This window comes from Haliotis rubra, unplaced genomic scaffold (assembly GCF_003918875.1).
Source record: "Haliotis rubra isolate DU_JTF1 unplaced genomic scaffold, ASM391887v1 Scf45, whole genome shotgun sequence".
NCBI classification, from domain to species: domain Eukaryota; kingdom Metazoa; phylum Mollusca; class Gastropoda; order Lepetellida; family Haliotidae; genus Haliotis; species Haliotis rubra.
In genome coordinates this window covers 1,753,404-2,041,761 of record NW_025767135.1, presented here as the reverse complement: position 1 = coordinate 2,041,761, position 288,358 = coordinate 1,753,404, and the positions used below count along the sequence as shown (strand labels likewise).

The 288,358-nt window shown below is 39.3% G+C and overlaps 5 protein-coding genes and 2 long non-coding RNA genes across 9 annotated transcripts; 4 read left to right on the top strand and 3 right to left on the bottom strand.

Moving 5' to 3' along the window:
- Window positions 1–1,085: 1,085 nt before the first annotated feature.
- On the bottom strand, window positions 1,086–98,885 carry LOC124289857 (vam6/Vps39-like protein). Of its 3 annotated transcripts, XM_046726536.1 has the most exons (26): window positions 98,702–98,880; window positions 95,261–95,335; window positions 93,945–94,009; window positions 93,756–93,798; window positions 90,955–91,049; window positions 90,387–90,458; window positions 89,583–89,621; window positions 88,757–88,849; window positions 88,031–88,214; window positions 87,341–87,461; window positions 86,669–86,786; window positions 83,746–83,875; window positions 82,804–82,946; window positions 78,838–78,972; window positions 74,805–74,946; window positions 74,298–74,384; window positions 72,493–72,566; window positions 71,822–71,920; window positions 71,532–71,649; window positions 70,194–70,322; window positions 69,372–69,462; window positions 68,242–68,287; window positions 65,894–66,046; window positions 64,057–64,191; window positions 4,141–4,232; window positions 1,086–1,696 (listed from the first exon to the last, which is right to left on the bottom strand). In XM_046726536.1, the coding sequence occupies exons 1-26, from the start codon at window positions 98,772–98,774 to the stop codon at window positions 1,612–1,614; spliced, it is 2,637 nt and encodes an 878-aa protein (XP_046582492.1). In that variant the 5' UTR covers window positions 98,775–98,880; the 3' UTR covers window positions 1,086–1,611. The 3 variants fall into 3 exon arrangements, 2 of the variants coding, with proteins under 2 accessions (XP_046582492.1, XP_046582491.1); XR_006901773.1 differs by lacking the exons at window positions 1,086–1,696; window positions 4,141–4,232; window positions 64,057–64,191 and having other exon boundaries at window positions 65,964–66,046; window positions 69,372–69,473; window positions 70,194–70,325; window positions 98,702–98,885; XM_046726535.1 differs by lacking the exons at window positions 1,086–1,696; window positions 4,141–4,232; window positions 64,057–64,191; window positions 65,894–66,046 and having other exon boundaries at window positions 68,240–68,287; window positions 69,372–69,473; window positions 98,702–98,885.
- Window positions 13,108–17,618, top strand: LOC124289860. Its single transcript, XR_006901774.1, has 3 exons — window positions 13,108–13,237; window positions 13,708–13,840; window positions 17,471–17,618. It is a non-coding gene; the product is annotated as an uncharacterized LOC124289860 (long non-coding RNA).
- Window positions 98,886–100,722: 1,837 nt separating the features above from the next.
- LOC124289840 lies at window positions 100,723–111,279 on the top strand. Its single transcript, XM_046726515.1, has 9 exons — window positions 100,723–100,836; window positions 101,591–101,706; window positions 102,496–102,622; window positions 104,118–104,214; window positions 104,696–104,869; window positions 105,744–105,862; window positions 107,172–107,277; window positions 108,082–109,160; window positions 111,215–111,279. The coding sequence occupies exons 1-8, from the start codon at window positions 100,781–100,783 to the stop codon at window positions 109,009–109,011; spliced, it is 1,725 nt and encodes a 574-aa protein (XP_046582471.1). The 5' UTR covers window positions 100,723–100,780; the 3' UTR covers window positions 109,012–109,160; window positions 111,215–111,279.
- A 3,559-nt stretch (window positions 111,280–114,838) lies between these two features.
- LOC124289836 (NADP-dependent oxidoreductase domain-containing protein 1-like) lies at window positions 114,839–121,617 on the bottom strand. The gene is made up of 5 exons (XM_046726511.1): window positions 121,387–121,617; window positions 119,366–119,562; window positions 118,097–118,438; window positions 116,304–116,505; window positions 114,839–115,595 (listed from the first exon to the last, which is right to left on the bottom strand). The coding sequence occupies exons 1-5, from the start codon at window positions 121,608–121,610 to the stop codon at window positions 115,439–115,441; spliced, it is 1,122 nt and encodes a 373-aa protein (XP_046582467.1). The 5' UTR covers window positions 121,611–121,617; the 3' UTR covers window positions 114,839–115,438.
- Window positions 121,618–121,639: 22 nt separating this feature from the next.
- Window positions 121,640–127,814, top strand: LOC124289837 (protein FAM50A-like). Its single transcript, XM_046726512.1, has 6 exons — window positions 121,640–121,694; window positions 122,921–123,140; window positions 124,036–124,175; window positions 125,258–125,396; window positions 126,352–126,421; window positions 127,041–127,814. Exons 2-6 carry the CDS (start codon window positions 122,948–122,950, stop codon window positions 127,549–127,551), a joined length of 1,053 nt encoding a protein of 350 aa, XP_046582468.1. The 5' UTR covers window positions 121,640–121,694; window positions 122,921–122,947; the 3' UTR covers window positions 127,552–127,814.
- Window positions 127,815–139,754: 11,940 nt separating this feature from the next.
- LOC124289799 (phosphofurin acidic cluster sorting protein 2-like) lies at window positions 139,755–286,204 on the bottom strand. Its single transcript, XM_046726466.1, has 21 exons — window positions 286,069–286,204; window positions 240,781–240,868; window positions 234,205–234,294; window positions 220,379–220,504; window positions 207,336–207,489; window positions 162,540–162,715; window positions 161,930–161,992; window positions 160,944–161,095; window positions 158,768–158,828; window positions 157,456–157,515; window positions 154,564–154,752; window positions 148,954–149,058; window positions 147,545–147,651; window positions 146,884–147,038; window positions 146,027–146,143; window positions 145,405–145,511; window positions 144,565–144,604; window positions 144,038–144,176; window positions 143,139–143,371; window positions 142,644–142,751; window positions 139,755–141,107 (listed from the first exon to the last, which is right to left on the bottom strand). Exons 1-21 carry the CDS (start codon window positions 286,173–286,175, stop codon window positions 140,989–140,991), a joined length of 2,496 nt encoding a protein of 831 aa, XP_046582422.1. The 5' UTR covers window positions 286,176–286,204; the 3' UTR covers window positions 139,755–140,988.
- Window positions 199,946–205,198, top strand: LOC124289874. The gene is made up of 3 exons (XR_006901777.1): window positions 199,946–199,955; window positions 202,404–202,409; window positions 204,991–205,198. It is a non-coding gene; the product is annotated as an uncharacterized LOC124289874 (long non-coding RNA).
- Window positions 286,205–288,358: the final 2,154 nt, after the last annotated feature.

The following is a 288,358-nucleotide window of genomic DNA, read 5'->3' as shown; positions in this document are numbered from 1 at the left end:
GTATTTTCAGCTAAATCATGAAATGTCGGTTTTATGTTGGAAGCCTGAAGTGTCTCATGTCTTTATATTTGCCACTTTGGTTGACCAAAAAACAAAGGTTATGATGCTGGACAGCAGAATCAGAAAAATAATTCTATGATTCATAGGATCCTGGCATGCATAGGGGAAGCAACTCTGCATTTCAAACCACAGCTCCTTTAATGAACATTTAACTCACATGCAATTTGAGGAAATAATGTTGATTCACATGACGGATTATATCTGAACATGGTCAGGAATTAAGTCCTGAAATATACAATTTGTGCTCGACCAGAGGGGAGACATAAGTCCCTCATACCACAAAGAGAACTTTGGGACAGACTAGTATTACACATACTTATAACAGTCATCGTACTAGGATCGCTTTATTATAACAAAAACAGTACTGCTACAACATATCCTGCAAGTGTTCAAATTTTGCACTCAGGAATCAAACCCATCCAATGTAAGTTGCAAGCAAGCCCACTACCCACTGTACTACCCCTAATTGAAACATTTACTGAACAAACAAGGACTCACAAACATGTTTATGGATATTTTTGAAGAAAAACAGCACACAATTTCATGAAAACATCCAATAAAATATTCATGTCCCAAATTCTTTAGTTCCGCAAATCAAAAGTGTACATTTTGCAGGTATGTTGCTGAGGGTATGCAGATCAAAAGTGTACATTTTGCAGGTATGTTGCTGAGGGTAAGTTCACAGATACAGGAGTGAGGATTTACATGATTCATACCTGATATTTGCCATGGATTTCAGCTGAATAGTACATTTGTATGTATCAATATCTGAAACCAAATAGTATCCATTTGTATTACATACCCGTTTATTTGTACGATTGCAATACAGCCGTGTAATACGGCCAGCTTAGGCAAATTCCGTACTGCAATCTGCTTTCTCTATGGCATGGTTGCCAGATCTACTTTTTCCAGTGTTTAGCAATCCTCAGACCCTTCCATCTAAAAACATTTGAAATACAGTGTGATCTCAAATGAGTGCTCTAAATGAAATCTTTGAAAGATTATAATCATTAAATTGAAGGTTGTTTGTGTCAAATATTATTGTTTTGTTATTTCTTGATGAGAACCTTGCACTTGACTGATGACGTCAGGCGGAGGAATACAACCACGTATACATGTGTGATATGTCCCTTGTGCGGAGTGATACACAGGTCACAGTAACCTCAATGCTAAGTTTCAATAGTTATGCCTTGAGTTAGATTAAAACAGTCTGTCATTAAGAAGGAGTGTAATAAATATTGATTGTCATAGTAGTCCATTTGGACCTTAGGTATTGAACTCAACGAGGTCATGACAGGGGAAAAACAACTCGGTCTAAGAATTCATTGTTTCTCTCTTATCATGACATCTTTTTTAATACATACATACAAATGAACTCGTATGACATTCTTTGTATGTATTGTACTGAATCAAAGCTTAAGAACTCTTCATATTTCATGGAAGAAGAAAATACTCTTGACACAATCCAAGAAGTAGACAACAATCCAGCCCGGACCATGACGCAGTGCTTCACAAATAATACCGTGACATGTATAGTGTGAGGTGACCATTTCACTTGAGATCCGGCGGCAATGTCTTTGGGTCTTTACAACAGAAGTAGTGGACGATGAGGCCGTTCGGGTAGCGAGCGAAGGCACTGAAACAAACATGACTTACTGTGATACTCATGAAGCTATCACAATGTCTTTGTTGTCATTGTCATTATTCACTAAAACTGAGTGTACATGATTGTACTTACAGAAAGGTCGAAAAGGGGGACAACCCATGTCATATTTGTCTTCATGAGTGAGTGAGTTTAGTTTTACTCTGCACTCAGCAATATTCCAGCTATATGGCGGCGGTCTGTAAACAATCGAGTCTGGACCAGACAATCCACTGATCAACACCATGAGCATCGAGCTGCGCAATTGGGAACTGATGACATGTGTCAACCAAGTCAGCGAGCCTGACCACCCGATCCCATTAGTCGCCTCTTACAACAAGCATGGGTTACTGAGGATCAATATTCTAACTCGGACCTTCACGGGTAATTTGTCTTCATGATATAATTGACAAACTTTATGGGAAACATAATATGGAAGGATAATAAATAGAGAATCTCACCCAAGTGTCTTTAGGTATCAAATATATCACCACGAGTTGATGAAGTTACAAATATCTGAGGCATGCCAAGGATATTTTTACTTTTATCAACAAGTGTTGATATATTTGATATCAGAAGACACAAGGGTGAGATTCTATTTATCATCAAAAATCACTCTTCATTATCTTTCAATGAAAAATGTACATTTCTGAACACGGTTCTGCCATATTAGACTGCCGCCATATAGCTGGAATATTGCTGAGTGCGGCGTAAAACTAAACTCACTCACTCCATATTAGACTTGCAGTGCAGCGATGTCATAGTATTGTGACGTCATCAAGTTCATGACGCCATAGCATTGTCAGGGCACTGTACAAAATCTACTGTCAAAACGATATCTCCTAGGAGATATCGTTTGATCTCACACAAGCAATATCTTATGTGGAACACAGTTTTGGATGATAAAAGAAGTTATTATCCATAAAGTTTGTCAGCAGTGACCATCCCTAATTCCTTAAAAAGAAAAAATAACGAGTGCATGGATGAGGTGAAATGGGAGTTAACATTGTGATCAAGATTACTGCATTCACATAGTGACAGATTGCAACATAGTAACAAGAAGTAATATCTTTAAACATCTTTTGGAATGACATCGTTGGAGGTTGAATCAGGCCATGCAAATACTCTATCCACTAGACCATGGAGTTGGTCATTTCTGGCCGTGGTTTCAAGCTAGGTGAGCACTGTCTTCACTCTCTAAAATGGCTACAATATACTGAGGGAAACAAATAAAGGAACACCACTTCATGGCAGTGTTCCTTTATTTTCTCAGATATCCTCCCAGCCCTATTCAAAGCTGGTGATGAAAACTGGAAAATAGTAAAGGAACACTTGAATTTTCCTGTGATCCTTTATTTGTTTCTGTCAGGGGTGCCAGTATGCCCCAGCTACAAAACATGCCAGCCAATTTGGTCACTTTTCACATTTAGTCGATGATAAATCAAAAAATAATCATAAATGCATTAAAACATGTTCACTAATTGACATTCAATGTGTGTTTAACAGGAAATGTTGAGGCTTCAGGCTATAACATCCTCCAACAGAATAAAATTGATGGCAGCAGATTTTGTCTAATCCGATTTGACCTAAAATCAATTTTGTTTGGAAACCAACGCTGCTCCTCAATAGTAAACAAAGAACTTTTAATTTCAGTGCACTCTTTTATAAATTTAACAGGCAGATTTGATCCAAAATATTTTGTTTATGTGACATATACCGTTTAACAATGATAGGCTTATTTCTCTTTTTTTGCAACATTTATATATCATTCACATTGTACATTCATTATGACGAGTTCTATTCTTCCTTCCATTGTATCCCAGAGCTGTATTCATATAAGCTTATGCTTGTTTACCAATCCGGTTCCTTTCTTTGGAAATAAAATATGTTTAAATAATAAATATTATACCATACTTGTTATTACATAATGCCATTTGTTGACCAAAACTATTTACAGCCAATAAACATATTATACAAACCTTTCATTTTACTCTTGTAATTCTTTACCAAATAATTGGTATTATAGTGTTGTTTATGTACATGAATATTACTTTTGGTCTTATCAGTTTACTAATAGAAGTATATGTTACTAAGACGCTTTCACATCGATGATAAATCAAAATAATCATGGAGTGTGTGAACAGGGTTCCAGATAACATCCTCAACGGAATAACTTGATGGCAGCAGCTTCTTTAATCAGTCCGTTAATCAGGCATTCAGGGTAGAAGTTCAACTATTATATACTATCAGTGCAGTTTTAGAAGTGGGCCCATGCCATCAACACATTGGTGCAGCTAGTTCTTTACCAGCATAAAACCCCATATGTAGGGCACAGACAGACCAAAGATAATAATCTAGACAAACCTTGGAATCAAATCTTTGATCAGTATATCCCTGCCAAAGACAGAATTCCTTGCGAGCCAATGACCGAGTCTTACCTGTCACCGATCCTCCTCCTGCAAACGCGACATGTTTTCTCATCATTGATGATGACCTTGACCTTTTGGTAGTACATTCGCTGCTCCTGGACCTGTAAAACACAATATACATATCACTGTCAGAATAACAAATATCTCAAATGATGCTTTCAGTCTGCACAAAAAGGTCACTCCAGGAAATGTGAAATCCAATATTTATGCAAATAACCCTTTTTTCCTTATCAAATGAACAGGACTTTCAGCTGTGAAATAACAAGCTCTGCTTTTCCTGGTGAGATACTGCCATATTGATTTGACATTTGTGTATTTATACACTGACATACGTCCGAATCTATCTGGTACTGACCAGATCAAATGTTTTACTATTGAAATACATACTTTCAGAGGAAGTGACCTCAAAGCTACTCAGAATATGACACATATATTACATGTATGTCAGATACACACATACTCCAATACATCAGTACATTGGTGTTTCAGTACATTGGTACATCAGTGTTCCAGTACATTGGTACATCATTGTTCTAGTACATCAGTGTTCTAGTACATTGGTACATCATTGTTCTAGTACATCAGTGTTCTAGTACATCAGTACATCATTATTCTAGTACATCAGTGTTCTAGTACATTGGTACATCATTGTTCTAGTACATTGGTACATCATTGTTCTAGTACATCAGTGTTCTAGTACATTGGTACATCAGTGTTCTAGTACATTGGTACATCAGTGTTCTAGTACATCAGTGTTCTAGTACATCAGTGTTCTAGTACATTGGTACATCAGTGTTCTAGCACATTGGTACATCAGTGTTCTAGTACATTGGTACATCAGTGTTCTAGTATATCAGTGTTCTAGTACATTAGTACACTGGTGTTCCAGTGCTCCAGTAGATCAGAACATAAAATACAAGTACACTAATTTGTTCATGAGATCTTGTATTTTATTTTGAGTATCATGATACTTCCCTATATAAGCGAACCTGCTAGCTTGATCTTCAGAATACATCAAGGAACAGAACTGATAAAATAACGATACAGCTGTGACAATTGAAAAAATAAATCCAGTGGTCTGGAATTAACAAGCTTACAGTCAATACTAAAAACAAACAGTTGCAATATTTCCACTTCCAACAAGATTTCCATGGCCTGAAATATGTAAGAATCACAAGCATTTCATACAACAGACTAAAAATGCTGCTCTTGTTTCTAAAACAGGATATTATATCTGTGGCCTTTCATCCCAGTGTTCAGTGAATGATGTGTATCAGATCGCATCATGCCATAACGTCAACAGGTCCCACCGACTTCATGATTTATTCACTACTGCATGCTATAATAAAATTTAGATTTGTTGATAATTCAATATTCCCATAACTACAAATTAATAACACCCTCCAACACTGGCACTACTTCAGAGTCAAAAGTGAAAGTTCAAAGGTCAAGCTGGAGTGTACATGTGTAACTGCTGTTTTCCTCCATGTGGAAAAGTGTAAATATCTGAATTTTGAAAACCTTTCTGAAAACTATTTAAAGGGTCAGTGACTTAAACAGGTATTTTTCACAATTGTTCAATATAATGATCCTTCACCTACTTCCATTACCTAAAACTATATAAAATTTCTTTTGGAATTTGAAAATTACTTTCACAGCTTTTCCATTTGAATTAAACAATGAAAAACACATCTGATAGACCTTTCAAAAATAAGGCACACCAAATGATGACTTTTAAAAGATTATATTACTGATTTATATGGTATATGACCAGATGGTGGCCACATGAATACGTGCAAACACCTAGTTTTGGGTATAGCAACGTGCAGTAATCTTGGACAAAATACTGTGACTATGTGTCCCAGTCCACCCAGCTGTGAATGGGTACCTCGTACGGATGGGAAAGCCGCAATAACTCGGTGCGCCTAGTGGCTGCAAGAGTTGTATGCTCCCCAGGGAGTTGAGATTGATAATAATGTGCCGTTGAGATTGACATCCAATGATAGAGGGAAAAACTACCAGCACCTTGAGCATGCACTAGTGCGTGGATATGTGCGCTATATAAATATCCAATAATAAATAATAAAAAAATGAATAAATATAAATGCTCCATTAATCCCTCAAAGTAGGATGAGACTCCCATAATCCCTCTGGTGGTTCCTGACAGTATAGACTTGCACAAGAAATAATAGTTTAAATGATAATTTCTACAGAAATATAAATAACAGACTGGCATCCTTAGACTGTCCGCCTATCTAGACTTGGATCTTTGAAGAATAGAATTACTATACATCCATGGGCTCAGACATACAGTGCAGCCTTGGAGTAAGGCTACTGACAATACAGATGGCAGATGGATATGGACACAGTTTCCATTGACCTCTGGCTTTTACTGTCTGACTGGTCCAGCTTCCACTCACAACTGACCATGTGGTCTCGATATCACCACATGTCTGTATTGATACACTTGCCCAGAATAAAACATCAAGGGTTCTGGGCAATTATTGCTCCTGATACCAAATCTCTCCAGAGGAAACGGTCAATCGAGGACGGAAATATCAAACTGTTATGGTAGCATCATAATCTCGCGTGGAGGCCATTTATCAATATCTGGTGAATTTGGATCCGATTGTAGTATATGAAACAGTGGGGCTAAAGCCTCATTTATGAGGGTTTCATTAAATTATAGTGACGAGATAGCAGTACCAAATTACACAGGTTAAAGGGGTATCTGGATAAGGTATCTTGCTGATGATAACAGGGCTTGAAGTCATATGCTCTCCCAGACACAACTATAAGCTTCCTCCTGTAGAATTCTTCAGTTTTTTTAACTGACACTCGAAATGTTTAAAACAAATAGAAACATCAGTGTTATGAAGAAGCATGAGTAAATTATTGGTGATTGAGTATAGTTTTACTCCGCACTCAGCAATATTCCAGCTATATGGCGGCGGTTTGTAAATAATTGAGTCTGGACCAGACAATCCAGTGATCAACAGCAGTAAATTATTGGGACAAAGACATCTGTCTTATCTTCAGTACCTTGGGTTGGAATAGCAGCTTGATAATAGACAGATTTGATATTATCCCTGGTGTCGCACTAATTTTCAATGATTCATTCATACAAATTTCATTACAAATTTCTTCGCTGCGAATTGTTGCAAAAATGATCAGATGAGGTGTTAAGCAATACTCACTCACTCACTTGCAAATTTCTAGATAGTTGAGTTTTACAAACTACCCAAAAGGGTAAGGTCCACTTATATATCCCTGTCAAGTCTAGACCAGTCCCATAACCTGAATATGGGAGCTAGACTATACAAAGTACCCAAAAGGGTAAGGTCCACTTATATATCCCTGTCGAAGTCTAGACCAGTCCTATAACCTGAATATGGGAACTAGACTATACAAAGTGCCCAATAGGGTAACATCCACCTATATATCCCTGGCGAAGTCTAGACCAGTCCTATAACCTGGATATGGGAACTAGACTATACAAAGTGCCCAATAGGGTAACATCCACCTATATATCCCTTTTGAAGTCTAGTCTAGTCCTATAACCTGAATATGGGAACTAGACTATACAAAGTGCCCAATAGGGTAACATCCACCTATATATCCCTTTTGAAGTCTAGTCCAGTCCTATAACCTGAATATGGGAACTAAACTATACAAAGTGCCCAATAGGATAACATCCACCTATATATCCCTGGCGAAGTCTAGACCAGTCCTATAACCTGAATATGGGAACTAGACTATACAAAGTGCCCAATAGGGTAACATCCACCTATATATCCCTGTCGAAGTCTAGACCAGTCCTATAACCTGAATATGGGAACTAGACTATACAAAGTGCCCAATAGGGTAACATCCACCTATATATCCCTGTCGAAGTCTAGACCAGTCCTATAACCTGAATATGGGAACTAGACTATACAAAGTGCCCAATAGGGTAACATCCACCTATATATCCCTGTCGAAGTCTAGACCAGTCCTATAACCTGAATATGGGAGCTAGACTAAACAAAGTGCCCAAAAGGGTAAGGTCCACTTATATATCCAGTGTTGTAAACCAGTCCCATAAAATTTGAGCTAGACTATACAAAGTGCTGGTCTGGTATACTCCCTCAAAAGTTAGACCAGACCCTATAACCTGAATTACCAGTCCCAGAATTTTCAGGATTAGATAAAATCCCATAAAATATGAGGAGGTAAATAGGAGGAGGGAACTGTTTAATGTCAGGTTATTGTCACAATAACACGTTTTAAAATGTTTTCAGTCATTATATACATTACAAAAGTGCAAAACAGAACCGTCCGGACGGTCGGGCATGGGGAGTTTGCAACGCTGATATATCCCTGTCGAAGTCTAGACCAGTCCTATAACCTGAATATGGGAGCTAGACTAAACAAAGTGCCCAAACGGGTAACATCCACCTATATATCCCTGTCGAAGTCTAGACCAGGGCCCGTTCCTCAAAGCGTCGTGGCGCCACGACAGTCGTAACTCCCATACTTTAACATAGACTTACGACTGTCGTATCGCTACGATCGCTTTGAGGAACGGGGCCCTGTCCTATAACCTGAATATGGGAGCTAGACTAAACAAAGTGCCCAAACAAGTAACATCTACTTATATATCCCTGTCAGAGTCTAGACCAGTCCTATAACCTGAATATGGGAGCTAGACTAAACAAAGTGCCCAATAGGGTAACATCCACCTATATATAACCCTTGTCGAAGTCTAGACCAGTCCTATAACCTGAATATGGGAGCTAGACTAAACAAAGTGCCCAATAGGGTAACATCCACCTATATATCCCTGTCGAAGTCTAGACCAGTCCTATAACCTGAATATGGGAGCTAGACTAAACAAAGTGCCCAATAGGGTAACATCCACCTATATATCCCTGTCAAGTCTAGACCAGTCCTATAACCTGAATATGGGAGCTAGACTATACAAAGTGCCCAATAGGGTAACATCCACCTATATATCCCTGTCGAAGTCTAGACCAGTCCTATAACATGAATATGAGAGCTAGACTATACAAAGTGCCCAAACAAGTAACATCCACCTATATATCCCTGGCGAAGTCTAGACCAGTCCCATAACCTGAATATGGGAGCTAGACTATACAAAGTGCCCAAAAGGGTAAGGTCCACCTATATATCCCTGTCGAAGTCTAGACCAGTCCCATAACCTGAATATTGGAGCTAGACTATACAAAGTGCCCAAAAGGATAAGGTCCACTTATATATCCCTGTCGAAGTCTAGACCAGTCCTATAACCTGAATATGGGAGCTAGACTATACAAAGTGCCCAAAAGGATAAGGTCCACCTATATATCCCTGTCGAAGTCTAGACCAGTCCCATAACCTGAATATGGGAGCTAGACTATACAAAGTGCCCAAAAGGATAAGGTCCACTTATATATCCCTGTCGAAGTCTAGACCAGTCCTATAACCTGAATATGGGAGCTAGACTAAACAAAGTGCCCAAACAAGTAACATCCACCTATATATCCCTGTCGAAGTCTAGACCAGTCCTATAACCTGAATATGGGAGCTAGACTAAACAAAGTGCCCAAACAAGTAACATCCACCTATATATCCCTGTCGAAGTCTAGACCAGTCCTATAACCTGAATATGGGAGCTAGACTTCGAGATCAGAAGGAATCAAGGGACTACAGTTCACAATCAATCAAAAGGTTCCAAAGCCATCTGCTCTCTGTAATTATCAGATGACAAGCCAAGGGTTTAGACGGAAATGAGATCTTGACTTGTCTATGAGACAAGTCTATGGTGATTGCCTATGCTAGCTGCTTTCTATTCAACAGTTGGTTTTTCGATACCCTGAAAATTAAATACTCACATCCAATGGTTCCATCATTTTGGTTGGTATGTTTACCCTGTTAATGACAGACTGCCTTCGTGTTGCAAAAAGTAATCAGAAACATACTTTCATGAATCTTCAGAAATTACTTCAAATTGTCAAAATGCACTCCCTTTCATGAAAGAGACGGCCATTACCAAACGAAGGAAAACAACTTGCAAAACGTCTACGGCGAGCAACACTCCATGTTTATTATTTACTTCAGTCCAACAAACAGTTGGACTAAAACCCAAATGTCATTTTCATGTCTTTTTCAAATACTGCTGCACTTGAAGGAGATAGAAACAAAAATAACTCCGTTTTATGTGAACCTCTCTTCCATTGCTTTCAAGACACCAGATATCACAGTACCGAGGCATTCTGCCGCTCTGAGAGCTGATGTGCCTGTTGTAATGCTCTGGCAATACTCTCGCAATTACCTGCACAAAATACCTTCAGAATGGCTCCACCAGCAGCTTGTGGAATCATTTTGTGGAGCCAATAACATCAGTTTGGTAGAACAGACACCCTGGCTCCAATGCATAAGCCAATCTTAAAACTATATCTGACTTAACGCTTTGGCATAATCACAGATTTATGAAAGACATAATGCTAAGATCAGTTTATTGAACGGAGTCTGTATGCTGTGAAAGTTACACCATCTTGTTTTTGTACCTTCTGGAGGATAATTCCACAGCACAGCTTGTCTCGTAAATATTTCCATGGCACTTCATAGTGTTTTGTCAGGGAACTGAACGGTTCCATTTCACATTGGTGTACAATTTGTTTTGACTTTCTAAAACAGCTGTTTGTAGGAACATCCACACATTTAAGTGATATGTGATAAGATGACTATAATAGGTGTCAACCCAATCATACCCAGAGGTACAGATAAGCACACCATGGCATACATCATCATACCACATCATACCGCATCATACCTGAGATAAAATCCGTTCTGATTATCTCCGTAACTGTATTACAATTAGAAGTAATAATGCAGCATTTTACAAAATTGTTTCCTCATGCGATGTCTCCATTTTAAAAAGATTATCACTGTATATCCATCATGCTATTATGTTAAGAAAACAATTGTTATCCTCCTAAATGAGAACCTTCTTTGTAATCGCTGTATTTGGGCCGGTGTCCTTACATACAAATAAACATATTTTGACCTTTGACCATTTTTGACAAATGAATTGTGTGCATATCAGCAGACACGGCCATTCTCTCAGCTCATCCTTTTTCAACGAATGTTAAGCCGAATATCGTATTCTACCAGACAGAGAGCCAATATAAAAACATAGACTTTGAGATCATGATGGATGATGACTCAGGAATCACTACTGGAATATGGTAATCTTGCATTCTATAGTTGATGGTCAATGTCCTGGCAAAAAGTACCGTCAGTTTGTTTGTATATTTGTTGTTACCAGCTATATGATGCAGGGGTGGAAATAACCCATTGCCCGACGTCCGAGTCCAGTGTTTTTTTCTGTCGGCAAGCAAATTTGTATATCACACTGTACTGGTGTCCAGTTGACTTTCCAATGTTAATTATGTTGTTTATTTAAAAAATCAGCAAGAAAACGGTCGGTATAGTGGGAAAATTATCAGGGCAAGTGATTTACATGTGCCACTGTACCGGAGTACACTAGCAATTTTAAAGTTATTTCCACCCCTGATGATGGCAGTGTTGAAATAATCTAGTCTCAACCAGACAATCCAGGAACTGACATAAGCATCGATGTATGCGATATGGACATGACCATAAGCATCAACAAAGTCAGTGAATATCACTACCTCGGCTAGTTTGTTGTGTATTATGACGAGCATGGGTGGGTGAAATCTTGGGATACTTTGTCATATGTTCTGTTGTCCACCCAAATCTACTTCCTTCCATCCTTGCATCAATGCATCCATCCACCTCTTAACATGCTTCATTTTTCAATAGATGACCATTTTATGTTCTTTTTGCATAATTAGTTGATACATAACAAGTTTGTTTCAATATGAATACACAACGCCATTTAGAAAGTGGTCAAATGTAACATATGTTAAGTTTGTATCATTTGCACTGGTTGGAATGGATTCACATAGAAAAAAGTGTCACCCTGTAAACTAGAACCTGACTTACTTAACAAATTACTTTAGACAATGTAAATATTTAACCTTCTTAGAATGCTTCTAGGTCTTATGGAGTATTATAGTGATTAAGCTGTTACTGAGACACACACCCATGAAGGTCCGGGTTAGAATTGGTCTTCAGTAACCCATGCTTTTCATAAGAGGCGACTAACAGGATCGTGAGTGAATTAAGTTTTTCCCATGTGGGGATTCGAACCCGGTTTTCAGTGTGACGAGCCAACGCTTTAACTACTGGGCTACCCGACCGCCCCTTCACCATTACTGATGACAATGATGAAACTTTACCAGTATGTGTCATAAAGCATGTAATCTTGTTAGCTGAAGTTGGAACTTGAGCCACATAACATTTATTTGGGTCCAGTAAGCTCAGTGGATGACAGTTCATATTTTGTATGTACTAGTGAGTAAGTGAGTGAGTGAGTTGTGTTTAACGCCGCTTTTAGAAATATTTCAGCAATATCAGGGCAGGGGACACCAGAAATGGGCTTCACATATTGTACCAATGTGGGAATCAAACCTGGGTCTTCGGAGTGACAAGCGAACGCTTTAACCACTAGGCTACCCCACCGACCCTTGGGTGGTCAGGCTCGCTGACTTGGTTGACACATGTCATCGTGATCCCGATTGCGTACAATGCTCATGCTGTTGATCACTGGATTGTCTAGTCCAGACTCGATTATTTACAGACCACCACCATATAGCTGGAATATTGCTGAGCGCGGCATTAAACAACAATCAATCAATCCTGAGACACACAAGCGGTGATTTCTGAGTGTCCCAGTGCTACTGAGCTTCAGGCACCATTCTTTCAATGATGATTGATGCTGATCTACCAGAATCCCCACACAACAAGTGCATAATCTGCATCTAAATGTATTTAAATCTCATCTGTTTTCTCCATCACTCCACATGTAACGGTACATCGCTGAGGAGTCGATTAATCAGCAGAACTATCTCCCCTTTATCAGCAGATTCCTCAGCTAACAACAAACCCCACACCGGAGCACGGTCACCGTGACCCGTGTCACACTCAGAGTCGTCATGCACTCCCGCTGGAACTACAGCTTTTGTTTCACAATAATCAGGTAAATCTGAAAATTACACCTGGCTTGTTAACAGCTATATTTCCTTGGTCACTAGTGTTTGATTTATGTTTCCCTGTGATTTTTCCGTCAAGAATTATAATTTAATATTCCTCTTTCATAAGCTGAACCACTGAATATACCAAACTAATGTAGTCCGTAACCAACCCTTCAGCCCACCAGCATGGTATAATTGATAAAATTTCTAGTATATAATATATAATTTATTATGTTAAAAATTCGTTTGGGTAATAAATATTGAACCTCCTTTCATATCTACAATCTTGCAAAATAAGCAGTTTTTATTATTAAAAGCCATAAACATCAACCTGCACCTGAAGATCTTTCCCCAACAATTGAAACATGTTACACAAACCATACTGTCATTCTGATTGAAATTTTCAATTCAATTTTTACAGTAATTTCATTTAATGAAAGAATGAGATAATGCCTAGTGACAACCTGCTGTGCAGGTGTTCTGCTCTGTTTCACATGTTCTGTCATGGAGGGGGCGGAACATCTTGACAAGAGACAGCTGGATCCGGTGTTCAGTGACAGCTGAATGATGGCAGACGATTCATCTCATCAAACATGTAAGATTGAGTGGTAATAATTTTATTTCATTTTTGCTATTATAAATATGGAAAGTAATAACAAATACATGTATGTAACACCTAAATCAAAGGTATTGTTCACAGATGTCAGATACAAGAGCACTCCCAGCAGAGTTATTATAAAAATACAACAGAAAGTTGAAGTAGGTGGCAGATAAAGTCACTATATAAACGGTGTTCGCGTTATGTCCAGAGGGAATGGATGTTGTTTTATGGCTTGGTCAGCAACCACCAATATTCAGATATATCAAGACATTTATGGGTAATAAGTCAATATTCACAACAGGAGCCAAAACAAAATGACAAATACAGTGGTTGTCTGAAGAAATACAATTGGTTAAAAAATATTTTTTTCCCCATTATTAGTGAAATGTAACACCATATCCCTAAAATACAACAAAGTTTTTTCATAGTTTTGCTAAGGCAAATGGGCAAGGGGAGATAACTCATAAAAGGGTCACCCCTGAAGTTATAAACTCAATTCAATCCTTCTTCAATGACACAAAACTAATTCCTATTGATGAAGTCACACATAATATGCACGGTATAAAACGCTCTGCATCAATAAGCACACCTTCACCAACTTCCACACCAATCTGTAAGTAATCATTTTAAGGGCTTTCTACTAAGTCCCAACATGACAATTCATAATTTATTGTGTCTATCACAGATTTGTTTACATCACACACAACCGTGTAGTACAAATAGGTGACTGCCTAGTAACTTTTATCAAAAACATCCCATTTCAGCTGATTTGTCTCAAATACTTGATTTCTGAAAACAAATTTAGCTTCTGTAGGGTTTTGATAAGTGCTCTTCTTGTCAGTTTTCTATGCAGACGGAGCCCTTATTACAGTGAATACGAAAACAGACCAGGGCTACAGATAAGGGCCGTATCGGCATATGTACGGATAAAAAATATACACAATACGGTAGGAAATAATTTAGAAAACGTAGCAGATACGCACCACAGCAATTGTGTACGGTCTTAGAATCATTTACAGACATATTCATCTGAAAAAGTATTGTTTAATTGTTTATTGACCGTTTACACCAGAGTAGCAATGCTGTGGTGCATATATGAAACGAAGCACAAGTTTAATGATACACCATTAAATTCCATTCAGTACTCTAAATGTACTCTTATTGTTTTCCAGTACTCCTATATTGAAAAAATAAGGAGTACATACTCCTGATGTTGAACAATTATCTGGAGCCCTGCAGACATACAATAAATACATATAAAAACATAGTTGCAGATACTGTATGTCAACAACAACAATGACATGGAATACGGAACATGAATTATTCATAATGAGATGCTGTATAGCTGATATAGATAATTATCATCACACTGTCAGTAATATTTTCAGCAATTATATGATATTAGTGCCAGTAATTGCATAACTCTAAAGAGCACTGTGGACCTTTGTGTCATTGTGGTATTATGGGTCTTGGGATATTGTAGTACTGTGGTATTATGGGTCTTGGGATATTGTAGTACTGTGGTATTATGGGTCTTGGGATATTGTAGTACTGTGGTATTATGGGTCTTGGGATATTGTAGTACTGTGGTATTATGGGTCTTGGGATATTGTAGTACTGTGGTATTATGGGTCTTATGATATTGTAGTACTGTGGTATTATGGGTCTTGGGATATTGTAGTACTGTGGTATTATGGGTCTTGGGATATTGTAGTACTGTGGTATTATGGGTCTTGGGATATTATAGTACTGTGGTATTATGGGTCTTGGGATATTGTAGTACTGTGGTATTATGGGTCTTGGGATATTATAGTACTGTGGTATTATGGGTCTTGGGATATTGTAGTAATGTGGTATTATGGGTCTTGGGATATTGTAGTACTGTGGTATTATGGGTCTTGGGATATTGTAGTACTGTGGTATTATGGGTCTTGGGATATTGTAGTACTGTGGTATTATGGGTCTTGGGATATTATAGTACTGTGGTATTATGGGTCTTGGCAGTATAGGTGTTTTGTGGTATTATGGATCTGGTGGGTATCATGGTATTGTGGGTCTTAGAGGTACTGAAGTGCTATGGTTCTTGGTGGCATTGCAGTATATGGGACTTAGGGGTATTGTGTATTCTTGGGGTATTGTGGTATAATGTGTCTTAGGGGTACTACTATGGCTCTTGGACGTTCTAGTGAACATATGATGCGCACGCATGCAGACTGGACAAACACAAAACTCCCTAGAGGACTGATCCTGGACAAACACACAACTCCCTAGAGGACTGATCCTGGACAAACACACAACTCCCTAGACGACTGATCCTGGACAAACACACAACTCCCTAGAGGACTGATCCTGGACAAACACACAACTCCCTAGACGACTGATCCTGGACAAACACACAACTCCCTAGAGGACTGATCCTGGACAAACACACAACTCCCTAGAGGACTGATCCTGGACAAACACACAACTCCTAGAGGACTGATCCTGGACAAACACACAACTCCCTAGAGGACTGATCCTGGACAAACACACAACTCCCTAGAGGACTGATCCTGGACAAACACACAACTCCCTAGAGGACTGATCCTGGACAAACACACAACTCCCTAGACGACTGATCCTGGACAAACACACAACTCCCTAGAGGACTGATCCTGGACAAACACACAACTCCCTAGAGGACTGATCCTGGACAAACACACAACTCCAAAGAGGACTGATCCTGGACAAACACACAACTCCCTAGACGACTGATCCTGGACAAACACACAACTTCCTAGAGGACTGATCCTGGACAAACACCCAACTTCCTAGAGGACTGATCCTGGACAAACACATGACGAAATGTGAAGCATACAAGCATAATCATTGCAAACTGGGATTTGAACCCATGATTAAGTTTCTGGCTTGCCCAAGGATGCTACTTTACACAACAAACTGCATCACCTTAGACAACATGGCCATCATGGAACTCCTATGCTTGACAAAAACTCACATGAATCATCAGGCCAAGGGATTGATCCTCTGCTCCTCATATAAATTTTTGATTCATGAAAATGCCATAATGTTCAACACAGAAAAATGACATGCATCTACCATCTGAAACTAGGATCATGCAATCATTTTCGGTAGATTTTAGTGTTATCTTTTTGAGCTCAGCTGACTTGACCAAGCCAAATTTTACATGACTTGGGCTTTGGACTAGTGGCTTAAGTTCAAGACTCCAACAAAGTGAAGCCAGGACTGTTCAAGAAGATGATGTATTATACTGAATTTAAAAAATATACTTGTTGAATGTACTGATATGCTGTTATTTAACAAACATCACCTTGCATATATTTATAAGAATATTTGAATATGCTGTTAAGACTTTGTATTCATGTATAAAGGAATAAAAGATTATGAAAAAAAGAGAACAAAGATATTGCCGCATAACTGTTATTATTCCTGATATTATCTCATGATAAGCAACAAATCCTTGCATAGCCTATCTGACAGACGGAAGCCCCAGCACTGCTGTTAGAATGGCCGTCTTCTCAGTAGTGTGTATGGTCATTGGATGGATGTTTTTATTGAAATATAACACTGAGTTTGTCTTGTGACAGGAAGCCTGCTTTCAAACCGCCATTTGTTTCAGCCCTGTTGCTCTGAGCTGTCACAACATCACCGACATTGATGGAGCGTGTTACAGAACAGTTATTGACATTTTGCAAATCAGCAATATTCCATGTTTGAGATTGGATTAGCGGTCTGAGACCGTTATGCAATAAATTCTGTATTGTGAAGCTGACCTAGAAATCCATGTGGACAGGCGCTACAGACCAGCTCATGTCATCGCACCAGCATCGACTTTCCCTGTACTGTGTGGAGTGGAAGCATTTTGTGATAACAAGAAGACAAATGGGTCCCCATATTAAGAATTTGGTTCCATTATATTTTTAATATTATTATTAAAGATTACAAAAATGCACTTCCTGAGTGAGGAGTGAGTGAGTGAGTGAGTGAGTGAGTGAGTGAGTGAGGAGCTTTTGTCAGTGAGTAGTGCGAGTGGAGGAGTGAGTGAGTGAGTGAGCCAGTATTCCAGCAATACAGGAGACACCAATATAGGCTTCACACATTGTATCCATGTGGGGAATAAAACCTGGGTCTGCAATGTGATGACGCTTTCACTACTAGGCTACTGCACCACTCCACAAGGAAGAACAGTTAGTAGTGCTAAAAATATTGTGTGAGGTACTACACCTTCTCAGGGCTCGATTTAAGACATGTTAACCTAGTTGCACCAGGAGCAACCTAAGATATAAACCTAGTAGCACCAGGAGCAACCTAAGATATAAACCTAGTAGCACCAGGAGCAACCTAAGATATAAACCTAGTAGCACCAGGAGCAACCTAAGATATAAACCTAGTAGCACCAGCCAAATTCCAGTTGCAGCGTTGCAACGTAATGTGTTAAAACGTCAGAGGTTTCGGTGCACATATTTCCGTGATGTTGTACCTATGGAACATAGCAACACAGAGACATAGCTGGTTCCAGTTCCAGTCATAACCAAGAGGTGTCTATAAATAGCAATGTTTTGGTGCCATTGCTATTCAAAGTTTACAAGAATATGAGCTGACATATTTATGCTTAAAATGTTAGATTTATTGTTGATTTATTACTCGAAACTTGACTTGCAGCTGGTGCAAGTTAGACTAATAACTAGGTTGCACTTTGTAATATTGGGTTGCACTAGTGCAAGTAACAAAGCACTAAATCGAGCCCTGCTTCTGCATACAAATACTGTGTTGATGACAGGAAATATATGCCACAAAACTGTATCACTAAAGGAACATAGGGAATCTGAAACTAACCATACATAGATGTATGTGGTAACCTTTCATGCACCATGGACCCTTCCAATGGCTTCACAGTGAAGTACGTATTGTACCATCTAGATCCTAACAAGTTTTCTGGATTTGGTCTGTGTAAGAATCTTTAAATACTGGGCAAAGCATGGTATCTGTCTGTGTCATGGTGGTACACTATAACTAATTATAACTACCCTACATTACCACCACACAGATCCAAGGTAGAAACCTGTCTTTGTAATGGTGAAACATTATCCACTAGGTCACCCTTCAACCCATCACAGTTCCCAGGTGAGCATCAAACCTATCTGTGTGACAGTCAGACACACTCACCACTGTCCTACCCTACAGCCCACCACACAGTTCCCAGATGGGCATCAACCCTGTCTGAGTGATGATCAAACACACTCACCACTGTCCCTACCCACACCCACCACACAGTTCCCAGGTGGGCATCAACCCTGTCTGAGTGATGATCAAACACACTCACCACTGTCCTACCCTACAGCCCACCACACAGTTCCCAGATGGGCATCAACCCTGTATGAGTGATGATCAAACACCTACCACAGCCCACCACAGTTCCCAGATGGGCATCAACCATGGTGAGTGATGATCAAACACACTCACCACTGTCCTACCTGCCCACCACACAGTTCCCAGATGGGCATCAACCACTGTATGAGTGATGATCAAACACACTCACCACTGTCCTACCCTACAGCCCACCACACAGTTCCCAGATGGGCATCAACCCTGTCTGAGTGATGATCAAACACACTCATCACTGTCCCACCCTACAGCCCACCACACAGTTCCCAGGTGGGCATCAACCCTGTCTGAGTGATGATCAAACACACTAACCCCAGCTCTACCAATCTCTCCACTAATCTAGCATTCCTTGTTTCCCTTGTGTTATGTGTGCTGGAATACCTCTCAAAGATTATTCAACATCATGAACTTGCTGATACAGAATAAATAAGCGATAACAGCCCATCTGCTGTGATTTCCCTCGACTGGTGCCATAAATGCCCAACACTGACCCAAACACACTAGACTGCACTACGGGACCAAAAATATCAGGTATTTCAAATATTTGTTCAAGAATTCTAACATATCTGGTGACATGATCAGTCTAAAATAAGCTTCATTTAAACAAGTGCCACACATAATACCCTGTGATACATCCTATCTACCTACCATTGCTGCTAAGCTCACATGCCTAGATTTCTTTGACACATCAGATGTGAAGCAGTTTATTTCCATTAAATATCTCAACCCAGAATAACACTGAGTGAAGAATTCCTGTGTTAAGATAATTCTTTACAAAGATTGTGTCAAAACATCTGGCATCCCACTGCGCAAGTGACGTAGTGAAATGTGTCTCTGTTCACCGAACAGGAAATGGGTACCGGATATGTGAAGTTGAAGGTTGAAATATCATATTGTATGGCATGTAGGCAGATAAGGAACTACAATCCCTAGGGAGTAGAAAATGGCAACTCGAATGTGTACTGATGAGGGAACAAATATAAACAAATATAAAAAATAAATCGAGATGTCTGAACAAGAGCCATCAGAAGATGACGCATCCCTGGTTGGGTGCAATTCCGACATGTTTTGAGAGCTGTGGGTACATGTTTAGTGGGGGTAGCCAACATGTTTTGAGGGCCCTCAGCCTCACATGTTTTGAGGGCGATAGCCGGCTGTTTCGAGGGCTTAGGTAGCCGACATGTTTCGGTGAGTACAATGCCGACATGTTTCGAGGAGGGGTAGCCCATGGCTAAAGCTCCCCTCATCCGCCCAAAGATGCTAGTTTGAGTACAATGTGTGAAGCCCATTTCTGGTGTCCAAGACCATGCTATATTGCTGGAATATTTCTACTCGCTCACTCAGTCCGACATGTTTGACTTCTTATACCCCACCATTGGTTCAGTGTTGCTGCACAGCATGTTTTAGCATCCCAAATCATCAGCAGCACATAATGAAGAAATATTTGGTGTCAACATCCAGATAAGAGTACTACCAGTAAAGTCCAGTTTGTCAGGAAATAAAAACAAGAGTCATCAGAAGATGACATATCCCCCCGGCCCCCACATCTTTGAAAGAACAAATCATCTGACAGTTACTTAAAGTCCAGCTTGATTTTAGACTAAAATAAGTGCAAATCGTTTCCATGGAAATCATGAAAAACATAAATGACAAAAATCTGCAAATAGCAAAAGGCACCACTTTGGGATCAGCCTAACATATCTGCCAAGTTTTGCAGAAAAATACTGAACGGTCTCTGAGTTATGCTCCGGAAAAGAAGCCCACCCCTCCCTTTAAGACTAAGTCCAAAACGTTTCCATGGAAACTGAGAAAAATAAAAATGCAAAAATTTGTAACAAAATTTTTACACACTATACCAGTATATCTAAATCATCACAATGCACCAGTTCAGCACAAGCCTAACCTGTATAGAAAGTTTCATCAAGATATTCAAAGGGTTTTGGAGGTCTGCTCTGGTAATCTGCATTAATATTCAGTAACGTCCAAACATGTTGTCATGAAATGGAAAAAACAAATCAGGGATACAAATGCAATTCTTTTTAAGGTTTTAAGGGTGTCATAGGACACCAGACAGATAAGTAGCTGTGCCTTTTTGAAAATAAATGTGCCCATACCTTTTGATGATCCAATTAAACTAAAACATCACAACAATATTATGTCATTTCAATTTATTGTATGTAAACCAGTCAACTTCAGGATTTCCTGCACACTATCAAGAATGCAAGAATAGTTCAGCTTCATACGTCCTGGACCCGTAACTAAAGCTATGTTATCATCCAAAACAGGATTTCCGATTATGCACACTGGCATTCAAAATGGCCGCACCCATGTTAAGCTGTGAGATTTAGAGTGCCATCAATAAACAGTGGGGTGATGGGGTGGGGTGATGGGGTGCAAAATAGGTTTTAAACTTTCGAGTTGGTCAAATTTATCGCAGTTTCCATTTAATGAATCATGGTGAGTATTATTTATATATTTCAGTCGTGCCGGCAAATTTATCCATGCCATTTCAATATTTACCATGCCATGGCACACAAATTAAGCACTATTTCGATCACTGTTTTTATCAAACATACAGTTCTCATATAATAAAAAGTTACTGCTCACCACTGGAAAGATGAGTTTTACTCCAGAAACCAGTATTTTCAGTAAACTGTCAGCTGTGACGAGTCAGTCCAGTGACTGACATAATGAACATTGACCATCAACAGGGATACGATGACACGTCAACCAAGTCAGTTAGCCTGACCATAAGATCCCATTGGTTGCCTATTTCAAGAAGCATGGGGGCGGTGGGGTAGCCTAGTGGTTAAAGCGTTGGCTCGTCACGCCGAAGACCCGGGTTCGAATCCCCACATGGGTACAATGAGTGAAGCCCATTTCCGGTGTCCCCAGCCGTGATGTTGCTGGAATATTGCTAAAAGCGGCGTAAAACCAAACTCAGTCAGTCAGTCAAGAAGCACAGGTTGCTGAAGATCAATTCTATCCCAGATCTTCACTAGTCACGTCTATTATTACTATTATCAAATATGGAGATAACCCCAGTTTGTTTACAACTGGTGGTTCAGCTTTGGTGGAATTGTGTGAGGAGTCAGTTTGTTCTAAGCACTGTTTTCAACACTTTGTCAGTCCTACCATATCAGGGTCGGTTGGGTAGCCTCGTGGTTAAAGCATTCGCTTGTCACGCCGAAGATCCTGGTTCAATTCCCAACATGAGTACAATGTATGAAGTCCCTTTCTGATGTCCCCCGCCGTGATATCATTGGAAGAATGCTAAAAGCGGCGTAAAACTCACTAACTCAGGGTTGACCTGTGTTCGATTTCCTGCATATATACAATTTGTGAAGCCCATTTCTGGTGTCCCCCACTGTGATATTGCTGGAATATTGCTAAAAACTAAACTCACTCACTCACTCACTCTATCATGTCTGGTTGATATGGAAGAAAGACTGCAGGAAAGCAGGTCTTAGATATTTAGAAGACAGAGCTGATAAACCAAGACATACTCTGGGTGAAGCGTGATTAAAACCTAACATCATCGGTACAACAAATTGTAGCGTCTACAACAAGCCGTCCACCTATCCCATTTAACGATTACTCGCCATACACACACTACCATATCTTGTGGGGACATTTGTCAAGCTGACATTCTTAAAATAAGGAGATTTGCAGTAATACAAAGATGAGTCATCGGATGCCCTGACGTCTCGAGTGACGACTACTGTGCAGGAGAGGACACGGATCTATGATGGAACACGCCTGATGGATCCAAGTGGCCATTCATAAAATCAAACAACTACACACAGCCATTAACTGGTCTCATGTGATCTTGCTTGAAATTGTCAACAGGAGATATTCTGCCTGGACTCAGAAAATGGCTTCTTATGCCATACTACATCTCGGAAACCTGTAATGTTACTGTATCCGAACAGTGAGTGAGTGAGTTTAGTTGTACGCCGCACTCAGCAATATTCCAGCTATATGGCAGCTGTCTGTAAATAATCAAGTCTGGACCTGACAATCCAGTGATCAACAGCGTGAGCGTCGATCTGCGCAATTGGGAACCAATGATATGTGTCAACCAAGTCAGCGAGCCTGACCACCCGATCCTGTTAGTCACCTCTTACGACAAGCATGGGTTACTGAAGGCTCATCTTAACCCGGACCTTCAAGGGTGGTATCAGAACAGACAAACCAGTGATTGATAGAATGAACATAAGTTTATTCATCCTTGATTAGGCAGCATTTTGTACCTAATGCAGTGTGCGAAATATTTTCCAAATTTTGCAAGCCAGTCGGGATAGCTATGCCCGAAAGTTATTAGCCCACAGAACAATTCACTAGTCGGACATTTGAACGTAGACACAGGTTTGATCAATAAGCTGCTAATATGATGAACATTTTCATCAGGCCATAATCTTGCATGATTTGAAGGTGTATTATAGCCTAACAAGTCAGAGAGAGTGATATATTTACAAAATGACCCCATTAAAATTCACTAGCCAGTCGGGCCAGTGACTGTGGAGGTTTGCTGGCTCGACTGGATTTTACTAGCCACAGGCTAGCGGGCCAGTGCGTTAGCTCCATATGCATTAGTTTTGTAGACATATATATTTTTGAACGAGATAACTGTATTTCTAGTCAGTCCGGATTATGATCAGAGATGTGGTATGTTGCTTCCAAAACAGAGCTTTGGTGGTGAATGAGTCAAGGATATTCAGGGAAGGAAATAATCCAGTCTACTTGCCTGACAACAGATAACGCATAACAATGTTAAAGAGACCAATGAAAATCCGGGTTAGAATTGGCCTTCAGCTACCCATGCTTGTCATAAAAGGAGACTAACACAATCTGGTGGTCAAGCTTACCAATAAGTTCAATGTGTGTCATCGTATCCCAGTTGTGTGGTTGTCAATCACTGGATTGTCTGGTATAGACTTGATTATTTATGGGCCACCGCCATACAGCCAGAATATTGCTGAGTGTGGTGTTAAACAAACATTATTCTGGCTAGTGAGAATGCCCAAAACTGTATAACCCTGAATCCTGATCATGCTCATTGACTGTCAGTGTATTGTGACAGTGTTGACTGGTGCTCACGCTATCAACCACTGGTTTTCCTAACCCTGACTTGATTATGACCAGGCTGACATGATATAAGTCAAATATCGCTGACTGTGCAAGATATCATTCATTCACTTCTACGTAAAATATTTTCTTCAATAATATCTGTTTGTAATCAGAAATCACTTGGTGACTTTTCAGATACTGGCTATAACAGGATGTGACAGGTGAAACTCATGCAATTTACACAATGCAGCCCACAGACATCAACAATACGAATCTATCATCATCCTCAATCAATCACTAGAGTGGTGTGGGGACTGGGAGTTGTATGTACAAGGTCAGAGACACTGTCATCAGTATCCCTAGTATATGTTGATACAAAACAGTGGGAATTCCTGGCTACAATTGGTCCTCAGCAGTCTATTTTGTTGCAAGAAGCAACTGAACGGATTGGGGTGTTAGGCTACATGACTTTATTGCATTTCATAACATCAATTTATTATCCATATGGTGAAACATAACCAGTGATATATATCATATGTGCACATGTGCACATCACTTTTGTCTAGCAACCATTATTTCTGTATTTCGCCTTCTGTGATGTCATTAAACAATTGAACGTGACTTCAATGAAGAGGACCTCACACTTGCTTACCGTGATTTTACTGCACAGGAATAAAATAGATAACAAGCATTGTCACTAAGGTGACATAATCCCCAGCCGCAAATGATCAAATTAAACTTTAAAAGTAATGAAAGCGAAGGTTGTTGTTTAAGATGAAGTTAAATGTCAACAAAAGCATGACCAGTCAACCTGCACCTTCCCTAGATGAAGCTTGGTGTCAAATATGAAGAAAATCCAATTGAATGGTTCTTGAGGTATCTCGCTGACAAGCTTAACATGCAGGTTAACATGCTGAAATCTTCCAAAGTGTCGCTGTGACCTTGAAAACTAAATGAAGGTCACCAAAATCGACTTGGACCTGCGTCTTCCCTAGATGAAGCTTGGTGTCGAATATGAAGAAAATCCATCCAGTGAACGGTTCTTGAGATATCTCGCTGACAAGGGTAAAATGTAAAAGTCCCCTTGTGACCTTGAAATGAAGATCAAAGTCACCAAACCTAACTGGGACCTTTTGCATACTGTGATGAACCTAGGTACCAAATATGAAAAGAATCTAGACAAAGGTTCTTAAGATATTCCAATTCATACATACGTACAGACGGACGGTGCCTAATACTATATCCCCGGCTTAGCGCAAAACATGCAGGGAATAATATAGAAATTATTACACTCAAGCAAGTGTGTCAAATGGCCTATACGAAACTTGTGCAAGCTTATACAAAATTTCACACTCGTTTCGTATAGGTTGTTCCACACACTTGCTTGTGTAATAATCTTTATTTATTACCCACGTGGTCAACGTATGGGTAGTTGGATACTAATCTCGTACGTCACACGTGTGTTGTATCGCGTTGACCTGTGTCGTAACGACTTGACCTGAGATTCTAACGATTTGATTGGATAACCGATGACCTCTCAGTTACCGGTAGGTCACGTTGTGACGGAACTACTTGTTCATTCATAACATACACGTGAATTCATTCATTCTACAACTTAAATGCATTGTGGGAATGTAAACATCGCGAACGTTGCCGTGTCGCTGTTTAATTGTGAGTCGAACTGAGACATTATACCCGGCTTCCGAAAAACGTGAAACGCAATGTTTCCACTAGTGATGTTAGCCAATGAAGCAACTGCAAACCAAGAAACGAGGTGCTACGGAGTAGTTTACTGTAGGAGGCTGTATGAGGCGATGACAACTGACATGCATCGTGGCGTCGGTTACCAAGGCAGTGACGCCATTACAGTGATCGCCATGCAAATATTGTACTACAGTACAAAACACTTCCGCGAACCTCTTTATGAAACCGGTTTCGGTTTGAAACCAAAATATTAACAAAAATACTTATTTTGTCAATTTAATGCATGTAAGACGTGGTAATAAATAAAATATTATTACTTTCTCTCATTACATACGAATTATATCGAACTTCGTGATCTTCCTATGTTATCTGACCGCCGGTCAGATACCATACCATAGGAAGGACACTCGCTTCGTATAATTCGTATGTAATGAGACCTCGTGTAGTATTCTCTATGTATGTGTTGATGCTGATGACATCAATCAATAGACAGTCTGGGCTACATCATGTTACCATGCACCAATGCATGCATCAATGCTGGTGATATCAGTCACTGGATTGTCTGGTCCAGAATAAATTATTTACATCATGTCATCACGTACCAGTGCATGCATTGATGCTCATGACGTCAATGACTAGATTGCTTGGTCTTGATTGAATTATTTCTAGACTGCTCTCATATGGCTGTATTCCTGCTTGTGGTGTTAAACAACAAGCTAGTGTTGGGAATTGGTTGAAATCTCACAATTGATGATTGGTTCAATACCAACGACCAATCATCGAAAACAATTGGTTAGCGTCATTTTTTTAGATTTTCCTATTCAGGTTGTAGTTGCAGATAAGTATAAAGAAAAAAACATTTGGTTCTCTGTTGTTGTTTTTAGAAACTGCACAAATTACATTTGCAGATTTCACATCCAGTGTAAAATTATTCAGTTCCAGTGTAACATTAACTTCCCAGATTCTTCAAGAAATATTCAGTCATGACTTTTCAGAAAGTGAAGTGAGTTTTCTTAGAAATAAACACGTTTTCAGGCCCTGACAACGTCCATAGATATGTTCCATCATCAAGTATTTAAAACTCTATTACAGCGGTTCCAAAATCGTTTGTGTTCGATTATGAGAAAATGGTCGTTTGGCCACTGCGACCAATCTTCGATTATTTCAATTAATCGGACCACCACTACAACAAACAAACAAAAAAATACCCCAAAATAAATATAATAAGTAATATATGAGCAGCAAACATATAAATAATTACTGAATAATGACAAGTTTTGTCTTTTTATATTATATTGACTATATATTCCTACAAACACACTATTGATTTGTCAGTAACTCGGTATAGTGTTCATCAGAATGATCACTCTGTTTTGATAGTTTTAATGTAACAATTTACATGAATTATCCAACACAGGCTCAAACAGGAGATATAACTTAATGAGGTTGGGAAATATCTCTTCCATTACTCTGTCCCCTGATTCAGGAACTGATATGACAAGGGAATATTGTGGCCGCTGGAAATGTCAAACATAACAGATACAGAAGCCTCTGAAACATTGTTTGGTAACAAGTTCACATGTTTGTCAACTAGCTATCCTGTTTGGAACAACTGCAAGGCTTGGACATATAACATCCATTTTATGTGCAAATCTAAGATTCTAATCTATGAGGAAGTCTGTTTAATTCATAATAGTTCGTCTCAGACACTGGTTATGTGGAATATTAATTGACAACATTGCACTGCACTGCTACAAAGCAGTGGTACTTTTAACTCTGAGTTCAAAGGGTGCAAAACTAAAACTAACAAAAATATGTAATTTCAATACAGCAAGCTTAATGGTTGTCCCAAAATATTTCAAGTGCAAATTAATAATTTCTCTTATTGTGATGCACTGTTCACTTTATTTTCCAAATAATTAAGAATCATAATTAATGTTCAATATTGTTGAAAAATAATCAAAACTAAAGTCTCTTTTCATATTGTGCTGTGAAAAACTAAGAAACAAAATCATGTAGTCTTAACTCTTCTTGAGTGGTATATATCACCACACATCTTAAAGCTGCAGAGTTTTGATGTAATCAATTTCTGCTGACAACTTTGTTATCAAGACATCACTGTGAGATTCTCTATTTATCAGAAAGTACCAACATTGATTTATTGAGAGTGCTGAGGTCAGCAGTTTTTCTTAAGCCCTTAGCCTCTTGAATATTGGATGAAAACAAATTTTGACAGTCAGCCAAGTCCACATAACTATTTTTGAGCTATGACTGTCGTAAATCAATGTTTAAACCAACGGTTATGGTCATTTTATTTTTGTGGAATACAACACTGGATAGTTAATAAAACAGAAGAAGAAGAAGGTTTATTTTACACCCACAGGGGACAGGGTACAAACAAAGATATAGCTTGTTGTGAAGGAAAGTTAAAAACCTCATAAACAAACAGTGACAGGAATAATGCTATTTTAAGGTAGAGAGAGGAGATGTGTATTTTCTCTTCATGAACATTTTGTACATGAAATAGGAGATAATTTTAGCAGATGGCAAAGGTGGATTTCAAAACATTTTAAGTGACAGTGAGTGTATAGTTAAGGCTATGATTATGTGACTTCAACACTTTGCTGTTTCAAATGCATTATTACTCAAATTCTGATACATAATTATGAAATTAACCACTTATGTTAGAGGCAAGACTTTATAGAGTAATTGATACAAGAATTCTTCTATTAGAAATGAAAAGCAGAAAACATAACCATATCTAAAAACATCATTCTCATTTAACTTAATGTGCATTCAAAAGATTAAACTGGGGAGATAATGAGACACAAATAACACAACACAAATACACTTTATTCAGATGACCCATATATATATATGAAACACCTACATTGTGTACCCAACTGTTTGTTTACACGCATTTATACAAGTTTACCAAGAAGTAATTATGTCTAGCCTATATGTTAATTTCAAGTTTTCATGTTAGTTCTTGTCAGTGCCATTTTAATAAACCCAAATGCCATGTGAGATAAAACAGGACAGAGTAGAGCTGGCGACAATAACAGACAGTCAGTCCCATCCTGTCTGCACTTAACAGGGAGAGCCTAGTGATGGGGCCATTTCAACAGAGAATGTCACTTACAATCTAATGTTGGTATCAGCTCAGTATTTCTTTAACCCCTACAGCCTTGTGAAGCTAGCGGAACTAGTATTTGTCATGTTTCGTCTTTTATCACAAGTGAAAATATATTTTGAAATTATTATTTTTTTATCAAATCATCAGTTTCTTGCTTGTTTCTAAAGATGCATGACAAATTTATGAGTGAGTGAGTGAGTGAGTGAGTGAGTGAGTGAGTGAGTGAGTGAGTGAGTGATGCCTTATGCTACATTCACAATATCCCACTTCTATAACAGTGGCCATGGATAACTGTATCTGGTGCAAGTAAACTTGTGATTGATAACAGAGCAACATTCTAGACTATCAACAAACCAGTGGCTAATAGCATGAGCACTATCCATGTCAGGAGAACATGGTACCAGAATAAATAATGGTGTTTGTTTGTTTGATTGTTGCCAAATTCAGCAGTTTTCCAGGTACTGTGGTCAGCATATAGTCAAGTTCGGACCCTACAAACCATTGACACCATACATGGATCCAATGACATGCATCAACCAAGTCAACTAGCCTGAAAACCTGATCCCATCAGTCGCCTCCTACAACAAGCATGGGTTGCTGAAGACCAATTCTATCTTGGATCTTCATGGGTGAAACTGATGGATGACATCATGAGCAACATGCCATAGGACTGACTGACTGACTGAGTTTGTCAGTATAATATGTCTGCAACATCATGGCAGGGGATTCATGCTTCACTCATTGTGCATGGGGATCACAGTGGGCTAACACTATAAAACCAGCTTAAGTCATGGGCTACCCCAATCACTTACCACTAGGAACAGCCAGGGAATAACTGTACATTCATCAGCTGTCATTCATTAGCTCATTCATGAGGACTTATTCTATCAACAGGTTTCTTCAAGTAACAGTAATCATGGTAAAACAACAGAACCCTGTTTTTAATTTCAACACATATCTAATGGTCCCAACCAATCGTGTTGAAGTCATTACAGTGCAAATGGGTCAATTAACTGCACTGCAATCAAACATGCTGTACTGAAAGGTATGCATGAATTCATCAAGGTTATTGATTGGCAGCTAAATAAAAAGTCCAGGCAGAATAGAAATAATATGATTCTTGGTGAAAAAGGACTAGAACACACATGCAGCCATAATGATGTGCGGGCCCTAATTGAAAATATTTGATTCCAGTCATGCAGTATTATTTTGAAAAATTAATAGAAGGGAATACAACAATTCCCAGTTGATGGATGAGGAGAAAATATATTTATTATTTTGTATGTATATATTCCTGTCACAGCAGTCTGCATATGTCACAGAATGTTGAGAACTGACCTTCGGGAAACAGTTGTAGGAACTGTTTACATACAGCTCTCTTACAGATACATTCAGATTACATACCAGGGAAAGAAATAGTGCTAAGGCCCCCCCAAAAATTATGTCCGTTTCCGGTAACCCGACTGACCCTTTCCTAACCCCCCGACCATAAATCTTTTTTCAACCAAGTCAATATCATGACTTGAGTGCATTTCAACTCATCATATTCATCCAAATCGAGTATGATATTTTCATGTTTTTCAGTGTACGTAGGGCTAAAATGGATTGCAGTGAATTGACATAATGGGTCATCACTGACCAAATCTGCAAATAAATAACATAAATAATGATTTGATATAGAAATCTTTCAATGTTTCATCATAAGGCATTGTCACTACATGATATGGTACTCTTGAAGACCTCAGGTGCACACCTGGTGCCACTAAGAAATACACAAAAAAGTTTTTAAAAAAAGAAGATAAAACCGACCCACCTACCCTATTTTTAAAAAGCATGTAATCAGAAACTGACATATATTTTGGGGCCTAATTTGCATGGCATCTAAATATTAAAATGGTATGGATGGAATATTTTTAACGTGCTTTGGTGACATCATAAAACACATAAATAAAATCATAAACAAAATACTCACAAGGAGTCATTTAATGGAAAAATACAATAAATCTGAACAACACAAATGATTCAAAACTGTTTATCTGTGGCACTATCTCAATCTCACAGTTTAACATGGGTGTGGCCATTTTGAATGCCCGTGCACATAATAGGAAATCCGTTTAGGATGATAACATGGTTTGTGGGTTGTGGGATTTGTGAACTATTCTGGCAGTCATGATAGTGTTCAGGCCCCGATTTCTCTAAACAAAATTAAGTTTTTACTCAAATTTCAAACTGAGTTTAACAATTTGAAACAGCTCAATTTGTAACTCAACTGCATTTTTAAAATACAAAAGCCCAAACAACTTAAGTTGATCACTGGACTGTCTGGTCCAGACCTGATTATTTACAGACCACCTCCATTTAGCTGGAATATTGCCAAGTGCAGTGATGAAGGACAAACAAACCTAATTATTATATCAGTTTTCTATAAGTTGGTGAGTCGAAACAAAGCTTTAAACTTCATGCATCACAACTTCTTGTCTATTGCAATGAGCATAGAACGAGTAAAGTCAATCAAGACTTGTTGACTACAAGCATGGTTGGGGTCAGGCTAGTCTGTCATACAGACCCTGAAGCAAATATATCCAAGAAAGCCCACGCAAGTCTGGAAAATGTGGCAAGTCTAGATTTCCTCAGCTTCAGGGCTCCTTTTCATTATATATATATTTTTTTTTACTATGAATATTTTTTCAGTAAAATATGTTCATTTCAGAGACTAGTTGTTAGTCTAGGGTCAGGCTTGACATGTAGCTGTGGGAAGGTTTTGTTAAAGTAATGTGTCCGATGAATAGTCTGACTCATTATGCAATGCAACAGCTGTTACATGGCAAGACACGTTTCATTCATTCAGCTACACAAAAGCTGTACATTTAACAGCATGTGTCAAAATATGATAACCACTGTGTTTGTACAGAGATCTCATAGCGACTGTTGGTTGAACCATCAGTGATGTTACAGTCAACGTTTGTCCACACAACCGATTTTCTATGTTGGAATGTACCACTGATGTTACCATCAACTTTTGTACACATAACCAATTTTCTATGCTGGCCTTTAACTTGGATGTTACAGTCAACATCAAAACAACAGTCATTGTTAATAATTCTAAGAATACTTCCAGCACTGCCATTAATCCTGTAATTTGGCTGCAATCACACAAACACTAAACGTTCAGATATTCAACTGCAGTCCTCTTCACTGTCCGCTATACAAAACTATATGATATGATATGGTATGATACTTATAGAAAAAAGCAGAAAGTCCTCACATCTTTCCTGTGTGAGCTGGAGTAAACATCTCGTAATTGCTTTACCTCTAAAACATAAGTAAGATTTATGTTTTCATAAGATTTATGTGTTTCATAGACCATCTTGTGGAATCTGAATGAATGAATGAATGAATGAATGAATGTTTGAATGAATGAATGAATGAATGAATGAATGAATGAATGAATGAATGAATGAATGAATGAATGAATGGTTTATTCTCATGAAGATCACAATAGTGACACAGAGGAAACTACAAATGTACAGATATGTTTATGGGAGCATATGTAGACCGGTTTTCACATAGTTGCTGATTTTTAACAATAGTGCTTTATGTGTACAAGACTTTAGTGATATAAATTTATCTAATAATGGGTAATTACAATAATAGTTATGTAGGAATGAATTTCTTACATTTTTTAAATATGGACAATATAACATGAAGTGAAATTCATCTCCTATCGTATTTGTACACAATGTGCATAATCTTTCTTGTTTAATAACATTATACCATCTACCTGTTTCTATTGGAGTTTATGGTTACAAGTTCTAATATAGGTAAGCATAGCCTTGCTCCAAGGCTGTACTGAATGCTGAGCCCACAGATGCATAGTAAATCGGTCCTTCATAGAGTCAAGTCTAGATAAGCGGACAGTACCTCAGTCTGTTATTTATTATTTTGTAGAAATTATCATTTAAACTATTAATGTTTACCTGAGAGACTTGTGCAAGTCTGAGGTAAGCCAAATGCATAGATTTAATGGGAAGTGTAATAATAACTTTTGAATACAAAGAGTTTGGGTATCAGGGGTGGAAATAACTTTTAAAATGCTAGTGTACTCCGGTACAGTGGCACATGTAAAATCACTTGCCCTGATAAGTTTTCCACTATACTGGCTGTCTTCTGGTTGATTTTTTAAATAAACAACATAATTAATATTGGAAAGTCAAGTGGACACTGGTACAGTGTGATACAGTGAGACCTCGGATACCCGGACCCCAGATATCAGGAAACCTCGCCTTCCGGTCAATTTTTAGAAAAAAACAATCTCTTACGTTATAAAAGTGACTGTCTATAACGGATATTCGGTTTCCGTTTCCAGACGGTACATTTTACAAACAAACCGGCTAAATCAACACAAAATTGACTCACCTATCCGCACGAAGCTTTGATCTACCGCTAACCGTGTGAAGGGAAGTGCGAGAGTCCCACGTGTTTTGACACGAGACATGGTGAGCTAATCCGGATTAATGATCATCAAGGTATTGGTGGTGATTAGAAGGCCTAGCTGACACTGAGTTAACCATTGAGTTCTAACTGTTAAGTTGTTTATTCAGTCAAAGCAATAAAAGTGCAGTGTGTCGATATTCAAGTCAGTTGGTCTTTCAATTGATCACAAATGGCTAGTCAACCTACTAAACGCAAGCGCTACGCAGTGACAGCCAAGGAAACGAAAGAGATATGTCTTTACAAAGAACAAAATCCCAAAGTAAGCTTTGATAACATAAGCAAACATTTTGGACCACGTTGTTTCGAAAGTGATTTCAACCCCAAAGTGTATGCTCGCTACAGATTCAACACTAAAGCCTGGATGACATCTGACCTGTTCAGCGATTGGCTGATCTACTTTGATAGACAGATGAGGTCGCGTGGTAGGCGTGTCATACTGCTTTTAGACAATGCTGATACGGAGGATCAGGCAGCCCCACTACCCTGCTCGTTTGCTGACGCAAAGAAATATTACGAAGGCCTACTAAGCTACTTTGAGAACAATGGCGACCGTGAAAACCTGGACAAAATGTTGTCCGTCGTGTTGCAAAGGAGCGGCACCCAGTGTAAGCAGTCCTCAATGAAAGACTTTTTCAAAACTGAATAATTGTAAAGGTATGATTGTTATGTTGTGATGTTGTGATGCTGTTTTTGAATGTCTATACATGTACAATAAACGCTTGATGATCATAAACATTTTGGATTTTCCTTGAGGTGTATGAAAACCAAAGATCCAGATATCTGGATATTCAATTATCCAGACGATTTACGTAAAAACGAATGTGTCCGGATATCCGAGGTCTCACTGTATACAAATTTGCTTGCCCGACAGAAAAAAACACTGGACTTGGACGTTGGGCAATGGGTTATTTCCACCCCTGGGCATGCTGCAGGACAAGCATGAACACAATCGTTCGGATCTGGCCTATGATTACAGATTCCTGGCATATCTCATGGTACAATACTGCTCCTGGTGAACTATGCCTGGGCCATCAAGAGGTGAGGTGACGTGAGGTGAAATTGGGTTTAACGTCGTGCTTGAGAATATTTCGCTCATATGATGACGTGCATGCGTGTGTATGTGTATGTGCGGCTGCTTGTACTAGCCCAGACTTAAGCTGGTTTTATAGTGTTAGCCCACTGAGATACCATGCCACAGTGAAGCATGAATACCCCACTCAGACACAGTATACTGACTCCGAGCCGACCAGTCCTTGTTGTACCCAATAATGCCGAGCGCCAGGCAGGGACCAACAAGTACCATATTTTAACGTCTTTAAGTATGACGCGGTCGGGGATCGAACCCGCGACCTTCCGCTCTCCGGGCGGACGCTCTAACCACTACACCACGGAGGCGGTCCCTGGGCCATCAAGACAATAGGGTAGGTGACAACGTAATCATTGAGGTTATATGTCAACCTTCCAAGAATGTGACTGCAACAATTCTGGCCAACCAGTGCCCAGTTTAGACAACTGATAGAGTGAGTGAGTGAGTTAAGTTTTAAGCCACATTCAGTAATATTCCAGCTATGTGACGGTGCTCTGTAAATAACTGAGTCTGAACCAGACCAGTGATCAACAGCATGACCATCGATCTACGCAATTGGGATATGATGACATTTCAACCAAGTCAGAGAATCTGATCCCCTGAGATCATCTTAGTCCCTTCTTACAAGCATGGGTTGCTGAAGACCATTCTAACCTGGATCTTCATGCGTAAAAGTGTTAAGACCTTCAAAAACAATATAAGTCATATATTCAATAGAAGTACATACAACAATAATAGGATCTTCACAGGTTGTATCCAGGGGGAATTAGTACAACCATAACAGAAAACCATATTAAAGTATCATGACCACCCAATGCCGTTAGTCGCCTCTTACGACAAGCATGGGTTACTGAAGATCAATTCTAACCCGGATCTTCACGGGTTGATGACTGAAAGAACATATCAATGATTTCTACATGTGTAATAAGAATTGACAAAACGATTTAAAGATATTCTCACCCCTCTACATATCGAATCAGACCGCCTCCATGGTGTAGTGGTTAGAGCGTCCGCCCGGAGTGCGGAAGGTCGCGGGTTCGATCCCCCGACCGCGTCATACCAAAAGACGTTAAAATATGGTACTTGTTGGTCCCTGCCTGGTGCTCGGCATTAATGGGTACAACAAGGACTGGTCGGCTCGGAGTCAGTATAATGTGTCTCAGTGGGGTATTCATGCTTCACTGCGGCATGGTATCTCAGTGGGCTAGCACTATAAAACCAGCTTAAGTCTGGGCTAGTACAAGCAGCCGCACATACACATACACACGCATGCACGTTGTCATATGAGCGAAATATTCTCACGCACGACGTTAAACCCAATTCCACCACCACCACATATCGAATCATGTCATCTACAGCTGTAACATGCTGGTATTATTTCACTCTGATAACCATACAAATGTATAATCCACATTTTCACACTGAAATAATTTGCAAAAAATGACCTAATCACAAACAGCATTCAATAAAACAAATCCACTCTCATTTCTCAGACAATTTAACTATTGATCTATTCAGACGAAATTTGTATTGAAAAGAGCATGTGTAAGTTACATGCACCTCAACGCTATGGCACCCAAGGCAATGAAGTCGTGTTTTAATAGGCTGTCAAGTCTGCATTCTATGTCTGTCTATCCCAGCTGCGATGCCATCAATAGGCGTTATTCAGATCGGAACCTCAGCCCTCTCGCAATCCTTCTCCATGTCTGCTCCAAATATGGAGGCAGGAATCTGCAGAATGTCAGCCCGAGAACTCAGTCAGATGGACGAGATCAATATCCGGGAAATCAATACTGATTACTTGTTACATGATTAAAATAAAATACTTGCATCTCTACGTCTGTGTCAGAGATCTTGAATTAGTCCTGACATTTTATGGAAAGCTTTTGGAATTGTAAGGCGACATTTTCAGGGGACATGAAACTGGTTGTATTTGAACTTTAATATTATACAGCCATTGGCAATGAAGTTTTGGAAATATGACACAGGAAATGATGCTTTTTGACATTTTAGCTTCATCATGACATACTTGTGACATTATATGAAAACTATCCTCAAAATCACTGAGATGTTATCACATTTTTTTAATACATGCTTTTATTCCAGTGAAAATCTCCAACTGTTTCGGTCAATTGTCTGGGTCATATCATACCAAACTGCGATGACCTGCTTGCCTGAAGACTGACCATCAATATCTGAAGTTCAGTGACCATCATTCCATTCTGCTTCAATTCATCTGGACTCTCCGACAAGTCTGTTACTAACCCAAAGAGACAGATCAATGATTATGCATTCCCAGTACGAATCTTGCTGAGTGTGCACTTTTCCCAATTGCATGCTATTTGCCTATGAAGCTATGTCAGTGGCCTTCTATGGGCTGTGGCCTCCTGTTGCACAAAGGCCAATATGAGCCTTTATCCTTTTCCTTCACTAATAGGATTATGTCACAGCCTGAGTCACATATTCACACAAGTAACAGCCAGTAGAGGGGGTCATATTTCTACCAATTATCTATTTACCGTAGTTGTTGTAGAGATGGTTCCTTGAAACTGTCTGTTAGTTTGTTGGTTAGCATCCCACTCAGCTATATGCCTGCTATATGATGGCAGTCCATAAATAATCAAATCTGGACCAGACAATCCAGTGATTGACATTATGAGCATTTGGGACACTTATAATTACATGCATCAACCAAATCTGTGAGCCTGAGTGAGTTTAGTTTTAAGCTGCTTTGAGCAATATTCTAGTAATATCATGGCAGGGGACACCAAAAATGGGCTTCACATATTGTACCCATTTGTGAGGAATCAAACCCGGGTCTTCGTCGTGATGAGTGAACACTTCATCCAGTAAGCTACCCCACAACTGGTAAGCCTGAACACCTAAACCTGTTAATCACCTCTTAACACAAGCGACAAGAATGGTTGTTGAAGATCAATTGTAACCAAAATTTTCACTGGTCTTGAGACTGTATAAAATCCATCTATACATAATATATATAATATACATACATATAAATTAAATATTATTACAGTTAATGTTAGTGAGTGCCTGGGAAGGCTTTCTAAAGTATGTGAATGAGTGAATATGTTTTACCGGATATGGAACAATACTATAACAGTGACACAACAGTAACACACGTACAGCCATTGAGCCTGGGCCAGTTGAACCACAGCCATCACCAACAACAACAATAAACATCAGCAGACAATCAATCAGGTGAGAACTGGTCATCCTTGGTGGTCACCATTCAGGAATCATTCCCACTAGTGACCATAGTGACCCCCAAATGCAGTATCAGAGACGACTATGAGTGCTATTTTCACTATTGCGAAAGTATTCCAAATGTAGCCCACACTACTAAAATAGTATTGTGACAGCTGCCAACTGCCGCAAAAGTACTGCAATTACTTCCTGAATCTTATGGCTTAGCAATATACTAATCAATGTAATAGAAAAGAAATAAATATTGCTGGTAATGTCAAAGTCGGCCATTTTCTTGACTGTTGCTATTAACCTAAGGGAGGTAACTCTAACCTTAAGTTGTCATAATCCTTTCTAATCCACACACGGCATTTCCATAAAAACTTCCTGATGCAGACTTTATGTTATATTTATGGCTAAGAGCAACTATTGAAACTATTGATTATTACGCATACTAATGACAAAACCATGGGCATATCTATATTGTACAATTCTTAGGCAGACAATAGAAATGCATTGATAGTGATACATATATCATTCCACTTGAACAATTGTCAATATGATCACATGCAACATGGCATAATGGGAACAGAACTGATCTGAAGTTTCCTGCAAGTTGGTGAAAGAATCTAGGACAAATGTGAATGTGTAATGTGAAAAGTGCCCTATGTATTTTATGTCTGTAGTGTCTGAGTTTGTGGGTGTATAAACACTGTGAACAATATTTCTGTAAAATCACAGCATGACAGATTTAATGTGGGATAAAACAAAAATAACAGGGCCTAGATTTTTGAAGCTCTCTTAGCGCTAAGATAGTCGTAAGTTAATGTTAATGTATAGCACTTAGCTAAGACTTAGAAAAAATCTATCTAAGTGCTAAGAGAGCCAAAATCTAGGCCCTGGTTTCAACATCACTTGTGACAGCCAAAGTTAGTGAAGTGAATTTCAACATCCTATTTATGTTGAGAATCAGAGTGAGTGAGTGAGTGCGTGAGTGAGTGAGTTGCTTTGAACATTAATACTGTTACATCAATGCACGTCAGTTTAAAGTGGGAGGGAAGTCGACAGTAATGCAGGTGATGATGAAACCAAAGAATTTGGGGATTGACAAACCTAGAAACATAATTGGGGATTTGAACATGGATTTGAACCAAGTATGAGATTCTGTTGTGCCCAAGGTATGCAACTCTGCACAGCAAACTGCAATACCTTAAACAAATGAACAACCTCTGTTGCCTAGTAACTCCAGGCAACCACTCAAGGGTTACTGTAAGAATTAAGCTCAAACAGGGCTGATATTTCTTCTTGATCTGTGGGCAGACAGATTCACAGAAATCCCAACTGGCCTTTGAATAAGTGAAGGACTGATCTGACTGTATGGTTTTGCTGCAATATTCCAGAACATCATGGCAAACACCAGAATGGGCTTCACACATTGTACCCATGGGGGATTCCTTTGAATAAGTGAAGGAATTCTTGAGAAGTTGATGAGACTTATTCCTGTCGCCATCATGAATGGAGTGGCAGAGTGATAAATATGTCACATGTAGTATTGATTTTGTCATTATGTCAAACATGATATTGATCTTGTGAAAGATACATTCTGTCAAACTCCACACTGGTCTGACAAAACCTCCAGTTGGCGACTTTCTTTTGACAGTCATCAAAGGAACTATCACATTTGAACATGTGTTTGAAGTGCTTCAAACACTATTTTTATAAAATCAAACTCTCCGTTGTTCTCATCATGACAATTGAAGAACTCTTTTTTGTGAAATTCAAGTCTTGAGTTCATATCTGTCAGTGTCTGACATCAGCTTTCACAACATTCATTCACACAAAACATGATACAATAGAACGTAAATGAGTTCTGATGATAGAGGTTGCTAGGCAACAAATGCATGCGATTCTAAAGAAACCCGAAGCCGGAGCAAATGTCTTATCTCCGTGTGACATAAGAATGTGAGGGTTATAAAGGCAGTGAAGGAAGTGACTCCATTCTCCCGCAGGCCGGGTCCTTGACCTTAGGAGCCATCACACCTCTCAGACGTTAAAGCAGACGTGAGTTAACATCTGCCTTTTGTCTCTAAAAAATATAATTTTTATAGAAAAAAAAAGCACAAAAACATGAACAGGAAAGGATCCCCAGTGAGGTGAGAGTTTCAGAAACTTAGGAACATCTATCTTGCTGTATTTAGGGCTACAGCATTGTAATAAAGGCTGGGCTGAAGGGTAACTTGGTGGAGTGTGGGACAGAAAGACAGCAGCACATCAGAGTCAGGTTTCTGCATCAAACCTAACAGATTTTAGATCTTGATCCTTCTGGTACACTGCTGTCATCTGTTGTTGTGTTTGTTGTTGATGTTGTTCAACGCTGTGAGGCAGACTATTAGGAGTACATCAGCTTCAAGCTTCTGCACCAAACCTAACAGATTTTAGACCTGGATCCTTCCAGTACACCACAGTTGTCTGTTGTTGTGTTTGTTGATGTTGTTGTGGGACTGTGAGGCAGACTAATAGCAGTAAATCAGCTTCAAGCTTCAGCACCAAACCTAACAGATTTTACACCTAGATCCTTTTTGGACTATTTTGTGTGTCACTTAATTCTGCCACGGCTTGTTGTTGTTGTTGTTGACACATTGTTGACACAATCACCATTACTCATTAGAGCAGCCATGCTGACTTGCCAACAGTGATGAAGATGAGACGCCCAAGTTGTAAGTCTTCCCTTAGTTAATCCATGAAGACAGATTCCATTATTATCAAATGTCAGTAATCTGTTTACAGATGGGGATATTCCCAGACAAATTGGACAGCACATGAAAGTCCTCTTGTCCCCATGAACTATTACTGACCACAGGTTAGAAGGCAGACAGCTAGTTGGAATGTTTGTCGTAGCCTCAGGAAAGCATCTTATCAAAGTGATTTACTGAATAAACGGAGCATTATCATGATAGACTGATGACTAAACATAATGAATTAAACATAACACAAGTTGTTATGAAAACTGTATCCAGTGGAGATGAGTGTGGAAATTCTTTTATTATTTACTTTGACTTTGGACAGTGAGAAGCAGACATTGCTGTCAGGGTGGCAAGTTGATACAACATTCGTACTGGGTGAGTCAACCATACACCATTGTTCTCTCTATTGTGACCTGTCACCTAAGTGTGCAGCTTTCTCTGAGGTTTATTGTGAGAAAATAGATGAAAATTCAAAACACATGTTCAAAATAAAATAAACACAGACATTACAAAGTTGGAAACATCTGCATTTGATGGGAAATCAGTGCTTTAAAATATCAAACTCAGTAGAGTGAAAGTGACTTCTTTCGTCATGCCATTATTTCTGTGTGATTCCGTACAAGTGAGTGAGTGAGTGAGTGAGTGTGTGAGTGTGTGAGTGAGTGAGTGAGAGAGTGAGTGACTGAGAGTCAGCTTAAACTGAGAAGAAACCCTGAAGTGATGCAGACATATGTCACCTTAGAGGTTTTGGGTTGACAAACTTAAAGTGAGTGAATGAGTGAGTGAGTGAGTACGGTTTTAAGCCGCGTTTAGCAATATTCCAGCAATATCACAGCGGGGGACACAAGAAATGGGCTTCAGACAAACCTAGAAACATTGGGATGAACATGAATTCAAACCCAGTATCATGAGTGAGTGAGTGAGTGCACTTGGTTTAAGACAGTTTTGCACAGTATTCCAGTTATATCATGGTATATCATCTTAACATAAGAGAGAAGCCAAAAGGTTATCAGACCTCAGGCATTAACCACATTGGTGAAACCCACCAGAATGGTTATGGTCTTGACAAACCATGAAACAAGACCAGGGTGAACAAGGATTGAACCCACAGTGAGATTTCTAGCATGCCCACAGGGCGAAAATCTTTATATGGAACTTCGGAGCCTCAGACAACTCAGCCACACGCCCCCCAGTTCATATTTTATGACACTGCAGTAATTACAACACCCCATAGGGACCACTAAAGTTTCATGACACAGGGTTCCATCAGTCCACCATAATGAAGATGACAACTTTAACATCTGTCACTTGGTCAAAGGGGGCTGCTCTTATTTACAACATGAAGTTCAAGGTCAGAAGACTGACTGACTGACTGAGATTGGTTTTACACCGCTTTTAGCAATATTCCAGCAACATCACGGCGGGTGACACCAGAAATGGGCTTCACACACTGTACCCATGTGGGGATTCGAACCCGGGTCTTCGGCATGACGAGCCAACGCTTTAACCACTTGGCTACCCATCGCCCCCAAGGTCAGAAGAAGACTGCATTGAATGTTGCTATGATACTTCAAAACATTGTTTAGAACATAGAAGATGCTCTGAGCCTGGTAAATGTCATAAATCATGAAGTAGTACTACAGAACAAAAAAATGAGTGAGTCTATTAACTCCCACTCGCCATTTCAAATGTATGAGTTTGTGAGTCCTGCTATGGATCCAAGGCAGGTCAGAGCTGCAAAAATTCACAAACCAAACAAGTTCAAGTATCTGTCATGGTGTAGAGCAGTCGTACAACTGAACAAGACTATAAATGCCTCACCATTCAAATGACCAACTCATGACCCAATAAAGTCCCCAAAAATGTTGTTTAACGCTGCACTCCACAATATTCCAGCTATATGATGGCTGTCTATAAATAATGATATCTGGAGAACACAATCCAGTGACTGACATCATGAGCATCGATCTACACAATTGGAATATGATGTGTCAATCAAGTCAGTGAGTCTGACCACCTGATCCTGTTAGTCGTCTCTTCATAGTCCATTGGCTGACGGGGGTCCACATGCGGCCCCCCCACAGGTCTTCTTCTTGGGTATGTTCTAGTAGCCATGGGTCCCTCCTTCAGTAAAATGCATGTTAACATTAAAAAAACTGGTTCCCGAGGTACCTATTCCGAGCATTTTTAATGTTGCCCGACGTACTTTTTATATATACCATTTTGGGGGGGGGGAGGGAAAACAAATGTGGCAATATCTTCTTGCCCTGTAGATTCACCGCAATAAACTACCACTTAAAATGTTGGTATTTAAATTCTCTTTCACATGGTATATAATATATGCAAAACGGGTAGAAAAGTAGGTCACCAGAAGTAAAAAGGTCACAGAATTTAGCCGATGCCCAAAATCTGATTCATGCTCCTTCATGTCAATGTCCTGGTTCCAAATGGGGAATTTTATCATGAAACACCCCAAGACGTGAACTATGATGTTCACAGGATGAGAGGCTGTACACCTTTCCTTTATCTGCAGTGTTGAATGGATTGTTGAAGCTATTGATAGCTGCAACTGTCTTCGACACATGCCTTTCACCCTTCAGTACTTCAGCCCTGCGTACATCTCTGTGCCTTTCTCCTAACTTGGGTTCAGGTAACATATCTGCCATACTATACGCCGCCTGCAGTTACTTTGCTACACTTATTGCCCCACATTTCAACAGTTCTGTAGCACCAGGGTGTGATTCTTCTATATTTGAATGAACACAGCAAAGAAGGTCACCTATCTTGCATAGTTTTGCCCGTTAAAGCTAAGAAACATATCAGCCATCAAGCCAAAACATTCTTCATAAGCATGATGGTCACTGGTCTTTACTGCCTGAAGTAGTCTAAGCGCCAACCAGACATGTCCATGTATGAGAGCCAGAGCTGAGCTGTTTTGCCTAGTTCCCCTTCTCATGCACAGTTGCGGAAGTTGAGGTATTCACTCAAGTTTCTGACTATGGCATCATCCTGTAGTGCTTCCTTCTTGGCGTCGTTGGTGATGGTGACTGTCAGGACCTGAACGATCTTTGGACCCCTGAGGTAAGCCTGAGAGTGGACTCTCATCACCTCGGGCATAAAGAAATTGCAGGAATAGTAAACGTTCAAGTGCTTCCAGCAGGGTCTTGTGACATTTGATGGCACGGACATAGTTCTTTCCTGATAGCACTGAGCTTAAAGACCCTGTTGAGATTAAGCCTGCTTCTAGAAGAATGTCATCAAGTCCTGTACAAGCCATCTTCTTTCCAAACATCTTGAGATATGCACATTTTAAGTGGAAAGTCCCAATAATGATTATGTCCAAACCTGCATATTGGTTTGGGGTGATGACATACTGTTGGCCAACTTCTCTTGTTCCCTTTTCTGCTTGGCTGAGACACTCCTTCACTGCTTTGTGATCGGATGCGGTATGGTAGGGTAATATTCGACAGTTGTTTTGTCGGTGTCTGCCCTGTCAATGACACAAAGCCACCCGATCTTGGAACACTCTGACTGGTCTTTGCAGCATGGAGACGAATAAGAAGCCAAAGCATATTCTTCATGACGATCGTCTCATATGCTTCTTTCCCTCCATCTACTGACCTATTGACAACTTTATACCCAGGGCTTCTTCTTTTCGCAATGTAGCACTCTGGTTAGTCGACAGCTTCTGATTGTTTAAACGTCCGTTCTCTTATTCTCGGAATAAAAAACTCTACATCTCTGTCAAAGCTGTTTGACATAACAGGTGAATCGGGTGAATAATCAGGTGTTGATATGGAGACAAGCACACATTCCAGATCCGGTTTACCTGATCCCATGGATGGTCACGGATCGACATTCGAGAATGGTGTCATGCAGCCAAAGTGGACTGATGGAGAAATCCTTCCTTAACAGTTGGTAGACATTTTAGAAGATACTGTCGCTGAATTAGATGGAAGTGATGATGATGATGATGATGATGATGATGATGGGGAGGAGGATGACAACTCTTCAGATGAAGAATACGTGTCTAGTGAGGAGAGTGACAACTCCGATGATGAATGACTTTGACCATGTCAATTAATGAAAGCACATTTTAGGGCTTGATACTTTTGACATATTACTTCACATGCAATAGAAGCGAAAATTGGCAAAATGATCAAACATTAGCCCTTTTGTTTTGTTACAACATCATAGTTCACTTCTTGGAGTGTTACCATGATAAACTTCCCCATTTGGCACCAGGACATTGACATAAAGGAGCATGAGTCTGATTTTGGGCATCGGCTAAATTCTGTGACCTTTTGACCTCTGGTGACCTACTTTTCTACCCGATTTGCATATATTATATACCATGTGAAAGAGAATTTAAATACCAACATTTTAAGTGGTTTGTTGCGGTGAATCTACAGGGCAAGAAGAAATTGCCACATATGTTTCCCCTCTCCCCAAAATGGTGTAAAAAAAGTGCGTCGGGCAACATTAAAAATGCTTGGAATAGGTACCTCGAGAACCAATTTTTTTTTAATGTTAACATGCATTTTACTGAAGGAGGGACCCATGGCTACTAGAACATACCCAAGAAGTAGACATGTGGGGGGCCAATGGACTATAAGACAAGCATGGGTTGCTAAAGATCAAGATCCTAAAAAAGATATTGTTGTCATGCATATTTTAGGTCTTAGCACTGCATGGTTAGAAAGATGACAGGGCTTATTTAAATTTCAGTGCATGTAAAAATAAGTAACAAGATTAAAGACCGCAGTGGAGCACTTAATACAGCAAATACAGAACACGTACTACAACAATCAGTATATCCTGCACTTAGCAGTGCCCACTGACAACTACATGCTTATAACATAAACTAACTACTGAACTACACAAATGTATTTTTGTCGGCCAACCCAAGTCAAAGGGTTAGCAACATGTCTGTAAACCGTACATTCAAAAAGTCATGCTGGAGGACATGGTGTATCCTAGCAACAAACCAGCCAATCAGAACAAGTGGGGTGATATGCAAGTTACACCATCTAGCAGCACACAGATATCTCCTGGTTCGAGGTTAGCCCACCGACTGGCGGGATCAGCTAGAGTTACTCACTTTGCATTTAGTCCAAGCCTGGATTTATTCGGACCAGGAGGATCAGATCTTGATTGATGGGAAACGTCAGGGATTAACTCTAATCTCCACTCAGATTATGTCAGCTTGCATAGATTCATGTGAAGTGTCTGTGAATCTGACTGGTTATAGATGTGTACATGGTGTGTGAACACTAAACTGGTTGGCTGATGTGAAAATTGCCTGGGTGTGAGTCAGTGAATGAGTGAATGTTGTTTTGTGGCATCATTAATCAAGGGTGTATACCTACTTTTGCCTGAAGTCATATCACACTGCCTGTGTCTGGGAAAAGCAAACCAGTGTTTGATAGCATGAACACCCTCAGGACCTGATGATAAACAAAGTACAGGGCAATCTATTGTAACCTTAGACGTTTGGTTTCTCTCTCTGTGCATAAGTGCAGGATGAGGGACATTCGAGGTCTTTTATGACCTGACTTGACAAGCTTGCATCTGATCAGTGTTTGATTCTCTCTCTCTCACTCTTTCTCTTTCTTCATGAGTTACCTCCCCTGGTTGTTTACAACCAACTAATTAAACTTGATCATTTGAGAAGATTGTAGAGAGTTGATTAAACCCATATAAATGCAGGATGAGGGACATTCGAGGTCCTTTATGACCTGACTTGACAAGCTGGGATCTGACAACATTCAACAGTGACAAACTAGACATTCACGAGTGCACTGACATATATATATTTTCGATCTGCTCCCTGTTGCCACTGTCACCTTTTTAACTTCTTCAGGGATCAAAATAGCACCTTATTTGCATATTGAAATACTTAAACATTGAAATTACATGGATGACATATTTTCAATGTGTCCTGGTAGCCCAGCGAAAATTATAAAGATAAAACTCACAATGATTCATTTAATGGAAGATGCAATACATTTGACCAACTCAAATTATTCCAAACCTATTTCCTCTCCCACTCTTCCCTTCCAACACACACACACACACACACACACACACACACACACACACACACACACACACACACACACACACACACACACACACACACACACACACACACACACACACACACACACAATCTCACAGCTTAGCATGGGTGTGGCTATTTTGAATGCCAATGCACATTGCAGAAAATCCAGTTTTGGATGAATGAACGAACGAACGAACGAATGGGTCCAACTTACTAATTCAACAAAACGGCACAACGGAAATTATCTGTCTTGTGCAAACGAATGGCATCCTTTGAGAAAATTGCATTTCCATCCCTACCCTTATATTTGCTTTTGAATAGTAAACCTGGAACATTTCGTTTCAATCTAATCTGTTGTTTATGTGATGTATTGGGGGGATCATTTACTGATTTCACAAGTTTGTTCTATTAGAATGGGTTCCTGGGTTAACTTTCTAGTTATGTTTAGGTTTCACCTCATGATGGTGTGTAATGAGTTTGGAGTCACAGTCTGTCCTGGTTACGGCACCAGGGAAGTGTTGAAGAGAGCGATGATGTCGCTGTCCTGCTCACCTAAATGTCACTCAACACATTAAAGTACATTATCCTGGCTGGCCATACTGGCAGACAACTGTTCCACTTCAATACCCTCATTAGCTTCATGGAAAGACTACAACATTCGATTGTCAATTGAACCAAGTACATGTTAAAACATCCAAACATTTTGTTATACTTGATTATCATGAACACAACCCCTCCGGCACAAGATGGAGGTGGAGGGGTAGTGTGTTTCATCAACACAGCGGAGACAGGATTTGATTCTCTGATATAGGACTTGAAATACAACTTTTCTTGGTAAGGTGGAGATGTGTGTACATTATCTCACTATCACCATCAAGGCTGGTGAGTGAAAATATATTATCTCACTATCACCATCAAGGCTGGTAAGTCAACATATATTATCTCACTATCACCATCAAAGCTGGTAAGTCAATATATATTATCTCACTATCACCATCAATCCTGGTAAGTCAATATATATTATCTCACTATCACCATCAATCCTGGTAAGTCAATATATATTATCTCACTATCACCATCAAGGCTGGTAAGTCAATATATATTATCTCACTATCACCATCAAAGCTGGTAAGTCAATATATATTATCTCACTATCACCATCAATCCTGGTAAGTCAATATATATTATCTCACTATCACCATCAAGGCTGGTAAGTCAATATATATTATCTCACTATCACCATCAATCCTGGTAAGTCAATATATATTATCTCACTATCACCATCAAGGCACTATCACCATCAATCCATATAAGTCAATATATATTATCTCACTATCACCATCAATCCTGGTAAGTCAATATATATTATCTCACTATCACCATCAAGGCTGGTAAGTCAATATATATTATCTCACTATCACCATCATTATCTCACTATCACCATCCTGGTAAGTCAATATATATATAATCTCACTATCACCATCAAGGCTGGTAAGTCAATATATCACTGGTAAGTCAATATTATCTCACTTATCTCACTATCACCATCAATCCTGGTAAGTCAATATATATTATCTCACTATCACCATCAAGGCTGGTAAGTCAATATATATTATCTCACTATCACCATCAAGGCTGGTAAGTCAACATATATTATCTCACTATCACCATCAAGGCTGGTAAGTCAATATATATTATCTCACTATCACCATCAAGGCTGGTAAGTCAATATATATTATCTCACTATCACCATCAAGGCTGGTAAGTCAACATATATTATCTCACTATCACCATCAAGGCTGGTAAGTCAATATATTACTCACAGGAAATCATATTATCTATCACCATCAAGGCTGGTAAGTCAATATATATTATCTCACTATCACCATCAAGGCTGGTGGTCAATTGTGATCATATATATATCTCACTATCACCATCAAGGCTGGTAAGTCAACATATATATTATCTCACAGGAAAGACAGTGGATATGCAATAATGCCCGCAAGCCAGTTACAACAGTATATATCTATGCACTATAGCCAGATTATATATTAAGACCTTGTTGACATGAAATACTGGAGACTATCAAGTATATATCAAGATGTCAAAAGATCAAGATGAGTGGACTAACTTAAATAAAGCTCCACTATATTCTCCATGTCATTTCTGTTTAGACCATAACTATACATTGTCCTCAACCAGTCAGGGATGGAAATAACTTTAAAATTGCTAGTGTACTCTGGTACAGTGGCACATGTAAAATCACTTGCCCTGATAATATTTCCACTATACCAGCCGTTTTCTTGTTGATTTTTTAAATAAACAACATAATTAATATTGGAAAGTCAACTGGACATCGGTACAGTGTGATATACAAATTTGCTTGCCCGACAGAAAAAAACACTGGACTCCGACGTCGGGCAATGGGTTATTTCCACCCCTGCCAGTGCTTATCATTAGAGGTTATCAGGTGATCAGACCTGCTGACCTGATTGATGCATGCCACCGTATCCACAATTGCACAGGTCGATGCTAATTATGTCAATCACTGGATTATCTGGTCCAGACTCCGTTATTTGTGGGATGCCGTCATACAGCTGGAATAATGCTGGGAGCAGCGTCACACAACAAAGAATACACTGATCAAAGTGGTTTAACCGCATACCGAATCCGACCCTTCATTCAACAATTATTACATAATTAGGTAATGGGACAAGACATCACAGTAACCAATTTCTGCAGTTCCCATAAATTATATCAGAGGGAGCTGGCATTTACAACGGGGAAGCATACGTGAGCAGTACATAGCTCAGAGGCCCCCCAGGTACAGTCAGGATATCATGTGTAATGCCACTTTCATCCCGAACTTCACCCTAGGTTGCAGCTAAGGACATCCACTCACACTGGAATCTCTAGTGTAAACTTATTACAAACATTTCCATAGAGAATTAATGGTACAAGATTAGGTACATTTGTACCTGTTTCAAAAAACATGTTTAAATTTGAAGAAATCAGAAAATGCTGTTTAATTCCATTCAATTTGCCATCCTCACAATCTTTTTAAGTTTAAGGGTCCTATAACTAATAAGGAATATTTTTAAAACAATTAAAGAAACTATCAGAAACTTAACATGATTAAAGTTTATCATACAAAATCTTGTAAAATGTCATAAATAACATATAAAAACATCTAGGCATAAATCTGTTTTTTGACTGTTTACTGCAATCATTATCAAATCTCGCATAATTTGTACATAGTTAAAACTAATTAGACAAGTAAAAACAGTCAGCATGTGTTATTTGCAAAATCACAAATTGCAGGAATGAAATGAAAGCAGCGAGCCAGCTGTTGCCACATTTTCCAACAGACAGGCTGACGATCAGCATTTGCATACAGATGATTTTGCATTTATATTCCACTCGACTGTTTGTTGGCTATTCAAGTGGTCTCAGTACTGAGTCCCCAAATTACTGACCAGGGCTACAGATAAGGGCCGTATCGGCGTATGTACGGATAAAAAATATGCACGATACGGTAGGAAATAATTTAGAAAACGTAGCACATACGCACCACAGCAATGCTGTACGGTCTTGGAATCATTTACAGACGTATTTATCTGAAAGAGTGTTGTTTTATTGTTTATTGACCTGTTTACACAAGAGTAGTAATGTTGTGGTGCATATATGAAACGAAACACAAGATTGCTGATATGCCATTAAATTCGATTCAATACTCAAAATGTACTCTTAAGTTTATCCAGTACTCCTATATTGAAAAAATAAGGAGTACGTACTCCTGATGTTGAATAATTATCTGGAGCCCTGACTGAATATAGATTAAAGCCCTTGCTTTTACAGACTACTGACTTGTAAGTACCCCCACACCACCCCACACCACCCCACCCCCCAAGAGACCCTCAAGCAAGAAAGGTGTTCATGTGTAGGTACTGACAAGGGTGACAACATAAATCAGAGTTGTCTCCCCTTTACTTCAACGCCACAGGATGACCTTGGGTTCAAACACTATAATGAAGTGCATCTTCCAGCATAAACAACCTTACATGGTTTTACAACCGACTCAAGTGTCATTTGTTCATTATTTTTCAGGCATAAAAGCTGTGGTTTTCGTTTTTGCTTACAGTCACAGAAACCAACTTCCCTACATGAAATAGCTTGTTCAGAATTGTAGCCTAGCGGTAATTCCTAGTCCTATATCAAGGACATGGGGTTTATAAACACAATGATTATTGTTAAGAGCCTTGGCAAGTCAAAATTTCCTTGATTTCATATTCAAATGGCAGAGGTCTAAGACTGACTGAGTTTGGTTTTACGCCGCTTTTAGCAATATTCCAGCAACATCACGGCGGTGGACACCAGAAATGGGCTTCACACGTTGTACAAATGTGGGGATTCGAACCCGGGTCTTCGGCATGACAAGCCAACGCTTTAACCATTAGGCTACCCCACTGCCCCAGAGGTCTAAGAAACAATTCTACTGAAAATAATGTCTGACATAAAAACAATAAAACCCTTTCCACTTCGATAAGAAATCTCTCGATATTACAATTCCAACTGCATCATGGGCATGTGTCCATGAATCACGATCAAAACAGTGCCAAAGAAATGTCTTCCTAGTCCACCTAACAAGACTGGAAGAGCTCGACTCCACACTCAGGCCTCTGCTGAAACTAGCCCAAGGGTGTGAAGATACCGTCTGATAAACTTGGCATTAATGCCAGAGTGTGAGGCAGACATACATATATTCAGACATCCACACTTCACGATATTGGCCAACTTAGAGAACCACCCAACAACATACACAATGCAGCTCTTGTAGGACTAGGAGTTGACCAGCAGCTGAACGTGTGGATTGGCATCAAAGCTTACCATTCCTCCACATCTTGGACAGTAGACAAGGAAATTCTAAAATATACTGACAACATTTGCCCCTGGTCCAAGCTTTGAAGAACGTTTTAACCTGTCACTGACCAACTCTGTCCATACCCTATATCCATTGTGACCATGTGATCTACGGTGGTGAGGTGAGGTGAGGTGAGACAACAAGAGGTGAGGTGAATATGGGGTTTAATGTCAAGTTCAAAGATTATACTCATATATTAGTCTGTCTCACAGTCCCTGAACCACATTATTTTCCCTACTGCCTAACCCTCCCTGCAATGCTAAAGCCCTAAATGAAGCAAGTCTAGATTTCCACACGTTCAGGCTCTGGTTTCCCTGGGGCTCCTTTTCAATTTAAATGGGTATATTTGTTACTATCAAAATTATATAGATTCAGAGACTAAGCGTTAGTCTACTCTTATATATGTGGTGTGCATCCTAGTGTTGGGAATCGACCTCTAAAACCATAATCGATTATCGATGTCTTCTGTCGATCAATTATAGATAAATGATCGACTACAAGTATGGATATATGAACACAAAACCAACTGGATGAGACGACTGCTACAAGATCGCTTGTAATTAAGATCTGTCACATGACACGAGATCGTAAGATAGTATACAGTGTTATCGACTGGATATTTTTTAAAATCGATAATCGAAATTTGATTGTCAAACGATCAATAAACCGATTATTTGATAGATTGGTGCACCACTAGTGCATCCATCAGGAAGGTTTGACATGGCCTGGGGATTTGAACCATGCAGCTTCCACCCTCCAGGCAGACGCTCTATCCACTACACCACGGAGGGGTCAACACACTGCACTGGAGACCTATAAATTATTCCGACTGGAAAACCTGACTGCAAAATGTAGGTAAAGGGTATGGATAGTTATGAGTCTGAATTCTAAGGCTGTAACGATTCACTCGCATATTCGTTGAATCGAGCCGTAGCCCTTCAAGAATTCAATTCGTTATTCGTGGTAACCAGAACCGAATATTAACGAATATTTATGATTTTTATTAAGGGAGCACGTGTTATTTGAACCCTTGTGTACTTTTGGAAAGTGAGATATGCAAGAATGGAATATGTACTAGCCTTGCAGTAGCGCAAGTCATGTGAGTTTGCCAAGGCCGCACATGGTACTGTTGATTAACTATTACATACCAAATTTTTAGTGTCAGGAGATCACTGGTTATTGCTGTGGCAAATTAATACTGTCAACATGGGCGTCCACATTGTGCATAAATAACTTAACTACAATATTGTATTAGTGAATAATTATTCATATTCATTGCCCAATATTCATGATATGTATCATATTCGCCACATGGTGTATTCGTTGCAGCCCTACTGAATTCCATACTGCAACATATTGGAATAATATTTCACGAAACACACGTTACACATGTGGTCTCATCTTAGGAACGTGAGCTGGTTAAAAATTGCACATGCTCACCCAGCAGTGAATGGGTACCCAGTGGGATAAGTCATATGACTGTTAACCTTTTAGCACTTGGCTTGGGTTAACAGGGGTAATAATATCGTAGCGCTTTGAGCTTTGGATAACGCGCTTTATAAATGTCCATTATTATTATTATTATGCATCAGAACATGTACCACAATATATTGCTTGTCTTCTTTCATCTGTAATTTGATACGAATTTGAAAAAAATATAACACAAACAACTTCAATTTGTCTTTAATTCTGTACACACAAAAGACTCACAGTGTGTGTTTGCACATTGGAAAGTTATCTTTTATTTCCTGATCATTACTTCTTTTTTATAAGTTCAAAATGGATCCATGCATCAAACATCCCTCACACATTCGGACAACGGTGTAGACTAGCCCCTTGGCTTATGCGTCACCTCAACTAGCTGGCTCCACTGAGAGTGGCAGGGGACCAGTCTAAATAACTTTGCACCATTTTATTGCGTGTTGCTCAATGGTTACAATGAATGCATAATAAAGACATTATATACAGGAAGCTGGTCGTGAATAGTTTTGTTTTTTTAATATCAGGAATAACTTGTTAAGTTAATAATTTCAATTTGACTGGTCATTTATGTTAACTCTGCCAACAAGATGAACCTTGCACAACTCTGAACAAAGAAAAAACAGATTTTCCAAACGCATTAGGATACATATTCATTATTACTTCAGGTCAGGGTAGAATTGGTCTTCAATAACCCACGCTTGTTGACTAACGGGATCAGGTGGTCAGGTTCGCTGACTTGGTTGACACATGTCATTGTATCCAAGTTTCGTAAATCGATGCTCATGCTGTTGATCACAGGATTGTCTGGTTCAGACCCAACTATTTACAATCGGCCACCATATAGCTGCAATATTGCTGGTTGCAGCGTAACTAATTACTTCAGATCATGGTATACGGTATTACTTCAACCCTCTAGCAAAGGATCACACAGTTCTATACTGTATTCCTGATTGACGTAATACACGGACATGCCTTACATAGCAAACAAAATGTTCCATTGGAGACTGACATTTGACACGCTAAGGATCAACTGATAATCATCAATGTAAAGTCTGACCTCATGCGGACCATTGGAAACAAAAGCTGCTCAGAGCACTCTGACATGAGCTGCCCCATGAGCATCAGCAACAGTACGTCATCAGAGATCATCATCAATCTACCCTCAATGGTCAGAAGACCTTGATTATCATGTGGCCCTTACATACAGAGTATTACACAAACAAGTGTGTCATACGACTTATACGAAATAAGTATGAAATTGTATTGCCCGGGCGAGAGTGAGGGCAAAACACAATTTTGCACGAGTTTCAGATAAGTCGTGTGACACACTTGTGAGTGTAATAATTTCTTTACTATCCATTTTATTCATGTACATTTGTGCAGTAAAGCACGGTAAGCAAGTGTGACTGCCCTGTACATTGACGTCATGTTCAATTATTTAATGACGTCACAGACGATGAAATACAGAAACAATGGTTGCTAGGCAAAAGTGATATGTGCACATGTGCACACATGTGATATATATGACGCTGGTTATGTTTCACCATGTGGGTAATAAAATTCCCTTTCTGCACACATCAGTCTGTGAACTAATAACATATCTTAATATAAAATATCTTTCAAAACAAACCACTGATTCAAATATATATTTACACATTCAGTGTTTATGCAAAACATAGCGAATGTAAAGTGTACAAAACACAAGCCATTTGTTATGGCAGTATTTTTCTGATAAGTTGCAGAGACCTTGGTATTGAAGAATGACTTATTGGCGGCCCTATCTTGTCACAACGACTGTTGTAAGTATATCTTAAAGAATAAACGTTACAATTATCATAGCACTATGATCAGTTTGAGGAATATAGCCATGGTTTCTCCTGACTTGTCAGGACCACTTCCACATTCCACTAAGACCTTAACTCTCACAGCTATGACTGACCAAAGTCTATGTTAAAGTAGGGATGTCATGATTACCTTAACGCTAAGGCCTTAAATCTCACAGCGATGACTGACCAAAGTCTCTGTTAAAGTAGGGATGTCAGGATTGCCTTAGCACTAAGACCTTAAATCTCACAGCTATGACTGACCAAAGTCTATGTTAAAGTAGGGATGTCATGATTGCCTTAGCACTAAGACCTTAAATCTCACAGCGATGACTGACCAAAGTCTATGTTAAAGTAGGGATGTCAGGATTGCCTTAGCACTAAGACCTTAAATCTCACAGTACTGACCAAAGTCTTAATAAAGGGGATGTCACATCTGTAACTTTAATCTTACATCTGTAACTGTCCTAAGTCTATGATAAAGTATCAGTATCATGATTGCCTTAGCACTAAGACCGCTTAGGGCCCTGTTGTAGATCAGTAGGTGATGGTTTGGAATATTTGACCAGATAAGCAACAGCACAGGTGTGTATTAATAAACAGCTTGTGTAAGGACTTATGGACACGCAACTTCAGTGATGCCTGTATAAGAATAATAATACCAGCTGCCTGGAGGATTAAGCACATGAAATGAATACGGCCACCTTCAGAAAGATCCCAGATCACCTCTATGCCCAAGGCTGGGGTACTTGACTGACATGCAATCTACATGCAATCGACATGATCTCACCCAGGGCTGGCAGGTACAGGTGATCCATCACACAACTTGACAGTCAAATACAACGTTCATTACGTTCTTTACAATGATATGATCTGTCATGAAACTTGTGATGCGATTATGAAACAATATTTAATATTTTCTTCATTCTGCAATTTCTATTTATCATGATACCATGACTGATTAACAGTCAAATACAACGTTCATTACGTACTTTAGTTCATCACGTTCTTTACAATGATATAATCTATCATGAAACCTGTGATGCAATTATGAAACAATATATAATATTTCTTTCATCCATACTTTCTATTTATCATGCTACCGCTAATGAAAACTTACGACCTTGACCTTGACCTTATCATGGTGAATAAATCTATCATTTCTGGGGTTAATCTTACTGCATCTGGGGGTTAATTACCTGACAACAATAGACCGTTGTTGTGTTAGCTGAGATAAGCCTGAGCCTGATGTCTGGACGCCATATTGTCTCAGTGGTGGAAAACAAACGTCTGGCTCGGCTCAGGGAAGAAAGTCAGTGATTTATTAAAACACTGAATAAATAAACATCTCATCATTACACACAGATATAAGTATGTGGAGATATACTGGAAGTCAAATATGCCCAAATATTATTTATTTACTTCAACTGAATGTAAGCAGTCATTGCATGAATGATAGAAGGACCACTATCTACTAGCAGACTGAGGGCTTTCACATACATCATTATAACCTGTGATAGAGTGCATATGTTGGGTTAAACCCAGCTTGAACAGGATTTCAATTATGTACTGGTGTGTCTGCTTCAGGGGGGAGAGGGCGGTGAGGAAGCCCAGTGGTTAAGGCGTTTGCTCGTCATGCAGAGGACCCGGGTTCGATTCCCCACATGGGTACAATGTGTGAAGCCCATTTCTGGTGTCCCCCGCCGTGATATTGCTGGAATATTGCTAAAAGCGGCCTAAAACTAAACTCACTCACTCAGGGGAGAAGGCCGTAGGTGATGCAGGTGACAAAACTTAACCACTTTGGCGAAAATAACAAGCATGGTGCTGACAAAGACATTGACCATCCATGGATGTAATTCACATCAAACAAAACATGTTAATACAACTTGTTTTCCTTTTGTTTGTAGTTTAACACCGCACTCAACATTATTCCGTAGAATATGAGCGAACTTGGTCCTCTAGGTTAACGCCAAGGATTTACCTTGAGTCCTATATTTGAGGGGACTCATACTCTTAATATTCAGGGGTCCTGGACTACACAATAGGGGTCCCAGACACCTAAATATTATCATTAATATTATGTTGTAATTTTGTTGTAATTCAGTTACTGTTATTGTATTGTGTGTGTATCGTGATCATCACATTGTTACAGTAATTAAATTGCAAATAATACCATAACCCGACCAGTAGCAAACTCAGTGATAACTTATTGTTACTTGATCGAAATTTTTACAAAAAGTATTTGGACTTTTTCTGCTTCCCTGTGGATGCTCTAATAAATTTTGTTGCATGCATTGTCAATTTTTATGCATATAGGGCGCAGGAATTCGCGTCCCGTATATCCCTGGTTAGCAGCTTAACCTCTGATTGTACATACCACTCAAGTGGTGGTGAGATTAAATTGAAATAATCGTCATTGATTGAGTGACTAAACGCCATATGACAATCGACAACATGTTTCTCGTGTCGAACACGACCAATCTTGGAACTTGTTTGCATTAACAACATTTTTACAAGGCTGGTTTTGTCTGTGTCATTAAATTTACATTTCATAAGCATCACAAGCTCGTTCCAAGTCATGATTAAATTTATCTTAAAGAATCCAGAAATATGTGTTCCTAACATACTAATCATCATTTAATATGCAAAAGCGACAGGCATTTGATTACTGGCGCTAACCAATTATTTTTCGATGATTGATCGGGGATGTGATGGACCAATCATCAATTATGAGATTTTAACCAATTCCCACACACTAGTACATACCACTCAAAACAGAAGAACAACAGAAGTTTTACAGATGCCCATAGTTAACCTGTCATGATTGGTGAGTTTTGCAATTTGTTCTTTAATTTGTTTTGCATAATACATAACTTTCATGGAAACAAGCAAATACATATCCATTGAAACCGGGCCCAATGAGACATGGGAAAATCTTTGCTTGCTTCATCCAGGCTGTAGCATCACAACAAGGGGAAGGTCAGAGGGCACATGATATTGTCCAGAGATTGTGAGTCAGACTAATGGTCATCCTTTAGTTCAGATTTAAGAAGGGCCTCTAATACCACCCATACTGCCAGTATCTGTGTGGAATTCTGTAGTCAGTCTGGTCGCAGCCAGAGATATGGACATTAACCCTTGGATTAGACAATCACCTTGTGACAAATCTAAGGCAAATGACCAAGAGTCTCTGGTCCCTGCCTACACCTACTTACAGAAGAAATCCTACCATGCTAGACAAACATTTATAGATGAACATGTTTTGTAATAGGAAATGCCGGTGCAAAAGAATACCCAGTTTTGAATATCCTAAGAAATAGATTCCATTTGGTGTAAAGGGCAAAACAGCAGTGAAAATCATATGAATGGACCATTGAAAATCAGTGATGACACCAGGTGTTCAAGAAAAGGGAACCAACCGTTGGCACCTGCCATTCACACAATTTGCCTAAAAAATGTAAGTATTTAGAGCCCAACACCACGCAGCTGTACTCCGGCCATGCGATGGCAGCTTAAAAACAAACCAGACAATCAACTGATCGATGAACCAGAAAATGCAGCTGTTAAATTTCAATTACGACTACTGTGTAAAAATTCAGAGATTCCGCTATAAGTATGGAAAAAGGTTTTGGAAATAGATCCGTTTTACAACACAGTAGGGTCCAGTATCGATGTCTTGCACTTGAAAATAATTTTCAATTTTTTCTCTCCATCAATCTGACATCCCAAACAAAAGAATTCCGAAGTTGCAAATCTTGACTGATACCAACATGCTTTCATATCAGCATCTTTCATCAGTAACAGACACAGACTGTAATGAATACACAGAAGATACACCATATCTAGCTCCACATACCTTCAATGATATCTCCATATTCTGCCATAAGTCAGTAAAACAGTAAAATTCACAATTTGAATGAAAACTTTCTAAATTTTTCTCAGAAATTATGAAAATAAGAACATTAAAACAAATCCAGGTATTTACAATATTCTGATTTTTCCCCATGTGCATGCTAAAGGTTCTTGGATTAAACTCCTAGATAAACCACAGGCTACATAGAAGCATGTAGATAGTATTAATTATTCCACAAAGGTGAGTAATGTCTGTTGTTTCTCCAGTAAGTATTCTTCATAATGCCCCTGGCCCTCTATGCACAATGCACCAAGGTCTAAACTTAAATGTTTTCAATTGTGTAAAGCAAATTACATTCATGGTTCACAGGGGCAATGAGGTAGCCTAGTGGTTAAAGCGTTCGCTTGTCACGCCGAAGACCCGGGTTCGATTCCCCACATGGGTACCATGTGTGAAGCCCATTTCTGATGTCCCCCGCCGTGATGTTGCTGGAATATTGCTAAAAGCGGCGTAAAACCGAACTCAGTCAGTCATGGTTCACACAATTTGTGCCCGTCACCCTATGTGGTGATATGGACGCCTAGATCCATATTGAAGGTATTATTTTAATTTGAATTAAACAATTCTCCATACATTCAAACTCATTGGTAATCTGAAAGTGCTACAAGAAGTAGGTAACATTATCTACCTTACATTATTTACATACTTTATCATATTGATTTCAACCTTACATTTAACTGTACAAAAACAAAGGCTTAATATTTCAGATGTCTTATCGACGGAAAGATAAGTTATGGATGCTAGACTGACTGACTGACTGAGTTTAGTTTTACGCTGCTTTTAGCAATATTCCAGCAACATCACGGCGGGGGACACCAGAAATGGGTTTCACACAATGTACCCATGTGGGGATTCGAACCCGGGTCTTCTGCATGATGAGCCAACGCTTTGGCTGCTAGACCAAACACAATAATAACAATTCATATCCAAAAACCCAATGAAAGTGAGTGAGTGAGGGAGTTTAGTTTTATGCAGTTTTTATCAATATTCCAGCAATATCATTACGGGGGACATCAGAAATGGGCTTCACACATTGTACCAATGTGGGAAATCGAACCTGTGTCTTCGGTGTTAGGAGCGAATGTTTTAACCACTAGACTAACCCTCCACCCTCCCAATGAAAGAGTCTTGTGCATGCTTCAGGGCTAGGACATTGACTGGCAAGAACACAAGATATTGATACACTTTGCCGCCATGCCTCAGTAAGCCATACTATAATGTGCATTTATGATGCACCATATTCCACTGACAATGCTCTTGGTGAAGCATTATCATTACAGCACTCAATTTATCAGTGCACTGTTTATTCAGCTCCCTGAGGAGTATACAATCCAAGCTGCTTCTGAGAGGCTACAAGATTAGTACCATACACAATGGTCAACCTGATTTGGTTATAGTAAAAGGATATTTGATGGGCATATAACATGTTATTGTAACATGTGCTGAAATGTGTACTCTGTTATTGTTCAACCCATGACTGACTGACTGACTGAGTTTGGTTTTACGCCGCTTTTAGCAATATTCCAGCAACATCACGTCGGTTCAACCCATGAAGATCCAGGTTACAATTGATCTTCAGCAACCAATGCTTGTCGTAAGAGGTGACTATCGAGATCAGGTGGTCAGGCTCGCTGACTTGGTTGACACATGTCATCGTATCCCAGTTGTGTAGATCGATGCTCATGCTGTTGAGCACTGGATTGTCTGGTCCAGACTTGATTATTTACAGACTTCCGCCATATAGCTGGAATATTGCTGAGTGCAGCACTGAACAACAAATCAACCTAGGTAAGTGGAATGTTTATTCCTATATCAGAGAATCGAATCCTGTCTCCACTGTGTTGATGAAACACACAACCCCTCCACCCCCAACTTGTGCTGGAGGGGTTGTGTTCATGATAATCAAGTATAACAAAATGTTTGGATATTTTGACAGACACTTGGTTCAAATGGTAATCGAATGTTGTAGTCTTTCCATGAAGCAATTGAGAGTATTGTGGTTTTGAATAATTTGAGTTGGTCAAATGTATTGCATCTTCCATTAAATGATGAGAAGCTGGTTGAGTGAGTGGTGAAGTGGTTTGGTGAGTGGTTGAGTGAGTGGTGAAGTGGTTGAGTGAGTGGTGAAGTGGTTTGGTAAGTGGTGAAGTGGTTGAGTGAGTGGTTGAATGGATGAGAAGCTGGTTGAGTGAGTGGTGAAGTGGTTTGGTGAGTGGTTGAGTGAGTGGATTAGCTGGTGGAGTGAGTGGTGAAGTGGTTGAGTGTGTGGTTGAATGGATGAGTAGCTGGTTGAGTGAGTGGTGAAGTGGTTTGGTGAGTGGTTGAATGGATGAATAGCCTGGTTGAGTGAGTGGTGAAGTGGTTTGGTGAGTGGTTAAGTGGTTGAGTGAGTGAGTGAGTGGTGAAGTGGTTTGGTGAGTGGTTAAAAAGGTTGAGTGAGTGTGTGAGTGGTGAAGTGGTTTGGTGAGTGGTGAAGTGGTTTGGTGAGTGGTTAAGTGGTTGAGTGAGTGGTTGAATGGATGAGTAGCTGGTTGAGTGAGTGGTGAAGTGGTTTGGTTAGTGGTTAAGTGGTTGAGTGAGTGGTTGACTGGATGAGTGAGTGGTTGAGTGAGTGGTTGAGTTAGTGGTTAAGTGGTTGAGTGAGTAGTTGAGTGAGTGAGTGAGTGAGAGTGACAGACATTGGTTTTTACACCGTTTTCTGGTATTTATCTTGTATAAAGATTACAATCTTTAAACTGTAATATAGCATCCTGTAATTGATCAGGTGTCTTGGCAAAAAAAAGTAAATAAAAGAATGAGCATGAACCACATCATACAGTGACAGACACCCACACAAAACAAATATCTTGACTGCCTGGAATCATAATCATAACACAAATTTTGTGTATGTTTTTGAAAACTGGCAAAAGAAAACAACAATTTGAAATGATTGGGTCAGAGACTACAATGGATGCCTAGCAACCTTTCCTTGCACTATGACACATTGGGTTGAGCTGAGATATGAATCATAACCTGTTGACAGCTATGGCTGACGTACATGTCAGGGGTGTACAGCACTGTACACAGCACTGGAATGTCTACAAGTCTGTCAGCGGTGCTGTCTATTTAGGCTACATGTTCCAGAAAATATAGCTATGGGTTCAAGGTAAATAAAGTTCAGTAGTTCTCTCTCTCTAGATTATAGTCCGTATTGTGTTTTGTTTGTTGTCTAACGCTGCACGGAGTAATATTCCAGCTATATGGCTGAGTTTGTGTGCCGGCGATTAGGTGCCTGACTCTCTGGGTGTGGGTTCAAATCCTGGATGGGAGTCAACCCAACAAAAGTACAAGAATCTGTACTTTACTAAACTAAGAAAGTGTAATCCCAAATATAACACATGTTACATTTGACCACTTTCTAAATGACATTGTGTATTTATATATGACGGAGTTCTGTACATAATCGAGTCTGGACCAGACAATCCAGTGATCAACAGCATGAGTATTGATGCACACAACTGGGATATGATGACATGTGTCAACCAAGTCAGCAGGCAGAACACCTGAGCCCTTTAGTCGCCTCTTACAACAAGTATGGGTTCCTGAAGATCAAGTCAAACCTGGACCTTCCTGAGTATTGTCAGTATTTAGAATCAATGATGCAAGGAAATTATAAAAATAATGGCAAAAACATTTTACATACAAAGCCACATGCAAAATATGTCCATTACATGTTGTACATGTATGGGATGCTCCAGTTTGCAACTTGCAAAACCCTGTTCAAGAAAATGGTTGTCTGTTCTGATAACATTCCCATGATCGAGTGAGTGTTGCACAAACTGCTACTGAGACCAAACAAAATTACTTGTGTTTCAGTCACCACAAACAACGAAAAATATGTTCTACTGACAGAAGCAGGAACAAATGGTTGGGACTACAGGGCAACTCACAGAATAATCTGCAGCTTGTCAGAAATAATGAGTATTTGCTAGTGCTGGAGAGAATAATCGTTCAATCGATTGTCGATTAGCTTGGAAGTTCAATCGATATTCATAATAAATTAAACATCAAATTAAACTTCAGAAATCAAACATAAACAACTGATGCAGTTTCCTGACTCGTTATACTGCAGCGTAAACAACATACTCACATGGAAGTCTCCTCGATCAGCTTGGTTGTGTATTAATCGGTGCCTGTGTTGTTGGCACATGTTATGATTGTGTCCAGTTATTGACCCATGAATTTTGTGGTGGGGTTTATGATTACAATCTATTATTGATCGATTACTGAGTTCAGATTATCGATCTGGTTACGGCTCACAATATCCAGTACTAATATGTCATGAGTTAACTTTCCATGAAGTCTTTTTTTCAAAGAATATGTTGTCTTACAAGACAAATCTTATGGATAACAACTTCTTGATTTATTTTTCACAACATTTCTGGGCTAGTTTGTCTTGTATTACTAAACCAACTTCTAAATGCCTTTGAAGAACTTCAATAGGTTTTATCTTACCTCACACATAAATGTCGCTTTCTGATTGGCTGAGCGCTCTTCTATTATTTTCAATGTACCCCGCTTACAAGCGAGTAACATTTCAATGTACACCGCTGTCAATGGCAACTCATTTGGTACTTCGTGGTAGTAATTCTTTATCTCAAATAACGTTGAATCACGTATTATGTACAGAAATTACCGATCTTTTGCGAATGCAAATCGACGGAAAGGGAGATAACTCTAAATCTGTTTTTCTTGTCAGCAAAATCTTGTACCCGTGCTTCAAACAATTCAAAATTAACATAAAGGTGTTCGGTAAGATAAATATGTTGTTCACTGGTCCCTCGGGGCCCATGTGTTGATGTACCTTCGGGCTCAGGGAACATAAACAAACATTGAGGGTACATCAACCCATGCCCCTCTTGTGACCAGTGAACAACTTATAATGCATTAACCCTTCAGAGGAAGAGACAGCAACTTAGTCAGAACAACATGAAGCTGTCCATAACAGCATCATCTTCAGTTATGTGTGACAAAGTGTTCAGATGACAAATGCTGTTCCATTGGAACCAACCAGGAGAACAAACAGGAACCATCAAATCATGATACAGCTCAGGACCGTCACTGGTACTGATTTCCCCGACATCTGTACCCTTATGGTTGCTACATGAAGATATATGTGATGTGTAGTGGTCCTACCTGAAGGTTTTCATTGTAGAGCATGCTCTTCAGCACCTGGTCTGAGCGGCGCTGAGCTGCTCGATGCTCCATCACATTCTCCAGGTAGGTGAGGATGTCACGGACTCGGGTCTCCGGGGGCAACAGTTCCAGAGCCTGCAGGGGGATGGGGGAGACAAGGAATAATCATCAAAGTAATCACATCACATGTGAAATAGGGTTGAATGTTTCAAAACATGCACCTATAATAGCACATGTGTATGGCAGAAGTGAGCCAAGATGGCAAGATTGCAGGTTACATGTAAAATTCATGACACCAACTGAGAACTTTATATGTGAATAACAAACAAGCCCTGTAATGGGCAAACGGATTATGTATCTCTTGAACTTTATGTGAGCGACTTACAGTATTGACACAGGAAGAGAAATCAATCATACAAAGTTTCAAGTAGGTTTTTTTGTTTCTTACCAAGAAAGATATGAAGAATGTCAAACATAAAAATAAACTTTACTGGAGGCAACCTATTGCTAAGATAATGCAATTTATTATCATTTTTTATTTGTTTGTTGTTCCACACTCAACAATACTCCCTCTCTATGGCAGCAGTCTATAAATAATCAAGTCCAAAATAGAAAATCCCGTGTTTGATCTTATAAGATCTACAATGACAGGCCAGAAACCATGTTGAGCCTGACCACCCAGTTCTCTCAGCTGCCGTGGGACGGTGGGTTAGCCTAGTGGTTAAAGCATTCGCTCGTCACACTGAAGACCCAGGTTTGATTCCCAACATTGGTACAGTGTGTGAAGCCCATTTCTGGTGTCCCCCACCATGATATTGCTGGAATATTGCTAAAAGCGACGTAATGCTAAACTCACTCAGCTGCCTCTGGCAACATAGGCTGTATTCTTACCCAGCATCTCCACAGGTCATGTTACACATTTGTAACAACATGAATAATTGATGATGTCATGTCGTGTTGTTCTTACCAACAAAACCATCGTGACAAACAAAAACTATCATTGACAATCTACAAGATGCATATATACAAATATTGGAACATAAAAATTCATTCATTCTTCCCTCAAAGACAACCCCTTTATCCAGTTTCGGCACAGATCTGTTTGTCACTCAGCGAGTTACAAGCAAGGGGAGTTAACTCTGACATGACCACTAAATACAAATGATACTGACATCAGGGGTTGAGATTGGTTCAGTTTCAAGGATATCAACTTACTGTCATCCAAAATGTCATTAACATGCTTTTAAAATTTGGAAGTATCTTCATGCATTTGCTTCCTGCAAAAATCTCAGCACATATGACTCATTTCTTTGTGGTATTCATTAATGCCAAAATCAATACATCTGATAATAATTAGGAGATAATCTTATTGTGTTTACATTTTTTAAGTGATTATAGTTGGTTGAGCGCTGCTAAATGAAACATTTAGCAGCGTTCAAACCAACTAAATCACTTCCAAAATGTATTTAGCAGCGTTCAACCAACTATAATCACTTCCAAAATGTAAACACAATAGGATTATCTCCATTCTACCATGACATATGCACCATGAATAAAACGCGTTTTCAAATATGCACTCATTACCCTTGCGTAGTGGTAAAATTCCTAATGAGTGCAAAATATTCCTACGCTCAGTGAATCGGCTCTCAGAAGTGGTTATTGAAAATTGTTCACTTCCAATTCTTTAGTAACAGCCAATCAAAAACAAACATACTTTAATGTCATGGTAGAATCCAAAACATCTTAGGGAAATGCTTAAAAATTGATGCATACAAATTACTGAGAAGAACTAATACTATCACAGCTTTATTGGGTGATTTATTTGTTGTGTACATACTTTAGTCGTCTCAATCTTCCATGCATGGTCCTCCAGCAGTTTGAGGGCGGCAGGAATGTTCTTGTGAGGTGTGCTGACATGCCCATCAGGAGCCATCCCGAGTGTGGAGGGTTCCGGAGGCTGGAGATACATCTTCAGCAGACACACATACACCTGGGACGAGGACACACAGACACAGAGATCATTACATGATATGGCAGTCAGGTATCATTTCTCTCACAAAAAGTTGTTTCAAAAAGTACCAAATGAGTGAAAATGAGTTTGATATATTTTTAAACGAGTTTAGTATGAGTTCATTAATTTGTTTCTGACAAATCATTTTTTCACTGAATGCATGCATAACTTGTCTCCTCTGATCATTGGGGGGCGGTGGGGTAGCCTAGTGGTTAAAACGTTCACTCGTCACCCCGAAGACCCGGGTTCGATTCCCCATATGGGTACAATGTGTGAAGCCCATTTCTGGTGTCCCCCGCCGTGATATTGCTGGAATATTGCTAAAAGCGGCGTAAAACCAAACTCACTCACTCACTCTTATCATTGGACCAGAGAATCATGGCCAAAGTAGTACTGATTTTTATAATAGTTTTTGAGCAAATGATTTGGTCTCACATCTTTCTTTTCCTTACAACACTGTTACGGTATGACACTAAATAACCCAGGTCACAGCTGAAAGTTGTCTATCCCTATGGCGACCCAGCCAACTTTTACCATGTTCACCGTACAAAGTCTCAACCTTTAACCATATTTTCTATAAAACATCGAACAATTACCATAAAGAATCAAACTATGACCATATTTACTACAAAACAGAAAACTATTGCCATATTAACCCTAAAGTGAGAACTATTGCCATATTAACCCTAAAGTGAGAACTATTGCCATATTAACCCTAAAGTGAGAACTATTGCCATATTAACCCTAAAGTGAGAACTATTGCCATATTAACCCTAAAGTGAGAACTATTGCCATATTAACCCTAAAGTGATAACTATTGCCATATTAACCCTAAAGTGAGAACTACCCATATTAACCCTAAAGTGAGAACTATTGCCATATTAACCCTAAAGTGAGAACTATTGCCATATTAACCCTAAAGTGAGAACTATTGCCATATTAACCCTAAAGTGAGAACTATTGCCATGGTTAACCCTAAAGTAGAACTATTGCCATATTAACCCTAAAGTGAGAACTATTGCCATATTAACCCTAAAGTGAGAACTATTGCCATATTAACCCTAAAGTGAAAACTATTGCCATATTAACCCTAAAGTGAGAACTATTGCCATATTAACCCTAAAGTGAGAACTATTGCCATATTAACCCTAAAGTGAGAACTATTGCCATATTAACCCTAAAGTGAGAACTATTGCCATATTAACCCTAAAGTGAGAACTATTGCCATATTAACCCTAAAGTGAGAACTATTGCCATATTAACCCTAAAGTGAAAACTATTGCCATATTAACCCTAAAGTGAGAACTATTGCCATATTAACCCTAAAGTGAGAACTATTGCCATATTAACCCTAAAGTGAGAACTATTGCCATATTAACCCTAAAGTGAGAACTATTGCCATATTAACCCTAAAGTGAGAACTATTGCCATATTAACTATTGCCATAAAAAGTGAGAACTATTGCCATATTAACCTAAAGTGAGAACTATTGCCATATTAACCTAAAGTGAGAAATATTGCCATATTAACCCTAAAGTGAGAACTATTGCCATATTAACCCTAAAGAGAGAACTATTGACATATTAACCCTAAAGTGAGAACTATTGACATATTAACCCTAAAGTGAGAAATATTGCCATATTAACCCTAAAGTGAGAACTATTGCCATATTAACCCTAAAGCCTCAAACTATTATTACACGTGTATTTACTATAAAACATAAAACTATTACCTTATGTACCATAAACTTCAAACTATTTACTATATTCACTATATATGCTTAGAAAATTGACAAGGGCAGTGTTTACTAAACCCGGACAGAACCAGACAAATCATTTTCATAGATGGAGAGTTATAGCGGATAAAGTGGGTTCAAACATCTATGAAACAAAACCCATTTTGCTATAACAGTTTTCAGATAATTATATACCCATTCTGCACTGCTGTTTTTCTGTACAAGAACATCTAATTTTCACAAGAAAATATGGACATTCATGTAGATTTTTATTTTACACGTGCACATATATAGAAACAGATTGGTTGAGAAGTCAGGGCGTGCTTCTTAAAGCAACGTGCTAAAGACAAGGAATTCTGTATTTGTACTCTGCATTGTGACCACCTGGTCATTTTAGATGCATTTCATGTCAAGGAATGGTGAACTGTTTTCAACTTACGTCTTTGTTCCCTTCCTTATCTTTATCAAAATGTGTCCGACAATACCTGTAAAATAATAGAAGCATGATAGATATCACCAGCCACAATAATATCACTGAAGATCTTGGTTACATTGATTTACCCCTAAATCTTATATCTTAATCTTTTACTTTGAACCCTGTGAGGATATGAACCTGCTGGAGTGAGTAGGTGAGAGAAACACTTTTATGTTGCAATCTTTAAACCATCATTATCATTGATGATGAGTCATAATCAAGTTTGGGCGTGGCAAACTAGTGGTTACCAGCATGATCAACAATACATGGTAAGACATATGATAACATCAATCAGCCAGGTCACATGTTGTGACCCCCCTGCCCTCCACCAACCGATGCTGGTTTTAAGAGGCAACCAAACAGATCTGATGGTCAGGTGACTTGGTTGCTTGCAGCCTGTGGATCATTGTAAACAATATCAATCACTGGATTATCTGGTTCAGATTTGATTATTTACAGGCTGTTGTCATAAAGAGGAATACTGCTCAGTCTAGTGTCCAATAATAAATATAAAACATCTCCATTTTAGTTGGCTGGTTATTGTACCCTGAAACCACGGATCATTGCTCCAAATATCAATCACTGGACTGTCTGATCCAGGCTTGATTACTTCAAGCTACCATTATGAACAGTAGTATTATAACTATAGCACAGTAACATGGGTCATATGCTTCAAAAGTTCGTGTTTGGTGTGATGGGGAATGACTATAACCACTAGGTAACACTAAGCAGTAAAACAGGCAAAGATTTCTGCCGTATCCCCCGTTTTATTATCATTCTATGCCTAAGATTTATAGTAAGAATAGACGGTTTTTATAGAAAGCCTATCCTAACCCTAACCCTAAACCAAACATAATGCTGAATCTAAACCCTAAACCTAAACCCTTGAAATAATCATAATAAATAGAATACTTTACAAGTGGGGGTTACGGGCGGAACTCTTACCTAAAACAGAACAAATCCACTTCCATTTCAATTGGTTCTTACAAAAGACATGGTGTACCAATTCTGCCCAACTATCCCACATGGGCCAGTATCCCCACATGGGCGTATCTACTGGAAGGGAGGTCATGGCCAAGGTCTGTTACACTTACACTTCAGCCAGACGGGGATCTTTCAAGATGTGGATGTAGATGCCAAGAGCCTGCTCATGTCTTCCCAGCCGACCCAGTAGGATTGCTCTCTCTCATAGAAGTCTGGAAAAAACATTAAGGATCAAGGTCAAATGTCAAGGTAAATGTATCACATGTGCTTATAGTGAAGTGTGGTGTTTTCCAGGGTAACATTGCCATATATAAGGTTGAATGTTCAGCTTGTAACATCTGTACATCCATCTACTGACAGATGTAATGGTAACACAATAATTTTGCTGCAGTTAGGTCTATCTTCTGCCTGCCAATGGACATTCAGTTATACAGTGTCAACATCATATCATATCAAATGATAACCGTGAAGGTCCGGGTTAGAATGAACCTTCAGTAACCCATGCTTGTCGTTAGAGGCGACTAACGGGATCGGGTGGTCTGGCTCACTGGCTTGGTTGACACAGGTCATCGGTTCCCAATTGTGCAGATCGATGCTCATGCTGTTGATCACTGGATTGTCTGGTCCAGACTCTATTATTTACAGAACGCTGCCATATAGCTGGAATATTGCTGAGTGTGGCGTAAAACTAAACTCACTCACTAATATCAAATATAATATAAGGCTGCCAGCCAAGCTGAATGGCTTTTAACCATACAATGGCCAGCAATCAGATACCTTGACAGCATTGAACCCAGACACCTGGAAATCTAACCAAGATATTTCCCATAACAACACAGTCTTTATTCTGTTCAATGCAATAAATAAGATCATTTGTTCTCCCATTATGTTGTTGTAAGCTATAACTGGTTGCCATGTATTCTAAGACTTACTATCCAGCGGGAACCTTGCCAGCAGCATCTCAGGGACGTAGTGCTGGGACGTCTGCAGGAACACCACCAGCTTCACCCTGTACTCCTCCAACTCCACCGGTTCGTTTTTCGATTTGTCAAGACGATCTCCTGCTGGACAAAGGTCAGTGACACTTCACCTTCACCACCCACACTCTCATCAATAATACTGACACTGACATTTACAATACTGATATTTACAATACTGACGATGACATTTACAGTAATGACACTGACATTTACAATACTGATACTGATATTTACAATACTGACACTGACATTTACAATACTGATACTTATATTTACAATACTGACACTGACATTTACAGTATTGACACTGACATTTACAATACTGACCATGACATTTACAGTAATGGCACTGACATTTACAATACTGATACTGATATTTACAATACTGACACTGACATTTACTGTATTGACACTGACATTTACAATACTGACACTGACATTTACCATATTGACACTGACATTTACAATACTAACGCTTACATTAAGGTACTGATGCTCATATTTACGAAAGTAGCTCTGATATTATAATAGTAACACTGACATTTACAGTACCAACACTGACTGACATTGGAATATACAGTTGAAACTCAAATTTACAGTAATGACAAATCCCCATTTACAGTACTACTGAAACCATGCAGATTTTCTCTTCTTAGTTTCATTTGCCTTAAATTACCTGCTTCACAAGTGTAAGTATGAGGGTTGGGTTACACACTTGAAATGTATTCCACTTCAATCCGAGTGTCTGGTTAGCGTGGGAGGAAATCCCCAAGTGACACAGTTCATACTTATACCACTTTCATGAAACCCACAATCAGGGAATCCAGGACAACAACCCCAAACAAACAAAACAAACAACAACAAAACAAACAAAACACACACCCCCAAAAACAAAAAACAAAAACAAAAAAAAAAAAAAACAAAACAAAACAAAACAAAACAAAACAAAACAAAAACAAAACAAAAAAAAACAAAAACAAAACAAACAAACAAAAAGACAACAACAAAAAAAAACCAAAAAAAAAACCCCGGACATTATCCCCCGAACCTTAACATAAAAACAGACAAAATCCCCCCTAGTCATCTTTTGCTTTAGATTAAAGGTTCTGCTGATCTTTGATCAACACTTAATCAGTATTATAACTATAGTACAGTAACATGGGACATATGCTTCAAAAGTTGGTGCTTGGTGTGATGGGGAATGACTATAACCACTAGGTAACACTAAAAGCACCAGCAGCTATCTATCCAAGTGTCTATATATAGAACATTAACCCTATGTAGTCTAACCTTCAGGTAGAGACTCAACATAGTCCTCAGATAGCACCTGGATCTTCTCTCGGTACAGGTGCACTAAGCGGTTGTGAAATTCTGGCGTCTCATCATCACATTGAGAAATAATGTGTTCCTGAAATTCAATCAAATTTCTGAAAGTCTAACACCTCCCCGTGACATCTGATGAATTCATCTGTGAAGATGCTAATCATTTCATGGATACTTTTATCTGCTCTAACTGATATTGAGAATCACTCACATTGCAACGAATGTATTTCATGATACTTAATTTTCTCAGAACTCACAAGATATGGTATAGCCAGATCTTTTGACATCCTCTCTAGAAACTCTAGCACCTCATCTCTTGGAAGACTTTCAATCTCAGGTGTATCTTCAGTAAATATCTGAAAACAAGAAAGTATTTGACCATGATCCTTTTTCTGTTTTTTTTTTGGAGTGAATCTTGGTAATGGACACTACAAATGCTCTATTTCTGAGTAATATTTCTCATACATGGTCGATCACCCTGCAGTATTCACATCAATCTGTAGCTTTCCCTGGAAACAGTAATGGCAATGCTGGCTTTAAACTGGGATTTGGTTCAGTGAGTAAGTGAGGGAATCGAACCTAGGTCTTCGGTGTAACAATCGAACACTTTAACCACTAGGCTACCCCACAGACCCAATTTGGTTAAGGGTTATAGGACAAACATCAGAAATGGTCAGAAAGTTAGCCATTTATTTAACTCTAGATATGACTTGATTTAACAGAAGAATAGCTAAAACTAAAAAGGTGTAGAACCATTATTAAAATCGCCATTTTAGAAACTTTTTAATACTTGAAATGTTGAATAGGGACTTTCAACCTTATTAACATACCTGTAACTTCAATACTAAATCACAATTTTTTGAAAAGTGAGCGATATTACACCATGCCAATCATATGAGTAGATTACTGATGCTACAGCAGCACCCACCTTCAGCCCATCCTCCGGGTGTTTCCTCAGTACCCACTCGGAGTACTCAAATATCAGAGCCAGATGCTCAGCACCTTCAACATAGACAGTCATTGTCATCCTGAATTGGGGCTTGAGTTAATGTTTCAACAATCGATGTTTCTCATGTGTTCTGGGCCTGATGTCACATCAATGATTTGCTAGATTCTATATTTCTCTACATTCAAGAGAAGATTGGGTTGTTGATATGTTTCGCTTAATGACAAACATTACAGTATTTTGAGAGCTAATTCTTGCTCCTTCATCAGGTGAGTGATGTTTTTTTCATAATCATTATAAACATCCTACCAATATTTACAAATGATTAAAACAAGAACTTTTGTATTCATACTGTTGAGATTGTTAACAAATTTCAGGAAGAAAGACCCCTCCAACATAGATCATGATGGCAAGGGAAGCAACTCATGGAGTTTTTGTTGTATAAATAATCCATTCCATACTCTGGATTGTTTCATCTGTTAGGAATGATCAGTGTACTGAACTACTTTCTGCAAATCAAATTTTAAGCTCCTGCATAATCATTATGAATGTACTACCGCAAAAACAACTTATAACTTAAAAGGTAAATAATCTTGTCTAGTGATGTTTAATTGCAAATTTGACGTCTCTACTGACAAAGTCGTCTTCTATTGTTTGTTCATGCGAAGTGATACGATTTTGTTTTCTTACCCCTGGCAAAAGTTTGACAAAAGCATAACCCATGGATAAGACGACCCCCTTCTACAGACTGCTTTTTTTGGTCCTCAAAATTCGGCTTATAGACGGTCATATACGGTATGTACACACAAATCTCACAAAATGCATGTGCAGCACAAATATACATGCAAATAAATGCAGCAAAGAAAACAGACTTAAAGATTCTCATGCATGACAAATGAACAGCATGATATTTCCATGCAGGATATTTGTGTTATATTTTCTTTCAATTACTGATCTCTTGTAACTTAATCTTTAATCTTATTATGAAGTATGTTGTTTCATTCATATAAAAACTTTTACAAATAACAATGACTTGCTTGTACATTATTTGCCACAAATGTCCAGTTACACATAAGTTGAACATAGAGATTTTTCTGGGCTACATCTTCTTTTTATTCTTGAGTACAACATTTCAGGGCTTGTTCTGGCCCCATCATCAGGTCAAACTGAACAGTCACTGTTCAGTTTTACCTGATGATGGGGCCAGAACAAGCCCTGAACTGTTCAGTTTTACCTGATGATGGGGCCAGAACAAGCCCTGAACTGTTCAGTTTTACCTGATGATGGGGCCAGAACAAGCCCCGAACTGTTCAGTTTTACCTGATGATGGGGCCAGAACAAGCCCCGAACTGTTCAGTTTTACCTGATGATGGGGCCAGAACAAGCCCTGAACTGTTCAGTTTTACCTGATGATGGGGCCAGAACAAGCCCTGAACTGTTCAGTTTTACCTGATGATGGGGCCAGAACAAGCCCTGAACTGTTCAGTTTTACCTGATGATGGGGCCAGAACAAGCCCCGAACTGTTCAGTTTTACCTGATGATGGGGCCAGAACAAGCCCTGAAACGTTGTACTCAAGAATAAAAAGAAGATGTAACCCCAGAAAATCTCTATGTTCATCAAATAGCATCTTCTAAAGTGCCAATCAAGCATCTACATATAAGTTATCCTTAATATAACAAGAGTGAGTGAGTGAGATTAGTTTTACACCGCTTTTAGCAATATTCCAGCAATATCACGGCAGGATGACATAACAAGACAAGATGTAAGTGTTGAAGATGTTCCTACCCAGATGCTGTAGATACTGGACTGTCCGGTCGTGACCTTTCAATGGAGAGTCTGGACGTGCTGCCTGCTTCATCAACAGGTTCAGGGCTGGAACAAAACATTCAACAAGCTACCAACAAGCATCATTATGTCTTTCATCAAGATCTGCATTGGTAGTAGATGTTTTCAGACATGTTCTTTTATTACAGTGCAGTTTAACCATTTAATGATTTTTTCCATATAGGAAAATGGACAAAGCCAAATTGTGTTCTGTAAGAGCAGATCTATATTAAAATGAGTGGGTTGGGTTTGAAGAGTCGGTATTGCACCAATCTTTCCCGGGACTTTGATAAGAAAACATACTGACATAATGATTCTATATGAACATGAACAGACATATTTGTGACACTTACATCTTGATGGAGACTATATTTACTTATCAAAACCCTCCCTTCTGATGTAAACCAACCTTTCTGGCGGGTTAAACCCACATTTCTGATCAAACCCATCTGTCCGATGGAGACCCACCTTTTTGATTGAGATTTTTCTTCTCATACAGGATGATGAGCTCACTGAACTTCTCCTTCTTCTTGAGCACCCGCTCGCTCTCCTCCACGTGGCAGTTGTTGTCCTTCAGTCTCAGCAGCGGTGCCACAAGCGCATCATTTGTCTACAACCATCAGGCACCATGGAAGTACAGTGCTCTAATCACAAGTATCAGGACACATATAATTGTCCTACCATCCTAAGAAAGTGAACATTTTGAGCTTAGTCAGCAGTATTACATCTTTACACAAAAGGGTCTCTGTATAACGGAGACCATACAAACCAATCCTTCACCGCATTTTGTCTATAATAATAATAATAATAATAATTGCTTTGTATAGCCCCTATTTCCAGCTATATGCAGCTGCTCAATGGTGCTTTACACGTTACAGTTCAATCACTAGATGAGAAAAGAAATGTTTTGAGTTTTCTCTTAAAAATTGGGAGAGAGTCACTGTTCCTGATGTCAAGGGGGACCGCGTTCCATAGGGCAGGAGCTGCAACTGAGAAGGCACGATCTCCAGCCTTTGTTGATGTTGATGGAACAACCAGTTTCTCCTTCTGGGCAGAACGTAAGGTTCTAGATGGGTGGTAGACCGATAGCAGGTCCTTTTAATAAGTAGGCGATGATTCAACATTGAGAACATTGTACGTCAAGACGAGCAACTTGAAACTGACCCGATGTCTAATGGGCAACCAGTGTAAATCTCTGAGAATTGGCGTAATGTGACAATCCTTTCTGGTGCGGGTGACAACACGAGCAGCCTTGTTCTGAACTCTCTGTAAGTGAGAGATTACGCCATCTGTAAGTGAGAGATTACGCCAGATCCAAACACTCGAGAGTTACAGTAATCGAGTCTACTTGTTACTTGAGACTGAATCAGGATTTTGCTAGTTTCGTTATCAAGGTACTTTCGGAGTTTGCCGATGTTAGCGATATGGACATTTGCTGCTTTGGCTGTGTTCAGTGCCTGATGTTTACCTGACATGGTTCTATCCATGACAACGCCCAGGTTCTTGACAGTTGTAGCTGTAGCAACACAGATCTTGTCCACAGATAGATTGATGGTAACTGGAATCTTGGCGAGCTGTTGTTGAGTACCAAACATAATGAATTCTGTTTTGTCCTTGTTAAGTTGCAGGTAATTAGCAGACATCCAATCATGAACGTCGCTGATGCAGTCTTGTATGCTCTGGATTCCTGTGCTAACATTCGATGGTCTAACCGCCACATACAACTGCTGATCATCGGCGTATCCATGAAAGTCCAAAGAGTGACCTTTCATGATGTTCCCCAGTGGCTGGATATAGCACGTGAACAAAACAGGACCTAACACGGATCCTTGCGGGACACCATGTTTGAGGACTTTCGGGGCTGATGTTACACCGTCCACTTGCACACGCATAGATCGGTTTTGCAAGTAAGACTCGATCCAGGCAAGAACCCTGCCAGAGATGCCGAATGTGTGTTTCAGCCTTGACATAAGGATGTTGTGACATATGGAGTCAAAGGCCGCGGAGAGGTCTAGGAGGACGAGAAGAACAATCTCCTTGCGATCCATGGCTCGGAGTACGCCATTTTGTACTCTCACAAGGGCTGTTTCAGTGCTGTGAGATCGCTTATAGGCCGACTGAAAAATTTCAGTTAGTCCGTGATCATTGATGTGTGATTGCAGTTGGGAGAGAACAACCTTTTCCATGATTTTTGAAAGGAAACTGAGGTTGGAGACTGGGCGTAGGTTTTTAAAAACATCCGGATCCAGTGATTGTTTCTTTAGAATGGGCGTCACAATTGCTTTCTTGAAGCATTGCGGGAATACGCCGGATTCTAAAGAAGAGTTGATCACTGAGGATGTTACAATGACGAACATACAGTCATGTCCGATGTAGACTGTTGATGTTTTCAACAAACAGGCGTTAACTGACATCTGCCGGATTGTGACTGGGATTTACTTATTCTTCACATTACACTAATGCGCACTGGTTCACACCACAGGTCCTTGTGTCCTTGTGAGGATTCAAGATTTATAAAATGATTTATTTTAGATGACCCCCGACTCGAAATGCTTCACAGTACGATCTAGTCACAAATGGATGATGACATGTCCGCACAAAACAGGGGTGTGGTCGAAGCAAGCCCTCTGATTGGTCAATGCTGGTAAATCTGCACATTCTTTACAAATTCACAGGAATGTTTCCTTTCATTGACTGCTTGACTTGGAAATGTAAGAATTTTTTTCCAGAGAAAGCTTCTCAAAAGAAAGCATCAGTTGTAAATGACTTCTTCACAAGCATCAACCAACCAGAGGGCTTGTTGGACCACAACGTCATCCATTTGCGATGGTGGCATGGCGATTGGCAAAGCAGGCGGATGGGGTACACTGAAGTGTCCAGCCTTGTCATGATTTATTGTAATGTGAAGCATTTTGATTCGGGGGTCATCTCAAATTTTTAATATATTTTTTAAATCATTAATCCTCGCAAAGACACAAGGGCCTGTGGTACACACGTGTCACTATGGCAATGTTAATCATCAAAATATCTAGTCCAGACTTGATTATTTGTTGAAAAAAGCTAAACACTGCAAAGTGCAGTAAACAACAAACAAACAACAGATATTTGTTTCTGACCAATGACATTCGTATCCCCAAATTAACACAATAAGATTGCACTTAACATACAGTCAATAAATCCTCCTCAATATTCTGGCAAAGTAACGCATCTTTCACTAATTTGACTTTCTGCTAAAGCACAAGAAAGAACCTTAACACAGCTATAATCAGTTCGTATAATCAGTTCTCACCTGGAGGTAACATTTCAGGAGGGTTGTGTCTATAATCTGTTCTCACCTGGAGGTAACATTTCAGGAGAGTTGTGTCTATAATCTGTTCTCACCTGGAGGTAACATTTCAGGAGAGTTGTGTTCTCACCTGGAGGTATCAGGAAAGTTCTCACCTGGAGGTAACATTTCAGGAGAGTTGTGTCTATAATCTGTTCTCACCTGGAGGTAACATTTCAGGAGAGTTGTGTCTACAATCTGTTCTCACCTGGAGGTAACATTTCAGGAGAGTTGTGTCTATAATCAGTTCTCACCTGGAGGTAACATTTCAGGAGAGTTGTGTCTATAATCAGTTCTCACCTGGAGGTAACATTTCAGGAGAGTTGTGTCTATAATCTGTTCTCACCTGGAGGTAACATTTCAGGAGAGTTGTGACTATAATCTGTTCTCACCTGGAGGTAACATTTCAGGAGAGTTGTTTTTTATAATCAATTCTCACCTGGAGGTAACATTTCAGGAGAGTTGTGTCTATTATCAGTTCTCACCTGGAGGTAATATTTCAGGAGAGTTGTGACTATAATCTGTTCTCACCTGGAGGTAACATTTCAGGAGAGTTGTGTCTACAATCTGTTCTCACCTGGAGGTAACATTTCAGGAGAGTTGTGACTATAATCAGTTCTCACCTGGAGGTAACATTTCAGGAGAGTTATGTCTACAATCTGTTCTCACCTGGAGGTAACATTTCAGGAAAGTTGTTTCTATTATCAGTTCTCACCTGGAGGTAACATTTCAGGAGAGTTGTGTCTACAATCTGTTCTCACCTGGAGGTAACATTTCAGGAGAGTTGTGTCTATAATCAGTTCTCACCTGGAGGTAATATTTCAGGAGAGTTGTGACTATAATCAGTTCTCACCTGGAGGTAACATTTCAGGAAAGTTGTTTCTATTATCAGTTCTCACCTGGAGGTAATATTTCAGGAGAGTTATGTCTACAATCTGTTCTCACCTGGAGGTAACATTTCAGGAGAGTTATGTCTACAATCTGTTCTCACCTGGAGGTAACATTTCAGGAGAGTTGTGTCTATAATCAGTTCTCACCTGGAGGTAACATTTCAGGAGAGTTGTGTCTACAATCTGTTCTCACCTGGAGGTAACATTTCAGGAGAGTTATGTCTACAATCTGTTCTCACCTGGAGGTAACATTTCAGGAGAGTTGTTTTTTATAATCAATTCTCACCTGGAGGTAACATTTCAGGAGAGTTGTGTCTATGATCTGGCTCAGCTGCTTCTTGGAGCGGATGGTGACGTTGCCCTCCACAATGGCCGTTGTTGCCATGTCCTTGTTCAGGTCCTTCAGTAGCTGGTTTCTCTTCTATAATGCAATGTCAGAGTCGGTATGACACAATGTAGGGGTGAGTATAACACAAAGTAGGGGTGAGTATTACACAAAGTAGGGGTGAGTATTACACAATGTGTCAATGAGTATAACAATGTGAGAGTGAGTATAACACAATGTATGAGTGGGTATTTAACACAATATGAGAGAATTATAACACAATGTGGTACTGAGTATAACACAATGTGGGGGTGAGTATAACACCATGTAAGAGTGGGTATCTAACACAATATGAGAGAAAGAATGACACAATGTGAGAGTGAGTATGTAACACAATATTACAGTGGATATGACACAATATGGGAGTGGGTATAAAATAATGAGGGAGGGAGTATAACACAATGTAGGGGTGGTATAACACAATGTAGGAGTGGGTATTAACACAATATGAAAAAAAGTTTGACACAATGTGAGAGTGAGATGGTAACGCAATATTACAGTGGGTATGACACAATATGGGATTGGGTATAACATAATGAGGGAGGGAGTATAACACAATGTAGGGTTGGTATAACAATGTATGAGTGGGTATTTAACACAATATGAGAAAAAGTATGACACAATGTGAGAGTGAGTATGTAACGCAATATTACAGTGGGTATGACACAATATGGGATTGGGTATAACATAATGAGGGAGGGAGTATAACACAATGTAGGGGTGGTATAACGTACATGTGTATAAGACAATGTGGGGCTGGATAATGTGTAACACAATGTAGGAATGGGTTTAACACTGTGTGGGAATGGGTTTAACACAATATGGGAATGGGTTTAACACTATGTAGAAATAGGTGTAACACAGGGGTAATGGGTTTGACACAATATGAAAATGGGTTTAACACTATGTAGGAATAGGTTTAACACTGTGGGAATGGGTTTGACACTGTAGAAATAGGTTTAACACTTTGGGAATGGGTTTCACGCTATGTAGAAATGGGTTTAACACTGTGTGGAAATGGGTTTAACACAATATGAGAATGGGTTTAACACTGTGGGAATGGGTTTGACACTATGTAGAAATAGGTTTTGAACTTTGTAGGAATGGGTTTAACACTGTGTGGGAATGGGTATAACACAATGTGGGGTTGGTTTAATGTATAACACATTGTGGAACGGTGTTATGTATAACACAAGGCACAAGTGGATGTCAACCAATATGGCACAGGGTTATATTCAACACAATGTGAGTGTGTATAACACAAGCTTCAGTATGAACAAAGCCAACAAACAACTCTTTCACAAGCACTCTCTGGCATTTGACATACATCAACAGTTCAGTTATTTAACAATCATCTTGTCTCACTGACATCCTAATGACTACTAGCAGGCAATTTGCAACAAAAAACTGACAGTGTACTGAACATAACTACTGCCACAGACAACTGCTGTCATTTGTTCTGTGTTTTTTCGCAAATATCCCGTGTAAGCTGAGTGTAACACTTTGATTTTTATGAAACTATATGCAAATGCGTTTCTGTTCACAGGGGGAATCAAAACAATTTAATTTAAACTTTCACTTCTATTTACTGTATTGCACTGCCTTCATCTCTAAATAGCATACGGGAGGTGGGGTAGCCTAGTGGTTAAAGCGTTGGCTCGTCAAGCCGAAGACCCAGGTTCGAATCCCCACATGGGTACAATGTGTGAAGCGCATTTCTGGTGTCCCCCGCCGTGATGTTGCTGGAATATTGCTAAAAGCGGCGTAAAAGCAAACTCAGTTAGTCAGTCAGTCTAAATAGCATACCAAATGAATAAGAACAACTTTCATCAATTTGACATCTGCATATCGACACAATCCAATATTACTCAAAACAACCTACAGATACAAGACACTATGTACTGCCAATTTCACAATATATTCTGGCTATTTGCATAAATGTATAAATGTTTTGAAATCATTGTTTTGGAAAGAAAAGACAGATTGTAATTATTGCCAAAACTTAATGAACATCGTGTTGTTGGATTTTTGTTTACACGACTTAGTAATGTGACATCTCGTTTTCGTTATACTGGAGCATACTTTTGGTATTTCCAAACCAGAGTCAACTTTTATCATCTTTTTCATATACTTATTTCTTTCTTGTGATTAAGAAGAGCAAAAGTAAATCAATCCCAAAATACTGGTACTCAACAAAGGAGAGTGGAGTATAATGTGTCTTCAGCAATGATCATTGTTTTAGTTGTTGTTTCAGCTGGTAAATGACCAGGCCCAGACAATCAAGTGGTCGATGTTGTGAACACCGATTCAGGGTACAATGGCATGCTTTAATTAAGTCACCACCTGATCACCTTAGTCACCACTGGCAACAAGCACATTTTGCTCAGGACCAATTCTAACAGGTTCCTACAGGTTTACTACATGTAAGTACAGAAATAATACAGCATAGCTGGTTATCTGTTCAGTGACCCGTGAAGATCTGGGATAGAAGGTGTATTCCCATACTGCCTACAGGTTCAAACAACATGATACTGTCCAGTGATCAAGAAGTGAAGTTAATGGGAATACACCGATCTGACCTGTTCTACCCCTGCTAAAATGAACTTGACCAGTTACTTGGTTAATGAACGGTAACTTTACTCGTTTCACAATTACACACAACTGACAAGGATGTCCATTTCGTTGCCATGGACTCCGATATGTGACGGGACCCAGATAAAATGTATTTGATTATTTTGTTTTGGGGTATAGTATTCTTCTGTATATGTTATTTATTAGATCTGGTCTTTTTGTTGTAGAGTAATTTTTGAGAGCTTGTATGGAACTTAAGGAATCCGTAAAAATGCAGATGGTAGTGTTTGTTTGGTCAGATGTTGTTTGCAAGGCCTGAACTATGGCTGCGAGTTCTGCTGTGAAGATACTGGAGTTTGCCGGGAGATTATAGGATTGTTTAAGGCTTTTTTGGGGTATGTAGATACCAAAACCAGTAGTACGCTTCTGATTTCAAGCACATTCTAACAAATTCCAAATTAATTAAACCACTCACTAAATATCTCATTCACACAAAATTATACCAAACAATCTAGCAACAAAAACAATAATACCAATTTTTACCATTCTAAAAATTGTTATAAATATGTATATATGTTCTTTTAACTTTTTAAATCAGTTTTCTCTTTTTATCAAGTTTTTAACCTTTTATATATTTATCATTATTCACTTAATAAATATGTTTTTAAACATGGGTTGGTTAAAAAATACAATAACAATAACCATTTACTACACCACATCTATATTAAATTCAAAATCTCTAATACTCTTTACCTATTTCATTTTTTTTTTACATTTTTAATTCGGCATCCCATTCAAATTCCCTTAACACTCAGTTGTTGGGTGTTTTTTTTGGGTAGTAACACCACTCTTTCAAAATTTCTATTTTTCGTTCCCCTCATTTCTTAATAAGTGTACTAACCCGTCGCCGAAATATCTTAGTTGTGTGTGCGACATTAAATAAAGCAAATAACTACTACTACCTTACTCCAAACGACACACCCCTTCTTCATTGATAATTGGGCTGTTCCATTATTCTACAGGGCAAAAAATCATTTCCCACGCTGCCTACAATATTTTTGTTGGCAGTTTGGGATGTAGGCAGTTTGGAACTGTAGGCAGTATTGGACCTAACCAGTTAGAATTGATCTTCAGCAACCAATGCTTGTCGTAAGAAGCGACTAACGGGATCAGGCATTGATCACCAGATTGTCTGGTCCAGACGCAATTATTTACAGACCAACACCATATAGCTGGAATATTGCTGAGTGCAGCACTGAACAACAAACCAACAACATGCGTTCAACTAGAACCGACCTCAGTGAGATAGTCGATGAGTGCAAGCATTCCCTTCTCCAGCTCTCCGCCCTCCAGGTCCGGCAGTCGGTCCGGATACTCCAGCTGGTTCCGGAAGTCCTGGGGAAGCAGGTTGGGGTACAACCCTATGACATGAGATGGATCTGAAACAGGGATGATGGGTATTTACATACTGTGTTGAGATCATTGGAATCATGTGATGCAAGCTTGAAAACACTGAAAATAACCATAAGACACCAGGCTAAGTCGACCGACAATAAAGTGAGTCAAGTCTTATCAAATGGCTATTGGGGACAAGTTTAATTCAGAATCAGCAAAGGGAGAGATGTATATGAGAGAGCTACTGAGTGAAAAGTACGGCACATGAAGAAGTGAAGGAGTGAGTGAGAGAAAAATAAAAGAAATGAAGGAAAAAGTAAAGAAGTGAAGGAGTGAAAAAGCGAAGGAGTGAGAGAGAAAAGATGAAGGAGTGAGAGAGAAAAAGATGGAATAAGAGAGAAAAAGGTGAAGGAGTGAGAGAGAAAAAGACGAAGGAGTGAGAGAAAAAGATGAAGGAGTGAGAGAGAAAAAGATGAAGGAATAAGAGAGAAAAAGGTGGAGTGAGAGAGAAAAAGATGAAGGAGTGAGAGAGAAAAAGATGAAGGAGTGAGAGAAAAAGATGAAGGAGTGAGAAAAAACACATGGAGTGAGAGAGAAAAAGGTGAAGTTTGAGAAGAAGTAAGGTGAAGGAGTGAGTGAGTGAAAGAGTGGATGAGTGGAGTTATGTGTCAGCAGAAATCTCTCATGAGTGAGTGACCGAGGAAGCGTAGGAGAGAGGGAGGGGATCTGGTTACACACTCAATGTTGTTTATTGTACTACTTCAACCATCCTAGTAATCAGTGATACATGATGTAGGAGAACAGAAACATGGTGCAGTGGAGGAGACAATGTACACCACGTACCTGTCCCGAGGGAGTCAAATATCTTCATGGATTCCTCAAACTTGTGCTGACAGAACAGATCAAAGGCATACAGGTTGTTGATGCTTCTGATCCTCTTCTCCTTCTCGGAGTCAGGTTCATCTTGCATTTCCTGTAACCATGGTAACCAACAGATATTCCATGAAATCAGAAGATGCTGATAGCATGAGCAATTATTATTAATAACATTGTATAATGATGATAATATAGTCATTGGTTGAGTGCCTCTCATAAGTTAGTGATAATTGCTCCAAGACGCTAAAGAAGGCAACATTGATGTATGGTTCAGTGGAGTGAGTGAGTGAATTTAGTTTTACGCCGCACTCAGCAATATTCCAGCTATATGGTGACATTCTGTAAATAATCGAATCTGGACCAGACAATCCAGTGATCAACAGCATGAGCATCGATCTGCGCAATTGGGAACCAATGACATGTGTCAACCAAGTCAGCAAGCCTGACCACCCGATCCCGTTAGTCGCTTCTTACGACAAGCATGGGTTACTGAAGATCAATATTAAAACCCGGACCTTCACGGGTATGGTTCAGTGGAACACCAGCCTGAAGGAAAGAGTCCTTAGTGGAATCTTAATGTACGTCAGACCTTGAACTGTTGCAAAATAGAGTACTGGTCCAGCTTTCAAACCTGAAGGTGCCAGTGTGTGATTTTGGCACGGACAACAGATCCTGGCTATCTGATCTAACAGACTGGAATGGAGTGTGGACTTTCACGTGCTCAATTATGTTGAGGTGTGGCACAGTCTGCCATGTCACATGTGACAACCACACCCCCTTTTACTCTGTTGCTTTGACAAGCATGGAGAGCTGAGACCATGCATGCCCACATCGACACGGAGCACCAGTAACAGCACTCTCTTCATGGACATACAATCAGCTCTCGTTAATCCGACACTCATTAATCCGACAATCACGTTAATCCGACAAAAAATTAGGGAACCATTTAAAACAGTGATAATTACTCTCGTTAATCCGACATTCTCACATTCCGACTCCGACACACCAATCTAGCAGCTGATTATTGTAAATACATTGTAAAAACATTCGTTAATCCGACAATCAACACAGCCGGTCGGATGATCCGACCGTATACAAACAATCACACGTGAGTGGTAATTAGCGTGTGCCTTACTGGCTGCTTGACACCGGCGTCAGGGAACATCACACTTGTTAATTAGGAACACAGGATAATTAATTGAGACGATTTAATCAAGAAATAACAGTAGAGCGAGCTATAAATTATATATGTTATGATACACGCCTGATTGTACATTAGACGTCCACGTGTTATTATGGAATTAGTTGTATGGAAACTGTAACATATTCAACATCCGGGTCATAATGGCAGCTGATATGCGGTAAAAACAAACGTGAGTTTTGTGCCAAATGTGGTCATGAAATAGATATGAAACTGTTTGCTTATGTGATTATATATGTATGTTATGCCATCTATGAATGTTAATAAATGAAAACAAGTATGTATTGTTAGTATTTTTTATTTCTGTAAATATTTTTACATACGATGAAGATAACTAGATCTACCATTTCTGATATGCATGCAACAGTATGACGATCATGACATTTAGTAAACATTGATATTTTCACACAAATACATTAATCCGACATTTTCGTTAATCCGACATATTTCTCTGCAACCACAAGTGTCGGATTAACGAGAGTTGACTGTATGAAGCTTCAGTAACATATGATCTACCGTTTGCAATAGTTTTTAAATTTTAATTTATCCAAACTGACTACTTTATTGACTGCATAAATTTAAAGACAAATTTTAAAAAAGGAATCTAAAACAAATACTACCATAACAGGAAAGGGGAACATAGGCTCAAGATATTGCTTTTGAGTACAAGATTGACATGTTGGTATGGAAATCATGTATGTACATTTGGTTGATTTTACATGAATAAATCTGAAAGATCTCTGTAGTTTGATCAAAGCCAAGTTAAAAGGATCCTCTAGTTTTGCAGTGACTGATTTGTTTGTTGCAACATACAACATAAAGGTACGTGTCCATTACAGTGAGTGAGTGAGTGAGTGAGTGAGTGAGTGAGTGAGTGGGTGGGTGGGTGAGTGAGTGAGTGAGTGAGTGAGTGAGTGAGTGAGTGAGTGAGTGAGTGAGTGAGTGAGTGAGTGAGTGAGTGAGTGAGTGAGTGAGTGAGTGAGTGAGTGAGTGAGTGAGTGAGTGAGTGAGTGAGTGAGTGAGTGAGTGAGTGAGTGAGTGAGTGAGTGAGTTGGGTTTCATGCCGCTTTTAGCAATATCCCAGCAATATCACATTACATATATTGTACCCATGTAGGGAATCAAACCTGGTCTTCAGTGTGATGAAAGAATACCTTAACCACAAGGCTAACCCACCGCCCCAGCAAGGCAGATAGAACTATGCAGTATCAAGTGAACTACTCATGCTTGTTTCTGTTTTTATGCCACACTCAGCAATATGGCAGTCGTCTGTAAACAACCAAGTCCATGCGACTGGGATACAATGATATGCATCACTAAGTCTGACCACCCTATTCTGTTAATCGTCTCTTATGACACACACACGTACCCGTGAAGATCCAGGGTAGAATAAGTCTTCAGCAACCTATGCTTGCCACAAAAGGCGACTATTCTTGTCGTGAGCGGCAACTAACGGGATCGGGTGGTCAGGCTCGTTGACTTGGTTGACACATGACATCGGTCCTAATTCAAGATCGATGCTCATGCTCTTGATCACTGGATTGTCTGGTCCAGACTCGATTATTTACAGGCCACCGCCATATAGCTGGAATATTGCTGAGTGTGGCGTAAAACTAAACTCACTCACTCACTCTTATGAGATACATGGGTTCCAGAAGATCCATTCTCTTCACATGATGAACTACTTACGGCTAAGTGTAGAGCCAGTTTGAACTCCTTCCCGTGCAGCAGCTGTTTAATCTGGTGAGAAATGGGCATTGGGGCCAGTCTCCACACAAAGTTGGATGAAGCTACATACACAGTGTTGCTGGAAACAGACCACAGGAATAACAGCTTCAGGAATTTTTAAATGATTCAATTAAAGTAATCCTAACTCATACTCATTTGGCTCATAATAAATTAAAACTAATTTAACTGGTAATAAATTCAAACTTATTTCACTTCAAAGGCGGATCCAGAAATTTTCAAAGGGGTGGGGGATGTCGGGTCGGGTCACTAATCTCTGGTGGATCAGTGACGTTGAAGGCTCATTTTCTGAATTGCCAACAAATACCAACATCATCAAGTTAACTTCCTTAACACTAATCTGATATGATGTGAATATCATTGTCATCGGAAAATGACAAATAACAGAATAAATAAATAACAGACAAATAACAGAAATAAATTCTTTTTGTCCTTCAACTACTTCAACTAGAAGAGTCCATTTTTGGATCATAGGGGTGCCACTAGTTTACCATTGCGTGATCGACAGTCAACAGACCATGAAATGTTGTTTTAAGACAGTAGGCGAATTGGGATGTAGGCGAAATGAGAACATACCAATGTAGGCCTATTAGCATCCAGACATACGGTACTTACCTCCCCTGACACACCAGTCTTGGCTTGGAGAGCTCTATACTCTGGATGTTCAGGTTAGGTTCAATAGTTCGGACTTCTACATACTTGGGTAAGATGGCTAACACATAGGGTGCATTATTTTCTGGAAGAAACAGAAAGATTTGAAATGTATATTTTCACTGATGTTTGCTTTGTAATGAAATTGTTACACATTTCACATATCAACATTTCCATTCACCATTAAAACTATACTACTCAACTTTTCATTGGGATATCTTTATCTCTTCATCATACACAAAACTGATTCTCATAATATTTCAAGTGAAAATTTACACAGAATGACATCTGATTATCCCTATCTAAAGTTAAGTTCAGCATACTGACTGGTATCTGAACCAAAACAGGCTATCTTTTAATATCTAAAACTTCAATTATATTTTGTATTTACAAGCACAATGCATGGTATTTTTTAATACTGACCAATCATTTCAAGAGCCTTTTAACTCATTTAAAAGCATAAGAAGGGAAGAATCAATTGAAATTATTTTCTTTCTTGTTTATATCATCAAGTTGATTTTTTGATGAGGCCATATTTAAAACATGCTTCCAAAAATTATAAACAACTAACTTTAAAAATAAAACAATCTGTAATTCGATTGACTAAACAAACTGATACAGTGCCCATCACTGATATCTCAGGCATCAACTTACCTATAGCTATGGGAATGTCTGACCACTTGACCGGCTCCTTCCGAGCAGGTTTGCCCTCGCCATCTATCAAAATGGACATTTCATCTCGACCAAGTGCCAGACGGTCATTGGCTAGTTTGGTGACAATGGGCTCCACCTGGCGGCTCCCAACAGGGAACAGTTCCGTCAGCTCACCATTTTTAACCTGAAATACAAGCCAAATGTCTCCTACACATTTTCTTAAAATTCACTGATAACATTAGTTCTCAATGTATTGTGAAATATAGGTGATATGAAAATCTGAAACATAACTTTTTATCTAAATTTGGATGCAGATTAAACCCTCAATTTAATCCAAATCCTCATTGGTATGAAAAAAGGGTAAAACATTTGCCTCGTAAGTACTTAGGTTGTACTGTAAAACTTTTGAGGCATATTTTGCAAAAACAATTTCAAGATCAACCCTTTAAGATCCACGTTACAATTGATCTTCAGCAAAGTCAAGTTTGTTGCAAGAGGTGAATAACAGGATTGGGTGGTCAGGCTCGCTGACTTGGTTGATGCATGTCATTGTATCCTGATTGCATAGATCATTGATGATAAAATAAAATGGCAATCACTGATTATTTACAGACTGAAGTCAAATAGCTAGAAAATTGCTGAGTGTGGCGTTAAATAACATGATGACATGCAATATCAACAGTTAACAGTACAAGCACAGTTGAGTGAGTGAGTGAAACTGCTTACGCTGATCATGTAGTACTCTCTGCGGAATCCCACACATAGAGATTCCTTACACCAAGCCATTGCTCGCGGAATATCGTACAGACTCAGGTCTGCCTGCAGAAATAATGCAATTTTTACAAACAAAACAAAAACATATGCTAACAATATAACATATATTTCAGCTCTGAAATGAAGAGTACTGATATTTCCGTACCACCAAACCACAAGGCATAGAGGGCCATACTTTAGCATTAACATAAATATAACTTAATGTATACAAAATTTCATATTTTAGCCTCAAAATATGCATAATTTCATATCTGAGCATTAAGATAGGCATAATTTCATATTTCATCATTAGATATTCATAATTTCATATTTCAGCATTAAGATTTCCATAACTTCATATTTCAGCATTAGATATTCATAATTTCATATTTGAGCAATAGCTGAATTTTTCTTCATAATTACGTGCCATGATTCCAATCCAAAAAGGGCATGACAATACTATTAACCCAGACAATAGATTAATGTGCTTTTAATTTCATTCTCAGTACACTGGGGAGGATAAAATCCAAGCTGCCTTTGAGGCACTAGAAGGGAACAGTCACTTCACCATCTCATCCAACCCTGGATCCATTCATTTTCACCATTCCCAGAGTATATTGCCAACAAAATCACTGTCCAAGGTGACAACATATGTTGTGCATGTGTTTTGGACTCGGTCAGGACGCCAAACGCAGTCACCCATCCAACTTCTAAACACTGCTTCACGTCCCTGATCTGTGTACTGTGTGTTGTAAACAGGATAAGTACTTAAGAGCTCCCTTCAGCTGGTTTCACTTACCAACAATTCATGGAAGTCTCTGTTTTTCCAGTAAAACAACTGAAACACACAAAAATGATGACTGACTGAGTTTGGTTTTATGCTGCTTTTAGCAATATTCCAGCAACATCACGGCGGGGGACACCAGAAATGGGCTTCACACCATGTACCCATGTGGGGATTCGAACCCGGGTCTTCGGCGTGACGAGCCAACGCTTTAACCACTAGGCTACCCCACCGCCCCTCAAAAAAATGATGAAGAAAGGTGAATTCCTTTGAATAAACAAAGTGACATTTAACTTCAAACTTGACCTTTAATGGACAGCTTTGTGAAGGTTGTTGCAAAGACATAGGTCTAGCTGATTGAAGCATTAGAATAGGGAGCCTTTTGAACCTGTTTAATGTAATCAGAATATACCAGTGACAATAAGTAGACCTTAGAAATGTAAAAATATTTTATCAGTTTATTTCATGAAAAGTGACAACTGCCACTCTTGCAGTCTGATGATTAGTATATTCTTCAGCGCTTGACCACAGCTTGACCACTGCTTTACAGAACCTGACACCCCTGAACCTTACACTGCCTGAAGCATGTTAAGATTTCAGTGTTTCTGCTGCCAATAGGAAGGTAGAGTTTGTTGTAAGAGATTAACATATATAACATACACATGGAAATATCTTTGAATATTTTGTGTTTGGTGTTAGAATTATTAGATATCTGTGACCAAATTACATGACACCTAGTCCTTGCATGAATTCCTTAATCATTTAGAATCCTTATTTCTGTAGAAATGTTACAAAGATTTGGAACCATCCTTGACTGACCTGCACCCTTCTCTTGGAGGACACACCTATCCTGAGAGTGGTCTGTGCCCCACCAGTGATGGAGGAATTTTTCTGTAAAGACAAACATCATTCAGCATTCTGCTCACATGCATCTTGTACATATTCATTGTGACCTCATCAGTCTTTTAATATTCTTCAATGACAATTTGACTTGAACACCTCATTTATTGCTCTGACAAGATGGTATATTTTTTTCTCATGTACTCACTATTAATGAGCTATCTCAGACAGCACATGTACATACAGGTAACTGCAACATGATTGGCCCTCTAGGGTACTTAATCATCATTCAGGTAAATAAGGTCTTAACAATTCCATCAATCCAAAATATAAAGCTGCTTGATTGAATCGAAGTTTAATTTCCATATACATCCATCAAGAAAGTGAGAAACTGGGACAGAGAAGAAAAACTTGTAGATCCGCATCTTCCCTCAGATAATAGGATAATTTGGATTTTACATTTTTTCATAACTACATCATAAAGTTATCATATTCTTTCATGATAGTCACAGTCTGACTACCAGTTTTAATGGCTTATGTCACATACCTGTACATCTGCGGCAAACAGCGTAGCGCCCTTCGTCTTAGTGACGCAGGTGACGAGGCCAAACGACTGCAGGTCGTGTACGCTGATGACATTATCTGAACACGACATGTACGCTGATGACATTATCTGAACACAACATGTATGCGCTGATGACATTATCTGAACCGACGACTGATACATCTGAACACGATTATGTACGCTGATGACATTATCTGAACACGACATGTACGCTGATGACATTATCTGAACACGACATGTACACTGATGACATTATCTGAACACGACATGTATGCTGATGACATTATCTGAACACGACATGTACGCTGATGACATTATCTGAACACGACATGTACGCTGATGACATTATCTGAACACGACATGTACAAAACAAGGCGGTTATCAGTTCGTGATTGTTGAATGGGGTAAAATAAGCAAGCCAGTTTGTTGCTACAATAAATATGATATTTAGAGAAACAAAATATATTATGCATTTACTGTCAACTACACTACGTTTCGATCCGTGAGTAGACGCAATATATATGATTGTGAATTCTTTGAATAATGTGGACCAAAGTTACTGCCAGTTGTCTGTGGTCTTTGTTTGCCGCAATTAGGACCCCATCACGGGGGATCGACTTATGCACGAAACATACCATTTTGACACTGATTTTAAGGGTCAAGGGGGTCGTCTTATCCATGGGGTCGTCTTATAGACGGTAATATACGGTAACAATTACCTTCATGTATGCTGAAAATATTGTATGGAGAATTTCACCTGAGAATTTTTAATATAAACTTCATTAACACAAGTTGATCAAAGTCAAAACTTTAATGGACAAGCGTTGATATATTTTTTGCAAAAAGACACAAAGGCAAGATTCCATTTATCATCCAAAAACATTCTTCCTAATTTTCTCAGTTTGAAAACAGTTATAATCAATGTTTTGAGTGAAACAAAAGTGGAGCCAACAGAAAATAATTACATCGTCTAATTGTTATACATTAACATCATCATGGCAATATCTAGAATATACTGCATGATCTCATCAAAGCAACATTAGATGTGAGGCATTGTTTGGATGACACAGAAACATGATCAGGGGTGGAAATAACCCATTGCCCCACGCCCGAGTCCAGTGTTTTTTTCTGTCGGGCAAGCATATTTGTATATCACACTGTACTGGTGTCTAGTTGACTTTCCAATGTTAATTATGTTGTTTATTCAAAAAATCAACAAGAAAATCGGCCAGTATAGTGGAAAAATTATCAGGGCAAGTGATTTTACTTGTGCCACTGTACCGTAGTACACTAGCAATTTTAAAGTTATTTCCAGCCCTGAACATGATACAATCACTTTCATGTTCAACATTTTGTAAATCAGTCATTGACAAAATAAACAACTTCTGTCAAAATAACATGTCAGTAACATCCCATACAGTGATATATTCATTCTTCAACTGATATGCAAAGTAGATATTCTTAGGTCACAAAAATATTTTTACTTCAATACAAAATATCGCAGGGATTTACAGGATGCGAATTCCTGCGTCCTATACGCATAAACATTTACAATGGACACAACAAAATTTATGAGCGCATCCACAGGGACTCAGAAAAAGTCCAAATACTTTTTGTAAAAATTCCAATCAAGTGACAATTTTATCACTGAGTTTGCTACTGGCTGGGTTATGGTATCATTTGCAATTTAATTACTGTAACAATGTGATGATCATAATACACAATACAATACCAGTATCAATAATAATATTTAAGTGTCTGGGACCCCCATTTTGTTGTCCAGGACCCCTGAAAATTAAGAGTATGAGTCTAGGGACCCTCAAATACAGGACTCAAGGTAAATCCCTCATATCGTATGGCAGGATGACCACAATGACTGCAGTAATTCCAATAGTGACAATTGACAAGTTACAAGTTTAGTTTTGCTTTTGAGGCCTCATGGCCCATAGTGCTAAGATACAAAAATCATACAGTGCGCAAGATATATTGATATACAACGCAACACAATGTAATGCCAATACATGACTTTTGATAAAAAATTTTGTCAAAATCTCTCCCGCTACACGAGCTTGACACCTGGAGGCAGTACTAAAGGCTCGTTTATCTGGTTGACATGTCATCGTATCTCAATTACATAGATCAATGCTCATGAGGTCAGTCACTGGATTATATGGTCCAGACTTGATTATTTATAGACAGACCCCATATACAGAGTTTTACACAGACTTTGAAAAAAGAAAGTCATGGTGACCCACAGTATGTATTTTTGGGAGTCATTTTCAATATTTGGGAGTCATGAATATTTTCTGTAATATTTATGTGTGTATATCAAAAAGCAAGAGTTTTGCACAGATTTTATTGTTTTGTGTTGTATTGTCATTTATATGTTAGTTAATAAATAGTATATTTTTCACTGTTCAGTTCAGTCATAACAAACTCCAGTATACTGAACACATAATCAGGCTTGTGATTTATTCAATGTAACATACAGTTATAAACATGAATTGAAAGAAATATCTAAATTAATGAAGACCTCACAAAAACTATCATTGTTTGCTATCAAATTGATTTTATTGACTCTGAACTGAATTGTGAGGGTCACTCATAAAACTTGCGTCAAGCATGACTCGTAAAATAATATTTTGAGAGTCTTTAACAAAATTGTTGCGTCAAATACGCAGGAATCCCGCATCATGTAAAACCCTGCATATACCTTGATAGTGCTGAGTTTGGTGTTAAACAATCAACAAACAAAAACAACAAACTAAGGTGATGCAACTCACCAGAGAGACTTATCAGAATGTAGTGGTCAGGAACAGCAGTCAACTGTAACAGATTAAACAGGCAACACTGTAGTAATGTCTTGCAAACTGGAACACTGTAGTAATGTCCTGCAGAGGTTTCGCCATGACAGCTGCCCCAAGGTTGTATTTACAGAAATCCCTACAAAGAAAGGGTGCAACAGAACCTACCTGTGTGATTGGTTTCTTGGAAAAGGATTTGTTTGATCTCTCCAAGGTAACCTCAAATTTCTTTTCTGAAAAAAAAAAAAGCAACATAATTGTCATCATTGTTTAGGTTCAACTACACCAAATAGGAATCAGTAATCTAACAAGCAGTTTTTGGAGGGATCCTTCAAGCAGATTGAATCATCTGGTAGATCTGACTGGATGATTTTGTGTAAGACTTTTGAGTGTGTTTTTTTAAATGTACTCATGTCCAGTAAATAAAACTGGCCAAATCTTTCAATATTTTGTGCTGCCTTATGACCACAGATATTTTCAAGTGGGTGATATTTTGTACAGACGTTGGGTGAGACTGATTAAGAGCTGTTTAAACTAGTCCTTTTTTTGTCATTATTGCTTGTTTAAGACGAGACTCATTCTCTTCCCACAAAGGTTACTTGTCATATCTTCCTACGAACCTCTGTTCTAATATGGCGATATTTTCTGGTTCTCACAAAATCCCCTAGCGACAAAAAATCGTAACACGAATTATCTCCCTTCTTTCTATCCACTCAGAACACGTGTTACATCGACTTAGATCCAACTTGACTAATACAAGCACATATGTGGGGCCACAAATATCCCTCCTCTGCTGGGGACTTGTGTTGATGCGACACACAAGACACACATTTAATGGCTAGCTTGTCCATTGCCAACGAGGGCGATGGAGACGCCATTGATCCTCCATTACATGACTGAGTTCTGTCTAGAAGAAACATTTGCGCATCGTGCAGGGGAAGAGGTTCTAGTTTTTCAGAAACATACGGAAATTACCGAGGCCTTGTGAATGATCACTTTTGAAACAACGTCACTGATTGCACAACTAAATCTGATTGCAATCAATCACGAGTCCTGAACACTTGCACTATGAAAGGGTGGAATTAGAACAGAGGTTCGTAGGAAGATATGACAAGTAACCTCTGTGGCAAGAGAATGGACGAGACTGGGCACACACACACATGCACGCACGCATGCACATGCACACACACACACACATATATATATATAATAGCTGTTGAGGGCTTAGTTACTTTAAAAAAACAAAGAAACATAACTATAGAAGTCAATGGGAAAATATATGTTTATGTAACCTTAAAGGTTCTTTTATAGATTTTCTTTTACCCCTTGCATAAATAACTGGAAATCTGTATTTATACAGTGAGCGCATAAGTGTTTACATTAATACCTCCACAGATGTCAAATTATTGAATATAAACCTTTTAATAGAACAGTTGACTAAACTAAACATGTAGCCACACATAGGCCTATGTCAAGGTCCTCACCTTGCACCCTTGTACTTCTTTTGATCTTGTACTGCAGCAGGTGCCCTTGCTTTGTTCCAACCAGCAAAATATCATCTGAAGGAAAACATAGGCAATGGATAGATAGTCTTCTGGATAGGAACACTGTATAGGAGGTGGTGGTGGTGGAATTGGGTTTAACGTCGTGCTTGAGAATATTTCACTCATGTGACGACGTGCATGCGTGTGTATGTGTATGTGTGGCTGCTTGTACTAGCCCAGACTTAAGCTGGTTTTATAGTGCTAGCCCACTGAGATACCATGCCGCAGTGAAGCATGAATATCCCACTCAGACACATTATACTGACTCCGAGCCGACCAGTCCTTGTTGTACCCATTAATGCCAAGCGCCAGACAGGGACCAACAAGTACCATATTTTAACGTCTTTTGGTATGACGCGGTCAGGGATCGAACCCGCGACCTTTCGCACTCCGGGCGGACGCTCTAACCACTACACCACGGAGGCAGTCCTGTATAGGAGGACTAATGCCAGTTCTTTACAGCCTGCTGGGCGGTGGGGTAGCCTAGTGGTTGAAGCGTTGGCTCGTCACGCCGAAGACCCGGGTTCGAATCCCCACATGGGTACTATGTGTGAAGCCCATTTCTGGTGTCCCCCGCCGTGATGTTGCTGGAATATTGCTAAAAGCGGCGTAAAACCAAAACAAAACTGCCCACTGGGACACCATGCATCAGTTTTGAGACCCTATTCAGAAACAGTATCCACGCTCCCTCTAACGACTAACCCATAAGGATGGCGGGATAGCCTAGTGGTTAAAGCATTAGCTTGTTATGCCGATTTTTAATAAGGAACACATATTCTATACAGTGTTTGGTAGTGCCAGTAATAGCTAGCCCTCCCCGCTTGCATAGGTAATTAATGAATGAGTGACTAAGTTAAAATTTAAAGTCACTCTGGCAATATTTCAGCCATATCGTGACTAAAACAGGTCATATTTAAATAATTAACAATGTTATGATATTCATGCTGTTGATCACTGGATAGTCTGGTCCAGACTTAATTATTTACAGACCACCATCATATAGTCGGAACAGTGCACAATGTGGGCTTGATACCAATGACACAGACACATTATATTTAAATAAATGACACTGAATGCATTTAGTAGATGTCGCTGCTGTCAACTGCTGTTTTCAGACAGATCTTTTCCAGGCTCCGACTTCCTTATGCAAAAACAAACATTAAAGCCATAGTCCAAAGCCAAGGATTTGTATTAAATTCTAGCAAGATTAGTTACAAAAAAGCTTACTCAAACTTCATGAAAAACATTAAACACGACTTCAACATAACATGTCAGCAGTTGTTTTCAGCTTAACTGATCTACATGTATTTATGCATCTAAAGCAACATCTTGTGTAGCTATTGCGCTCTTAATTTTGTGCTGCAACATATAAAATAATGTTCTCACTGTAATATACAGCTCACTGTACTCATGGTTACATTTCATTGATTTTTCAATTATGCTTGCTGAATCATCTAACCTGATTGTTTATCATTTGTTTATCATATTTACTGCATCATTGTCAAAGCTGTACCATCATTATTGATGCATCCATAATGAATCTACTATGACATTCCAGGTCAGAATGGGCCCCTGTACCTCATACCAAGAGCTGACAAATATAGGGATTGTGTGGGCTGATATGATTTGCCGATTATTTTTAATTCAAATCTGAGTTGGAAGTTGATCTGTTGAATCTGTTCTCTGAACAAGATGCAATTCCTTGATTAGAAGATTCAGGTTAGCTTGGTCAGCTGCAACCCATGCTTGTTGTATGAGAACAATCAGGACCAGGGCCCCGTTTCACAAAGCTCTCGTAAGCCTAAGATCTCGTAACTTTTCTCGTAGCAGTCGTACTTCCTATACTGTAGCATATGAGGTACAAATGCTACGAGAAAAGTTATGAGATCTTAGGCTTACGAGAGCTTTGTGAAACGGGGCCCAGGGCCTCTTTTCACAAAGCACTAAGGTGATCGTAAGTCACTAAGGTAACCTTAGTGCAATGTTAAAGAATTGCAGTTACCGTTAACCTTAGTAAACATGGTAAAGGTTGTTTCGTGAAAGGAGGCCGTGGGTGCCGTTGTACAAAACAACCTTAGCGCTAAGACTACCTTAAGTCTATGTTAAGGTATGGGAGCTACGATCACCTTAGCGGTAAGATCGCTTTATATAACGATTGATGCATGCCATTGTATTCCAGTTGTGAAGATGCCATGTAATTTCTGTACATTCACTTAAACATTTAGGGATATTATGAAGTTTTATTAAGGGAAATTGATATTCTCAATGATATTTTTTATTTATTTACCCTAAATTTCAAAGTAAAGCAAAATGTGATGCAGGGTGAAGACATCTATCACTTCAGTGAAACGTGTGTGTCTGCTTGTACTCATCCTGACGTGTGCCAGATTTAAAGTGCTAGCCCACCTAGATGTCATGTTTAATATGGATACCCTACTCAAACATAGTAGATGGACAACAAGCACAGATTTGCTTTATCTCCTGTATGGTGGAAACAGTAACCATAAGAACCAGCTTTTAGCATCTTTGGTATGTAGGTGATGGGAACACCAACCTTCTGGTCGCTGGGCTGACGTCTGTACAACAGCAGGCATACCATACAAACGGTGAACAAATCATATGGACATAGGTTTGAAGCTAACTGCAATAGGGAGTTTATGCACTACATCCCGATATCAAATTTTCAAGATTAGACTCATAGTGACGAAAAACATTATGTACCAAAGCCTATTTGTCTCCCCTCGCCGCCATCTTTGACGATTTGTATGCCGTTTCGGGATGCTATGACTGCCGTGTTGGGATGCTATGAATGCCGTTTTGTACGCTCAGCGACCGTTCTCGCGCGCTCTTGTAGCTGATATGCGAGTTTTGTTTCCATTTCAAATGATTAGTCTTCCATTACAGATGTATTGTTTCGGTATTAGAGGATATTGTTGCAGTTTTGGTGATTTTTGTTCTGTTTTGGTGTATATGAGTTCAGTTTTGATGATTTGTTCACCGTTTGTATGGTAGGCCTGAACAGTGGTGGTTAATACCAACAAATCTCAGACTCGAACCAATGACTACCAGATCCTGGCATATCGAATCGACACATCTCTACACAGTCAACTGTGATTCTCAAGACAAGTTGGCCTTCTGAACCTTATAACTTTTGAGAAACAATTTTTAACGACCATTGATCAAATTGAATATTACAATGATATTCTTTCTCAGTTGAGAGCATTTTTCGCATTAAACACCTTGTGACAATATCCGTGTATAGTTACTTGAAAGGTGAAACTAACGAAATCGGCTACAGCATATGTGAGAGAATCTTATTGCACTCATAACCAGGAAATGACAGTCTCACCAAAACAAACACAAATGGGAAGCAACACCTACCATAACATGCTATGGATTCAATTTGGAGAGGGAGTTTCTCCAGAATTGGAGCTGCCTCATAAGCGTCGTGCATTATGTGTTGTCAAAATACTCTTCACATGTCGATCGTGTCCCGAAAGACTGTCCTTTCACAATGTTTTGCACAATTTCACCGAAGAGCAGACATCGCACATGACCAGATTTTGCTGACTCCGCGACTAGGAGAGTTCTCATTTAACTCTCTGAAAATGTGTGCGCGCTCGTAGCTGAGCGCGTCGAGTTCAAACCCCGGTCGTCACTTAAAGTCTGTTTTTCGAATTATTTTTATTTGAACTGTTAAACAGCAGTGTTTGGATTTGTGAATTTATGTGTAGGTGGAAAAGACATTAAACATTGGACATTCCAAAATTCAGATTAAAGAATTGTTCTGCGACGAGAAGGTGTACGGATTTTTCACAGTTAATATATACGACAGATGGGTTTTGGGGTTCGGGTTTGATGACCCAATGGCTTGGGTACAAAATCTAATGCCCAATTCTAGTCTCCCAGCTGCGATGTGGCTAGAATATTGCTGACACTGTTTCTCAATATCAATTAAAACACCTCAGTAAGTGGTATAATTTCTCTTTGTTTTTTTACAAATGTCAATAGTGATGATGTGATGGGTACCTTCTAAGACACTGTTTACAGAGGCTGACGTAAAAGGGGTTTTCGTAACTAAGGCACAATGATGGGGACCTGATTTTCTGTATAATAAACAGGTGAAGGCAGGTCTGTACCTGTAAAGATATATAGTCTTCGGCAACCAATGCTTGTCGTAAGAGGCGACTAACCTTGGTTGATGCGTTTCATCGCATCCCAAATGTGCAGATCGATGTTAATCACTGGATTGTCTGCTTCCGACTAAGTTATTTAAAGACGATATCCATGTAGCTGGAATATTGTTGATAGCGGCCTTTATAACAAACAAACAAACAATATTATATATGCTCTGTTATGAACAGCATCAGCTTCAATGCAATAATTCCGATAACCTTCAGTCGCCCTGACCTATATCGTTCAGTGTAATTTAGGGTCTGTAAAACACACTGACCGAGGATCATAATCAGAAGTTGAACCCAAGATCAGCGGATCCTTGCACAAATGGGGTAGTTACTCTGCTTATAAAGATTCCACGCCTAAATACTGCCGGTTGTGAGAGTTAATGCTGCCTTCCGACTATGGAGTAACTGGCCTTACTGACAATTGCCACGTGAAGTCACAGGCGAGAGTGAACGCAGTCTTAAAACCACTAGACCTACAGAGCCCACAGAGTCCACTAGCGATCGTTGCCAATGAACTTCCATAAGATACATGTCAACTCTTTTTATACAAAACACACACCGCCATGCTTCGCTTTAAGGAATATGACAGCAGTAAAAACAACAACTATTGTCAAAGTGAACCAGTAAATGTGTATAAATCCTAAACACGTTGATTGTACCATACTTTAGGTTTAAACATGCATAGAATCTGAATATGTTTAGGCACTAAATGTGGGAAAGACCACACATACCACTGACTTCAGAGACCTGTTCTTTAACCACGACATAAAAAAAGCTTACCTGAAAATTGAATATTCATTTAAATTCGAATATATACAGGCGTCAAAATTGAAGTGGAGAATCAAATATTTACAGACAACATGATGCTATGGTTGATGAAAAGTTATGAGACACACATTTTTAGAAATTATCAGCCGAGTGTTTTTTAATGTGGTCACATCATATATTGTAAATAATACATTATCATGCCTACCTTTAGCAGTTATGACAAAGAAAATCATAACATAATCTTTGTTATATTTTGCAGATGCATAACATTAAAAAGAACATCGTTGTGTCTTACTTACAGCAAGGTCCTTTTCACGACCATTCTATTTCACTACTGTTTTAATAAGCTAGTGAAAAGTATAATCGACCACCAATGTATTATTTTGTGGTATGAAATGTTACCAAGACAGTTATGGGCCTTTGTGTCACGTGACCGTTATTCTGCCAAAACGCTGTCTCCGTCGAAACGTAACTTTTTGTACAAGTTTGCTGGCGGTAAATTCGTAAAATGGATCGAAGGACGAGACAAAATCTGTTTTATTTTGACGGAAATGCAGACGTAACGTATGTGTCGTGATGTTTAGTTGTCAAACTTAACATTCCCAGTGATGAATTCCATGAGTTAACGTAGCCGAGAGCCGCGATTCACCTAACGTCACCGTAATATTTGAAGGATACGTACACGGGAATTCATAGCATATTATTAGTGGAATATCAATTTTAATTACACACGTACTATATCAGCTATGACATTTTTTCGTTCCTAATAACATGTCTGTGATCAAAGGAACTCGTCTATTGGTCAGTAAATAGGATATAGAATCGTAGATCTACGTTATTGTTGTATTTACTGATAGTTGTCGAGTTCCAGTGTCTATGGATAGTATTGATCCTTTCCATACAGGCATTCATTCAATTTCCTGAATTTACAAAGGTATTCGGTATAGATCTATTCATAAAAGAAAATCCCATTTCAGTTGAAATTGCCCCGAATTCCGCCATAACATAATGAAAAGACCACATTTAAAAGTAGTCATTAGACTATATTTTTTACTTATAATAATATAATTGTTGGGCGGTGTGGTAGCCTAGTGGTTAAAGTGTTCGCCCGTCACGCCAAAGACCCAGGTTCGATTCCCCACATAGGTACAATGGGTGAAGGCCATTTCTGGTGTTCCCCGCCCTGATAGTGATATTGATGGAATATTGCTAAAAGCGAGGTAAAACTAAACTCACTCACCCACTGATATACTTGTTAATTCTGGGTCTAGAATATTCTCACTGCAGGTATAACTTGTTCCTGTATTTGATTTTGTAGATTGCTGGAAATTCAAGCCTTGCAAGCAGCAGCAAGTTCAATACTTGATGCAAACAAGCACTACTCAGAGATGCTCATCCTGGGTGCCAACACACTACAAACATTTCTGACATCAGGTAAACCTGAGATCACATTATAGCCTGACTTAGAAACTGACACTAGTCTTGTAGTCCTCGACAATCTGCCCAATAGTTTATATATACAAAAACTAGGTAGAATTTTGTAGTTTTAACAAGTTTGGTACATGTTGTGAAGACTACTGAACTGAACTTTTTAGTTTCTATTGTTGCTTGCTTAGGTTGCCTTGACCTATATTATAATCTTTGTTTGGACCATAATGCCAAACTGGATCATGGTTGAAAATCCAGAATGGAAATGGGATGACTAGTCACAAATTCCAATCAAGGGAAGTAACTCTGTTTGTATTACTAGATGTAACTGTTTGTTCCTTCCAGAGTTACCATTCTTGCCAGGTGTACTGTAATGTTTATTGTAAGTTAATAAAGATTGGAATTGAGTGACGTTAGTTTTTCAAACTGCAGTAACAATTCCAATCAAGGGAAGTAACTCTGTATTACTTGAAGTCAAATAGACAGTTATTTTGTGAAATTATTGTCTTTTGTGTACTTCATTCATTATCCAGTGCACCAATGTTGGCAAGACAAGGCTTTGTATTGTTTATCATAAGTTAAAAAACACTGGAATTGAGTGACCTTAATTTTGATTTAAAAACCAGATTAAAGAGATAATTGCTTGATGTTGCTCCGACCTGTTTTAGAATTTGTGTGCCAGAAACACATGAACATTATGTCATATATTCAACAATGTCTTCCGTATCACCATTGTAATGTCAGAATGAACTGTGATTTATTAGGTTACATCAAAGCGTTCTATGTTGTGTATAGATCCAATGTATGAAACAACTGGCCGCAACTCATCACCCGGAATGGAACGGTTAATAGACATAATGATAAGAATCGCAAATTTCCACCAGGAAGTTTGGACTGAAGTGGATGGGCTGAGGCCGATGGAGTAAGTATTTTGAAGTGCATAGAACTCTTTTTGTCTTCCCTACAAACATGGCTGAATATTTCTTCGTGCACAATTCCTTTATTATTATTCTACCATCTTTGAAATTAATATCACTGTCCTAATAATAAAAAAGTAACCCATCTCGAAACCTATTTGGGTTCTCAAAAATATTTGGTAATCCTGTAACTGTTGCCATGACCATTACCAGTGATCAGGAACCATAGTGTATATAATTCTGTCCATATTGTAACACTAAAGTCAACTGAAGATCATACTAGAAGCCATGTTTCAACAAGCTGTCTCAGATGTATTTTACACACACTGTGGTGTAGAGTTGTTTCTGTGAGTAAAGGAGGTGAGGTGAGGTGAAATTGGGTTTATCGTTGTGCTTGAGAATATTTCGCTCAGACTTGCATGTGTGTGTATGTGTATGTGCACCTGCTTGTACTAGCCCAGACTGAAGCTGGTTTTATAGTGCTAGCCCACTGAGATACCATGCCGCAGTGAAGCAGAAATACCCCACTCAGACACATTATAATGACTCCGAGCCGACCAGTCCTTGTTGTACCCATTAATGCCGAGTGCCAGACAGGGACCAACAAGTACCATATTTTAACGTCTTTTAGTATGACGCGGTCTCGAACCCGCGACCTTCCGCACTCCGGGCGGACGCTCTAACCACTACACCAGGGAGGCGGTCGTGAGTAAAGGAAGGAACTGGTTGTTGGTTTGTTGCTAAGCGCCCTCACTCAGCAATATTCCAGTTGTATGACAACATTCCAGTTGTATGACAACATGCTGAAAATAATAAAGTCTGGTCCTGACAAACCAATGGATGACACCATGAACACATTTAGGTGTGATGACATGTGTCAACCAAGTCAGTGAGGTAGGCTACAGGATCTGGTTAGTCACCTCTTTCAGCAAGCATGGATTCAGAGCTACAGATAACTTTTTGGGTCATTGAGTTATTTATGTACTTGTGGTTCATTTCAATTGGGTATCCTAATTTTCCTTTGAGTAACCAAGTAAATTGTACCCGCTCCACTCGCTAACTCGAACTCAATTGCCATTTTCCATTAATTGTAAAAATATAATAAAGTTTTAATGTTGGTTCATGCATTAGTTATTTATATTTTGATCTGTAGTATGAGAAATGATAATAAAGACTGCAAGTTGCCAAGTTCATATGCTGAAATAGAACCTCTCAATATACCTCAGTTATTTCATCTATCCACCGGTAGGCAAGCTAAGATTTGACATTTTTGTGTGTACGCTTGTAAGATCAAATTTATTGAGTATTTACAAAAATTCAAGCGTACTTGTACTCAATAGACCTAATAGGAATTGAGTTTTCACATAATTATTTGCGTAATTTACGCAGATACGCAGCTTATCTGTACCTCTCTGTGGGTTGCTGTAGACCAATTCTAACCCGGATCTTCTCAGGTTGTATGTGTATGCGAAGGAAGTACATTAAGCATTGTGTTTGCAGGAAGGAGGTTCTACTATATGAGGAGCTGAAGAGAAAGTCCAATGAGCGCTGGAAACAACACCATAACCTAGAGCTCACCACAGAGAATGCGATGAAGGTACAAATACATTAGTACAGCTATATGTTTTCCCATACTAAGGTGTTTACAGAAAAAGAAAATAAGTCATTCAGCTGTTTGAAAAGAATTTAAGAAGGGTCAGTAGAATGATTACAAAATAAAAAATGTATTTCAAACCTGTCATTTATGTTGTTGGGGGCAATCTGTCAATAATCAAGTCTGGACCAGATAATCCAGTGATCATCAGCATGAGCATCGATCTATGCTGTTGGGATATGATGACATATATCAACCAAGTCAGCGAGACTGACCACCTGATTCTGTTAGTCGACAAAGACTATCCTGAGTTTATTTGAATATACAGTATCACTAATAGTTTTATTTTGTTGAAATTAGAACTCCAAGCTCATTTGCCCAGAGTTATGTGATCACTGTGCCTAATGTTTACATTGCACTATACACATAACTCTAGTCTAAGAGCTAAGATTTGCTTTCTGCAGGTGAATCTTTCTGTTTACAGGCTTATCTCACAAGTCTCCAAAAATGGCTGGATCTACATGACAATTCCAAGAAAAATAAATATGTGAATTTTGATGAGAGACTTGCAACCATTACTGGGAAAACTGATGTAGCTTTGACCAAATATCAATCTTTTTACAATAAAGAGTCTAAACACAGGGATGTTCTGGCACAAGTAAGTGTGGACATTTATCTGGAAGCAATAATATTGTGTTTTCTTTTGTGTTTGGTGAAAAATTGTGACAAATTCGGATCAACTGATTTACTGTGAAAGTGTTTGAAAATTTAAAAAATAGTTACAGGATAATGTCCTTTTTTAACTGTTTATTTGTGCTTGAAAGTTGAGGTATCATGCTGATTATGCTGGTTGGATGTATTTGGTTTAATGCTCAGGGATGAGAATTTTCCGCGGATCCGCGGAATTCCAGGAATTTGATAAGACCAAGGGTCATTTTTGTGAATCGTCTAAATCCGTTGACAATTGTATGAATGTCATAAATATCAGGCTAGTTTTCAGAGTTTTTCAGAGTTTTTCTCAAAACTTCTTTCTCATCCCTGAATTATGCTGACGTAAATGACTTTGGTGAAACACACAAGCACGTGTATGGTAATGACAAACCCTGAATCATGATATGGGTGAAGTGGGATGTGAACCTGCAATCATAGGTTCCTTGCAAGCACAAGGGACAGAACTCTGCACTGTGAATTATAGTGCTTTGCACCACTTATTCACCATTTGCCCACCATGTTGACAGGTAATGAAGGGTATTTGTTGATGTAGGAAAATGATCAAGAATAGTGAGTGAGTTTAGTTTTATACCACTGTTAGCAATATTCCAGCAATATCATGGTGGAGAACACCATAAATGGGCTTCACACATTGTACCCATGTTGGGAATCAAACCCGGACCTTTGTCATGATGAACCACTAGGCTACCCCTACCGCTCCTGATCAAGAAAATATTTGGTACATTAAGCAGAATGTGAATTACAATGTGAATATTGCATCTGACCAGGAAATGAGTTGAACAGTTTTATTTTTCCCCAAGGACACAGAAGAATTGAAATCTGACTTCATGAAACAGGAGACAGCAAACTTGGAGTTAATGTTTGACATTCTCAGTGACCTGTTGATGAAGATGGAGAAGGTTGCACCTCAGGCACTAGAGTAAGTTTTATTTTGATAAAGTTGATTAAAGTTGATTTATAGTCTGTTTGCAGTGAAAACGTACCGATGAATTTCACTTTAAACAAAAAAGTAAATCACATAACGTGAAATTAAGATTGCGAATCCTCATGATTTTACCTTGACAATTGAACTTTTAAATATCAGAATTTGATTCTACTTATGATAAAAGTTGTTTAACAAACGATCATAGTTTCAAATCGCTATTATTGGTTTGTATTACAAGGGGGTAAGCGCAGTAGTTGGAATAGTGAAACAAATGCACGTGCGGTACGTGATGAGTTAACTTAGACTACCTTAGAAACCAACCCTTCTTGTTCTCTGGCTTTCATTTAATGTGCATACCCCATTGTAATACATACCAATAAAAACGATTTGAAACTATGATCTTTTGTTGATTAAAATTCTGAGATTTTAATGTTCAATTGGCAAGGTAAAATCAGGAGGATTCGCAATCTTAATTTCACTTTATGTGATTTACTTTTTTGTTTAAAGTGAAATTCATCGGTACGTTTTCACTGCAAACAGACTATAGTTGAATAGATTCTGTGTGGGTGTAAGGCTCTAAATAACAATTGTCAACTTTTGATAAATTTTTGTTTAAAATTAGCCAATACTCTTTTCATACGGAGCAAAAGAACAAAACAAAAATAACTCAAACTCATGATCAGCATGAATTTGGCATATTTTCCCAATTAAATACATGTACTCACTTCCACACAGTACATTCATTCTGCACTGCTTAAAAATAGTCAACATAAATGAAGAATATGAATAAGACTGACTGACTGACTGAGTTTGGTTTTACGCCCCTTTTAGCAATATTCCAGCAACATCACGGCGGGGAACACCAGAAATGGGCTTCACACATTGTACCCATGTGGGGATTCGAACCCGGGTCTTCGACGCGTGACGAGCCAACGCTTTAACCACTAGGCTACCCCACAGCCCCAATATGAATAAGAACATAAAGTAAACAAAAAACATACAGATCAAGATATTCAAGGGGCACAACTACTTTTGCTGTCGACTTACAGATTCATTATTTACAAATTATATTTGTTCATCAATGTTAATTTTTCTTGGTTTAAATGATTCAAAGTTACTTTTTCAAGTTTAGAAACTTTACAAACTTATAAACATGATAGACTAAGTTAGGAAACTCAGATTTCACGAGGGTTCCAGTACTTGTCTATACAGAACAAGGGATGCATATCTAGCTCAGTAGCTGACAATATCCCTCTCAGGATAGTTGTTTGTGTAAAAAGAGGATTGGTATATTGTGTTTCAGTGACCTGCTGTTCCTGAATTTTGGGCCAGAGGAACCAGACATTGACATGATGGCAGCGGAAGGATGGGGAGCTCATCTACAAGAATATGCATTCCAGAAATATCAGGTCAGCGGTATTCTTTTTTCTCTTTTTTTAAATTATTTTGTTAAGATCAGTGGTATTCTATATGATCAACATACCTTTCTCATTCCACTAAACTATAAGGGGACATGTTTTGTGTACTTGTTCTAAATATCTTCATGTGAAACACACATGTTGACGCACAAGGCATCTGGTCTCTCATCTAGTAATTTTGAGTAAATTCACAAATTTAGAGTTTGTATACTTTATATAAAATACATACCTATTTTCTGAAAAGGTTTTACTGTTTTATTTATTCCATTGTTTACATGTCACAGTATTGTTGACATAACATTATTGGTTTGTAGTGAAAATAAAATTACTTTTCTGGATTAAATGGACATGTTTTGGTTTTTAGAATCTTTTTTTTTGTGGTAATTACATAATAAAACAATTATGGACTGGTGAATTCAGTCAATACCTGTTTTTATGGACCCACGAAAAGCAATATTGACCGAGGACGAAGTCCAGATTTCTTTCATGGTTTCATTTTTATTTTTTATCATATGGAGTGTATTTCTTCTGAAATAAAGTTCTCAAGGGCAAGTCAAGTGTGATAGGATGCTTATTCTCTTTGATCTACCACCTTACGATTTGTATCAACTTGAATCTTATGCTTCAGCATCACTGAGCAGTACTGGTTGGACATTAGGCCTATATAAGTGCATTATTATTATTATTTTTATATTATCTATATCAGAACGACACATGATTCTGAAACAACCTCATAACAAAGTGTTCCCGTTCCTTCCTGTTCCTCTGACAACATAAGCGTTCCATCTGCTGCAGGGACCTGAAGGAACAGATCCAAGGTGTCCTCAGCCAATTCTGAAGGAAGGAGACTTCAGGAAAAATAAGCCATGTCCTACAAATATATTCTGCGTTGTATCTGATGCAGAGGAATCTGACATAGATGATCAACCTGGAGCTGCAGGACCCCTGAATTCTAAAATGAAATCCAAAACTAAGGATGCTGGGAGCAAATATGAAAGTCCGAAATATATGATGCCAAAACGCTCAGCTCGCACCACACCTGTCACCTCAAGTGAAAATCTGACAGCGGAGCCAGTTATCCAGCAACCCATTGGGCCCCGCTTAGAACAACTAGACTCTGATGACACATATTCTGATGAATCCTCAAAGAAATATGGAAAAGCGGAAGATAAAGATTCAAAGAAAATGAAGAGTAATATCTTCAAAGATGCTCCACTTAAGGAAAAGAGGGGTTTTGGTGCAAACAAATCCAGTCAGAATGAAAGCAGCGCACAAGGAAACAGTGCGTTTACATCCCCTGAAATAGGACATTCTGATGTCAGCATGGATAATGTCATGCAGGTGTTCTTAGAATCCTGCAAATTTTCCCCGGTTCCAGATGAAGACAAGGCTACCAATGGCAACATGACAGCCAATGATAAGGGATCTGCCTCAGGATCCAAGAGTCAGAGCCGTATTCCAATCAGCAAATCTCGAAGACAGCAAGCTACAGACAACAAAAAAGATCATGATAAATCGCAAACAAAAAAATCAAAGCCGATGACAACTTGTCATTTAAAGACACGACAAGTGTCACAGATCAAAACAAGGACAGCTCCTGTTCTAAAGGAAAGGATAGAGATTGTACAGGCGCCAAGGCACAACAAAAGGATGGATCTGTTTCCAAGGAACAAGACAGTGCAACATCTGCATCCATTGATAAAGATACCCTTAGCTCAAAACTGAAGAAAAATAGTTTCTTCTCGAAAATCCCCACAGGAGTGACCAATCACTGGCAGCTAGAAAGGACTCCAATAAAGAAACTGAAGTAAAGCAGACCAGCAAAGATAGCAGTGGATGTCAAGAGAAAGAGAAATTACAAGTACAATTTTCAGGTATGATATATAGAGTGATGAATGTTTAATGCTGCAGTCAACAATAGCAAGCTTATTGACAGCAACCTGTTATTGATAGTCTGGACTTGGAAACCAGTGATGAATGGATGAACAAAGATCCATGCAAAACAGTGTTGACAGTCTTTCTGCCAAATAACAGGTGAAAGTTGAGGTGAAATGAGGATTAACACATCCAAGTTATATGCCTTGTATGTACATGTATGTTTGGCTGGTTGTACAATCTGGAAAATGGTGGTTTTATTGTGTTAGCCCTATCAGGCACAATATACTCACTCTGAATCAATCAGTCATTGTTTTATCCCCATGATGCTGATCACCAGGCAGTGTAACAACAATTATAACCCACGAGGTCAAAGTATTGGTAGTTGCATACTAATCTCTTACGTCACACGAGTGTCGTATCGCGTTGACCTGAGTCGTAACGACTTGACCTGAGATTCTAACGATTTGATTGGATAACCGATGACCTCTCAATTAGGTCACATTCTGACGTCAGTACTTTTTCATTCATAACAAACACGTGAATTCATTCATTCTACAACTTAAATGCATTGTGGGAATGTAAACATTGCGAACGTTGCCGTGTCGCTGTTTAATTGTGAGTCGAACTGAGACATTATATCCGTCGAAAAACATAAACGCAATGTTTCCACCAGTTATGTTAGCCGAATGAAGCAACTGGAAACCAAGAAACGAGGTGCTACGGAGTAGTTTACTATAGGAGGCTGTACGAGGCGATGACAACTGACATGCATCGTGACGTCGGTTACCAAGGCAGTGACGTCATTACAGTGTGATGTCATGCAAATATTGTACTACAGTACAAAACTCTTCCTCAACCTCTTTATGAAACCGGTTTTGGTTTGAAACCAAAATATTAACAAAAATACGCTATTTTGTCAATTTAATGCATGTAAGAAGAGGGTAATAAATTAAATACCACACAAGGTCTCATTACATACGAATTATACGAAACTCGTGACCTTCCTATGTTATCTGACCTTGTGACCTTCCTATGTTATCTGACCTTGCTTTCGCTCGGTCAGATACCATAGGAAGGACACTTGTTTCATATAATTCGTATGTAATGAGACCTCATGTAGTATTCTCTATGTACAATTCTATTAGCATCTATTGGTATGATGCAACAAGGTATCAAACTACCAACCTTATTAGCGGTGTTCCGATTAGTTGAAATAATCGAAGATTGATCGAAGTGACCAAATGACCAAGCAATCGATCACATTTTCTCATAATCGAACACAAACAATTTTGGAAATGCTGTTTTAGTCTTTGAAACACTTGACAATGGAACATATCTTTGAAGTTGTCAGGGCCTGAAAACTAGTTTCATTCTTAGAAAACTCACTTCACTAACTGAAAAGTCATGACTGAATATTTCTTGAAGACTCCAGGAAGTTTATGTTCATGATATATTAGTCATCACTTTAAAGTAGCAAGTTGCATCATGTTATAAATATCTGCAATAACAGCCTGGATAGGAAAATCTGAAAAATGACGCTTACCAATTTTTTTTCGATGATTGTTCGTTGGTAATGAAGCAATCATCAGTTGTGAGATTTCAACCAATTCCCAACACTAAACCTTATGCTCTCAGAGTACATACTCTATCCACTAGAGAACATGGGGGCAGCAACAAAGCCTGACCACCCAATCCTCATTTTAGTTAGTAATTACAAGCATGAAGTAATATTGCTTCTCACTACTCACTGTCCTACAATCTCTCGATACATATTGCCATCAACCTTGTAATGCTGTGTAATGCTGGGCGATCTGTGCACATGTGTTCTAGACTTTCAAGGATAACATTCTTGAAATATTGTGTACTGGTAACAGGCAGGGTAGGAAGAACAATATTTTTTGATTTTAATCCACATTTGTGAAAGTTTGAAATATAATTTTCCAGTTACAAAATAAGTTATAATATCTGTGAAAGGTGCCACTAGCTTTCATACATGTTTGCCCAACACCAGACTACAGTATTAAAATAATATTGTGATTGTTTGTTGTAGAGGATTCTGTTGAGGAAATAAAGCTGAGCAGGTCTTTTAGAGTTGGCAATAAGAAAAAACATCCCCAAATCAGTGACAAGGCATCAAGCAAGGATGACAAAAACACAGGTATGAAAGGCAAAGTTCTTCATTAAATTACATATACATGTAATTCAGAATTCTATAAGGATTTAGAAATACATGTAGTTTGATTGGTCAGTGAGAGGTATCAAACCACATTAAAACAGTGGATTTGATGGCTGCATCTCCGAGTTAATATTCTCATTCATTGATGGTAGTGATATTAACAAAGAGATGTGAAGCAATTACAATAATCATGATAATATCCAGTGTGACAATTATTTTTGTGTGCCAAGTTGTGTAGCAATAAACTGTATGCAGAAAACATGATATGAATCGACTAATAGTGTATGTCAAGTTTTAGGGACAACAGCTTGATCTTTTGGGGCTTTGTTTAGCTGACTGTGATCAAGGAGTTTAGAATTTATCACCCTATTTTTCCTTCGATAGTTTGTTAAATTTTGTGTGTTTGATGGAACATAAATCAGACACAGTTAATGAACTTGGTCTACAACTGCATGGAGGTGTCTCTATAAGTCCAAGCAACAACTGAGTGTCATCTGTTCAATCTTTTCATCAGGTGAGACTCCCAGCACCAGTCAGGATGTGACACAGATGAGTGATGTGACGGTTGTTGTATTGAAGGACAGGCGGAAAATAGACCCTGAGGAAATCTCCATCAGAGCTGGTAGGTTTTCCATCTTATTCCTGTTCATAAACCGAAACCAAACTGGAACTGAAACGGTTCTAGAAAAAACTAATCTTCATAAACCATGCAAAATCAACCACATCTACCCTATTAATTTTGAGTTGTTTGCAGTCAAATATATGTATATTAAAACTGTAGTATTGCAGCACTGCGTAATTTCTCAGCAAAGTGTTCTCAGCTTACAAACCATTGTTCCTTATAGATCTTATTTACTGATAATATACAGGTGTCACATGAGTGAGTGAGTTTAGTTTTACGCCACTTTTGGCGATATTCCAGCAATCTCACGGTGAGAACACCAGAAATGGGCTTCACACGTACCTATGTACAAGGAATCGAACCCTTTTCTTCAGTGTCACGAGCAAGCGCTTTTACCACTAGGCTACACAACCACCCCTGTCACATATACAAGCACTCTTGTAAATTATATAAAATCACACTTCATCTTGTTTATTGTCACTCATGGTTGTTGTGAGCCCATGCAACATGTGACACACCTGGGGATGCTGTTGGAGGTCTGATGGTATCTATATAATGCATGGCTCCATCAAAATGTGGTATTCACCGAAAACACTTAACAACTTTCAGTATCTTGTAATAGTTGTCCTTTATCCAATCACTGTGTCCATATCTGCTCCAGGGATGAAGATCAAACAGACGCGTGGAGCAGATAAAGATGGCATGGCTTATGGATACAAGAAGACAAGGTTTGGACTGAATAAGTATGGCCTCTACCCTGCTGACCATGTCTCCCTGTACAGCACGAGTTGATTTCCATGAAGACATGTCGCGAGTCCAGCAAATACTCACACCACTGATCAGTCTCCTGTACATCACAGGTTCGACATGTCCATGAGGCGCCTCATGTAACCTCATCATATCCACACTGCTGACAAAGTACCTGTGTTCAGCATGGGCTGATCTCAGTCGACACTGGCACAATATCCACACCCTGTACTTGATTATCGTTACTTTTGTCTAATCTTGCTCAGATGCGATATAATGGAATAAGAGTCCTTTCGTAACTTACAAACGTTCGTAACTGTGTGGTTTATCATAGATTTGTGGATTAGGACCAAACATATTACATCCGATATTCCGTGTGTACATGTATATATGTTGGAGACAAGAGTGTTGATCTGTAATTTCTATACAGTATATCATCCAAGACTTGACCATAGGGTGTCTGGAGGAGTTACATCTAGTTACCCACAGAGGAATATGTAGGATAATGCATTATACTGGTTGTACATGCTAATTGATGTATTTCTTTTACACATGTTACATGGTACATTCTGTTACCATAGTGTTTATGAGAATAATTTTCAATGTTTTTGCTTCTAACTAATATTTTCAAAATGTTTCTGGTAAACAGATACTGGTAAAAGTTAAATTGTACATTATAAATTCTTATGTCAAATTTCAGATGATTTATATAGGAAAATCTGTGATTTTCAATACATTGTAAATTGATACCATAAAATAATACTTATTCACTGCAGGGTTTAGTGGAAGAATTTCTTACAGTTACAAATGTTACACATACTATTTATTGTTACTATTTAAAGCAGAGCTGGTGATTTCTTGTTTTGAGGACTCTGTAATATATTGTACAATATTGTTAAAATTTTAATAATGTATATCCAAGGATACCTCAGATCCTCTGTTATTGCATTCTAATACGTTTAAGTCAATGTGTTGCCTGAATATATAAATATTTAATTGTTGCATGTATATGAAGTTTTTTTCCTAATGTCGGATGATTTGCTTGGTTGGTTGAGTGTTCAAATTGTTTTACAGTAGAGTGTAATGAGTGAGTATGGTTTTACGCCGCTTTTAGCAATATTCCATCAACATCACGGCAGGGGACACCAGAAATGGGCTTCACACATTGTACCCATGTGGGGAATCGAACCCAGGTCTTCGGCGTAACGAGCTTTAACGCTTCAACCACTAGGCTACCCCACCACCCCAGAGTAAAATGAACACAAAGGGACCACAAATTTGATTTTGTTTATGAGACACTTTTCGACTAAAAATTATAGCAAGATTAGGTACCCAAAATAGATTGTTATGAGTGTTTTTGTTATTTAAACATGGTGTAATGTATTATCTCATGTATTATCTCAGAGTGTCAGCTTCATGTTGTAGCAAAGTCAATTGCGAAGAATGCTGTAGATGTTCACGATGTTGATAGAGCTAAACATGGGCATAGTGCTGACAGACTCAGGGACCGTTAATAATTTATGGCTGGGGGGTGATGATGATTGTTATGGAGAAGCATGTACAATGTGAATGACCCCCCCCTTAAATTTATGGACAAAGTAAGTGACCCCCCTGCATGTTATGTACAAAGTCAATTCCCCCTTTTATTTTTAAAGCATGATTTAAAAATATTTTTGTACAAAATTGATGACCCCTCCTAGAAACGTGTACAAAATTGATGCCCCCCATACCTCCCCAGAACAAAAGAAAAATCCCCCCTAGCCATAAATTATGAACGGTCCCTAAGAGGCAAATTTGGGATTCAAATGCATGGTCCGTAATTTTTCCATAATGTGAGTGAGTGAGTGAGCAGCAATATACTGGTTGGGTACACCAGAACATCACATATTATACTGATGACGGGAAACTAATCCAGGCCTTTGGCAGGACAAATAAACTCTTTAACCACTAAGCTACGTCATCACCCTGTACTGTCAGAAATACAGAACTTGATGCACGCTTGAACTGAAGACCCCCAGACAAGCTAAGAATTGTATTTAGAGAGACCTCAGAGTTGAATCCACATATCATTGCTTTCTACAGACTGCTGGACACCCTCTCTCTTAACATAAAGACCATGACAACACAGCTCATTGTAACTGCTTAAAGATTTTATTCACTGAGGACAACATGGAAACAAAATATTGAATATGTTTTATCATCACACAACGACGCATAGTCTGTATGATTGTATGTTTATTACAAGACTATGATCAAGAGATTCATATCATTATCACAGATATAAATATCACTGCCATCAAACAAAATCTGGAGTAGCCTATCTTCAAGACAAGATATTTGGGCTCAACTTATTTTTGGCAAGTCCTTTAAGCTTACAGTGGGCTCTGCAGACCCATTTTCAGTATAGGGATACACAGTAAAATTAGTCTGGAATGAAATTGAAATTATGTGTCTGTCATTATGGAGTTTCGGTTTGAATCAAACATACCAAGACTTCTCATGTTCCAAACTTGGTATCTTAAATCATAATCACTTTCGAAAAAATGGTGGCAGTGATGTAAACAAATAATATACAATGTTCAGGCAAACATGTCTTGGTACAGGCATGTAAACAGTATCACAGATAAACTTCTCTTTTCAACAAAATCTGGTCCAGTTCTTTATCACATAAACTGAACCAATGAATCACTGTTGACTGTTGACTGTATTTCACAGCATTGTCCAACGGCTCACACTTGCCCATAAGCTTTAAGATGGACATACTGCTCGAACGCCTCCCAGTAGCGACTGGCAAATGCATGCTTCAGTTCCTCACTTTCAACAATCTTCTTCAAGGCTACAGTTGTGTTCTCCGAGATCTTGACAAGATCAAACCTTGGGAAGACCCTGGAAAAGTAAAAAAAAAGAGTTCATGTATGGCAAGACTTGCATTCTCTGTGTGAAGTTCATTAACATTAAAAAAGAAACAAAGCCAAACAAAGACTCTCTGGAGTGGACCAGTGTACAATATATAGCCATATTTATGCAATTGCATAGATATAAAAGGTATCAAAGTGATTCTATGTTACTGGCAAAGTGTCACAAAAAGTTTCATTTAATTTGACATTCATGAACCATGACATTTGCATGATTTGTTTTCTTCGGAAACTGACAAAAACGAAGAAGAAGAAGATTTTATACGCAAGGAATTTGTCCTGGGTTCCTGTGGCAAGTTTATGGCATGCAGAGGCGTAGCTACCATAATAAAAAAAAGCCCGGGCTTATACATAATTGTTGCTAAAAAGGCTGGGCAAGCCCTCAAAATCTAAATATGAAGCTTTGTAACATATCGGGCTTACACACACACACAAAAATGGCTTGCTATGCACCTGACATGTGGTTTCCTGAGATCATTTAAATTTATAAATTTCAAGACTCTGAGGTAATGTGAGATATACTGCCAGGGGGAATTGGTAAGGCATTTCAACATTGTGAGCCCTTGTACATCTTGGGTCCTTAAACTTTGAAACACAATACTCCCTGTAACGTATACTGCAACACAAAGTCCTGGTTTTCCTCTCGTATCTGCACAGAATATCAACTGTTCCCACTTACTTGTCACCATCCTCGTCGGACTTCTTGGTGAAGTGTTCCACCCTGAGTCTGTCATCAATAGGTTCCTTGTCTGTCTCCCCAAACAGCACCAGGTGCAGAGCATCCAGGGAGTCCTGTCTTCCCATCCCCAGACTTGAACACATGTTGAGGAAGGCGTACACCATCACGCCTCCAACGTGAGCAGGAGTGGATACAATACAATCTAAAACACAAGATGTCACACACCAACACTCACTAGAAGCATGCTTTATTGTTGTTAGGGACCTTTCATAATTTATGGCAAGGGGCAGGGTGATGATGATTTTTATGGAGAAGCAAGTACAATGTGAGTGACCCCCCTAAAATTTATTACAAAGTAAGTTACCTCCCCTGCATGTCATGTACAAAATCAATGACCCACTCTCCCCCTTCACATATTTTTAAAGCATAATTTTTTTATTTTTTTTGGGTACAAAATTTCCTTTTCCACCCACCTCCAAGTTAATGTGTACAAAATTGATGACCCCCACCTCCCCAGAGCAAAATGGGTGGGACACCCCCCTCAAATTAAAATCATCCTCACCCACCACTAGCCATAAATTATGAATGGTCCCTTAATATATCTTTTCATTTCTCTTAAATTATTCCACATGCCACACTTGAAGCTAATGCATATGCTTTAAGCATATGTTGATTATTATAACCCCGCTACAAAGTAACGGTTGTATATAGCGTTCATTCTGTCCTTCCGTCCCGAAACTTTGTCCGTAGCATATCTCTTAAAATTTACATGCTAGGTTCACCAAACTTCACACACATGTTAATCATTACCCATTGACGTGCCTTTTGCTGTTTTAAAGTTTTTTTCAGAATTTTGTTTTTTTTTGCTGTTTCCATGGAAACACGACTTAGTGCCAAATGTGTTTGATGGTTACCTGGCCACAGCATATCGAAACTATACATGCTAGGTTCACCAAACTTAATACACAAGTTAATCATGTCCCACAGATATGCCATGTGCTAAAAAATAACAATCTTCATCTACGTCCACTTCATTGTGTGCAACATGAGACAGTCAAGTTCAATTGTATGTCAGGTTTCCACGGAAAACACAAAAAAATCATGTTTCCATAAATTATTACTGTAATCAGTACATGGCAAAACTATTATCTAACATGTACATAAAGTTTAGTAGAGTCAAGGAGAAAGTCTTGTGAGCTGCTGATCCTTGTCACATTATATATATCAATATCAGTCATTTCCATGTCCCAAAGTGGGAAGTGGGGGTATGTGAGCTGTGCTCACTTCTACACTTGTTGCTTTCTACACATTTCCATGGTGCCTCTAGACTTTGTAATGTATCACCTTTTGAATGAGTGAATTGTGAGCCACAGTTGTGTCCCTTTGGCATGCCAGGAACTTGAAATTTGGATTCAAGTCCCTTATCAAGAACCTATTATCAAAGGTTTCTCAGCATATACCCAAGCTCGTTGGTTTCATCAATGTGGTATATGGCAGAGTCCTGCATCACTTTGAGTATCCTCCAATGTCAAGCTCATTCACTCATTCTTAAGAAATTTTATAGGGATTATAAGCAGTGGCTGTTACGTTACTGAAAACTGAAATAACAAATAGGGACTATTTTCAACACAATTACAGCTATCTAAATATAAATTATTATTATTATCTTTCTGTCATATATGCAAATAAGCTTGATAACTATCTGAATTTTATGATCACACTGAAACAGAACATACACATTTGAACATCTTATATCTTAAAAAGGTGTCTTCTTCATCCATTGAGTGATTTACCTGTTTTGTTGAAAGCAAAAGGACTTGTAGTTTCTACAGTTTCTTTAATCCCGAGAGCAGTGTTAATGTTTACAGAGTAATCCCAAGGTTTCTCACAGTTCTCAGCTTTGATGTCGCATTCCGGTTTAACTATATTGTCAATACCAAACAGCTGTTTGAGTTTGCGTGTCGAGACGCTGCTGGCAGTGCAGTAGATGATGCTGGAGGACGTCAAATACTCCTTCACCTCCTCCGCAACATCAGATAGCTGTGATGGCAGCACGCACACAAACACCAGGTGTACTGATGACGCCAGCTTCACATTATTATTGTAACACTCTGTACCACGACTTGCCAGATATTCTGGAAAAAAATAAAACATGTAATAGTGAGTGAGTGATTTTAACGCTGCTTTTAGCAATATTCTAGCAATAATATGGCGGGGGACACCAGAAATATGCTTCACACAACCTGGGCCTTCGGCGTGATGAGCTAACCCTTAAACCACTGGGCTACCCCACCATGTAATAGTTAAATGACAAGTCATTGTCAAACTTAAATTTATAAATTCTTCCAAACATACTGACCAATCATTCATGACATTTTAACATGCTCTGTATCAAAAAGTGAAACCTAAGGAACAGTTCATAATTTATGGCTGGGGGGTTGGGGGTGAGATGATGATTGTAAGTGGGGTCACCCATTTTGTTCTGGGGAGCTGGGGGGTGTCAGCAATTTTGTACACACATACTGGGGGTGGGGTCCAGCAATTTTGTACATACAAATATGTTTAAAATTATGCTTAGAAATTAGGGGTGTGTGTGTGTGTGTGTGTGTGTGTGTGTGTGTTAATTGATTTTGGACATGACATGCAGGGGGATCACTTATTTTGTACATAAATTTTAGGGTGTGTGTGTGTGTGTGCTCATTCACATTGTACATGCTTCTCCATAAAAATCATCATCACCTCCCCTAGCCATAAATTATGATCGGTCCCTAAATAAATAACATTTCTTGAACTCTCAGTTCTTATGGAAAGGGAAGATGAGAACTATATAAATCTTTTATGCATGCATTGAAAGGGACTCATATCGTCAATTCATGTATGGAGCCAAATGATCGAAAATGATGAGCAACATTACACAAATGCCAGAGGATAAGATGATGATAGAACAGAAAGTAGTCAAAGTGTAAAATAATTGACTATTTAGGTAATCCTGGCTTTATAATGTTGAATTCTGTACACCTAGTATATGGTTATCTACACAATCTACTTTTGCTAAAATGTACCAAGTGTTTCTGGTCTCCTGGTTGATATGTGTAGATCTGATGGGTTCATTCTGCCGTATGTCAGCAGACAGTGGGCAATCTGACTTCCCACATGACCACAGCCTATGATTCCAACTAGAAGAGGATCCTTGCAGTGGAAATCTTGTAGAATTCTTGTACTTCTTTTATGGGGACTTTTCAACTGATTCTTCATTTGTCTGAAAGGTAAATTTGAACGAAATGCTGACGTAACATGTTATATTTGGGATTACACTTTCTCAGTAACGTACAGATTATAGTCTTTTTGTTATTTTGAGTCAAACCCTCAGAGAGTCAGCGATCTAACCCATTCTGCCACTACAGCTTCAACAAAAATGGAAAAACCACTTTCTAAATGGCATTGTGTATTTATCAATACTTATGATTTAAAGATTACAATGATTGTATTTAGCTATTACTTTGTTTGAGAGAAACACGTATTCAAAGACTAACTGTTGATAGGTTATACTTGTCAGAGGGGTACAGAAAGTATGTTATCCAAACTACAAGTCGCTAGACTTTGTTTTTGGAAGCCTCTGAGGCTGTGTTGGTTAGATCACTGACTGTGATATCCCAAATGTAGCCATTGTTAAATAACATCCCATCATTCCAGTTCTAAAAACATTGCATGTGAATGTCAGGGGACAATATATACAATGCTGCGAGACTCGTATATCACAAAATGGAACTACTCCCGACTACCTTGTTGAGGTCATCTATCCATTCATTCCATGATTACACGTGTTCTTCCTCTATTCTTTGCATGCCCTGTTATTCCAAAGTAATGTTATGAGCATGGACTTTTGGGCTAATACCCTGGCGTCATGGGTTTCTGTGGTATTATGAAATTTACGACGATGAATATGATCGCTCATATTGCCAAGTCATATAAACATAATATAGTGTTAGACGACATACCTTTGTATCATTTAATGTCAATAAAACACTTTTGTCATTCTGAAGTTCATTGTTGTCCGTATCGGACGACAGGCGGCCATTGTGCACAAACTCTGGTGACGTCATATGTTTCCGTGGTATTTTCTTCAGATCAAATTACGGGCGCACAGCACATGTCACAATCTCACACGTTGTCAACAGCCAATCCGGGAGTGTCAATGTAGGTTTACAGTAATATCAAAGTTGATAAATTGTAATACAGTAAATGATTTTGTAGAATTAACACAATAGTCACATTTCTTCAGCATAAATTTCCAGTTCATAAAACATGTAGAGTTGATATGGATATGTGAAATGAAAAGTGAAAAAACAACTTAAGAGATGACCCTATCGGGCTTCTATAGTTTAAAAAATTGAGCTGGGATTCCCCCCTTAGGTCACCTGATTATTTTTATTGATGACATCAGCTAGCAGATGAGCGATGTTTGGAAAACTTTGAAGCTGAGTAAGTTTGATAGAAAATGTTTGCAAAGATCGTGCAAATATTGCATTACGTGCTAGACATAAAGTTGCATTAGATTTTAATAGTAGATGACTGTACGTACGCAAATTGATGAAAGTCTGAACATTTTTTGCTCAGAGAATTCCGATCAACTGATGAACGTAAACAATCGATAGGTGGCGCGATTTGGCGAGTGGCTCGTGAGAAATTATGTCATTAGAAAATACCACGGAAACGTAAGTACATATGACGGCATGGTATGGCGTAGTTCACAGGCCCATTATTGTTAGTAGTAACTTTGCACAGTGGTACTCTGCTCTACACACGTCCAACATGTAATTTATAAACACCAGAATCATTCTGCCATGAATATCTGATAGTTGGGCCATGGCCTATAGAAAGAAAACAAGTGGTCGAAAGCATGAGCACCAGTCTGGCCCCTTTAGTTCAGTCCATCCATTGAAAACTGGATTCACAGTAATCCGACCATATTTGGTCCTGTGTATGCACACACAGATATGATCACACTGTTATGATTTCCAGCATACCCTCTACCACTATATTTGGGAAAAGACAGTGTAACAAGTGCGTTTGTCAATCTCACCTTCCTTCATTCAAAATATCAACAAAGTATGTTGCTTGTGCACATAATGAAACGGCAATGGCATGTGACCTTGCTCTCAAAACAAGGAGTTTTCTTTCCTCTTCGCTTAGAGCGCTTTCAAATTGAAGAGTGTGTAAATTACGCGTAATATCGGTATTCGCATCATCGTTTTTCGCACTCAGGCGTGTTAACAACGCCATATTGTATCTATGTACGCCACGCATGCGCAATGTAAATATAAGCAAGTGCGCGATGCGTACGCAGATGTAGGCTATTCCGGTAAAAACTTCCGGTTTCTTTGAGTGACGGTGAGGATTGTTGAAAATATGAAAATTGTCTTAGTGTTTCCGCGTGAATCTGCTTCATTTCAGATGAAATCACGTTTCAGATACATTCTTTGTCGCCTTATTAACTGTTCTCATTGAGGAATAGGTTGAAGGCTTCTCAATTAGACTGTATACTCATTGTTACAGAGAATAGTTCAAGTGTTCCAGTTTTCGTGCGTTGTTTTGTTTAATCTGTATTTGCGTTCCTGATTCTTAAGACAGTATGTGTCATGTTCAAAGTAACATTTCGAGGGTTTTTTAATTCGTAACCGTAAATGGATGTCAAAGATGTTTCATTCGCATATCAGCGAGAGTTGCGCCCCCCTGTGCCATTTTGAAAAGCCCCCAAAATTAAATAAACCTATATTTCCAATGGTAGCCTGTCGGGTATGTCTTCTGTGAAGGGATCATAGGATGTTTTCCACTAAAATGGTTCCTGGACAGTCCATGAGTGCGTACCACGATGGACGGTTTCTTAAATATAATTGGACCATTTTGAGCGAGTGCTGCAGAGTTATCTCCCTTGCTGAGATACTAGCAAAAAATATCATTGTAATAATATTTCAAACTAAGTAAATACATTGAACATAAAGTAATCGTGAATAAATAATTATATTTGTTACCCTATCTTCATAAAAATATAGCAAAGGGATCCCCAAGTGTATTCATTGCAACCCTACTGATTGAATTGAATGGTCAATCTTTTTCAATCTTTACCATGTTTACAGTCAAGGTTCAACAATACCTTTGTGCTATTTGTTGTTCTTATTGAGTTATTCCACTTCTTGCTTCATTCAATTATCTGTGTCCACTTGTTATCGTTTACATGTTGTAATTTTAGCAACCATTGAACTTGGATGTGTACAGTGTAGTTTCTTTTGCCCAATGGTATGACGCCAATTTCAATCACCCCCCTAAACTTATTGAGTGAGCCAAATACTTCCTTCACATACTGTACCCATGAAGATCCAGGTTAGAATTGGTCTTTGGGAAACTCTTGCAGGTGTCAGGTGGTCAGGCTCGCTGACTTGTCATGTCGTCATTTTCCAGTGGTGTTGATCAGTGGTCATGATGTCAGTCACTAGACTGTCTACTGTCATATAGGTTGAATGTTACTGAGTGTGGCGTTGAACAACAAACAAACAAAAAAACCAAATGGTCTTAGCGTGTTTCGTATTGCTTTCTGATGCTTAATTTTATACCTGCAGAAGCACCATCATCACTGACAAAACAAAATGGCCACTTACAAAGGAGCGGCATCTGAAGCAGGGAGGGCTCAGATCCTCATGAAGAAAAGACAGAAAGAACAAGATGAAATAGAAGCAAAGAAGAAAAAGATTGAAGAGGAATTAAAAATTGGAAGCATAAACAACAAATTTGCCGCCCATTATGATGCTGTAGAACAGACTCTCAAGTCCAACACTATAGGTACATTAGATGGCTTTGCTTTGTTTTACATGACTTAGATCAGACATTGTTAAATCATCCAACTAAATGTGCCTATTATTATTATGGTGTTGTTTATTTTAAAATTGACAAACTTTATGGATAACAACTTCTATATTAAAGGAGTGCGACGTTTCGATACAGATTCTTGTACCGTTGTCAAGCAGGAATGTAACATACAGTGGTGGCAAAGTATAAACACTGAGTGTAACAAAGAAAACAAGATAACAAGGTAATTAACACAACAGGGTGGGCTTAGAGGTGATGAAGCCAGTGGGTAGACAATGGGGGAAGGCATAGATGTACAAATGAAAAGGGGGTAGTTTAAACAAGGAGGAGATGTTTATACAGCTGATTGGGTTTGGTGGAGGAGTGCATCATAAGCAGATGGAATGTAATATCCTTGATCTCGATTGATGGTAGGCTTATGGCGTTTGATATGAATGGCTTCGGTGAGTTTTCGTTTGGTGAAGTCCTTTTGGTTGTTGGCCAGAATGGACTGACATCACCATTCTGGCCAACAATCAAACCCAACAACAAAAATGGCATAAAAGTCCAGTAGTTTCAGCATGTTCAGTTGGTACCTGTCATCAATATTATTTGATTTAGATCATAATAAATTATTGTAATGGAGAAATATGGTAGACTATAGCTGGTGGATGCACTTTCACTTGTAACACAAATGTGACAAAAAAATTATGTTTTTTAATTTTGAAGAAGAAATTACTCTTTGATCCTGTTGAACGGTTGGCGCTAATAATGCAATGATTTACATTGTGCAACTTGTTTTGCTGGGTACAGCTACACAGTTCAGATCATAGTTTTCATGGCTCATGTAAGAGGTGGTTTCAGGCGATGTGTGTTTGTATGTTGCTAGGTCTCGTGACTTTGGACGAGATGCGAGCAAAACAGGAGAGTGTGGTCAAGGAGAGGGAGAAACAGTTGGCCAAGAAAAATGCAGAGGCACGAGTAATTGAACAACAGAAGGAGGACAAGAAACGAAAGGAACAGAGAAAAGTAGGAGAGTTACCATGGTTACTGATAGAAATAATATGCGGTGATGATGGAGAGATAGATGAAGTTTATGAGCGTCATCCCCTTATGGTCAACAAATGTCCAGTCATTTATCTCAGATTCTGTGCTACATGCCCTTAAGTATCACACTGGGACAAAATTGATATTTTGTTAAAAGTTAAAAGGTATTTTAGCAGTGCATTTAGCACTCTTCCTCTCCACTGGTCTGTTATCAGTGAAATTCAAGTTTCATCTACAACACCATATAAACATCGTTAATATTTGAAAATAAATTTGGAAAATCTGACTGACATTTGCTGCAGATTGGGAGACAAATATGGGCCTGTCAGCAGGTTTAGATAAACCTGTGATTTCTATATGGTTAATTTAACCCTTAATTCCTTACTAATTCCTTTGTGTCTAAAATTAAATAAAATTAGCCTGAATGTGTTGTGGCATTATCATTAATGATGATTAGTGTTTGTAAATGTGATAAATGTGCATTGAAATTTGCATTATGCCTTTGGTGATTTTTGGGTCAACATTTTTATCCTTCTTACCTGATGCTTGTCATAAGAGCTGACGAAACTGCAGATGGTTATCATTTTTATTCTTTGTTAATGCTATCAACCCTCAGTTTGCCTGGTCAGGGACCCATGAAGATCTGGGTTAGAATTGATCTTCAGTAACCCATGCTTGTCGTTAGGCGACTAACGGGATCGGGTGGTCAGGTTCGCTGACTTGGTTGACACATGTCATCATATCCCAATTGCGTAGGTCAGAGATAGTGTAATCCAAACGAAAGCACTGATACTGTTCAAATTAAGATATTTCAAAGCGGCACAATATTATTCTCCATGAAGTAACAGAAACAGAAAATCCACTATCATATGCCAGTTGGTGTACTAAATAAATTCACGTTTCCTGAAATTGAATATACTTTCAGGTGTTTATTATAGAAAACAATGACAAAAGTGTCATCATAAATAACATGATAACGTGTATCCCAGATCAGAGGTGAAGATGAACTTGAACACCGCCATGTGCTACAGTGGCTTCAGAATCCTTTCTTCTATTGTTGACAGATAACAATGTTGTCATTCGACCCTGAGGAAGATCAGGATGATGATGAAGACGATGAGGAAGAAGAGGAAGAAGAGCCTCAATCTGCTCTGGAACTCCCACCATCTATAGTTCTAGACAAGAGCAAGAAGAGGAGATTAGGTAGGGCTCATGATGTCGTTGAGGTCAATGTCCCACTTGCAAAATTCACCAATATAGGAACCCATAGGAACACCTTGTTTCTTCTTCACCCGTGAAGATCTGGGTAAAACTGGTCTTCAGCAACCCATGCTTGCCGTAAGAGGCGACTAACAGGATCGGGTGGTCAGGCTCACTGACTTAATAGCTGACACATATCACTGTATCACAAATGTGTAGATTCATGCTCGTGGTGTTGATCACCGGACTGTCTGGTCCAGACTAGATTATTTACAGATCGCTGCCTTGTAGATGAAATATTGCTGAGTGCAGCATTAAACAACAAATGAACAAACCAGTGTTGTTACTTCCAGTCAGGGTTGTGATTTTGTTCTTCTGTACTTAAGTTGAGTGGTCAGGCAGGGCTATTCACTTGAACTGGAACTAAATTTGTCTGTTCCTGTGTTCACAAAATGTGTGTTAATGTGTGGGTGGATGTTGACAGGTGTTAATGTGTGGGTGGATGTTGACAGGTGTTAATGTGTGTGTAGGGATGTAAACAGGTGTGTGTGTGTGTGGGCATGCGTGTGTGTGTGGATGTGGACAGCGTGCATGCGGTACATGTGCAGGTGTTAATGTTAATGTGTTAGTGTGTGTGTGTGGACAGGTGTTAATGTGTGTGTGGATGTGTCAGTGTGTTAGTGTGTGTGTGTGTGTGTGTGTGTGTGTGTGTGTGTGTGGACAGGTGTTAATGTGTGTGGATGTGGTCATGTGTTAATGCATGTGTGGATGTGGACAGGTGTTAGTGTATGTCTGGATGTGGACAGGTGACAATGTGTGGGTGAATGTGGATAGGTGTTAATGTGTGTGTGAATGTTGACAGGTATGAACCCGGAGGTGGACACCAGCTTCCTACCTGACAGGTGTTAATGTGTGTGTGGATGTTGATAGGTGTTAATGTGTGTGTGGATGTTGACAGGTATGAACCCGGAGGTGGACACCAGCTTCCTACCTGACAGAGACAGAGATGAGGAGGAAAACAAGATGAGGTAAATCACTCACTCACTCAAGAGAGGCCATCACATTGGCCATTGATTATCTTGTTTCAACTATAAACGAACCTACTGGAGTCAAAAATTAAATAAATACATAAAAGATATGTTTAGGAGAAATTTATGTCTAATTTCTGATCAGTGTTTTTTTTTTTTGTGTGTGAACATTTTACATAATTAAACACATGAATTAATTTTCTCTCACTGATATATTGACTTGCTTACTCAATGTGACACATTAACAAACACTCCCTAACACACTGACTCCATATGAAAGCCATCAACTCAGTCTCTGTCATCGTAACCCAGTTGCATAGATTGATGATCATGCCGTTGTCTGGTCCAGACTCGATTATTTACAGACTGCTGCCATATAGCTGGAATATTGCTGAGTGCAACTTAAAATGAAAAACCAAACTAAGCCACTCTGTGTAAGACTGACTCGCTGTACGGGCAGGGGGGTAGCATAATGGTTAAAGCATTTGCTCGTTGCGCCAAAGACCCACATGGGTACAATGTGTGAAGCCCATTTCTGGTGTGATATTGCTGGAATATTGCTAAAAGCGGCGTAAAACCATACTTACTCACTCATTCACTTATTTGCTGTACATTGCAGGGAACAGCTGCAACAGGAGTGGGAAGAGAAGCAGGCAAAGATCAAGAACGAGGAGATCGACATCACCTACAGCTACTGGGACGGCTCAGGACATCGGCGACAGGTACGCATGAAGAAGGGCAACAGCATACAGCAGTTCCTGCAGAAGTGCCTGGAGAATCTGCGTCGAGAGTTCAACGACCTGAAGTCCATCACAGTAGACCAGCTGATGTACGTCAAGGAGGACCTCATCATTCCACACCATTACCTATTCTATGACTTTATCGTCACAAAGGCGAGAGGGAAGAGCGGAGCTTTGTTTAGTTTTGACGTTCATGAAGATGTTCGAATGGTGAGTGATGCTCGAGTAGAGAAGGATGAATCCCATGCAGGGAAGGTTTGTCTCAGAAGCTGGTATGAGAGGAACAAGCACATCTTCCCTGCAAGTCGATGGGAACCGTATGACCCAGAGAAAAAGTGGGATTCTTATTCTATTTCCGACAAAAATGCTGCCAAGATTACTGTGAAGTAGAAATTCAATTATCATACCAAACTTACTACCACAGGAGATATCACTTGTGAGAACTGTATGATCCAGTCAAAAAGTGGGATTCGTGTTCTATTTCTGACAAAAATGCTGCCAATATTACAGCGAAGTAGAGAATCGGTTATCTTCCCCTCAGGAGATGCCAATTGTGTGATATCAACCACTACAAGAAAATTGCATCGCCATGCATTGCAGATGGTTGGGACACTATTGGTTTCCATGACAACACAATAAAATAAGATCACAAATCTCTGCCACTGAAACTAGTTAGCCCTACCTTTTTCACTCAAAACACTGGTGATTACTGCTTAGAAACTGACAAAGTTGAAAGAATTATCTCATCCTCATATCTTTTGTCAATAAAGATTTATCACATCATCTGTTCCATCTCTTTCAAAAGGTAATCGGGCTTAGTCTAGTGGTTAAAGCGCTAATAAAGATTTGAACACATCAATATGTGAAGCATCCCTGTCCCACAAAGTGATCTCATTCAAAAGGTAATCGTAACTCCCATACTTTAACATAAGCTTACGATCCTTGAAGCACAAAGATCTCTCTGTGGCATGGGGCCCTCAGCCTTTTGACTTGTGAGGATGTATTTCTTGTCAGAAGAGACAAGGCTGATATTCTATGTCAAGTCAGTGTTACTGTAATGAATATAAGAACTAGTGGTCCTTGGTCAACATGTTTGGAGATGTGTTAATATGTCTACAGTATGTGTGTTCCTACTTGTCTTGTCAGTAATCTGTAAATGTAGGTTTACAGGGTCCTATTTATGTTTATGAGAATATTTATAAGCTGCTTTACTGCAAAAATGTCCAAGTTATGGACAATGACATGACTGGATCGACTGGAGTTTTATTAAAGTGAATTTCAGTTTCAATAAATTTGCAGTGTGTATGGTAAAGCAGTTCTTGTTTAGGAACATTTCATTTGAGCGAATTGTTAGAACAATGTTCATAGTCATGCATATACATATACAGATCAACATTAAACATGGTCTCATCAAACCGCTTGTGCTGTTGTGCATTGATGTTGTTATTCTATCATCAGTTGGCCAATTTTTGGTGGTTAGCAACAACCGGTAGTCATTTGAGCAGGAGTTCGTTCATGCCGTAGCAACTCGTCAAAGCAAAAATGAATCGTTTGTTTGTTTGTAGAGGGACTACTTGATTTAACAATGATAAACACTCCTGGTGCCGATGTAGATGCATCACTTTGACTGTCATTGAAATTTGGTTTTGAAACAATATACAGCATGTGAAGTACGTCTTCTTTATAGCTCTGGGCATATTTCCTTAAAAATAATGCCTTTGGCAACTGATGAACTTTGAATGACTTTGTGATGTGTAGATAAGGTCAAAGGCCCTGTCAGCATTCTTGGTGACCCGTGAAGGTCCGGGTTAGAATATCTTCAGTAACCCATGCTTGTCGTAAGAGGTGACTCACGGGATCGGGTGGTCAGATCTGACTTGGTTGACACATGTCATCTGTTCCCATTTGCGCAGATCAATGCTCATGCTGTTGATCACTGGATTGTCTGGTCCAGACTCGATTATTTACAGACTGCCGCCATATAGCTGGAATATTGCTGAGTGCGGCGTAAAAGTCAGCTCACTCCCGCTAGAGTTAGTGAGCTGGGTTTGATGTTGCTATGAACAGTTTTATGGCTGGGTCAGCGTGGTGTGGGAGGAAAGTCGGAAGTGATGCAGGTCCCAGTAATGTTATGGCTGGGTCAGCGTGGTGGGAGGAAAGTCGGAAGTGATGCAGGTCCCAGTAATGTTATGGCTGGGTCAGCGTGGTGTGGGAGGAAAGTCGGAAGTGATGCAGGTCCCAGTAATGTTATGGCTGGGTCAGCGTGGTGTGGGAGGAAAGTCGGAAGTGATGCAGGTCCCAGTAATGTTATGGCTGGGTCAGCGTGGTGTGGGAGGAAAGTCGAAGTGATGCAGGTCCCAGTAATGTTATGTTACGGCTGGGTCAGCGTGGTGTGGGAGGAAAGTCGGAAGTGATGCAGGTCCCAGTAATGTTATGGCTGGGTCAGCGTGGTGTGGGAGAGGTCCGAAGTGATGCAGGTCCCAGTAATGTTATGGCTGGGTCAGCGTGGTGTGGGAGGATGTGATGCAAGTGATGTTATGCAAAGGAAAGTCGAAGTGATGCAGGTCCCAGTAATGTTATGGCTGGGTCAGCGTGGCGTGGGAGGAAAGTCGGAAGTGATGCAGGTCCCAGTAATGTTATGGCTGGGTCAGCGTGGTGTGGGAGGAAAGTCGGAAGTGATGCAGGTCCCAGTAATGTTATGGCTGGGTCAGCGTGGTGTGTGGGAGAAAGTCCCAGTAGTGATGCAGGTCCCAGTAATGTTATGGCTGGGTCAGCGTGGCGTGGGAGGAAAGTCGGCGGAAGTGATGCAGGTCCCAGTAATGTTATGGCTGGGTCAGCGTGGTGTGGGAGGAAAGTCGGAAGTGATGCAGGTCCCAGTAATGTTATGGCTGGGTCAGCGTGGTGTGGGAGGAAAGTCGGAAGTGATGCAGGTCCCAGTAATGTTATGGCTGGGTCAGCGTGGTGTGGGAGGAAAGTCGGAAGTGATGCAGGTCCCAGTAATGTTATGGCTGGGTCAGCGTGGTGTGGGAGGAAAGTCGAAGTGATGCAGGTCCCAGTAATGTTATGGCTGGGTCAGCGTGGTGTGGGAGGAAAGTCGGAAGTGATGCAGGTCCCAGTAATGTTATGGCTGGGTCAGCGTGGGCGTGGGAGGAAAGTCGGAAGTGATGCAGGTCCCAGTAATGTTATGGCTGGGTCGGCGTGGTGTGGGAGGAAAGTCGGCGTGAAGTGATGCAGGTCCCAGTAATGTTATGGCTGGGTCAGCGTGGTGTGGGAGGAAAAGTGGAAGTGATGCAGGTCCCAGTAATGTTATGGCTGGGTCAGCGTGGTGTGGGAGGAAAGTGATGATGCAGGTCCCAGTAATGTTATGGCTGGGTCAGCGTGGTGTGGGAGGAAAGTCGGAAGTGATGCAGGTCCCAGTAATGTTATGGCTGGGTCAGCGTGGTGTGGGAGGAAAGTGAAGTGATGCAGGTCCCAGTAATGTTATGGCTGGGTCAGCGTGGTGTGGGAGGAAAGTCGGAAGTGATGCAGGTCCCAGTAATGTTATGGCTGGGTCAGCGTGGTGTGGGAGGAAAGTCGGAAGTGATGCAGGTCCCAGTAATGTTATGGCTGGGTCAGCGTGGTGTGGGAGGAAAGTCGGAAGTGATGCAGGTCCCAGTAATGTTATGGCTGGGTCAAGCGTGGTGTGGGAGGTCGGAAGTGATGCAGGTCCCAGTAATGTTATGGCTGGGTCAGCGTGGTGTGGGAGGAAAGTCGGAAGTGATGCAGGTCCCAGTAATGTTATGGCTGGGTCAGCGTGGTGTGGGAGGAAAGTCGGAAGTGATGCAGGTCCCAGTAATGTTATGGCTGGGTCAGCGTGGTGTGGGAGGAAAGTCGGAAGTGATGCAGGTCCCAGTAATGTTATGGCTGGGTCAGCGTGGTGTGGGAGGAAAGTGGAAGTGATGCAGGTCCCAGTAATGTTATGGCTGGGTCAGCGTGGTGTAATGGGGGTCAGCGTGGTGTGGGAGGAAAGTCTGATGCAGGTCCCAGTAATGTTATGGCTGGGTCAGCGTGGTGTGGGAGGAAAGTCGGAAGTGATGCAGGTCCCAGTAATGTTATGGCTGGGTCAGCGTGGTGTGGGAGGAAAGTGATGATGCAGGTCCCAGTAATGTTATGGCTGGGTCAGCGTGGTGTGGGAGGAAAGTCGGAAGTGATGCAGGTGTCCCAGTAATGTTATGGCTGGGTCAGCGTGGTGTGGGAGGAAAAGTCGGAAGTGATGCAGGTCCCAGTAATGTTATGGCTGGGTCAGCGTGGTGTGGGAGGAAAGTCGGAAGTGATGCAGGTCCCAGTAATGTTATGGCTGGGTCAGCGTGGTGTGGGAGGAAAGTCGGAAGTGATGCAGGTCCCAGTAATGTTATGGCTGGGTCAGCGTGGTGTGGGAGGAAAGTCGGAAGTGATGCAGGTCCCAGTAATGTTATGGCTGGGTCAGCGTGGTGGTGTGGGAGGAAAGTCGGGAAGTGATGCAGGTCCCAGTAATGTTATGGCTGGGTCAAGCGTGGTGTGGGAGGAAAGTCGGAGTGATGCAGGTCCCAGTAATGTTATGGCTGGGTCAGCGTGGTGTGGGAGGAAAGTCGGAAGTGATGCAGGTCCCAGTAATGTTATGGCTGGGTCAGCGTGGTGTGGGAGGAAAGTCGGAAGTGATGCAGGTCCCAGTAATGTTATGGCTGGGTCAGCGTGGTGTGGGAGGAAAGTCGGAAGTGATGCATGTCCCAGTAATGTTATGGCTGGGTCAGCGTGGTGTGGGAGGAAAGTCGGAAGTGATGCAGGTCCCAGTAATGTTATGGCTGGGTCAGCGTGGTGTGGGAGGAAAGTCGGAAGTGATGCAGGTCCCAGTAATGTTATGGCTGGGTCAGCGTGGTGTGGGAGGAAAGTCGGAAGTGATGCAGGTCTCAGATGTTTACCATCTTGGGGAAACCCAAATAGGCGTCTGATGCTGATTACATGACACAAGGGAGTCGGGTAGCCTTGTGGTTTAAGTGTTCGCTTGTCATATGTTCGGATTCCCCACATGGGTACAATGTGTGAAGCCCATTACTGGTGTCCTCTGACGTGACATTGCTTGGAATATTGCTAAAGGTGGTGTATAATCTCACTCACTCACTCTTATGATGCAGTACATTTTCTTTCAATCGGTTAACTTCCTTGAAGAAACAGCTGAAGGGATGAACCGGAGACATGTGAACGGAAAAGTCTTCCACCATGATTGAGAAGACAGACATTTGTCCATGTATTGCAGTTGTCCGACAAACTATGCATAGTTATCTCCCTTTTCTGAAAACAAAACACACTCCAAAGATAATTTTTATTTAAATTTTATTCTTTTTAAAATTCATTCCTACTCGTGTTGGACATACATGATACTGCTCATGCAACAAGTGTACATTTGATACCATGTACTATAAAGTAACAACATGTGTACAATGTGTGGCTGTGTGCCGTGTAGTTCTACTCCACAGTGGTTCATAGCATACAGCATGGCACAGCAAGCCGTCTTATTGCAGTATCTCACAACTATCTCCGCAGGCCTTCAAAGAGAAGATGATGATAACTGAGCAGGTCGAAAATACCCTTCTGTCACACCAACACCCAGACAGTCATAACTCGACCTGCTGAACCAACCCTGTCAATACAAATTGAGGGCAGACGCCATAAAATCCCAGTCCAATAGACTACTGAAAAACATGGTTGGGTCCTATAAGATTTTAGGAGAAAAATCCTTTAATACTGTCACCTGTCTGTTGACTTGCGGCAGAGTCTAACCCTGATCAATAGCTGTGTGTAGCAGTTAGAGTGAAGTAATTCATTACTTGTTTATAGAAAGCCCTTTTGCTTCATCAATAAAGGCTCGAGTTGTTCCAGACAATGTGCTGACTCTCACATCACCTAGAATCATGAAATGCATACTGTTTACGAAGGACATGAGAATACCAGTGGAATTATTTCTGACCAATCTTTGGTTACATTGGCATTACACTCAGGGAAGCACCTTAAACTCTGAACACTTTTGATCAGGACAATAATGTTGATGTGTGCTCACCACACCTTTGACCATATACACTGAATTCATCCATTGGATTTGGTAAACAATGATTACCATGGTAACAGGACAATATGGATTGACCCTTGTAAAACAACTGCAGTTGACTCCCATTATCACCAAGTCAGGTAAACTGACTTATATGATGATCTAAAAAAGGATCTCAAAGTTCACAGGGACGGATTCTGGAGTATTGGAAAGGGTTGGAGAACTGTTGTTTAATGATGTCATCAGCAACATTCCAGATGTATGAGTGACCGGGAAATTGAATCTGACCTCGATCATCTCATTACTGATACTGTCAGCAACATATCAAGCCAAATGGGTTAACTGATCCAAACTACTTGGACCATCAAATGGCCTCAGCTGCTTGGGATCAATTCTAACTTGGACTGACTGACTGAGTTTGGTTTTACGCCAGCTTTTAGCAATATTCCAGCAACATCACGGCGGGGGACACCAGAAATGGGCTTCACACTTCTAACTTGGAATCCCTATGGGTTCTAATTAAGTCACCTCTACGACTAACCATTGGGTGCTGGGGGCATATTAATTATTTTTTGGCTCCATTAACTTTAGGAATACTTCTTAACTGGGGACACTGGATTCACAAAAGGATCTGCTGTGTACAAAATTTTATGTGAACAATCGTTTTTGTTTACCAATATTTTCTTAGATGCAAATCTTAAAAGTTTGAGTTGTCTGTTCAGGTGAGTTTGAACAGTGATAAAGACACAGGGAGTCAACTGCATCTTTCTTCAACTTGGAAAATCAACTTTCATATCATCGCAAATTCTGAAATCATCACACATTAAGTTTAGTCACTTTAACATGAAAAGGAAAAGGTGTGTCTTTGACTGAACCATCCTAAATTTCTTCACAAATTTTAATAATTTCTCAATTTCCTTGATTTAATGTGACTGAACATGACAGATGACGTAATATACTTCTCAACTCTTCATACAGATATCTATGTCAATGATACACAAATTCTTCTAATAACCATGTCAAGCGTATACTTAATCTCATGACTATCTCTATTAAAAGTTGAATAGCAGATTTATATAACACTCAAGAGAAGTTAGGACCATCTGACTCTTCATGCGATAAAAGTTAATCATGGCATGACAGATTAACTGAAGTACGATGCATGGGATGTTCTTGAACTTCAATTGAGTGTCAGTATTTCACAAACTGATACTGGTGAGCACACATAACACATTGTTTTCACTATCATGAGATGAACATCTAAACAACAGCATCTTTCAACACAGAATACCAAACCGGCATCCACAAACTTAATCAACATTCAAAAGAAAATCCACCAAAGAGTACTGAAAAGACATGAAGTTAAAAGTGACTGGAACTTAAATAAAGAAATCTTCAAAAGTCGGTGTGTCAGAGTGACTACAAAAACTGAAATACCACATGAAAGGAAATAAATTGCATCACAAAAATGCGGTTTCAATGAAACTGAACTTAAGACATAGTTGTACTGATGTTAAGTGTAAATACAACACAGTCTGTATACACTTTGTATAGAACATTTTTGACATGTCCGTCAAGTCGGTATCGACACTGACTCTGGAAGTTCTTCGGACAAATATAACCTGTCCTCAAAGGTAAAACAGATTCCAATAATGTTAAATAATTATCAATCATATATACACAGTACATAATTCTACAAAGAGACTATGAAACAAGTTAATCAATGTCATTAAATATAGAATGCCACATCGGGATCAGCTTTCATCACCGTACAAGAAGCCTTGTTTACAGAGTGTGAATGGAAGAGGTCAAACTACTCCGAACAGGATCAAATATGGTCAAGCTGATTCAGAGGCTTGAACCTAAGTAATAATATTGAGATCTATTTTGAAACCTTTACAAACATATGCATGTATTTCACATGCACTTGCAATAATAGTTAACAGTAGAAGATTTGAAGTGTTCAGCCTGCACGGGTGACTGACATATTGCAATAATTAGTGTTCTGTGGTTTTTGAGTACATAAGAAGGCAATGACAAGATGGCTACAATATAATATTATTGATATGTAAGTGGGTGATGAGCTATTTTCCACTACTTTAAGTAAAAACAATGTTCACTGGGCTCGATTTAAGACATGTTAACCGACTTGGACAAGGAGCAACCTAAGATATAAACCTAGTTGCACCAGCCAAATTCCAGTTGCAACGTAGTGTGTTAAAACGTCAGAGGTTTCGGTGCACATATTTCCATGATGTTGTACCTATGGAACATAGCAACACAGACATAGCTGGTGCCAGTTCCAGTCATAACCAAGAGGTGTCTATAAATAGCAATGTTTTGCTGCCATTGCTATTCAAAGTTTACAAGAATATGAGCTGACATATTTTTGCTTAAAGATTTATTGTTGATTTATTACTCGAAACTTGACTTGCAGCTGGTGCAAGTTAGACTAATAACTAGTTGCACTTTGTAATATTGGGTTGCACTAGTGCAAGTAACAAAGCACTAAATCGAGCCCTGGTTCAGAGTTACGCAAGGTAGAGATACATGAGCTAGTGACTTCAGATAGTAAAAAATGGGACAAAAATGGAATCACAAAGTACAATTGGTGTGCAGCATTGGGTTTGACTTGTTCAACATCCTGTGCCCTAAATGATCACTTTGCTTGGAAAGCATTGTTGGGTTAAGGTAGATTTGGGTAAGGAAAAGCACTAACTTGCAAAAATCTGAATAGAATATGATTGGGGGTTTCTGTGAAATAGATGTGCTATGCAGTTTTTGATGGTTTAGAAGTATTTAGTTTAAAAGTATTCAGTTAAATGTATTCAGCCATGCCACAAAGATATGTTTAGAGTTACCTGCCCTTGCCGTGAACAAAGAATATTGCAAGGTCAAGAATCTGCAGTATTTTGGACAAAGGATGAGGATGGAAATGAGAACCAAGAGAAATATTTGGATGAATTTTAATGATGGATTTAAGGATTTCAACTTGATGTGGAATTTGCAACTAAATGAAGACAACCAAATCATGAATTCTTACTGCAAGGCTACAACTATGGGATACATCAAATCAATGCCATGAAATCTCTATAGGGCACATATACTACTCAAAAAACATTAAGGACCACCCCAAGCAATGAAAGATAAACTGTAGTTATATTGGGTGGTCCTTAATTTCTTTTGGGTTGTATATTAACCAAAATAAGCCTCATGAGTTTTCTACCCTGCTTCAGTATCCTCCATTAAAGCACCAGAATTCTTCACAATGATGGGCACAATGCCACCAAACATGCCCTTCCTCAATTTACATCTTGTAAACATTAACATTGTCTCTGCTAGCACCTGCCTCTAAACATTTTCCATTTCATTCCTTCTCCAAAATAATATCATCACTGTCAAATCTTGTGAATAAAAACAGTTCACAGCAAAAATAGCAAGTCCAATTACACAATGATTGTCATGATTGACTCAATTCCTCTTCATTACACAACTGCCAAATGCATGACATGCCAACTGGATATATTGGTGTTGGCAATATGACCAGGGTTTATCCAATTTTACATCTTAAAAGTCGCCCAATATTATCACAACAGCATCACAAGAGACTAATTGACAGCTATTCCACAAAATAAATTCATTCAATAATCCTAATATTAATCAGAAATACACTGACATTTTAATACTGGTACCAAAAAATAGAGTTGGGAACAATTTATACAGGTTGATGGCCATTTTGAAACAAGATACATGTACCTGGCATTTTATCAAAACATTAGTAATAACATGAAAGAATTGTCTGTTGTTTAACTTCTTGCAAGTAGTACACACTGCTGTCATGTCTTTGTGGTTGCTGTGGACTGGATAGGACAGCAAAGTTTTCTTCATCGAGAAAAATATGACAAAATTAATAGAAACAATTAACCTATCTAAATCAGTAATTTGTAAACTTAATGCTGTTCGTCCACATTTAGTGAACAGTAAACAACATCCTCAATGTAAGGGTCGTCTTCCAAGTGATGAGATAGAGAATTCATTATTGTACCATGCATCATGTCAGTAAATAAATCCTTAACTTCATAATCGTAAACATATCAAACAAATAGTCCAATAAATAGTTTATACACAAATCTGGAGTAATAATGCTTGTTAATTCACAGAACAATGAAATCACCAAGAAGGAAGCTCCTCAACTGAACTGTTCCCTCCATCATATCAGAACCTATGTACACACAGGGAGATGGGATCATATTGCACAATTCCCTAAGCACTTAAAACAACAAAAATCATGTACAAAAGCAAAATAACATAACACAATAAAATCAAAATCAAAACAACTTTCTACAATGTTTGACAAACAAGTTTCTAATCACTGCTCATGAGAAACATGTCAAATGAATCTGTTTTAGGAGAAAAATAGTAATGCTTTTGAGTTGGGCACGACCTTGCACTAATATCCATGTACTGGTTGCTTGGAGGAAATGATTTATTGAAGATAAAGAGCAATATTGATGATGTTTCTGTTCCCTTCATGGAATGTTCTAGCATAACTGTCCTTGATCGGCTATAGGAAACCATGCTTGTTGCAACATTTGCCTGCCCCTGCTATTGTGATATGAATTCATGGAGAATGCAAGACTGTCAGTATTTACACCTGGAGTATATGAACCATATATCAGACTGGAACTAAGTATAGGAGCTGGATAGTTGTTGCACTCACACAGTGTGCAGTGCTGAGACTAGCAGAACTCAACCAGAATTGTACCTATCCAACAAATGTGAATGTTTTTTGTTCATCTGGGCGCGATTTTGTGATTTTTTTCAGTACCTACACTGAGTGCAACCTGGTGTATGGGTTTGACTGCACCATCAAAATATGGGTCGCACCATACAATAATGTCACTGGTTCTAAAAAGTAACATAAATATTTGTTTAGCTATTTTCATAACAAGTACTCAGTATCAGATACATTCAACAGAATCTGACCCCATGATGATTGCTACGTAACTGATTTATGAATACACAAATGTTCCTGTAACACGTGGAGAGAAAGACATGATGACAGCTACAAGATGTTGGAGTGAGTGAGTATGGTTTTATGCCGCTTTTTAGCAATATTCCAGCGACATCACGGCAGGGGACACCAGAAATGGGCTTCACACATTGTACCCATGTGGGGAATCGAACCCGGGCCTTCAGCGTGACGAGCGAACGCTTTAACCACTAGGCTACCCCACCGCTCAACAAGATGTTGGAGGATTTATTGTTACCTGCACTGGGTGCAACCTGTTACTGAAGGTAACCTGCTCCACCCATTGATACCATGCACCAGTGCAGGTTGTAAATAGCGAAACCGCACCCTGATAATACAGCATAATTCACAGACATTTCTAGTCCCTCTACACCAGTGAACTGTAAGATTGCAGATATCAAAGAGCACTGACAATAATCACTGACGTTTTGGCAGATCAATGTCTAAATGTATTTCGGTGGGACTTAATATCACTTTGATGTTGGTTTCCATAACAACACATATTTAAAGCTGTTATAAACTGAAAAAGAGATACATATATTGTATCTTGACCAAGATTGTCAAAGAACCCTTGATTCAGCTAGCCCATAAGAAAGATAGGTAGACTTCAACACGCAAGGGTCTCGGTTCAAAACCACAGCACTAAGATGACACTCCTGGGTGCCACTGTACAGGTGATTGTGACTCCCATACCTTAACACAGACTGATGACAGTCATAACACTAAGGATGAGCTGTACAACAGCACCCAGTAAACTTACATACAATCAAAGCTCTAAGACTGATTTCATGTGTAATAAAATCATGTTTGAGTCAACTGGTGCACCTCCTCTGAGAACTATTATATTATACCACTGCTTCAAAGGTTATGGTCGTCTGCAACATATTGTCAATGACGACCAACTTCCCTTCCCCTAAAAAGAAGAAATAAATAATAAAAAGTGAAAGAGAATGAGAATGAAGAAGACAAAAAAAGAGACCAAAAAAAAAAAAGCCCTAAAACCCAAATCTAGATCATCAGGATTCCTGAAAATGACCCAGCACTGGTGTAGCACAAGCATTGACAAGGCTATAAGTATCCATCTCATGGTCAAATAGTCACAAACAGCCGTCTGCTGAGTACGGGTAGCTAACATAATTACATATTAGATGTCCATGCAATAGTGCTGTTGTTATCATACGAGTGGTCATATGTTGATACCATGGCAAGTAGACATTGCAGGAAGAAATGTTGGAACATTGAAACAAATAACTACAAATGGCTATCGATGGGGAAATTTAGTAAGGACTGATTGTTTTAAAGACTGAGTTTTGGAAAAGAGCCCATGAAAAACATGTGTTGGTTTGAAACTGATTATAAATAGACTCTAAAGGGTACAAAACAGAAAACATGGCTTATGCATGAAACCTACTCAAAATAAGTTAAGGACAACCGGATTCTTTCATATCAATATGACAGATTGACTACAATAACATAAAAGATCAATTGGTCGCGAACATCTTTCGAGGAGCAAATATAACTGCCAATAACAGGAACCAGTTGTTACAGGAGGATTGCTAAGCAATGTAGGTCGTGAAGTTAGAAAATCCATGAATTAAAATTAAAGTGTTAGTTATTGCCTTGGTGTAAACACAATAATATGCAAATATGTTTGACTGTGGGAAGAATGATCACACAGGGTGATTCACCATCATTAGCTTATTCTCCTCCAATGGCCGGTGAATCCCAGAGGATTTCTCTTCATTCTTTGGTAAAACCTCTTTCCTTCAGGTATGAATAAATTCAAATTGAATCTAGAAAAAAGGCATTGGGAATTAGAAACATGATGTTGGTTCAAGACACAGAGTTGAGAATACTACCAGTTTAGTACATTGTGAGCAGAACATACACCAGACCTGCTCGCAACAATGAAAGCACAAAGATCTTTCTCCTCCTTGGATGCAAGAAAAGCACTGATGGAGCACAAGCATCCGGGAAAGCACTGGTGTAGCACAAGCAAGCCTCAGGGAAAGCACTGCTGTCTAAAGGACAGCAGCATGTGCGTGAGATGCTATGAGCATGTGTTACTCCCTTCCAACAAACCAGTTATTCTGGCGCACTGTTTTGGGGTGTGATAATCACTAGGCACCAATTTACATCACACCTAAATTAGCAGACGAAAAGCTGGTGTGATGATATTACCAACACAGACTACAGACGAACGGACAGACTGGGTCACACAGTTCTATGTCGCTGAGACTGTAATGGCTGAATACAATATCACTAGAGTTTCAGATCAAATCAATTCCAGTGTCGTCTGCTATACACAAAATCAGACGCATGGAAGCAGCCATGTTGGGATCTCCCAACACTGACACAAAATAATTTGTTTCTTCAGTGTTCCACTCCGAGCTAAAGCCAGTTAGCAAGTGTCATTTGCTATTATAAAACAGATGTATGGAAGCAGCCATATAGGACACACAAAATCGTCATCTCCGTCAAACATAACGCTATGAGCTAAAGCAGCCCTGGTCCAAGTTGAGTGTTGCACAGAAACAACTACCTTCATCATCAACCTCCAGTACAAATACCCAGCTGATTTCACACATCTCCATCTTCTTGCTTCAAATGCCAACATTCAGTCACAAGCCATGTTCCAGTTAGACACTGGTGAGATGAAGGTCCTGATAATGCCGAGAGCCATGGTTGATAGCTTATCACCTACTGACCATCAGTAGCCTGCTGCTGCTGCTGTCTATAACACCGAGTCGTACGAGTTGAACACAGCCACTGGGAAGTTCTTTATGTGCGTCTGCCACTGAGATGACAACTGGAAAAACTTCACACCTGGCCATTCCACTCCATCGATCACCACTGAAAATGACAAACAATGTTTAGAGAAGAATGTCAAACAGAGATATCTGTAAGGTGAAGAGTTTGATACACAATTGTCAAAGTACATTATCCAGCCTCATGTAAGAATGTTGAGTTTTGATTGGTTCACGTGACTCTGATAAAATACCATGTACACCCGTCACGATCCGCGGAGCAGGGAGTACAAAAGTCATATTATCCCGCCACGCCTCGGTGACCACGCGAAGTGAGAAAAGCGTGCATCGCCAAGCCTTTAGTAACGTGCGCTGCATTAAGGTCAATCGATCAGCTGGTGTCAACATGGCAGCAAGGAAACGTTTTGCCACAACAACTGAGAATTTTCTTTTCTTTTCATTTAGTAAAAACATTCAGCTAGATAAATGCATTATCACATCGTGGCTCGGGAAATACGGGGTTTTATCAGTACCTCGTAAGGTTGTGTACAACCTTACTCGGGACTGATAAAACCCTGTATTTTCCCCGACACGATGTGATAACTTATAATGTCAGAAGGCAAGGTAGCCTGTTTTTCATCAGTCAAAGATCCAGATTCCACAATGGGTACAAATTTCACCATGTTTCTAATGTCCCTACCATAATATGGGTAAAGCCATATTCAGCAGTTACTAAATGCCAATCATGGAACACTGAACTGTGTTTATAGGAGCAAATATATCTTGCCTTTTACATCAGTTACAGAAGCCAAGTGATGGAGGAAAACACATCACATGACCATGACAGAAGCAAACCTGCCATGAACATGGTGGGCAAACCTGCAGGGTTCTCCTCCATCACTGTAGGGGATAGCAAGGACAGTGTATAAGTGATAAGTATTGTCACCTGCAGCAGCAGCAACAATATCTTAGTCATCTGAAGAACTGTTTACTATAGTAAATGCATGCAGACTGTATGTGACAATCAAGAGTCTAATACCCCAAGCTTTAGCTCTTCAAATTTGTAGCTGTTAACAGCTCATGCCTATGACATTCAATTAGACATCAGGCTAATTTTGACCAGATTGCAAATTGTTCAGGGTATTACAATATGACTTGGCACCAGGGCCTTGTCCCTCAAAGCGATCGTAGCACTACGACAGTTGTAAGTCTATGTTAAAGTATGGGCGTTACGATCATCTTATCGCTATGATCGCTTTGAGGAACGGGGGCCCAGATTGTTTGTTGTAATGCCTTGTGTTCAAACCAAGAACCGTGGAGTTTCCTTTCAATAACAATTCATTGTTGTTCAGAAGGTTATACATTCCCCTGTTACTGATCTCTAGGCTGTGTTATTTGAAGGTGAGCTACAAACCTCTTCAGAGTGAGTGAATGAGTTGGGTTTTACACCGCTTTTAGCAATATTACAGCAATTTCACGGCAGGGGACACCAGAACTGGGCTTCACACATTGTACCCATGTGGGGAATCGAACCCAGGTCTTCGGTGTGATGAGCAAATGCATTAACCACTGGGCTACCCCACCACTCTAAACCTCTTCAGAGGTAAGAGTAGCATTAATAAAGTTTAAAACGCAACCATACCTTTCAGAGAATAATTCTGGCTCTTGGAAGTACAAATAAGTCGACTGATACTGTCAATGTTTTGGCTTTTGGACTCAATTTCTTTGGCTTTCTTCCCGATCCTCATAACTGGAATGATAAAAGAACATGTTCAACAGGATACATAATGACATCAAAGTTGCACACATCTACTTTCAACCCTTCTATAAATTGAATGGTACATATAAAATTATTTACTTGTCGAACACCAGGAATATATATCACATATATGCCAGTTGCCTCGAAATATTTGAGTTTCAACAGGACTCTGAACGATATCTAGAGCAATAATCAATACTGTTGGTGGACATGCTGTCAACAGTCACTGAAGCTGTTCCAAGAAGGCACCTCTTACAACCACCAACAGTTGCTTGGGACCTCATCCAACCTGGAATCTACACAGGGTACTTCTTGTTTAAAATATATCAGTGTCGACTGAAATAAACCAGTTTCCAGACTTCATCTGTGTCAACTCACTCTTCTGTTTCTTCTCCCGTTTCTTCTCCCGAGTGACCACAACCATGCTGAAGGAAGAGGATGCCTGCTCGCCCTGGTACGGAAGACGACAGACACTGAGGGAGCGGAATGCCGTCTTCAGCGAGCACTTGTTGCTCTCCTTCTTGCTGTCAGACTTGCTGGAAGTTGTCCAGTAGTCCACCTGCAGCTCCATGAACTCTGCCGACGACAACTGACCGATGTTTGCATTTTGACTGAAACAGGAAACATATTCTTAAAACATTATGCTTTAGTTGTTTTTGACAGTGAGTGGGTTTAGTTTTACGCTGCTTTTAGCAATATTCCAGCAATATCACAGTGGGGCCACCAGAAATGGGCTTCACACATTGTACCCATGTGGGGAATCGAACCGAGCTCTCCAGCATGACAAGCAAACGCCATAACCACTAGGCTACCCCACAGTCCCTGTTTTTGAGACTGTCTGTCTGTCTTATATAGTGAGTGAGTTTGTCAGCTCAATGTTGGATGAAAAGCCTGTACTGATACCTCTCCAAGATATCTCCAACAAGCACATAAGGAAACATGATCTTTGTGAACCAACAATCAGACTTCTGGCATGCCCAAATGATTCAACTCTACACAGTGCAGTGTGGCAAATGAAACAGCTGGGCCACACTTGTGACTTACCTCCCTGATGGAGACATGGTGCTGACATTTGGGGAGCTTGATAGGATATAGCACAGGGTTTCCAGTGAGAGGTAACAGCATTCTCCACGTGTCAACCAAGTCAACAAGCATAACCACCTGTTAGCGATGGTCGCCTCTTATGACAAGCATGGGTTGCTGAAGACAATTCTAACCCGGATCTTCATGGGTTACTCATTAACATACTAACACTTGTGTGGACAGTGTGGACTTACCTCCCTGATGGAGACATGGTGCTGATGTTGGGGGAGCTGGGAGGGGTCTGACCCTCACTGGCCTTGATAGCTATGGGGGCGGAGGCTGGAGGGGAACTTGACAGACTAGGGGGACTGGTAGCACCTTCCTCCAGCTCAACTATAAAACACAAATCAAACAATAACATGTCATGGCAACTGTCCTAATGTTTCCAATAGTTGTAGCGATATACTGACGGACTGAGTACCCATGTGGGGATTCAACCCGGTCTTCGTGTGACGAGTCGAAGCTTTAACCACTAGGCTACCCCACCCCTTGTAGCGATATAAAATATTAAATGACTCAACTTAAAAGATGTTAAAGATAGCCAATTTGTTTCATATGAAAAAGTAACTAGAGTTATATAAACAAATCGTATGATTTTGAACCTTTTTCGAGTAGTTTAGCCCACATGACAAACTATAGTCCTATGGAAAGATAGCATTGTTTAACTCCTTATCTATAGTAGACACTACCAATGTTAGTTATGTTACAACACAAGACTCACCCGACATGCTAAATGTTTCTGGGGTTCCAATCTTCACCTCCTTAAAAAAAAAACGCATCACTTTGTAGTCCAGTTGATAAAAAACATTATTCATGTGAATTGAAATAACAGATAGATCTTTTGTCAGGTCATAAAAATAAGGTTGTTATATCAAAGCAATCCACAGACAATCCCTGTTACGAAAAATACAAAACGAAGCCACAATTTAATTGTTAGACTTGTCAATTGCTCTACCATGGATGGTCATATCTTGGATGCTGTCTTTTCATTAATAAAAATGTCACTCAGTAATAAAAAACACTTGGCTGAAGATGGCCTGACTCCATCTTGAGGCCCAATACTTCTAATAAGCAGAGAATTACCCATGTTAGCTGAGGAAGACTTACCTGTGGAACCAAAGAGAGATTTGAGTTCACACTTACACTTAGGAAGTACTAATTAATCAAAGTAAAATCTGGCTGAAGACTCAACTTCTAACCTCATCCATTACCTTCACTTGTGGAACCAAAGAGACAGACAGTGTAGAGGATGAAGATTATGGGTAGAGATGAAGATTATGGGTGAGAGGGGGCAGCAAAGACATCATGATTTGAGGGTTCTTGACCGAGATTTTTACTAAAGGGATTCATGAAATCTGTTACAATTTTAACACAAAGCCTCCCTTACTTTAAATATTGAATGCTGCTGAAACACCTTACATTTTATGAAATCAACTGTTGGAAAAAACAAAACAAACAAAAGAAGCAAATGGTTTATGTTTTGTAGGTCAGAGTTGAGGTGCTAGCAACCACATTTTATAAAGTGTCAAAACTGAAACAAGAATATTTAAAAAGAGACAACATACGTTTTGCCCTTGCACATAACCATGGCTTCTGCGATGGGCATCTGGTGGATGCTGGTCGATCCACTCAGGTACTTGGAGACCCGGTTGATGATCTCTTGGGAATCTGCAACAGGACAACCATCAACATAGCAAACTAAGCTTCACATTTTACTTGTCTGCATGTTCTCTGTTGCTTTAAGCTGTAGTCATCAATATTCAATCAATTCAATATAGCATGACTAAAATGTCTGGTCCAGACAAACCAATAGCTGACATGGTTGATGTCCAATGTGCCAGGAGTACAATGAAATGCAATCCTTAACCATCTGATCAACTCTAGTTGCCTTTTGGACAAACTAAAGAGTGCTAAGCTTCCAGTCTAAACTGGGTCTCCATGAGGTCATGTTAGCTCATATTAAATAGCTGAATGAAGAGAATGAATGAATCTGGGTTCTTAACCATACAGTAAAGTCATGACAATCAGATTAATTTAGTTTCTTCTTATGACAAGCCCAGGTTCATGGAGACAACATCTAACCCATTATCCCCAAGGTTGCACACATGGATGTTACAGCTGGGATAAACATATAAGATGGACAAATATGCAAGTTACAGAACTCTCATGAAATAAGTACTCACCCAGTGTAGGTTTCGTTGCATCTGTCTTGTCAAAGGTGTCTTTCCACAGGGAGTCGACAAACAGTTGTGCGTAGGTGCTGTCTATACTGGCAAGATACTTCCCCACTAAACTACTACCTGCAAACACACCAACCACAGTCAGTACTGTCATGAGGACGGACAGAAGGGCACACACACACAGGAGTACATGCATGCACATGCATGCTCTGAGGTGAGGTGAGGTGAAATTGGGTTTAATGTCGTGCTTGAGAATATTTCGCTCATATGACGACGTGCATGCGTGTGTATGTGTATGTGTGGCTGCTTGTACTAGCCCAGACTGAAGCTGGTTTTATAGTGCTAGCCCACTGAGATACCACGCCGCAGTGAAGCATGAATACCCCACTCAGACACATTATACTGACTCCGAGCCGACCAGTCCTTGTTGTACCCATTAATGCCGAACGCCAGGCAGGGACCAACAAGTACCATATTTTAACATCGTTTGGTATGACGCGGTCGGGGATCGAACCCACGACCTTCCGCTCTCCGGGCGGACGCTCTAACCACTACACCACGGAGGCGGTCCTCAGCATTATTGTTGCATCAGGTTGCTTATATCCTTATGAAGTACCAACATTCATCCTTAATCCAGCTGGAAAACTAGATAATGCTGAGACAGACCAATTTGACTACCCACAACCACAGAACACATCAGATGATAAACCAGTACGTGTTTGCTACTTATAGAGATAGTCCTGCCATAACACAAGAGGACACAATTAATGAACTTCACACATCATGCCCATGTGGGGAATCTAACCCCAGATGAACAAAGTCGTTCTACAAGGCCAACAAAACAGTGTCATTAGACTTACCAAATGGAATGACTAGAAATTTTGTGTACGTCTGCCAGTCATGTGACTTGGAGGCCAGTTGTTCCACATAGGGTCTGAGTACTGAGTTGATGTACGAGTCTCCGCCCGCTACTCCAACCTTGATCGGGCTTGGACTCTTGGAGTTACTGTTACAACTGAAAACACAAGGTCAGCCATCAGAAAATCTCAAACCATAGTCAGTTTGAAAGTAGAACTTCCCACCAGTTTTAGCAATATTCCAGCCTTAACATGGCATTGGAATGAACTCTATTCAAGAAACAATACCTCAGTATTTAGCATCAGGGAATGCATTTAGCATTAGCGAGGAGAATGCATGCTATTACTGGGGTTTATTAGCCATGAAGTACTGAGGAATATTTTAAAACTGTTTAGAACCAAGTGCTTTAGTCTGTTTACCCAAACTTGGCACTTACCATCATTTCCAGTTTAGTGTTGTAAAGCCAATTATCAGTTGAACAAACATAGTCGATCACTTGACTTTAGACCTACGTCAGAGACTGCAGTTACTGAGCTTATATTCCCTCTTTAGATATATGCATGGATTTGTCAGGCAATCTTTGCACCACATGTGAAAGAATCAGTTGCTAACATGGTGTTACTGGCTATATACTGGTAGATGCTCATTTCATCTGATACTTACAACCTCTGTATCTTAGCAACTAGGAAGCTGATGGCAGCCTTCACGTCGGCATTTGAGCATGTGCAGATGAGGCGCCATTGTTTCTCTTGAAGCTTCTGTACAAGGAGCTGGAAACAGAAAGACAAGAAGACAAAGTCATCAATATCCCCCGCAATGGCAAAATACTCTTCATGAATATGTCTACGAGTTATGATTATGTCAAATGTTTTGGTGTGTATATAGCTAAGTGGAAGGAGAGTACTGAAAAGTTTCAAAGTTCTGCTCCAGAAAGGAGCACTACCACCAAATTCAGTTGAAGCCAAAATTGTTGCCATGGAAATGCAAAAAAGAACCCCATTTTATTCAGAAATCAAAAACTACCAAAAGGCACCAGTTCGCCACTAGACCTACCTATGTATGAAATTTCGTGATGGAACAGTGAACAGTTTTTAAGTTTTGCTCCAGAAAAGAGCACTACCACAAATTTCAGTCAAAGTCAAACTTGTTGCCATGGAAATGCAAAAAATATTTTATTCAGAAATCCAAAACTACCAAAAGGCACCAGTAGACCACCAAATCTATCTATGAGCCAAGTTTGGTGAAGAAATATTGAACGGTTTTAAAGTTCGGCTCCGGAAAAGAGCACTACCACCAATTTCAGTCTGTCAAACTTGTTGCCATGGAAATGCAAAATATATTATATTCAGAAATCCAAAACTACCAAAAGGCACCAGTAGACCACCAGATCTATTTATGTGACAAGTTTTGTGAAGAAATAGTGAATGGTTTTAAAGTTCTGCTCTGGAAAAGAGCACTACCACCAATTTCAGTCTAATCTAAGTCAAACTTGTTGCCACGAAAACGCAAAAAATATTTTATTCAGAAATCCAAAAATACCAAAAGGCACCAGTTCACCACGAGATCTATCTATGTGTCAAGTTTGGTGAAGAAACACTGAACGGTTTTAGAGTTCTGCTCCGGAAAAGAGTACTACCACCAATTTCAGTCTAAGTCAAACTTGTTGCCATGGAAACGCAAAAAATATTTTATTCAGAAATCCAAAACTACCAAAGGGCACCAGTAGACCACCAGATCTATCTATGAGCCAAGTTTGGTGAAGAAATATTGAACGGTTTTAGAGTTATGCTCCGAAAAAAATGTGCACGGTCGCACAGACTCCATTTTAATACCCCCCGCAAAACGCGTTGCGGGGGATAAAAATGCTAAAGAACATCCCATTGTGATAAGGTTTTGGCATCATCACCTTTAAGCCAAGAACAGAATGCTCATCGATCTATGCACTTCCGATATGGTGACAGGCATCAAACCAGTCACCTGAATCTGTATGTCGCCTCTTGCAACAAGAATGGGTTGTTGAAGACAAATCTGATCCAAACCTTCACAGGGTAGAGAGTCTCAAAAAACAGTACCTGTCCTTGCCACTCGGCAGCATTGATGAGGAAGACGCTTTCTGGCAGACGGTCGTCTCCATTTCCCAACACAGTACTGAGCTGATCGAGGAGAGCTTTCCTTGGCTGCAAACACATAACATCTCCATTCAACACGTATGCACCAAAACAGCAATAGAAGAACAACAAAAGACATTCGCAAACATACCACAGCTAAATGAGAAAATGAACTTCGCAAACATACCACAGCTAAATGAGAAAATGAACTTCCATTTGCATACATAACTATAGATGAAACCAATCAAATATTTACATAACAAAATTTGTGCTTCATCCATCTACAAGCACAGAAATGGCAATTTTTCTTTCACAAGAAATCTAGCTGAAATAGAAATCATGAAACATACCCTGCTATATATATATGGTGCTTGGAGCCAGGAAAATATTACAATAATTGATGGACAAAGAGTACTTGGGGTCATAATTTCGGTTACACTAATTAATATTAGCAGTTTTATTTAGGAGTGAGTAGGTTGGTGAGTAACGCTATGAAAGTTTTCCAGTTATATCACGGCGCCAGCTTAATGTGGGGGTACATCCTGAAGTGATGACGGTCTCACATGTTTACTTTTTCATGAAACCTACAAGCACAGGTATGGTGTTTACAAACTGAAAAACATATTAGGGGTGAAGCCATGATTATAGGTTCCTGGCATGTCCAAGGGACACAACTCCGTACATCAATCTGCAGCTCCATAAATGACTGGGCCACTGTGATCTATGAATAAAGGGTACAGGGGGTTCTTGATATTGGTTACACTATAAAACGTTAGAAGATTTAAGTATCAATGTTTTAGGAAGACGATACATTAATAGTCGACAGACTCAGGATACAGAATTGCCTGCAATCCCTTCACCAAATGGGAGATTACATCAAGGATGTTGATAGATTACATACGACCAGGTCACCTTTACAAGTCCGTCCACCATTACATTTGTCAAAATTCAAATTACATTCTGAGAAACAGTAGATAGACAAAATGAGACAATATCTACAGATAATAATATTAATATATTCCTTGTACACGGCCGGTTTGAACAAACCACAAGACCTATCTGGACAAAATGAAAATCATGTCATTGCAGAATAAACAAACAAGAATGACAATAAGGGAGAGAATTTATGTCAGCTTCCTTATCACAGGGAACCCAATGTTTCAAAGTGTACTATCAAGTAATGAAGAAATAAGCATAAACTTCGAACATTCTGTTCCTAATAATAAAATGAGTGAATGAGTTAGTTTAGTTTTACTCTGCATTTAGCAATATTCCAGCAATATCACGGCAGGGGACACCAGAAATGGGCTTCACACATTGGACCCATATGAGGAATCAAACCTGGGTCTTCAGCATGACAAGTAAATGCTTTAACCACTAGGCTACCCCACTGTCCCCTTATAATAATGAAGCTGACATCCCTAAATTTTCTCTCTTGTGTATATCACATCTAAATGAGATTCAAACGCTTTACAATGACTATATTTTTATATACTACAAAAAAGAAGTTAAGGACAACCTGAGTCTTTCATACTATTATTGTTAATCTGTTATGCTTTAAGTTCTTTTGAGTAATATATAACATCCAAAGCACTTGAGAGTTGAAGACTTGTGTGCTGATGTCATCAGAAGAGGTATACTGTAAAGATGAGAGACAGTACTTGTACACTTGTCACATGACAGTCACATGAGTCACCATAGATACAACTTACAGGTCACATGACTGCCAGATGGAGAGTGTCACATGACAGTCACATGAGATTACTACATATACAACTCACAGGTAACACGTCTGTGCCAGAAAGAGGGTCACGACTAGAGAGTCTATAAATGCACGACAGGATGCCACACCAGAGTGCCTATTACAGTGTCGCACACACATCATGAACACGTGATTTGATGATGGACAGCTTCATACATACAAGTACGCAAAGAATATCTAACACATGAAATCTCAACATACATGTACTTTCAATATCATCAGATCCTACAAATCTTGAATTTTAATAGTCATTAAGATGTTTTCCCACTGAACATTTTCTCTTTGAAGGTCATGTGTAGGATGAGGACTATTTTTATGGATATACAACTTCTTTATTCTGTATAGGCGACGTTTCGACATAGATTCTAACGTTTCGACATAGATTCTAATGTTGTTGTCAAGCAAGTATCACTTGCTTGACAACAACATTAGAATCTATGTCGAAATGTCGCCTATACAGAATAAAGAAGTTGTATATCCATAAAAATAGTCCTCATCCTTCATCTAACTTCTAGAATGCCAATCAAAGCATGTCATGTGTACTTTGGTTCAAACAAATTTGGAGTACTGAATGTGATGGAATAATCATGATCACCATGAGAGCAAAATTAGAAACTGCAACAGCTGATTTGCACTGCTTGAACACAATAAGATTACAATAACTTGCAAAACTTAACACAAAAGCACAGCCAGTCTAGTCTTCCCTGTATCACTGTTAAAAAATGTAATTTTCAATTTCAAAATGATGAGGATACTGTTTCACAAAACCTCAGCAGTACAACTGCCGGAAGTCTGTGTTAAGGTATGAAAGTGACGATCATCATAACGCTAAGATAATGTTTGAAACTGGCACTTGTTGGTAGCTCTTGGTACAGTGATCCTCCATGATAAATGAAGCATGCAGAGACTGGAGCCGACAGGTGCTGCTACAGGTGAAGTCTAGGTCCAACATTCTGTGATACACGGCACCATCACAAGTCCATGCAGGGCAACTTCACTCCTTACACAGAGCTCTTATAGATACACCATGTTTGGAGAAAATCAAGTATGCATTCCTCAATGGCCTTGGTTTCCATCAACGTTTAGACAAAATATGTTCAGAATCAGGTAATGGTGAATATATTCATCAATATTCAATCAATACTAACAGAATTAAGTAGACATATTTTGAAAACTTAAACCTTCTGTATAGTACTATCCTCCTTCAGTAGATTACTGTTATTTGTCCTTATGGTCATCAATATCCCTAGCAATAACATTTATTACATCCAATTTAAAAGAAGTTAAAGGCCCCTGAATCCTTCAAATAATGATAGTTCATCGGTCAGACACTATAGTTATATTTAAGAATCCTTAATCCTAAGTGTTCTTTACTTCTTTTGAGTTGTACACATACTTCTAATTCAAGCTTCTAATTTGTGGACAGAGCAGCCTGGCATCCATGTATGGTAAATAGGAATGTCTAACAGAAGAGATATGGTATTTCACTGGAGCCTGAAAGTGACCAATTTTGGACAGACCAGTATCTGTGACTAGAAACATTTGATAAAAACCAAAAACATTTCCATGGAGCCAAGAGATTCATGTGGATATATGGCTTATCTTTCCAGATAATATACTTATCTTTTCAAGACAAATTGTTTTCTCTCATGAATGGAAACGGCAATAACACAAGACGATAAAATCACATAATTTGACAAGAAAGGCTAAATCTTCCTTCAGTTATGTGTTTTCTTACTGCTCTATATCTATAAACATTGTCATCAAAGCACAGTGAAAGTGGTTCCAACATGTATTAAGTGTAATACAGATCTTTATGTATTGAATAAAAACTGTTAGGAATCATGAATATTTTCAAGGATATTTTTTTTCCGTAGTGAGCACTGAGCACATAATCGATACAAATTTCCCGAAAAATATTCAAGATCCCAAACTTTTTGAGCAGTACACGTCGCCTACCGGGTATATAGAATAAAGAAGTTGTACATCCATAAAAATAGTCCTTATTCTTCAGTATATTTCAGACAAAGATAGTATTTCATCACTACATTTCATAATGGTATTTACTGTAGATCTGCGAATAAAAACACTTTTATGTATTTGATTCATAAAAATCTATCGCAACGTAACTTGACCAACAACTGAAGTAATCTAGTACTACTGTGCTAGAAAGGGAACACTGAACTTCAACCAATGGTGCAATGCTGCAACAGCAGAAATAATCTTTGCACTCACAGATATGTCCAAAACACTCATAGTAATCAACACACCAAGCTTACAGAAACAAAATGGAAATAATGAAAAAAAGAAACATAATAATTTAACATGAAGTTTTACCATTTAACATATTGATAATAATATTTGGCATTGCTTGTAACCAAGGCAACAATGTATAGATAAACAATACTGCTATACCCTTACACCTAGCACAGATAACTTGATTCCATAACCAGATGACATACAGGGCGACAAGGCTGACCTCTACACTGCAACACCTGAACAATCCACACACCTCAACATACAACACTAGCCCTCGTCCCAACATCACAGTAGCAACATCACTCAAACAATCTTTTACACACACCACCATCTTGGGGATGAAAACGTTTCTGAAGACTCCTGTTCACAAAACTTATTACAATTTTCAATAAGCTGTTAGTTTAGGACATTTTATACGGTCACAAATAATGTTGACCGTTTTGTTTCATATTTCATAACCAGATCTACAAATGGTGACATCAATTAATTCCATGAAAATCATACCATTTCTGTAACCACTGAGACAATTTTGAAATTAAACATCAAATAGTACTGTATCAAACAATAGATGTTTTTTCATTTATAGCGGAAATTAATAATTTTTGAAAGAGTCACATCGTCTCAGTTTTTACCATAAAGTCAAATCTTTTAATTGCAAAATCTGATGTTCTTGGGTTGGTAGTACAAATTACATAACAGTAAAGAGGGTCATAATATACTAACAAATTAAATACCCTGTCACATTGAAAGACAATGCAGGCATTAACTGAACTTTCCAACCCCAACCTGACCTTCACCTTCATGCCTACATCTGTCCTGAAGACAATTCTTATGCACTGCAGCACAAAGAATTAGACACCAGTTGGCACTCCTCATAATCCTTTCCTCTAATAAGTTTCACATAAACTGAAATCAAACTTAACAACAAAACAGGCATTTATTTACAAATTAGGATACAAAACCTGACACCCTGAGTTTGGTTTCTGTCAGAATATTCACAGAAAGAGTTGTCAGGAGACACTGATGTTAGCAGGGGATGATGTTAGGTCCACACAGAGATCACCACACACAAGGAGAGCCATCGCTGGCTGTATCTAGATACACAAACAATATACTCTCAATCTCATAGTCTTCATCGTTATCTGCTTGATGACATCAGTTGATAATTACAATCTTTAACTAAATTTCACCATGATGCACATGATACAATTGTCATGCATTGACTGAAGAAAGAGAGGTAACTCTGTCGAGCTTCCTGCTAACTCACCACCTTGCATTGAGTGAGAATTACCAACTGAAGCAAGTTGTAACAACTGCTGTGACGATGCACTTCATTGAAATAAGGTCAGACTTATCCTGTAAAATCGTAAAAGCAAGCTATTCTATGAATCATTCAGATAGAGATCAAGACTGTAATTTTGAGGGTAACAGAGGTTAGATATCAAACTGAGGCTACACTACAATGTCAGTAAGCATGTGCAGGTCAAGGTCGCATACAAAGCTTGTCATACAGCAGCACTGTGAGCATGACAGGAAGTCTACCAATAACTGACCACGTCGTCTGACCCTCCGGCACTGTTGCGTCTCTCGATCATCTTGTGTTCCTTTTTGCTCTTTTTCTCGCGGTACGATGTGCTCCTTTCCCGAACGAATCGCATGCCCCTGTGTTTTAGGAGTGGGGTAATGGTCTTGGGGGACGACTCACAGGGAGTCTGCGAATCAGATATTTCCACATCTTGCTCCTGGTTTGCACACACACGTAGAACCAACACAAGCAATGGAAGAGGAGCATGTCATGCAGGGAAACATACATCAGTAAGTCAACAATGTCACACAACGGAGCAGCAGCCACTGCTAAACAATCTCAGGCTGAATCACCTGAATAAGGCAACTTATCATCTATGTTAATGGATTAAGTCAGGAACACAGACATTTCAAAGCTTCTGGAAACAGTGGCAAAATATCAAATTCTCAATAGAATAAGGCAGGCAAGTGACATACTGACTGAGAATTGGAAATATACTACTCAAAGTTAAGGTCCATCCGATATTGATATGAAGAAATATGGTGGACCTTAACTTTGTTTGAGTAGCATATCATTAAAGTCAGCTATATTTAAGGAAGGTTTAGATAAAGGCTTCAATCATTGTTCCCATGTGAGAAATCTACTTGTGCTGAGTGAATGCTTTAGGCACTACACTACACCCACCACCTCAAGTCAGCAATTACAGATGATTCTGCATAAAAAGTTCATTCTGCCCAGGAGCAATCAAACAGGTGATCGACAGCATGAACACCAAAATTTGCTGCCCGGGTAAGATGATACATCAAGATATTATGGAAAAAGTTCAGAGCTGGTGTTACCATAGGAGCATTAAGCCAAAACAGCAAATCTCTATTTTGCTACATTTTTACAACACTTATTCTGCCCTCGAATTCTTCCAATCAAAATATACCATGCTTGAAGGAACATACTATACTCACAGAAAAAAAAATCATAACATATTTATGCACCATTAATACTGAATAACCTCAGGTCTGAGTGAGTTGTGTTGAACAGTGCTTTGAGTATATAAGTCATATTGCTGCATGGCTGCTTAATGTGGGAAGAAAACCTGGAGTAATGCAGGTCCTAGGCATTTACCATTTTGGTTAAACCCATGAGCGCTGGTATGGTGCTGACAAACCAAGAAACATAATCATGATGAACAGGGACTTGAACCCAGGACTACTGGATTGGGAATGGGATGCAACCCTGAACAGTAACTGTACCATGACAGGGCCCCATATCTTCAAAAACAATGAGGAGGTGAGGTGAAATGGGGTCTAATGCCGTACATAAGAATATTTCACTCGTATGACGACGTGCATGCGTGTGTATGTGTGGTTGCTTGTACTAGCCCAGACTTAAGCTGGATTGATAGTGCTAGCTCACTGAGATAGCATGCCGCAGTTAAGCATGAATACCCACTCAGACACATTATACTGACTCCGAGCCGACCAGTCCTTAAAAACAATGAGAAAGAAATGAGGCTTTTCTGTTGTTGTAACTGAGAGCACATGAAGTAAATATTAAAAAGAGTTGGTTTCCTTGGAAATAAGGAAGCTTTGAAATCATGCACATCAAAACTTCACAGCCACCAAACCATGTTGATTTTCAAAAAGCGTTGAAATGCCTGATGCTCCTTCAATCTAAACCTTAATTTAAGATATTCAATAACTGTAATACATCACATTACAATTGACAGCCACTATGCTGAAGCATTCAGTCCAACCCCTAAAGGGCCCCATGCCAACTACACTTTCTCTTCACACATTCAAAGGAAAGGGATTTAATTGATCATTTACTAATCAGCAGTTAATACAAACAGGTACCAATATATTGAATTTACTTATCTAAAAGAGTCAGCCTTATGTGTGTCAAGGAAGGTCAGAAATTCTCCTCTCCACCAAATCAGATTATAATATTATCAGATCAATGTTACAGCTACCTGATGTCAGCTACTGCGATTGTCCAGCAAGATTTAACCTTTGCAAGTAGCCTGCTTCTCAGGAATTAGCCAGCCTTTGGTGTCATTATTTTCATACAGAGTGAGCACATATTGCCTTAGCACTGAACAGGAACTGTCTTGCTTTTCCCCACCATGTTCAGAATGTAATAAGTACCAGGGGTGGAAATAACTTTAAAATTGCTAGTGTACTCCGGTACAGTGGCACATGTAAAATCACTTGCCCTGATAATTTTTCCGCTATACTGGCCGATTTTTTTGGTGATTTTTTTATATAAGCAACATAATTAACATTGGAATGTAAACCGGACACTGGTACAGCGTGATATACAAATGTGCTTGCCCGACAGAAAAAAACACTGGACTCGGACGTCGGGCAATGGGTTATTTCCACCCCTGCAGTACCCTTATAAAATAAATCATACTTAAGAAACTTTCATGGCATTTCTGCCATATTCTAAAATGGCTTCCATAGATTCCATATCTCAAACACCAATTAAAGCTGCACATGCAATATCGTAAATAACTCATAACAGAGTCATAACCAAGATGACTGACAAAGCGGCCATCTTTGAATTCAATAAATGATAAGATACAGATGAAGTACACCTGATTCTTTAGAATCACTAAATCTGTCATTAAACTGATAGTAATGATAACCAAACACAAACTGACTTGCCTCACCAAAAGTGCAACAGAATTTTTTAATTCATGAGGAAAATAACAAATATTCAACTGAAAAAGCTTTGAAAAAAGCAAAGTATACTATTTCAGTGAATCATTCAGCCTCGACTTGGATCTACATGTGAGTACTGCACATTGAAACATCCAGGAAACCCTACTGCATCTAATATGGAGAGAGGACAACACTGGGGACTCTAGGACCAACCATCTACGAGACTGACACACGATACACCAAGCAGCACTCATACTCACAATGTTGCCGTCGTTGTCGAGTCGTCGGGTCACGTTGTCATCACTCAGGCGGAAGGATTCCTGCAATTACAACTCATACTTTTTGTACAGAAATCATATTTTTTTCCTGATGAAAAGACATTAACTGCAATTCAAAGCCTTTTTGAGTGAAATGTAATGACAATAATTGTAATTTCCCTTTGAACATCATATATAATTTTGATATTTACCCATCTGTCTTATCAAATGTATCTCTAAACCAAAGCTGTAATCTGCAGATAACCTCAGACACTTAATTTCACTCAACAACCATTATGTGACCAGTGATCAACAGCATGAGCATCGGTCTACGCCATTGGGATACAATGACACATGTCAACCAAGTCAGCGAGCCTGACCACCCACCTCTTACGACAAGCATGGCTTACTGAAGACTAAGTCTAACCTGGATCTTCACAGGTAGGAATTGACAGACTATTCAGAATGTGCATTAAATCTAGCAAGACTGATGCAGCTACAGATCATTGTGCAAAAAAATTATGAAATTATGTATCAGTCATAACATGGCCGTTGTGCTGCTAAAATATGAAAAATAATCAGGGTGATTGCAGGATCTCAACCTATGACCTGTAGATTCTGGACAGTCTAAGGGAAGGAACTCTGCCCATTGACTGGCAACACTTACTACCCAGGTGTTCAGGGTGATTGCAGGATCTCAACCTATGACCTGTAGATTCTGGACAGTCTAAGGGAAGGAACTCTGCCCATTGACTGGCAACACTTACAACCCAGGTGTTCAGGGTGATGGAACTGCAGGGTCTCAACCTATGACCTGTAGATTCTGGACAGTCTAAGGGAAGGAACTCTGCCCATTGACTGGCAACACTTACAACCCAGGTGTTCAGGATCTCAACCTATGACCTGTAGATCCTGGACAGTCTAAGGGAAGGAACTCTGCCCATTGACTGGCAACACTTACAACCCAGGTGTTCAGGATCTCAACCTATGACCTGTTGATTCTGGACAGTCTAAGGGAAGGAACTCTGCCCATTGACTGGCAACACTTACAACCCAGATCTCAGTAACCTGTAGATTAAGATCTGCCCATTGACTGGCAACACTTTCCCAGGTCGGTAGCATTAGATTCTGGACAGTCTAAGGGAAGGAACTTCCTATGTTACAGTATAGGAGGATTCTGGACAGTCTAATGAAGGAAAATTGACTGGCAACACTTACAACCCAGATCTAAAGCCCTAAGATCTTAGGCTTCGTGGCTTCCTATGACAGTATAGGAGCTTTGTGAAACGGTGCCCAGGTGTTCAAGAAAACCCACCTGGACTTTTGGTGCTGAGACATCTGATTCATGGGTGCTTCCTCTCCCGGTGAAGAAGGGTCTGTCAGATAAATAGCAAAGGTCAATATGTACACAGTAAAAGCACAGTTGGATTAAAGTTTCTTGTGTGATACATGTTTTGTAGATTGTAAATCTTCCCATGAAGATATTGGATCTATGGTAGGGTTTATAAAGGTTTAAGTCAGTCTTCATACACTACAAAATACATAAAGCCATTTAGAAAGTGGTCAAATGTATCAGAGGCTACACAAAGTCTGTAGTCTTGACTACCAGTATGTCGGTAGCTGAGTGGGTTAGATGGCTGACTTTGTGTACTGGTGATTAGGTGCCTCACTCAGAGGATGTTGGATACCTTAGGCCAAAAAATATATGTCCGTTTCCGGTAACCCGACCAACCCTAAATCTTTATTTAACCAAGTCAATATCATGACTGGACTGCATTTCAATTCATCATTTTCATCCAAATCGAGTATGATATTTTCATGTTTTTCAGTGTACGTAGGGCTAAAATGGATTGTATTGAATTGGCATAATGGGTCCTCACTGACCAAATCTGCAGATAAATAACATGAATAATGATTTGATATAGAAATCTTTCAATGTTTCATCATAAGGCATTGTCACTACATGATGGTACTCTTGAAGACCTCAGGTGCCCACCTGGTGCCACTAAGAAATAAAAAAAAAAAAAAAAAAAAAAGAAGATAAAACCGACCCACCTACCCTATTTTTTAAAAGCATGTAATAGGAAACGGACATATATTTTTTTGGTGCCTTACTCTGAGTTGTAGTCAATAACACTGAAACCACTTAATAATCAGAAGGGATTGGGGTAGCCTAGTGGTTAAAGCGTTGGCTCGTCATGCCGAAGACCCGGGTTCGAATCTCCACATGGGTACATTGTGTGAAGCCCATTTCTGGTGTCTCCCGCCGTGATGTTGCTGGAATATTGCTAAAAGCGGGTAAAACCAAACTCACTCACTCACTAATAATCAAATAGGATGAAGCAGTGGTTGACAGCATGAGCACAGATCTCAGCCGAATGATTATGCTGACACATAGTTTGGTCAAACACTGTCTCCAGCTGATACTATTTTTGTGCTCTGTGAGTGTGACCTAGTCTGTATCCACTTCATTCATACGCAAAAATGACTAATTCATCTAGCTAACTCCAAGTGTTGTCTTTCAGCATTTGGTCTCCTTTAGTGCATGCCAACGTTCTTCAGTACACACTGTTCTTGTTACATTGGGTATCTTTTGTTTGATTTATCTATTTCAGTGTTGGTCCTGGGTATCAGTTTTGTTCTAGGATTCATTATTCATTTGCAAATACAATAAGCTATGCTTATAATGAACTGACAGATAGAAGAAACTGTTTTGGTCAAGGAAACATTCTTTATATTTTAGTCGAAATGTGTATTAAAAACTATACTTAGGCCAGACCAATTTGATTTCTTGTTTTACATATTTTTTCAAGAATAAGAAAAGAAAAAAATTCCCTGCTCAAAAAATAAAATCCAAATGTTTTTATTGGCCAAAAATGTAAACTTACCCAATTTTTAAAAAATTGTCTTTTGCCCCATATACACTTCATAAATTGCCAAAAGTAAAATACTTAGGAATATTACTTTGACTGGTGATTTTTTTCCCCACTCCTGCCTTTAGGTTTTCTGAGGACAAAAATCTGTAAAACAAGAAATAAAATGGGTCTGGTCTTAAAATGAACTAATACTAGTGGTCCTTTAGAGTTTGTTGTAACTTTTAACTGCAATGGCCTTTAATTATAACTACATCTGACCATTACTGCGTACTGGACCTGTTTATGTTGATGTACTTTTTTCACAGAAAGCCTGCCCATAGAAGAGGTTATTAGATTAATGTGAAACTGACTGACTGACTGACTTTGGTTTTACGCCGCTTTTAGCAATATTCCAGCAATATCACGGCGGGGGACACCAGAAATGGGCTTCACACATTGTGCCCATGTGGGGATTTGAACCTTCACAAAATGGGCCTTCACATTGTGCCCATGTGGCGATCTTCGCATGAACGCTTTAACCATTAGGCTACCCCACCGCCCCTAATGTGAAACTAGCTTAACAGCAGGATCTGAGGTAATCTTTTTTCATCCATTCATTGAACATCCCCCTGTTACCTGAGTCTTGGTTTTGGTGTTGACATGACACTCATGGTGTCCAGCTCAGGGCCACTGTCACTCATGTCATCCCACTGATCTAGAAGGTCGTCGATGTCACCGGGTGTGTTGTCAGGGTCGTTGAGGTCATGGTCTGCCTCAGAGTCCAATACCTACAACACAAAGAGAAAACATTGTTGTCTATTCAAACCTTGCACGTTTACACGGTACCACACTGTTTTACAAGGTATATGGTGAACTTAGGATGTGGCAAGTCTGCATTGATCATCATCAGTTTGCACTGGAGGTGAGGTGAAATTGGGTTTAACGTCGTGCTTGAGAATATTTCGCTCATATGACGATGTGCGTGCGTGTGTATGTGTATGTGCGTCTGCTTGTACTAGCCCAGACTTAAGCTGGTTTTTATAGTGCTAGCCCACTGAGATACCATGCCGCAGTGAAGCATGAATACCCCACTCAGACACATTATACTGACTCCGAGCCGACCAGTCCTTGTACCCATTAATGCCGAGCGCCAGACAGGGACCAACAAGTACCCATAATTTAACGTCTTTTGGTATGACGCGGTCGGGGATCGAACCCGCGACCTTCCGCTCTCCGGGCGGACGCTCTAACCACTACACCACGAAGGCGGTCAGTTTGCACTGGAACACACATTTGGCATATGATAATAAGCATCAACCAAGTCAGTCCTGTTAGCAACCTCTTATGACAAGCATGGTTTTCTGAAGACAAATTCTAACCCAGATCTTCATGGGTTGAGACTTGTAGGAAGTGGCAAACTGAGTTTGATTACCAGGTTTGTGCAAATTTGCATCCCTGTTCTATAGGGCGATCATAACACAATCTCTTTCTATACTGTTAAGGTTAGAATTAATTAATTCCTGTATGGCATCCAAACTTTGATACAAATAGACCTAGATTAACAGAGATTCACAGCAAATAAAGCATAAACATGCAAGGTTTGTTTTTTGGGATCAACTTACATCTTCTGCTGAAACCTTGAACTTCTTCAGTAAAGCTATGAACCTCTGTTTAATATTCCGTTGCTGAAAGTAGATAATTAACAAAATATGGAGACATCGTCGAAAACAAATCATTCAACAGTTTCAAGAATATTTTGTATGCCTGTTTCTATTTGTGCTGAAGTCTCATTTTAGCAAATATCGAGCACACGCATTTGTGTCCAGAGCCGTAAACACTGATTTTAGGGACCATTTTTTAGGGCCTCTCTAAACTGTCATTCTGTACCCTGCATAAGTTGACTTCAGTGACTGAGTAAGGTTTTGTGTCACTTTCCATTGATATCATGGCGGGGGATTCGAGAAATGGGCATCACACACTGCACCCATGTGGGAAACCGAACCCGGGTCTTCAGAGAGTTTAGCGAATTCTTTAACTAGTAGGCTACCCACCACACCTTGTTAGACAACAAGAGATGGATCATCTGCTACAAGTTGATCACTTCAGTATTAAATATATAATAATATAAAACTATTGCCTGTCAAAATATCATTTTCACTGACAAAAAGATGCATGCCTCCTTCATCTCAGTTATTAACCCTTTTCATGCCTATAAACTGGACTGTGTCTTACCCTAGATGTAACCGGTCGTATCTTGCTGCGACTGGTCTTCCTAGGTCTCGGTCGGCCATCTTCCTCCAGCATCATGGGCTCAATGTCGCTCATCTCATCATTGGAGGAGAAGTCCTGGTCATTGAAGTCATGGACATCCTCTTCGTCAGAGTCATTGTCAACATCTGGAGAACGGTCTGCAAGTACAACAGAAGTTTAAAGCAATGCCAAATGGAATCGGTTTGCAAGTAAAACAAAATTTCCAACCATGCTTTATGGAATCGGTCTGCAAGAAAAACCAAACTTTCCATCAATGCCAGTTGGAATCCGTCTGCATGTAAAACCAAACTTCCCAACCATGCCTTATGGAATTGGTCTGCAAGTAAAACAAAAATGTCCAACCATGCCTATTGGAGTCGGTCTGCAAGTAAAACAGAAGTTTAAAACAATGCCTAAGGGAATCAGTCCACAAGGAAACAACTTTCCAACATTGCCAACGCATAACCGACAACAAGTAAAGAACTTTCCAACAGATAATTGTCAACAAATCAAACTGACATTCATCTCCTCCTCATAATCTGGGGATCGGTATGCAAGGATAAGATATGTCCAGACATGAGACAAGACCTGAGAAAGAAGACTGCAAACTCTTGATCCCTTCTCTATTATGATTCAGGTACACCTATGATCATTACGTGCATACTCACCAACATGCAGTCAACATGGAGCTAACATACAGAAGAGAGCTAAAAATGGCACATGGGCTTCAGATACTAACTACTAAAGCAGTCATTTCCAAAGGGATAGTGCCCATGAAAGGACAACTATGACATCTGAAGTGGTACATTTTGCATTCACATATATGGAATTTATTACATTTTACACAGAATTATTCAACTCATTTAATCAGGCATTCTCATATGAGATATTTGCTTATATAGCTCTATCTCCTTGTGCCACAAGTATTTTTGGTGAATAAAACATATATTTATCAGAAATCTGCACATAGTCTCAAAATGGAATTCTACATGTATAGAAATACAAAGAGTATCTCTAGTTATGTAAAACCAGGCATACAAAATGTCCATCTCCAAGTGCTACATGTGGTTTTGGTGAATAAAACATACATACATCCTTAACAAACACAGTCTCAAAAGGGAATTCTTCATGTAGATATACAAAGAATAAGCATAGATATGTAAAATGAGGCATACAAATCTCCCACTTCGGTGGAGAAATTGATCAGCAACCATGAACCTTAAAACATCTGATGACAAGTGACAGACGGGAGCACAAGATTGTCTGGGGATGAAGCTTATTAAGTGTGGTATTGACTTGCCAGGACGTCTGACAGGCTGATAGAAAGGTTATCATGGTACCCTGTCAGTACAAACTGGAACTCCACCATAACGTTCTCTATATATGCTTGAACCTCAAGTAAACACAACCATTCAAGGGCTTTCCAAGGTCATTCTGCTCTATCTAAGCAATTTATGATCTCTGTAAAAACTGTCACCTGAACAAAACTTCAACAAAACTTTCAAATATTAACTTGATCTTTGGCTGGATAATATTACATTTACTGCCTCATGTAGATGATTGTCAGTGAGATAACTGAATCAGTAAAGTTCAGAGTGAGTGAGTTAATATTTAAGTCACATCGGCAATATCTCAGCCATATTGTGACGAGAGTAAAGTTCAGAAGATTTAGCTACAGCTTTGGACACGCTTATAGTCATAATGAAATAAACTTCATGAACTGTAACCGACAATTGGTTATAACTACTTGGGTTGTCAGTCAAGATGTGATGTACGACAATGTCGTATTGGCCACAGTCGGTTTACTCATGACTATCTGCTGAAAACAGATGGGGATGGACCTCCCATGTGTGTCTCTTGCGATGAAGTGTTCACCATCAAGCATATTCTGCTTGACTGTGAGGACTTTCCGACTGCAAGGGATTCACATTATGATGCGACACATCTGAAAGATCTGTTTTCCTGCGTGAGCTGGCATCTGATTGTTAACTACCTGAGGGAAGTTGGTCTGTTTCATGAATTGTAACTGTGTAATGTGAATAACGTGCTTTTTGAATTTAGTGCTATGACATTTTCTGCTTTTAAATGACAATGAAATGAATATATGTTTTTGAATTAAACTCATTTGGACTTTGTACTGAATGTTTATTAATGCAGACTTGTTCTCGTCACTATATGGCTGAAAATGCCAAATTGTAACTGGAGGCCCAACTCGACTCAACTATAGTGATAATGAGAAAAGTTTCAGGGTCATGTTCAGTAGCATGCTGGTTACTGTAGGTGTAAAGACACAGTGTACAATTGATGTATTGCAGTTATTTGCCCAGCCATTGTATCAGATCAACAGCTATAGTTTATAAACACAAATAGTTATAAAATAGAAATTATGTTTCCATGACAATTTCACATTGATTTTCCTATCAGAAATTAAAAGCATCATACTGGTGCATCTGGCTATCTATTCTCGAAAAGTTTGTAACCCTATGAACTATTCAAACCCATTCTTAACACATTGGCTATGATCAAAGTTAAGAATTCTTAGGGCTACGAAAGTTTCGAGAAAAGGTCCCTGGACCATATGTATTGAATGAGAGGATGTTCTAAGAACATGTTGTTTCTCTCCTATAGTCTGTTTGCAGTGAAAACCTACTGATGGATTTCACTTTTAACAAAAAAGTAAATTGAATAAATAATAGCGATTTGAAACTATGATTGTTTGTTAAACAACTTTTATCCTAAGCTGAATAAAATTCTCAGACTTAAATGTTCAATTGGCAAGGTAAAATTATGACGATTCACAATCTTAATTTCACTTTGATTTACTTTTTTGCTTAAAGAGAAATTCGTTGGTACGTTTTCACTGCAAACACTAGCCTGTCTCACAGTCCCTGAACCACATTATTTTCCCTACTGCGAAGCCCTCTCTGCAGTGCTAAAGCCCAAAATAAAGCAAGTCTAGATTTCCCCAGGTTCAGGATCTCTGGTCTGCCTTGGGCTCCTTTTCAATTTAAATGGGCTTATTTGTTACTATCAAAATTATATATATTCAGAGACTAAGCATTAGTCTATGCAAACACTATAATACGACATCTTCTCAGGTACATATGCACCAGTATGACATTCTGTATTTATTACATACCCAGTGCACGACGGACTGTTTTAATCTAACTCTATACATCACTACTGACACCTCTACATTGAGGTTACCTCGACCTCGACCTTAAATAACTCAAGGGACATATGACATGACGGTCACATTCAGATATCATCAATCAAGTGCCAGGTTCTGATCACGAAAGGGAAACAAAACAAAATAATATTTGATACAAAACAATCTCCTAATTAAAGATCTCATTAAAATGGTAAAAAATGGCTGAAACCTAAATAATGTCTAAATTCAGATGTTTACAGAAAAACAAAACTTAGTACTGCGAACATTGGAAAAAGTTGATCGGGCAGCCATGCAAAATGGAAATTGGAGTGCAATACGGAATTTGGCTATGCTCGCAGTATTACACGGCTGTATTGCTATCCTAAAAGTAAACAAGAAAACAAAGTCATCAATATCCCCCGCAATGGCAAAATACTCTTCATGATTATGTCTACGAAGTTAAAAGGCACAAGTACACCACCAGATCTATCTATGTGCCAAGTTTGGTGAAGAAATAGTGAACAGTTTTAGAGTTCAGCTCCGGAAAAGAGCACTACCACTAATTTCAGTCAAAGTCAAACTTGTTGCCATGGAAACGCCAAAAATATTTTATTCAGAATTTCAAAACTACCAAAAGGCACCAGTACACCACCAGATCTATCTATGTGCCAAGTTTGGTGAAGAAATATTGAACGGTTTTAGAGTTCTGCTCCGGAAAAGAGCACTACCACTAATTTCAGTCAAAGTCAAACTTGTTGCCATGGAAACGCCAAAAATATTTTATTCAGAATTCCAAAAATACCAAAAGGCACAAGTACACCACCAGATCCATGTATGTGCCAAGTTTGGTGAAGAAATTTTGAACGGTTTTAGAGTTCTGCTCCGGAAAAGACAAATGTGCACGGACGGACGGACGGATGCACGCACGGACGGAGTCCATTTTAATACCCCCCGCAGAATGCGTTGCGGGGGATAATAAGTATGTAACAACTAACAAAACTCTGTGTCACTTTCAACAAAATAGATGTTTTGGTTCAACAAGGCAAATATTTCATAGATTCAGATGATGAAGCAAGTCATAGTTATGTTGCTGAATGCTGAGTCAAGGTCTTGAATTAACACACAGAAAAACAGGATGGACCTTCACATGACTTCTCTTAGGTAATGATTATTAGTTCAATTCATAATTCCAAGAGTATATATCAACAAAAAGAATAGGTTGTCCTTATAAGAGAATGGCATACTGTCAAGACTTGCTAATTATAAGGAAATAATTACCGTATATGACCGTCTATAAGACGACCCCATGGATAAGACGACCCCCAAACTTGACCCTTAAAATCAGTGTCAAAATGGTATGTTTTGTGCATAAGTCGATCCCCCGCGATGGGGTCCTAATCGCGGCAAACACAGACCACAGACAACTGGCAGTTACCAATAATTATAACTTTGGTCCACATTATTCAAAGAATTCACTGTCATATATATTGTGTCTACTCACGGATCGAAACGAAGTGTAGTTGACAGAAAATGCATAATATATTTTGCTTCTCTAAATATCATATTTATTGTAGCAACAAACTGGCTTGCTTATTTTACCCCATTCAACAATCACGAACTGATTACCGCCTCGTTTTCCATTGACTGCTAGTTTACAGTAACATCGGTGAAAATGTGTGAATTTAAATGGCTTCCGTATTTTACCCCATTCCATGTGCGTACAACTTCTGCTTACCACGTTCATTAGGGTCCGTATAACCTTAGTGTTGATTATATATATTTTACATAAAAACTGTAAATAAAATTACACAATGCTAGGATATATTTCTTTGGGTTAAATAATAGTATTCTGTATTATATTTTACTGACGACTGCGTCAGAATTCATCCCGTTATATTATTGTGCATGTTTGAACTTGTTCGCCGGGAAACGTGTGCACAGCTGATTGCTATTTCCGGCTTTGTGTACGAGACAAATACGCACGGTAATCTTAATTAATTTATAGAGCAAAAACTGTAACTAAAATTACACAATGCTAGGATATATTTCTTTGGGTTAAATAATGGTATTCTGTATTATATTTTACTGATGACTGCGTCAGAATTCGTCCCGTTATATTATTGTGCATGTTTGAACTTGTTCGCCGGGAAACGTGTGCACAGCTGATTGCTATTTCCGGCTTTGTGTACGAGACAAATACGCATGGTAATCTTAATCCCTGCAAATAATACAATGCCCAGCAAAAACAACTTATAACTTAAAAGGTAAATAATCTTGTCTAGTGACGTTTAATTGCAAATTTGACGTCTCTACTGACAAAGTCGTCTTCTGTTGTTTGTTCACGCGAAGTGATACGATGTTGTTTTCTTACCCCTGGAAAAAAGTTTGACGAAAGCGTAACCCATGGATGAGACGACCCCCTTCTACAGACTGCTTTTTTTGGTCCTCAAACTTCGGCTTATAGACGGTCATATACGGTACAATACATCCATGGACATTCAGTACAGACTTTAACCAAGGTTGGGGACTGAACTGCTGGGCAATATCTGACAGTCTCACTGTCCTTAAACCACATTATTTCTCCTACAGCCTAGCCCTTCCTGCAATGTTAAAGTCTAAATAAAGCAAGTCTAGATTTCTCCAGATTCTGAATCTCTGGTCTCCCTGGGGCTCCTTTTCAATTTATATGGGTTTACTTGTTACAATCAAAATTACATATATATTCAAGACTAAGCGTTAGTCTATATCTCCCCCTTAACAAGTCCTGACACGTAAACAATCAAGGGACCATCTCCACAATGTGTCTTAATTATGTCACAGATTCAGTCAAGTGCCAAAATAGCACTCACAACATTCCTGGTTCTAGATGCACATGTCGGCTCTCACATTCCCCAATCAAACACTCTCAGATACTGCACTTGAATAGCCTTGACACTGCTGCTGCTGCTGCTGCTGATGTACGGGATGCTGTCAATGCAGCAGATTCGTAATGGGCAATCTCAGCAACACACACCTTGATAGAGCGCAGACAAATGCGCTGTGTCAATATTGGAAGGAGACAAATGTTTGCCTGTTGAACTGGATAAGGCTGAAAGTGAGGCATTACTGACACAAACATTAGCCCATGTTTTAACACAGCTACAGATTAGAGTGACAAGGTCACAGCAATGATTCTAGACCAACTGATGTGAGTGAGTGCGCAAGTGAGGTGGACAGTGAGGTGAGAGTGAGTGAGTGAGTGAGTGAGTGAGTGAGTGAGTGAGTGAGTGAGTGTGAGTGAGTGAGTGAGTGAGTGAGTGAGTGAGTGTTTAATGTCACCTTCAGCAATATTCTGGCTATTCTTGACCTGTCAATAACCAGTCTCACCTGGGAAAACTATTAACTGAGGCATGAGCACTGATGATCACAATCGGTCATGATGACATGCAATCTGCCAAATGAGTGAACCCCATTCACTTCTTAAACTGGCAGGCAAGAAACATGAACTACACTGGGAAAACACATCAGCAAAACGAATCATAAGCTGTTAATTGTGGGATTTGAACTGATGATGGGGAGATTTAGGCACAGTCAAAGGGTGCAACTTGGCACAGTCAACAGCATAATGAGTAGGATAGGGAATAGCGGTACGGGGTTGCAAAGGAAAAAATAATGATAAAATAAGAAGGAAAGACCAAAAAGAGGAGGTGCACTCTGCATTTGAGTAAATATATAGGGACACTCTTTGTTTGCATTGTTTTTCTTAGTGAGCCCAGTAGTCCATCCAACCCCAAGACAGGTATACGGGGAAAAAACAACCCCAGTATGGGGGGGACCACTCTCGTGTTGTTTCTACGCTGATGCACTCGAATTAGAGATATGAGGAGTGTATGGTTATATAGAAAAAAAATATTCCAGGAACCAAGCTATCGTGCGAAGCCTATGCCGAAATCAGATTGGGTAGTTTGTCCCTTCGGAAGTACTACATATCGCAAGCCCGATATATGCGAATCCTGGGCAGCACCGAGAGAACTCCTGACATGGTCCAAGTCTTCGAGAGCCTGCTTTCCGACCGAGAGAAACAAATCCAGGCAAACTCCACATCATTCTCACTAGCTGCCCGGAACCCAAGGACAGATACCACCAATGCACGGACTGCCTGGCTGCTCTATCGGAACTCCCCACTCTCTTCGAGCGAGACAACTTTACATGCAAGTGCGGCGTCATCGACCACTGTGTCGGCAGCAAGAAATGCGTTCTGTGGGAAAACAAAGCGATAGAACACTACACACCACAGGATCGACTGCCACTTGAGGTTCCGGAAGAAATCGCGATCCCCTACTGTCTCTCGAACATAGAGAACCTGTACGACGACGACTGCCTCTTGTGGTGCCTGCGCTACCAACGCCTCGTCGACGAGTTGGCGGCCAATTGTCCATGCAGCGAGAAATGGTCTTGTATCTTCCGGCAGCTATCAGTACAAGCAGAGCCACAGGGACAGGGACGGCATATTACCATGCCCAACTACGGCGGGCCCAAGGATATGGAAGTGGCAGCAGCCCCTCCGTGCAACGAACACCGAAAAGCCGCAGAAGTTCCGGAAGGAGTCTACATGTGCAAAAAGTTCGGCATAGCAAAATATGAAGGGAAGAACTGACTGTTGCTGCTACTGGATTCGCCAAATGGAGAAACGATTCCGGTCTACGGCTACAACATACAAGAAACGATTCGAGATGCCGTCGGAATAGAATGCCTACGGTTGGTGGGTGGACCGTTTCGGTGCAAGCTCGACAAAATCTGCCACTCGCCCATATCGAACAGGAAAGACAATCGAGAAGTCGAGTTGCTGCTCCCGGAGACCGAGCAGGAGAACTTCTATCAAGAACACACACAAGTTGCTCTTCGAAACAGATGTACAACAGATATAAAAAAAATTCTTCTGCACATGGAAGAGGTGCACGAAGGGGTGGACCGTGGAAACTGGTTTGGGCGTTTCTCTCTTCTCTTCGGGGACTGCTGGACCGATGTGCTGTGCTTCCATGTCTTGTGGACGACATTCCAGAGAAAATTGGCTGCTAGCGAAACGTAGGCCCATCTTTGGGTCGATTCCACCATCTGCCACACCTTCTGGATATCGAAATTGGTCTCTTCTTGTTCCTCCTCGACGCTTTCCTCCTGGAGTTCTTCGTTGTCGTCGTCGATGTCCAGCCTCGCACGAGTCTTGATCTTCCCCAGGCTGATGTATAAGTTCTGGATGGTTGGCAACATACTACCGGGTATTGCTACTTTCAATCTATCTCGAGTCACCTTTTGTGGCAATGGTTCGATGACCGGCAACGATACTTCTGGTACTTCTTCTTTGACTGGCAGCGGCTGCAGCAGCATGGTTGTGGTTTCCTCGATCGGATCTTGCCATATGTCGTATAGTCTTTTCGATCCAATACCGAAACGCCTTTTGGTCTCGCTGCCAACAGCACACCTCGAAGTGCACGTATTTCTTGGACTTGGTCTTGCGACAGTTCTTTTTTCGGAGGCATGTTCAATTTTTCCTATAATTTCCATACTTCCTATATATCTATATGGAAATTCCTATTTTCCTCTGCATACCTATTTTGGCGAAAGCCCGGTTTTTCCTCCATCCCACTGCAAACCCAGGAAACCCAGGGAGAAAAAAATAAATACCGCACAATCCCAGAAATTTGCTCGTTTTTGCTAGATTTGCTACGTATTTGCAGCAAGCCAACATGTGTCTTATCCTGCACAATATCATTGGGGACACAACTAGGAAATAATAGGGGGTTGAAAAGAAAAGCATGGACTCACTGGTAGAACACATTTTCATCAAGAATGATAAGGACATCCTGACAAATCTAAGTGATGTAACTCTGTTGATTGGGTCCACCTGTATCCTTGGCATCCCATGTCAGCAACAATACTGGGACACCCCAGATAATACAGGCTAAAGAGGTACAGATAAGCCGCCAACAAATTGATTCTGTCCTTATGAATGGTGCCATGTCCGGGAAAAGAATACATACAGCATTACGAGCCAAGAAGCAGTTGTAAGTGGTTTATGAGAGATATTTGATCTGATGCCAGAAACAGAAATACCGCATGTGAGTCAATTTTGAAGTCAATCTGCTAAACATTACTTCTTGTCGTGGTTACTTTGGATGACCTTGACCTCATTGACCAGTACAGCCAAGGTAGTGTCGGAAAACATCACAGAAGGAACATGACCAATGACACCCTTCATCTACTTCATGTTCACAGTGGAAATGACAGCATGTGTTTTGCCACAAAACATTGTCACACAAGGTTAATGAAGAATATTCAACAGTTAGGAGATTGATTGAGTTTAGTTTTACTCAGCAATATTACAACTGTATGGCGGCAGTCTGTAAATAATCGAGTCTGGACCAGACAATCCAGTGATCAACAGCATGAGCATCGATCTATGAAATTGGGATACGATGACATGTGTCAGCGAGCCTGACCATCCGATCCCGTTGGTTGCCTTTTACAACAAGCATGGATTACTAAGATCAATTCTAACCCGGATTTTCACGGGTTTACAGGTCAAAAGGTATATACTGTATAATCAAGACACAGTGACGAACAGCATTATTGCATACCAATCTGGGCCATAATTAACCAGTCAGTATTCAGAATATATCAGAGAAAGTAAACACTGGTGCCAACATTGTGCAAGGTTCTGTCATCATTATAACATTACAACATCCCCTTGAGTGAGTGAGTGAGTTTAGTTTTACGCCGCTTTTAGCAATATTCCAGCAATATCACGGCGGCAACATCCCCTTGAAATAAGAACATTTATACCAATATGTCTATATGCCCCTCTCTTCAAAATCCAATTAACAAACCACAATTTATTTACGCTCCATGCCTACAACTTTATTAGTCTTGAAGACAATAAAGGGATCTCCTATCTCTAAACACACAAGTCGGAAATGTTTCCTAACAAACATGTCAACTTCGGCACAAAGATCTCCTTGTCAGCATGGGTGAGATTTGGCAGCACAAGAATGCAATTCACAATGTTTTCACAGCATGGGAACTACAGAAAACACTGCTGCATAAAGCTTGTACTCAGTGTAGTTAGCAGAATCAATCAACCTTGCAGGAAAGTGGTGTGCGTTCAAACATTATTGCTGATGTTTGTTCACTGCAAACCTGTCAAAAATATCCATTCAATATTTGTGCATTGCATTTTGATCGTCTAAACTCCATAGATAAAATGAGTTTTGAAGTTCTAAATAATTTAAGAATATATACTATTCAAAAGAACTTAAAGAACTCCTTACTTTTGTGTATGACTAGGTAATGTCATGCACAACAGATCATCTATGGTCAGCCAAAAAGATTGGGTGTTCTTTAATTTGCATATATTTTTCGAAGTTTAAACAATCACATCTCATTCCTATATTTTCATAGTGAGTGAGTGGGTTTACTTTTTACGCCACACTCTGCAATATTCTAGCTATATGGCTGCGGTCTGTAAATAATTGAGTCTAGACCAGACATTCCGGTGATCAACAGCATGAGCATCGATCTACGCAACTGGGATACAATGACATGTGTCAACCAAGTCAGCGAGCCTGACCACCCAATCCCGTTAGTTGCCTTTTACAACAAGCATGGGTAACTGAAGATCAATTCTAACCCAGATCTTCACGGATCTATACTTTGATAGGGATAAGCAGATATATAATTTACACATGACATTATGAGAAATACTTTTGGGTATCATGGAAAGTTAAAAATGCCCAGATCAAAAGAGGAATAACACCTTAATTCTAAAACACACACACATCTTTCTAAATATATATTCACCAGAAGTCTCTGTTAAAATAATCTTCATCTACAAATGTTCATCTAAAAACATCTGCATTCCCTTCCTAGATCTCAAAATAGCATTACTTCTGTTACATCATCTTTATCTAAAATTCACAACTTTCTTTACACCAAGGCATGTCCAAGCTTTGTACCCATTCCCTTGTGGGGGCGGTGGGGTAGCCTAGTGGTTAAAACGTTCGCTCATCACTCCGAAGGCCCGGGTTCGATTCCCCACATGGGTACAACTTGTGAAGCCAATTTCTGGTGTCCCCGCCGTGATATTGCTGGAATATTGCTAAAAACGGCGCAAAACCATACTCAGCCAGTCAGCCATTCCCTTGTGGGTGTTAATGTACAATAAACCTTCTTCGTCTTCTGCTATATTCCAGCAATAAATGAATTCTAAACCTACAGTTACCCATGGAAGGCTGGAGGGTGATGCTGACTGATGAAAGAATCATAGCTTGCGGGGATGTCATGCCAAAACAAAAGCAATAATCTCAATACCTCCAAAAGGCACACCAAAATCATGGGAGAAAAGAGGTTTATAACATTATATCTATTATTCAAACTGGCATGCATTTCATACTACTTTCCTAAGAGATCATTTCTGGTGTTCCCCGTCGTGATATTGCTGGAATATTGCTGAAAGCGGTGTAAAACCATATACAGTCAGTCCTAAGAGATTTGTAAGATTTCACAAATGTAAAAAGCGATGATGATATTTCAATGGTACATAACTAAATCTATAAACCGTCATCAGTATGGACCCCTGGGGAAAGTGATTGCTTTAACGTGTAATTTAGACTAAGACCTGTAAGTAATCACAGTAAATGGCTCTTTGGTGTATCTCAAATCCGCCACTTAGCAGATCAAAGCCAGTCACTGGAGCCTGTGGCAACTGAATCCTGACCCGCTCAACATGTCTCAGCCAGTTACTTCTTCACACATATTTAAACTCCTCTCAATTGTCCACGTTTGTCCCGCACCTTCATACCCTTTATAACTGAAATACTATTAAAATGTACCCAGAAGTGTATGCAAATGTTTGGTGAAAATTCAAGCCTGCCTTACTATCTCTCAACCATATTGTTGTCCCTTCTGCCCAGTCCTTATTGTAAACTTGTAGCATTAAATGAAAGAAGTCTAGATGTTCACAAGTCTGAATATCCCATCTCACTTGGTCTCCATTTCCATTAAATGATTTTCTATCAAAATTACAATTTTCAGTCTTCTAGATTTTCAAAAGTCTGAATATCCCATCTCACTTGGTCTCCATTTCCATTAAAATGTAGTTGCCTGTTTCTATGAAAATTACACATTTTCAGGGAAATCACCATGTACAAAATTAGTTTGGGCGTAATGTATAATAATGCTAGTAATGTAAGCTGTGTCAAAATGACACCTGAACCATTTTGATTAGCGCTGTACAGTTTTCTTTTCAACTGCTTGATTCACAAACACTCGGCAATATTCCAGCTCTGGGGCGGCGAGATTGAAAATACTTATAACACCAGACAAGCCAGTATTATTTTATGAATGATGTTCTTTTCTATCAGCTATGACGACATGGATCAACCCAGCCACTGGCCCTGATCACCAAATCTAATCAAACAGTCATTCAGTCACACAAATTAATAAATCAGTTAGTCGTTTGAAGTGCAAGACTGTTTGATTTACTGATGTCTGGTTGTAAAAATAGCTGTCTGGTAAACATTCCGTCAGTTTTTTAGTGAAATTCCTGTGGCAAGATTTGATCATTCCTTCGACAAGAGTAATATGGTGTGGTGCCCCTGTGTATATGGCTGGAGAGTAGGGGCCAAAACAAACATTGTTACATTTCATCATCCCCACAGACTGTAACTTACAGGCCATCTTAACATAGCAGGAATATTATTAATGACAAAGGAAAACAAAATAAATAAACAAACAAACAAACAAATGGCAGCCGGTGCAAAAACACTTCAGACTGTTGCCTGAACTTGGTTCTTGGAATTTATGCAGAGTTTGGTGTTATTAAGTGAAGTATTAATAGCTGAGCTTACTTAACCGAAAGCAAACTTTTTCTTGACCCAGGGCCTAGATTTTTGAATCTCTCTTAGCCCTAAGATAGTCGTAAGTTAATCTTAATGTATGGCACTTACGACTATCTTAGCTCTAAGAGAGCTTCGAAAATCTAAGCCCTGGCTTTCTTCTTGCCTTCCAATCCATCAGTATTTGGAAAATGTCATTGGAGATGATCCCAATATTTTTTTTTACTTTGTTCTTTTAAGAAACTATGTTTCAAATCTAAAGAAATTACATATTTCCTCTTTAATCTGATATTTTTCCTTAATCAAATTTACACACAAACACTGATTGACCTAGAAATAGTTTAGACAGGAGAAATCCTTGTGAGTAGGTCATCACAATTCAATTTGGTTATTTCTAATAACGAGCTGGGAGTTCTCAGATATCTGAGTACCAAGTAAATGTAATTTGCCAGAAAGCAATATCACTGTGCCAGGCTCCACTTTGGTAGGTGTTCTGAAGAATACTCTCTGATATGCTCTCTTATCATGTTTCTGATAGAATTATAATAATCTAGATCCAGTGAAATTAAAGGGTAAAGTGAGCTTACTATCATAATATTGATTTCACCAACTATACTAAATTATGTTTAAATGATAAAAGATAATTAGAATCACATCTTGTCACAGGAATCATGTTTCAACAGTTTGTCAAATTTTAATGAAAAATATATCCGGGAAGCCTGTTTTGTATGGATGTGACATTTTCCATCAGAAAACACCTGTTGAGCGGAGGTGAGAAGCTTTTAGTGTCATACACTATTGTCAACACTAACTTTGCCAGAGGTTCAATTTTTTTTTAAAAAGCCACTTGCCACAGGGCAAGTGACTTTAAGAAAGTAACTTGTCCTGACTAAATTTCCACTTGTCCTGATTTTATGACATAATTATGATGAAGTAATTATGAAAGAATAAATCAACATGGTATTTGATGTTAATGTTTACTGGACTATTTCTTGAAAAGTGATAAATAACAAAGAAAGATAACTCTACTTTATTATCATTGCGAAATTTAATAGCTACATTTTGACCAGATATGAAATTAAATCAAAATTTATTTGCAGTTTGAAACCATAAGTGGAAATTATCTAGTAGCCCACGGACAAGTAAGATACCATTATTTGATTGCCCTAAATGAAAACTGACTTGTCCCGGGCGTTGGGATTTTTGAACCCCTGCTCTGCAGTTCATTATAACAGTGGAAGTAGGTAAGGTAAAGGGGGGATGGGGTTTAATGTTGCATTCAAGATTATTGCACTTGTATAATGATGTACGTGCGTGCATGCATGCTTGTGTTAGTTCAGACCAATGCCTTACAATGCTAGCCCACTGAGATACCATGTTGCAGTTTGATATGGATACCCTACTCAGCGACAGATTACTGACTGAGCTGATCAGTCCTTGTTTCATTCCATAACACAAAGCACCAGGCAGGGTAACAAGAAGTACCATGTTATTGTGAGGGAGTTTGGTTTTACACCCCTTTTAGCAATATTCCAGCAATATCAAGGCGAGGGACACCAGAAATCTTTAACCACTAGGCTTCCCAACCGCCACGCACCATGTTATAACCATACAATCTTTTAGTATGAAATGTCCAGGTATCACATCACCAGCCTCTGCTCTCCAGGCAGGTACTCTACCAACAAGATCACAGAGGCAATCCTGCTATCAGGAAAAACAACTGCTGAGGAACTTCTGTGAGACTATGTTTACGCTGCTTTAACAATACCAAACAATTATATAATTGTTGGCTCACCAAGAGTCATACAATAACCATGAGAATACATGGCACTTTCTATAGATAACAACTTCATCAGGTAGCACTGAAATGTCGAGAGAAGCATAAAACAAGTTGTTATCCATAAGAAGAGTCATGTGTGCATGTTCCTTCAACTCCTAAAGCCTATTAAAGACTTTATATCATGTAGCAGTGTCAGATAGCAGAGTAGGGTGTTGGATATTCTACCAAATCTCATTAGTTTATGTGCCACTGACTTCGTGTAGAAGCAAAAATGATGAATTTTTAAAATATCCTTGTTATTTAGCAATGCTTGGAAAAACATTCAGTCAAAAGATCAGCAGTTACATAAAGTTAAAAGGTTGCAGTAATCTTTATAAAAACACAAAGTAATAAGATGTAGAACGGCTGTGAGCATCACTCAGGGTACCAAAACAGCTCCAGCTTCATGTTCCCAACATCAGTTTCTAACATCTACTTTACCAACACAGCTAAGGCCAATGGATAGAAGCTAATTGGCAGTTCTAATTTACTGTGATAACTTCCGCAATTCTTCACTTAACCAGTGACCGTTATCCAAACCAGTACTAGGAATGCTGAACATTTGGCTCCATTACAATGATGCAAGAGCTTAGTACTGGGGCAACATTCTGCAGTACACCTGCCAGTCTACTGTGTGCTCTCTCCCTTGCTGAGGGTCATCAACAAAGTCATTCACAGATACCTCATTCCTTATTTCTTGTTTCAACTGGAGCAGTTATTGTGTTACTACCAAGGACTGCTGGAATTTCACATATAGGCCCTCCCCAAATGATAGGGAATATTTGAGAATCATTACATCATCTTAAGATGATAGATGCTACCCTTAAGAAATTAAAGAACACTTGAATGTTTCGTGACTTGACAGATTATCTAAAGACAAATGAAAACAATTGGTAGATTAACTTCTTTTGTATACTTTTTTTCTGTTTAAGTAATGTTAATAACTAAATTAAATTCTTTATTATTTAAAAGATGCGTGAGTGAGTACGGGTTTACACCGCTTTGTCAGCAATATCACAGCGATAGACACCAGAAATGGGCTTCATTTGATTTAAGTGAATGAGTGAGTATGGTTTTACGCCACTTTTAACAGTATTCCAGCAATATCACGGTGGCGGGACACCAGAAATGGTCTTCACACATTGTACCCATGTGGGGAATCAAACCCGGGTCTTCGGCGGATCGAACCAACGCTTTAACCACTAGGCTACCCCATCGCCCCTGATTTGATTTAAGAAGTTTTAAACAAGAAAATAACAATTAAAGTCAATTACTTTTCAAGCACATGGCATATCTGAATAGGAGCCAACGCTTTAACCACTAGGCTACTCCATTGCCCCTGATTTGATTTAAGAAGTTTTAAACAAGAAAATAACAATTAAAGTCAATTACTTTTCAAGCACATGGCATCTCTCAACACAGAGACATTCGTAATCATCATCAGTCCACTACCAGTAAAAGCTGAGCTTGTTATAATGAGCCAAGCTGTCTACAGCAGTTAATGTTGTTTCAGTCTCATAACCTCACCCAAACAAGATGAATGAAAGGACCGATAATCACATCTACAAGAGAAGAATAATGTTCCCATAATCCAAGCCTACAGCAATCCAAGTAACCTAACACATGTACACAAAAACATGTTACAACACAAGCTACACCAACAAGTATCTATCTATCCACCTGACAACAGCCACAGGGTTTATTTGCTCCAAGTGTTCATCTTCCAGCATCAGTTGCCAAGTTTCCCATTCCATGCATACTTGGTTTGTTTACAAGCTGGGCCTACTCCGCTTGTGAATGAATCGCCCAGAACCAAGGCAGCAAAGCTCTGATAAACATTTATGTTGTTACAGTAATAGTATTTCTGTTGGCAGAGTATCTAGCCTGAAGCGGCAATGGCAACTCATATCGTGTCACTGTGACTGCTCCTATCTTACACTGGCTCCTGTCTTCACTAATGATGAGGCTGGCCTCCAAAGGGGAGATAACTCAATAGCATGCTGGAAGCTGTTATACTTCGCACACCTAATGACAGGATATGACATATCTCTATTGCTCCAAGCAGCGAAGGAAAAGTGATGATTGTTGCGAGTTCTGGGTGTTTCCATGAAGCTGCCAACAATGCACAACATACCGTACACATTCCATCAACAACAAAACAAACCATTTCACCCTTTGGAATATTTGTGCAAATTTGGCAAAGAAGCACTGAAAGGAATTTGAGCTGATGAAATAATTACATGAATTGAGTGAGTGAGTGAGTGAGTGAGTGAGTGAGTGAGTGAGTGAGTGAGTGAGTGAGTGAGTGAGTGAGTGAGTGAAAGTTCCTCACTCCGCAATTGGCACCAATCAAGCTGAATCATGGCAGTCGGTAAATAATCAATATTATTCCAAACAAACCATTGATTGTAAGCATGAACAGCAATTAAGGGTAAAACTGACGTAACTAAGCAATCAGACAAATTAAAGAGCCTGATCTTCTGATTTCAAAATCAACTGGCTCTTAATTACAAGGATGAGACATTTAGGTCACCCAGCTTCCTGAGGACCTCTGAAGCATTTCCTTCAAGGTCCCCGACATTATCGGGCTATTTCAGATCCATCCTTCATTCATCATCAGATGATGCTCTCTGAACAACCGTCACTTCTGATGACTAGATTTTTAATGATTTTCATGCCTTATTAAGTCTGTCAAACAGGAGATGCAGAATCCCTAGCTCCTGATGCTTGTCACAAGAGCAATGGATGAAGCAGTTACAATATGCGACCTGGCTGATGGAATGTCCTTATATTTGAGTGCTTTGTCTTCATGCTGTCAACCAATGGATTGCTTCACCTCCTCCGGACTTGAGAAGGTTCAGGCCACCATGATAGAGCTGTGAAAGTGCTCTTCCATGGAGTGAATCACCATCCACTCACTGTGTCAGACATGTAAAATATACTACTCAAAAGTAGTTTAGGAATACCCAATTCTTCATATCATTGTAGTTAATCAGTCATGGCATGACAAGTCATTCTTGAACTTCGTCTCAGGAATATATATACCCTCGTAATCAAGTCTAAGAAGATGCCAGAACAGGTCAATGGAGTTTGAGTAAGTGAGTGAGTGAGGAGTGAGTGAGTGAGTGAGTGAGTGAGTGAGTGAGTGAGTGAGTGAGTGAGTGAGTGAGTGAGTGAGTGAGTGAGTGAGTGAGTGAGTGAGTGAGTGAGTTTAGTTTAGTTTTACACCGCACTCTGCAATATTCCAGCTATGGCGGCGGTCTGTAAATAATCGCGTCTGGACCAGACAATCCAGTGCATGAATGAACATCGATCTGCGTAATTGGGAACAGGTGACATGTGTCAACAAGTCAGCGAGCCTGATCACCCGATCCCATCAGTTGCCTCTTACGACAAGCATGGGTTACTAAAGATAAATTCTAACCCGGATCTTCACAGGTAATATTAGCTTCACGGGTCGGAGATAGAATAAAGAGTGAATGATGAAGTGAAAGCAGTGAATAATGAGTTTGCGTGTGTATGTGTATGTGTGGATGCTTGTACTAGCCCAGACTGAAGCTGGTTTTATAGTGCTAGCCCACTGAGATACCATGCCGCAGTGAAGCATGAATACCCCACTCAGACACATTATACTGACTCCGATCCGACCAGTCCATGTTGTACCCATTAATGCCGAGCGCCAGGCAGGGACCAACAAGTACCATATTTTAACGTCTTTTGGTATGACGCGGTCGGGGATCGAACCCGCGACCTTCCGCTCTCCGGGCGGATACTTCTTGGAGACAAAAGTTGTCATATATATTAACATTTACCACAGGATATGATCTGTAACAAAATCCCACCTCAGATTGTTGCTACCATTCCTGCTTGTTTAAAAAAAACAAAGATAATATCTTCCTGAAATAAGCTTTTCAAAACTCTATTTAAGGTCTTAACAATACTACAGTGGATTTAATGGGCTTAGTTGTATATCTAACGTTTTTCCAATGATTTATCACAGGCTACCATGACAACACCATAATACATCGAAGATGGTTAAGACAGTTTGACAGTAAAACTTGTTCTATTCCTCAGACACTACACAGATAAAGCAAGTACTGATATTGACATTTAACTCTACCAAAAAAAACCCTAGCTTTTCTTTACATGAAAAGAATGTCATATCAAAATAATTGTGCACAATGGATCATAAATGAAGTTCAAAGGATATTGAAACAATATGCACTCTTTTTGTCAAACGATAATATCAATGTTGCTTCTCGAATTTTTTTAGCTACTGAAGAATTTTGCAACAGCAATATCATAGTCAGGAACATCAGAATGTGTGTGAGTGAGTGGGTTTAGTTTTACGCTGCTTCTAGCAATGTTCCAGCAATATAACGGATGGGGACACCAGAAATGGACTTCACCTTGTACCCATGGACATGAACCCAGGACTTGAACCTGGGTCTTCAGAGAAAAATGTTTAACCACTAGGCTACACCACTGCCCCCAGAACACCAGAATGATAAGCAAAATCCAAGTGAGGAAATTGAACCATAGGCTTTGGTGTGAGCAAACACTTCACCACTGGGCTACCCCATTCCATCTTTACACAGAGGTTCAGCTGATAAAACAATAAGCTATGTTTTTGCAATGACTCCTTATCAAATGGACATTGATATATATTACCATCCTGTAGGACTACACCTGTGAACAGGATTCAGGAATAAACATGCTGATGGTACATCCTACAACGTTTCAGACCACCTCCGTGTAGTGGTTAGAGCGTCCGCCCGGGAGATCGGAAGGTCACGGGTTCGATCCCCGACCGCGTCATACCAAAAGACGTTAAAATATGGTACTTGTTGGTCCCTGCCTGGCGCTCGACATTAATGTGTACAACAAGGACTGGTCGGCTCAGAGTCAGTACAATGTGTCTGAGTGGGGTCTTCATGCTTCACTGCTGCATGGTATCTCTGTGGGCTAGCTCTATAAAACCAGCTTAAGTCTGGGCTAGTACAAGCAGTAGCACATACACATACACACGCATGCACGTCGTCATATGAGCGAAATATTCTCAAGCACGACGTTAAATCAATTTCACCTCACCTACCACGTTTCAATGACTTATGCATGATAAGCACTTGCCTCCTCTCAACAGTTCTGCATCAATTTCACTGATATAATGTCTGAGCCACTTGATTTATTAATATTATATAAAGTTACAATCTATAATCCATGAACTCGGATTTACCTGACCTTAATTACTGTCTGACATACTCCCATATACCTTGCAATATTAATACTTTATACTGAAATATAGCATTACCTATAACCATCATTAGCATGTTTAGCAATCATGTCAGCCTTTATTGTCACGAATGATTCATGACATCAGTTAATCCTGGATATGTAATGCAAGTCTGTTCCTTGTGTAATCCCTGTCTGAGGGATCTTGTTGGCCTCATCTTCTGGTCCTTTGGCATCTGCAATGGCTTGATTACCTCTTTTCAAGCAAGCAGCCAACACAACCAGCAACTTTGTCCTCAAGATATGTTGATGAGCAGAACCTGGCCATACAGTTCATACTTTTAGACTTTATATATCTATACATAATACATTTGTAGAGCGCCTAATATCCACCTGAGAGATGCTCATTAACCAGGCACTGAGGACAAATTATGCGTAAAGAGCAGACATTATGACCCTGGTGAAGCCAAGCAGCCTGTGAGGTGCTAGAAGATTAACAGTCATGTGACCATCTCAACCCACCGGGTACCCATTCATAGCTGGTTCAACAGAGGCAGTTTTGAACAAATTACTTGCCTCAGGTGAGACCACATGTGTTATGTGTGCTTTGTTGTGGGGTAGGACTGAAGTCCTAGAAACCCTCATGGCCACCATTCAAGTATTCTCTGTGACCAACATTGCTTAACTCAAACAGATTTGTGATCTGGTTGCTATGCTCAAGACCACACCACCATCTTGTATCTTGAGAAAATATTGTGAAGTTTTGAATAATTTATGTTAGAAAATACTATATGAACAAAGCAGATCAAAGCAGAAAAAAAATAAATACACGAATTGTTTTTACGACAGATGATTTTATCAGCTTCAATAACTAATTTCAACTTTTTAAGACACAAAAGTTTTAGCATCAGCCAGTTTGAACTCTGCTCACAAAAGACTTATATCCATTTAGCCTGTATATCTTAACTGCGTAATTAGAAGCGTATAATGAGTGCTAAACCATTCCCGAAGGATTTTGTGTTAGGTGCATGAGTTAAATGAAGCCCAATAAAGACCCCCATAATGCAGTACCACACAAGCTTTCATTACTTCATTTCACCACACAAATTTCATCTCCTAAACTGTTGTCTTATAATTCTGTACTTAATGCCTCCTGTCTGTTCTTCCCTAAGGCTAAGGTAATTGCTGCAGCAAGTACCCATCTCCATGTCATCTTAGTACATCCTCATTGCCCACAGCATCAGAATCATGAAGCAATCTCCCCCAAAGGACAATCTACTTACTTACTATAGGAGGGTTCAAAGAACCTCTATCATTATAATCTTACCTATTCGTGTTACTGTTGTTTTTCTTATCCCTGACTAACAAGTAAATGAATCAGTTAGATTAACGCCACTTTGAACAGTATTCCCGTCACCGTGGGCTTCCTGTGAGGGAAAAGCCTGGGATGCAGGTTTCAGATTTTACCACTTGGATAGAACCCATGAGCACAGGTATGGTGCTGACAAAGAAGGATTCGAACCCACACATATTTGAGTATGAATATTTGCTACAGAGAACAGTTGAACACATTTGCATGCCATGAGTGAGAGTGAGTGAGTGAGTGAGTGAGTGAGTGAGTGAGTGAGTGAGTGAGTGAGTGAGTGAGTGAGTGAGTGAGTGAGTGAGTGAGTTAAAATTTATAGTCAAAAGTGATTGACTTTAGTTTTACACCATTTTAGCAATAGTCGCATTTTGATGATAGGGGAGGGGAGAGAGAGAGAGGAACACCAGAAATGGACTTCACACATTGTACCTAAACACAGGTGTTTAACCACTGGGCTACATCAACGACATACCTAGCTTCTTAACAACTCATTTTTGACAGACAGTTTGAGCAGCCCAAATATATATTGAGAGAAAGTTATATCAACTTTTACAATCTTAAACTCTGGCACACTGCTGCTGGTACAAAAAATTGAGAGTTAATTAAATATTACTCAGTTAAAAAAGGTACTTAACAGTTGTGGACTCATTACGGGCTACTAGACCTGTCTCAAACGCTCAGATTGTGAACATTTCAAGATTTCATTAAAAACCAACAGCTTCTAGTACTTCCCCAGCAGAGTGATATCAATGTCAATTCCCCAAGGTAAAGATAGCACTTGACCACAAATTGGCTTCAAGTACCTCTCCATGGCAAATGCTGTGTGTTACAGCCTAAACAAACCTGTCAGCAATGGTGGATTTGATTCTGTTTCAGCCAGACCCACCTATTTTTAGAACCACAACTGTAATGTCATGGAGTTCGAAAAGAAAATACACATACACTTATCAAACTCGTGACAATATCAGACTCAACATGTGCAAGGATCACGGCAGGAATGAATGCACAAGCACTCCCAGACACTACCGCAGAAACTGAAAAACTACATAAACATGTGCATGATTGGTGCCACTGCACATGACTAATTGCAGCATGTGCACTCAAACAAACAGCACAGACATCTGTTGCTTCTGCAACGTTACAACTCTCGTGTAATTCCAGTTCTGGACTCAGCTTGCGTTGACAAAGGCTTTCCGAGAGCTTACCCTGTGTCATCCCATCAGGATTGGGAATAATGAAAATCTGTAATAAATGGTGCCTCCAAAGCCGTGTGGATTTGTACCCATGTTGTGGTTGGAGACCTGTATATGTGATCTAACCAGACATGGTTACAAATCATGGTAATGCTGAAGCTACAACACTTATCTGCGACAGTCATTGTGTCCATCCAGTTGTCAGGATGACAGTATGATTGGGTGCCTGGAGTTCGTTTGATATATTGCAGAGAAAAGCTCAGTGTAACATTACATGGTAGATCTGTGCAAATGAAATGCTGCAATATTTGTCTTATATCCTTGGTCAGATTTGAATTGCAGTCCTGTCTCACCACTGAAATTAAGTAAAATGGCTGTCAGGCAGCCATATTGACAGTTGATTTGTATCAGTTTTGATTATTTTGTATTCATTTTGTGCAAAAAGTAACTGTTTTAGCCAGCAGAATAATGTACAGAATAAGTTAGCTTTTAAGGGACAATACCTTGCAGGTCTTCAGCATCAGGGGCCTGGTGAGTGAGTGAGTGAGTGAGTGAGGAGTGAGTGAGTGAGTGAGTGAGTGAGTGAGTGAGTGAGTGAGTGAGTGAGTGAGTGAGTGAGTGAGGAGGAGGAGTGAGTGAGTGAGTGAGTGAGTGAGTGAGTGAGTGAGTGAGTGAGTGAGGAGTGAGTGAGTGAGTGAGTGAGTGAGTGAGTGAGTGAGTGAGTGAGTGAGTGAGTGAGTGAGTGAGTGAGTGAGTGAGTGAGTGAGTGAGTGGTAAATGGACCTCCCAACCAATCTTGCAGTTTAGCTTTAACTAAGCCTCATACCCAAGACTAGCAGTTGAGTTTGGGGGCTCCTTCTTAAGAACTACAGATGAACTTAATCTACACTTCATACATGAACGTAGCAGCTAACTATAACTAGTTGCTGTGGGTGAATATTTATTGAACTTCCTGCCCAAGTTCTACAAGTGAGCTTCTGCTGGGCTTTCAGACGAGAACCTTCCGGTGAGCTATGACTGGTGAATGTATGATAGTCCAACAAGAGAATGGGCCTTCTAACCAGGTCTTATACAAGGGGTGATTTTGGCATGGTCTGAATCTCACCATGAAAGACCTGATTTAGAGACATAACAATAACATATTTTCCAACATATTCCCCTTCCACACCGATACACTTTTGCCAATGACGTTTGAAGGATTTTATTCTAGTGAAGACCTTCTTTTGGCTGTCCAAGAAGATCTTCATACTTGTAATGATGTCAAACAGGGTTCAGGCTAGTTTTCTTCATCGTTGGAAACAGATGAAGGTCTGTTGAAACCAGATAAGGAAAATCAAGTTGATGCTGAAGTTCAAAGCCACTCTCATGACTTGCAGTCATGGAAATGACTAATTTGTGCACTTGGGTATTGTCCCGATGATAGGACGCACCTTTTCTCATTATCAAATGTTTCTTATTCTTACATTCATTTCTCAAAAGAACAGATTGATATGCCTGCCTTACTATCTTGCCTTTTGAATGACATTCCAACATGTTCTCACCCTCAGCATCCCAGAACATAGAGGAAATATTGTTTCTAGTTGATGGAACAGTCTTTACCAATTTCTTCAGCAACTGAAATTTTAGTTTAACAAGCTGCAAGTGGTGAACCCAGGTTTCATCCACATACACAATGATTGCAAGAAACTTTCTGCTTCAGCTTCAAACAGTACTAGATTATTTCAAGACATGTGCCTGGTGCATTTTAGATACGATGTTAGAAGCTCTGAAACACAACAAGTTGATACTTTCTTCATTGTCACAATTTCTGTAATAATGTAACATACTCTTTCTTGTAATAAGGCTAATGCACCGGAAATGATTTTTAGTCAATTACCAGTCAGTCATCACCAAATCATAGATCCTCAGGATCACTCTGAAGCTGCTGAAGTCACTGTCCCACCTAAACTCTACTGCCCACATCTTTACGGTGGACTTCTCTTTAAGGAGCATCCTTCCCTTATGTTGTACTTATATCTTCATGTTTGTTTGTTCAAGGGTCAGAGATGCCCGTGTGTTTCATTGCCTTCTCACAGCAGAACAATCTCAACTGACTCAAATATATTAGTACATATACCCCCTCAAGATTTCATTATTTAGTATTTCATTCCATATGAAGCTCAGAACATATCAGCCAACACTCCTAAGCGGCTAAAATATGGGTTTCCTACCAACATGCTGCAGGTGAGCTATAGACAGCAGTATATAAAGTTTTTCTTTTACATATACATCACCGTCTTGTAAATGTCAACTTGAGCAAATAATGCCACAGATTAACAATTTGTTATCTGTGATGACAGCAGCAGATCATGGAGACTGTTTTTGCTAAAACCCCTATCAGTCTTGTCATCCTTGAAATGCCATCAGGGCTTAATTGGGACATTCATTACAACTACTTGGAGCACATAAATCAACTTATCAGAGAAATGCATTTATCTTTTCATGATACAAACTATTCATCTTGAAATTCTGTCATTTTTGTCATCATGAATTAAGAGTTAAAATAAAAATTTGATTTATTTCCTAACATCATGAGGCAGACCATGAAGAAAGACGAACTGCTAATGGTTTTGGACTGGTGAAACAAAAGTTGTTGGTGAGGTGAGGTGAGGTGAGGTGAGGTGAGGTGAGGTGAGGTGAGGTGAAATTGGGTTTTACGTCGTGCTTGAGAATATTTCGCTCATATGACGACGTGCATGCGTGTGTATGTGTATGTGTGGCTGCTTGTACTAGCCCAGACTGGTTTTATAGTGCTAGCCCACTGAGATACCATACCGCAGTGAAGCATGAATACCCCACTCAGACACATTATACTGACTCCGGATCCGATCCGAGCCGACCAGTCCTTGTTGTACCCATTAATGCCGAACGCCAGGCAGGGACCAACAAGTACCATATTTTAACGTCTTTTGGTATGACGCGGTCGGGGATCGAACCCGCGACCTTCCGCTCTCCGGGCGGATGCTCTAACCACTACACCACGGAGGCGGTCTCAAAAGTTGTTGGTACTGCAGTACCACAACTCCTTGACCTCTGGTGTCGGTCAGTCTTTACTGGACATTGCTCAACAGTCTCACATGATCTCAATACGACAGTGCAGTATTCAGAGGAAAATAAACTTCATTTCTTCAGGGTCCATGAAGATAAAGTTGACAATATGCATTGTGTTGTGTCATTATATTGTGAATTTCTTTATATATGTGCATCGAAATGTTTTAATGTAAACATGCTTCAAAGTCCATGACATAAATACCTAATCTGAAGTGAATTACTTGAGCAAGATATTGTCCCTATAGTCAGTCCTTATAGCTATCAAAATCATTTCATCAATAATAATGACACATTGATAATCAAATTGTTACTAGCTTTCTTGAGGAAATTGTCATAAAACATTGATGAATATCTGATAAAGCCTTCCAAAAAAGTAAAAGATCATGAAATACAAAAGTTAATGTCAAGGCGTACTTGAAAGGTATAAATGTTGACAATAAACATCCTGTGCAAGAACCTTTATGTCTGTCATTCCTGATATTTGACATTTTCAAGAAATGGAAATTAATCTAATTAATCTCCCATTATTTCTGACAATCTTATTGATACTGCTTATCATACAGCTGTATTTATTTCATTTCATTCACTGTGTATGAACTAGTGATCAAGCATCTGCAATGCAAAGGATTATCTTTGGACCGTGAATACACAATTATTTGAGAGTGGTCAAATGCAACATATGTTCTATACTACCCATCAAAAGTTTAGACTCACGAAAAGCGCTCGCTACATGTTATGTATATATATGTGGTTGGGGGAACCAACTGCAAACTTTATGCTGATGAATTGCACGATGATCATACATCAACTTGCTGAGAAGCATGAGCAAGTATCGTGCATGTGAACAGCTGCGTTTTGGTGTAAAGTTTTGTTACGAATTCGCCAATTTTCCAGAGTTCCATCATTTATTGAACTCAACTCAAACTTTTCAACGCTACAAATTTGTTATACAATACATCAGTTCATGTGTAAACAGTACGTTTAAACAGTATGGAATATTTTGCAAAATCTAGTTTAGAACAATTGACTGAAGTAAGTGGTTACATTTGATGGGTAGTATATTTGGGATTACACTTTCTTGGTAATGTATAATTCTAGTACAGTTGGGGGGTGGGGGTTTTTTTTTTTTGGTTGAGTCCCATCCGTGATTCAAACCCACACTTTCTGACTGAGGTACCTAATTTCTAGCACACAAAGTCACTGGATACAACAGATCCACATGTGTTTCAAATCGTCTTTGTAGTGTGTCTCGTTTAGTGAATGAATGTTTGAAAAAATGTGGCAGCATTATGGACTTAGATACCAAAATACCAATTTACAAATTGACAATCTTGTCATGGTTCATGGTTATATCATCTAGCTTAATTTGTTCAACAACTATTACTAGAAACTGATTAATCAGAGCATATCCCTAACTTCACTTTGTTTTCTTATAAATAGACAACAACTAGTTCAATCCGCTTATCTAATCTAATTTTGACCTTTGCAGACAATTCATTTTTATTGACAAATCAGTTTTCTCATGTACAAAGTACCTACTGGCCACCTGGCCTTTCTTCTACCAACGACGTACCTACCCACCGAGCCACCCACAAACATTCTATTCATTTAGCATTGATTAATCACTGCACTCATATTCCCTCATTTGTTGGTGCAGCTGAGGCCCTACATCAAGGATCAGTTTACCTGAACCAGTGCTTATTGATCTACCCGTTCAGTAGAAATGGTCTGTCCACATACATCAGTGAGTGCTCTCAACATACCTTACTGTGAAGTACTGAAAGGTCTTTACAGCAACTAGACACACCTTACTGTGAAGTACTGAAAGGTCTTTACAGCAACTAGACACACCTTACTGTGAAGTACTGAAAGGTCTTTACAGCAACTAGACACACCTTACTGTGAAGTACTGAAAGGTCTTTACAGCAACTAGACACACCTTACTGTGAAGTACTGAAACATCTTTACAGCAACTAGACACACCTTACTGTGAAGTACTGAAACGTCTTTACAGCAACTAGACACACCTTACTGTGAAGTACTGAAAGGTCTTTACAGCAACTAGACATACCTTACTGTGAAGTACTGAAAGTACTGAAGGTCTTTACAGCAACTAGACATACCTTACTGTGAAGTACTGAAAGGTCTTTACAGCAACTAGACATACCTTACTGTGAAGTACTGAAAGGTCTTTACAGCAACTAGACACACCTTACTGTGAAGTACTGAAAGGTCTTTACAGCAACTAGACATACCTTACTGTGAAGTACTGAAAGGTCTTTACAGCAACTAGACATACCTTACTGTGAAGTACTGAAAGGTCTTTACAGCAACCTTACTGTAAGTACTGAAAGGTCTTTACAGCAACTAGACATACCTTACTGTGAAGTACTGAAAGGTCTTTACAGAACTGAGGTCTTTACAGCAACTAGACATACCTTACTGTGAAGTACTGAAAGGTCTTTACAGTCTTTACAGCTGACTTTAGACATACCTTACTGTGAAGTACTGAAAGGTCTTTACAGCAACTAGACATACCTTACTGTACTGAACTAGACACACCTTACTGTCTTTACAGCATACTTACTGTTAAGTACTGTACTGAAAACATCTCTTTACAGCAACTAGACATACCTTACTGTGAAGTACTGAAAGGTCTTTACAGCAACTAGACATACCTTACCATGAAGTGTTGAATCCATGATATACTGACAGATATTTCTTGCATTATGATACCCTTTCCTTGATATGCAGAAACTTATTTTTTGAAGAGGGATGCCAATTGCCTTACTGATCGATTTTTCTAGCAGTGAGACACCATTTCCTTGACAAACTGACAGATCTTTCTTGTAATGAGCACCAATTTCATCATGTACGGTACTGACACCTCGTTCCTGCAATAAGACACCCTTTCCATCATCTACATAACATCTTTCCTGCAAGACAGAATTTCTGTGTTGTATGGACACCTCTTTCATGCAATAAGACACCCTTCCCATGATGTACGCACCCCTCTTTCTGTCAAGATGACACCCTTTCCATGATCTACGTAACATCTTTCCTGCGAAATAACAAACTTTTTGTTTTGTACGGACACCTCTTTCCTGCAATAAGACACCCTTCCCATGATGTACGCACCCTTCCCATGATGTACGCACCCTTTTTCTATCAAGATGACACCCTTTCCATGACACATCAACATCGCTTGTCTACTATCACACAGGGTCTCTTTTCCTGTAACACTGTAAGGTGACATTAATTTGAACCATAGCATCCCTACTAAGGGAGGATTCTGCAGTCTACTGTCTCTGGGAACAAAGATCGGTGTGTTTTTCAACAAGTCAGTTGCTAATGAGCCTCCAATGACCTGTTAAACTCAAGGACATCCAGCCTGTTATAAAAACAACACATCACCTGAACACCCAAGGCTCCACAGAAGAGTGGAACTCAACACTGCTGCTGAAGTCAGTCATTATGAAAAACTCTCACCCAATATCAATAGCTCTATTAACACTGACTTTTAACCACTAGTGATCAGAAGTGAAGAGAATATGGTGGCCCTACTTAGGTTATGGTTCTACTCCATTCTGGAAACAACCTGATATTTTCCTGCTTTTACGAGAGACATACAAAGTCTAAGCATCGCATTATGACACCCAGGATGCTCACAAATAAGATATCCCTTTTTCCATTCTACCCAGAGCTATATGAACAGGATCAGATGAAGGCTGCCTGGCAGGATCTGATGCTAAATATAAGCATGGAAATGACAGTGGTGTAATGAGACTTGACGCCATAAGATCTCAGGCATTGACATAAGTTCCAGACAAGGTGGATGAACTATAGCATGTATGACACCACACCCATGGTATTATACAATGCTGGCATTATCTGGCCATTGTTACTGCACACGCAATCATTACTTATGAGCATAGATCCATATGGGATGTCAGATGAAACGGATGCCTTTAAGACAAATGGTAGATGTCAATACTGGATCAATGTTGTTTCTATATTGTGACGTGTGTCGTGTAACATTACACATAGTTTGTTCTTGCCGTACTTGTGAAATTCTTGTTTTCGATGACAGCTGGTCCTTTGAAATTTGAGCACAGCTATTTCCAGATTCTCCACATCATGCGACCAGGTGACTTATCACAGTGTTTGCCTGAATATTCCTTACTCACGATGCTGGGGATGATTAATTCATTTTGACAAATTGTTGATTTCTTAAAATTGTTTTTAAGAGTTACCTAATAACAACAAATATTACTGTTATATCACAAACTAGACCAATAAGAGATTTGTGTGTGGAAAACAATGGACAACATTAAGGTATAACATAATCACTAATGAGAATTAGATGTCACCATCCAGGTACTACCCATTCTTAGCAGTCACTGTGACTATCTATCTACAGTTCATTCAGCCCTTGAGGCGGTGGGGTAGCCTAGTGGTTAAAGCGTTCACGCCTCACGTCAAAGGCCCGGGTTCGATTCCCCACATGGGTACATTTTGTGAAGCCTATTTCTGGTGTCCCCTGCCGTGATATTGCTGGAATATTGCTAAAAACAGCATAAAACCATACGCAGTCAGTCAGTCATTCAGCTCTTACAAGCATTGGACAGTTGCACAGAGGTAGTAGAAAGTATTTCAGTCCTTGCTTACAAATTGCTTTCATTAATACTGCATGCTAAGAGCTGATGAATTAGCATTTGGTGGTTAGGATGTGTGTTAATGCACCCAGATGAGACACATGACTACTCAACGGCTATGCGATAGAGCAGTGACAAAGCTTGAATATTGCAGATTCTCATTAAACAATGATCACTTGCTCGATCTGATCACCTCTACCAACCACAAGTGAGGTCAATCTGATCACCTCTACCAACCACAATCTAAATGAATCTATTAAACCACAAGCAATGTAATGTGTTTGAGAACAACAATAGGGAAATCAGCAGCAGAATCTCTGCACTCTCTGCCAAGTGGTCCATCACTTGACTGTCTGGTTTATTTGCATGCCACCATCACATGTCAGCAGTACTGCCCACAAACTGGAGAGTAGATGGACAGGATATGCTCACCCTTTCCATGAAAACCTTGTGTTCATAGAATTTTCACTTTTGCTTTACGTTACGCCTCTAATCTGCTTCGTCTAATAATCAAGATTTATTCTTGTCTGGCTTTGATGTTTCAGGGTCCCGTTTCACAAAGTGATCGTAGTGCTACGACTGTCGTAAGTCTATGTTACGGCGATCGTAGTGCTACGACTGTCGTAAGTCTATGTTACGGCGATCGTAGTTCTACGACTGTCGTAAGTCTATGTTACGGCGATCGTAGTCCTACGACTGTCGTAAGTCTATGTTAAACAAAAGGAGTTACGACTGTCTCAGTGTTATGATTGCTTTGCTTGACCCTGATATATTTGAATCAAAATATTTAAAGACATCTAATCAATGTATAGTGTTTTAGTTTTACGCTGCTTTGAGCAATATTTCAGTATTATCACAATGGGGAACACCTGAAATGGGCTTCACACATGGTGCCCATGTGGGGAATGCAACCCGCGTCTTAGGTGTAACAAACAAACATTAACCACTAGGCTACTTCACTGCCCCTAATCAAAGTATAAGCTAATGAATAACTTCAATGAGCCCAAGTGTGTGGGTGTTCCTCTGTGAAGCAAATCTACAGTGCATATCTGACATTTCTATACATAATGAATGAGTGACATTTGGCTGGCGTAATGCCACAGCATGATTTCTTTGTGTTACAAACAGGAAGGGGTAATGAAGCAAATCATACCAATCAGTTTACATAATGTTCGGACCAATTACCCTTGCTTTAGTGCTATACTGGTTATTACTGAGGTTAATCTCAGCATAACAATTACAGATATTTGATTATTATAACCTTTTCCTTATTAGAGGGATGAAAAGAAACACTGAATAAGAATGCCCAAACACTACTAAAGATATGCCCCTATTAATGATCAAAGGAAATATGACAATAACTAATTGATCAAAATGATTGTTGTTTCCAGAAAATAGGAACATGACACTACTTGCAATTTTTCCTTGTGAGTGAGTGAGTGAGTGAGTTTAGTTTTACGCCGCACTCAGCAATACTCCAGCTATATGGCGGCGGTCTGTAAATAATCGAGTCTGGACCAGACAATCCAGTGATCAACAGCATGAGCATCGATCTGCGCAATTGGGAACCGATGACATGTGTCAACCAAGTCAGCGAGCCTGACCACCCGATCCCGTTAGTCACCTTTTACAACAAGCATAGTCGCCTTTTGTGGCAAGCATGGGTTGCTGAAGACCTATTCTACCCTGGATCTTCACGGGTCTTTTCCTTGTGAAGGCTAGAGGTATGAGATAAATTACTCCTGAAAGTGAGTGAGTGAGTGAGTGAATGCGAGTGATCTCATTGTTTCACAACTAAGACCATCATAAAATGATTTACTAGATTTCATACATCACCACCAAGCACCCTTCCTGACTTAACTCAATTCTTTCAATACCAACACACAAAAACTGACATGTTTCTTTCTTTACAATAAGCACTGACCCATGAAGGTCCGGGTTAGAATATTGATCTTCAGTAGTCTATGCTTGTCGTAAAAGGCGACTAACGGGATCGGGTGGTCAGGCTCGCTGGCTTGGTTGACACATGTCATCAGTTCCCAATTGCGCAAATCGATGCTCATGCTGATCACTGGATTGTCTGGTCCAGACACGATTATTTACAGACTGTCGCTATATAGCTGGAATATTGCTGAGTACGGCATAAAACAAAACTCACTCACTACAATAAGCACAGTCCAACAAGATTTTCATGTTTTATGTTAATGACATCCAATGACAATAATGCAGTTGGAAATTCCTCACCTTTCAATTTCCTAAATTCAGTCAGTAATCAATTTTATGTGGCCAGAATATTTGCCCTGGATGACAAAACAAAACCAGTTCTGAAATTTTCGTCACTGAGAAGGATGAATATCCTCATTCGAAACACTGAATAAGCTGGTTGGGATGTTAGATGTAGAAGCCCTCAAACAAGTTTTTCATGCTGGGTTAACAAGAGAGGCTTATTTCTAATGCTGTTTAGACATGTGGACCTGGGTGTTGATACTGGTACAAGATACTGGTACAAGATACTGGAAGTCTGAAATCACTCCCTTGCCTCAAAGGACCCATGTGGTTGATTTACAAAGTATAGCAATGTGACTCGGATAGTGCCAGAGGATGCATCATATGTGGACAAGCAGTCCCTTAACAGTTAATTATCTTATTTCCCTCTCGAGACCTGATATGTTTGTTTACGCTTCCATCTCTTGACACAACTGGGGGATCATTAACCTCACCATTCCCTCGCCTCTAGCTACTGTCAGTCACTACCTCTGACTTGACCTTGTAGAGTGCAGCACTCCTCCCTGACACTCCTCATCTTGCTGGGAACAGATTTGCTATTACACATTAAGATTTGTTTGTTTTGCAACTTCCTTTGTTTTAGATGGTAATCAAGGCTGTTATGGCAAAGTGCCTTTGATTGATCATAAAGCATCATAATACCTTCATTTACTCATATTTGATGCATGTGTGTAAATGGAAACTGTAGATGTGTTGTCAAAGCCTCTGTTCATTAATGAACCTTATGCCTCAAATATTATCTCATCTTATCTTATGAAATCAAGAGTAATTTGTTGTCTTGAATCAGCATACAGCTAAAACCCCCACATATTTCCTGTATTCTCTGTTGAAAACAAGTGCACAAAGGAAATGTTGGGAGACACATTTTCCTAAAAACCTGAGCCTTAATCACCAAACATTGACATTATCACTGAAACAACAGTGTTAAAACGTTTTTGATAACCCGAGTCCACAAGCAAGCTCTTCCCACAAACTAACTAGATCATCACAGTGTGTCATCTATGGGCTTCAGACACTTTTCAGGGTACCTGGATTCATATGAATAAAAAGCTGATAACTGCATTCAGCCTAATCCTTGGTACTTCAGAAACTTATTCCAAAACATTCAACACACATGAAGTACATTTGAATGTCATTATCACCCCCCCTCCTCTCTATGTCTCATATAATACTCATATACACAGGTGTTATTGCCATATTTTCCATTGCAGAGGAATATACACTACTGACATATATCCATATACCTGAAAGTACTTTCTTATTTTATATATATAAATGCCTTGTAGATAAAGCATCTGCCAAGATAGCGTAAAGTCTGTGGGTCAATCCCTGACGGTGTCACACCAACTCTGTCTGATGCTTGGATAACACAAGGACTGGTTAGCTCAGTGTCACACCAACTCTGTCTGATGCTTGGATAACACAAGGACTGGTTAGCTCAGTGTCACACCAACTCTGTCTGATGCTTGGATAACACAAGGACTGGTTAGCTCAGTGTCACACCAACTCTGTCTGATGCTTGGATAACACAAGGACTGGTTAGCTCAGTGTCACACCAACTCTGTCTGATGCTTGGATAACACAAGGACTGGTTAGCTCGGTGTCACACCAACTCTGTCTGATGCTTGGATAACACAAGGACTGGTTAGCTCAGTGTCACACCAACTCTGTCTGATGCTTGGATAACACAAGGACTGGTTAGCTCGGTGTCACACCAACTCTTTCTGATGCTTGGATAACACAAGGACTGGTTAGCTCAGTGTCACACCAACTCTGTCTGATGCTTCGATAATACAAGGACTGGTTAGCTCAGTGTCACACCAACTCTGTCTAATGCTTGGAGAACACATGGACTGGTTAGCTCAGTGTCACACCAACTCTGTCTGATGCTTGGATAACACATGGACTGGTTAGCTCAGTGTCACACCAACTCTGTCTGATGCTTGGATAACACAAGGACTGGTTAGCTCAGTGTCACACCAACTCTGTCTGATGCTTGGATAACACAAGGACTGGTTAGCTCGGTGTCACACCAACTCTGTCTGATGCTTGGATAACACAAGGACTGGTTAGCTCAGTGTCACACCAACTCTGTCTGATGCTTGGATAACACAAGGACTGGTTAGCTTGGTGTCACACCAACTCTGTCTGATGCTTGGATAACACAAGGACTGGTTAGCTTGGTGTCACACCAACTCTGTCTGATGCTTGGATAACACAAGGACTGGTTAGCTTGGTGTCACACCAACTCTGTCTGATGCTTGGATAACACAAGGACTGGTTAGCTCGGAGACAGCATATTGTGTCTGAATTGCATGACCTTGTGTGTGACATTAAACCCAATTCACCTCAACTTTAGAATCTCTTGGCTGCTGTTGAAATGGTAAACACTGAAAGCTAAATACCTGAAGGTGTAACACAAGAAAACAAGCTTGATTCAACCACGATTCACAGTTTTCATTTAATGTAAAGACTCTCAACGTAACCAAATTGCCACAATATGATGACATAGCTACTTCAGCCCAATTACAGCTCATCATAATTAACTACCCTGCATTTCACTGACAAAATCAACTACAAAGACTACAGTTACTTTGACTCATGTTTAGCACTAAAATATCCCAAACACCAAGGTCTGTCAAAAATGTGGCAAGATTCAATAACGTGTTGACTGAAATTAGAAAATTGTTTTGGAAGCTTAGAAACAAAAAATGAATATCAAGCAACAGATGAACAGGAACTTTTCTCTTTTATCATCCTTGTCTCATTAAACCTGAAAAACCAATCTTTATGAGAATCGATTCATAAAAAAGTGATGTTTTACACAGCCAGGAATTGGGGCATGAACAACACATCTCATCTCCAGATTCAAATTACCCTTGTACTTTAGACTTCACGTTCTGAAAAGCAAAGGTTAACTGAACTAAATTTCTTTTCCTACAAAACTTTTAGTCTCTATCAAAACACAATATCAAAGTAAAAAAGTTAAAGAGGCAACATATGGCACTCATCAAATGTTTCAAAACAGATTCAGCCTTCAGTTTATTTTCCACAAGATCAAAAATATTTCCACTGTCACTTTTCGCATGATGGCAGACACACTTAATGCTAGCTCCGCAGATTTCCACTGGAACTCTGTACGTTCTTGGAATATTATGCAGTGTCAACAAATTCTAAAATAACACCAAACTAATATCTTGATATGGAAGATTGTAACAGGAGATTATTATAGATGTGTGGACTGACTGGCAGGTTTGGTTTCACTGCATGCACAAGGCGCTTAAGAAGGAAGATACTATCAGTGGAACAACTAATTATGGATAGTTGACAGAAAGAAGGACATATGTTGGAAAACTTGAAGATTTTTATAGTGTGATGACAGCCAAAATATAGGAATTTGTTGACAATGTAGCTGAGGTAGAGGTGTGGGTGTTGATTTTATGTTTTGGATGTTTGTATGATTATGAATCATTTCACACACATATCGAACAAGTGGTCCCCAGTGTTATACAATTGCCCTCAGTAATAATCATGGGCAGGAGAGGGAAGAAGGCAAATAAGATAGATTGAAGAAGGAGAAAGAAGGAGTAGGAGAGAGTGAAAAAGAAAGGAGGGAGAAGGAAAGAGGGAGTGGAAGAGAAATCAAGAGGTGAGGTGAGCTGAAATTGGGTTTAAAGTCGTGCTTGAGAATATTTCGCTCATATGACGACGAGCAGGTGTATGTATGTGTATGTGCGGCTGCTTGTACTAGCCCAGACTTAAGCTGGTTTTATAGTGCTAGCTCACTGAGATACCATGCCGCAGTGAAGCAGGAATACCCCACTCAGACACATTATACTGACTCCAAACCGACCAGTCCTTGTTGTACCCATTAATGCCGTGCGCCAGGCAGGGACCAACAAGTACCATATTTTAACATCTTTTGGTATGACGAGGTCGGGGATCGAACCCGCGACCTTCCGCTCTCCGGGCAGACGCTCTAACCACTACACCACGGAGGCGGTCAAAAATCAAGAGGAAGAGACAGGGAGAAAGGGAGACAGGGAGTAGAAGAGAAAGAAGGAAGGAGAGAGAGGGGAAGAGAAGGACTGGAAAAGAATCAAGAAGAGACAGTGAGAGAGGGAGCGGAAGAGAAATCAAACGAAAAGAAAAGGAGAAAGGGAGTGAAAGAGAAATCAAGAAGAAACATGGAGAAAGGGAGAGGGGAAGTGGAAGAGAAAGAAGAGAAAGGGGGGTGAGAAGGAAGGAGAGAGTGGAAGAGAAATCAAGGAAAGATAGGAGGAAAGGGAGAGAGTGAGTGAGAGAAAAAGGGAAGGAAGGAAGGAGAGTGAGAGTGAGGGAGAGGGAGAGGGAGGGACCCACCAACATTCACATTTCTTAACACAGCAGTGCCCAATGAGTATGTAAGGTAGGCTGGAGAAGGGTTTACCACATCTAACTATATTGATTGTCACTAATTCACCACCAAACTTACAGTCCGTCCTTGTCTATGTGGCAGTCGGTCTGTTGGGAAGGATTACAACGAAAGATTTATCTTTTTTTACAAGACTTCAGGGAAAACCTTATCTTCTGAACAATTAAAACTTTCCCAATACCAAGACTGCAGTGAAAGCAATATTCAGATTGAATTAAAGGTTTGCAGACAAACCTAATTTAGCGATTCCCCATAATTCAATTCAACTTGAGCATAACTGAATCAAGTGAGGCAGGCAGACACTGCCCTTGGTATATGTCATGGTGGGAAAATCTACAGAATTATCCATTTTCCAGCTGCTTCCTTACATCTCCTGAATGGAACCATACATTTGCAGGGGCTTCCATACATCATCTGAATGGTGCCATATATTATGCCAGGTGCTTCTTTAAATATCCTGAATGGTTCCATACATTTACCAGTTTCTTCCTTACATCTTTGGAATGGTTCCATGCATTTTCTAGTTTCTTCCTTACATCTTTGGTATGGTTCCATGCATTTTCCAGCTGGTTCTATACATCTTCTGAATGGTTCCATACATTTTCCAGCTGCTACAACACATTTCCTGTGTTATTCCAATATTCAAGTCAAATAATATTCTCAATACCCAACCCTACATAACACATCTGCCCAGCATTGTACTCCTCTGCATGACACGCTGCATCTAACAGGGGCTATCACATCTACCTGTTGATCAACTACATCTACCTGGCTACGCCAAACATCTACCTGGCACCTCGATACATCTACCTGTCAACTCAAAACATCTACCTGGCACCTCAATACATCTACCTGTCAACTCAAAACATCTACCTGGCACCTCAATACATCTACCTGTCAACTCAAAACATCTACCTGGCACCTCAATACATCTACTTGGCAACTCAAAACATCTACCATCTACTTGTCAACTCAATACATCTACCTGGCACCTCAAAACATCTACCTGGCAAGTCAATACATCTACTTGACACCTACTTGTCAACTCTACCTACATCTACCTGACATCTACCTGGCACCTCAATACATCTACTTGGCATCTAAATACATCTACCTGACACCTCAATATATCTACCTGTCAACTCAATACATCTACCTGGCACCTCAATACATCTACTTGGCATCTAAATACATCTACCTGACACCTCAATACATCTACTTGGCACCTTGATCCACCTGGCAATTTTACACATCGATCTAAAGCCTTGAAACATCTACCTGGCAACTATGTGACTAAGTGACTATGTACTCGCACCTATCGACTCCTTAGATCAAACACTTTACATCTTATAGGTATGTATATGTAGTGGTGGTTTAATACACACACTTTCTTAGACAAGCAACACACAATTTTCTCTCCTGAAACTGTAAGCAACAAGTTCAACAGTAATCAACTAGAAATCAATTAAATCAACTAGTGCATTCATCCTATTCCTTATCAACAAGTACCTTCATCCCACCTGCAACTAGTGCTTCATCCTGGGCAAACTGTCCTTCATCCCACCTGTAATCAACTAGTGCTTTCATCCTAAATGTTATCAACAAGTGCCTTCATCCCACCTGTAATCAACTAGTGCTTTCATCCTAAATGTTATCAACAAGTGCCTTCATCCCACCTGTAATCAACTAGTGCCTTCATCCTAAATGTTATCAACAAGTGCCTTCATCCCACCTGTAATGAACAAATTCATCCTAAATGTAATCAACAAGGCCGAGAGACAACACTTCCGATCGCTGCAAGATCAGTTCCAGAGTGGAATCACCTGTAGAAGGGGAAACAATACACCCTACAGGAAGGATAGGGGGCTAGGGTTTCCTGACAGGAAAGTATCTCCAATATGGCAGCCACACTGTACATGCATAGTAGACTCACCAATATCATTCAAGCACATATTTTCCTCTCAAGGGAAACAGATGATTTTATGGTAAAATCTGAAGCAAAAATCTATTTAATATATTTTGTAAATCACAGGCCCTCCTCCCAAAATTCAATATCAAATGGGTTGTTTTCTGAGAACATCAATATCTCAAAGTAGGGACAGACTCTTGTTTTTTTCCGACCCCCTGGCAATCTGAAGCACCATAAGCCCTAAGCTCCACATGGTTGAAAGGTAAATAGATTGGGTTTTAATGCCAAGGTGGTTCAAACCTTAGTGACCTGATCCTCACAACCTTAAGGTAGAGTAAGGTACGGCAGATCTGTTGTTCACTGGCCCAGATTCAATGACTGACTGAGTTTAGTTTTACGCCGCTTTTAGCAATATTCCAGCAACATCACGGCAGGGGACACCAGAAATGGGCTTCACACATTGTACCCATGTGGGGATTCGAACCCGGGTCTTCGGCGTGACGAGCCAACGCTTTAACCACTAGGCTACCCCACCGCCCCCCCAGATTCAATGAAATGGTCTTAGTGCAACAACTATCTTCTGTCTGTTACTGCAGGGGAAGTCCTGCTGCATTCATTGGGTAAGGAATGCTTTAAGGAATGGCATATGCCATTTCTGCACAGTAATCCTTGGAACAGACAGATTCCCTGATAAATAGGACCCCAGGGTTATCAGTACTGTTGATATCTAAACACAACTTCCTTCACCAAAAGGATTCCTAAAAACCCTGATAAACCTTCAACAAAACTAATCTAATGTTGCCCAAACTCCAGGCCAAAAATAAATAAATCCTTGGCGTACTCCATGAAATTTTCATAACAGAACAAAGTTCGTAAAGTTTGTCAAAACAAATTTCAGAAAATGACTTCCAGTAGGCACCAATTGCCACTGTGAATTACATTCACCACAAGCATGTTTATAATTGGAGAAAAATCTCAAAACACCATCTACACCTCTGTGGATAGACACAGGCAAACAGATAATGTGTTTACATTGTAACAAATACTCTGTACTGAGTCCTTTTTTTGATTCAAAGAGCAGCCAACTGTTAACTACGTTGTTTTGCTGACTGAGGCAGTCACGTTTCAAACTGTACTGAAAACCTTAGTTGGTGCCAAAGTGTTCTCAGTTTCTTTTCATCATGCACAAGTTGCATGACAGAAGCGGCTTAGAGGTTAGGAATTTCAAGTCAGTACTTCAGAAGAGGTGAGGTGAAATTGGGTTTTACGTCGTGCTTGAGAATATTTTGCTCATATGACGACATGCATGCGTGTGTATGTGTATGTGCGGCTGCTTGTACTAGCCCAGACTGAAGCTGGTTTTATAGTGCTAGCCCACTGAGATACCATGCCGCAGTGAAGCATGAATACCCCACTCAGACACATTATACTGACTCCGAGCCGACCAGTCCTTGTTGTACCCATTAATGCCGAACGCCAGGCAGGGACCAACAAGTACCATATTTTAACGTCTTTTGGTATGACGCGGTCGGGGATCGAACCCGCGACCTTCCGCTCTCCGGGCGGACGCTCTAACCACTACACCACGGAGGCGGTCTACTTCAGAAGAACTGAAAGTGTTGCTCACTCTTTGTCTGCTCCATGAAATGCACATCCTGCTACCTGGTCTGCAACTGCATGTATTCCATTACTAAATAATGTCACTGCACTTCAAACAGCTCCGCCTGATCTAACTAAGTATGCAGACATCTGTCTGACAGCTTTACGCAGTTCATGAGGAAACATTTTGCCATTCCACAGAGCAATTGTGATACTTGTGTTTTTCACTGAGGTTACTCTGCAAGAGAGCCCCTTTAAGTACCACTGCCAAAACCTTCTGACAACTGACAATACTGCAAGCTGAGACTTAATGAATAGTTAATTTTATACCATAACAAGTATACAAGCTGTACCTGACTAACTGGTCATGCTCACTGTAAGCAACACAAAAGCACACAAGGATAATAAAAGTGACAAAAGCCATATTCATATTCACAAGAAATGTTTAACATCAGAGTCTTGTACGTGAATGACTGTATCAACGGCTTGTGTTTATGAACCAACATAAACTTGTAATGAAGCCAGGTATTTGCAAATAGGTGAGCGAATTCAACTCCACCATTGGCACAAATATACTTCCAACTTGCACTGGTGGATTCCAGGATCTTTTAAAGCCTTCTTACAAAGTATCTGAATCTGATTAGCCCCTGAATCTTACAATCTATCGCACTCGGCATAAACCAAGGCATGGTATAAATTCTGAATATGGAGAAGGTCCACCTGGATGATCTGAAATCCAATATTCTCTCTCAGCTTATTGGTTATGTGAGTATCTTGGATGACAATGACTGGTACAGGATTGAATTCACGGATCTACATGCATTGAATCCAAATCGCTGTCACATTACACGTTTACTTTTCCTTGATGAGTTCAACATGACTTGTGTTTTATTTCTTGGAAAGTAGGTCTATCTAACTGCCAAAATAACATTGATGCAAACAACAAAACCCAACGGTACCTGACACCAGCAAATGAATACAATACTGGCTTAAATGGCAGGGCTCCAGATAAGGGCCGTATCGGCGTATGTACGGCTAAAACATATGCACGATACGGCAGGAAATAATTTAGAAAACGTAGCAGATACGCACCACAGCAGATGTCACAGTCTTAGAATCATTTACAGACGTATTTATCTGAAAAAAGTATTGTTTTATTGGGTTTTTACCTGTTCACACAAGAGTAGCAATGTTGTGGCGCATATATGAAACGAAACACCAGATTACTGGTACTCCATTAAATTCCATTCAGTACTCTAAATGTACTCTTAAGGTTTTCAGGTACTCCTATATTGAACAAATAAGGAGTACGTACTCCTGATGCTGAAAAATTATCTGGAGCCCTGAACGGATCAGCAAATTCACACTGATGAGAGATTCTTCAGGATTTTTCTCCTCCCAAGACATCTTCCTTAAACATAAGTCTGTAAGGACTTGTACTGCACTTTGATGAAATATGAAATGTGACGTATTCTACTCGTTCACCAACACTTACAACATTTTTCAACCCCTGACATATTAAAGGTTACGTCAATGCCACCTGACAAGAGAGGAACACTCATTTCACTTGACTAGCTAAATAGACTCAAGGACCACCAGACAAAATGTCAGCTGAAATGTGCCTTCCTCGATTCCATCGTTTGTGATTTAGTGTCCATGCATGTGAAAATGGCCCCAAATTAGCAGCAATCCTGCATAACAAGGCACAACATATCTGACAGGTGAGGACAATCACCTGATCAAGATCAATATCTCCATGCTAATGAGATCATATTTCAGCTTTTCAAAAACCCCAGTGAATTACATTCGAAAGACGTAGAGATTGCTCTCCCTCAAGCGGTTGTGGTCAGAACTTCTTGGAATATTCAAGAAATATTCCGTCATGACTTTTCAGTTAGTGAAGTGAGTTTTCTAAGAATTACACACGCTTTCAGGCCCTGACAACTTCGAAGATATATTCCATCGTTGAGTGTTTCAAAGACTTAAACAGTAGTTTCAAAATCGTTTGTGTTCGATTACGAGAAAATGTGATCAACTGCTTGGTCGTTTGGTCACTTCGACCAATCTTTGACTATTTCAATTAATTGGAACACCACTACTCAACAGACATGTAGAATCCCCAACAAAAAGTTGTATATGAGCATGACGTACCAAACATTTGTGAATGAATACATGATGAATGTCTCATTCCTGTAAATTGCTGGTTTTCAGTTGACATTTACACTGTGTATTCAAAGTTCCATTAACTGAGCAGTGAGGAACATAGCTGGAAAAACACCCACTTACATAATTTATAAATTTGAGCCACCAAATTATTCATATAAAAAACAAACCAAAACAGCTGGCTCCAACACACTAATTTAAAACATTTAATAATGTTTCTTACCAAAGAAAATACTAGTAATACAACACTAACACGACAGATACAAGTTGTCGGCTTAACTCATCCAAACTTTTGTTGTTAATGCCTCACTCAGCAATACTCAACCTATATGATGGCTATTTGTAAATAATCTGAGACAGGACCAGAGAATCCTATGATTGACACGATCCCCTTATAGTCTATTTGCAGTGAAAACGTGCCGATGAATTTCCCTTTAAACAAAAAAGTACATCAAATTGAGTGGAATTAAGATTGTGAATCCTCATAATTTGACCTTGCCAATTGAACATTTAAATCTCAGAATTTTTCTCATCTTAAGATAAAAGTAGTTTAACAAACGATCATACATTCAAATCGCTATTATTGGTTTGTATTACAAGGGGGTAAGCGCAGTAGTTGGAACAGTGAAACAAATGCACGTGCGGTTCGTGATGAGCGTTAACTTAGACCAACTCTACTTGTTCTCGGTGTTTCATTTAATGTGCATACACCCTTGTAATACAAACCAATAATAGCGATTTGAAACTATGATCGTTTGTTAAACAACTCTTATCCTAAGTTGAATAAAATGCTGAGATTTAAATATTCAGTTGGCAAGGTAAAAATATGAGGAATCTCAATCTTAACTTCAATTTATTCGATTTACTTGTTTGTTTAAATTTAAATTCATCGGTACGTTTTCACTGCAAACAGACTATAGTTGAATTACAACAAGTATGGGTTGCTGAAGATCGGTTCTAACCTGGATCTTCAAGTGGAATGTTTGGGTTAAGCTGTCAACTATGGGCCCCGAATAAGCAGAATTATTGGAAAACTGTGAGGGACGTAACATATCACTGAACTGCTATGCATGCCATAAGTGTTGTATGTCCATGGTTAATAAAATACAATCAGTTTAAATAGACACAATAACCAAATACTGTTAAAAGCGCTAACACATTATTACCCCTGATAACCCAAGCTGCCAGTTCGGTGCTAGAAGGTTAAAGTGTATTTATTAGAGTCTCTGCATGCCTTTCATATCTGCAAATCTGTAGAAATTATTCATATGCTAGCCAGGTATTGATGTCAACTATCAATAATTTAACTTGCCATCACCACAAACACAACTGCCATGTTTCCATATTTCTATCACTTGCATAACCCCTATAGGAAATAACTATAAAATTGCTAGTGTACTCTCGAACAGTAGCACATGTAAAATCACTTGCCCTGATAATTTGTCCAATATACCGGACGTTTTCTTGTTGCTTTTCTTAAATACACACCATAATTAACATTGGAAAGTCAACTGGGCACCGGTACAGTGTGATATACAAATTTGCTTGCCCGACAGAAAAAACACTGGACTCGGACGTTGGGCAATGGGTTATTTCCACTCCTGATAACCCCTTTAGTATAGTAAGCATATGATGGCAAGCAGTCACTCTAAATGTTAGCTAAGGAATCAATGAATAGATCAATGCTCATGAAGTCAATCACTGGATTGTCTAATACAAATCAATTTCTAAGAGACTGCCATCATTTTGCTCGAAAATTGGGGGATTTAACAAAAAAAACAAAAAAAACCAACAACACAAAAACCCAAAATAAAGAAACACATAAACAAGAAAACCGAAAACAAACAAACATTCACATGAGAATATATTGTTATTCCAATGTTTCAAACAATCTGGCCAGCATCAGATACTTCAACTCTGACATCACTATGGAGTCACTGAAAGTGTCTCTGGATCCAGACAGGGTCGATATCTATACAATGATTACAGCAAAAAGAAAAACAAACTGAAGTCTCCATCAGCGCTGACTTACCGACATCAGATGATGTTTGTTTTCGATGACCATTCTCTTCGTGGTCCACTGGCTGACTAGATAAAGCAAGCACCATTATGTGAGCTACAGCGTTGGTTCGTTCCTTGAGGTCAGAGAACATCCTCAACTCCTTGTCTACAGACCTCTGTAATACCTGGAACACACAAGACTAGCAATGAAGGTTGAGCATAATTTAATGCTGCTTTGCACAGTTTTTCAATTATATTTAAATTATTTCAGAAGGCTTGCTGTGGGAAAAATTCAATGTGACACAGGTCTTGGACAGTGCGCTATAATTAAAGCGACATTCCCTTTCCACATTCATAAGAAATCTCTGTCAAAAGCAGAGTCTATTGTACAATTGTGACTATATCATGAGCAGGTATTTGTTTCAGCAGTATTACAGCTGTATGATGTTGTTTGTAAACAACACAGGTCTAAACCAAACAATCCAGTGATTGTCACCATGCGATATGATGACAGCATGTGTTTATGAATCACTATGCAATAGTGATGATACCAGGTGTTCGCGAACTTCGCACATACATGTATGGTGTGGACAAACCTAGAAACATGATTAGGACATGCTTGGATTTGAACCCATGAAATGAAGTTTCTGGTATTCCCAAGGAATACAACTCTCAGCAAATTGTGGCATCTTTGACCACTGGGACACCCCTGGCCCCATCCTGGAATGACACAAATGATGGGGGGTTGAATATATGGGATGTCCTGGAGATCTTTAGCCAGTTTTGGGGAAGAAGTTTGGTTCCAGCAAGTCGGCACTGAAGCCAGGTGAAACAGACTGTTGAGGTTTGTCGGGTCATACTTGGGGTGAACATTTACAGGTATGTCATTAGATCCATGCTAGACTTACATTTAGTCTCTAAAACCAACACTTCTGAGAGAAGACATTTAAATTGAAACGAAGCCCAGGAAGATGTGAGTTACAGGTATCATTCTGTAACCTAGACTGGCTTCATTTAGAGGTATGAAATTATGATAAGGGCTCGATGGACGATGAAATGATACAGATCAAAGACTGTGAGACAAAGACGGGGATACCAGAAATGGGCTTCACACATTGTACACATGGGAATAGAACCTGGGTCTTTGGCGTGAAGAGTGAACACTTTAACCACTCGGCCACCCAACCAGCCTAAAATTGCAATTAATATTGCAAATATATCACTATAGCATTAAATAGCCAATGCTTGATGCAAATATATGGGAGGTAAACATGTAAATAATGCACAAAGACGATGTCATGGAATAATGACAACATTTAGCCAGGGCTTTGTTCACAAATTCAAGTTTACAGCTATGACTGCCGTAACTCCCATACTCAAAGCTTTATGGTAGATATGAAAGGAAAACTCACACCAAGCTTCATTTATGAGCATGTGGCCCTTGAGAGCTGCTGGCGTACTTACTGAATCATCTCAAAATCAAAGTGTATCGGGCATAAAGTAGTTTCATGTTTGACCTCTTGACCTCAGGCTATCAATCCACAGACTAAGCTGCAGTAATGTAAGCAACAGTTCATGTGCTGATGGAGACATGACTGAGGTATTAGCAGAGCAAAGGTCTGGTACAACCACTAATTTCCTTGAAGTTTACCTTACCATAAAGCATGCCTAGAAAATAGGCCCAAAACACACTTAAGTTTACCCTACCATACAGCAAGCTTAGTATTATGCCAAAAACACAAATATATTATGGTTTTGGCCTTTCGATTTCGGCAAAAACAATATTGATTGATTAATTGATTAATTGATTGACTTACTTATTTATTTATTTATTCTGAGACCCCATTTGCATGACCTATACATTTGCAGGAAAGACATAGTTAAGTCCTGCAGAAGGATGTCCTTTCTGGAAAGAGTGATAAAGTTCTCTAAATTGATGTCTAAAGTGTACAAAACAAGCCCCAAGGGCCTTAAATGTGGCTGAATGGGTCATAGTCATCACACCTTATACTACCATGTACACTTCTGGGTAAATGAAACAGTGAGTGAGTTTGGTTTTACGTCGCACTCAGCAATATTCCAGCTATATGGTGGCGGTCTGTAAATAATCGAGTCTGGATCAGACAATCCAGTGATCAACAGCATGAGCATCGATCTGCACAATTGGGAACCGATGACATGTGTCAACCAAGTCAGCGAGCCTGACCACCCGATCCCTCAGTCGCCTCTTACGACAAGCATGGGTTACTGAAGATCAATTCTAACCCGGACCTTCATGGGTCAAATGAAAAAGTACTCCCAGAGTTCCAAAACTACTCCTTAAGACTTAAATGTACCCACTCTCACACAAGGTACATGTGATCTCTATCAGCCTTAAATGGGGGTCATATTGGCTCAATGTCATCTGCATGTACATAAAAAAAATTCAGTTTTAATCTATTATTGACTATGAACTGTCTGCATACACACAAATCTTCAATGATGTCATGAAAGGAACCGATGAGGATGTCAGTGTTTCACAAAATGTTATTGCAAGGTACATTCATGTACACAGGGGTAGTCTTGAGTGAGTGAGTGAGTGAGTTTAGTTTTACGCCGCACTCAGCAATATTCCAGCTATATGGTGGCGGTCTGTAAATAATCGAGTCTGGACCAGACAATCCAGTGATCAACAGCATGAGCATCGATCTGCGAATTGGGAACCGATGACATGTGTCAACCAAGTCAGCGAGCCTGACCACCCGATCCCGTTAGTCACCTCTTATGACAAGCATAGTTGCCTTTTTGTGGCAAGCATGGGTTGCTGAAGACCAATTCTACCCTGGATCTTCAGTAAGTTCAGTTTTATGCCATACTCAGCAATATTCCAGCTATATGGTGGTGGTCTGTAAATAATCGAGTCTGGACCAGACAATCCAGTGATCAACAGCATGAGCATCGATCTGCGCAATTGGGAACCGATGACATGTGTCAACCAAGTCAGCGAGCCTGACCACCCGATCCCTCAGTCACCTCTTACGACAAGCATGGGTTGCTGAAGATCAATTCTAACCCAGACCTTCATGGGTCAAATGAAAAAGTACTCCTAGAGTCCAAAACTACTCCTTAAGACTTAAATGTACCCACTCTCACACAAGGGTACATGTGATCTCTATCAGCCTTAAATGTGGGTCATATTGATCAATGCCATCTGCACGTAGATAAAAAAAATCAGTTTTAATCTATTATTGACTATGGACTGTCTGCATACACACAAATCTTCAATGATGTCATGAAAGGAACCGATGAGGATGTCAGTGTTTCACAAAATGTTATTGCAAGGTACATTCATGTACACAGGGGTAGTCTTGAGTGAGTGAGTGAGTGAGTTTAGTTTTACGCCGCACTCAGCAATATTCCAGCTATATGGTCGGCGGTCTGTAAATAATCGAGTCTGGACCAGACAATCCAGTGATCAACAGCATGAGCATCGATCTGCGAATTGGGAACCGATGACATGTGTCAACCAAGTCAGCGAGCCTGACCACCTGATCCCGTTAGTCACCTCTTATGACAAGCATAGTCGCCTTTTGTGGCAAGCATGGGTTGCTGAAGACCAATTCTACCCCGGATCTTCACGGGTCGGTAGTCTTGAGACTGTTGGTAGTTATTGTTCATTCAAATGTACCCCAGTACACAGATGTATAAGGTGTGCTGACAACAACCCCATCAGCTATATTCCCATACAAACAACATGAAGGGCATTGTGCTCCATAGGCACTTTATATTTTGTTTTAGGGAATGCTGGTTAGAGTTACCTGCCCTTTATTACAATTCCTGAAGTGAGTGAGTGAGTTTAGTTTAGTTTTACACCACACTCAGCAATATTGTAGCTATATGGCGGAAGTCTGTAAATTATCAAGTCTGGACCAGTCCAGTTATCAACAGCATGAGCATTGATCTACGCAACTGGGATACAATGACATGTGTTAACGATGTCAGCGAGCCTGACCACCTGATCCTGTTAGTTGCCTCTTACGACAAGCATAGGTTGCTGAAGATCAATTCTAACCCAGATCCTCACGAGTACACAGGGACTTTCAACACATAACACGTCAATCTCAAAGGTAGGAATGAAATACAGCCAGAAATCCTTGGTGTGTTGAAGCCATTGAAATGGTTACTGACACGGAGATGAAACTACAACAGACATTGCATATTTTCATGAATAAAACATTTTACTTTCATCATTGCCTACATCCAGGAGACAACATCAGGTTATAAGTTAATAAGCTACAGGGCAACCATCAAATGAGTCTAGGATGTGCTGTCTGGATTTCCTGTTCAAACAATAACTAAACCCAGAAATCTATACATATTCAGTGTGAAACCAACAAACAAAGAAATCTTACACAATTACCAATTGTATTCTAAAATTAACTTGGTTTACAAATCAATACAAATTATAGTACACATTAGAGTGGCAGTCCAAACTTCAATGGCAGCACAATGACAAAGGCAGCTTGAAACAAAATGGCAGTGGTAATGGCCATTAAGTCAGTGATATTAACATTCAAACAGCAATAATTGTGGTCAAGTTTCTAAGATCGGACTAGGCTGAATATACATTAGTATCTGAATATATAATTTTGATAGTAACAAATAAACCCTTTTAAATTGAAAAGGAGCCCCAGTGAGATGGGAGATTCAGAACCTGAAGAAATCTAGACTTGCCTTATTTTGGGCTTTAGCATTGCAGGGAGGGCTAAGCAGGAGGAAAAAAATGTGGTTCAGGGACTCTGAGACAGACTAATGCCAGAGATATGTGCCTGATATTGCAATAAATCACTTCACATAAGTAGGCGGTGGGGTAGCCTTGTGGTTATAGTTTTCGCTTGTCACGCCGAAGGCCCGGGTTTGATTTCCCACATGGGTACAATGTGTGAAGACCATTTCTGGTGTTCCCCGCCATGATATTGATGGATTATTGCTAAAAGCGGCATAAACTAAACTCACTCACACACTGTTCACTTAGCTGGATTAACCTATGCTGCTCTAGAAGCTTCCAGATTACTCCTGACTCTCAAAAGAATGAGTGAGTGAGTATGGTTTTACGCAGCTTTATAGCAATATTCCAGCAACAGCACGGCGGGGGACAACAGAAATGGGCTTCACATTGTACCCATGTGGGAATCAGGCTCGGTCTTCGGCGCGATGAATGAGCTTTAACGCTTTAACCAGTAGGCTACCCCACTGCCCGTCTCTCAGAAGAACATACTAACTAGCAAACCACTGTCCTCCACTGAATCTCACCAGAAACATTGTAACACAATAACAACACTCAGGGGAGAAATACTGTTATAGGGTTCAGTGAGTGAGTGAGTTTAGTTTTACGCCGCACTCAGCAATATTCCAGCTATATGGTCGGCGGTCTGTAAATAATCGAGTCTGGACCAGACAATCCAGTGATCAACAGCATGAGCATGGATCTGCGCAATTGGAAACCGATGACATGTGTCAACCAAGTCAGCGAGCCTGACCACCCGATCCGTTAGTCACTTCTTACGACAAGCATAGCTGCCTTTTGTGGCAAGCATGGGTTGCTGAAGACCTATTCTACCCCGGATCTTCACGGGTTGTAATAGGGTTCGGAGTACAAGTGACAGTTAGCAGATGTTGATCAATGATCCTTGATGAAGACATGTCCCAGCACCTGATATCACAATAATCCTCCTCAGCACCTTATACATTTTGGTTACATGTCAAGATAAAATATTTGTTTAGATCTGCTCTGTAAAAAGAATACTTTGTTATAGGTCATGTTCATGTCAAGAATCCAGAATGATATCATTATTTTTTTAAAAGTTTTAAAAACAGAAAAGAAATTCCTTTCTGTCCAACTGTACATTCTTGTCACATTTATGCGACACTGCTGGTGCCGAAACCTGTTCTTCTGTCCAGAAGACATAAAGAACATTTGCATCATTACTGTCAAGTTTAGATGGCCATTTATATAATCATGACAATGGACCCCAAAGAATAAAGCATACCGGATTCCGCAATAAAAAACAGATTTCCCATTGATAATGCCAGAGTTGGCAACTAAAATAGCTCAAAGCGGTAAATTACATGGTGATTGCCGGACCTAATGGTAACTATGGATACAAGAAATTCCATTGCATCGATGCTGTACCTATGCAAGCATGCCAAAATCCCCTGCACAATCCTACATGCAAGTTTCAGATAATTCAGACAGACAAAGCATTTGAGGTCTGCTTACAGCTGACACTTGCCAAGAAAAATGCAACAAAGGGGGTATTTAGTGAGTATGCCAGGAATTTCCTGCTACTTCTTATCAACCACAGAAGTTTGTATTTGTTGCACAATACCCAAAGAGCAACTAAACAACATGCAGGACTAGTCACAAATAAACACCACTTGGAATGATGGCGAAACAGGATAAGAAATAGAGCGATGTTGAGTTTTAATATCAGGGACTGATTGCAAATCTTCATTATTATACTTGTGATGGGATTTTACCTTATAATTATCAGGGGTGATGGGAACAGTCAATAAAGTTTCAAACTTTGATAATGAATTACATGTTTTCTTGTCTAACTTTAATCCCCAGTGCTGGAGCAGTGTCCACGTGCAAGAATTTAAGCTATGATCTCTTTGTGGAATGGGGTCCAGATAAAAACAGCAACCACCCAATCCTCGTTTTCATTTGCTCTTCTTACAACCATATTAAGGAGTTCCCTAAGGATTAACGATTAACATCAGTTATTACATCATGTATAGACTGTTGTGGGTGTATGTGCAAGTATTTAAGCTATGATCTGGAATGGGGCCCAGATGAAATAGAGTGGCCACCCAATCATCATTTTCATTGGCTCTTACAACCAGCTAGGCACCTGTTGAGTAATCCCCCAAGAGTACATAATTAATATCAGTCAATATATGTCTGTTTTCCCTGGATGTTGTTTTCACACATCAATACAATAACATCAAAAGATTGTTAATTTCTACTTGAAAACTGCTTCCACTTGATAAACCATTCCAATTAAATTTACACACGCTCTTGTATCAGTGTCCATGGTTTAATGGCTTGGAAAGAGCTAAGCACACAATACACCCCTCACTTGACCTTTCCATCAGTTTCAACACATCAACAAACAAAAACAGGTGAATAGGAAGCTGTAATGCCATATTCTGAAAAGTCTTTGGCAGCCCGACAATGGACTTGTGATGTGGAGTACAGCTTGATTAGGACAACCTGTTGCGTTAATGTGCCTGACCTTTCAAATAGACTACAACTGTGACGATCGATAGGACCGACATAGCTGTGAAGCCTTGTTGAAAGGGGATTGTCATCTAAGTAGTGTGTTTGTGTGTTTTCTCACTGCATCTTTCCCATGTACCCCGCAGATGGGATTCCATCCAGACACCTGTCTAGCTCGGCAGGATTACAAGTGAGAGGGCCATGGTGTTCTAGTCATACTGTTCGCACTACTTTGAATTCCTTCGTTTGTTTCGTCAAGGGAACCAGATGAGTGCCGAGAATTCCTTGCTTACAGCTTTAGATATCCAGCTGTGTTTTCATGTGTCTGCATACATCAAACCGTGAATACTACAAACACAGCCCTTGAGATGACTGTTTTCGAGTACAACACACAAACTGACAAACACCAACAAAGGCTCTCTTTCCTTATAACAACTTCTTACAGCAGTACATGAAACAATGCAAATCATGGCTCCAGATTTATGCATGTCTTATCTAAGTATTTCTGTGTGTTTGGATGTGATGGGAGATGTCCCAATGGATTTGTCTGTTTTTCTGGAAACACACTGAACAATGAGTACACGTACCACATCTGACAAGTGTACTGATACACAAACCCACTTGTCATACAGACTCCATCATGATATGCATCAACCTAAACAAATTGATGAATCTGTCAACCTGAATGATTGTCAAAAACACAGAAATGGCGGGATCCTGATGCTACCATAGAATATACAGCCTAGGGAAAAAGGGGATAAAGCCACCTAATTGCAAACATGCTCTGCTATCCATAATCAGTGTTGTCACAACCCCTAGTGTACAGTACACAACCCCGTGCACTAGTGTTGGGAATTGGTTGAAATCTCACAATTGATGATTGTTTCATTACCAACGAACAATCATCGAAAAAATTGGTTAGCGTCATTTTTCAGATTTTCCTATCCAGGTTGTTATTGCAGATATTTATAACATGATGCAACTTGCTACTTTAAAGTGATGACTAATATATCATGAACATAAACTTCCCGGAGTCTTCAAGAAATATTCAGTCATGGCTTTTCAGTTAGTGAAGTGAGTTTTCTAAGAATTAAACACGTTTTCATGCCCTGACAACTTCTAAGATATGTTCCATTGTCAAGTATTTCAAAGACTAAAACAGTAGTTCCAAAATCGTTTATGTTCGATTATGAGAAAATGTGATCGATTGCTTGGTCGTTTGGTCACTGCGATCAATCTTCGATTATTTCAATTAATCGAACACCACTACTGTGCACTTAAAAAAGAACCCACGAATCCGTTGGTATATGACCTGATGGTGGCCACAGAAATACGTGCAAACACCTAGTTGCGGGTACAGCTACGTGCAGTAAACTTGGACAAAGTACTGTGACTATGTGTCCCAGTCCACCCAGCTGTGAATGGGTGGATGGGAAAGGATGGGAAAGCCGCAATAACTCGGTGCGCCTAGTGGCTGCAAGAGCTGTATGTTCCCCAGGGAGTTGAGATTGATAATAAGATGTGCCATTGAGATTGACATCCAATGATCAAGGGAAAAAAACACCAGCACCTTGAGCATGCACTAGTACGTGGATATATGCACTATATAAATATCCAATAATAAAAAATAAATAAATACTAATAATTTCAGGGAGAACTGGTAGTGCCCAAAGAACTAACAAGGCCTTGCGGGATATTCTTGTTTTATAACTAAATGTGCTGGAACTCAAATTGGGAATAAAATCAATATTCTGCTCAAGACTGGGTTTTTTCTTAAGTGCTCACTATCTTCAACTCAGAGGTACATTAACAATGTATTTTGAAATGACATTCAAAGCAGTAATATAAACCTAAACATTAAAACCTCATCATGTTCACTGATCCTGTTATCTGTGAAACACAGATTATCTCTCGAAAGCCATAAAATTAGTTACATTAATAAAGGCAATTGTTTACCAGATTTCATACATTAAAAAAATATACAGACTAAAATAACAGAAAATGGAATTGAAATAAATTGTAAAGGATATTAAGTTAAAGTCTTTTATGTCCAGACTTGAGTTGTTCCCCTTTAAACATTTAGCATTCTGAAAATTGATTGGTCAGATGATGCGAAATTATTTGGTATTTGTTGAGCAATTCAACGCCATTGAATGTTCAGGATGTCAGCAATTTAAAACATCTCATCAAAACAATATGTTAAGATTCCTTGTAAGATAGAATGTTTTGATAGTTGTTTCCTTCTTTCCATCTATGAAATGACACCATCAATAAGCAATACATCTTTATATCCATCAATAGCATTTATCTTTACCTCAGGAGAAAACTAAACACATGTTGTACTCTTTATTTTGTTCATTATTCTTCTTCTTTAATTCGCTTGAGACGAATCTACTTTAATGCCTTTATTTTTCAAAACGTCCATCTATTGATCCTAGATTCATGAGGTGAATTGGAGTCTTATTGATCTAAACCAACTGGATTTTATAAATACCAGTCATAACTTGCTTTGATGAGTTGTGTGGAAAGTATGATCATTAACCATCATTCATTGAATAGCTTGTTCATTATCGTTGTGTTACCTTTGAAAATGGGGGATTTTTTTGACAAATTCTAACATTCAAACTCAATACTAGATTTTCAGGCTTAATGATTATGACTAAGTATTTTTGTTCAATCATCAGCAATGCTACATTCATTAACAATGGTCCATTTAATGCATGGACATTTCTGACCGGAAATTATTTCAATGAAATCTAAATGGAACTGAGGTTAATATCATTATCAATTCTGTATTTATTTTCTGAAATAATTCAAAACCATGAAGGCAGAAAATATTGTCCATATCTGGTAGTGGTGATATCATGACAGTACAGCATGATATCTTGATACAAGGCTCACTATATAATACATTCATTTACAACTTCTGTCTCGTAATACATGCAATTCAGTACATTTTAAGTTATATTTATGTAAAAACATGTGAATCATAACAAAAACTGTTCAAGAATGTGATTTTGCAGATGTTCCAGTATTGTTTTTATAGGCTATAGCTACCAAAATCGGCATTGCCCAACATTTTATGCTCCTCCCATACAAACATCCCATTTTCGCTATCTGAAATTTACAAACAAAGTCATGAGTGAGTATGGTTTTACACCGCTTTTAGCAATATTCCAGCAATATCACGGCGGGGGACACCAGAAATTGCTCACACATTGCACCAATGTGGTGAATCGAACCCAGGTCTTACGCATGACGAAAAAACGCTTTAACCAGACATGAGAACGGTAGAGCACAAAAAACACTGAAAATTTAGGCGGGGGTCTTGGGGGTCATTTATTGCAGATTTACATGGATCTCACAAACGTTCAAAATGAAACAAAAATCCCAGAAATCCACGGATCCGTGGAAGATTCTCATGTCTGTTTAACCAAGTTAACCACTAGTGTAACAATCCCACAAACAAATGGTTTACGGTTGTGATTCACTTACAGAATGGGAGAGAACATGAACTTAAGAAAGAAAATTAATGTATCGGGATACAAATCATATTACACCCATATTATCAGGATCTGTATGGTATCGTGCCATACTGTATTGTTACACCCCTACCGCCTGGCAATACGTCTGAACTAATAGGTACAATATGCACATTAACTCGACTCCAGCAGCAGAACATGATGAAACACCTAATGTCACTCTAACCAGGTCTGACATAGCCATAGGCTATATCCAAACTTCATGCTAACTAATCAAAACAGTCCAAGTATTAGAGAAACAAAAACATTGCCAAAGCAAAAGGCACGGATTCGTCGCAGACTCTAAAAACGCAACTTCATCATCTTAATCTATCTTTACATTACCACAGACCAAAGAGTGAGTAAGTGAGTTTAGTTTTACACCGCACTCAGCAATATTCCAGCTATATGGTGGCGGTCTGTAAATAATCGAGTCTGGACCAGTCAATCCAGTGATCAACAGCATGAGCATCGATCTTCGCAATTGGGAACCGATGACATGTGTCAACCAAGTCAGCGAGCCTGACCACCCGATCCCGTTAGTCGCCTTTTACGACAAGCATAGTCGCCTTTTATGACAAGAATGGGTTGCTGAAGACCTATTCTCCCCGGATCTTCACGGGTCCACAGACCAAACACCAGAGTATATTAATTACTATAACATGAACATGTTGTTATTGATAGACACCATAACAATACACCCTTAGTTTCTTATGAACATTTCTCAGATGATAAACTCTGAATAGCTAAACAAAATATGAGAGTGTGTCTGTTTGAATATACTAATGAAATTAATCACATTGGGAAACATACATATATATTTTGGTAACTACTGATTCCTGATCAACTCATTTTAAGAAATGACATTATTAAACATTTTTACACAGGGAGAGCATCTTTCATTAGGTTTTATCTTGAGCTCAGGATGTCTGCTTCTCTCAATCAATAACATATGGGAACTAAATATAAGCTTTGTTATTGCAGCTCTACATTTTGTAATATGTCGGTCTATAATGTACTCAAATTATGAGTTGTCTTCAGAAACCAAAAATAATCGTCCTTGAGTCATGTAATGATGATGTATTATTCTTCTACATCTGTTCGTAAACATTCACGACTCAAAGTCAAAACATACTTCCCGTGTGCCCAACTGAGACATTACAGATGTTTCTAATGAAATTGCTCTACATGTGTATCATCTGCACACACACCTGAGCGCTTCTGTGATAATGAGCCGGGAAGCATAAGCTTCACAGCATCCGAACTTAAGGGGATCCCCATACTGCTTGAAACTGCTATATATTTAAAGGTCTGTTGACAAAGGATAGTAAAACAGTGGGTTGAGTATCACAGTTCATGTATAAAAAAATACGAATTCAATATTAACATAAATAATTTCTCAGAAATAACATTTTCTCAGAAATAACATGTTCAAATACCAAAGTTCAACAGGTAAGACTTCACCAAATTTCCTCCCTCAAAACAAGAGTCTGTACGAATAACAGACAGATAACATTCCTTTAACACATTACCAGAAAATGGGGGAGGTCAAGAAGCAATTCCAAGGGTAATGGGTCTGTGAACTGGTAATGGCAATCAGGCACCATTACAAGGAGACAGTAGCAATATCAGGGCTGGAATTACTGCAGCTCAGTCAAAAGGGCAGCATTTAATCAGGGTTTAATTAATCCTAAACTGATCAGTAGCCTGCCCGCAAGATATCAAGAATGTCAGTCTCACCATGGCAGACATCCAAACATTCAACTGTAGGCTTGATGAACAGCTGTGATAAACTAGGGCAGGAATAATGTTAGTAGTCCATGTGCATTAGTATTTAGTTCCACTAACATAATAGATAAAACTGGATATACGGCAGTAATTCCCTACTTTGTCAGTGCTATACTATGTGCTATATCAACCTGACAGATTGCTGATGTGTTGAAACTACTTACCTGACATACTGACCTCACTGATTGCAAATGTGTCACAACTGAACACCTGACACATTGACCTCAGAGACAGCATCCGGATTAGAATTGGTCTTCAGCTACCCATGCTTGTCATAAGAGGCGACTAATGGGATCGGGTGGACAGGCTTGCTGACTTGATTGACACATGTCATCATATCCCAGCTGCCGAGATCGATGCTCATGATGTTGATCACTGGATTGTCTGGTCCAGACTCCATTATTTACAGACTGCCACTATATAGCTGGAACATTGCTGAGTGTGGTGTAAAACTAAACTCACTTCTACACTACGTAGTATTTCTAATACTTATGTTATACTTACATGTGACATATTGACTTGACCAATCGCTAATGTTTTAAATCCCAAGATGGTCCGGTTTTTATATTTTTTCCTCCTCTGCAACATGACTTGTAGTTTATTGCAATCTCTTTTCAGGAAGTGTGGATACTGGAATAGAAAAATACACATGTTTACTGGACAAATAAACTGAGAAATACAGCAAAACTAGCATCATTTGGGAGTAAGATGTCTCCAGGGTCCACGTGCACAATGCTATCTTAGTGTTATGACTATCCTAATCCTATGTTACAGAGTGGAGTTATCATTATCGTCATGCTAAGATTGCTTTGAGCAAATGGACCACATCTTATGTTAGAGATCTCAAAATCATTAAAAATAAAAAATGATGCACTTGAATTCTTATCTAAATCTGTCAACATTTGTAAACTTGGTCTTAGTGTCAAATATATGTAGCACATTTTACACAAAAGATGTGAACAGAATAAAATCATTGTAACTGTCGTGGCCATAATATCTCAGAGTCCAGTGTGGAGATTTGAACCATAGACCTAATCTGAACTCTGATGCCTCATCCATTAGGGTGTGTGTGTGTGTGTGTGTGTGTGTTTGTATAGCAGGGAATTTTAATATTGCGATGCGAAAGCATATATTGTGATATGTATTGCAATATATTGCAAGAAGTCTTTTTTTTTTTAAAAACTACATATAATCGAGTTAATGCTTGATTTATAAAGCAAAAACACAACAAAATCACTATGCTTGATTAAGCTTTAATAAAAACTTTTAATCATGACAAAAAATGTAAACAATATTTGGCACAAATGAAACAAGGAAATATCCGAAGATTTCCGAGTGTTACGAAGTTTTCCGAAAGCATGTAAAAATACCAGTTTTCGATTGCGGTATCGTAGTACGTATCGTTTTCATGTCTGAACCGGTAATTATATTATATCTGAACCAGTTATATTTCGTAGCCCTACTCATCCACAAGACCAAAGGGTCAGCAAGCCGACAAGACATGGATGTCTCCATTGTGGGATGACTACATGGCATCCATAAACAGAAGACACGTCCCGGGAAACCGTACAGTAAGTTACTGATGCCAATTTTCCTGAAATTTCATCTGAATATGCTCAGCGTATGCATTAGTCACCCATGTAGTGACTGAATTTCCGAGTCCCATACTAGTAGTTAGTGGTGGTCCAATTAATTGAAATAATCGAAGATTGGTCGCAATGTCTAAACGACCAAGCAATCGTAGATGTTTTCTCATATTCGAACACGAACTCTTTGGGAAAACGTGTTTGCATTAACAATATTTTTAACCAGGTTGGTTTTGTCTGTGTCATTAAATTCGCATTTCATAAGCACTACAAACTCATTCATGACTGAATTTATCTTAAAGGTTCCCTGAAATTAATGTTCTTAACACATACTTTAAATATGTGAAATTAGAAAATGCATTTTGTGCAATTTGCAAAAACCTGTTTTTTGTTATTTATTTTGTTTGTTCTGACATTAACAAAGATAACAGGAATATTTGATGAATTACCCTAAACAATTATTTTCAATGATTGATCGGTTGTAATGGACCAATCATCAATTATGAGATTTTAACCAATTCCCAACACTACAGGTAGTCAAACTACACACCTTTCATTCCAAAGATGAAACACCCTGTCCTCATGACCTAGGAGGTTAATACAGTCAGCAAGATGACAAGGTAAGGATGTCATCTGTTGGACACTCCTAGCCAGCCATGCTATCTGCCTGTTTATCACAGTAAAGGACTATTCATTAACTCAGCTGATGATCAAAGTGCAAATATCTTAATAAACAATTTGCTGTGAAATATATTTCCACAAATTCACACTAATTTTGGGTACTGATTCAGTAACAAGAAACCCATCATTCATGATCATATTGATATACTGGAATTCAATTTTAAATTCAGCCCAACTTGAGTCTGATGAGCATAGATCTATTCTGCTTGAGCATCTAACATGTGTCTAACCAGAGATCAAGCAAACGAAATGAGCAATTATGGATTTGTTCCAAGCTTTTGTACGCAGATTAATGAGTGAAAGACTGCTTTTTAGTGCTGTCAATATTGTTGCAGGCATACCATGCTCCTAAATGTCCAGGGAAAAACGTAAGTAAGAGTATTTTGGCACAGACTGAAATACATAAATGCTAACTGTGATTTAAAACGGGGCAGGCTGGCACCTCTGAACCTTGTCTAGCTGTTGGTATGTATTGTTGGAGCTGCACTTGGATCCTGTGTTTGATGTAGATAGTGATGGCAGTCTGTCCAAATACCAAGATAACCTACCAGTCTGATATTTTATCCAGGGTCCAAAGCCTGAATCAAGTAAAATCCTGTTCAATCTTTCAGGTGGCTAATAAAAGTCCACATAGCAGTAGAATAAGCTAAATATGATGTTAAGAATCCAGATAGTGTGAGAGAATGTTTCCTGCTTTGAACTGCATTTTTATTTATATCATGTCTCCCAGTGTGGGAGTATATCCCCAAGTGTTGCAGATCTTGGACTTTTATCACTTTGGTGAAATCTTGGAGTACTGGGCCTAGATTTTCAAAGCTCTCTTAACGCTAAGATAGTCGTAAGTGCCATACATTAACACTAACTTACGACTATCTTAGCACTAAGAGAGCTTCGAAAATCTAGGCCCTGGTATGGTGCAGCAAAACCAAGAAACTTTATGGGGTAGATTGAGATTTGAACCTAAAATCATGGGTTTCAGGGGTGTCCAAGGGACACAACTCTGTAGACACAGTGCCATGAGGACAGGGCTGCCCGTGCCCTAAGTTTGGGCTAGTCGACTCAAAGGGTTTGGGCCAAGACTGAAATTTGCAACCAACATCGCTTTCAGGAAATGTTAACAGCAGATTTTGTTGTCAACAGCAGCAACTCCCTTACCAACAGGCATATCAGTTGCCATTATCACATAATTAATCTAAAGTGCACAATCAGGGCATACCAACGGGTGGTCAGGCTTGCTGACTTGGTTGGCACATGTCATTGTATCCCAATTGCATAGATTGATGCTCATGCTCATGATCACTGGATTGTCTGGTCCAGACTCGATTATTTACAGAGTGATGCCATATAGCTGCAATATTGCTGAGTGCAGCGTTAAATAAACCAACCAACCAACTGCATCGCTCGTACAGCTGCTTCAATTATTGTATAGGCAAACCCTGTCAAACTCGTCGGGTCATTGGGAAAAAGTTTGACTTATCCAGGTGTTCAACACATCCGTCAGCATTGAAATGACCAAGTTCCAACACGACCAAAGTACTTACAACATCCTCACCCTTGATCTTTTGGTAGCACTTTTATAAGCACGACTTTTGTTTGCACGAGTGAAGTTTTCAGTTGTAAGAGCCAACTCTGACAGTTCGGGACAAAAGGGTAAACTTGAACTTAGGGCTTTTGGGGACCCTAAAATGACTTTGACACAACCGGGAATTCGACACATCTAGTTCGAGACATCAGGTAAAAATAGTGATAAATATAAGGACTGACTGACTGAGTTTGGTTTTACGCCGCTTTTAGCAATATTCCAGCAACATCATGGCGGGGGACACCAGAAATGGGCTTCACACATTGTACCCATGTAGGGATTCGAACCCGGGTCTTCGTGGTGACGAGCCAACGCTTTAACCACTAGGCTACCCCACTGCTCCGATAAATATAAGGAAATCAGCAGGGACCAAGAGATGAGTTCAGCACAACCGAAAATTCGTCTCAACCGAGTTCGAGACATTGGGGTTCAGCTGTACATTCTGATTTCCTCCAGCTTAAGCATCTGTTTTTTATTGGCAGACCATCAACAAAGGTCTAATCAGAATCAAGATTACGCAAATCAAGAAATAATAGTTTTGATGCTGCCAATGACCCTTCAGCTGGTATTGCTGAATGACTGACCATGAGTTATGTGATGGGTATTTCCTAGAATTTTGTATTGCAATTTATTGCAATAATGATTTATGTTTTGCGATATGTACTACAACATACTGCATGTATTCTCTGATCTGTAATTGATTATGAACCTGAATTTTAAAAAAAACTTACTATTAGTATTTTGTAATGTGGTCACAACAGATGAAGTGAGAAACATTATATTCAGTAAACAGGGAGTCAATAGTTTTCCTTTTTTAATTACAGGAAACATTCAATTTCATAATTTTATAATATCAATATTGTGCACCTCTTGTTAATGATGAACAGAATGTGTAGCATGGCGCACCTGGTCATGACCATGGTAACAGACTGAGAAAAGGTGGAAAAACTGAGAAAGGTAAAAATGTTTGATGAACCTGGTTTCGTGTGAATGCAGCTTAACTCAGAGAGAAAAACTAAGATTTCATGTGAAATCTAATTCCTTGACAAAGAAAGATTTTTATTTAAGGAAGAAAACTTTGCAGAGACATGCTAATGGCTGTGATCAAAAACAAGCTACTGATGCTAAATATCTGATATCAGATGTTGTCATGGAAATATATTACATCAGGAAAAAACTGACACACGAAACATTCTGTGTAGTGCAGACATTAATTGTAGATGGAATTTCTGTATCAGTCACCATCATATCAGGTTTTAAGTTTTTGTGATTTCAATCTCTTGGTCACATGTGTTTTGAACATGACCCTTGTTTCATGCTGGAGGGGTCCTTGATCCTCCTTGTCCAGTTTCTTTGCAGAACTTTGCTGTAGACCCTAAATGAAGCTTGTCTAGATCTCCCACATGTTCTCAATCTCACTCTCAAGCAGGGATTGGGAAAGGCAAGGGCCATGGGCCATATTGCACATTAGAATAGACAAGAAGACAAAGTCATCAATAACCCCCGCAATGGCAAAATACTCTTCATGATTATGTCTATGAGTTATAATTATGTCAAATATTTAGGTGTGTATATAGAAAAGAAAGGAGAGTATTGAGTTTTTAAGTTCTGCTCCAGAAAGGAGCACTATCACTAATTTCAGTCTATGTCAAACTTGTTGCCATGGAAATGCCCAATAATATTTTATTTAGAATTCCAAAACTACCAAAGGCACCAGTACACCACCAGATCAATCTTCTGCTCCAGTGAAGATATATTGAGCGGTTTTAGAGTTCTGCCACCCGCCAATTTCAGTCTAAGTCAAACTTGTTGCCATGGAAATGCCAAAAATATTTTATTTAGAATTCCAAAACTACCAAAAAGGCACCAGTACACCACCAGATCTATCTATGTGCCAAGTTTGGTGAAGAAATATTGAACGGTTTTAAGTTCTGCTCGAGAAAAGACAAATGTGCACGGACGGAGGGCCGCGCGGACGCTACAGAGTCCATTTTAATAACCCCTGCAAAAGCGCTTGGCGGGGAATAAAAATGGCCCATTAAAATTTTGAAGTTTACTATTGATACAAGGGCATTGGCCCATTCTAAATTCAGAAAATGGCTAATAATCCTGAAAATGGCCCATTGTCAAAGTTCTCTATCCCAATCCTTGCTCCAGGTTAATGAAGTTTGTTCTTTCGTTCAAAATTTTATACTTTCACAGTCATAGCATTAATCTGGACATAATAGGGAATAGTGACCCCTACTGAACAAGCCTGAAAGTCTCTGATGTAATAACCGATTTATTTGTTCCGACATGTTTAAATTCCTTTTGTGTTAGTTTTTAATGTGTCTCAAACTCGATCAGACCTTTCTGAACTAACCAACAGTGCACTGGGGGCAGGAGGCAGACAAACAACCACGGATTAACTAATAGCAAAAATCATAAGTTAGTTGTATGGAAACCTGATGAATTCCTAATGCCAACATCGAACAGTCACTCAAGTTACAGCTTCTGAATACAACATGGATACATGAAATGCCCATAATCAATATTCAACACGGAGGCACAAAGTTTAAGTACACAATAATGATGGAATGGCATCAATACTGGAGTTGTGAAGCCTATCAATGGGCCGAACTGTTTGCTGTGTGAATGAATCGGGATGAGCTGGCACAAGGGACCACGTATCACAGCTCTGGAGACCACTTGTCATTCATGTTGGACACAGGACAATAAGGTTTGCATGACTGATGGCTGACCTGGCGACCGTCTCATTCAAATAAAGATATATTAGTAGGAATAAATGTATCTGTGTCAGACTGTTCGGCATATTGGGAAGATGAACAGTTTACTGTTTTGTTGGTTTGTTTTGAGGTCATAAAACAGTCGAGCTTCTTACTTTCTACAGCGGACTCTCAGGGACATCCAGGAAACATGCGTAGACACTAGATCGAAACCTGGTCACACACTGTTTTGGGGGGGTTTATACTTCATTTGCTGACTACATCCAACTAGTCCTAAACAACAATTCACTTGGTTAATTAAAGTCTGTTTTTTATCGCCAGGTATAGTGATATTTCAACTATATACAGCAGTCTGTAACACTTGACACCGCAATCATGACAATCCAGTGATTTATCATGGTAATGCACTATGCTTTTGTCAATATTCCAGCAATATCATGGGGGACACCAGAAATGGGCTTCACACATTATACCCATGTGGGATTCGAACTAAATTCGCTGAATGAGCGCTTTAACCACTTTACTGTCCTAAATGAAGCACAGATCTCTTTTCTCAGATGGATTTAGCAGCATGAATTGAAAGACCATCCATTTACACATTAGAATAAAAAATGGCCCATTAAAATGTTGGTTTACTTTGATACAAGGGCAAAAGGCCCATTCTAAATTCAGAAAATGGCTAATAATCCTGAGAAAATGTGGCCCATTGTCAAAGTTCTCTATCCCAATCCTGCTTAAGGTAAATGAAGTTTGTTCTTTCGTTCAAAATTTTATACTTTCACAGTCATAGCATTAATCTGGACATAATAGGGAATTGTGACCCCTACTGAACAAGCCTGAAAGTCTCTGATGTAATAACCGATTTATTTGTTCCGGCATGTTTAAATTCCTTTTTTTAGTTTTTTAATGTGTCTCAAACTCGATCAGCCCTTTCTGAACTAACCAACAGTGCACTGGGGGCAGGAGGCAGACAAACAACCACGGATTAACTAATATCTAAAAATCATAGTTAGTTGGTTGTATGGAAACCTGATGAATTCCCAATGCCAACATCGAACAAGTCACTCAAGTTACAGCTTCTGAATACAACATGGATACATGAAATGCCCATAATCAATATTCAACACGGAGGCACAAAGTTTAAGTACACAATAATGATGGAATGGCATCAATACTGGAGTTGTGAAGCCTATCAATGGGCCGAAACTGTTTGCTGTGTGAATGAATCGGATTATGAGCTGGCACAAGGGACCACGTATCACAGCTCTGGAGACCACTTGTCATTCATGTTGGACACAGGACAATAAGGTTTGCATGACTGATGGCTGACCTGGCGACCGTCTCATTCAAATAAAGATATATTAGTAGGAATAAATGTATCTGTGTTAGACTGTCCGGCATATTGGGAAGATGAACAGTTTACTATTTTGTTGCTTTGTTTTGAGGTCATAAAACAGTCGAGCTTCTTACTTTCTACAGCGGACTCTCAGGGACATCCAGGAAACATGCGTAGACGCTAGATCGAAACCTGGTCACACACTGTTTTGGGGCGGTTTATACTTCATTTGCTGACTACATCCAACTAGTCCTAACAACAATTCACTTGTTATGGGCTCTGTTTATGCCAGAGGTACACCCTCGCGTGTCCTGATCCATCCTTTCGAAATATCACCACAAATCTGGCTCTTTGTCAACAGACTCATAACATGCCAGCCAATCCGATTCAATTTGAATTCACTACACTTTGAAGCAACTAGGTCACAAAACACTTTCCAAAATGTAGAAAATAATATCCGTGAGAATCGAATTTGAGCACAAAGTACACACATGAGTGTGTAAGAGTCACTCCACAGCTGTCGATACGCAGGCGTAGAGGTGCGTGAAAATCGTCAAGGATTGACAGGTATAAAATTCAACAGTATCTAAATTCGGTTACAACACGGACTTCTCGTTACAGCAAAAGCTTCTACTCTTAAATTTTGTACCAGTACCAGTAATTAGATATCAAAGACTATCTCAGTCATACAATCAGGGTTAACCTTGCATAAACTGTCAGTGGCTCTCTCCGTCGCATCTTTCCAAATGTAAACAATGACTTGAGAAAAAGGTCAAGGCCATGAGGTTGCTGCCACTATTCTGGTGGGGAAAGGGTCTACGGTGGAATTTTCAAATGTAGACCAAGCTTTTGAAACTTATTTGATATATGTTTTCCAACTTATCAGTTAATGATTGGTGATTGATGCATTGAAAACAAAAGCGTGATTTGTTATTACTGAATCTGGAGTTTGTTAGTCATTGGCGGTTTGCCACCAAACACCCCGTTTCGGGCGATACCACTTGAGATTGGAATCACGAGGCCGCCTTCAATGCATTGACTCGTAACCAAAGAAAGAGCTCCACCTGAAATTGTTCATAAAAATTGTCATGGTAGAATGGAGATAAAACCTACTGTGTTGGAAAATCAAAGGTATATAACGAAATTATAATAGCTCTAAATTGTTCATTTAAAGACCTCACGCTCACGCGTTCGGGTTTTAAATGAAATTTAGAAACTATTATAATTTCGATTATACCTCTGATTTTCCCACACATGTAGGTTTATCTCCCAATTTGCTGACATCCAACTAGTCCTAACAATATTTCACTTGTTATGGGCTCTGTTTTTTTACGTCACATTCAGTGATATTTCAACTATATGACAGCAGTCTGTAAATACTTGACACCGGACCTGACAATCCAGTGATTGATATCATGAGCATTAAGCTATGTTTTTATGCTGCTTTTAGCAATATTCCAGCAATATCACAGCGAGGGACACCAGAAATGGGCTTCACACATTATACCCATGTGGGGAATCAAACTCTGGCCTTCGGCGTGTTGAGTAAATGCTTTATCCACTAGGCTACCCACTGATCCAGTTGACCAGTGGCTAAGTTTACCTTTGGCTTTACTGTTAATATATCATATATACATAAAATTACACCAACTACTTTAGAAACTACAATAACTAGTGGCAGATTTGAAAAATAGGCAATTTTTAAGAATCGTCTGAAATTTGAGTTTGAGAAATTCGAACACAAAATCCATACAAACTCACCACCATAATCAAAAACACAGCACGACCTTGGTAACTAACGACCGTGTTATTAACTATGCATTCCCTGACAACTGATCTAGAGCCTGAACAAATATAACTGATAATGTGGCATGAAATGGGAGTCGTTGTGCACTGGTGTACTGTCACTCCTAACTGCGATACATCCATTAGTACAGATAAATCATTTGGAGAGAGGATGCATAGCATGGTATCAGAATGCATCAACACCATGACAATGTGCCAGTTCTAGTCAAATAGCATAAACGTTTGGAGCTGTTGCTGCTTGAAAATAGTCAGGACAGGATCCGTAGACCAATGGTGGATAGCATGAGCAACCATTCCCCTCAGGATCTGATGACACACAATATCCCAGGTCATATACAGTAAACATCCAATCAAAATTACTCAGCTATGAAAGTAATAACCAGAATTTATTCACTGTATGAAATAAGGTTGTCCGGGCTAGATGTCTGACGGACGGTCTAAATTTACAGCTTGCCAGCCCGATGGTCTGGTAAACTTTTTAGATGTTCCTTACATCTGAGTGAATCCACCATATCTTGGTGTCTGGTCTGGTTAAATCCATTTTGGGCTGGTAACATTTTGAAGTTACCAGCCTTGATGTCTGGCTGGTTTTTGGCTTATCATACACTGATTTATTCTGTGCAGTTTGTGAAATAAGTCTCAAAATATTTCTGGCCAGAAAGGTAGCAAGCTAGCCTTAAAAGTTACAAGCAATTTTCATATTTTATGAGCAAAGAAACCTTACCCTATGAATTTGGAACAAATTGTCTATTCCTGAACAGTTTTATCATATTCCCATTTTTACCGCTGTTATTTTCATCACTGATTTTTTAATTTATAGATCGGTCAGGTATTTCTACTCCAAACAAGGTGAGGTGAAATTGGGTTTAACGTTGTGCTTGAGAATATTTCGCTCATTTGACGATGTGCATGCGTTTGTATGTGTATGTGCGGCTGCTTGTACTAGCCCAGACTTAAGCTGGGTTTATACTGCTAGCCCACTGAGATACCATGCCGCAGTGAAGCATGAATACCCCACTCAGACACATTATTCTGACTCCGAGCCGACCAGTCCTTGTTGTACCCATTAATGCCGAACGCCAGACAGGGACCAACAAGTACCATATTTTAACGTCTTTTGGTATGACGCGGTCGGGGATCGAACCCGCGACCTTCCGCTCTCCTACTCCAAACAAGGGTGGATGGGGTGGCTTAATGGTTAAATTGGTTGCTCATCACGCCAAAGACCCGGGTTCGATTCCCCACATGGGCACAATGTGTAAAGCCCATTTCTGGTGTCCCCAGCCGTGATATTGCTGGAATATTGCTAAAAGTGCCATAAAACCATACTCACTCATTCCTCCAAACAAGGAATTCAAACTGCACTATTGAGGCACCTTTAAAATTTATGTAACCAGTATGGAAAGAGATATTTCAGAATCTCTTTTAGCTGACTCAAATAATGAGAACCATGGGCAAGCCGACGGATGATTTCTTTCCCAGAATACTCAATCTTCCCCTGGAAGCCCATAGGGTAGCTATCAAAAGGACCCTCCCCACAATTCGCTCCCTTTCCTTCTTACTTCTACATTTAATTGAAGTACTGGACAGCGACAGTATATAAGAAAAGACATCTGCATTAATTCTATTCTAAACAAGTAACAGCACACCAAAAACTATCACAAAAAGCATCAGTTACTATTTATTATGGGGGGACAGCTGATTTCCATCTTGTCTTCTTTCAACTCTCATTAAAATGTTAGGGGAGCTCTGCTGACCAACTTAGACTGACCAATCTTCTGTGATCAATTTCCCCTCCTTTACTCATATATCTCCAACTTCCTGTTCAGGGAGCCTACTATCAAAGAAGCGGAATCATTTGGTCGACATTCTCTAAACACGATGTGACTTTGATGCATTTGCGTGATGTACATCTTTCAGCCAAGTATCTCCCTCGGAGATAATTTGAAGTCAGTTTTACATCAATAAACTGGAATATACATTAATGGCTCACTTTGACTACCAGCGGAATTATTTTCTTTTGTGCTCAGCTTTGAAATTTTTCTTTGGAAGGCAGCACTTACAACATCCATACAACGTTAATGAACATAGTTTCCTTTAAAGCTGAGAAAAGAACATATCTTGTCATATGGAACCAGCAGCATTAATTTTACTTAACATTGTTCGTTTAGTTCATTAGAATGTAGGACACTGGGCCAAATACACAGCAAACAACTGGTTTAACAGTGAACAGTGAATACATGATGAACAAATAAGAATACAGAACACTATTATTGGAGTGAGTGAGTGAGTGAGTGAGAGGTTTTACGCTGCTTTCAGCAATATTCCAGCAATATCACAGCGGGGTACACCAGAAATGGGCTTTATACATTGTACCCATGTGGGGAATCAAACCCCAGTCTTCAGCATGACGAGCGACCGCTTTAACCACTAGGCTGCTCCACTGCCCCTATCTGCATGATAAATGAGGTGAGGTGAAATTTGGTTTAACGTCACGCTAGAGAATATTTCGCTCATATGACGACATGCATGCGTGTGTATGTGTAGGTGCGGCTGCTTGTACTAGCCCAGATTTAAGCTGGTTGTATAGTGCTAGCCCACTGAGATACTATGCCGCAGTGAAGCATGAATACCCCACTCAGACACATTATACTGACTCCGAGCCGACCAGTCCTTGTTGTACCCATTAATGCCGAGCGCCAGGCAGCGACCAACAAGTACCATATTTTAACATCTTTTGGTATGATGCGGCCGGGGATAGAACCCGCGACCTTCCGCTCTCCAGGCGGACGCTCTAACCACTACACCACGGAGGCGGTGCATGATAAATGAACATAACATTTGAATGATTTTAATTACCTTCACATTAGACAAAGACATCGACAAAATATATTTAAACCGTGTCGGACGAATAAAAATTTATATGGAATATATTTTTCTCGTAGCAGCTTGTGTTTAGAACAAATCAATACAAAATGACAATCATCCTTTGCAACATTAGCATAACAGTACACTACATTTTATTACAGTGATCAATATCCTGAAAGTGTTTGCAGTTTTTTGGCTGTTAATCTTATCATCAACATTACATATATTACTCCAAGAATTGATTACCTGTCTGTAAACCACCGTATGTTCCCAAATACCCCTGATATTTATCTACTATGCATTGTATTAATAATCTTCTTGTTTACTTTGCTGCTGAGATTCTTATAGTGCATGAAACATTTCCTTCAAGATAATAGTCAGTGAGTGAGTATGATTTTACACAGCTTTTAGCAATATTCCAGCAGTGGCAAGGGAACACCAGAATGGGCTTCACACATTGTACCCATGTGGGGAATCGAACCCGGGATCTTCAGTGTGACGATGGAACACTTTAACCACTAGGCTACCCTACCGCTCCCCTTCAGGATGGTAGGTCTATATGAAGAGAGGTGATACTTAGACATGTACAAAGTAAGCCTGAAAGGTTCTATTTTCTGCTGTGACACAAATCTCAACAGTAAGGAGAAAATGTGTTACATAAAACTTTAATCTGAACTGAGCTGAAATTGGGTTTAACGTCGTGCTTGAGAATATTTCGCTCATATGACAACATGCATGCGTGTGTATGTGTATGTGCGGCTGCTTGTACTAGCCCAGACTTAAGCTGGTTTTATAGTGCTAGCCCACTGAGATACCATGCCGCAGTGAAGCATGAATACCCAACTCAGACACAGTATACTGACTCCGAGCCGACCAGTCCTTGTTGTACCCATTAATGCCAAGCGCCAGGCAGCGACCAACAAGTACCATATATTAACGTCTTTTGGTATGACGCGGTCGGGGATCGAACGCCTAACCACTACACCACGGACGCAGTCTAAAACTTTAATACTAATCAGGGGACAGGAACATTTTCATGATCAAACGGAATCAGGTGGGTCCTATGTTTCTCAACGTTTTGTGTTGTATAATTCACACCATGATATGTTACCTGTATCTTGTCAGAATGGATCATATATTGTTACATGAACTGTTAAACCAACAACGGCATGTAGACTGGGAGTGGGCCATATCAACTGCAATAATCTATAGACAACCACCACTATCACATAAGGAAGATATCCATATACTCCATATATATACAGTGTAGTCACTTAAACTTCATAAACCCTAGACCACACAGAAACAAATCTTGGAACTGGAACATATGGTAAGTACTACATCAGGTGAGGTGAGGTGAGGTGAGGTGAGGTGAGGTGAGGTGAGGTGAGGTGAGGTGAGATGAAATAGGGATTAATTTCCTTAATGATTATTGCACTTCTGCAGCAATGTGCACTTGTCCAGACTTAAGCTTATTAGCGCTTGCCCACAGATATACCTTGTTACATTGTAACATGAATACCCACTCAGATACAGTATTCTGAAGTCTTGTTTTATCCTCTAACGCCAGACAGGGTAGCAACAAGTACTATGTGACTAAGGGATCAAACCACTGAGCTCCCGGACTCAACAAGACCACATGGGCAGCCTCTGAGCTTACTCCCAAACACTAAATTTTGTGCCTGGAAGTTTCACACCTTAAATGATTTGGCCATCAGGCCACAACTTTGCGCTGAAAGACTTACCTGCAATGAAAATGAAAGATCAAGTTCTGTGTCAAGAACTCCCCCTGGTGGCACAATGATCTCGTTTGAGCGGAGTATTCTCTTGGAACTCTGCAAAACAAACACATCAGAATATGATAACCAATATGTGTATATTTTTCGTCAGTGGGACAATGAAATGACACATAAAATATGTGTTGCTTTAACTATTCCCTCCAGCAACTAAATATTTACCCTTACCGAAGTCATTTTACGATTCAACTGTCTTCCTCTATATTATTCACGATATTAGTCACACTGTAACATTACAGTATAAAAAGAAAACAAAAGACCCAAAAAAATGATACCATTAGATCACAGTATAAAAAAATCGAAAGAAATGATTTTATAATACCATACAATCAGTAAGTCACATTACAGAGGGTGGTGTACTGTCTGTGTCTACTGACATCAGTATTGATCAATATCGATCAAGATCTTGGGTATATCTGCCAAGAGTAACTGTGTGTGGAGCAGATGCACCTGTGTCATTGAATCATTCATGTCTGGAGACACACAAACTGATGTGTTCAAAATACCCACTTGACAATCCAACATGGACTATTTCTCAGACAGACAATTTTTAAAAGTGACACTCCCTACATTCGGGCTATTCTTGTTTCCATAAATTCACTAAGCATGCTAGTTTTATTTCTAAGTGTAGTATTTATTCAGTGTAAGTCACTTCTGCATATGTTGATATCAAGTTTCTGTCCTCTTTCCTATCAGCCAAATAGTTCAAATTATCCTGTCAGACTGTACAAAGTTATGGTCTGGCTTGACTAGTTTATACAGCGCATTAGTCTGTCTCACAGTCCCTATGGTCGTGCTATTCTTGTTTTTATCAAATGAGTTTTATTTCAATGTATAGCTTTTACTCAGTGTCAGAGGTAAATTAAATGTAAAGTTTACACACATTATTCATTCACTTCCGTGTTTGTTGATATCAAGTTTCTGTCCTCTTGTCTATTGGCCTAAAGCTTGAAGTTATCCCCTTATACATAGTTAACGTTTTAGGCTTGAATTTTACAAAACAGAGCATGTGGTTTTGGAGAGTTACTGTTACTAAGTTGACAATCCACCAGCTTGTTGGTATTTCCTGACAACTAATATTAAATAGCAGTTTTCTGATGTTGTTACTTTAGTCTACTAGTCCAGAAAATTATGGACTGGTTGTATTTTGCCTGGTCTGGCAAGTTTGCAAAGTTGCCTGTCCGGTTGTCTCACTCCAGTTTAGGGAATTTATACACTGTAAGTGAGTGAGTGAATGAGTTTAGTTTTACAGCGCTTTATCAATATTCCAGCAACACCACAGCGGGGAACACCAGACATGGACTTCACACATTGTGCCCATGTGAGGAATCGAACCTGGGTCTTCGGCGTGAAAAGCGAAAGCTTTAACCACTTGGCTACCCCACCGCCCTGAACACGATGATCCAGGTTAGGTTAGACTGAGTCTCCCCAGAAAATCTAAGTCTTCTATGACATGAATCAGCTTTTGAAAATGTTACCAGCAACTGACCAATGGGCCACAGTTACTTCCAACACTGACCCTGCCAGTCGCCTGAAGTAAGTGGCAATCTGACATGTTGCAGGAAACAGTTAACATGGCTGCTGATTGAAACACAAACTGACCAGATGATAGTCTTTATGTTTAGGACAACACAGAAACAGCATCCATGTTTGCTCAACTAATGAGTACAAACCAATCAAACAAACTTCATCTGTTTTCTCATTCACCAACATCTATTGTTTCCCAAAAAGGTTCAATATTGAGAAATGCCAATTTCAGATTCATCACATACGTATACAAAACGTTGTGAAATAATTAGTCTAAAGTCAACTCCTGTAGGGAACTAGAGAGTTATACAAATATAATACATGTGGCACTTTGCACTTATTCTCACAAACATAGTTATCATACATTACAAGTTTCCATGGCAATCTAAAAGAACATATCGTTAGTTTGCAAAAATCCACCTTGCCATCAATTGTGGCAAGAAAAAAATAAAATACTATATTTACAGGTTCCTGTGCAAACCAAAATACAAAATATCTTTGTCCATGGTGGAACCCTTGTCATAACCCCCATGTCAAAACATTAAAACAGAGCTTCCCAGGCTTAAATATACAATTCATCATTTGCTAAGGACCACCATTATCATCTATAGTAAAGCATGGTCCCAAGCAAATAGTGAGTTGAATACTACAGGTGCAAACCACACTATCAGAACCCCAAATAATTTCAAACATGGGCTTGGATTGAATTCAGACAACCAACCCAATCATTATTCATCAAAAGGGGCCGAAGACCATTTGCCAGTTGACCTTTGTCTCCAACCGATCTGTGTTTACAGGAAAATCATAAAACATGGTCTCGTTAACTGATATTTGCTGATTAACTACTAACTACACAGTGCATCAACCAGTGGGCAATGCTTGCTGACAGTCACGTAATTAACATGCTGAGTTGGTTCATCTAATGTATAGGGTATCTTGAGGACATTAAGAATTTCACGCTTTTTGCAGGCATCTTTATTTGCTACCATTACTCGAACCTATCAATGTTTCAGGCAAATTTCCACTGCTGTCCAGCAGTAGAGTTGAGGAATTGTTTTTTTTTAAAAATCTGCGAGAAAAATATGAAGAATCTTGCAATATTCCAGCAATGTCACGGCAGGGGACACCAGAAATGGGCTTCACACATTGAACTCGGGCCTTTGGCGTGACGAGTGAGTGAGTGAGTGAGTATGGTTTTACGCCGCTTTTAGCAATATTCCAGCAATATCGCGGCGGGGGACACCAGAAACGGGCATCACACATTGTGCCCATGTGGGGATTCGAACCCGGGTTTTCGGCGTTACGAGCGAACGCTTAAACCACTAGGCTAGCCAACTGCCCCTAATCTTGCATAGATGAGTGAGGTTTTATGCCACTTCTCACAATATTCCAGCATTGTCACTGCAGGAGACAGCTTCACACATTGTACTCCAATCAGGAATGTAGACCTTTACTGAGTCAATACATGACCAAAGTCACAGTTCAAAATCTTTTTTTTTTTCATTTATCATCATAAAATCAGATTAAACCTGACTTCCATCACTTGGGAGATTCCGAACAGAACTTCTCAGACAAGAGGACCAATTGAAGTAACTGATGCTCCTAAGTCCGGACTAACTTTTTACTCATCTGGCTTGCACATCCAGTAAGCTGTTTCCATCAATAAACAATGTGGTTACAATGTTGTGTGATGCCAAAAATAGCTCCACAACAAAAGGTTGATGACAAAAAAGATACTTATTGTCTGCAAGTTCTACTGGGTCAGATTTGCCAATGCCTAACCTGGTCATGATAAAAGTCACAAGAGGTCTGAAAACCTTATGAGTTAACAATAAAAGGAGTTGTTCTGATCAGTTTTGTAAACTTAGCAATGTCGCATTCATAAACCTAATGACAAAGCAAATTCATTATTCAAGGTACATGTAGGAGGGAGTTAAGTGTGTGAATGTGATAGAATACAAAACTGCTTCCAAGGCGGCGACGTGTCTGGAACTACATCTTTAATTAATTTAAAGAAAACTTACCAAGTGATCTTAATTTTAAAATTTCACAAAATAGACTGACTGACTTTGGCTTTACGCCGCTTTAAGCAATATTCCAGCAACATCACGGCTGGGGACACCAGAAATGCCACAAAATACATCACATAGATAGTGAAAAATGTGTTTAGATTTGTTTATTGTCCCGTCTCTTGCTGGTGGAAGCTGGAGGTGAGGTGTATGGATGACCTGATGCAAGTTCAGATTTTACAAGGGTTCTAAATCTCCCATCTCATTGCAGTTCCTTTCCAAACTAAATGTACTTGCTTGCTTCAAATGTATACTGGACAAAATAAGTGAGGGATATTGGTATTTTTATGATTGATATTTTATCAGTGTGACAATGAATAAATAGATGATTATTCATAATTTCAAAATTTACATATATCCCTAACTATTTTTGTACTATATATAAATAAATATCTATCTATCTATCTATCTATCTATCTATCTATCTATCTATCTATCTATCTATCTATGTACAAAGACAACGATTTAGTCTTTCAAAGTATGTTCATTTACTGTTATTAGAAACTGGATTTGGGATCACATCGGATTGCAACCATATATCCAATTTTATACAATGTTTGCAGCAAAGAAAGACATAGATAGTCAGCCACAGAGCTACATTTTTAAGTTTAGTCAAAAGGAACATTTAATTTGCATATATTTTGTAAGTACTGATGTTTGAACCATACGCTGCATATTCATGAAAATGAAAAGTCAATACTGCTGTATTTGAATACAATAAATGTTATCTTCATACAACTGAACATGAATTTCCTTTTACCGTGTTGGTTTTCCATTTTATACGGAAAACAAAAGGACTGCAATCCCTGTTTACTGTTACATGTGTCTATCACAGAAAAATCAATAAACTGTGACCAACAAGGAATGCAAGGCTCATAAAAAAGTATTGCAGGATGTTTGAAAAGAAATCTGCTAGTAAATTAACCATAAATATTTTACAGGGTTAGAAATCTCTTTGAAAAGTCTACTAGCCATGAGGACTAGTGACTCTCACCAAACTACTAGTCCTCACACAATTTTGGTAGACCTCAAATTTCAATCTTTAATAAACCAAAACATTAATTTGACTTAGTCAAGCAGTATTGGCAGAGGTGTGGTATCATAACAAACAAACACACAATATGTTTTGGCATAGTTTAATTCAGTCATGACAGATGGATATGATCATATTATTCAAATAACACAACTACAACGTAAATAAGTTAATTTTTAATGAAAAGGCAAGCTTACACATTTATAATGTCCAGATAAACCACGAAGGAAGCAAACAATGCAGCCGTTTTTTTCCATTTGTAACATGTCATAATTATCCCCTTACGTTTTTCTTTTCTATTTTTCATGTTTACGCAATCGGAAAGCTATTATAAAGAGATTTCTCAAATAATATGTATGGTCGTCTATTTCCCGATACCATTGGCTTTCCGCTCAGTAATGTGATACAACAGTGGGAAATACCTCCGTTTTCGAAGCTTTGTATAAACATCACTTGAGGCGATTCGTTTGATGGCAGGTATCGTTCAAAAGCTCTGAACATCAACAATATCACTGTACCCTTGCCAAGAGTATTTTCACAGTTGTAAGAAGCGATTTTATTGGATAAAGATTGGTTTCTAATGACGCTTTTCTGTCACAGTCTGCTACGAGGATCGTGATCACACACGTGACCTAAGGCAGCCAATCATATTACAGCAATGGATACCATCCTCGTAAACGATAACTTTTAGATTCAGACGGAAGTTTTGGGTAAATTCATGCTATTCTGAACGTGTTACGCACAAGATCACTACCTATACGTATATTCTGGACCTTAGTGGACGTATCGTGCTAGGTTATGACCTGTGACAAAAATGCTTCATGCATATATTTAGCATTAAACATCGTGTCCGAGCACGAAGTTCGAGGCGACGACAGCCGATTTACATTACACGATCGCACAATAAAGATGGCAATAGTAAGTTATAATGTAGGTTTGACAACTTTTATGAGTACTGTTATTGAATATATTCTTCAGTTTATTCAATTTGTTTAATTATCATCTCAAAACATCGTTACTTTGCTCCAACTTTGATGTGGACCCGTTGCCGAAGCATGTGTCCGAGAATTGTTTTTTTCCAATAACATTGCGAAAAATAGCTTATAATTTTAATTTTGTCGATAATATATGGTCATTTGAAATGTAAGTGTTTTCAGACATTGTGAAAAGTGATAGATTTAATTAATGAATCATATGTTAGTTTGGTTCCCAAAGTTATATATCATTTTGATGCAACTACTGCCTGGTAGCCCGGCGGACTAGTACTGTTAGATGTTTTGGTAGTCCTCCGGGAGATTTACTAGCCTCGGGCTAGCGGACTAGCATAGATTTCAAACCCTGTTTTATGGAAATTGAATAACATTTGTCCCAAGCCTTATTATCTCTATATGAAAGGCAACATTTACTCACTCACTCTTCCTTCTAATAGTGAAAGAAACAAAGGTTTTGGTCTTTTAGACAACTACCACTTTGGTAAAACCCAAAAGCATAGGTATGAAATGGGCAAGATCATAGGATTCTGTCATGTCCAAGGGACACAACTCTGTATAGAGATTTGAGGTTCCTCAGATAACACCAGAGACACCTGTTCCCCCAAAGAGTATATGGAGTTTTTGATACTGGTGACACTATAGAATGTTAATATGTCATAAACATCTAGGCTTTAGGACGATGAAATGTTAATAGGAAGATAACCTACAAATACAGTAATTGGATCCTTGGGATTTTGGTAACACGAACTGGGACAATAATATTTACAACAACATTTTATAAGTTTTTAATTTTTTTACAGGGCATTCATGTCCTTGCAAATTAATGAATCAACAGTGTTTAATGAAACCAATGAAGGTTTGTTGCTGTCAGATCCTGGCCATTACACGGGAGTGGATCACTCACCTGCATCTTAACTGCAATGATGATTGAGGTGAGGTCATTCTCCAGGGCTCTGTGGACCACCAGGCGGGTTAACGTCAAACTGCACATTCTGGAAACAAGAGAGATCGGGTTACCAAAGATATGGATCTTATATGTGATAAATATCTTTATGTGTTAGCATCGATTGAGCTCCTGCAACAGGTCACGAAATGATAGAGGTCATGATACACAGATATCACGATAGAGGGGGAATGATATTGTCATGATAACCTTAGATTTGAGTCTACATTATCCTGGGAAAATCAACCATGCTATGACAAGATCCCCTGGCTTCATCCATGATATTGAAAACCAGTGATTATGCTGGTATGGGAAGTCACAGACCTGCCTTTACAATGGCACTGAGTAAGGTTTCATGCAGCTTTTAGTAATATTCCAGCAATATCATGTTGGCGGTCACCAGATACTAGTGAGTGAGTTTAGTTTTACACCTCACTCAGTAATATTCCAGCTATATGGCGGCGGTCTGTAAATAATCGAGTCTGGACCAGACAATCCAGTGATAAACAGCATGAGCATCGATCTGCACAATTGGGAACCGATGACATGTGTCAACCAAGTCAGCAAGCCTGATCGATCCCATTAGTCGCCTCAGGGGTGGAAATAACCCATTGCCCAACGTCCGAGTCCAGTGTTTTTTTCTGTCGGGCAAGCAAATATGTATATCACACTGTACCGGTGTCCAGTTGACTTTCCAATGTTAATTATGTTGTTTATTTAAAAAAATCAACAAGAAAATGGCCGGTACAGTGGAAAAATTATCAGGGCAAGTGATTTTACATGTGCCACTGTTCCGGAGTACACTAGCAATTTTAAAGTTATTTCCATCCCTGCGCCTCTTATGACAAGCATGGGTTACTGAGGATCAATATTATAACCCAGACCTTCACGGGCCGTCTCCAGAAATGCACTTCACACACTGTACCCCAATGGAAAATCGAACTAGGTCTTCAGTGTGACAGGCTTATGCTTTAACCAATAGGCTACCCCACTGTCCTGAGTTTACAGTGTCATGAGTTTACAATGTACAGGTTTCCAATTAAGGAACATATTTGCCTTGTATTAAACTTAGGCTCACATGAAACCTGCTTGTACCACACAACACCAACTTGCACCCCCAGGTCCCATAGATCTCGACATGGATACGCCTCAAATATCAGAAGTACCATCCACTGATAATCCTTATATCAACACATGTACCAGTAGGTTACACATACTGTAGTTTGTGGTACAGACTTATCATGCTTATCTAAATTGTTTAGAATGGTTTGCATGATTTTGCCAACAGTTTACTCATATATATTTTTGCAGGTGCATGTATTTGGCTGTAATTCACACTGAATGGTTCAGTGGAAAAGTTAGACTAACAACTAGTCTCTGAAATCAACATATTTTACAGAAAAAAAGCTCATAGTAAAAAAAATGAAACATAATGAAAAGGAGCCCTGCTGTGGAAATCTAGACTTGCCACATTTTCTAGACTTGCATGGGCTTTCTTGGATATATTTGCTTCAGGGTCTGTATAACAGACTATAGAAAAGTGGAATCAGTTTCACAGCCTGGAACCACAATGCTACACCCACTCTAGCAATCATAGTGATGTTGAGTTTGAGTTATTACACGAAACTTAAACAAAACCTTAGCTTTAGTTGTTTCGTATTTGAAAAAATACGAAACTAATATAATCACTCTTACTGTTTTTGTGGCGGAAGTAATGGTGCATGACAGATGCCCACAGCAGAAATGTACTCAGGTGAAGAGAAAAGCCAAAATATTAAACAGGCGAGTTCACTGTGTGATGAAAAGGAGTTAACATTTATATTTTAAATGTATTTTGTATTGCATTATGAGTACAATAAGGTAGGTTTCTTTAAACAAACTAGCTGGAGATGATGAACATATTTTTGGGGATATCGTTTTAGGAACATGAAGAATAAGACCACAATTTCATAAAAATATCCCAACACATATTCACAATAACAAATTTCTCATTAAGAGAAACTACATTAATTGTATGAAAATTTGCTCCAACTGTGAACCACTTCAAAATGAAAGCCTGGCAATTTTATGATACAGAAAAAAACAATACACAGTTCAGATGTGGCACTACTGAATAGAGACTATGATTAATTCATGTTTTATCTGGTGATCTCTTTCCACATTTAAAAAAACCCAACCAAATGAATATTTAAAAACATAATGACAAAAGGTTACCTGACGTCTGACATGCTACAGGACAGTTAGCATGGAAAGCATTCCAAAATATAATTCGTCATGGTTGCTCCAGTTGTTTTGTATTCATAGATTCCATAGAAAATAACACATCATGCTTTGTTGGGAATAAAGAATAAAAATAAATCACAGTCATACTGTATTAATCATTTAACCACCAGCCCACATGTGACCACATATGACAGTAAGTCAAGTATACGGAAGCTCTCAGTTTAGGTATGACATAATATCAGCTGCAAAGCCTAAAGCAGCTCCACATCACTCCCAGGTCATCGAGTGTTTGAAAGAAGGAAGTCCTTATCTCAAATCAAAGCTCTTAAGTCAGATGTTTTTTCACTTTTTCAGTTTGTTGCAAAATATCTGATTAAAGCAAGATTAAAACATCTTCATTCCAAACTCATCACAAAATCTCTGTAATCAATACCAGCAATGTGCTTCATTATGGTACAGAAGTATTTGCCTGCAAAGCCCACATCCAAACATGATCCTGCTAAGTTTGGTTGATGATGAAACTATTAAGGGAAGCATTGATGGCCCTGTAGTATAACATCCTGCAAGTGCTGTGCAGAGTTGCTTCCCTTAGGAATGCCAGAATCCTGTAATTGTGGGTTGAAATTTTGGTTCATCCCAATTATGTTTCTAGGTTTGTCAGAAAATTGTTGGTATGGCCATATGGTTCGCCATATGGTAAACAACTAAGAGTTTTGGGCTTTCCTAAGCGACTCCAACACTAAGTAATTGTAGTAAGTTTATTTTGCCAAAAATTCAGACTTTATTTGAGAAATGTCCATATTAAAAACTATTTTGAGATGGTGAACATTATTTATGATATTCAAGTTTTTTTTATCAATATTTCATTGAATGTTTTTTTCAATATAACCAATCACATGTCAATCCCGTTTCCATGTTTACATTTTGATAAAACACGCCAGTCCAACATGCTTAAACACATGCTTCATGTTGTTCAAGTACTTCAAATCCACACCAATGAAATTTTAAGGGTCAGCACCTAAAAATAGGTAATCCAAACATCAACCTTTTTTCAATGTCTTTCAACATTCAGATAACGTTTTGACATTGTGACTGAATTATTGGGTCAGTGCATGCAGCTGCTATTTCTCTAACAACTTATTTTGACAAGACCTTCATCTTGAACTACAGGAAAGTAGCATACTAGAAATTAACGTATGTTGAACATGATAAATACACAACTGGAAATAAAACAATCTGGCGCCGAAAATCTTATTGTGCAAATCAATAACTGCATCAGGTACTAAAAACCCATGAAGTTTCAGCAAGTTCTTAGGAATTTCAATCAAATCTTCCTTAGAATTGCAATCTCATATTGTCAACGGAAAGAAACAATGTCTGTAAATTATATTTTCTGTGTAAAACGTAAAACATTCAAATGCTTTAAGAACTGTCATCAGCCTTATCACGCAGTCATCGGAAACACGACATGTACAAACTGTTTCCATGGCGATCAATCATGTTAAGTTTTGTCAGGTGGAATTCCACATATATCATCATAATATCAATGACAAGATTATCAAGAATGAATCGAAGAATTATTGTTCCCTATGGTAACTAACAAGTAAAATTAATTTCCTGACACATGAGGAAAAAGTGGAAAAGCCTGGTGACCTGCTGATTTTAAAAGCAAGCTCGTACACAGAAACATGATTATTTTTTCAGTGACCTCCGCTGCTGATAAACAGACGTCTGCCCTGAACCTGGTGCATCAGTGTGTTCAGCCCAGACAGCTCAGTCTTGAAACCAAGTCAGTTGTTTCCCAATTGCTGTCGTGATTGACAGTCTGTGAGGAAAATAGTTAGCAAAAAAGGTCATATCAATCCAGCCAGAAGCACGAGCTACTTGATCGACTTACAGGAGAAACTGCTGTCTGAAAACTCAGGTGTATTGCCAAAGTCATGACATAATGGCCCAGCCGGCGTACGTTAGTGAAGTTAAAATATTTCGTATTCTGCTGTTCAGGTAACAAATTCTCAGTGATTCAGCATGCATGGATCCCCTGAGGGAAATTGAATAGGTTTCCTGGGAATCTAATTTGTAATCTAATTTGTCAAGTACCGAAAAGTTTCCTGATACACTTTCAAAGAAGTTTTACTAATTACACTTGTGTGTGAGTGAGGGAGCATGCTTCTAGCAATATTCTAGCAACATCACGATGGGGGACACAAGAAATGGGCTTCACACATTGTACCCATGTGGGGAATTGAATCCGGATCTTCGGCGTGACGAAATTACACTTGTTAAATGATATACTGTCATCATTTAACGAAATGGGATTATATTTTTTCTCTCAAAAATGTCAATTTAACGTCATATATCCTATCACTTGTGACATTAAGAAAATGTTAGAATCTAAAACATACAATATGCAGAAAAAAACAACAGTTTGGTGACGATAACACAGAAAGAGGTATCATTCAGATTAATATCACACAGCATAGCACATCAATGCTTCAGTGTGTAACTGATGGTTACGATAGCAAAATTCAAAACATCCTTGTCATGACCACAATGTTAAAACCTAAAACTTTAAGATTAAGATTTGATGTAATTCCTTCATTGAAATACCACTCAAGAAGATCTCAGTGACCTGGAACGCATCTTAATTCTGAATACTGCGACAGTGAAGCATTCATCAGTGAGCAAATCATGTACTGAGAATGGCATTGTTGATTTTAAATCCATGTTATCCGGTTCATTTAAAATTAGCGATATAAAAAGGCTAGAGAACAGCAGGTACAAACCTGTTCTTATTTTGCTCTCACTCATGTAACTATCAGATTACTATTGTATAACTATTGTATTCAGCTGTTCTATGTTACCATGTACGGTTTGTGCTATGTTGTCGAATTTTGCCACCATTTCTCCATGTAATATTAGACAATAAATATCTTATCTTGTCACCGTCAGACCTATCTCAGTATAATCTGCCAATAATCAGGTCTGGGTTAGACAGCTAAGCATTATTTTCTGTTGATTTTGATGTTGATTCCAAGTTAGCTGAGCTGCATACTAGTGGTTTAAATTGCAGACTGGGTCAACAGCATGGGTCAACAGCATGGTCAAGTATCGTGTCATTGGCATAGGACGACTTATTCAGTCAGGCCCAACAACATTCTCATTAGCCGGCTCTTACAACAAGCATGGGGTACTGGTGACCAGAAGCCCTGCCTAGGAATGCACACAGGAGTGACCTTGACAAATGTACTGTTGATTGGTGACAGAAGGTGAATCTGAATGACAAGAGTTATTTTCAAACACATAAGGCAAGGAAACAAATGACAATGAAGTTTACTCAACACAACATCCTTAAGTTGTCACAAAACCTTTTCAACACCCAGTATTGACTAAATAACTTCTTAACGACCCAATAATAGATCCCAACATCAGGGCTATTTACAAACTAGGGCATGTGGTGATGGGTTTGCACAAACATTTTTGATAAAAATTTGAGGCATTTTCTGGTGAGCACAATTTTTACTGCCATTTGCGGGGTCATTCTGTGGTAGAACTGAATCATTATGTTCATATAGTAAGTTTAGCTGAATGCTACACTGAACAGCATTTCAGTTATATCAGAGCTTGTCAGGTCGATGTTGAAGAAAAGCCTGAGTTGATGAAGGCCTCAGATGTTACTGCTTAAGTAAAAATGTGTATGATTATGGTGTTGACAAACCATGAAACATAATCAGATTCAAACCCACCATCACTCATTTTTGACATGTCTAAGGGACATAACTCTTCACTGGAATTCTGGTGCCCTCAACAAGTGGGCCACTTTCTAGGAAGCTCAAGACAAGGAATGATGCTTTGATAATTTCTTTTACAAATTTACTGATACTTTAGTAACAGTTTAATAGCTTTGCCCTCTGACAATGCTATTCTATTCCTGGCTCCAACTGCGAGTCCTACTGACCAAATAACTCTTTGACTCAAGATATAGTTTGGAAATGTTGCCCATTAGAAAGAACTGGGATCAGGTAACTCGTGGCTTTACCTTGCTACTGAAATCATGTCTGATCTATTACTGACTTAACCTCACAGCTTTCACACCAGCGTGTTTAGTCAGGGTGTCTGGACTGTCTCCAGTATTGCTGAGTCAGCAGTGTCCAATACCATCGTCAACACAGTCTCAGACTTAAGCCTCAAGTCCAAAGAATGAACCTTGTGAAATTTATGTCAATCTAGTAAACTCTGTCAATAAAAGTCCATGGGTTCACACTAAAATTTACCAAATCAATGCCAATTAGAAGACAGTTTGACAATGTACACATAAAAACTGAGTGGTGGCACATGGTCTTTGGTACTGCACAGGTCTCAGAGCAGAAGTAGTTAAGCAATGGTCTGTTCCATAGGAGTAATTGGATTGGTGACAATAGTTTTACAGCTTCATTCATTCCCCTATGTGCTATTTCCTCAGGTATGTGACTTTGAATGAAATATGCATCTATTAAATATACCCAGCAGTATGTGAGTGAGTTTGGTTTTAGGCCACTGTAAGTAATGGGCAGCAATATCACGACAGGGGGACACTTAAAATGGCTTAAAACATTCTACCAATGTAGGGAATCAAACCTGGATCTTCAACGTGACAAGCAAACGCTTTAACCACTAGGCTACCCTACCATCCCAAAACCAGCAGTGACTTGGTTTCTGGTAGGATGAGATATTTATGTGACTATTATTCTTCGAGCACCTAACAGGCAGTTTGGGATGTATTCTCTGAATGAAAATTAAGTGCACATTGATCAACTGAACTTGAAGGTGGTGCTTTGTGTGCTGACTTTGATATTTAGCATGTTATAAAAATCCACATTATCATCACCATTAACAGTGAGAGAGTTGAGTTTTACGCCGCACTCAGCAATATTCCAGCTATATGGCGGTGGTCCATAAATATTCGAGTCTGGACCAGACAATCCAGTGATCAACAGCATGAGCATCGATTTGCGCAATTTACCGATGATCACCATTAACAAAAGCTCACACGGTTACAACAATATCGACACTGTCATTGCCAACTCCAAATATATAAGACTTTAAACACATTCTGGATTGAGTGAGAGAGTTTGGTTAACCTTTCATCAGTATTTCAATTATATGTGCTGTAGAAATGCACTGTTATTATTCTTATATCCCATTCCCCCAGCTTGTTGTGGGAAGAAAGGAAAAAGTGATGCATATCTTGAATCTTTGCGGGGCGGTGGAGTAACCTAGTGGATAAAACATTTGTTCAGGATGCCGAAGGACCGGGTTCGATTCCCCACATGGGTACAATGTGTGATGCCCATTTCTGGTATCCCCCACTGTGATGTTGCTGGAATATTGCTAAAAGCATTGTAAAACCATACTCACTCACTCTTAGATGTTTACCTTCAGTGAAACCCACAAACAGAGTTATCCTGCCAAATCTAGAAACGTCATCAAAGCGAACCCGGATTTAAACCAACAAACAGCAAATTCCAGCACATCACACACCTGGGCCACCTGTCTCAATGGATATTAAGCAGAGATGCCAACCCCAAAGTGTTGCAATAGCAACAAATAGTAGTTCTAGGATCAGAATTAGTAGTTTGACCACAAAATTTGTAGTCAACTAAATACTTAAAATCATGATGAATTCTGAGCAAGATAATATGACACTAACAGGAGGGAAGGTCACGTGGTTAAAGCATTCCAATAGGATCATAATTTTCCGCCGGTACACAATAAGCGGGTCAAATCGCAAAGGTATTTCTGATAGACAATTTCGATAAAATTACGTTTGTTATTTGCAATAATTCCAGTTCAAATTTGATGAATGGAAGGTAAGTGAAGTCCGAAAATGTATTTAATCGATGAAATTATATGTTTTTGTCGATATATCAGAATTTTAATGAATTTTTTTTCCAAATGTCGTAGAATTTCTAATGCAATCGTATCGCCGTCGTTGGAGGCTAAAATTCGTAGCGACTATCATGAAATCATAGAGGCTGGCATCTCTGTATTAAGTAACGTGGCACAACTCAGTCTTTCTCTGGCTTCACATAAAAAGAATCATTCATATGCTGTAGCCATTGCAACAGCTCTTACTAGAATGAAAGACATTATATGAGACTAAAGCTCTGTACGGCAGCTGAAGATGAGACTGTTCTAACATACCAATTCCAGAGACCCATGAGCAATAAATTGAGACAAAAGCTATTACTACTCCTTCTCACATCCACACAAGAAGGATACTATTTCCAGGAAAACTATTTCTATCTATTGCAATGACATACAACCCATTACAAACTGACTGGAGGAATAAAGTAATTGTCCTTCTGCATGATCAATCCTATTCATTTCACTATGTGTCCACAAGCACACATACAGATCTTCCTGTTGCCACAGATTCGTATTTCATATTTAGTTAATACACCGTTCAAACAGACCCTTCATAAAAGGGTTAGCCAGGTAGTGCTTTCTCATAGAGTCCCTGAAACAAAGTATGTTTAAACTCCCATGCTTTAACAAGTCTAAAATTCCTTTTTCGCAGAGTGCCGGATGGTTTGAGAGTTTACTTGTCATGGTGAAGACTTGGGTTTGATTCCTCACAAGGGTACACAATGTGTGAAGCCCATTTCTGGTGTCCGCTTTCTGTGGTATTGTTGGAATATTGCTAAAAGTGGCACAAAACATACTCTCTCATTTACTCACTACAATTCTTCAACTGAAGAGTTCAGTTGTATTTTTCTATTACCATAGTTACACATATAGTGATGATGTCATGCAAACAAATCTTTCAATTCTTTTAATGTTAATCTTGGTTTAATGTTGGTTTGAGCAATATCACCACAACCAACATGAAGAGAATGAGGTTCAACATTGCACCTTGAGTGGAATCGAACTTGGGTATTCATCATCCATTCAACATGATAACAAATGGGCTTCTCTACCACTGACATAATAAAACTGTTGCTGATATGAAATTTTCATCATATCATTGTGGCAATTTCAAAATTACAGAGAATATTATCCTTCATTTGGCACTTTGCTTTTATGCCAAACTGTAACTGTTGTATTGACTCTCTAAGAAACGCGTAACCCGTGAAGATCCGGGATAGTATTGGTCTTTAGTAACCCATGCTTGTCGTAAAAGTTGACCAATGGGATTGGTCGTCAGGCTCGCTGACTTGGTTGACTTGCTACTGGTACATGTGTTGATATAAGGATTATCAAGGATGGTACTTCTGATATTTGAGGCGTATCCATGTCGAGATTTATGGGACCTGGGGGTGCAAGTTGGTGTTGTGTGGTACAAGCAGGTTTCATGTGAGCCTAAGTATAATACAAGGCAATATGTTCCTTAATTGGAAACCTGTACATTGTGAGGTGAGGTGAAATTGGGTTTAACGTCGTGCTTGAGAATATTTCGCTCATATTACAACGTGCATGCTTGTGTATGTGTATGTGCGGCTGCTTGTACTAGCCCAGACTGAAGCTGGTTTTATAGTGCTAGCCCATTGAGATACCATGCCGCAGTGAAGCATGAATACCCCACTCAGACACATTATACTGACTCCGAGCCGACCAGTCCTTGTTCTACCCATTAATGCCGAGCGCCAGGCAGGCACCAACAAGTACCATATTTTAACGTCTCCGGGCGGACGTTCTAACCACTACACCACGGAGGCGGTCCTGTACATTGTAAACTCATGACACTGTAACCTATTGGTTAAAGCGTAAGCCTGTCACACTGAAGACCTAGTTTGAATTTCCATTGGGGTAGTGTGTGAAGTGCATTTCTGGCGATGGCCCGGGTAGTTCCGGGTTAGAATATTGATCTTCAGTAACCCACGCTTGTCGTAAGAGGCGTTTAACGGGATTGGGTGGTCAGGCTCGCTGACTTGGTTGACATATGTCAACATATCCCAATTGCATAGATCGATACTCATGCTGTTGATCACTGGATTGTCTGGTCCAGACTCGATTATTTACAGACCGACGCGATATAGCTGGAATATTGCTGAGTGCAGTTTTAACCAACCAACCAACCAACCAACCAACCAACCACCCAACCAACTCTTGATGACAATCTAACCATACAGTGATTCAGTACTTACAATCAGGCCATGACATTTACCTATTTGTTCTTTGACCTAGATGAGCTAAAATCGTATGAGGAAACAGATACATTTATGACCAAACACAGGAAAAGCACACAGTCAAAATGTAAATATTGTCGTAATCACGTATCACATGAACTCTCACGGAATCTTTATTTCGGGACTTTGTGGATCCATAAAGTCACAGCCTTCAATTATCAGACCCCACCAAGGACATGGGAACAAATTACTCCCTGACTCCAAACAATATCTCATCAACAACATAGTTCATGTACATGATGTTGTATGGCGTCCAACGAGTTCCTATTATACAGACTTTCCACCATGGCCAGCAATCAGTAGTGACCAGTCATGACCAAATCTCTTCAATTGGGCAAATAGCAGGCCTTCTGAACAGGTGCCCTCACCACTCCAAGTACTCCCGACTAATCAAATGTGAGATGTGATTTGACACCTTTCAGCAAAGGGTTTCCTCGACAACTGCTTGTGTTAGTCCAATTGATCAAGTCTTCCACTGCTCATCCAGAATCACTCCTCACACTCATTACATCTCCCTAAAGACTGCTGTTAGTAAATGAGTGGTATGGGACTGATTCACACTGTCCCATCTCAATGAAACTCGGTATGGGACTGATTCACCCAGTCCCATCTCAATGAAGACCGCAATACCATACTTTTCTCCCTCCTACCCCATGGGATATACGGTATTTGATGGTTTATGCATCATCGAGAGTGACAAAATTGAGTTGTAAGGAAACTATCACAGCAAAGGATGTGAATCCTTGTCTTGTCTATTGTTGAATCAGTCGTGTGGATGATACATTTTAACACTCACTTGGTGAAATATATCATTCTCCTGTTGAAAGTTTTAGATACACTCTCTTTGTTTGAGGTTAAGAATAACAGTGATGGGTTCCTTGTCACAGACCTAGTGTTAAAAGTTTAAGCAGGACCCAAGATTCTTATACATGCACTATTGCAGCCAACTTCTGTGAGTGAACAGTCCAGGACTGCCATTATCTTCAAAATATTATTTTGGTTGGTTGGTTTGTTGTTTAACCCCACACTCAGCAATATTCCAGTTATATGGCAGAGGTCTGTAAATAATCGAATCTTGACCAGACAATCCAGTAATCAACAGCATGAGCATCGATCTACACAATTGGGATACGGTGACATGTGTCAACCAAGTCAGCAAGCCTGACCACCGTATCCTCATACAACAAGCATGGGTTGCTAAAGACCAATTCTATCTTGGATCTTCATAGGTATTCAAAAATTGAATATGTAGGGTTTGAAATACAGAACACGTGAAAGAGGTCCTTGCTATCATTTGGATTTTGGAAGTTTCTAGATCAAAATACTACAACATAAATCCTCTTAAGTCCCCAAGATCACTCTTATTTCCTTTCAATATGCACAGTAGACTACATTTAAAATAAGGATACAATTCTTTTCTTTCTGTGATTTATATAAATTTTAGAAAAGAATATAAGATTTGCTTCCCTTTTGTTACAGACATGGACGTGTCATAAGTAAAAACTTGGTATTAATCATAGTATTTTAACATTTTACATTTGATATTACACTTTCACAGTCCAGTACAGAATTTAGTAATCCCAAACCTAACATATGTTGCATTTGGCCACTTTCTAAAACTCATAATGTATTCATAGCTTTCAGCCATTGGAGCTGTGCCAATTTACACTTGTCAGAGAGACATATAAAGTATGTGATCTGGTATAGCAGTTGTCAGACTTCCACTTTTGAGGTTGTTGATTTAGTGTGCTGGCGACTCAATGCCTCACTCTCAATCCCAGGTAGGACTCAAAACAAGAAAGTACTATAATCTGTGCTTTACTCACTAAGTGTAATCCAAAAAATAACGTTACATTTGACCACTTTCTAAATGCCATTGTGTATTCATATAGTATCATAATTCACAGATTCATATTGTTAGTGACATTAAATCAATTTGGCTCTATTAACATTTTACTTTTTTTCTGGTGAAGAAAATAAAAATCTGAATGCTCTATATTCTTTGTTTTATTGTTCTCATTTCAGTTTTTGGAAGCTGACAGATTTGTAAAACAAGTTGTGAAAAACAATTTGGCCTTACCAAACAGTGAGTGAGTGAGTTGGGTTTTACGCCGCTTTTAGCAATATTCCAGCAATATCACGGCGGGGGACACCAGAAATGCACTTCACACATTGCACCCATGTGGGGAATCGAACCAGGGTCTTTGGCGTGATGAGCTGAACGCTTTAACCACTAGGCTACCCCACCGACCCCTTACCAAACAGGAAGTTCAACTAGTGAAGACAAACAGTAACAGCTGTTGATACAATATGGTGATTTCCACATACATACTAGTTCAACAGGAACATAGTTCCTAACAGGAACAGACATCAAATCCATTAAATATGGTTCCTGCCACTACATACCCCATGCTGTCAGTAATGAGGACAAAAGACTATGTTGGAACAGACTGGTCTCATTTAAATGATAATTCCTTAATCTATGAACTAACCTAATTCTGAAAGTAATATTTTTCCATGGGCAAGTGTATTTATCCCAGTTCTAGCCTTCATGACACGCTGAGCTTCCATGCCGATTCCCTGACTTCCTGAGTTTTGGTTTTACGCGCTTTTAGCAATAACTCTGAATCCCCCTACTGCCTCCATGAACTGTTGGCGTTCCTATATGGAACACTGTTCAAGGTTAATGCAATCTGACAACCACGTGATCAGAATACAGCACAGCTCCAATATTCACAAACTGTTCTATTTGTAATAATTGTATTTAGATTTCAATTCATTTTCAGCATTTTCTGATTTCAGACAGATGTAGCAGTGGCTTAGCATGCAGACTGAGAGATGTTTTGTACAGTGGTTTACAGTTTCTGCCATAAACATGCCCTGAGCAATTGGACAAACTGACAATTTGAGGCAGGTATTAAAGCCATGCAAGAGTTAAATTTGTTGTCATAGATCAGTTGCCATAAAATAAACTTGGTTCAAACACTGATGTGCTCAACTGTTGTGTTGAACTCTGTAACTTAGAAAAGACAAAATGGATAGTCACATGAACTTTTTTATTTGGTATAACACACTTATAAGAATAAGACAGGTGAGGAAGTTCGTCAGAGCCAAGGGACCATGGAGTGCCTGTTAAATATCTGTCACACTCTTCAGGGGGTCAAACATAATGAAAGAATGAAGCTATAATAAACTGAAGTTGTTACGCTTCACCTCAGACAACATCACATAGTACACACCATATCATCGAAACCAACATGTATTCTAGCACGACAATGTGTGATACTCGATTCTGATTGGCTGAGAGCTCATCAAAACCGTACTTAAATGACAGTTTAAGGACCGCTAATTAAAGTGACCGATTCACCGCGTATGAATACAACGAACTCGTTGACCCTATTGTATGTAAACAAACATGTCGGACATCGGCAATTTCTATCTCGACAGCATCTTTGGTGTTTTTTAAGTAAAAAGCGAATGGTTTGAAGAAGTAAAAAGCCAACGCGTTCGGTTTTTAAATTACATTTAGCGGTCTTAAATCAACGATAAAGGACCGCAAAATTGAAAACAGAGTAGCTTTATCTTCTAAATAAACACACATGCAGTAAGCTTCACGACAAGAATGATACTGGATGTACATTTCAGCACTGTGTGACAAAACCACTGGCACACATGATAGTGAAGTGAACATGCACATGTATGATATCAGCACTACCCTGTGTGTTCCTAGACGATGACAAGGTCTCCTGTTCTCTTTACATGGACTAAAGGAGGATGACCTTAAGATAGTGATGTACCCCACTTCCTACAACTGTGGGGGTGATTAGTCCACAAACGTTCGTAATGTTACTACCTGTCGTAACTCTATAGTTTATCATATCATAATAGGCTTACAAATGCCATAGCGCTACAAACATTTTATGGATTGGGCCCTGAAATGTATAGTTTTCAGAACTTTCCACTCAGAGATTAGTTGAAACTGAAACATGGATAATTTGTTGTTTGGTCGACATTCTAAAAGTCGGTCAGTAAGAAATATAGCATACAACTTAATGGATAACAACTACTTGTTAATTGCATAGAACGATGTTTTAGTGTAGTTTCTGATACTGTTTTCAAGCTAAATAAACAAGTTGTTATCCATAAAGTTGTACCCTTTATTATTGACTCACCAAATTCTAGAATGCCAATAAAAACAATTGGTAAGAAGCCTACATGGAGACATGGTAATCGACACCAACAACCTCAACCAACTTTTAGCTTGAAAAGAAGAATCTACAAACGTCACCATCAAATTGTTTGATGGGCATTCTAGAAGTTGGTGACTCAAAAATGAAACATACAACTTTATGGATGACAACTTCTTATTTATTGCATAGAGCAACGTTTCGATGTAGATTCTTACATCGTTATCAAGCTAAAAGTCACTCTATCAGTGTTCACGAATAGTGCCTGACCCTCTGACAAATCCTGCAGATTCGCCAATGGTCCGATAGAAGTGCACAACCTGCTGGCCCCAGTGTCTGACTGTATATTTCACAATGACTTTGACTGAAGTTGTTATATGTGACATGTGACACTTGTTTGCTGTTTATAAATCATATGTTTGTTAATAATTTCAATGTCAATTACAAGAAATGTTAAATCTGTAATGTGTGTTTTATTTTATTCTATGGGTCCTGTGAAGTTTCAATGGGTCAGACAGACATCTGAAACTTACAGGACCCAATGTCCAGTTACTTTGAAACACCATTCGTGAACACTGCTCTATGCAATATAAATAAGAAGTTGTTATCCATAAAGTCATTCCTTAATGGGGATAATTTTGCGTATCTGATATTTCCTAATTTTGGTCGGAAAATGGTGTGATTTCATTCCAAAGAAATACACGCTGCTTAAATTCAGGAGCTTGCAGTCTCCATTCATCCATTATGTTACATTCTGTAATGATAAATACCCTTGACCTATTTGCTACCATAGATTTGTCTCCAGCCTGAAAATAGACATCAATTGAAATCTATCTCACAAGCCAGGCAAATTCTGTGCTAAGTTAATCACTGAGAAATGAAGCTACTGTCACTTGTGAAACAAAGCTTTGGTGGAGAATACATCAGGGTTCCTGCTATGATGGAATGGAGATATAATATCATCAAGGATGACAATCTGCAGCATAAGAGTACCAGCTTATTACATGTAGGTAGTTACTAGTGAGTAGGTCCGTGCAATATAACCAGTTTACCGGTTCAGACATGAAAAACGATAATGATTCGATACGATAAAACCGGTTTTTGACTTGCGTAACATTCTGAAATCTTCAGATATTGCCTTGTTTCATTTGTGCCAAATATTATTCACATTTTTATTTTATCATGATTAAAAGTTGTTATTAAAGCTTAATCAAGCATAGTGATTTTGTTGTGTTTTTGCTCTATAAATCAAGCAGTAACTCGATTATAAGTAGTTTTTTTTGTTTAAAAATACTTCATGCAATATATTGCAATACATGCTTTCGTATCGCAATATGAATATTCTCTGCAATACCCACCCCCACTAGTGAGTGGTGCTTACATCCCCCATCAGCAGTTTTACAGCTATCCAATTGTTGTTGTATAAATTTGATCAAAAACAATTTCAAACTAATCAAGAATTTTTCAACCATTATTGTTGAACTTGATACTGTTGACATTTTGTTTCCTAATCCATAAGATAAGTCAGTAAAATATATTTGGTTGTTTGGAACTACAGTTGTAAACCAAACCAAAAATGTCCAGCCCAGTCTGGTAAGCTGTGGCAGTTTGTGTATTCTCAAAACTGTACAAAAACCTTAAGGACCACAGAAATCGCCTTAAAATGTTAAACAAAAAGACAAAGTCATCATACCCCCTGCAATGGAAAAATACTCTTCATGAATATGTCAACTAGTTATGACTATGTGCAATGTTTGGCGTGTATATAGTGAGTGAGTGAGTGAGTGAGTGAGTGAGTGAGTGAGTGAGTGAGTGAGTGAGTGAGTGAGTGAGTGAGTGAGTGAGTGAGTGAGTGAGTGTAGTGTTACACCACACTCAGCAATATACCAGCTATATAGTGGCATTCTGTACACAATCGAATCTGGACCAGACAATCCAGTGATCAACAGCATGAACATCGATCTACGCAATTGTGATACAATGATATGTGTCAACCAAATCAGTGACTATATTGCAAAGTGGAAAGAGAATATTGAAAGGTTTTAAAGTTCTGCACCGGACAAGGCAAATGTGCACAGATGCACGCAAGGAGATGCATGCACGGACGGATGGAGGGAGTCCATGTTAATACCCATGCAAAACGCATTGTGGGGATAACAATGTCAGCATGAAGTGGTAATTATTATTACCAAGTACCATTTCTGTTTCATGTATCAGGACACCATTCTAAAATTTGAATCTGTTAAATATGTGTGGCTATAAGTACCTATTTACTAGATACACACATAGCACCTGGACTGACATTCCCAATGTGACAGAATGCTATAAGGTGAGTCTTCACTTAGTGATCCATGTAAGCAATGACAGACAGCAGGACTTATGTCAACCAATAAAACCTCCTTGAAATAGTGATGTGACCATATGATTCATGTTATTGTATGTGTTTACACCGCTGCGTTTGTTCAGCCCTACTTATACACAAACTACTGCTGATCTCGCAGCTCTGTTGGGTGTGCTACAGTAACATACACAATACGATATCATGTAGAGTGTACACAGACCGATCCCATTATAGGTAACTGGTTATCTATTGACTTCCTTCAATGGTGGAGGCCTGGCATAGTCTGTGAGAGGAGGCTATTACTGAATCACCAGCCACAATCCCTAGAGTGAGTCACGGCCGATACAGGTGACTGCATCTGCATAGTTGTGATACTGGGGGAATTCCACGGATACATAGGTCACGCCTTACACTCCAACATTCTGTAACCATGTTCACGCCTGTATCTTCCTCTGCATGCTTACATCACACTGTACTTAGTGACTGCATGTTTGGATCACGACACTTTTCAGGAATCTCAGTTCCTAAGCCTGCTATTTCATGTTGTTTTATTTTCTTTCATTGAATTAATATTTTGTTGATTGCTGTTTTACCTGACTGTTTAGATTTGTGATTTTACATTTTATTATTTTGGGTCTGTTGTGGTGAATCTTATAGTTACTAAACAACGAGAGTCACCCGTACCCTGGAGGTGACCCTCAATCATGTAACAGGGACTTTCAGCCAATAAAAACATTGAAATTAAAAAGAAAATTAAAAAAAATTATGGACTGCCTTAAAAGATTTATGTCATCAGTTGTAACTTTACTTCACTTATAGTAGGGTTTTTAGAAACTCTGAAATTGTATGATCTCTAGCAGTAATGAGCCCTGGTCTCATTCTTATTTGCACTATGTATATTTCAGTCGTGAGTCATAGGCTTTCATTTACTATAGACATTCAGGCAACTTCTCTTTCTTAAGACACAGCAATGTCGCAATTTACATGTAATTTACAGTAAAACTGCGGTGCATAAATGTATGTGATTTTTTGGCATTCAATTATCATTTGTCAATCATTTATCATTTTTATCTTGAGAAAACAAATTCAAATATTCATGATCAATTTTCAAAATTAGCATTGATAGACAAGGGTCTTCATTGTCATGTCTTAAAAACATTTTTTTATGTATTCATGAATTTCGAAAGTCTTAAAAAGCACTGAAGTGAGGTCTTTTCAATAAGGTCATAAAATGACTTCAAGAGATAAATATTGCTGTTTTTCCCTAAACCATGTGATCATACTTCTGATATATCTACTTCAAACTGTACACAAGCATCTGAAGCGTTACACAGTTTTGTTTTTTTTGCGTTTAATGCCGCACTCTTGTATGATGGCGGTCTGTAAATTCCTTAGTCTGGACATCATGTATACAATTTGTAGTATCCATTAATGCTGAGCGCCAGGCAGGGACCAACAAGTACACTATTTTAACGTCTTTCTGTATGACGCGGTCGGGGATCGAACCCGCGACCTTCCGCTCTCCGGGCGGACGCTCTAACCACTACACCACGGAGGCCGTCATGTATACAATTATGATATCATGACATGCATGATGCAAACCCACAAGTCTGACCTCCTGATACTGTTACTACCTTCTATCTAGCGACAAGCATGGGTAGTTGAACACCAACTGTAACCCAGATCATCCTGGAGAGAGAGTGAGTGAGTGAATGAGTATGGTTTTATGCCGCTTTTAGTAATATTCTGGGACACCAGAATTGAGCTTCACATATTCTACCCATGTGGGGAATCGAACCCGGGTCTTCAGCGTGACTAGCAAACACTTTAACCATTAGGCTACCCTACCGCCCCCATCCTGTAGAAAGAGATACACCCAGCGATGAATGCTGGTAATGAAGCCTCAATGTTCTCCAGCTGCATGTTTGGCAGTGATCCCTGACTGTAAACTCTTGCTGTTTTCTAGTCATCAGAGTTTAAATATTTAGGAACGCAGCGGCCACCAAGTAACCTCAAGCAAAACAAAGCAATCCACGTATCAACACCCAGTGTGGATTCTCCACGGATTACAGGGGAGAACTCTGGGTAATATCCAGAGGCCAGCACCGTAATTCCAGCCCAGCACATTGCTTCAATTTACTTATTCCCAAATCTAATCAATCTCTCTCTGACCACAGAACCACAGAAAGGTGCGTCCTCCTCCTGAATGGAGTCGCCAGGAGCCACTTCTATTGATTACCAAACCACGAGCAATTTACTTTTTCCATCTTCTATAAACTCTGGTAAGGTATGATCTAAATGTCATGGGAAGTATTACAGCATATAGTTTGTCTTACCATGCCGGTTGGCATGTCTGTACAAACATTCTCAAGACCGCGAGCTTTTCCTAATGGCAAAGTCTAAGTAGTCTAACTAACAGCATTTTCAGTTGTTTTTTTCTCCAGACAAGTGAAAATCTCACTGAGTTGGCCTGAGATCATTCTCCGAACAAAATACAAATGGCAGTTCACATTAGAATCTCGGCAGGGGTTGAGAAGGCGAAGGGAAGTATGTGACATTACGTTAGTCGTGATACTAGAAACTCCTGTATTCACCAATGTTCACTTTCTAAAACAGTCATCAAACTTGGTTTCAAACGTCAGAAAAATGATATCATTTCTAGGCTGTTGTATCTTTGAAACAGAACACCTCTGGGTTTTTTTGTGCTGTAATTTTGAAATCTAAAACAGTAATATATACCTTCTGAAGATGTCATCTTTGTTCAAAGATATTATCTTTATCACTAATATTATCAATCAATCAATCAATCAATGAGAGAGAGAGAAAGAGAGAGAGAGAGAGAGAGAGAGAGAAAGAGAGAAAAGAGAAGAGAGAGAAAAGAAAGAAAGAGAGAGAGAGAAGAGAGAGAGAGAGAGAGAGAGAGAGAGAGAGAGAGAGAGAGAGAGGCATAATAAATAGAAGAAGGCAGCTCAATAAAGCAGCTCTTGAATACAAAGTTGCCTATCTGTATGCATGAGGAACCTGTGACCACAAACTGGACAATTGCTCCAGAGGAAATCAACAATCGTGCAGGGCCACTTGGGATAAAGTGGTAACCGTGCCTGTCAAGAAGCATACTGTCTGAAGTGTTAGCTGACAGTGGTAACAAGACAGAGGGATATGCAGCCCCACAGGCAGCTTCTTCCCCTGCAGTTCTGCACAGCCAGGATGAAGCTGTAACAGCCAGCACTTCCACCACTGGGAGGTAACCACCTGTCAGATGTAAAATAAACATCACGCCTCTCAACATCAACAACTCTGTGAGGTATTTTGTGTCCAGGTATACATATTCTAAATCAGTCTCATAAAACCACTTCATCTTGAAAAACTGAACCTTTACTGTATTTATAGTCTGTCTCACAGTCCCTGAACCACATTATTTTCCTTTCTGACCAGCCCTCCCTACAATGCTTAAGTCCTATATGAAGCAAGTCTAGATTTCCTCAGGCACTGAATCTCCCATCTCACTGGGGCTCCTTTTCAATTAAAATGTTGTTTTTTTTGGGTTTTTTTGTTATCAAAATTATATATATATATTGTGAGACTAAGCATTAGTCTAAATGTATTTCTGTATATATGTTCGAGGGGGCATGTGTGGCCCAGTTGTCAAAGGTGCTGCAATTTATAGAGAAGAGTTGTGTCCCTTGGGCATGCAGAAACCAGATTGTGGGTTCGAATCCCTGTTACTCCTATGTTTCTAGGTTTGTCTGAACCATGCCCATGATCATTGGTTGTTTCTGTAACACTTTCGTGACGAGACATGTTATGAAGAAACTTGATCTAAGCCAATGGGTGCACAGGGGTAAAGATTCCCCAATGATGCAAGCTTATTGGAAAGTGTATGTAGACCATTAATCTGTCAATCAGGAAATGAAATTCCAAAACATCCTTAAACATGTTAAAATATCTGGATGTGTGATTAGTGTACATGCTGAATGCTGGTGAAGATGTTTCTTTTGTAAGCCAGGTGTGTTCACAATTTCCGTTCATTAGGAAACCACAAATCTTGAAGCCTCAAACATACCTTGAACCTTATCTTATTCTATTTATATTCATCTTTGGAAAAAAATAATAAATAAATATAAATTTAAAAAATAAATAAATTCATCTTTGGTCTGTCATGTCAAGTTGAATATTTCATAATCCAAGCATTTTTAAATATATTTTGATATTGTTTTTAAAACTGACAAGCTGGAATATAACTTGAAAGTCAAAAATCTGGTATTTGATATGAATGTCAGTAGAACTGTAAACTGGTGATGGCAGAAGCATATATTTAGCTCAAGAAGCATGAACCACAATATATAAAGATATTCAACATGCTAAATGTTAACCCGGTGTCTCCCACTATCACTTTATCAGAAGTAGACTCATGCTTGTCTTCAGAAAAACTATAATTTTGAAGGAAACAAACAATTCCATTTGAATTGAAAAGAAGCCCCAGTGAAATGGGAGATTGTGGACTTTGCTTTGTTTAGGTTATAGCATTACAGCAAGGTGAAGGCTGAAGGGAAAATATGTGTATGGTTGAGGTGAGGTGAGGTGAAATTGGGTTTAACGTCGTGCTTGAGAATATTTCGCTCATATGACGACGTACATGCGTGTGTATGTGTATGTGCTGCCTGCTTGTACTAGCCCAGACTGAAGCTGGTTTTATAGTGCTAGCTCACTGAGATACCATGCCGCAGTGAAGCATGAATACCCCACTCAGACACAGTATACTGACTCCGAGCCGACCAGTCCTTGTTGTACCCAATAATGCCGAACGCCAGGCAAGGACCAACAAGTACCATATTTTAACGTCTTTTGGTATGACGCGGTCGGGGATCGAACCCGCGACCTTCCGCACTCCGGGCGGACGCTCTAACCACTACACCACGGAGGCGGTCTGTATGGTTGAGGGTCTGTGGGAGAGACAATGATAGAAGCTGACCTGTTGATCAGGTTGACTGTAGTACAGTCAGTCTCTTCATCAGTGGTGGACTGATCTCCATGAGACAATAACAGTGTCAAGGGTTGCTCTGACTAATGTACACCTGATTGAGATCATACGGTCCACTTGTTCTGTACATACATGAGTGGTGGTACATGAGGGTCTGGCCTTCTGTGCATCCGGTTATACATACTATCATTGAGGATAGATGGGGCACTGATCAGGTCACATATATCAGCAAAGGGGGTAATGGTCTTGCAATAGCACGCCAGAGGTCATATATTTTGTCATACAGGATACTGGTAGGCCTAGGAGATAGCACTGATCAGATCAGGTATATCATCATAGAGGATACTGGTAGCTCTGGGAGAGTGCACGATCAGGGCATGTATATCTATCATCATAGACCTAGAGATGGATACGGGTAGGCCTAGGAGATAGCACTGATCAGGTCAGGTATATCATCATAGAAGATACTGGTAGGCCTAGGAGATAGCATTGATGAGGTCAGGTATATCATCATAGAGGATACTGGTAGGCCTAGGAGATAGCATTGATGAGGTCAGGTATATCATCATAGAGGATACTGGTAGCTCTGGGAGAGTGCACTGATCAGGTCAGGTATATCATCATAGAAGATACTGGCAGCTCTGGGAGATAGCACTGATCAGGTCAGGTACATCATCATAGAGGATACTGGCAGCTCTGGGAGAGTGCACTGATCAGGTCAGGTATATCATCATAGAGGATACTGGCAGCTCTGGGAGATAGCACTGATCAGGTCAGGTATATCATCATAGAGGATACTGGTAGCTCTGGGAGAGTGCACTATCAGGTCATGTATATCATCATAGAGGATACGGGTAGGCCTAGGAGATAGCACTGATCAGGTCAGGTATATCGTCTTAGCTGATACTCATTTCTAAAACTAAGAGACCCTCCCTCAGACTCTCTTTTATGACACACATGAAATATTAATTATCAGATAAACATTAAGCTGACATGGATAATAAAAACCGTCAGCTATGTGCTTTCAGAAAGACTAAAGTTGGACAAGAAAGTAATAAAACAACTAAGAATACTTTCCTTGATGAATTCTTTATAATCTGTTCAAGTGCCCAGACAATTATGATCACAATAACTGATCATATTTTGTACCTGAATGTCAGGATTTCATATCACTATAGATAAAAGGCTAGAATCTGTTGTGGCATCAGAGACTGACTATGGGAACATGAGAGAATAAAGCAGGAGTTAACTATTTTGGAAAGTATATGTTATCAAGGAATTACTTTTTCTAATTAACAGGATTAAGGGTGCAAAAACAGACTTCTGTTAATCAGCAATAACAGAAAATTAAGTTTGATACAAACTGTTTCAAATACCGTGAGTGAGTGAGTGAGTGAGTTTAGCTTTACGCCGCACTCAGCAATATTCCAGCTATATGCCAGCGGTGTGTAAATAATCGAATCTGAACCAGACAATCCAGTGATAAAACAGCATGAACATTGATCTGCGCAATTGGTTGTTGTTTAAACAGTTTATCGCCACTCAGCAGTATTCCAGCTGCATGGTGGCGGTCTTTTAACAATGGAAGCTGGACCAGACCAGTGATCAACAGCATGAGCAACGATCTGCGCAATTGAGATACGAGGACGTGTCAACCAAGTCAGCGAGCCTGACCACCTGATCCTGTTAGTTGCCTCTTACGACAAGCATGGGTTACTGAAGATCAATTTTAACCCGGTGTAGCAGGCCATTTCTTCCCCGGTCTAAACTTTCCCCTGGGAGGTTTTGTCCTAGGATATTCTTACCCTGGGGAAAGTTTGGGCTTGGCTAAAGTAAACTGAAGCTGGTTTTATAGTGCTGGCCCACTGAGATACCATGCCACAGTGAAGCAGAAACACCCCACTCAGACACATTATACTGACTCCGAGCCGACCAGTCCATGTTGTACCCATTAATGCCGAGCGCCAGGCAGGGACCAACAAGTACCATATTTTAACGTCTTTTGGTATGATGCGGACGGGGATCGAACCCGCGACCTTCCGCAAAACAAAGTATTTGCAATGCCAGTGAATAATATATCTTGGCCTCGGTTACACAAACAACCTGATAGTCATGTTAGACTCAAGCATACTGGTAATCAAAAAAGTAACCACTGCGTTTGAATCAATGTGGTACACAATAATTACACAAACTGGAAGATCAGCAAGTCCAGGATCATGACCTGATTGTGTGCAACATTTCATGAAATACCAATCAACCACTGTGATAATGAACAATCAGTCTGGAGACAGAACGTGAAAGTTTAATAAGGCTGTAGTGTGTTGTCACACGATCTGATGAAGCATGTCTAGATTCTCTTCTCGTAATGGTTGTCATTAAGGTTGTAACGATTCACTCGCATATTCGGTGAATTGAACCGTAGCCCTTCATGAATTCAATTCGTTATTCGTGGTCACCAGAACCGAATATTAACGATTTTTTTAAGGGAGCATGTTTTACTTGAACCCTTATGTCCTTTCCAAAGTGACATTATGGGAGTCGACTGAACAGAATAGATGATAGAAGTGGGCCACCTGTGAACAGGTCTCCATCAGGTTACCATCAAATACAGTCATATCATATGAATTAATCCTAATGTTTGATCATCAGCCAATACCAAGGTTTTACCTTGACTCTGATCATTAGTTTTAAGGGTCCTTGCAGGAAATACCAGCGGCCTGTGAAGTAACAGTGTAGAGAACTCTATGTTTTTATAATTTCTTTTGAGCCTGGAATGAATCATTGAACATGCAGATTGATGGATGAAATGATGCAGGTAACTGCTCTGAAAGAAACAACCAAACACTTAGCAAAGTCATAGATGTATTGTGGGTACAGTGGATAATATTGTGCTTCCCTTTGGACGCAGTAAAATTTTGTTGGCCTCCATTCTCTATATTTGTGTGTCATGTAAAACCCTGCAATTCTATTCCAGGACGAACTCAGGCTACTATCCCTTTGGACACAGTAAAAAGTTTTGGCCTCCATTCTCTACATTTCTGTGTCACGTAAAACCCTGCAATTGTATTCCAGGACAAACTCAGGCGACTATCCTAACACGCACGCACGCACCGCGCCGCGCCGCGACGACGCGCGCGCATGCGCCGAAACACACGCGCACGCACACCCCAGTAGGTCATGACAGCTTGTGTCATACCTCATGATTTATATATCATACTCACTGTGAGAAAACAAAACAAAACAAAAACCTCAAACTCATAAAACCCAAAGAAATGTTCCTTTCATCATGCTCAGTGGCCTATTTCTCCATATCTGATGAGATTGTCTAATCCATTCTACAAGCCTCCCCGAGCATGGTATCACCACCTGAGGATCAGACTGGCAGTCTACACAGCCATTCACTCCGCCACTTCTCCTCATCAATGCCACACTTCCACACCTGTAGCCACTTAATCGGACATGCAGCTACTGTCGTGTGTCTTGCCATACAAGGGATCAATGAATGATTCATGTGCTGCAAATGATATAGGCTCGGCCACCATAATGGTCTGTATGACAGATGAGCAAGGTACCAGACAGTAGTTTCATCAGCTCCCAGCCACGGGGAGGAAGTACACAGATGCATCATGAGGGTTTTCTGGCTCTTGAATATAAGATGAGTGTTGTGTAAAGCAGGTCTGATTATCTCCTGCACAACTGATTAACAGTTCTCTATAACATGAGTGAGTGGTTTGGGTTTGTTTGTTGTGTAAAGCCACACTCAGCAATATCCCAGCTATATGACAGCGTTCTGTAAATAATCCAGTCTAGACCAGACAATCCAGTGATTGACATCATGAGCATCAATCTACACAGTAGTGATATGATGACAACAGAGAGTAGATGTTGTTTTATGCAGCAGTCAGGTGAGGTGAGGTGAAATTGGGTTTAACGTCGTGCTTGAGAATATTTCGCTCATATGACGAAGAGCATGCGTGTGTATGTGTATGTGCACCTGCTTGTACTAGCCCAGACTGAAACTGGTTTTACAGTGCTAGCCCACTGAGATACCATGCCGCAGTGAAGCATGAATAACCCACTCAGACACATTACACTGACTCCGAGCCGACCAGTCCTTGTTGTACTCATTAATGCCGAGCGCCAGACAGGGACCAACAAGTACCATATTTTAACGTCTTTGGTATGACGCGGTTGGGGATCGAACCCGCGACCTTCCGCTCTCCGGGCGGACACTCTAACCACTACACCACGGAGGCGGTCTGCAGCAGTCAGGAATACTCCATAATGACCATGACATTTTACATCATGGCCAGGTCAACTGGTGGATGATGGCAGTCTTAAAATAAAATAAAACACAAACTCATTCTGCAGTGACAGACACTGATTGTCATATCCAACTGGACTTGAGCTCATTTCAGATCAGGGACTTACACAAAGTAGGGATGCCACATACATTGATACTTTTTCTAAGACGATACAATTATCGATACATTCAAAACTGTATCAATATTTAGTTTTGAAAGTATCGGTTTAAATATGTTTATGTATCGTTTACATTTTGCAACTGTATCATGTTTATTGATGTTATGAGAGTTATAAATGATTATTTTTCATGCACAAAGATGGGAAATTAGAACTTTTTAATCTCTGAGAATAAAAAATGTTGATCTTTTCATGGACAATTATAAAATATGAAATATTAATGTTCAAAATGTAACTAAATTTATGCAATAATGTCGCAAAAATAGGAATCGTGATATGTATCGAATTGTGACATGTGACATGTGATACGTATTAATTCATGAAACTTATGTATCGTGACATCCCTAACACAAAATATCTAGATTACATAGAAAACAAAGAGACGTGCTGGACTGACTGAGTTTTGGTTTTTACGCCGCTTTTAGCAATATTCCAGCAACATCACGGCGGGAGACGTGCTGGATTTTTCAAAAGTCTATGATGAACTATGTTGTGCCTTTGTCTAACCCTGATCAGGCAACACAATCTCAGAAAACCTAGACTAACAACATGGAACAGATATTTGGAACCTGCTTGACCGTACAAACATACAAAGTCAATAATCATGACACATACAGACTTGTGAGTTTAGTTTTAGCCGCACTCAGCAATATTCCAGCTATATAGTGGTGGTCTGTAAATAATCGATTCTGGACCAGACAATCCAGTGATCAACAGCATCAGCATCGATCTGTGCATTTGGGCATGCAGACTTGAAAATAGTTTTGATTCAAGTCAGCATTGTTATGCAAACATTTCAAGATTGGTAGGCAGTAGAAAAATCTTTTTGCATCAAGTTATTCCAGTTTGATACGAATGTCACTAAATGTTAGGCTGACACCATAAACAGGTTGTGCAGAATACTGGTAAACATTGCTACCTACAAAATTATTTATATTTTCTAATACCATTTCTTTGTTCCCCAATCAATGATTGACAGAGCTACAATAGTGACTGATCCTTTGTTTCAGAAAATATTCTGGATGCTAATCACGAACACACTTGCCATGTATGCACTTTCAGTACAAAACATACACACAATGCTACATAATGACAAAAATATAGAACTACACAAAGGCCAGGTTGGCGTGGTGGGGGCAGACAGATAACCACCCACATAATGTCACTGTAATGTCAAAAGGCAAACATGCTATTATATTATCGGTCCAATTGAACAAGTGATCAATCTCGAGAATGGAAGAGCTGTTATTTCTATAATATTTCAAAACATAAATATTGTTGCAATTTTTTCAGTTTAAATTCTGAACTAAGAGATAAAAATATACACGTCGTCATGATACAGCCATGCTTCTGTAATTCCTTTACAAGTGCTCCCATGATAATATTCACAGATTAGATAGTGCCTGTTATATTTATGGTATGTGTATTATTCCCCACACCCAGCCAGACAGCCACCCACATCCATCCCACACATGTGAAATGTTGAAATCACAAGATACCACTCTTTAATATCTAAGTAACAAGGAATTTCTAAGGCTGATTGCTACTCACATATTCTGTGGCATACCCTGGGTCCCGTTGTACAAAGCGGTCTTAGCGCTAAGGTGACCGTAACTCCCATACATTAACATAGACTAAGGTAGCCTTAACGCTAAGGTTGTTTTGTACAACGGCACCCTGGTTTTTAAACATTGTCAACTATCGGTTCATCTACCAGACTTGATACATCATATTAACCTTCTCCTTTAAAGACTTCTTCTGATCACAGCTGTTATATTAGGACGAGTCTATGCTCAATGCAGGAATTTCATCATTATACTTGTCATGTACAGGACATACTTTCATGTCTCCACACACTGAATCATAATAGCCTTAAAGTGAACAGGCCTTGGGCAGACAAACCACTGCTTGATACTAAGATACGGGTATGTACCTTAATCTAACCATAACCATGACGATCCGGGTTACGATTAGTCTTCAGCAAAATCTGGTTCTTGTAAAAGGTATTAACGGGATTAGGTTGACAGACTCGCTGACTTGGTTGACATATGCAGGATTAGGTTGACAGACTCGCTGACTTGGTTGACATATGCCATCATATCCCAATTCCGCAGATCGATGCTCATGGCGTCAATCACTGGACTGTCTAGTCCAGACTCGATTATTAACAGATGATGTCATATAGCTGGAATATTGTGCATGCAACGAAAATCTGTTTACTAAACCACCAAATTTTCATTGCAGCTCTTATATTACTTACAAGAATGAGTGAATGAGTGAGTTTGGCTTTACACCCATCTTAAGCATGGGGGACTTGATATGTGGCACAACTTAATAGGAGTCAGCTCTAAGGAAGTAAAAGTTGAATTATTTGCATCAAGGATAAACAAGGATAAGTATCCATTCATCATAGGATATATGTGTGTATGTTTTATCATACAGAGTGGGTATGAGTGGCTAAGTCGTCTAAAGTGCAACAGCTGACAATGTAGAACAATATCAATTTGTATGTCAGAAACGTATCAACTGGGTTTGAATGCCATTTTACCCTGATTAATTCCAGGTTTGTCAGAACCATGTATGTACTCAAGGATTTCACTAAAGGTAAATGTCTGAGACCTTCATCACGTCAGGCTTTCCCTCCTTAAGCTGACTGACTGTGATGTAATACTGTTCAAAGTGGAGCTAACCGAAGCTCACTCAATCTAATAAAGCAGGAATCCTATGTGTTATACATGAAGAAAGATTGCTAATCACCTTTCATGCACCATCTGTCAGTCTGGATAAGTTCCTTGATAAAAATAAGTCGCTGTCGAAGAAACCTTTTAATCTGAAAATGACTCCATTGACCAAGGCCACTTGTATGATAGAACCACAATGTAAGAGAGTATTTCGGACCTGTTTCATTGTGTTACGATTAAATACAAACTTTTCAAGACATCATAGAAATGTCTGAAACACCTATGCATATTCAAAGCTGATAACATGCAAACGTTATTCCCACGGGAATACAAGACGTGTGTCAAATATGAAGTGTGTAATGTCGGCAGTTAGCACAATAGTTTGAGTAGGGGCAACCTTTACTGACTACTTGGATCAATAGCAAAGTTATTCAGAGCTCTGTGGCTTGACGATGAAAAACAAATAAAGCAAACACTATTTCTTTGGCCACTGATTTATTATACCTGGTAAGTAGGTTCTTGTCCAACATCTCTGTAACTTTCAATCAAATGAAGCAATATATTTTGACAAAATGTTTATACTCACTTTTCATCTAAACAAGGAATTAGCTATACAAGCCATAAAATTGACCAACCATTCACCAAACCCTAGTAGCTTACACTGGTTAAAAATTGTATATATTATTGTATTTAATATATTTACTCAGTTAACAAGTACAAGTACTGGAGATCAGTGGTGGTGTATTATCACTAACATGTAGTGTAAGGCTGACTTTGAATGAAACTATGCATCTATTTAACCACTAGTGAGTGAGTGAGTGAGTAAGTGAGTGAGTGAGTTTGTGAGTTTGATTAAGTGAGTGAGTGAGTGAGGTGAGTGGAGTTAGCAATGATTTTGAGCAATATCAGTGAGCTGGGGACTTTCAGAAATAGGCTTCACATATTGGACCAATGTTCCAGCAAATCGGACCTGGGTCTTCACCATGATGGGCTTCACATATTGGACCCATGTAAAATCGGATTAGGTCTACCCCAATGTTGACGCTTAAACCATTAGGCTACCCCACCGCCCCTATGCACTAATGACTGACACCTTCAGTCATTATAGTTAGCTGTGGGAATCATAGAATACACTGCTGGTTTCTTCTGATTAGATGTGTGAATATACAATGCCATGTAGAAATGTGATTGATTTTTTTAAGACAATTCTGATAAAATAAAAGTCAACATTAGTAATTTCAAAAACTGCTTTTTAAATCAGAAACACATAAAACCTGAAGACAACAGTATGAAAATCAGAGATATCTTTCAGGGATGCATCAATAATGCCAAGAAGAGAAGCCCTGTCTATTTTACTATCTGACAATCAGGAAACAGTGACATGCGTTATATTTGGGATTACACTTTCTTAGTAAAGTACAGATTCTAGTACTTTTTGGGTTGAGTCCCATCCGGGATTCGAACCCACACCCTCAGAGTCAGGCACCTAATCGCCAGCACACAAAGTCAGACACCTAGACCGCTCAGCCACCATGGCTTCCACAAAAATGGAAGTCGGACAACTGGTAGTCTAGACTGCGGACTTTGTGTACCCCTCTGATAAGTGTTAATTGGCACGGCTCCCACGGCTGAAAGCTATGAAATACACAATGCCATTTTAGAAAGTGATGAAATGTAACGTGTTATATTTGGGATTACACTTTCTTAGTAAAGTACAGATTCTAGTACTTTCTGGGTTGAGTCCCATCCGGGATTCGAACCCACACCCTCAGAGTCAGGCACCTAATGTTACATTTCATCACTTTCTAAAATGGCATTGTGTATTTCATAGGAAACAGTCAGCTGTTTGTCAGCATGGCCCACTGTTGTCAGTTCATTGAAACAAACCCAAACTACTTGCATGGGTATCCATTCAAATACCATGGAGTCACTTGCAATACATTTATTGCAATAAAGGTTCATGCTTGGTAAATGTATGGGACATCAGTGTTCACGAATAGTGTCTGACCCTCTGACAAATCCATTAATGGCCCCAGTGTCTGACTGTATATTTCACGATGACTTTGACTGAAGTTGTTGTAAGTGACATGTGACACTTGTTTGCTGTTTATAAATCTTATGTTTGTTAATAATTTCAATGTCAATTATAAGAAATGTTAAATCTGAAATGTGTGTTTAATTTTATTCTTTGGGTCCTGAGAATTTTCAGTGGGTCAGACAGACATCTGAAGCTTACAGGACCCAATGTCCTGTTACTTTGAAACACCATTCGTGAACACTGGGACATGTAAGGTACTTGCAAGGTACTTGCAAGGCACTTGTATGGTACTTGTATGGTACAAGTATGGTACTTGTATGGTACATGTAGGCCTTGGTACATGTGTGTCTTCATTTCATAAATGCATAGATTGATGTTCAGGGAGTCAATCACTGGATTGTCTGCTACAGACAGGATTATCAACAGACCACTGTCATTAGATGGAATATTGTTGAGTGCAGCATCAAGCAACAAACAAACAAACAAACAAACATACACTGTCACTAAAACTATGGATCAGCAGGAAGCTCAACCCTGGTACACAAAAAAGTAAGTAAGAGGTTTCATGCCATCATCATGGCCACCATTTGAAGAAGTAAAGCTATACATACAAATAAAACAACAGCCATTGTACCACCAGATCTCCCTATATACTCTTTCACATACATCAAGTATTGCCTAATCTTCTGGAAACCATGTTATTGACAGGCTGCTCATCCTGTGATGCCAAAGCAGCACCACCAACACATAGCATTTGCTTGGAGATGGAAGGTAAACTTCGACCACCAAACCTGGCAAATGTTGACTGATGATGACATCAAGAAGAATACCACCACTGCACACGTCAACCTTGAGGCAGGATTATCACCTCACTGAATGCAGCCCCAGACTTTAGCCAAGGGATTAGATGACATAAGACGTAAATGGCAGTGATAGAAATTAGAATCTAAGTTGGCGATTGAGGTTGGAAGAATGGTGGTGAAATTGGGATCCTCTAAATCTGATGTACAAATTATGATTCCACCATACAACCCCCATGAGTCATCCCCATGTTTAAATATTTAAGGAGGACACAGTGCTTATGTAGCATTTAGAAGCTGCAGTGGCAGGATTGAGACATGGATTCAAACATTATTCAAGTATAAATTCAAAAATAAATTCAAATAAATACATAAATTCAAATATAATTCAGTTATCACTAATGATGATGATGACGATGATGATGATGACGACGATGAAATAACTATAATGCTCAAAGCATTGCAATATTATTCTGGTCAATAGATAAGTGTGGATTCCATTTTCAATCTTATCTCCCTGGGAAGTATACAACACAAACTGACTGAGATGTACTTGTTAACAGTTTCCACCTTCCGGGTACCCATTAACTGCTGAGTGAACAAAGGCATATTTCACTTGCCTGGGGTGACACCACATATGTAAATATACAAAACAATCTGTTGTTTCATACCCCATGATGTAGACACTGAGTATACATTAATTTCTATATGTCTGAAAGATACATTCATGACGTAAACTACAGTGCCGCTATCTCTGTTATCTTATTTACCATACCATGTAGCTACAGTTGATGTTCTTCAATAACAGTGTCGTCTTGTCTTTTTGAGTTCATTTACTTAATTAACAGGAAATAAATTTACTCATTAACAAGAAAAAAACATCTCGGACAAGAGGCAGTTTCTAATCAATTATACAATCTATCGTAACCCCAAACACCCCCGACAAATGGTCTACAGCTACACAGGCAGTAATATTGCAAACAAGCTTTTACACTGTGTCCATGTCAGCGTGGTAGCTAAGACATCAGTCAGAACGCAGACTTAATTTCAATCTGGCACCCAAAACTTCATCTGCAGCTGACATATGGCCGTCTTACACAAGAAATCAGATGGAAAATATTTTTACTGATATTCTTCACAGCGGGAACTTCCAGCCGACAGAAAACACTAATTTCCGTTCATCGCTACTGTCCTCGTTCCACTTTCCATGCATAAAGAAAATTAAAACAACCGTTATTGATGGACAATTTGTCACACTTTCCTTCCATCCATTTCTTGTTTCAATTAAATGCCAGCTGAGCATTTTATCACCGTAATTGAAATATGTAATTCCGTGGCAACAACTTTCCAAATTATCGAGGCACTCGAATAGCTCCTGACGCAACAAATGGCTCAAGGGAGGTGTTGGTCAGGAGAGAGTAGTTGCACCTTTCTACAATTTGTTTCCTCTATGATAATGGATTTCCTCAATCTCTGGGCCATTAGTCGCCATAACAATCAAATCCATGGCCGTGTTGACATGTTTACCAATATATATATTAAGAAACACAAGGAAATATAAGACCATGATCAAATTCAGAAGAAATGTCTTCCTGGTACATATGATACAGTAAATTACGGTCATAATGACCTCAAATGGACGACTAATCTGAGTTTGTTATAACCAATCCTAGTACATTATCCGCATTGTATGTGAAATATCGACATATGGCTGGGACAAAAACAACAACAGCTTGTTATAAGCATGTTCGTTATGAACATAAGGTTATTGCAATTTGACTGGTCAAGTTGACCTGGGCCTAGATTTTAGAGTGAGTGAGTGAGTGAGTATGGTTTTATGCCGCTTTTAGCAATATTCCAGCAATATCACGGCGGGAGACACCAGAAATGGGCTTCACACATTGCACCCATGTGGGGAATCGAACCCGGGTCTTCAGCATGTCGCCTAGATTTTAGAAGCTCTGTTAGCTCTAAGATTGTCGTTAGTGCCATACATTACCATTAACTTACGACAATCTTAGCGCTAAGAGAGCTTCGAAAATCTAGGCCCTGGGCTTGTTCCACAAAGCTGGGCCAGCAAAGTGACAGTTTGTAAGTTAGTGTTAAAGTATGGAAGTTAAGATCACCTTCGTACTATGCTATCTTTGTACAACTAAGCCTTGACTCATGCCTGATAGTATGACTACGAGACTAGTGAAAATGTGATGGGACTAGTTTTCTCTTAAAATTTAATTATTTCACTGAAACCAGATCCAAAATGAGCTGTGAACAGAGGTAATCTCATTAATCTATTCGTATGAATTACTAATTTCATGACGAGGTATTTGACTATTTCTCTTGGTATGTATAAACTATCATGTTGAGGGATAATGGATTCAGGTGTAAAATATTCCCCAGAAAGGAAATTTCACTGTACGACACAATTATTATTGGATATTCATATAGTGCACATATCCACATACTAGTGCATGCTCAAGGCGCTGGTAGTTTTTCCCTCGATCATTGGATTTCAATCTCAACGGCACATCTTATTATGAATCTCAACTCCCTGGGGATCATACAAGTCTTGCAGCCACTAGGCGCACTGAGTTATTGTGGCTTTCCCATCCGTACGAGGTACTCATTCACAGCTGGGTGGACTGGGACACATAGTCACAGTACTTTGTCCAAGTTGCTGTACCCACAACTAGGTGTTTGCACGTATTCATGTGGCCAGCATCTGGTCATATACCAACGGATTCGTGGGTTCTTTTAAGTGCACAGGGTTATGTACTATACACTAGGGGTTGTGACAACACTGAAAGAGTCTGCACACAAAGTTGACTCTAAGGTTTTTACACCCGGTCACAGGTGGGCTCGATCCCGGCACCTCATGCTCGCTGGATCACTAGCCTGGCGCCTTAGCTAGCTTGTCCACCATGTCCCCCCACAATGTGTGATTAACACCAGAATTGCCAACAGAAATATTCTTAACACATGTTCCATGTCATCTAGCTACCATCGAATCCAGGAAGTGTCTTCAAATTTAATCATTCATCACATCATAAGACAAATTAAAATTTTACAATGGTATGACAAGTACACCTCGCTTGAAGACAATAATCTGAACAGTGTCTTTACTGTAATTTAATCATTCATCACATCATAAGTCTTGGAGTATAAAGAATTAAAATTCTTGTTCATAGAAGCATGGTTTACCATTTCATAGTCAGCATTTTCAAGCTGTACACCTCGTTGATAAACAGATTGGTGATTGGAACCAGTGCTTGTCATGTAGTTTCACACATGGCCATGAGAAGGAATAAACTAACAATAATATTAATGACCTGTAGCCTTCAACTCCAGACAAGTAGGTTTTGATGGAGTACTTACCCTAGCATGCCCAGGGCAAGTGATCAGTTTGTTTATTTCAGCATCAAAGAGAAGATTAAAAAGTGTCAGACCTGAATGTTTTCAATGTAAATTGATGTGGCGCACTGGTCTGATGATGATGATGATGATGATAATGATCATCATCATCATCATCATGTCAGAAGAAAGCAGAATCAATTCAGCAGAAGTTTGTATGGCCATATACTACCTGAGGAGAACACTTTACTGAAGAATAGGTTTTCAAAATTGCATTTAAGGCTTGGAGGAAAGTAGAAAGCCTAATATCCTGCAGTAAAGGGTTCCATAAGTTTGGTGTAGAATATACAAAGGATCAGGAACTAATTGACTCCTATATGAAAGCTGAAGCTTATTGCTGGAGTTTGTCAGCGGACATGTTTAATTACACAGAACACGAACACAAACAAAGGTCGCTTGTAACATATGATATATGAAATAAAGATCAAAAGGCACATACATAGTACATCAGGATAGGCATTGTTTTCATTTTTTGTATATTAAACATCAACTACAGTCAAACATGCCTGAACTACAGTTCTACATGAGTGAGTATGGTTTTATGCTGCTTTTAGCAATATTCCAGCAATATCATGGCAGGGGACACCAGGAATGGGCTTCACACATTGTACCCATGTGGGGAATCGAACCCGGGTCTTCGGCATGATGAGCTAACACTTTAACCACTAGTCCACCCCACCACCCCTCTAAATGAAAGGGCGGTGGGGTAGCCTAGTGGTTAACGCATTGGCTCGTCATGCCGAAGACCCGGGTTCGAATTCCCACATGGGTACAATGTGTGAAGCCCATTTCTGGTGTCCCCCGCCGTGATGTTGCTGGAATATTGCTAAAAGCAGCATAAAACCAAACTCAGTCAGTCAGTCTAAATGAAAATAAATAAACGAACTAAGAGAGTAGTCAACTTCAAATATTTAAAACTGCATTTGCATCTATTATTTCCTCTTAACAAAGTTAACTGGCCAAATTGTCATGTTAATGCCAAACAAAATTGAAATACAGACACAAATTTAAGTTCAGATATGTCAGATATATAGGATAATCAGATATGTCTTTCGATTTAAATGTTCAGCTGACATATGATGAGACATTTTTCTGTAGCATGAAAGTATAAAAATATATCCTAAACCATATGAAGTTGTACAGACTGTGTGTCTCTACACAAAATGTGACAATATGCTGATTTCATAACCTTTGTTATATTTAATAAACCTGAACACTAGTGTTGGGAATTGGTTGAAATTTCACAATTGATGATTGCTTCATTACCAATGAACAATCATCGATAAAAATTGGTTAGCGTCAATTCTCAGATTTTCCTATCCAGTTTGTTATTGCAGATATGTATAACATGATGCACCTTGCTACTTTAAAGTGATGTTGATATATCATGAACATAAACCTCCTAGGGTCTTCAAAAATATTCAGTCATGACTTTACAGTTAGTGAAGTGAGTTTTCTAAGAATTAAACAAGTTTTCAGGCCCTGACAACTTCGAAGTTATGTTCCATTGTCAAATGTTCCAAAATCGTTTGTGTTCGATTATGAGAAAATGTGATCGATTGCTTGGTCATTTGGTCACTTCGACCAATCTTCAATTATTTCAATTAATCGGAACACCATTACTGAACACCAGTCTCTAACAATACAATGCTTCTACTGCAACATTATCGGCTGAAAGTGAATACTGTAATTTTCTATGTTTTGTTTATGTCTTGTTTAACATCACATTCAGCAATATTCTCCTTATTTGATGGTTGCCAACAAATAAATAAGTCCAGACAAGACAATCACTGATATTAAGAACAACAATCCATACACTGACGGTGTCACAGTAGGACAATGGTACACGATCTACCAAGTCATTAAGCCTGACCACAAGTTGCCTCTAATACAATCAGCCCAGGTTGATGGAGAACAATGCCAACATGAATCTCAACAGGTGTTCTCATTTTCCATGACAGTGTTAATAGAAAGCCTTAATTCCACTGTGATATAATCATAATATGATATCATGATATATCAAAACTAATGAACTTCCCATGTGGTCACAACATTGGTGTTAATGTACTCAAGATGACAAGAGTGAGTGAGTTAGTTTACATCGTTTTTAGCAATATTCCAACAATATCACGTCAGGGGACACCAGAAATGGGCTTCACACAGTGTACCCATGTGAGGAATCGAACCCAGGTCTTCAGCGTGACGAGTGAACGCTTTAACCACTAGGCTACCCCACCACCCCCGAGGTGACAAGACAGGGAATGAAGAGGATTGGTAGAAGGAGGTCTGACTGAATGAGTGAGTGAGTGAGTTTAGTTTTACGCATCTTTTCGCAATATTCCAGCAATATCATGGCAGGGGACACCAGAAATGGGCTTCACATTGTACCCATGTGGGGAATCGAACCTGGGTCTTCGGCGTGACGAGGGAACACTTTAACCACTAGGCTACTCCACCGCCCCTCAGGTCTGACTGAAATGTCCATACAGCACCAACACTGGCCTGGCCCTGTAGCAGATCTCAGTCAGCACAGGTATGTGTGGTAAACAGCCGGTGGGGAACCCATTCATTCATAGCAATGTGGGCATGCTGCACCGAGGATGGGTAGAAGTCATGTGACTTGGCTGAAATTAATGTTGATGGTATGTATGTGTACCATCCCTTCAATAGGTAAAGGAAGCTGATACAATGTGCCTGGAATATACCCCACATGGTCTTGACTGTTTCCTGTATTCAAACTGAGAAGCTTCAGTCTCATCAATAATGTCAGCTGTGTTCCTTGTGTTGAATCTTTGGAATCCATAAAGCTTACACCTGGTCTTTTATTCACTACTACTACTATTAGTGAATGAGTACTTCTACTGTGAGTGAGTGAGTGAGTGAGTGAGTGAGTGAGTGAGTGAGTGAGTGGTGAGTGAGTGAGTGAGTGAAGGTGAGTGAGTGAGTGAGTGAGTGAGTGAGTGAGTGAGTGAGTGAGTGAGTGAGTGAGTGAGTGAGTGAGTGAGTGAGTGAGTGAGTGAGTGAGTGAGTGAGTGAGTGAGTGAGTGAGTGAGTGAGTGAGTGAGTGAGTGAGTTGGTTTAATGCCGCTTTTAGAAAAATCCCAGCAATATCAAGGCAGGGACACCAGAAATGGGCTTCACACATTGTACCCATGTGGGGAATCGAACCCGGGTCTTCGGCATTAGGTGTGTGAGTATAATGCCACTTTGCACAGTTTTATCACAGCATATCAGCTAATCTAGTAGGGAAGCCTTAAGCAATGCAGATCTCAAACATTTACCACTTTGGTAAATCTCACTAGCAAGGCTATGGTGCTGGCAGACCAAGACACATAATCAGGACGAACCAAGATTTAACCCCAAGATCACAGGATTCTGTCATGCACAAGGGAGGCAACTCTGCACAGTGACTTACAGTACCTTAGAAGACTGGGCCCACACATATCGTAGCTTAGTTTTAGCAATACTGCAGTCATACCTAAGCAGGGGACACCATAAATGTCTCTCACACAATGTAACCAAGTTGGTATCAAATCCGGGTTTTATTCTAATGAAGCATTTGAACTGATTTGATGTTACAATTCCGGTGACATAATTGATGTTGGATAACAATAGCTGATCTTTCCTTATCAGCAGAGCCATGTTGCTTTCCCCTATCACATTCGCTGACAGTGTAAATTACTTATCAAAACAAGCATCATTTGCCACATGACGTAGGATGATGGTATCTCTTAGTCTTGGCTATGTCGTACATACAGGTAGTAAGATAGATAATCAATTACATGTATATATAACTACCCTTATACCTGACACTAGTGACAGGTAATATCAACCTGTGATTAGCACATACAGTGACTGACAGGAGACGGTATCGTCTTACCTGATTGCACACCAAGATGACGAAACAGCATAGAGTTTTAAATTAAAGATTTCCGGAGCCATTGTGGTTCAGTAGCAGAGGTTCAGTTCAGGAAGAGAGGTGATGTTCAAGAGTGGTGAGGTTCACGAGGTGAGGACACCATTTTTGAAAATATTTCACTTATACAGCGACAAGCAATGATGCATACCGCTCCAGACTAATGTCAATTTCATAGCCCACGGGGATACGAATACACAGTTTAAAATCAATACTAAATTCAGTCTTTGTGTTATCCCGTTATTGACTTTATTAGGCAGGGAAACAATAACTACCATCTTTTTACAGTCATTATGTATGACATGACCCGGGTTTCGCTCTATCCACTGGACACAGCCATGGGGTTAGAAAAGAATGATTCATTGAAAGTCACTCTAGTAGTATTCAAATCTAGGTGCTCCCCTCAATTGTAAATCTTTTACATTCGTCAAAGACCCCGACACTTCCATGCTAAATCTTTAACACAGTTGTGGTATCATTACTTAAGTCATGATATCCATTCAGTCTTTATTTTAGTTGGTAAATATATTGGCTATGGTGAATGTCTGTTCATATAATGGTAGATGAAATATTGTTGCTTTAAACCTCAACCTTGAAAACATAATGAAACATAACATACCACATGTCTGCTGATTTTGCAATATAAGATTTTCATATGCATTCAAAATTTAAATGTAAGAGGAAAAACATAATAAGCGACATTTGTTTGCAAAGAGGCACAAAAATGATAACGTTAATCTGTTAACAAAATGTGTTCGTAAATATTTAAATGGCAGAGAAACAACCAACATTTTATCCTGTGAACAAAATGTATTAGTAGGATACATGAATATATCAATCTGATAATGAAAAAAATATTTCATTTTACTTCTTGTAAACATCCAGCCAACCTTTTCCAATGATAAATAATCTTCAGATCCATCAAAAACATCTTGGCCTTTGCAATACATTAAATAGTGATGACTTCTCCCCTTTACACCTACAGACATGACATTCCATCCAGCAACCGAGATATATGATGATACTTATTATTAATGCACCCACAACGTCAAATCAGATACACAAAATCCACACAACTAATCTGCGATCTCCTTTTAACAGTAACATTGCTGACAGAAGACCAACATTTGACACCCCATATCATTAATCTCTCTATCACCTCTGCACGCATGTATTCCCCTGCTACAATCCACATGCTGGTATTGATCCAGCAGAGTAGCTTATGCCTACATTTACACACTCACAGCCATGGCAGACGGCATGACACCTGGACCACTTACGTTTTTATTCACATTCAATGATCCACAAATCGATAACATCATTTTGTCTTCTAAGCTCTGTGAATTTTTTTCTTCAAGATGTGGAAATGAAGAAAATGTTCTCCTCATAGAATGTTTCTAATCCTGTGTTGGAGTTGAAAGATAGCAGAAATATTGTACAATATTCATGATATCTGGATAAGAGAAGCTATACATTCGAAATAGGACCCAGATCCATCTCCATCTTAAAGTACAAGAACAGACCCCATCAAATTCAAATCATTCCACAAAAAGGTCTTATATTGTGTCAGAATTTGCATGTATTTATTACTTCCAACAGACTGAACACATTCATGGAATGAATGTCTGAAAGTGGCTGCACCATTGTGTGGTCTGTGATGTCGAATTCCAGGCAGAGTCCCAAGTCTATGTTTTATCAGGTATGCATTATACAATAGATGCTGTAGGGTAGAAGAATTCCTTGTCTAATGAGCACTTTGGCACTGACCATCTGCTGATTTCAATGAAAGACATCAGTGTTTTTTCTGTGTGTCCTTTAGTGACCGATCCAGAAGTAATAGTCATTGCGTCAGGTAACTCTGCATGATATTTTAGCGAATTTTGAATGAAAGCCAAGAGATTCTTGTTGGATATCAAATAATTATAGAGTTCTCCTTAGATCAAGATACAACAAACACCACAAGACTAGCCATCAATTTCAAGCAAGCACCTGTCAATTTCAACCAAGTACATAAATACTGAGAGTAACTCCATAATGTAATCTTACCACTAACTGTTTTGACAACAGTTATAATGCCAAGATCACTTTGTACAAATGAGGTGATGAAGTTTTATCTGAATGAGTGGGTTTGGTTTGATGTCATTTAGAATAGTATTTCAGTTACATCACACACACACACAGAGAGAGAGAGAGAGAGAGAGAGAGAGAGAGAGAGAGAGAGAGAGAGAGAGAGAGAGAGAGAGAGAGAGAGAGAGAGAGAGAGAGAGAGAGAGAGAGAGAGAGAGAGAGAGAGAGAGAGAGAGAGAGAGAGAGAGAGAGAGAGAGACACAGAGAGAGAGACACACAGAGAGAGACACAGAGAGAGACAGAGAGAGACAGAGAGAGACACACACAGAGAGAGAGGGCATAATAAATGGAAGAAGGCAGCTCTTGAATACAAAGTTCCCTATCTGTATGCATGAGGAACCTGTGACCACAAACTGGACTATAGCTCCAGAGGAAATCAACAATCATGCAGGGCCACTTGGGATAAAGTGGTAACCGTGCCTGTCAAGAAGCATACTGTCTGAAATGTTAGCTGACAACACTGTCTGAAGTGTTAGCTGACAGTGGTATCAAGACAGAGGGTTATGCAGAGAGAGAGAGAGGGAGAGAAAGAGAAAATAGTTCTATGCGACTTTTAGCAAGGTTCCCATAAAATCATGATAAGGTACATCAGAAATTGAATTTGCAAACTGAACCTATGTAGTCACACTCAGGTCTTTGGCTTGCTCAGCATAGTACTTTGAGTGTCACATGAAATTAATACACCAATAAAAACTTGACACACTGAACAAATTACCGCAATTACCATGATTACTTTGGTGCTGTCACCCTTGGTAAATAAGTTCACAATTGTTTTTGGTTAGTCTATTATATTTGAGCTGCTAAACATCAACAGTTTCAATTCATTGATTGAAGAACATTCATAATATTGTCGTTTTCTTCCAACTGTTTACAAAGAACAATCAGTCTGATGTAAATGCTGTGGGTAAATGCCCATGTTTCATCTTACTTAATAATGTGTTATGTTCTGTTGATTTGTCTTAGCTGAGTAATAAAAGAACATGTGTTTCTGACAACATTTAATCTCTGTAACTCCACACACAACATTCAAGCTATGACAAGGCAGCCTGTCAATAATCCAGTCTGGACCAGATAAACTGGTTGTTGATATTGTGATAATACACACCATAATCTCAATCTGTGAATATCAAACAAGGCCTTGCTGAACAAAATATGTAATATAATAGTAAATCTTTTTGTCTTGTGCCATCTTATCTGCAATTTCAAAAAAAGGTTTTACCCAGTTTGTTAAAATATGTTCATACAAACCAGAATTCACTGATGGGGTACACGGTTGAAGTAGTTTTTTTATCTGCACATAATACACGAAAAAAAATTTCCCAAAATACTGAATCCTCTAGAAGTGGTTTTGCATTATAGTCCAGTGCACACTATCCTGGAGAGGGGCGGTGGGGTAGCCTAGTGGTTAAAGCGTTCGCTCGTCACGCCGAAGACCCGGGTTCGAATCCCCACATGGGTACATTGTGTGAAGCCCATTTCTGGTGTCCCCCGCCGTGATATTGCTGGAATATTGCTAAAAGCGGCGTAAAACACAACTCACTCACTCACACACTATCCTGGAGTTAATATGGTAATATCCCATGTCATACAGGGTTTTACATGACGCATGATTCCTGCGTATTTGACGCAACAAATTTTCTAAAAGACTCTCAAAATGTTATCATACGAGTCAAGCTTGACGCAAGTTTTATGAGTGACCCTCAGAATTCAGTTCAATAAAATTGATTAGATATTTAAAGCAAACAGTGATAGTTTTCATTTTATTGCAAACCGTGTTGAAAACGCTCATGTTATTAACAGAAAGTATAGGAACTCCGAGTGACTGAAAATAGAGCCATGCTGCAATGTGGTAAAGGTACCAGCTAATAGGATATCCATAGAATATAAAGCTTGCAATTTGTCAGGTATATTGTAGGTGAACCCTGCGGGTGAACCTGCTGGTGTTCAGTATACTGGAGTTTGTTATGACTGAACAGTGAAACATATACTATTTATTTACTACTCATTTTAATGACAATGCATCACAAAACCGCAAAATCTTTGCAAAACTCTTGCTTTTGGATTTACACAAAGAAATATTACCTTAAAATTTTCATGACTCCCAAATATTGAAAATGACTCCCAAAAATAAATACTGTGAGTTACCATGACTCCCATTTTTCCAAGTCTGTGTAAAACCCTGGTCATAGTGAGTACATGAGCGAGTATGGGTTAATACAGCTTTCCGCACACAGTGGGGGGCACCAGAAAACGGCTTCACACCTCATACCAATCCTTGTACACACACAATCCCCAAGTACAAATCAATCCATTAAGTCTCCACATGAAACAAGCAAAAGGGCAGGAGGGGAAATATTCCAAACCAGAATTCAAATATCTTGATTGGCTAGCACTCTTAATCAAAGTTTGTATCACAAAATATCACACTTTTCATGAGACAATATACACACTGAACAAGGTACAGTAGAGCAGAGTATTATACTTTGACTGACTGACTTATTAAAAACCAATCTGTAGTTATCCCATACCTGTTTATAGTATGCCTCTTACAATCTATACTCCTTGCTTTGTTATGACACGGTAAAATATAATACTTAGGTCAGCTTAGGGTAACGTCATAATTTATGGTCTATCTGGTAGTGGATCCACATTTCTTTTTTCAGTCGTCAGTGATAAACAAAGATAAAATGTATTCATGTAAGGGCAGTCTTCTGTTTCTCAGGAGTGACCCATATATAAATTGATGGCTTTATGTTGACACCTTAGATAAGGGTTATCTGATAATTTTAGGTCTCACTGATTTTGATGCATTTTTTTTTCAACAGCCACAATATTTCTGAAGTCATCATGGCTGTCTTACAGGTCTGGGAAAACACTGAAAAGCCTGTACTGAAAATAGAATTTCAGTCATTCAGCAAATTAAAGTCACAATGATTTTTGTTTTATGTGACATATAAACCAGATAAAACGCTTTCATTTTCTGCCGTAACATTTTAAGCATATCAAATAATAATGGATGTAGATATAGATGTAAGTTAAATCTTCAAACAAGATTTGAAAGTACATATGCTTGTCTCAGACTACAGTAAGATTCAGGAAGACGTCACATTTTCTTTAGGACTACCACCTTTACCATTAGCTAGATGGCAACTCCATAGAAGATCATTTTGTGAGCAAATTTCTAACTATGACAAATAAAATGCCATACAAACATATTAAACATTTGTAAGATTTGTCAATTACACTTTTACACATAACATCATTATGGTGAACCGAAAATGTATAAATGCATATTCTAGCAGAACTTAACATGACAAAAAAATATATACATAACACCATGATAAGCCTCCTGACGAGCTTTGACATAAAGGAGTCGGGAACAACAGGGGGTCACATGGTCATTGACCAATCTTATCACTCGCATTATGTAATAGTTTTCGTGACTTCCAAAATTATGACTCCTGCGTGTACGACTATAAACATCACTGTGTATTCAAGAATGACGATATAGATTAACCGAGAAACGCTAATATGCAATTGTACATTTACACATATTTAACTATCGTACTATCGAGTGACAGCTGATTCACTGGGTTCCCACTGACATTGAATGAATGCATGTATCTGCCTCCTAACGCTAGACATCCCGCCCCACAAACGTGAGATGTAAGGTGCATTTATGTCAGAGTCATCTGACAAGTTTGAGTATTTTGTCTGGTATTTATAGGCTTACTGTAATTTATATATTTCCAACAAGCGACTGCAAATTTATTAAACCTTTGCATGTGAATAGCTGCAAAGTCAAGAAAATACTTTGTGTACTGTCAATAATTTCCTGCGTGATGGTTTACCTCTTGCATTGGGTAATGCTAAAGGTATTAAATTTGAAAAACATACCTTGGTATACAATTGGGTGAGGTCTTTTCTATTTCCCAAGTGGCGAAGAGTTTCATAGGCACGGGTTTAACACCCAGCCATGTACTCCGAGACGTCTTGTCCGCCATCTTCTTTACCTTCTGCTACGCATGCGCGGTGTTGTTTAGCCAAACCCGGAAGCGAGATTAGCAATTTGCTGTCAAAACAACACGAGGTTATGTAATATATTCTGGCCACATTTGCACCACAACGCAACCAGTTCTTTCTTGCTATTTCTCGATCAGCAAGTATTCACGTTCCACACTTTTCCGATATTAATGCACTGTCATCGCAATTTGAAGCACGATGAAATTCAAACAACTGCTTCCCGTCAGACAACAATGTAAATAATATGTCTAAATGCTTCACTTCATTCCACGAGTGACTACATGTACAGACCATACCGTTATCATAATTGATATTCTCTTCACTTTGACTCACAATTAACTTTTTGTTATGTTCAAATAATGTTAATAAACTTTCCAACATATATATTTGTTTAATTACGATATCATAAAAAAATAACAAAGTCAGTTGGATATATAAAAAATGATTCTGTTTGAAATACGATATTCGCTTTTTCACATATACTTTTAAATATACGTGACCTTTAGCATACAAATTCCGGCATATTTTTTTTTTTCAGAAAATAACGGAAATACTCCCTTTGTTGATTAACTATCCTATTGTTCCCAAATCATTATTTGCTTGGCAAAACTCTGGTTAATCTCTAATTACCTTGAATGACAAAACTTTATGAATGATCAACTTCTTTATTTTATTTTATTTCGGTATAGATCATTATATCGTTTTCAAGCATATGAAATAAAGAAGTTGATCATCCATAAAGTTTTGTCATCTCTATACCACCAACTTCTAGAATGCCACTCAAACAAATCTAATTACATTGCCATTCACACACCATTGTCACCTGTCCTTAAATCTGTTAGGAACTGGTGATTTATATAATGGAGAGGGGAAGCTGGGGTCATGACAAACCGTTGAGAACATAACATTCGGGTCAGCAAAATACGTAATCCTGAGAGTAATCTTAGCACCCCCTCCCAACTCTATAACCCCCACCCCCTCCATCTACACACACCTCGCAAACCTACCCCATGATAATTTTCCAGATCCCACAAGTACCCACCTGCTCATGTGTTTTATTGAAATTTGAAAATCCGTAAATTAGAGAAATGAATATGTGTTCCCCAAAACTGTTTTCTGTCTAGCTTTTCATATTAGATGAATAATTCATCTCGTAAATGCATATTCCGACTGCGAATAATTTTTCCAAGCTTTTCTTAACGTGTTTGTGAGGAATGTGCCACAAATAAATATACAATAGTCTGTATTGTGTTGTTGATATGACCAATGAATTCTCATTACCATACAGCTGCTGCAATGCTCGATCAATTTCATTCAGTATTTTTAGTAAAGGAAGATAACGACGTAGTCACGCTTGAAAGTGAGATAAAATTTGCGTCGACAATATTTCAGCTAAATAAAGACGTGAACAAGCCTAGACATCCACCCAAGTGCGTCTCAAATACAGTGTAACTTGACAATATCATTAACAACTTTTTTTAAACCGTGGCTGTAATCCAACAGCACTCTTCGTAATCTGAAACATTATCAAAGCAATGTAGTGGTAGATCTACTTGTAATGTCACAGCTGTAAAGAAAAGTATATTTATAATCTCCTTGCATTCTTTTCTCAACAATTGAAGATGAAATAGCGCTTTTCTTGTATGAATTAAACTGAGCACTTCGGTCGCGCGTCTGTAAATGATGCATCAAGAGTTACCCCTTCATATATCGAACACCCCAAACCCAGACTCGATCGTGAGAAAACAACATGGTTCAGACCGTTTATCTGTATTCCATGTACAAGGTTATAAGACTAATGACGAGGGTTCAGTTTATTGAGGAAGACAAAAACTGCATAAGAAATCTTTCCTAGAAGATATTTACTTGAGGCTGAGATGAGGGTGCTTGTGCGTATATATATTTATTCCATTCAGCTGAAGCGACGGGTATTCGTGGTTTGAAAACAGACCTCTCATGCGTGTTGTAAGAGACAACTAAATTGATCAGGTTGTCGTGTTCCATGGTTATGATATTTCCATTGTTATTGTTTCGTCTGGTTCAGACTCGATTATATAATGAACCAGAGGTTGTATCATAACCATGGTTACAATTATAGTGTATCTTGTGACGCGCAATCAAACGGACTGGGGGCGGTGGGGTAGCCTAGTGGTTAAAGCGTTCG

What these genes read in the sequence shown, in the direction of transcription:
- LOC124289857 (XM_046726536.1), bottom strand. Translation starts at nt 98,774, where the DNA reads ATGCACGACGCTTATGAGGCAGCTCCAATTCTGGAGAAACTCCCTCTC. An exon ending in CCAAGAAACCAATCACACAG is followed by an intron (nt 93,799 to 93,944) that starts GTAGGTTCTGTT and finishes AATCTGTTACAG; the next exon opens with TTGACTGCTGTTCCTGACCA. An exon ending in TCCTGAAATGTTACCTCCAG is followed by an intron (nt 74,947 to 78,837) that starts GTGAGAATTGAT and finishes TGATGGTTGTAG; the next exon opens with ACAAATGATGCGCTTGTGGC.
- LOC124289840 (XM_046726515.1), top strand. Translation starts at nt 100,781, where the DNA reads ATGGATCGAAGGACGAGACAAAATCTGTTTTATTTTGACGGAAATGCA. An exon ending in ACAGGGATGTTCTGGCACAA is followed by an intron (nt 104,870 to 105,743) that starts GTAAGTGTGGAC and finishes TTTTTCCCCAAG; the next exon opens with GACACAGAAGAATTGAAATC. An exon ending in ATGCATTCCAGAAATATCAG is followed by an intron (nt 107,278 to 108,081) that starts GTCAGCGGTATT and finishes CATCTGCTGCAG; the next exon opens with GGACCTGAAGGAACAGATCC.
- LOC124289836 (XM_046726511.1), bottom strand. Translation starts at nt 121,610, where the DNA reads ATGCGTGGCGTACATAGATACAATATGGCGTTGTTAACACGCCTGAGT. An exon ending in GATATTTTGAATGAAGGAAG is followed by an intron (nt 119,563 to 121,386) that starts GTGAGATTGACA and finishes TTTACCTTTCAG; the next exon opens with ACAAATGAAGAATCAGTTGA. An exon ending in TTTTGCTTTCAACAAAACAG is followed by an intron (nt 116,506 to 118,096) that starts GTAAATCACTCA and finishes CTTGTGTTTTAG; the next exon opens with ATTGTATTGTATCCACTCCT.
- LOC124289837 (XM_046726512.1), top strand. Translation starts at nt 122,948, where the DNA reads ATGGCCACTTACAAAGGAGCGGCATCTGAAGCAGGGAGGGCTCAGATC. An exon ending in TCTCAAGTCCAACACTATAG is followed by an intron (nt 123,141 to 124,035) that starts GTACATTAGATG and finishes GTATGTTGCTAG; the next exon opens with GTCTCGTGACTTTGGACGAG. An exon ending in GAGCAAGAAGAGGAGATTAG is followed by an intron (nt 125,397 to 126,351) that starts GTAGGGCTCATG and finishes GGATGTTGACAG; the next exon opens with GTATGAACCCGGAGGTGGAC.
- LOC124289799 (XM_046726466.1), bottom strand. Translation starts at nt 286,175, where the DNA reads ATGGCGGACAAGACGTCTCGGAGTACATGGCTGGGTGTTAAACCCGTG. An exon ending in TCATTGCAGTTAAGATGCAG is followed by an intron (nt 234,295 to 240,780) that starts GTGAGTGATCCA and finishes TTTGTTTTGCAG; the next exon opens with AGTTCCAAGAGAATACTCCG. An exon ending in TGTGCAAGGGCAAAACGTAT is followed by an intron (nt 144,605 to 145,404) that starts GTTGTCTCTTTT and finishes TTTTTTTTTAAG; the next exon opens with GAGGTGAAGATTGGAACCCC.